General features: G+C 40.6%; 7 protein-coding genes across 17 annotated transcripts; 5 read left to right on the forward strand and 2 right to left on the reverse strand.

Moving 5' to 3' along the window:
- Positions 1 to 6,000: 6,000 nt before the first annotated feature.
- Positions 6,001 to 82,144, forward strand: LOC122766660 (copine-8). 3 transcript variants are annotated; one of them, XM_044021699.1, is made up of 20 exons: positions 6,001 to 6,246; positions 28,765 to 28,805; positions 30,961 to 31,007; positions 32,530 to 32,633; positions 36,819 to 36,858; positions 41,324 to 41,400; positions 52,763 to 52,826; positions 53,989 to 54,092; positions 54,853 to 54,957; positions 57,658 to 57,699; positions 58,954 to 59,029; positions 62,599 to 62,652; positions 62,866 to 62,927; positions 69,918 to 69,964; positions 71,166 to 71,347; positions 72,047 to 72,174; positions 75,439 to 75,541; positions 78,502 to 78,559; positions 79,113 to 79,186; positions 81,564 to 82,144. In XM_044021699.1, the coding sequence occupies exons 1-20, from the start codon at positions 6,149 to 6,151 to the stop codon at positions 81,750 to 81,752; spliced, it is 1,695 nt and encodes a 564-aa protein (XP_043877634.1). In that variant the 5' UTR covers positions 6,001 to 6,148; the 3' UTR covers positions 81,753 to 82,144. The 3 variants fall into 3 exon arrangements, with proteins under 3 accessions (XP_043877634.1, XP_043877636.1, XP_043877635.1); XM_044021701.1 differs by lacking the exons at positions 6,001 to 6,246; positions 28,765 to 28,805; positions 30,961 to 31,007; ... (8 more) ...; positions 62,599 to 62,652; positions 62,866 to 62,927 and adding an exon at positions 68,854 to 68,997; XM_044021700.1 differs by lacking the exons at positions 6,001 to 6,246; positions 28,765 to 28,805; positions 30,961 to 31,007; ... (8 more) ...; positions 62,599 to 62,652; positions 62,866 to 62,927 and adding an exon at positions 69,068 to 69,184.
- Positions 82,145 to 98,198: 16,054 nt separating this feature from the next.
- On the reverse strand, positions 98,199 to 101,692 carry alg10 (ALG10 alpha-1,2-mannosyltransferase). The gene is made up of 3 exons (XM_044020252.1): positions 101,335 to 101,692; positions 100,435 to 100,632; positions 98,199 to 100,349 (listed from the first exon to the last, which is right to left on the reverse strand). Exons 1-3 carry the CDS (start codon positions 101,497 to 101,499, stop codon positions 99,288 to 99,290), a joined length of 1,425 nt encoding a protein of 474 aa, XP_043876187.1. The 5' UTR covers positions 101,500 to 101,692; the 3' UTR covers positions 98,199 to 99,287.
- Positions 101,693 to 101,927: 235 nt separating this feature from the next.
- Positions 101,928 to 103,820, forward strand: tprkb (Tp53rk binding protein). The gene is made up of 4 exons (XM_044022276.1): positions 101,928 to 102,155; positions 102,248 to 102,370; positions 102,787 to 102,963; positions 103,271 to 103,820. The coding sequence occupies exons 1-4, from the start codon at positions 102,015 to 102,017 to the stop codon at positions 103,355 to 103,357; spliced, it is 528 nt and encodes a 175-aa protein (XP_043878211.1). The 5' UTR covers positions 101,928 to 102,014; the 3' UTR covers positions 103,358 to 103,820.
- On the reverse strand, positions 103,821 to 107,346 carry srr (serine racemase). 2 transcript variants are annotated; one of them, XM_044022274.1, is made up of 7 exons: positions 107,238 to 107,346; positions 106,278 to 106,458; positions 106,011 to 106,192; positions 105,159 to 105,289; positions 104,761 to 104,909; positions 104,576 to 104,665; positions 103,821 to 104,211 (listed from the first exon to the last, which is right to left on the reverse strand). In XM_044022274.1, the coding sequence occupies exons 2-7, from the start codon at positions 106,453 to 106,455 to the stop codon at positions 103,970 to 103,972; spliced, it is 972 nt and encodes a 323-aa protein (XP_043878209.1). In that variant the 5' UTR covers positions 106,456 to 106,458; positions 107,238 to 107,346; the 3' UTR covers positions 103,821 to 103,969. The 2 variants fall into 2 exon arrangements, with proteins under 2 accessions (XP_043878209.1, XP_043878208.1); XM_044022273.1 differs by having other exon boundaries at positions 106,278 to 106,463; positions 107,238 to 107,345.
- Positions 107,347 to 107,384: 38 nt separating this feature from the next.
- Positions 107,385 to 111,770, forward strand: trmu (tRNA 5-methylaminomethyl-2-thiouridylate methyltransferase). The gene is made up of 11 exons (XM_044022272.1): positions 107,385 to 107,542; positions 108,004 to 108,169; positions 108,260 to 108,366; positions 108,553 to 108,675; positions 108,786 to 108,958; positions 109,102 to 109,155; positions 109,240 to 109,306; positions 109,489 to 109,589; positions 109,712 to 109,856; positions 110,135 to 110,217; positions 110,337 to 111,770. The coding sequence occupies exons 1-11, from the start codon at positions 107,461 to 107,463 to the stop codon at positions 110,484 to 110,486; spliced, it is 1,251 nt and encodes a 416-aa protein (XP_043878207.1). The 5' UTR covers positions 107,385 to 107,460; the 3' UTR covers positions 110,487 to 111,770.
- A 1,598-nt stretch (positions 111,771 to 113,368) lies between these two features.
- celsr1a (cadherin EGF LAG seven-pass G-type receptor 1a) lies at positions 113,369 to 198,437 on the forward strand. Of its 3 annotated transcripts, none has more exons than XM_044021208.1 (37): positions 113,369 to 117,104; positions 147,336 to 147,691; positions 147,790 to 148,078; positions 150,799 to 151,021; positions 153,578 to 153,693; positions 155,742 to 155,830; positions 161,489 to 161,569; positions 170,359 to 170,516; positions 173,591 to 173,754; positions 173,856 to 173,981; positions 177,544 to 177,710; positions 177,796 to 177,981; positions 178,090 to 178,203; positions 178,626 to 178,800; positions 178,887 to 179,028; positions 180,208 to 180,328; positions 180,675 to 180,858; positions 181,777 to 181,878; positions 182,844 to 182,938; positions 183,256 to 183,465; positions 183,890 to 184,073; positions 184,157 to 184,300; positions 184,405 to 184,615; positions 185,561 to 185,728; positions 185,814 to 185,940; positions 186,021 to 186,221; positions 190,305 to 190,479; positions 191,217 to 191,329; positions 191,548 to 191,627; positions 191,737 to 191,863; positions 192,045 to 192,170; positions 192,394 to 192,530; positions 195,082 to 195,182; positions 195,281 to 195,424; positions 195,932 to 196,195; positions 196,282 to 196,663; positions 196,808 to 198,437. In XM_044021208.1, the coding sequence occupies exons 1-37, from the start codon at positions 113,576 to 113,578 to the stop codon at positions 196,830 to 196,832; spliced, it is 9,336 nt and encodes a 3,111-aa protein (XP_043877143.1). In that variant the 5' UTR covers positions 113,369 to 113,575; the 3' UTR covers positions 196,833 to 198,437. The 3 variants fall into 3 exon arrangements, with proteins under 3 accessions (XP_043877143.1, XP_043877145.1, XP_043877146.1); XM_044021210.1 differs by having other exon boundaries at positions 192,394 to 192,488; XM_044021211.1 differs by lacking the exon at positions 161,489 to 161,569.
- A 7,670-nt stretch (positions 198,438 to 206,107) lies between these two features.
- gramd4a (GRAM domain containing 4a) lies at positions 206,108 to 243,548 on the forward strand. 6 transcript variants are annotated; one of them, XM_044021484.1, is made up of 20 exons: positions 206,108 to 206,342; positions 213,500 to 213,713; positions 217,164 to 217,284; positions 231,541 to 231,661; positions 233,488 to 233,549; positions 234,753 to 234,891; positions 235,345 to 235,370; positions 235,549 to 235,640; positions 235,760 to 235,851; positions 236,080 to 236,128; positions 236,210 to 236,281; positions 236,367 to 236,410; positions 236,501 to 236,610; positions 238,715 to 238,869; positions 240,092 to 240,109; positions 241,514 to 241,658; positions 241,779 to 241,872; positions 242,242 to 242,332; positions 242,502 to 242,570; positions 242,846 to 243,548. In XM_044021484.1, exons 1-20 carry the CDS (start codon positions 206,314 to 206,316, stop codon positions 242,957 to 242,959), a joined length of 1,857 nt encoding a protein of 618 aa, XP_043877419.1. In that variant the 5' UTR covers positions 206,108 to 206,313; the 3' UTR covers positions 242,960 to 243,548. The 6 variants fall into 6 exon arrangements, with proteins under 6 accessions (XP_043877419.1, XP_043877420.1, XP_043877421.1 ...); XM_044021485.1 differs by having other exon boundaries at positions 234,756 to 234,891; XM_044021486.1 differs by lacking the exon at positions 240,092 to 240,109.
- The last annotated feature ends 30,677 nt before the right edge of the window (positions 243,549 to 274,225 follow it).

Raw genomic sequence — 274,225 nt, forward strand, 5'->3', positions numbered from 1 at the left:
AGTCACTAGTCACTTGTGTGTGTGTGTGTGTGTGTCGCGTATAAAACAAAGTCACCACAGTTTCCCTCAGCCCTGCAGTGATGACTCCGCCCACTTTGAGTAGGTACTATTTATTTAAACCGTGCTGCGTCATGCCGTGGCGAGGCGAGGCGAGGCAAGCTGGGACCATAGTGGAAAAGGGTCTTTATTGTCTCAAAACCTCCAAACACATCAGAGAGTTAAGTTATGGCGATGTTATGTGGATCATGTGGTAGATGTAAGTGTGAGAGTGAATGCTTGTTTGTCTTTATGGACCCTGTGACCCGCAACCCTCATGTGGAGGACAAAGCAGGAGAAGATGAATGAATGAAGGAATAATTATGTGACAGTTTAAATCTCAGAGAGGAGAGAGTTGGAAAAAAACGCCTGTAAATAGTTTCCATTTTTTGGGCTATTTTTGGACATTGAGATAAAAAACTCAAACAAATGTTACTTTAAATGTGTGTTATACTGTTTACGTTTCAAATTTAACACACACAGTCTGGTGTTCGATATTAACATGCAGTAAATTGTAAATAACTGCAAAAGCACTTAGTCACAGGACATTATTTGGCCCTTTTATAAACAGTGGAATCAGTTGAGAAACGCTGACCTGGCTCCTACAAACACAGGTTCTCTGTGTGACCTTTACTGGGAGTGGACAAACTATTTCCGCTAATCATGAGGTCATGAAGTGAGTCCTGTACAAAATCTCCTCAGCATCTTCACTGTTTATGGGAACCAGATCATGTCCCTGTTACTGGAACACACAGTGCACAAACCAGGTGATCAGGTTTCACCAGAAATCAATGATAACGTCTCGGGCGACACGCGGCGCGGGCAGAGACTTCCACTTTTGGTTTAATTGTAGCACAGTCTATGACGAGTTTGGACGAGATATCCTCCCGCTAATGTGCTCAGTGAACACATTGATTGGTGATGAGCGCGTGGGCCCCACCGGATGCTCTGGTTTCCCAGCTAAATCCGTCTGAATAATGTGATTTGTGTGCAGCTGCTGCTGCTGCGGATTACCCGGGAGATTAGAATCAATACAGGTTAATTTGTGACATCACCTGGGATGAGATTGCGTGTGTGCGTGTGTTTGTGGGACAAATATTTCAACATAATGACGAGAAATTTCACTGGGTGGTTGTTTGTCTCCCCCTGTATGTGGAGGATACAGTGGTAGAAAGATGGATGGATTGGATACTATTTTGAAATTGACGATGAAATTGAGAATCAGTCGAGGTTGGGTTAGGCAACTTGTGATTTTACTCTCCACTAATGTCCCCAAAACTGTGACAGAATCACACATGTAAGGGGATAAAGAGGTTCCATTATCACTTTTCCAACACAGTAGGGAGGTAATATTATGGTAATACCTTAATTATACTGCAATTTTCAACTTTGTAATAGTACAGTTATGATGAGATAAGGTAATACCATTTAATAGCACCATGAGTGGAATACTTCAAAGGTGACGGTCACCATACTGTAATATTACTAATCTAATACTATATTGTAGTGTATGGTCGAGAGCTGAAACAATGAATCGATTACTAAATTATTCGACAACTATTTTGATAATCGATTAATCGGTTTGAGGTGAATATTTTCTTCATTTCTTTGATCTGGATAACAAAGAAATCGTTAAAAGTGAATCATTTTGCTTTGTGGACAAAACAGGACTTTTGAGCACATCATCATTTCCAGGTTTGACGAACACTGGTCAACATTAGAAGGTTTTCTGACATTTTATGGACCAAACGATTAATTGATTAATCGAGAAAATAATCGACAGATTAATCGATTATGAAAATAATCCCTCGTTGCAGCTCTAGTATGGTCATTAGTCGCTGCTTTAGAGAAGTGGACCCCAGTGGATTAAATTATGAGATGAATAACAGCATCATTAGCAGCGACGCTCTATTGTTTTCTGACATTTAGCGAGACATTCCCTTCATCCTGTGGTATGAAAAACAACCCCCACACACACATTCCATTTGCATTTCATGCCTTTGACAGTTGTACGTCAACAGAGCTAGAAGAAGGAATGTGAGAAGATGTCGCTGAGCATCGAAACAGGGAAGGAAGGAAAGCAGGAGAGACGAGAGAGAAGAGGGAAGGTATCGCCTTGACACAAGCAGAGACGGCCAAATGGTAGTTAAAGACATTTTTCTGAGCAGCAATGAGGCTTACGAGGACAGGGTCAATATTCACCACCCCGGCATCCGCAAAGTGCAGCTACCAGCTAAAAATACCAGTGCTGCTGCTTTATGACCAGACTTGATGAGCTGTGATGGTGCTATTTGCTCTTTTAACGTGGCTACAGGGAACCACCTTGATTCCTCTCAGTGGATCTGAAACTGACTGGGAAAAGCAATGTTTTTAGTGAGCCAGTAAAGGCATTTTAGCATGAAATTAAAGCTCAATACCTCTTTTTCTTTTTCTTTTAAAGCAATGACGTCCGTATTTCCTTTACTAAATCATTATAGAGAGAGGTACGTACAGGGCCGAACGACTAATTGTTGTCAAATCAAAATTGCAATTTGGAGCAGCACATTTAATGAATGGCGAAGGCTGCGATTTAATTGTTCTGTTTTTGTTTGTTTTTCTTCTGAACACAGAGCATCTAAGCTGCTTTTCCTACATTGCTATGTTTAAACGTACATACAGAGGCTATAAGAATGTTTTTCCCCAGCACAACCTATAGACAATCTGATCCATTTTCTAAAGACACCTGAGCAAAAATGACTCAAAATGTTTAGAATCAGATCTGAAATTTGGAAATATGTCACAGTTTAAAGTGAGCCGACCAAAAAATGTGACATAAAATGAATCAACAACACGTAAGAAGAGGGAAAAAAATAATTTTCACGTTTTGTAAAGTCTGATTATGTGACCTATAAACAATTTGTTCAGCCCTAATTTGAGCCAAAGCTAAGGCGTTGTTGAGGGAGTGTAACGGGAGGAGAGAGCTGACAGGAGGTAATGGCCACAGTGATCAGGTCAAGTGTGCACTCAATCATCTCCTCTAGATTTCCACCGTTTAAGTGTTGGTGTCAGGAGTGTGAACACATTACACATCAAAACTAGCCGGGGTCGTTGTCAGGAGAGTAATATGACATTCAGGCATGGCTGAGCTAAAATACTCAGCGACATTCAAATCTAGTTTACTTTAATATTTACTGTGCCAATTCTGGAGTGGCTTAATATCCTGAAATAACTGCATTTATAGTCGAAAAGCCTTCAGTTCCCATAATATCATGTGAGCAGCTGAGGCAAGTTGTATTACGTATAATAATTGGACATATTCGATATTTTTACTGTGTACGTGCATCTTAAACAGACTCAGGTGGTGAATGATGTAGTCTTTGCTCATACAAATGACTCCTGTTTTTGTTCGTTCCTGCTCTGTGTGTGTGTGTGTGTGTGTGTGCGTCCATTATATTGGCCCCCACTTTGTGTATGACGAACCCGTCCAGTCACAATTACCAATGTGAACATGGAACAGAGGCCTAGAATAGAATAGAATGCCTTTATTGTCATTATACAAGTTGTACAACGAGATTTACTAAAGTTTGCCCAAAAGACGCTGCTGTGGTTTTTGCCACCATGCCACGTACGCAGCCCTGTGTGTGTGTGTGTGTGTGTAAACTTGCTATATTTAGACATGTGGTTGGCCAATAAACACACTGAGTAATACTAAGATATGTCATTTTAACATCCTATAATCTAAATATAATGCTTACACACATACACAGCAGCATATGAGTGGGCTCTTCACGTGCAGATCAGTTTAGAATGCTTTTAAAATGCTGATGTGTACATACACACACACACACAGTCTTCATCATGTGACCCTCGTTCTTATCCCTTTACATTTGTCACGCTGTCATTCTATTCTCTGCCTGCGGAGGGTCTCTCTCTTTCAGTTAATTAAATCTGATGCTTATCCTCATGTAGCGTAGAAGCAAGCAAGATAGATATGTATTCGATTTTTTTACAAAAAAGATTGACATATTTTTCACTGGTACAACCACGTAAACCCCCAAATTTGTGCAAAGTGTGCAAATTCTAAATAAAATAAAATGTTGTTAATTTAGTTTTAAAAAACAAACAAACAAACCTGCAAGAGATAGCTGATCTGCGGGCGATGGTACGGAAGTTGTCTTTCAACTCAAGACTTGTGTGTGATGTTCTAAGGTTGTGGGTTCAATTCCCGTCTCTGCTTCTGATGGGTTAGGGTTAGGGTATACAAGATATGGGTATTAAGGTATGAAGGTATGAAAGATAAATAGAAGACTCTGCACATACAGTAGATGCACTGTTTGAATGGGTGAATGGCAGAACTACCATAAAGTGGTCATCAAGACTAGAAAAGTGCACAGTAAATTTCATTTATATTGTGTGAACAATAACGTGTCAGTGAAGTTTAAAGTGCTATATCAGTCATAACACAAATATATACTGTGTTTAATATATCACTTTACTCTGGTTGGGTCCTACAAGAAAAAATAGGTCAGACAGTCCTACAGTTAGTACCCATGGTGCAAATCAGCTGTACAAATGTCCTTGTACAGTTACCTTTTAAACCCAACAAGTGCAGTCTTAAAAAAACAGGTCATTGTCACGCTTAAAATGGAAATATTATGTCCACGCTTTTGTAACACGAGTGAAATCACTGGGGGTGCCTGACATAACACTTCATTTTTGCCTCTGGAGCCTCCCAATAACTTATTCCGGCCATGCACGCCACGTCACGGAGGAGCGAGGGGTGTTTCATGCCGGTAACTCACGCTGAGTCGAACTGAATTCAACTGAGCTGATGTGACTGTGTGAGTGTTTGTGACACACAAACACTCACACGCACTGTGCAGTCTCAGACGGATATTATTGTACCGGTGCAGAAGAATGTCCACACTGTTTCCAATGGACTGGCAACAATTTGACCACTTTTTGAGTCTGGAGCTGCAGCACTGCTGATATCACTGTCAACCAGAAACACTATAACCTGTAATACACTGACAACTACTAACCCTTTTCTAAATAAGATACTGTATGACCTGCAATCTGAATAAGATTTTTACATAGCAGCGTCTTATACCTAATACTGTTTTATGCCGTTTAAAATGAGACAATTGTTGTCAATAACTGTTTACATTTACCAATGATCTTATTCATATTTTTTGTTGACAGGAGTTGTTAAAAGTATATTAAATGATTGTTTCTGTTTACACAACAGAGAGCATAGAGGGATTAGGATTATGTCCACTGCTGTGAAAACTCCAACAGGATGTTATAATCAGATACGTAATCCCATATTGCTTATTCTAAGCACAGCCTTATTCAGATGAAAGTAGTCAAAAAAATATGGTTTTAGTGGTAATAGCAGTAAAATATGTAGACATGTATTAATCTTAATCGGATTACAATGTATTTCTTATTGGAGTCCTGCCTAGTCTGGTTTCTGTGACTTCAGAGTACATTACATTGTCTTACTTTCATTTCCTGGATACTTACTCTAACCATAACCATAACCACTACTGACCAGAACTTTAAACTAACCCTGACCTCATCCTAAACCAAATGTCAATTAAATTTTTTTTTTAATCCCCATAAGGAAAACATATGCCCATCATGTGACAGGGTTAGGTCCCCGCAACATGAGTAATACGTGAGACACACACGTGACCTTTCATGTCAAATTCACGCATTTTTTCGGCATGATTCAAAAAAATCTGAAGCAGTGATTTTAGTGAAAAGAATTCAGCCGAAGTGAAAAATAAAAGACAGGGAAACGGAAGCATAAAGAAAGACTGTAAAGAAAGAGAGGACGGGAAACACACACACACACTGGAGGAGAAATATTAGTGACATCACATCTCCCAAGCTCTCTCTCTCTTTCTCTTTCTCTCTATGTCTCTCTCTCCCCCTCTGACACCTCTGCTCTACTTCTCGTCGAGGAGGCGCTCTCACACACTCACTCACACACTCACTCACACACACACAGTTTCCTCCTCCCCTGCCGCTGCTCCTCCTGCCTCGTCGCTCGTATAAAAACCTTTGGACTACACAGCTGAAGGGAAAAAGCATTATTTGTTCCCCCCTCACTCTCTGTTTTGACAGGATGAACAACAGTTTTTTAAACATGGCGTCGATAGGTGACTTCGACCCGCTCAACGCGTCTATTCCTGCCACCAAAGTTGAAATCACGGTGTCCTGCAGGTAAGACAACGTGTCTTCCTTTTTCTTACTCTGTTGTGTTTACGGGTTGTATTGGAGAGCAAACAAAACAGAACACAGAGCGAGCCGTTAACGCAAGTGAACTGTACTTTACTAACGTCTAAGTTTGTTTACTTTGAGTGTGCACGTACGGACTTACAACTCTCACAGCGCCGTCAGCGATGTCACATTTTTATACACCAAACGTCACATTTTAGTTACCGAGAGACCAGCAGATGCCAAAAAAAAAATAGTGTTATTTATTGCAATATTACAATTTTTATTTTGATATTCCTATCATTATTTTAAATAACGATAAACGTGTCTGATTTAAGCTAGTTGCTGGACAGTGGCGTGCACGGGGGTGGGGTGAATTAATTGTTACGCCCCTCTGTAGTTGTAGAAACATGAAGAAGTGTCATTCATATGTGCTATCTAATGCAAAATATAAATGAAAATGTTCTAAAGGAGTGTCTTTCTAGTGGAGAAACGGGATGTAGTGCCCTATAAAATGCTCTTTCTACTCTGTTTTCTGTGGGTGCCCTTCCAATCGAAAAGGGTGCCCTCATGAAGTTCCCTACTGTCCCTACATGACAAGTGTCCCAAATGATGTCCTTAGAAGAAGTGATATTTAGTGCTATAAAGAAAATGCCCATCTTAGCAGCAAAATATGTTGAATGTGGATGGGAACACACATTAATAATGCATTTTCATTTTTTAACATTAATTCCATATTCAAGTTTTAGTCTTCAATGTGTTATGGTTTGAAAACATTAGCAAAACTGTGTTGCCATTGCAGTACTTCAAAGTTTCGTCGCTGCTTTTGTTCATGTTGATGGTGTTGTTCTGTGGTAAAAGATGCCACCATGTTGCTGTGTTAAACATATCAAATGCGGAGAAAGTGTAACGGGAAGTCGCAGTGTGCTAGGATACGAGTGTGACTTGATGGAAACTGACTGGAGAGGCTGGGGAGAGGGTTGGGGTGTATTTAACCCTCTTTGAAGGGGGTCTTCCCCTCTGTATACATGAGGTAAGGAGAGAAATGTGTCGTACTTCTGCCAGACTGGTTACACATGATGAGCTGCATGTTCTATGCTCCAGGAGCCTTCTGGAAGGGAATGCTGTTAAATGTTAAATGGCCTCTGTGAAAAACACAAAAAAACCTCAAGCAAAATCAGTGATGCATTTACCTTGACAAATGGCACTTATACATTTTAGTAACCAATTTAGCTAACCATTTAGTAACCAATATGCAACCAATTTTTGGAAATGATGTCTCTCAAACAACACAAGCTACACACCCCTGAGACTGCACTGTCAAGTGACGACATTCACGTGGTCCACAATAATCTAGGAAGGAAAGGAAAGCATCTTTATTGTCATTATACAACAACTGGTATTGAACAACGAAATGTTGAGGTCAGACGGAGGGTTGATCAGCCATTATTCATAACATTCACATTATGACTCTGAATCAGTTGCTGAAAGAACACTTTCACATTCTTGTTTACACATTACAAAGTTTAGAGAAGACTCCAATAAGAAGCACATTTTAATCTGATTAAGATTTATACATATACTGTACATATTTTGACTAATATTACCACTAAAACCATCATTTTCTGACTGTTTTCACCTGAATAAGGCCGTACTGAGAATAAGAAATATGGGATCTTATTATAACATCCTGTTGGAGTCTTCACAGCAGTGGACATAATCTTAATAGTCTTGATCCCTCTATCGTGTAAACAGAAACAACAATTGAATATTGTCTTAGCAACTCCTGTAAACAAAACACAGTTGAATATCTTTTTCAGAATAAGGTCATTGGTGAGGTAGTCGTGTCCATAGCTATTGACAACAATCGTTGCATTTTAAACTGCATAAGACGGTATTAGCTATAAAATGCAATATCTTATTTAGAAAAGGGTTAGTTAGATTAGTAAGGTAGTTGGATTAGTTGGATTAGTTGTCATTAGGTGATATCAGCAGTGCTGCAACTCCAGATTTAAGATGTCAGATAAGTTCTGATAAGATGAGAGTTGTTGCCACTCAATTGATAACGTTGTGGGCCTTCTTCTGCACTGATAAAATCATTTCTGTCTGTGTGTAAAATGATAGGGACTTATTATTAATTATTTAAATAATAAAGTCCCTATCGTGACTCGCTTTTTTTGTGAAAAGTGACTCAGTTGGTGGCGATTAGCGATTAGTTAATGAAATTGACAGGTTTTTTTTACCAAGTGTACTTAAATGTACTCCCCTGTGTGGACAGAAGCGGTCTCCTCCTTTTTCTTAGCATAGCCCCTTTTAGATGCTGAGGTTACCTAGTTTCTAGAAGATTTCAGGGGCATCTCCTTAGTAACTGGGAGCTCATTTCATCTTCTGGTGGAATATGAACATGTTCAGTGGAGTTTACTAATGTCTGAGTCACCATCTCCTCAGCCCCCAGGGGGGAGTGTGTTTTGGTGGTTGCCCTCCCACCTTCAACCTGGGGTAGAGCAGGAATGCCATGGTTACGGCTGGGTGTGTGCGTGGACACTGTATGTATGAAATGTATATGCATTTTTGAATGTCTTTTGTGTGATTATATATATACTGTATGTATATATAAATAAATCTAAGTGGACACAATGGGCAGTGTACAGTATCACCATGGTTACTACTTTTTTTAGGTTTCCCCTGTGTGTGTGTGAAGGGAGGTGTTAAAGTAATAAAATTAACCAAGGAAATAGCGGCTCAAGAATTAGAAGTAGAATAATACGTGACTGGTTGTCTTTTACAATTGATATAATGTTAAAGAGAGAGGGAACATGTACAGTACTTTGCAAAGGTGTCAGGCACCACCAGCTCTGTTGTCTGTCAAATTCTGTGATCATTGGAGTTTGGAATGAAGTGATGCGACTTAAAGCTGGTCTTATAAATTAGCGAGCTGTCAATGAGTTATTACATACACATGTTGCAACTCATGCAACATGTGTATGTAATGCTCCAGCATGTCTTGATTAAACCTGGCGTAATAGATGCTTTTTACAGCAGATATTTCTTTAAATGAAATAGTAGGACAAACACAGGATTTATCAGTAATGTTAATTAAGGTTCCACTTCAGTATTAACAGAGCTGTGTTACTGTTCAAGTGTAAGGGTAGATCACGCTAAATACTTGACACCTGTAGAGGATGTTTTTTTTTTTATTTCTGATTTTTCTTTTTCTTTTTTTTTAAACAACAAAAAATTAATTGTCCTTGTCGTTATAGCATTGCTAAAACAACAAATCTAATGGTGGCCTAAGACTTCTGCGCAGTACTGTACATAAGTCCAGTGAGTGTTGTAAAGATATAATAATATCACAATGTAACATTTCTGTATTAAAATAACCAAATAGATGAGACTAATGTTAGATATTAAGTTGAGGAGTGTCCAACCAAAATGTTTCCAACTCTCTTAAAATCTATATAAATCCGTTTTTCTTTTTTCAGGTTAAAGAACTGTTTTATTTTGTCTATTAATGATATCATTAGTTAGCCAGTGTGACTTTTTTTATTGTGTGAATTTCTGCTGCAAGTTCTGCTGCTTAAGCTTTCCATGTAAAGCACAAATGTACAGGGGAACTAAACAAGACAACAGGACAACAATTCCCATTAACCCACGCTGCTTCCCAATGTACCAAACGAGGTCTTTTGTATTGTTTTGATTGAGGTATTTCTTGTCTTCTCAGTTTATCAGTTTATCACTGAATCCTGAAATAATGACTTAATTTGTGTTATTTCTAATGCAAATTTGCGTCCTTGAGTGAGCACTGTGGTTTTGAGATGTAAAAAAAACTGTTAATTTGCCAACAAATGATGTATAATCGCCTCTTGTTTTAAAGACACTTACTTGTTGGAAGGAGGGAAAAACAAAAAGGAACTAAAGAGCCTTTGAGTAGATACTCACATTTCAAGTAGCTCCCCTTGTGTAATTGCTGTATAGTCAGCAGGGATATAATCGCCTGTGAAATATTGACAGCCTGCGTCTCAAGCTAATTCTGTTAATGCTGTGGTGCTATGAAGTAAAAGCTCAGCTCCGGCCCTAGCAGTAAGGAATAGACATTTTCCTGACTGATGGGAGAGCCTGTGGTATCAACTTGGATCAATGCACTTCCCGCTCGGGCCTACTGTGTCACACAAAAGCATACAAAAGTATGTTCACATCTACTGTATACTGTCGGGCTACATATATGAATGATCGTACACACAAACTGCTCCCAGCCTTGCACTCAGTCACAGAAGAATAAATTACTCCCTGATGCGTTGCCACCTCTGTGTTTGAGCCGAGGGAATCCGTGGTGAATGGCCTGAAGTCCAAATATTCCATTATGGTCATTGATCGAGCCTGCACACAGGCTGTTACTTGTTTTACTCACGCACACGCACGTGCACACACACACACACAATCTAATATTTCAAACAAGTGACATGATTAGAAGGTCCCATAATGTTTTTTGAGAAAGTTTGTCTGGCAACAGATGTTGGCCGAATGCTATTGTTTCCTGGGTAACTGGAACTACAGATGCTGTAATTATTTAATCCGTGTGTTTACTTGGAGATATTATTCTATTTTTTTCCATGTGCAGAGAGCTGGGCATTGAGCAAACCTTGCATTAAATGTGTATCTTGATTCATATACAGTATATGTACAGTGCTTTGCATGTTTTTTTTATATTCCACATTAGGGCTGACCAGTGTGGCTAATTGCAGTTTTGCTTACATTATGACTTGTGATGCAACGTTAGTCAAACTTAGTTTGAGATTTTTGATTGGAAAGATCTAAAAGAAAATGTAATTGTCATAGAATCAATCAATCAACCAAAGAACAATTAAACAGCAGCCTTTGCGATTTACTAATTTCAATTTGAAAAGGATTCATTGCTCAACCCTATTCAATTTGCGTCTCTGTGTCGATGTTTAGACCAGTTTGTTGTAATAAATATTGCACTGTCCAGTTGAAATGATCAATTAATCAATCAGTCCAGTGATAACAAAAGTTGAGACATGTTTGATGGTTGCGTCATCTTAAAGGTGAAACTGTGAACCTTTTTGTCACCTTACATTAGCGTTACATACTTCCTGGTCAGTGAACTGTCGCTCAGGCAAAAGCATAAAAAGCACCTGGACGTTTCTTGGGCTCTGGGAAATTCCGATGTGCCCTTTTCATTTTAATCTGATGTTTCACTTTTACTTTTGGAAGTCAGAACTCATTTTTTTTATTTATTTGGTGGAAGATTGAAGAGCTCCCAGCTGAACAATATACCTCTGTGTATAATGTGTTGTTGTTGCTGCTGTCGCACACACACACTCTAACAATCAAGAGAGCTAATGTGTCAACAACAAAGGTGTTTGAGTGCGTTTGGTGGATTGCTTCTTTCCTTTTCTTTGGCTTTTTCCTGCCAGCCTGATAGAAATGTCCAAAATAACACAATCCGTTTCACATGGGAGAGATCAGAAAAGGAGTGGGTTTTTGAGTTGGATCCAAGGTTCTTTCCCCCCAGTGTCCTTTAGAACACCTGACACATTTTCCTCTTTCTCTTACCTTCTCACTCTGTTTCTTGTAATGCATCCCAGCAGTGTCAACAAACAATGAAACTATTGTTACTAGTCTGGCTGCTCTATGCTGTGGATCCATGAGAAGTTTAAAAAGACATATGGAGTAAATATATCTTTGTCCATTATTTGTTGTTGCCAAAACATGCTGTATGTGGATGAAAATACCCTGCATGACTGTGTCCAACAAACAACCTGTACAACCTGTAGCACGATTGTAAAATGTTCAAACGAGGTAACGACTGCTTCATCTAAAAAAGAAAAAATGTAGTTGATGAGAAGAAAGACTGGTTTAGAAGTAAAGGAAGGCACGTTTGAAAACAAGGTCATGTTTTTTTAAGCCTGAAGGCTGTGACATGCGACTACTGTGATCCAAATGGGTTCCTTAAAAATTAAATTCTTTAAAAATGTATTCATTAAAAACACTGCATGTCATCAAATCAACCTCAAACTATGACTGGTTCTGCAGCTTTAGGCATCTCTTGTCTTATCAGTTTACTGTTATGTAAGATAAACAGGGTGACTATTTTATGCTGCTTCATTGTTTTTTCCCCCCCAAAATTGATTGTTTCGTATTTGCACATTGCAGTGGTTATAGTCCATAGTTAAGCGGAGGACAAAGTCTCAAGTCAGTGTACTGTACTGTTTGAATCTGTTGGTGCTTGGCAGATGACGCCATCATATGCTCATTATGGGTTTAAAGAGGTCCTTTTGTATTCTGACTCCCAGTGGAAAACCTGCTCTACAATTTTGAATACACTCATTTGGCAGCATGGTGGTCACTATGTGTTTGCAGGAACATACTGTACCGACCATTCAAAGCTGTAAAAGAGCAAATCGTAGCCGGAATAACATCCCATACTGCTGTTTCCTGATGTTCCTCAGCACCGGTGTTGCATTAATGTATTAAACACAGCATGACCCCAAGCACATGGAACAAACCTTCACATTTGCATCTGATCTCCTGCTACCAACTGTGTGACCTCCTCCAAATCCATATTTTATGTCTAATCCATTCTCATAGAAAACTGTCCTTGAAAACGCAGCCATAGTTTCAAAGCTACTAATGTGAACAGTAAATGTCCTCCTGAAATGGTAACTTCGGCATATTTATGTATTTACTGTTAGGTTTCCAGGACATTACAGCTTCGACACAGCATGATTACACAGCTAAACATGGAACACGACCCACTCTTAGTTTAAGAGGACCTCTCGCCACCTCCGTTGCTGATATCTGTCGTGTGGACCTGGATAGGATGGAGCCAAGAGTGATGCAGAGGATGATGATTAATTTTCTGATGTGAGGCCATATATGTTTGAACTCATACACAATGACGGTGGTGCCGCCAATGAGGGAGAAACCGTATAGAAACACAGGCTCATCCCCGCAATAGGGCGGGCATGGACAGACTCATACAGCACTTGGTCAGATGCAACTTAGTACACTCCCCTGAATATGTGATGAGTGATCAAAAATCTTAAATCATGGGCATGGCAACCTCTAAAATCCAATGTGAATATTGGAAAAATAGCTCTTTTGATATTATTAGGTTGTTTATGTGCATTTAGATGACATTTCAAGCAAGATATGTCACTTTAAAGCACAAAAAAATGTTGATTTGGATGTCACTGGCATACAGTTCTGTGTGCAGTTTTGGCTCCTGCCACCTTTGCAGCCATTCTGTCACCTGAATTACTAATGTCCGCCCAGAGAAGTCTGTCCCTCTCTCTGTGTTTGTGTGTTTGTGTTCTATAGCCATGCGTCCCTGTGAGTGTCTGCTTTGTTTGTGTGTTGGCATTGTTCCACACTGTGTTTTTGAAATATCTTTTACTGCTTTTTTTGGAATAAAATATAACCAAATCATCGAAAAAAGGAAAAGCAGACACAGAACATAGCACATCTATGTTTAAAATAGCAGTCCTTGGTCACAGTAAATAAGGCAGACACAATAGGAAGAGTTAGAAAAAAGGAATAAATAAATAAAAAGTAAGTACACAAAAACTGGAATATACATTTGCACAGCGGTGAATCTCATAGTTGCCAAAGTCCTGCTGCTTGAGATAGCTCAGTACAGGTGCCCATACCATGTTAAATAAATATCCTCTGTCTTTGTTATAAAATCTCAATCACTCAAACACTGAAAAATGCGTTTCCAAAAAGACTGGAGTTTACTACATGACCAGAAGGAATGACCATCTCACTGCTCCCTCACTGCTGTTACTACCTTATAAGAAATGGCTGCATGACGGTACAGCAAACTGACCTTGAGATGGTGCTTATATACAGTATAGTGTTGACAGGACCCACTGTGAATTTTTTAGACCTATATGGAACCAAATCCACTCTGAAAAATTTAATTTCTAGAGAAGAATTAAGATAAATTAGTTTTGAAGTGTTAAACCCTTTCAGGAATTGTGAAGTGATGTACAGCATCTTCACTGCAGATACCCATTGCTTGTTCCAAAAATCAACTTTTCCCCCCCACAGATTTTCTTATTATTTGCTCTGAATATTTATCGGTGTTAGGATGATGTGGTGGAATATCAGCATGGTCAGCTACAGATACAGGGAGGACATTTCAGAGTTCAGGTTATTGGGCCACAGCCAGGAATGGTGGGAAATCTAGTTTAGATAAACGTAGGACTTTGGACAATATAGATTAAAGATTAGAGTTAACTACTACTCATACTACTACTAATAATAATTTGGATTTCAAACTGCAACAAACTGCTGAAATTATCATTGCATAATATTGGTCTCAAAGAAAGAATGATAGAGCTTCCATTCTTGGTTTATAGTCAGTGATTTCTATAAGTTGCTGTTACTCATCATTGACTGCATGATGCAGGTATTTATTATCACATTTTTTGATAAAGTAAAGTGGGATCTACCATTGACCCTGATGATATGACACTGGGATTTTTCGACCCCGGTCAGACCTTGTATTAATATCCGTCCAGAGTTATCGATCACTCTCCACATTTAAGAAACAAACAACAAACTTTACCGTATGAAAGCTTGTGAAAATAATGCAGGATTAACAGCATTTTGTGCAGGAGGAGCAGCAGCTAATGAGATGCATTCACAGACCCTGAGAAATGCCATCACTTCTGCAGGGTCTACATTGTGTTGAGCTTAGAGGAGCAGCTACGAGATGTAATCAAGGAACCATGTAAATGTCATCACTTCTCCGAACACACATGCTGCACATTAAGAAAATGCTTGCCGCTGCCACCATATTGAAGTAATAGGTGCCACCCATGTTAGGTAGGTAGAGGTTATTGGCATACAGAAAGTTTCCTTTTAAATTAGCGCAATCCTTGATTAAACATTTTGCATAATATAGTCAGTTAGTTTTTTAAATCTCACTCCCACTGTTTTTCTTTTGGAGCAGTAAAAGAAACCATCCCACAGCCATAGTGTTTATGGTGAACCATTTACCCTGTAGCCCCACCCTTTAACATCACAAGTCAAGACCAAGCTGCTATCTATTTTCAGGTTGCTCACTCCCACTCCGTCTATGGGAAGTGATTGCGTTGACCTTTTTGGTCCTGCAGAGCTCACATAATGGCTGCCTTATTGAAGACACCGCTGACAACCATCACTTAGAAGGGAAGACAAGGTTGCCTGCTGTGCGCCGGTTCAATGCCAGCCAAAATCACAAAGGGATGTGTGTGAGTGTGCGCAATGACACGACGGCTGATAACTTTCTGTCTATTTACACGTGGTTCCAAACAGCAGGGAGTGCAAATGATTTTGGATGACAACACAGTGGTGCTGGCAATCAGTGAGACAAAGCTATATTGAAAAAAAGCCTTTTTGAGAAACCACGAATTGATGCCATTGTTGTATCTGTCTCAAACCGTCTCAGTTTTTAAGTGTGTTGTCGGCTTGTGTGCATGTGTGAAAGTTACTGTGTTTGTGTGTGCGTGGGACCAGAGTGCTGCTCTTTAATCAGGTTTGCGCTTCTCGTTGGGTCACTAAAGATTTATGCGCTCTGAAGAAATTACTATTGACCTCCTTCACTCTGTTGTTCGCTCACTGCGGGTGGTTTTTCTACGTAAGCTAGCAGACAGTATGTGCATGGTGTGTGCGAGCTGCGTGTTTTTTGTGTTTGCGCTCTACACTACATGCATTGTGAGAACAAACACATGCACACGCTAACCACAGGCGGATACAATGCCTTGACTCCATACATCAACCTGTATTGCTGCTGCAGTGAGAAAATGGATTGATAAAGATCCGAGGGAGAGGTAGTGGGAGTCATTGGCAAAGGTCAAGGGCTACACAAACACACACACACACAACAACAACAACCACCACAACATCACTCCTGTACCACTTTACTCCTACATGCCCAAATAGTGAGCTGCACGATAAAAGGTGTACCTATTGGCCTTACTCTCAAGGTTAGACAGCTGTGGAGTTATTTTAAAATGCAGGTGATAAAACCTGGATTCAAGGACACACACACGGTTCATGCAGCCATCCTTTTAAGGACTCTCATTGACTTCCATTTATTTTGATAGCATCAACAGTATTATCCCCGACCTTAGCCATAGCCAGTTAATACACACACATGCAAATACCTTTAGCATCAGCATAAACTCCTTTATCTCTGAAAAATTTGTAATTCTGCATGTTTCCCATATTTTCTGGATGTGTTCAAATAAAGCGAACACAAAAGAACCTTCAGAGCTCACAGAGCCTCTCCACTTTCAGACTCATCCCACCTGCAGTTCTTCAGTTAGTCATTATTACAGTCCGAGTCAGTCAGGCATGTTTTCTACTCAAGTATGCGTGGTAGGGGAGTTGTGTATTTGTGTACTGTGACAACACCGTTATATATTATCACCACAGCCCAATTGTCCATTACAGCTATAGTTATTTGAGATTATAGAAGTATTTCTTTTGTATTCTAGTTATTGCTTTCTGTATTTGTCTACTATATTATATTATTGTTTAGCTTTGTTTTTCAGATGAATTCCTTAGCTAAAAATTCCTTTGTCAATTACACAGTGGTGAAGGTCACATGTGGCTTTGGCTCCAAGTTGCCCCTGAAATATATGCCAGGCTTACATACTTTATTAAGTATGGAGATCAACAACACCAGTGATGAATAGTTATTTTAAAGCCAGTCAGTATCAATTTATCAATAATTATCTCTATTTAAGTATGTACAAGAAATATCAGATTACTGCATGCTGTTAAGAAGCTTCAATAACACTATGGTATTGAGCTAATTGTACTTAAAACAAACAAGATGTAACAGCACAAAAACTTTTGTAATACTAAGCATGAAAATAATGAACATCATTAACATCTGGCAGTTCAGGATCTCACAGCGGTTTATTAAAGCAGACAAATGAATCAATAAAAGTCGGAGCTAGTCATAATTTTGCAACTGCCATACATGGAATCAATCAATGTTATCTTTAGTATTGAGTGTAGTGTAAGAGGTGATTTATTGAGGGCTGTCGAGTGGAGGTTCTTCTGAGTTATTTTTAGTACATTTGTGGAGAATAAGTAATGACTGAGACTGCTTGACCTCTGGGTCAAACAGGCCTTAAAAGCTACAATCAATGTATCGTCACAAAACGTGCTGAAGTTCTAATAGCAAATGAATTCATCAATAACTGCCACGATGTCTAACAGAAAGCCTGAGGGAGCAATTGACCTGAAGTAATGCACATGAGCTGACATGTACACCCACATGCTGCACGTACTGCTCATTTAAACACTGATGCATGCGCTCACACTCCGATAGTCATGCTACTTCGTCTCCCGTCATTTAGACAACTGATGACATTTCCAGCACAAGACACACACGCATAAAATACAGTCACATTTGATGCTGTGACATTTAGTTTTCGAGCCAATGAAGATTGTGTCCTGTGGGATATAGAGCCACAATAAAAGAAATTAAAATAGCTTCTGTAAACTCTGCCAGCCCAGTTTCACGCTTTGGCATTTTAGGTGTGGGGGAAAAGAGACTTTATTGGAGTAAATTCTCCTCTGCTGCTTCACAAAAGAGAGAAGCAATGCTATACACTAGGCTTTCATATTGTCCTTTGAAGCACAGATTTAGACTATTTGACAAGTAAGATTCCTTGACGTAAAATAAATCAGTGCCACAGCCCTTTTTACATCCAGAGATGCTGCCTCCGCTTACATTCTTCCTCCCTCATGGCTTCCCCTCTGTTTTTCATATAGTAGCCCCCGAACATCCATTCCTCTCACACACGTGGTGGCACCCTGTTGATAACGCGGTCCATAGGCCACAGTACAAACATAAGGCAGGAAAGGCAAGATATGGAATTTAATACTGTATGAAGGGAGTCAGAGGGAGAAGCAAAAATACTTCCATCTTCCCTCCTCCCTCTCTTATCCTCTTGCCTCGTTGTCGCCTCCGGTAGCCTCACACGCATTAGTGCTTACACACTCACATTGTCAGACAGTGTGTAACAGTCATTCACAGAGACAGACATGTTTGGACACCGTCGCAAACCAACAGTACACACAAAACACAAGGGATGAGCTTGAATATTCCATATTCATTTGATTAGAAAAGGAAACCATGCGTTATTATATTAATAAGATACAAAACTGAAAATGTATCATTCCTTCCACTCGAATAACAACCAAAATTTGTGATTCATTTATTACCACAAGGTGAAAGCAGCAGCAGCAAGTATTTGGTTTGTGGTCTGCATGTGTGTTTGATGAAGTGATGACATTAATGAAGTTTCTTGAATGCATCTTGAAGCCACTTCTACGGGCTTAAAACGATGTGATTACATTTACTAGGTTCTTTGAATGCATCTTGTTAGCTTCTACTTTCCACAAACCGAGGATGTTGTCTTTTGATTTCTTTGAGTCAAACTTTTTCCTCAGTAGTCTGTCTTGTAGGTTTGGCCAGAACACTGACTCTTTTTTTCTCCCTCGTGAAAAAGCACACGTTGCTGTATCTGAAAGAGTGAGGTATTTTTGCATATTGCGTTGAATGCTTTGCTTGTTTCTAATAAACAAACAGGGAGAGAGATAATTAATTTCTCTCTCTCTTTGGCCTGCAGGGCTGGGAGTATATGTGTGTGTTGTGGAGCCTGAATATTCAACTGAGAATCCTGTTAATTGCTTGAAAAATCCATCCCTAAAACACAAACACACACACCGTTAGACAACTTGAGTCACATCTGGCCAGGTCCCATTTATCTCCCTGCATTGTTGCACATGAATATGAGATCCAATTTTTTATTATGATCATTATCACACCCTCACGTTCTGTGAGTAAAGCAGCTGAGACTTTAGTCAGCACTGAGCAGTTACAGCCACACGTATGCTAGTGGCAATGTGTTGATGGAGGAAACTGTAGGCGAGTGGACTAGACTGCACTGAAAGCAGTGACAAAGGCAATTAAGGTAAAATGCCACTGGCACAGATGTTTGGCTGTCTATGACTTATGTGTATTCTGTTGCACATGTCTATGTGTAAAATGGATTGTGTGTGTGCACTGAGATGTTCTCTTGGCTCTTCCAGCCCTTGTCAAGAAGAATTAGGGCAGCACTCTTAGAGAAGCAGAGAGCGAATACAAGCTGCTAAAGCTCCCCTTCAGTATGTGTAAGTGTGTGTGAGAGACTGTGGAGAGGAAGGGGGGGTGTGTGCTTTTCTTTATGCTGAACAGATCAGGCATTCTCCAAATATCTGCTAATTATTCACCCTGATATCTGGTGATCTGACATATTCTGCATTGGTAGGGTTGGGCACAGAAACCTCGTGTCAATATGGCACCAGGATTCGATACAATCAGCACCTGACTGTAACATAACACAAATGATGTTGCCTGACGTGTTTCCATGCTCCACCATGTCATTTCCATCACCTTGTTTGCTTTGCAGCAAGAAGGGCTGCAATGGAGCATTGAACATGATGATATTCATTTAACGTATTACAAAACTGTTATTTATTGCAAAATTATCGTCAGTTGGTTCATTTTGATCATTTTTGACTTGTTAATATAGATGTGTTATTTAACATTGACATTTGCAAAAAAATACATTCTTAAATATTAAAAAAACCTCCCAGTCAGCACATAAAATGTATACAGACATTTTGTGCTGATTTTTAAATACGATTTCATATCTACTTGAACAAACACAGACAAGACATATATTTTGTGTAAATTAGTCTTAAATAGATATTCATATTCATTCAGCATATGTTCTATGTCATTTTATGTTGTTGTATTTCTTAAAATGCAAAACAAATTGCAATTGTGATACACAGATGTTTCATCCAATCACCTGCCAACTATATTTTTTATTTTCCAAACCATTTTCTTCACAGATGGTTTTGCAAAACATTTGGCACATCCAGGTTAGTAGCTCTCACTTCCAACAGGTTTGTTTGCATCCTGTGAGTGTGGTAATGAAAGATGAAGCAAGGAAAAGCATCTTTAACACATATTTTCCACTGCTAAGTAAACAACGCGGGGAATTTAGAAAAGAGCATTTCTCTTGTCCTGGTGTTTTCCATCACACCTTCAGTACATTTCCTTGTACAGTTAAGTCGAGTTATGGTTGTAGTTCAAGTGTGTTGTCTAATTGGACTACTGTCCATGTCGCGGTGTACAAGCACAAGCAGGGAATCAATTTACTGAGTGAAGTGTGTCTGTCTCCACTATGCTCGATGGCGATGTCCTCTTTCAGCTTGTCAATCCTTGGCAGTTTCCATGACAGCTGGCAGCTAGTTGGTAGCAGGTCAAGAGCCATTCTGAGTCATACCAGCCATAAAGTTTAAAATATTAAGTTCTTGAGCTGAAAGTGCATAAACTCATAGTCAGTCCAGAAAATTTACCGACCTGGATTTTGCCTTTTTTCTCTTAGAATTTTCCTCTCTGTACCAGCTTCTTCTAATATTTCTGGGTGAAAGCCAAGGGGGTGGGAACTGTGGTCTGGTTTTTCGTCAGACAAACACAGTAATTGTTTTTGTCATGTCATGTAAATGTACTGATTGACTCTAATATCAAATAAGTTTGTTTTCCACACAGAGTTGTTGTTCTTGCTGATTATGATCTCTGTGTCTTATTTATCTTGTTTATTGACTCTGTTTTAAGTTTATTACATCTTAAATAATGTTTACAAGAACTACTGTATATCTGTTGACAATTAAGCTTGGGTCATAATGAACTGGAAAATCATTGGGCCATTAACAGGTCGCTCCATGTGGCTTTGTGTGTACATGTGTGTAACTGTATCTAGTTCAGTGAGATGGTTTAGTCTGCAGAGAGTCTAATCAGGTCATGGTCAAAGAGGGAGACAGAGAGGAAGAGAGTGAGGACAGGAGGAAGGAGTGAAACAATAGACAGAATGTGACTTCATGCTCTGTGTACTAAGAGATGGGGTACTACTAAAACCCCATCTCCCACGATGGGAGGACGGCGCATGAGAACGCATCCAGAGAGTGATACACTAAGGACGTAAAAGGAACGGAGAAGGCTTGAAATTGACTTCAGTCAAGCGGGATGAAGCATCACAGGAATACAGTGACACACACCCAAGTACAATGAATGTGAAGTTTGCTTCACTTACTGGAGTTGAAATATTTGAACTTGAGTTAACAACTAGCATCACACAATCTTCCTAAAAGCCAATCATCACCGAGATTCTTAGGTCCCGTTGTTACATCAGAAATGGAGCACTGTTGCTTTATGTGCTCATCCTAAGAGGGCGCTACCTAGCATTGAGTAGTTTATATAAATGAGAAGTTAGGTCTGAAAATGTGTTGTTGCTCACACTGTTGCTGTTTGGTTGTTGACTTTAGTCACCAGTTGTGTTTGGTAATGTGAGTAAACACAAATGATCCATGAATGTTGACGTGAATTGTGCAAGAATTAATGCAACCCAAAAAAAGCATCACTTTACACTTTTGGAGTGAAGTTGGGCTGTCACTTTTTCTGAAAACCAAGTTCGAATTAATACTATACAAAGATAAACAAAGATATTCAGATCCCCTTTGTGTGAACGTATGCACAATTGCATTTTGTAATTTCTGTGCCAAAAGTAGTTTTAGAGAAAAAACCGAATTACTCAAGATAATAACAATAATTAAAACTGAATAAGACATAAACTGAATGCTGAAATTGAAGGCAAGAGGCATCTCCACCCACCTTTTAACAATTCATTTTAACAGTAGCAGCAATACATATACTATAACCACACAGATAGCTATAATCTTTAATAAAGAAAAATGCACACAGCTTTTACACATGGTTAAACCAGACTCCAAATATAGTTCATAATAACAGAAACAGTGCTGACACACGCACACACACACACACAAACAAACAAAGCTTCCTACTGCTACTGTCACAAAGTTTGGGGCTGCTAATTAGACTGCCTGCCTCACTTCCTCAGCGTGTAGCTTGTTCACTCAACACCTAACCTGGGTCTTTCAACTGTCCTTCCTCGGTGTAGCACTAATTTTTTCTTCCACATCCTCTTTAGTTTCTTTTCTTTCCTCTCCTCTCCTCTCCTTCATAAACCCAATTTATTTCTGCGACGAAAGGTTGTGAGGGTCCCGGGGCTGTGGGGATGGAAATGTGTGTGTGTGTGTGTGTCTGTGGGCAGGGTTACAGGGACAGGGCCTCTCAAGCCAGTCCAAAAGGCACTGTACAAGTACTCATTAATTCAAAGAAGAGAAATGAAAGAGAGGAAATAGAGAGAGGGACATACAGGACACTGATAGAATGGTGGAAATATTATGGAGCAAGAGAAACCAGATAAAGAAACGGCACTGAAGTCAATGCTTGTTGAGCTGGTCGCAAAACAAAACACGGATATACAGCAACCGTCAGTCAGGTGAGTCAAGTGGCCTCAGATGTCTGTCTGTGGTTGCCCTGGTAACCATCCCTATACTGCTGTTATTAGTTGGCGCTCATTGATACATGGCTGTGTTTCCAGTCTGTGTGTGGGGCAGAAAGAGAGATAACCCACTCTGACCCCACACTGAATCTCCACCAGGAATTCCACATAGAGAGTCATCTGTCTCTTCGTGGACCATTGTTGTTTGCCCTTTGTCCCTAGATCTCACGTCCTTGTGTCTTCTTTGTGTGTGACCTCACGTGGGTGTGTTTCTACCTCATTTGGGATCCGACTTCTCTTCCTGTAGATGTGACTGACAGCTGTCAGAGGATATGAGTCATGTGTACGTAGTGATATGTAGATGTTGGTTGCCCCAAGGGGGAAGGAAGCATGGTTAAACATTAGACTGAGATCTTGAACTGTGCTATCATCCTGATGATGTGTGTCTGTGATGTTGGTGAAGAGTCCTGCTGGTGTGTGTTTGAGTGTTTGTGCGTTAGTGCTGTCGCTTTTCTCAAATATCAAATTTGAACAAATATTCCATGACATGCTATTCCTCCAAAGAGATTTGAATACCCTGTGCCCGCCCGCACATATTGACACATAGGATGAACAGCCTTTGCACTGCTCGTCCATTAGGCCTCTTCTATTGCTTCTCTTGGGCGGAGCTAACAGCTAAGCTAACAGGTGAGATGTGTGCTTACTTTGGCTTTGTTTAGACTGCAGCCCAAATCAGATTTGTAAGCATATCTGATAGGGGTGTCACGATCTTGATTGTAAGTCTCAAGTCTCAACCTCAAAGGTGGAATCGAGGATTTAACCACGCCCTCAGTGTGGTGCCAAGTTTTGACTGTGTTGATTGATAAGTGTTTATAATGGAGCTTTCCGCGTTGCTCTGCTCCTTTGCACTAATAGCCTTAAAAGCATGGTAGATGAAAGCTGATGTAATGTGCTCTTTGATAGTGACATAGTATTTTGGATATGGAATTTCACTCACACATTGCCCTAGGTGTGTTTATTTGTGAATCATTCCTTCGTTGAAAATGTCGCATTAACGAACATGCACACTTTTGCATGGGTTTTTTTTAAAACGATAATTAATCCAGTTGAGGCTGAGTGGATTACTTTGGGTTAGGCTTAATTATCTGGAGTGGGCTTTATTGAGGCGTGGTAGCACATTAGAGGAGAGGAAGAGGATAACTATCATGAAGTGATTAATCAGTAAATGAATCAGAGAGGGAAGGTGCACTGAGGAGTGGTTCTTGTGTGCATAAACAAGTATGCATCAGAGGAAGGGAGACAGTAGAAATGCGAGGGAAGACAAGAGAACAAGTTCCAAGGCTGAAAGACAAATCTTTTAAAGAAATCAATCTGTTCAGTGATGAGAAGCTCTCTCCATCAGCACAAGTAGGATTCTATTGCCTCTTCATGTAGTTTGATCAGCTTATTGATTTTTCTATTTATATAAAGACATCTAAACTCCTTACCAAAAATGTGTTATACATCCTTTTAATGCTTTAAGGGAAACTCACAGCTAAAAATACTACTGCTGTTTTAGCCTGGTACTTTTCTTCCTGCAGACTTCTCCGTGACTTTGGTGGCAGTATTTAGCTTTCAGCTGCCTGCCTCTGGATAAATAGAAGAAAAGGAGCGAGAGCCATGACTCATTCACATTATCCTCTGAAGTGGAAATCCTGAAAACACATGCACACGCACACAAAAACCCATGTGCACAGGGGAGCCCAGGAGCTCATGTGGAGTACCACCATGTGTGATGTGCTTTAAGCAGCAGCCAGTCACTGTGGATCCTGAAATCCTCTCTTAAAGGGTGAAAGATTGTAGGAAAATGACTCTTGACTCTGTGAAATGCTGTCACATTATTGTAGGACTTTTTTTACCATACAGTATATACTGTATTTCATGGTTTCAGGTTTATGGATGGAAGTCATGAAAGTATGTAATGTAACATTACATACAAATATAAATTAAACATATTATTCCATAGCTGGGGAATGCTTAGAATAGATGTGTTATTTGCTTTAATGTAGCTGTATCTTTACTATTCTGAAATAATTGTCGTAGCCTAAAGGTATATGGTAGTGATGGATATTTGTTTTTCCAAGTTTTATAATAAGCCATAAAAAAATGGCTTGGTAGTCAATAGTCAAACAATAGTACCTTAGTTTGACATAAGTCAAACAGGAGTTAGCTGCCCCACTGGTCAAGTTGCTTATAGATCAACAAAAAACAAGCTGCTTTTAAAAATGTTTTATTGTGATTGATTCTTTTCCGATTGCAGTTCCTTTGGTTGGGGGATTTGCTCGGTTTGGTCTTTTTGTGATCTAAATATATTGGTTTTGGACTCATTAGACAAAACAACATGTTAATAGAAGTATGTTGTTGCTGTTTTACAGCAGTTGGTATCCATAATAATGTTTTGTTTATAATTCTGGGAACTTTTTTGATTGTCTTCTAGTCACTGATTATTGAAACTGTTAATCTACTAATCAGAAAACTTTAAAAACCCTTTTGAGTTTAGAATATACAACCTACAAATGCATTAGGAAATTACCAAGTTGTTCAGCAAAGGGCGCTGAGCGTGTCCTGTATCAATGCCTTCTTTGCTCATTAGAAGATGGATGTGACGGTATGTTGTTTGCTGTGACAAACAAGGACACAAACAAGCTTAAGTGTCATACTGAGCAGATGGTAATGACACCAAAGCAACTGAAAAGAGGCATCTGGAAGTATTTTTGGTTCTGTACCATAGATGGCAAAATAAGGAACAGATCTGCAGACTCAGCTGTTAGTGGAGAGAGTAGCAAAGTTATTGGAGCTAACAGACTTAAGTTAACAGCTTATTCCTTCTTGAACCCTCTGCTCTTGTAGGACCCAATTTACATGTTTTTTATTGTCTTAACAGGTAATCAGACAAAGAATTAGTAAATAATTAAGGTTAAGAATAGAATAATACACACCAATTGCAGTAGTAGACATCAATATTTTCCCTATTAGATTTCTTCATTAAAATAAATTTCAAAAACTTAATGTTGCTTTAACCAGCATTTTCTTTTAATCTTCTACAGCTTCACCTGTCTCAAGTTTCAACAGAGTGAAAAAGACTGCAGACAGCAATGGTGTTTTTACTTTGAGAACAAATATAATAGAGGAATTCTAAAGGTTAGTGTTGATGAGCTTGCACATTCGCACAAGTAAATGAGACGGAAGAAAGAGAGGGGTGCAGACAACTGAGAAAGCAGCGCTGATGGTCTCAGGGATTTGTTTGACAGCCTTTCAAAATCTATAACAATCCCTGGGATTGAAAGGATATCTGAACGCATTACCCACAGTCTGTGGGCTTTCTTGTAACCGGGGCACAGTTAGTGTGTGAAGGAAAGTGGATTGAAGAGTAGATTTAAATTCTTATTGTGGCTTTTATGCACTAGAAATGTTCAACGTCACTGGTTTATGACCTCTCTCTCCCCTCTCCTATGGTCTCCTCTCCTTCATCACAAATATTCACCTTATTATTTAAGTCAGAATTCACCATAAGGTCAAATGCCACTTTCATATCAGCCCAGTTAATTTTCTCGAACTTCTTCCTTTCTCTTTTTTGGATAACAGTTCTTCACAATTTTGTTAATTTACGTCTTGCATGAAGCTTAGTGTTTGCAAAGACTGAGAACCATGGACAATGTTTAACAAGTCACAAAAGAAGAGGAGCTCAGACCCAGTGTTTTCAAGCATGAGATGAGAGCTTGTAAAAATTTCAATTCCTTGAAGTAATAAAGAGTCAGAATATGAATTGAGACCAAAGTTATCACACATATACACACATTTCTCAGACAGTTGATGTGTGACAGAGGAGGGCACACAATTAAACAGAGTGAAGTTGAAGTATTTAAGCTTTTCAGGTTAAGATTTGCAGTACAGAGAGACTGAGCTTTTTTACTGACATAATGGTCTTAGTGTTTGTTTGCTAGTTAGTCTTTTTTTTTTGTAGAAGAAACAATACAGAAACCCTTGTTACTTATCATTTATTTTTATTTCTTTGTGTGTAAATACATTAGAAATGTTGCTTTAGAGTTTACAGTACAGATGTGACATATATTTTCTCAATAGTTGTAACAAACAATACTAATTACCAACTGTCGGGGTACCCCAAGAGCAAATTCTACTTTATGTTAGGCTACTTTAAGTTTAAATGCAAAATGAAAGCCATTTTCAACACAGGAAGATTTTGAGGTTAGCAAGCACATCACCAAACCTTGGTTCAACCAGGTTATCTGCAATAGGTTGGTTTTGCAGCAGTGCTAGTGCTTCATCAGGTATAATTCTAAAAACCCCTGGAGACCCTGGCGGAACATTGGTGTCTACTAACGGACTGGTTGTAGGAGCTGTAGTAGATGGTATTGGCGGTTGCCCTAAGGTTGCGGCAGCAGTGGTACCAGAGCTGGAACCAGGTTGATCCATGTCTATGTTGCCTGCAGCTGGTGTCTGCTTGACAATAACTGCTGCAGGCTGTAATGCTGCGGCTATAACAACAGGAACTGTAGCTGTTTTGAGTTGTTGTGGGGTACAGCGCCATTGTTCGGTGGGAACACAGGACCCTGTGTTCATTGATGAGGGTTTAAATCCAGCAACAGCTTCAGATGCACTGTCAAATGACTTGCCGTCTTGTTTCTCCAGGAAGGAGGAGACTAGCTGAGCAACTAGGACATCATTTTCCTTCTTCTGGAGTCGTCGTCGTCCATGCAGCTGCTTAGACATAGCTTTACGTGCTTGTTGGGCCTCATGTTGTAGGTGTTTGTCTTTCCTGTCCTTAGCATTGAGTCTCGCACACTCCATGCTAGGTGTGGACTTCTCTATTTGCTGTTTTAGTGCTGTAGGCTCCACCTGCTTAACCTTCTCTTCTAACAAGGCACCATGAACACCAGTGAAAGCATGGCCTGCACTTGACCAGGAGCACAAGGACCTTTTCTCTGAATTAGCACTGGTGTGGCCACTGTGTTGTCCTGGGGAACCAGAGGCTGCAGTTGAAAATAGTTGGGAGCGAAGATCAACATGAAAGCTGGCCAAATATTCTGGGAGATGGCATCCTTTGTCCGGTCGTTTAGATCGTACAACTTGAGTTTCCAAGGATGCTGGTTCCATAGCATATGTTGATGTTCCAAATTGAGAAGAGAAGTTTGGGTTGGACTGATTTTGGCTGGAAAATCATTTCTGTGAAGACTTTGACATCCAAATGTAGGGTTTACATCAGAAACCTGCACTGTATATGGATGTTAGAATAAAATAGCCATTTCAGGAGAAGATTGTAAGGTTAATTGTCCCTGCTGAGGCCAACCATTCTGTCACACACTGTGCTATCTGTCTTGCACAGATCAAAGGCATTGCTATCTGTCTTGCACAGATCAAAGGCATATGCAATTCAATTCTCAGTAGCCATGGCAACCCAGATCAAAGGCTCACCAAGAGGAAATTACTACCTTCATCAGCTGCATTGGTCATTATACATGACATGTGACAGGACAGACACAGGGGTGCAACGGCTTGGTCAACGTTGCCCAATTTTTTTTCAGGGATTGCAGAGTCAGCATATCCAATGTCTTGTGTTCCGGATTGCCTAATTGTTATAAGGTTCATGGTCAAGTTGAAAATAAAATGGTTCATTCACATTTCTTTGTTTGTGATGACATCTGAAAAATAAATAAATATAAAAAAATTTATATAAATGTACTGTAGATGGCTGTTGTAATTAAATGTACTGGCTTTGTTCCACAAACACCCGTCATGCTTTAACCACTTCAAAAAGTACTTTCTATTTTGAAATTCTGTTTGAATGACGCCGTTAATGTCACAATTGTACCTGGAATATTGTGAGATAATTGTATATCACCCATATAAGTTTCACATATTCAAGCAGTCCATAAACCTCAGTATCATGGCTGTGGTCAGTCCAGTATGTTCAGTTGCTTTTTCACACCACAGTAATACTGTAAACAGAGCATGGGGGTACTGACTCATGCATATGAGGGAGCCGTCTCTCTAATTACTGTCTCCCTTTGTGTCTCCACAGAAACCTGCTGGACAGGGACACCTTCTCCAAATCAGACCCAAGTAAGATCCCCCTTGAGAACAAGTGTGTGTCAGTTTGTGATTGTTAATTGGGAGAATACAAGATCTTGGCTCCTAATCACTTCTAAGCCTCACACTGGGGACGATGGTAATGGACGAAGCATAAGGAGGAAGGAAGGCAAAGGCCACAAAATAAAATATGAGTCAATTAAGGGTCTAGGGAAGAAAGGAGTAAGTAAAGGTAGAAAAAGGAGGTATTTACAGAGTGTAAAGAAGTGAGAAATTAATTAATGACTGAAGGAGGATCTTTCTTTCATGGCATACATTTGTTATTCGTGAGTCACTCTTTAAGTGTTTAAGTGTTTTGGCTTTTTCTCAGTGTGAAAGCTTGCCTAAAGGTAGGTCTGACTAATACATGTGAGGCCGATGAGCAAGCTTTTCCCCATAGATTGATGAAATGGTTGGTTGTCCTCCTCCCCTCACTGGTGAAATCATTATAATAATACTGTTAGTGTCATGGCTGCATGCTAAAGCCATGCATTGACATTCTGGGAAAAGTGCTTTTTTACTTTCTCTCTAAGAATCAGAGAAGAGCAATTCCACTCTTTTGTACACCAGAGGGAATTAGGCTCATCCATAGTGAGATTTAACATCGATTAGCCTCGATATAAAGGAAACATCATGCAAAGCAAAGTCATTTTTCCTCCTGCAGCTGTGTAAATATTTCTGCTGCACAGGTTCCCCTTTGAGCAGATTAGTTCAGCACCACAATTTGTCTGTCATATCACATATCATGAAAAGTAAAGTAGATTTTCCTTCTTTAAAATGTTTAATGACTATGTTGTTCAGACAATGAAATTCATTGTATTTACGTCTTTGAATTGACTTTGACTTTTTTCATGCAAACCCACGATAAGGCCACATCTAGTAACCACACTACTTTCACAAACCAGCAGACTAATTAAATAACTACTACTTTTGCTGAATGATTTCTTCCATTTGGCACATAGAAAAAACAATTCAACATGAGCAAGCTGGTGCTATTTCTATATATATTATCTATATTCTTATATCTATATTTCTATAACGTTTTACCTGCAAGATTTTGCTATACGACAAAAAAATTCTCTCTACAGTATGTGTGTGACACACTATTTCTTAAAGGATATTTCGATATTTTCAACAACAAGCAGATGTTGTGACATTGCCATCTATGACGTACAAACCAAAATACTCCCCACCTAGACACTTTTGTGTCATGACTGTCCACTCACAAGGGCGGCTTATGATCGTTTTTGTGTATGCTTCATGTCTGTGGGTAGGTGTGTGTTATAGGAAGTGTAAAAAGTGAATGTAATGGGAAAGATAATGGTTTAAAAAAGAAAAAGGCGTTCGTCATCATGAGCTCTGTCTGAATTTGGAATGATGATGACCTCTTGTATACTGATTTACTCCTTTTGTCTCCCACTCACTCACTCACTCACTCACTCACTCACTGTCTTGGTAAAACGTAGTGCATCAGCACATTTGCAGTGGGATCAAAAGTGACTCATGTTGACAGTGATGAACTTGATGACAATGATTTGGAGGAGAAGAAGCTGCAGGAAGCTCAGGCTGCAGTCACACTGTACATGAAGACGTGCTTTTATGCTGTGTAGCACTTGTGATTATGCTGAGCATGGCCACTTCAGTCCACTGATATAAAATGGCCTGACAGAGGAAAGAACAAGAAGAAGAAGAAAAAAAATTAAAAGTATATAAGATAGTAGGACATGTGAAGTTGTGCTACTCTGAGGTAAAAACAAACAAAAAAGTAGTGATCCAAGAGGACTCTCTGCTTCATATCACTGGTTCTTGAAATGATTAACTCTGTTTCTTAAAAATAAATGTCTGTTAATATATCCTTCTCTCACTTATCTGAAAACAACATCAAAGTAAGTAAGTAAGCTCAGTAATTTAGCTTCAAGATAATCTTCTTGTTATGGGAAATTGTATATAATAGCAGGAAACATGATATACAGTATAAACTGTATTTTTGAACTTTGGAAGTAACACTTAGATGCTTTGATGTTGTTTTCTGATTTCAAATTGATTTACTACATAGTGTTTGTCTAATGGATCCATGTGATACATTGACATTTCACCTTCTCCATAGTTACCAAACATTATTAATATTATATGCTTCTGTTCTTCACAGTTTGTGTTCTCTACACACAAGGCATGGGCAACAAGGAGTGGAGAGAGGTGAGTGTGTTTGACCCCGAAGATGCATGTGCGTTTTCTGGTATATTCATTTATACTCAAGATAGGGTCGGGACATTTTGGCAGGAATTGGAAAATTAGATTGTTTTAAAACTTGTAGGTAGTTGATGTTTTTAAATAAACAGATGTCCTGTTTGCAAAGTGCTGAAAAACCAAAAAACAATCACATAGACCGTATCCAATTTCATTATCAGTTTCAAATCAAAAGAGAAAAGTCTGTCCTCACTGCACAGATTCATATGCACATGTTTGTGTTGTCAACAACAAGACACCAGCCTGATTATCTACAGACATCTGGTTGCTTGCGCTTAGAAACAGATTGAATTAACTCTCCACATACTGCTCAGTTGTCCCCCATGGCTTCACCTCTCACAATGCCTCATCAACAAACAAAGAAAGGATATTTGTCTTAAAGATGTGACAGTTATATGATGTAAACGGCTCAGGAGTGGCTATAGGTACAGATATAGAGTCAGAATAGTTGCATGAAGTGGCTGCACATTAAATGTCGCTTTGCCTGTCCCACTTTACATGGCTGACTTGACTTAAGGCAGTAGTTGCTTAAAATCACAACTTCACACCTAAAGTCACCTGAGTAGTAGCTGATTTGGACATTCCTATTTATAATTATTTAGTTTACATATATATTTATATGTAATATATAATAATGGATACAATGCATAATGTACAATTCATGAAGGCTGAACAAAAACACTGGGATTTACTCCCTGAAAACCATTGTTGTCGAGATTGTTTTTTCTGGATCAACGGCAGCATTCCAGCATTCCCAAGACAAGCGATGACGCTAACATGGCTAAAATAATCAGATTACAGTTAATGTTCGTTTGCGTTGTGGAATTTGACTGATGTAAGGCTTAAATACTTTTTGTTGATGACATTTGATATTATACATCCTAATGAAGCTGAGCAAATATGTAATATTTAATATTTATATTTATTCAAATAAGATAAAAAGGTGATCATTTTCTAAATTTTTAAACTGATCCATTCTGGGCTGACTATGACAAGAAACCCCTTTACAGCCAATCACTGCAACTTCTGTCCAAGTGCACATATTTTTGTGCTGCTGTGTGATTCACAGTAAGGAATATTCATGAATGAGGGGGCAAATCTTTCAGCCGCAATTATTCCCAGTTATTCATAGTTCTGAGTAGCCCATCATCTGCATGCATTATTAACATGCAGAGTTAAATGCCAAACTGGGACGTACCTGACCCCCATTGACTTGATACTTCAGCTGCTCTGCATTTATTATTTTGAAGCTGGATATATAATCATCTGTATGTAAACGAGTGTAAATCACATCACAGATCGAGGCTTTTAAAATTCACCTGTAAATGAATGTGATGACTTTGAAACACTTATCTAGCATAGATGGAACTTGATATAGATGTTACATATTATGCCAGGTATGGAATGGACAAAATCACTGTTTCTCTTTAAATGTTTTCTTATTTCCATTTTTTCTTATTTCTCTGTGTAGTTTGGGAGAACAGAGGTGATTGACAACACATTAAACCCAGACTTTGTGCGAAAATTCATTTTGGACTACTTCTTTGAAGAGCGACAGAACCTACGATTTGACTTGTAAGTCATATGTACACCTGTGTGTGTGTGTGTGTGTGTGTGCCATTGCAATATTAATATTTGCTGAGACTGGAACTCGCTCTGGCTCAAGACTTTGTAAAGGTCGAATGGCGTTTGAGGAGACAGAGTTGATCTTACATTTACTCAGTGTTTGAGGCCTCCTTAAGGAACTTTACCATTATTAATTCCAAAATATGAGTTAGCTTTTCTGAAAAACTGAAGAATGTCATACAGTAAATGTAAAAGTCAAACAATGTAAATGCAATACGGTCATTATTAAAGTTCATAATTGTTTAGTTGTTAAGCTTAAAATGTGTAGCTTTTGTTTGTTTGCTTCAAAGTAGGCAGTATATTTGTCACAAGCATGTCCTTCATTTTTCTTTTTTTAAAAAAAAACCAAACAAACCTTTATTGTGAAACTTAAGAGTCTTGGCGATCTGTTAGAGTACGGAGGAGTATTTAGGGAATTGAAAAGTATGCTTTCATGGTTTATAAAGGCAAACCCAACATAAAACATTGCAGATGGTCCACAGCAGGAGACAGACACATGTGAGACGCAGCAAATCTGCACTGCACACAGTGTGAAACCAGCTTAAGTATTTGACATTGGCACTACCAGGCAGTTTTTGAGTGAGATGTCTTCATTTGTTTCTATGCTCTAGCATCTCCATTATAACTTTAAAAGCAATATTGGTAGAGTTCCAGTATATTTTTTTACTGCCGATATGTGCGACTGGCAGTTCATCTAATTCATCTAATGGCTCTCTCTAAATGAGTCATTAAGTTAAAACCAACTGGATGTACAGATCCAAGTTTTATTGCAACTATCATAGTTCAGACCTTCTTGTACTGTACTGCATATACACATGGTATAAGGCTTATTACTATTTTTTCATGCATTATTTTGGCACTAGACTGCCTGTACGTGACAATATTCTCATTTTCATAGGAAAAACATAGTATTGTAGTCATGTGTCAGGAAATAAGTAGACAGCCTTGTGTCTAATGTGAGCATAGATGTACGTGTTTGAGTTTGTCATCTCTACAGAGAAGTGTGGCTCACATGGACATGCAAGACCTTGTTTGTGCATTGCCAAGACTTAGTGAGGCATTGGTGACAGTGTTGTGGGTTTGTTGCTGTGTGGTGACCATTAACAACTACTTGAGTGTTTTTTCGACCATATAATCTTGTCAGCAGTGTCACATTTCATTGCAGTGGACTCTTTATGGGCGCGTGTTTGTGTGTGTGTATATGTGTAAACCTGTCTACAGAGCACACATACAATGCATCTATACATCCATACTATGGCGCTTTTCATTCACAAAAATCACTTCGATGACTGTAATGTAATCTTTGTCTATTCTATTCTAACATGCCTAAAACATGTGACCATTCAGGTAAAGTGGGCATCCACAGGAAAGTCTGCTTAAGTTGTATGCTTAATTTAATTAGAGTGGTGAAGTAACACCGAAACTAAAAGTAAGTGTTTTAATGCTGATAGTTCAGTCGCAATAATAGTCAATCACAAGGTCTCAGTTTTTGCCCATGTGTAAAGCTCCAGATGGCATGTGACTCTGTTTGTCATGCATGACCATGGTGGCAGGAGGCTTATGACGTATTTCCACTGGCTCTACTCGCCTCGTCTTGCCACGCCACGGCACAGTTTAAGTAGCGTTTCCACCAGTTAGACCAGTTAAAACTACTTATTTATCCTAATAACGTGGGTTAATCTCCAACAACTACCAGTGAAATCTCTATATTTAACAGAGGAGTCTGGTGTATCGTGATCGTGAGTGGCATCACAGACCCTGCCGCTGTAGTCTGCGGAGAAGTTGTTTGTACCCCGGAGATGTCTGACTGAAATCAAGCCGAACAGTGCCGAACTGTAGATAAGTTAAAACTACTTAACAATCCTAAAAACGTGGGTTAATCTCCAACAATTAACAGGAGTCTGGTGTAAAGTCACTAGTCACCCGTTTTTGTGTGGGGTGGAGTGGCTCAGTGGTTAAGACCCTACCTTGTGTACCAAAGACATCATGGGCGCAAGTTCGATTCCACCCCTGGCTAATTGTACTTGATTCCATTGTAAGTCGCTTTGGATAAAAGCGTCTGCTAAGATGCAACCTGTGCCGTGCCAAAGCGAGGCGAGTAGATCCGGTGGAATTACGCCATTATACACTGCACCAGTCTCAAGCCATTTGACTTCACTGTGCACTTTAAATCTACAGAGATCTAGAAATATGTCCAGCCTGTCCTCCAACTCAAACCACTAATAGTTAGCCTCCAAATATGACCCATATTTTTAACTCAAGTGCAAGTGAGGTTAGGGTTAGGGCTCACGGAAGGAGTGAGGTTAGGGTTAGGGTTAAAAAAAAAAATCTGGCTAGGCAGTAACTTACAAACAATGACATTAACACATAATACAACTGACTTACCTTGGTTACATGCATATTAAATCTGTTAAGTGTTGAATTCTGTACCTGAAATGGAGGGGTATATAAAAGGGGTATATAAAATATAATAAAAGTATAGCCGTGCTGTGACATTGCCATACCTAGGACATGTGTGTTATGTTTGTCTTCAATCTGTCAAACTTCATTAAAGACTGATGAGTGGTCCTTTTTGAGTCCATACCCTCTCATTTGTCAAGGCAGCTGAATAATATATTTGGCCGCATGCCTCCATGTACGATTTCTGTCTTTTGAGTGGCTTTCCTGAATCACACTGAGCATCCGAGCAACAAAACAGCCCAGTGGCTGCCACATGCCTCATTCATTGTGTCTATGAAGACTTTTGCTCCGCTTTAGAGAATGCTCACATGTGCATGTGAGTTTTGTACATGTGTCTTCGTGGCCTAAGCTTCCAGTTCATCTCATGTGTAAGACCTAATGCAGAGGGAAGCACAGTTTGATGGAAGATTAAAGACTGCTTCCTCCCTAAGGCCCATGAAGATGAGTCTTACGTGAGGAAAAAGTACCAGCACATGCTCGAAAAAGCTGCAGTGTTTACTCAGGATATGAATTATAAAACTGCACCTTGTTTCACTGACCTCCTTGCAAATCCACAGTATGTCACAATTACTTAATTTCAAAGTAGCTTGGGGTTTTACAGTATCTAATATATATTAATCTCATAGACAGATAGTTTATGGTCTTGATCACTCAATTGAACTCCTCCTCCCATCCATCCATCCATCCATCCATCCATCCAGGTCGCCAGGCCATCACTGGGTTCTTCAATTGTCAATTGAGTAAATTATGTTCCCATTTAGAAGAAAAGAAATGACAAAGCATGGCACATATGAGTGGACAACAGTGTGACAGCTAGTATTGGAGCCTGGTTGCAGGTCTGTGAATTTCCAGTTTCAAAAATTGACATGGTGCTGGTGAAATTGTGAATGTCGTGACTTCACAATGGGAGTTCATATTGCATAAGGATCATAGTAAAGCTCTTGGGTCTTGAATGAAAAGTTAATTGGATGATGGAGTTCATATTTATAACCCAAATGTGCTGCGTATACATTGGCAGAGGCAAACTGGGTGCACATAATTCACAATGTACCAGAGTTTGCCCTAAATTTCTTCCAAAAGCAAATGGCAATACATTTGTAGTGGTGAGTGAAATGACCTGAGCTGTGAAATGACCTGAAATTGCTGAGTGAATGACTTTTCTGATTGCTTGTCATTTTGTAGAGTAGCCTCTACGTTGAAGGGCCATTTTTGGACTTCTTTTTTCTCTGCAAGTATTGCCGGTCTACAAGGCCTTCAGGTGTAATAGAGGAATAGGAAGTGTGAGTAGTTTTCAAACACACATCAAATAATAGCTCAAGTGCCCACTAGAACTTACACTAATGAGCAGAGATGAAAATCCAAAGGAGGGACAGTTATTTATATATTTACTTAAGAACACACAATGATTTTCAGTTTCTGTTTATCTCGCTCCCACAATGATACGTGTGACTGCCAATTAGTCCATTTAGTGTCATTTTAATGGAGGATACCTGTGAGCCTGTGATGTTAGGAAGTGAACCAGCCTCTGGTGAGACCATCGCTAACAAGCTGCTTGGCCCCATTACTGATTTACCCTGTCTTTTATCCCTGTTGTGTTGCTGGCTGAGCTGCCGTCATCCACCGTTGCTTTCAAACGCTCTGACTCTCTCACTCTCTGCCTTTTTTTTCCTGTAGGTATGATGTTGACTCCAAGAGTGCCAACCTGTCAAAACACGTGAGTACCAAAAAGTGTTGTCATTAGGTGTGTGTAGACTGAGGCATGTGTGTTTACATTTCGTTATGTGCTGTGTGTCCGCATGATTACTGTCCTCATCATTACCTCCCATTAGCCTCATTTTAGCCACATAACAGTAATCTGGCTATTCCGTTGAGTGTGTTTATCATCCACTGTAAGAACACATTCCTGGAATGGCCTGTAATTCATTTAGAAACTGAATAAACACTGATTTCTTTTATTACATTGAGGATAGCAGTGATTAGCGCAACCGTAATTAGAACCAACAGTGAAATAGCGTCGTCTTTTCCGGCAAAAATAATTGCTGTCCTGCCTACTGCGCTGTGATAATTGTAGTTCAAAGAGGAAGAAGTAGCTTGTACTCTTGCATAGACTCTCCTTGACTTTGTTTTAGAGCAAAAAATGCTGGGTTTTTTCCCGGTTTACGGTCAATCAGTCCTTTTAACCGCTTAGCTCTTGTGTGGTTGAGTTGAATATCGGTTTTTGAAACATTTGAATGGGTACTTCATCAGCATAAGAACTTAACCATTTTTCACGTCTCCATTTTATCACATGCAGGATCATTAGTATATAATTTAAAGAAATAGTGACACATTTGTTGTTCACAGTCTTTTATGTCTGTGTGCTCAGTATGAGTGAGTTTAAGTTAGTGTCTTACACTAATACCGGAGGAATGAGGAAACAGCTAATCTGGTTTTGTCAAAGTAGCAAAAGCAATTAACATGTCATCTATCTCTCTCTTGTAATACTGGAATGTCAAAACAACAACTGTAGCTTGACTTTACTGTGCATGGAAACTTAACGTCCAATTTTATTCGTCAGAACTGCTTCCATTGCACTTGAAATGCAATATTTTAGATTTTCAGTAATAATAGCAGGCTAATAGAAACCCATCAAGACATGAGGTTATCGAGAGAATTGTCACAACGTAACGGGTCAGTCGAAAAATGTGTTTACAGAGCTCAGACAAAATGACTGTATTTATACTGCTGTGATGTTTAATTCCCACGGTAATACATACATATCACTGAAGTACTTTTGCTCTTTTGAACTAGAGGGTTTCTCTTTTTTTCCAGTCGTGTCTGAGGACGTTTAATATAATTCGTAGAGATTATCCTAAGGCAGATCCAGTCATATTTTACTGGATTGATATTGTCTGTAACACCAAGAATTATACAAATTGTCATAGGTTATTCATCATCAGCAATGCAGGGGACAGCTTGTCATTTTTAACTGGAACTAATTAATGATAATTCTGTTTGCCCCAGAGACCTTGATGAACAAGAATTGTTCAATAAAGAACGTTAGTTTTATTTTATTTAGTTTTAATATAGACAATAAATGGATACATCATATTCCTCGTGTGCATCCCGTATCTGTTTTCCTTGTCTTGTTCCTGTCACTTTTGCATTGTGTCATATTTCTCCTGTCATACTCTTGTTCTTTCACTTTCCCTTCACCTCCCCTTTTCTCATTTCTCTCCCTCCCCCATCTTTCATCCCCTTTGCCTCACCCTTTTAAAATCAATAATCTCATACAAGAGGAGACAGGCATGTTGGTTTGGAGGCAGTGCACTATCTAAGCAGCTTCCGTGCAGGACTCAGGAGGGAAAGCCCAAGACCCAATCCATTAGATGGTGTTTTAGCATTGGAGCTCGAGGCTCCAGGCACATCTGGGAACTGGGTGAGAACGAGTGTAGAATATAGAGGGAGAAACATGGAGAGAATGTGGAAGAGGTAAAACAGAAGAAGTCAGGCTGATCAGAGAAGTGCAGATGTATATTTGGAATATTATTGTATCGTATCTGCTTTTATAAAGCGTTTGTCTTTTGTAACTACAAATTGTCTGTTGTTCCAAAATCTATTGCTAATGCTTTATAGGTGAATGATAAACCAAAAATAAGAATGACTTTGGGGGTGTCAGGTTGTGTTGCTGTTAAAAAATAAGTAATATGCAGTCAAGATCACAAGTATTTGGACTGTTAAATATTTTTCTTTCCTCTGAGCTTCACTACATTCAGTTTTTAATTAGTGGCTTAGCGTGAAGAAATGACTGAAATACAAAAGTTAAAGCTGGTGTTGCTGAGTAAAAGAATTTGAGATTAGGTTAGTGAGTAAACAGCCATAATCCTAATGTTTGCTATGTAATATAGCAAAAACCTGCATACACCCTACGCAGCCCCTAAAGGGACATGAGCAAAAACAAATTGATCGAAGACTTGACTGTCTCATTCGTTTTGTCTGCATACCAAAAGGGAAGTCAGTGCAAGACACCGTTTGACACATGTGATTCGTTCAGGATAGATTTATCAGTCACAATATATTTATTGTGCTTAATAGTAGATTTCTTTTAAACTTACTGTAAGGCAAGAAATTCTCAACATACTTTGTAGCATATGCAGCATAACAAGCTTCAGGTATCACTTGGATGCTAGTAATATTTTCCATTTAAATTACCGCCACCAAAGGCCTGACTAGTAAGCTGACACTGTTGTCCAGACTGTCCGACCTGTTGTCAACAGGCACAGTGTGACACTGGTTGCAAATGGAAACAAAATAAAACTGTCGACATGTACAGTAGCTAGTTTTTTAAAAATTCTTCTACTATTGCAGCTCACTTCTGCCGACATTCCCACACTGCACACATGAGATGATTTGTCTGTTGAGACAACAACATTGCGCTTTTAAAGTGAGCCAGCTGCAAACAGGTTGGAGATGATTGCTTCCTGCCCCCCACCTGCCCCCTGTGCTGCTGTATAGAGCCTGGCAGCCAATGTCACAGTGCAAAACGGCGTTACATTATGTAAAAAAACGCTTTAGTCAGAAATATGGACCCCTAAGAGATCCTGAAGAAAGAGTAAACTCTTGACACCAACCATAAGGAGTTAGATAATTACAAACAGAATCAGAATTTATTGCCAAGGAGTTACACCACTTATACACAAGAAGCATTTGTTTTGAATTAGGTGCAGAAAACAAGATTAAAAATATGTGAAAGATGATCAGGGGAAGATCGAGCCCTAGACGAATCACTGACACAAATACTCAGGTCACGTCTGATAGTTTTGCTTGACAGAGCCCATTGTTTCTGCTCACACCGACCAAATAGTAGCACCATCAACAGCAAAAATCAACAAAAGTTGTGCCCATATAATGTTTTTCTACTTCTCCAGTTCAAGTTCTCTCTATTTACCAAGGTCAAGGACTGCAGCACAGGAAATCCATCTCTCCCACAGAAATCTCAGCCTTTTTTAGCATAAAAAGTCTATGACACCATATAACGTGACATTCGCAGCTACTGACAATTTTAGCTTGAATTGTTACGGCAGAACCAGAGCCATTGTTACCTGGGCTTGCTTTTTTTATGGGGGTGAAATTACCGTAATGGACCTACATCCACAACATCGACAGTAGATTTTTCACAGCAAATCTGGCCCATGCTGTGATATATTTAGCCATTAGTTGCACACAGCCAATGTTCCAATGGACCTCATGCTGGCAACAGCTGCAGTTGCTAGGAGATAAAGTGAGTTCACGGCACAGCCCCTTCATCAGAGAAAGGGGCCAATATCATGACTTTTTCTATTATTTTTTAAAGAAAAACTATTTCTAATGTGATTTCAGCACCCACCATGGTCAAAACAATCCAGTTTAGGGCAAAGTCTTGTGACGCTGTGTGTGCGTCAGCGTCAAGATGGACAAGCAAGACAGGCAGCCAAGAAGTGGACCAGATAGATGGATATAAAGACAGAATAATAGAGGAGCCTAATCAACAGAGCAAAGAGAATCCATTATGGTAGTGCTGCTTGGAGGTGCTCAAAATAGACATTAAAGACGGAGTATAATATGAAGAATGTGCCCAACAGTGTGCCCCCCGGTGAAAGAGGGATGAAGACAACACGTTTCTATAATAGCCTCAAAATGTTAGCTACTTTTTCATACTTTGTATTTTGAAGGCTTATAATTTACTCGAGATAAACAGATTACCAATTCTGTTTTTGCTCACAGACAATTGTTTCTCAAAAACAATGTTAATTTTTTGTATGAGCTTATCTCCATCTTACTGCCTTACTGTCAGTATCAGCTGGTTTTTATACATATATATATATATTTTTATGTGATGGCAGTTTAATTTACCAGGAACGTGGCAAGGGAGCAGACCGGGGCAGGTGTGAGGGCTGAAGAGAGCAAAGCTCAATCGGCTTTCCAGGATTATCTGTCAATGGGGAATGCAGAGGTGTTTGACAAGGGTTTAGGTCTGCAGGGCTGCACTCCATAGAGATCAGGGAGGAAGGCAATTTTCTGGCTTCATGGCTGTGGGCATTTTTATCTCCCTTTTTGTTTTATTGTTTGAATTTCATTTGTTTAGTTGGTGTGTTGTCCCTCGTCTCGCAAAAAGTTGATTTTTATAAACTCGTCTCGCTTCTTTGTCATTGTCTGTACAGGATTTTCTGGGCCAGGCCCACTGTACTCTCGGAGAGGTGGTTGGATCTTTGGGCAGTCGCTTGGAAAAAGCTCTAGGGTGAGTATGTGATCTGTCGCTGCCAGTATTGCAACGATTATCTGTGTGATTGGTGTGTCGCCACAAATGAAACTAAATGACTGTCTAGGTTATTTATCCTACAGGAGTAAAGAACCCACACATTTAATTTGGGACTTAACGGTGTGTAAATACTAATTACTGCAAGTTTGCTTCAGCATTTGTTTCACAAAGATTGTTCTGTTTGTCATGGGCCCCGTCATTTATTAAGACTGTCTCCCATTTGGGTTAGAAAAATGGTCACTGAGGTAAGCAGACTATATATATATATATATATATATATATATAGACTATGTTTTTTTTCACAATTTGATTACATCACAATACCTGGGTGCCAATTTTATTTGTATTTTGATTCTGCAAGTATTACGATTTGATAGTGTTCATAATTGCGATTGTCTTTTCCTCCTTAGACCAAAATTCAATGACACATTCCTTGACACAATAACCCAAGAGTCATATTTCTTTTAAAGTTTTTAGATTTACTTTTCCTTTTACTACTTTTATTTAACTGCGACACTCAGCTGTCCCTGCTAATTATACAATTCATGTAATCAGGCCAAGTAGAAAATAAAGTGCTTCTTTTATAGCTTTGACTACACAATTCAGTTCACTGGCTGAGCTTGTGCTGTACGAAAATAAAATAAAATGCTGGGCCAAAATAAATAAAATGCACACTCCTCCAAATATCTCACCCCTACGAAATATCAACCAGAAGTGCGTGGTGTTTCTACAATTTGGTTTCTCTAAATCTTAAAATAAAACACAAGTTAATGATTAGGATTCTTTTTTCACTGAATAGACCATTTCTTTGTTTTCATGCCAGACCTTTATGCCAAGCTAATTACCTACAGTATAGTATGCAACTACAGATTATGAGAGTGGTATCTATTTATTGTTTTCATGTAATCCTTCTATTCAAAGAAAATTTACTCTACAAGTATGTTTTGTTTTTTTATTTTTTCTCTGTAAATCACCTGTGAGGCTGGTACTGACAAGGGTACTTGCTAAGCAGCTGTGTGAAAGTCAGCATAGCCAAGAGAAAGAAAACAATGAAATCCTGTGAGTTTCACTCCTGTGGATGAAAACGCTGGGAAGACTTCAGGCAGCCAGCTGTGAGATGTGTTTGCATTTACTCAGTAATGAATACCTGCTGCTTGGTAATTGGAGTGACTGGAGCAGTATCAAGGGTGCATCTCTGAATTCTGTTTCTAGGGAAACTAAACCCAGGAATAGTCCGCACCTATAGTACCTGTTGCTGATGAGCATATTGTATATATACTGTATGTCTTACTTATATATATATATACATACACATCTGCAGCAACACATAGGTATTTTGATACCTGTCGCTGTTTGTATGTGTGTATACACATGTTTCCTCACATGTATGTCCACAGAGGTGTGAGTGTAATTACACTCGTATATCTTTTGATTGTTGTACCATCTGTCAGCTTTTACAAGTTAAAGGTTAACAACAGATACACTAAAACTTGTGAGACGATGCTGTATGCAGTGACTTAAATGTGATTAGAAAATGTATTTATACAACATTATAGGCAACATGTTAAATTATTGGAATACTGACTCCACTGATAACAAAGGTGCAGACTATATATATAAATATATATATATGTGTTTGCAAAAAAAGAAACGTTTTCAGTGCTGTGTCAAATCTGGCAACCACGCTCATAAAGTTTTTTGAAATGGGATTTTAGTAGCTGTTTTAAATGCTTAAGATCACCAACTACACTCACTACATTATATCAATTTTCACTGCATCCTCATCTTTATAACCTCAATAATTCATCAGTCAATAGTATAGTTTTAATTCATTTTCATCCCTGCGAGCAAAGGAGTTCAGTTCTGTATCACATTTATTATAGCAGCACATGAGGGTAAGTTCTGTTAGAGTTTTGATATTATATAATGTTTTAAATCGGACTGAATGGGGCATCAATCCCCACAATCATGAGAGGATCATCATTCCACTCCACTGATTAAGACAAACCTATGCTGCTTTGCTCTCTCTCCCTCCCGGTCTCCCTCACTCCCTCTCTCGCTAATTTACATATGCTGATGTGCAAGTGAGCGTGCTTTATAAGAGTCATTACTTTGATAAATGACAGGCACAGGATCATTTGTCACTTCCATCTACACAAAGTTCATGTGCACACATGCACACTTCTAAACACACATCATTCTAACACATCATTATTCAGTATTAAGTATTTTTTACAACATTTATTTTTTTTTGTGCTTGGTTATTAAATGGAGATTTTGGATTGCTTGAGCCTGGAGTGTCATTATAAACATTGGTCATGTTTCCATGAATGCACTTTTTTGATCCCAGCCTTAATTATTAGTTTACTCTCAGTATGTTTACATGCACAGTTTCGGACAACTTCAGTCAGAGTCAGAGTATAAAGGCAATACACGATTTATTGGCCGTGTATGTCTGACTCCACCTCCGTAGGTGGTGCTGTATCTAAGTTAGTGCACATTGAATCAGCTTCCTGTTGACCTTTATGTCACAGAGAAACAAACCGAATGGATGGTGAGATGGATCGTAAGCACAAATCTGGTCTGTTTGTCAGTCCAAAAGTGGATCTCTCGTCATTGTTTTTCTGGGAACAATACTGCAGTTCAATGTGTTTACATGAGAAAACCAAATGATTGCCTTAGTTTGACTAAAATCTGACTTTTGTATTTAAGTTTGTTTGCTTTAGTTTTTATACCTCTTTTACACCGAAATGAGTGGGAATAAGTGGGTTTTTAAAGTTTTTTTTAGACTTTCACTTCAGTCAGCTTTCACACTCAGCAGTGGCTGCTTGAACGGTGCACATCCAAACTTCATGTTGCCAAAACAAATATGTAGAAGATGAAATTAGCACATCCACCCAGGTGTGTGTTGACATGACTGCTGATATGAGCATGAGCCAATTAAAGACCCACATCTGCTAAAGAGCTACATGAGCAACATTTGCCATTGTCATGCTGATTGTAGTGGCAGGTTTCCAAGTGAGTGAGAGGTGCACCTACTTATCTGTGCACCATAAACAGCTACAGCTAAGTGCAAAACAATGATGTGTTCTCTGAGAGCACTGCTCAAGAAACCCATCCCTCCTCTCCACCTGCACGTACGCACGCACACTCATGATGACGTTAATGTACAACCCACCACAGAGTTTTAGGGCCCAGGCACTGACTGGTGCAGACTCAAGGGTCCTATTGTATCCATCCTGATTTGGCATCGTCATCATCTGACTCCTTCTGCATTGATTAATTTCTCTCTAGCACCACGCAATGGCCATTGTGGTTGCTCCACACCCCGACATGCATGGTGGGGAGCGAGGACATGTATTATATATTTTTATTAAACAGCAGGCTGATTATGGATTGCAGATGGACAAACATTTAGTGTGAAACCAGGCATATATTGAAAAGCCCCCAGAGGACAGGGCAGGCTTTACAGCTGCTCAGTTTAATAGGAAATCTGTTTTCTTAAGTCTTGAGTTAGGGTTATTTCTCATTAAACATGCGCTTTCATCTGCTCTTGTGATTAGCATTATAACAAGTAATGATTATTAATGATGATGAAGAGGAATCTAGTGTCTAATATGTCTGAGGCGTTATCTACAGTACGCCTATTAATTAGAAAAAAAAAGAAGATTTTATCAAATGCAAACATGCCACAGGTGTCCTGCGAAACCATCTGTGGATGCTGTTTTAAAGAAGTCATGAATGATTTGATGCAGAAATGGAAACACTGTCAACAACAATTATAAACAAAGGCGCTAAGGATACAGCTGTCACAGTCCTGGTGAGGTTGTGTCTGTGTCTGTCTATTTGTCTGTGTATGTGTGTTATACTCTGTCAGAGACACACACCTGCAGCCTGACACGACATGGGGGATCTTTAACAATTTTAAGGAGCACTAATTACAGGTAATTACACTGTTCAATCAAACTCCAGTGGGCACCCGTGTGTGTGAGGGAGAGAGAGAGAGAAAAAGAAGGCAAAATGCAGTGTTCTTCAATCCTTTATAATCTCGTGTGTGTTAAAAGTCTATCTGTGGACTTGCAGACTTACCGTGTGTCATCATCAATCACTAATTAGAGATTTATGCTACGTTGCCTGGTTGCTGGCAGTAGTTTCAGCTCATAAACTGGTAAATTGTTTCTGAAACTTGCAAAAATGTGTACAAATGTGAAAGCTGTTGTTTTATTGGCACAGAGTCCAAATCATTTGGACTTTAAACCACTGTTTAACCCTAATTTCAGTGGAAGCTTGGCTCCTCTGTTGCACCTCTGATAAAAAATCCCTTGAGGACTCTTTTAAAACTTCATACTTAAAAAATAGATTTTGGTGTTAGCCTGAGTCACAGCACTGGGGTCTGATGAATTTGCTGTGTTTGAATTTGCATTTTATTACTGATAACACTTTACAACTGCTGCTGGCGTTCGAGTCTTTTGAATATTTAGTAAGTCAATTTAGGGTCGATATATCTTTTAACTTCTCCCAAGTCACTCTTCTCTCTCCCAAACGAAATCTCCCAGTCTTCATTTCTAGAAGATACAGGGTCAGAGACACAGTCCAGCTAACTATAGCAAAGCCAAGTGGGCTATAGTCATAAATACAAGTGTATCAGGAATTTAGAATCACACACACACACACACACAAATGCTCCTGATTGGAAGACAAATCTTTCTACCTGCCTCTGGTGTGACATGTATTTAGTGTCAGTGGTTCTGTTAGAATTCCGACTGTGGTGACTCTCTTTTTATAGCGATATACTGTATGTGTGTTAAGTGTGCACCGTAAGGTGTGTGTCAGGGTATGAATTACTCTCTGGGTTTGTGAAGTGCATGTGTGTGTATTTGAGCTGGTCCAGACTTAATTATCCACCTCTTGCTAGACACTGATTGCAAGACCATGTGTCTTGATTAAAGGATTCACAGTGTTGCCTCTCTCTCTCTCTGTCTCTCTCTCTCACACACACATACACACACTGTACATATTTGTACATCAGTGGCAGTTGCTGGTCTTTAAAACAGGGGAAGCTATTGATCCATAAATTCTGCAAACAAACAACTAAAACAAGGAAACATGTATTATGAATTACACTACAGTTTCGCCATTCACACACACTTACATACATGGTTAAGTGTCTTGCCCAAGGACACATCAGTATGTAGACTAGTGGAGCGGGGAATCAAACCCACAACCTTTGAGTTGAAAGACGACTATCTACCACTGAGCTACCGTCGCCCCCAAATAACACACATGACGAGCTATCTGTCTAAAGACTTCCCTTGTAAAATCCACACGGGACTGAGGCAGAGAAGACTGTTGTGTATGTTTCTGCAACGCTGTTAATCAAGAACTTTCAGACAGTTCCTCCAATCATCACACAGAAGCCCAGCATCGTGATTTTCATACAGCTGATTCTGAGTGAACTAGCAACAAGTTTAGTATTAAGTTTAGTACGTTTAGTACGTTTAGTACTGGAATGTAAATACAACACAGTTCATATTTGACAAGCTTCCCTTGCTGTCTCAGAGCAATCGCCACTGCTATCACATTGAGAGAGACACAATTAATTATCTGGCACTTAACCATAACCTTATCCATCACAACTGCCTAACCCTAAGAATTTACAGAAACTTAACCTAAACCTAATTCTACCTCTAACCTCATCCTAAGCATACATACAGAAACATGTCTCCACCTTAAAATGTAACATGGTTTTTGTACTGATAAAGAAGTCCCCACAATGTGACTTTGTAAACAGATTTAGGTCCCCACCACATGAGGAATACATGGAACACACACACACACACACAAAGAGAGTGTGAGTTGCTCCTGAAGCACTTCTCGGCTTGAAAGTGCTTTTCTGTGTCATGAATAAGCTAACAAGAGAGCAACCATTTACTTGAGAATGACGAGGATGGGAATGTGATGTGTCAGATTTTCAGCTCTTAAAAGCTCTGTTTTTATTCAAAATGTGCATAAATCCAGTCGCCTCACCGTGAATGCAAAACAGAAAAAACGTAGTTAAGGACTGAAACTCATTTTTCCCATGTAGAAATTGTAAGGAAGGTTCTTGTATATTTGTGTGCTGTGAATGATGAACATATAAGGGTTTGATTGGAAACTGGTGTGGAAGACTAATACTGTACATCAATTAACATATTCATGCCGCTGTGGTGTCGCATATGCATTTTGCCTGTGTCAGCTGGTGTTGGGCGGTTATCTTGAATAAGCAGAGTAAAGTCAGTTTTATGTCACATTCTGTTTCACGCATGCAGCTTCTCTGGGTAATGCATAGAAAAGATCAGAGAGAGACTAGAAAAGTGTGCGTCTTACTCTCTATTTGATGGAAAGTAGCTGAAGATTGAAAATAAAACATAAACTCTTTCCCTATAGTGCAAACGTGCTCCAATAAAAACAGGCAATAATAAATATATATGTGTATGTGTGTATATATATATATATATATATATATATATATATATATATATACATATGTGTATATATATATACATATATATATAAACTAATATGTGTGTGTATATATATATATATATATATATATATATATATATATATATATATATATATATATATATGTATATATATATATATATATATATATAAAATAATGTCCATGCACTTTTATGGTATACCACCATGTGTGCACGTATGCTGCATTTTAAACTGTGCAGTAGGGGTGCAATAGTTTGTTGAGGTTGTCGACAAATATCAGTGACAAAATTAGTTGCTGACAAATTTAATTGTCGATAATTGTCAGTTATGTCACCCACATCTTTTTTTCATGCTGTGGAACAGAACATAGTTTTTGAGTTGTGAGTCATCTGGCTTTCTACCACCTCTGCCGAGGTCATGACAAGGGGCGGGTCAAAATATCGATTTGGTGATATATATCATCGTCCTTCCTTGTGCAAATATGGTAATTGATACGTCCCGGGCAAATATTGATATTTTAATTAACTCACCAGGCAGCGCTGCGCAAATGAAACTTGGGCTGAATTTACCTGGCCAAGAGAGAAGAAGAAGAAGTTTACAGCCGGATAATGCCAGAGAAAGCTATGTTAAGAGATGCCCCATCCCCGTTCCATACATAGACTTAATGCATTTTGAATAAATAGAGAAATCCTGCACTTTTAACTATTCACCACTTAGTATATTGATATGTTTTCACTTAATCATTGTATCACTATGTTATTGTGTCGTGGACCATGTATCGCATATCGCATCGCTTCGTGAGAATCCTCCCCCTAATCATGCTCCCACCTGAGCTTAGCAGCTAAGCAAACAGCTTCACAAAGCAACAGCAACCACTGGCCCACTGCAGCTGTATACACATAAACACCCTCTCAGTCAGGTCTGATAGTATTGCTTAAATGAGCCCATTTTTTGATGCAGCAAAAAACAAAAAAATAATAATTTCTGTTTACAAAAAAGAAACTGATTCGAAGAATAATAACATCAACAGCAAATATCACCCACAGTGTTGAGTTAATGTGTGGCATGAAATTTCATTCTTGTCTCAAACATGTGTCTGCATGAACGCATGTGTACAAGTGTGTGTAATGCACAACTGTCACATTATTCCTATTTTCCCTGACTGTTACCACCCACACGTGAGCATAGGACAGAATAATGACCCTTTCTGAAATCCAGAGAAGTGAGAGCAAGCTTTTGACATAACGAGCAGAGGAATCCCATTTGATACCCCGCTGCAGGGGCCTGGCACAGTTGTCATAGCGACACAGATTCTGGCTGCTCCTTTGTTTGTGTGCACGTGTCTTTTAACATCTCTCCCCACATATTGTTGCAGTGAGCTGACATGATTGAGGGTGAAATACAACGGGGAGAAGGCGAGAGAGAGAGTTTTACAGTTTTATTTTGATCTCAATAAAAGTTGTATTTTTCTCTTCTGGTCCCTGGCATGTGGTAGAATTTGGGAGCACAGACTAACAACCGAAGTTAAAAGTGGAACTGGAGAAATGTCTCTATCAAGCCAATTTGCTGTTTCTACTCGGGTGTCGTGAATATTCTGTGTAATGTGTGGCCAAAAGATCAATTCATTTATGTTTAGTTTATTGCCTTTTCAGTTTAAGAATTACCACATTGATTACCTAGTAAATATTATTAATAATTCATTATTTATATTAGTTATCCTCAGTGTGCTTTTATCAAAATGGTGCTAAGAAAAAAACAAAATGAAAGCGAGGTTAGATGTGGTTAGTGTTGTTCTTCTGTGACATTTATACAGTGAAGTCAACTTTAATATCGTGACACATTGAAGCCAAAAAGTTGAAATGAATGAATTCTTCTTTCGTTTAACTCCTCCTTTAACAATCTGATGAGGACATTCCTCAATCGTCTGAATGAACTGCAGCTTTCACTGATCTCATACACCATTTTCTTTGATTAATGCGCAGGTCAAATTGCCATTACATTTAATTAGCTCTACCTTGCAACACCTTGTGAATGTAAAGACAGACAAAAGAGGTAAAGCAGACGAGCATGTTTTAAGAGGTCGTTATTGAAATGTGTTTAGCTGACCTTAAGTAGGCAAGTACATGTTGAGTAAGTGCATTGCTGTATTTCCATGTCTCTCATCCGACACATCTCTTTGAATTGTGATTGTGAATTAGATGTTAACGTTTGTGATTGGGTTGCTTACACAGTAGATTTGATAGTGAGACAAGTGAGATTATTCTAAAAATATTCTCTGCTTTGTGGCTTGGATCCTTGTGAGAGTTCCTGTATGAGAAGATGTTAATAATCCAAGGGCTCACCTGTGTAAACTTTCATTATCTCACATCACCCGCAGTGCAGCAGAACAGGCAAAGCTCCTTTATAAATTGAGGTAGTATGATTAGAGAGTGATTCTACTACAGAGATGAAAGGCTTGGGGATCTTTAATACATTTTATTTCATATTATTAAGTCATTGTTTTTTTCCTTATTGATTCTTTGGCTCCATCCCTCTGTCACCACACCATCTCAGGTAATATGAATGCTATTTGCTAAGGGATTTCTGTCAATGCGGCTGGATTCTGTCATATTTTAAGGGAAATGTCTTGGGTCATGCTGGTTTTATTCGGAAAACGTTCACCAAAACGACACATACCGTACGATCCACGAAATCAAAGACACAATTTTATGCCTGTCGAGTGGTTACAAATGGATCCTTGTAGTGGGAGATACTAATTATATTTGCATTATAGGCAGTTGAATATGTTCTTTTGTGCTTTTTTTTTTTTTCTGGCTCTTTGTCTCTCAATCAGGCTTACTTTGAATATCTTTTACTCATTTTGCACAGCTAATGCATACAAATGACTTGACCCCACCTTCATGTGCTGGTGGAAATGAAGAAATAAGAGAAAGAAAAGCTCTCTCCCCCAACTTCGTATCTGAGGAAAGGGTATTGAAAAAGGAAAAGGGGGAAAAAAACCTCTCAACTCTTCAATTCAAGACAGGATCTATTTCATTCTGACCAAATCTGTCATTTCAAAAGCATTTTCCCTACTTCCTTGTGCTGGTGTAAATGGAGACTTGAATTACATTCAGGCAGAGGTCGTACACCCCAATTCTGGGCTGTCTAAGTGACTGCCTTAGTCCATTTCTACCAGGTGATTTTCAAGTGGAGCTCATCAGATGACAGACGTTTTTGTCAGATTGCAAGTTCTCTCTAAAGTTAACTCAAATTATGTTGTGCTCTGCCTCCTACATGGGAATAGCTTCTTCAAAATACTTCTTTTCTGAGACTTGAATTAGAACTGGAATTAGATACATCTCTATATCCAGGTACTGCGACGTAAACTATCGTGTGAAGTATATATTTCATCCATTAAGTGTGTTAAATGACATTTCTCTTATAACTATGTAAAATAAGAGAGGCCCACGTAGCACGATCATAGGTTGCATTTAATCGCTTTTCAACTACCTGTTTCTACTTCACAATCCACAACTTCGCTGGTTCTCACTTTTTTTCCATTAACCTTATTTCCATGTGGAGTAGGTGGGAAAAACAGCCTCTGATAGGCCAAGTGTGCCCTTGTCACCCTGCAGCAAACAGCTGACAGACAAAGTGAGCGACTGGCTGATGAAAGTAGTGGAGCTCGTTGAAGCTAAAGAGCCGTATTTCCCTCTGGGGTTGGTGAAAAAGCAACACAGCTGAAAGGAGAGTGAATATCTGACTTACACAGATATATACCATTCCAAGCACTTTCTAATTTTGCTCCATGTCTGTTCAGTATGTAACTTAATAGTTTACATAATGTAGCTTTAAAAGCTGTTTTATGTCACTGTTAAACTACCACTTTTTACTGAATGCTAAATGTTTATATACGTAAAGGTGTATTACAGGTTAAATAGTGCTTATGTGTATACAGCAAACATTTGAGGAAAGGCTGAATGTCAGGGGCAAAACAGTCTGACTTTGTCCACTTCGTAAAATAAAAATAACTGCTTGCTGCGTCACTCGGTAAAGTTAGACAAATTGTGACAAATTTCAGGTGCATGTGACGAGGTCTTATTGATGATGTTAGCTTCAAGACATAATGTTTCCTTTTCAGAAAAAGGGCTGCCTCACAAAAAATACATGCATCACCCATGTATTCCCACTTTTACCGCAACTGCAAAGGTCCAGTGACCTCATCACACACACACACACACACACAGTGGTATACAAACATAGACACCCTGCTCTCAACACTGTCCCTTTTGTACTGTATGTTGGACAGGTTCTGAGGCGGGGTGGTGTGTTCAAACTTTCCATGGTGTTTGTTTTTGACCTTAGTCTTTACAGTTGCACTTTTCCAGTATCTGACAATAGTCACACTGTGTCGGAGTTTGTTCTCTCTGCTGCTTTTGAGTTAAAATTCAAATACTGTCACCATAATAATGAATAGATGGCACGACTTATGATCCATAATTATAATTTTGATTGGTAAGAGCTAGGGTTGTTTTCTTGTACTTTCATCCAAAAATAGTTTGTTAATATAATTCAGCAGAAGACACGATATGTGAAAATCATCCCTGTCGTGTTTAATCAAGCACAATTACTCAAAAATGTCACAATGCTGATTGTGTGAGAATCTCACTCGCCTTACATCCTGTGATCAGCGGTGGCCAGCGGGCTACAGCGTCAGTGTGAAGCATCAGGGAGTAAACAAACAACGGAAGAGACACGGAATGCAGAGAGAATGGGAGGAGAACATACACTACATGTTAACTACGTGCTGATACTATGTACACTGAGCATGGGAATTCTGAGTGATCTCATGGAACTGTCTCCTTCTTCCCAGGGGGATTCCTGGAAAGAAATGTGGGACCATTATTGTGAAAGCAGAGGAGCTGAACAACTGCAGGGTGAGGATGCACATGGAAGTCTGTAAAGTGTCTCTTCATTTGTGTCTTTTCCTCAGAGTTTTCAGAGTAAGCATGACCGTTGTGCCTGAGGACAATAGCTGTGAAAAATGTAGGTCTGAACTGGAAAGTGTGGCACTTGAATATTTGAACAGATTATCTCTGAATAATCCTAAAAGAGTTCAAGTGTGTATTTATATATGTTGAAACTCATTCTTGCTTATGTCCTTCAATATTAGGACAGAGTAATCAGAGTAATTATCATAGCATGATAATTGCTCTGATTCCCACATTTCACTTGTGGTATTACACTGATGGTAGCCATGGTAATCCTCATTATCAAGCTATTATGGAGGAAATTATGTTGTGCTTTAATAGATAATTAGTCTAATTAGAGATATAAAGCATTTTGTTAATTTCTCCTTACTCTCACTTGCAGTCAGTAAAACTGGTTTTTGCTCTATAAATGTTTATTACCTCAGTCTAATAGTATAAGCATATAATGCTGTACTATTAAAACAACAGCGTATAAAACAACAGTCTCCAAAGTCAGCAATAAAAAAAGCCAGCTTTTCTATCAAGTCTTTAACGGAAAGGATATCATCCTGCAACTATTTTGCCCCAATGCATTTGTGTTTAGTAAAACTGAAACTCTTTTGATGGCAAAACAAACTCCTGTTTTCCACTGGCACCATGGCCGTTTTTTAAAAAACAGGAATTTCAGAGACCTACAACCAGGCACCTATTGGACAATACTAGCTGTCAATCACACTGGTGTCCACTCATATTTACAGTACTTTATTGTCTGTTTTCCTCTAAACGTGAACACAATTTACAACATTGACATTGTGTCCTAATATAGAAGATAAAACCCACCATTACGGCCGTCAACTCCTACTGACGTCATAAACCCAGTGAGTAGGAGGAGCTTATTTTCCCATAGACTTCCACTAAAAATTAGTTATTTGTGCAACCATATCTGCCACTCTCATACGACTTTGTAGACTTCCATCCATTTTCAGAAGGAAGCAATGTAGGATCACTGCGCCACCTTCTTTGAGGATGGATGGTGTTCATGGACCAAAGATAATCTAACTGGAAATAACAATAGTAGTATGCGTTTGTAATAAAGTGTGCTTTTCTCATTCTGGTTTCCTCTCATCAGGAATCAGTGATGATGCAGTTCTGTGGGAACAAGTTGGACAAAAAGGATTTCTTTGGCAAGTCTGACCCATTCCTGGTCTTTTACAGGAGCAATGAGGATGGAACGTGAGTTCCCAGTCTCTCTCCTTTCCCATTCCTTTTCCCTTTCATGTTTGGTTTAATCCTTCCCTGCATGCAAAGGAAATTGCTGTCATCGATTTGGCTCAGAACAAAAGTCAGGCTGCCTGTTCAAGCATGTGAGTGAAATGCATGTGGAGAGGTTGCGTGCACGTAATGTGTGTGGGGTAGATGTGCGAAGGGATGCGTAAAGAGGGAGAGAGAGTATTTCATTCAGCTCCTTTCCATCCTGCTGTGTGTGACAAGTAAGATAAGACCTTGTGGCCCTGAGAGACGAAGATACCAAGTCCACCTGAGAGCTGAGGGTCTAATGAAATTATCTCTTTGCTCTGTGTGTGTCTGTGTGTGTGTGTGTGTGTGTGCACATGTAGCTTCCACCTTTGCTGTCAGTTATAGGAAGTCATTTTTAATTTGTTTTATTTTCTATCCCCTTCCATATGTATGTATGTATGTATATATATATACATATATATATATATAAATGTATATATGTATATATATGTATGTATGTATATATATATATATATATATATATGTATATATGTATATATATGTATATATATGTATATATATATATATATATATATATATACATATATATATATATATATATATACATATATAGACATATATTATATTACTAAAGTGCATACCACTCCATTCTGTTCTGTTTCCTCTCATCCCATTTCCTCTGCTCTCTCCTTCAACCATTATCGCTCTCTCTTCAACTATTTGTTCCTCCCTACAGGTTCACCATCTGTCACAAGACAGAGGTGGTGAAGAACACTTTGAACCCAGTGTGGCAGGCCTTTAAGATCCCCGTGCGAGCTCTCTGCAATGGTGACTATGACAGGTAAACCTGATTATAGACATATGACTCTGTGAAAGCAAAATAATAAAAAAAAAACATCCAGTGTAATGCATGAATGCTTTTTTTCTTTATCACACAGTCCATTGTGCCTAATCTAATCTCAAGAAAATGCACTGCCTGCGGCAATTAATTAAAGTCCATCATTTCACAAACCTACCAAAGAGAAGAAACATACACCTAATAACAAAAAGCAAACAAACAGACAATTCAGCTTCATAAACAGATAAACAGATAACATGTATCTCTCTTGATACTGAGAAGAGCGTCCTTTATTCTGAACAGTATGAGTCACCAAACCAGCTTGTTGCACTTTCAGTTACTAACATCAAATAAATTGGGATGGATCTACGTGAAAGTGTTTTGGAGATTAAAAAAGTAACCAGTACAACTGACGTGTAGTGTAGGGCTTTCTTAATGGAGGTTGAGTAGGCTTGCTGGAGCTCATCTGCATGTGTCATGCAGTGTTGAAGTTGAGTCCTCAGTGTTCCCAGCTCGAGTCCTTGTCATCAGGGTTGAGTTGAGGGCTGCAGTGCCTATATTACCACACAAATATAACAAATATAGTCTGAATGCGGTCAGTTCTTGAGACCAAGTCTAAGTCATCAGTGCTTGAGTCTGAGTGAAGTTCTGCACATGACACATGAAAGACTAACTTTGATTCTAGAAAACACTAACATTTGACAAGGGAAGTCTTGAATTTTCCAAGAGCGTGCTGTTGATAAATTGACATAGGACTTGATGTAGACCTCTGTTGTTTTTAATCATGGTCTTAAGATGTCACATTGCAAATGCTGAGGAGGTTGTGTATTCTTCCCACAGTATAATCTGCTTTAAGCCCTTTCCTCCCTTGAAATAGCTTGTGTCAGGTTTCTGAAGTGTTTCTTAGGAGTAGATCCAGTCTGGCTGAGAAAACAAATAAGTGGATAAAAGCATGACAGTTGTGTGTTTGTGTCCATCTCCCTTTTCTGTGAAAGCAGCTGTGTAGTAAAAAGAAAAAGACACAAAGCAGTGGGTGTTAGCTTAGCTTTGCTAACAGACAGCAGCATTGATCTGATGTTGGGTGCAATAAGCTTATTAGAGCATTTGAGTCGCACCATGTCTTATCAACAAGAGAGTGAGGAAACCCACTGACACACATGCAGTGCACACACACATATGTGGACGCACGTGTGCACACACACACACACACACACACACACACACACACACACACACACACACACAAGCCAACACACACTATCAAACACTCTCTGTGCAGTCTGGGAAAATAGATAAGGATGAGCTCATGCTAGCAAACAATGAAGAACTGTGTCTCTGCTCAGGTGCTCTGAGTGAACTCTTCACTCCCTCACACACGCATGCGCGCACACATGCATGTGCGCGCGCACACACACAGTACAGTGGAGCCATGAGATTGAAAGAAGAATCACCAATTCATCTCACCCATCTTCAAAGCCTACAATAATGTGTTATTCCCTCCTGAGATCTGTTATAACACTAACTTTAAAAGACGCACATCCATTATCACGTGCACAATGGTTTCTCTTGTGGAGAAAATGTTACAACAACTAGGAAACAGCAATTCTCATCTCTTGTGAATCTATCAGCCAGCCAGTCTCCACTCTCTTACCCCTATTATCTTCTTTCCTTTAATGTGCATCTGACTTTCTAAGCAGCTCTCAGGCCCATTAACTCTGGTTTGTAGTCCCTTCTCTCTGATATAGTAATAAGAGGAGGATGGGAAAGTGCAGGTTTGGCACTGGATTAGATACAGCTAGTTTTGGAAGCATTACCAAGTTGTAAAGCAATAACATTTATGTTAACGTTTAGGGATTTTTGTTGTTGATGTTATTATTCTGTCTCCGTTTGGCCTTCGTAAACAGAACCAATGTAACTTTATTCATATGCTATGTCCTGCATCTGAAAATGGCTTCTGTCAAGCAATACTACCAGACCCGACTGAGACTGTGTATACAGCTGCAGCCTGTCCATCCCTGTTTTTTGCGCAGGACAATTCACCTCTGAAACTTTTCGCTTGTGTTTTCTTTTTGTGTTTTCAGTTGTACTCAAACCTGTTTGCTTCTTTAATAGCTAGCTTTACTTTACAACAGCAGTGTCACTAGGCGACAGAGAGAGAGAGTAATGCGGAGGTGATTGGCTTAATCAGTATTGTGTAAGTTAATTACATACTTTTTTCAAAGTGATGCACAAGATTTTGTCAGCCTGCTCCCTCTTTCATGTTCCTAAACTGAGTCTTTTGCTCTTCTATTTTTTAATTCGATCTCTTCTATCATCCATTTACCTCCTTGTCTCCTCTATGTATTTCTCTCCTGCTCTTGTCAGAGAGAAATGAACCTCCTGGTGAAGATATTGATAGGTAGAGTGGAAATGTCAGTATCTGTTTCTCACAGACTATTCTATTTCGTTTCCCATTACCTTGTAAACTATAATGGGATGCCGAAAATAATATATTTGGAGATGAAGAGAGAGCACAACACTGGAGGCAAATATAGAGCGAAGAAATCAAGCTGCAGAATGCTTATTGTAATGGCTTCCTAACAATAATGAGAAAAATTATGGATGGTGGCCATTGAACACATTTCTACTTGTGTTTGTTGTTTCATTTTTTTTTTTTTTCATTTTTGTTAATTTTGACTTGATCTGTAATTTTTACCCCGACAGGACAATCAAGGTTGAGGTGTATGACTGGGACAGAGATGGCAGGTAATTCATATTCTGCAAACACAATCGTCACAAGAATTGTATGTTAATATGAGATTTATATTCATATACAAGTTTAGACGGGCAGCCAGCAGAGCTTCCTTTACAAAAGATCCCTCAATATTTTAATAGTACCAGTGCCAGTACAGTTCCTTGTAATTACAGAGAATAAATTACAGATACCAACAAGAGATTAGTTCCTTTCATTGTTAAAGAATGTATTAAATTTTATGGAAAACCATCTGCTTTACTGCTTTACTGCTTTTGATGTAGTGGATATTATGGGAAACAAAAAAATCAACCACAACACATTCACCAACCAGAGGAAAAAACATGGTTATATTATAAGCAGTAGCATTGAAATGGCCGTGGAAGGTCTGATAGTATAAAAGTATAAAAAACCTTTCATTTAAATGTAACAACTCAATTTTATTGCAACACTTTGTTAATTCTGTCACTTCAGCTATGTTTTTGTTATTTGAAACATACATAGAACCCACAAGTGTCTGTCTCTATGTTTGGTTTGTACTAAAGTAAAGATTGAACACACAAGAGTTCCCAAGTGTCTGGAACTCATTTACTATTAACACCACCCTGTGTGGTGGTTTTATTAATTGTTACACATAATTTTAATCTGTCATGATTTCTGTGGTCTCCATTTTTCTTTTAGTGGTAGATCCTGCAGTTTGCACCAGGCTTAATCTAATTGAAGTCAAATTTGAGTTACATCAGTCTACTGTATGTTTTCAGTAGGTAAGGAAGCTGGGTGCAGGATTGTCACAGATTGTCTGCTTAATGAAGAGTCTGGATTCTGGCTACTGACAGCCACACAAAGAAAGAGGAGTGACATTTGTCAAGCTGTAGTTTAACAGGGAGTCATTTCTCTATTCTTTACACTTGGTAATCTGCACAGTGTCATTTGCACTCTGATGGAGGGAACACCATGACATTATGTGTGCCGTATTTCAATGGGACTAAGCAATGCTAACAATTTTTAACAAGCGTTGCCTCAGATTTTCTTTTATCTAATAATTTCCATGAACACTAACATGTCTTTGTTTTTGGAAAGTAAATCAACTCACTTTGATTTTAGAAGTCTCAAAATGTCAGCAACTTCCCAGCCTTTTGGGTTTTGAGGTTTTTGCTCACACAGGGGGATTTTCACAATTTTGTTCTTTGTATACTGAATCATAAAATAGAATTTATTGCACAACCTTAGTAAATGCTTTCCTTTTGTTGTGTTTTGTTCGTCTGTAGTCATGACTTTATCGGAGAGTTCAGCACCAGCTACAGAGAACTATCGAGAGGGCAGAGCCAGTTCAACGTCTATGAGGTAAGATTGTATGCAAAAAGTGCATGCATATGTCATGAATTTTGGCAAGGTTGTGTATTTTGATTTGATCTTGTTATTTCCAGCTCAGCTTCTACACTAAAGCTAACATACACTCATAAAAGCCACTAGATGGCACAACCCCCTTGCATTGACATCCCAGGCTGTAATAATTCAACACAAAAACAATTACTTTGCATGTGATATATTGAAAATAATTCATATTTTATCTTTTTATTGTCTAAAAACATGGTGGCTTCATAACAAAAACCTGGCATTTAAAGGGTTAACATTTTAAAAAATTAACTTTTTAAATATTTCATATCAGTAATTAGGTCAGATGTACAGGAGGTGAATGCAAAGTGGCAAAGAAATTAAGATAACTTCACTTATTTAGCAGTGTACCTCCATTTAGTATTGTAAGACTTAATGCATAGCTTAAACAGAAACCTAAAATGCATGCAGCTGAAATAGTGATGATGTCTAAATAATTGAAGATGCCCAAACACTGAAGAGGACATAATTGCAAAATACCTAGCGGAATCCAGAATGATCCATTGTTTGACTGACAAGAAACAGAATTTATGCTCTGTCAGAATTAGACATTTGGAAGTTCATTGATTGGCACTGCTAACAACTAGCGGCCAGTTCCATTTGTTATTGTCTGTGACATAATAGGTCAATGAAATGTTACATTGTGGATGTATAGGCACATTATTTGATTAATATCTGATTCTTTTCCACATAAGAATGAGGCCTGAAACCGATCTGACAATATTTGAATCCCTTTGTTTTTTCCCGTCTGATTTGTGCTACATGGGAGGAAGAAATTAGCATTAGGCGTTAGGTCATCAGTTTCCACTCATTGTCCACTGAACAACAATGATCAAGGTGAAAGGGGGCATATCACACTTTATTCAATTCCCCAACAGTGCTTGTTTACTGGGACAAGGGCAGCAATTGAAATTATGCCTTAACTGTGCATGGAAATGTACTGGGTGATGATTGTAATCTGAGCCACTGCCCTCAAGCTTTAAGGACAAGACACTAACCTTTTTAGCATAATGTTTCCAGCCCCTACTGAACACTGACTCACTCGTCGGCATATTTTCATATCTGAAATTTGATCCTGCTTTGGTGCTGCTGATCTCCTACTTCTGCTGAATACTTCAGAGTAAATTATTAATTCAGCGCCCTAGACGTTAGGTGTGTCACTTACTGGAGTCAAAAGAAATCACAGTCCCAACGTGTTTTTGTTTTCCAACTTCTCCAGTTGGACCTACAATTAGAGTTGTGTTCACATTTGTTGAATTGGGTGGTTGCAGAAATGAACACAATTGTGAATTGGTTAAACCGATCAAAACAAATACATAAAAATGCAGTGTCAATAAATAATGCTCCCCATATTATTTTTGTGGTAAAGTTTAAGATGACAGAGCTGTTATATGAGGCAGGGACTCCACTGTACATTTTTTATCTCCCTATCGCTCTCTCTCTCTCGCACCCACACACACTCGCACAACTGTTATGATGGCTTATCTTCTCCCTGGAAGAGTCAACACTTCTTGATTAACAGAGCACCACACTGAGAGGGGAGAGCATGGGGGACTAAAGGTGCACAATTATGTGTGTGATCAGCAGCGCAGAAAAAGAGAGAGAGATGTACAGACGCAGGCACGAATACAGTCATTTTGTGATTCCTGGCCTTTTTCTCGACCCTGGATTTTCCAACTTAAAGCTGTTAGTTTAACAGATGATGGCTTTGAATTGCTAAAGGCACTGTGTGTGTGTGTGTGTGTGTGTGCGCGCGTGTGTGTGTGTGCGCGCGCGCGCGCTCGTGTGTGCGTTACAAGTCGTTGCAAACAACTGCACCTCACCTCCAGAGAAAATTGTGTCCTTGTGTGTACCTATTGCAATGTGAACCAAGGAGGAATGCATAAATCCCCACATTTGTATGTTGTTTCCCTGGAGGTCTCCTTGTTCTGTTTAACCTTGGCACGGTTTAATTGGACCATAAAACTCTGATCTAAAAGCCCAGTGCAGTGTTTGTGCCCAGTGCAGTTGATCCACTCATCCATGCACCACTCAGCTACCACCATTTCCATCAGCATGTTTTTGGTGCACATTTTTGCAAAACAGACACTTTTTTTTACACTTGAGGGATGTGGAAATCATGGCCTGTCATGGAAGATGCATGTTATTGAAACAGATTCTGAAAATATAAGATTATAATTATGATTTGTAATTTCTTATTAATATAAAAATATCATTTGACTGAAACATCACTCCAGCTTCTGTATTTCACTGGGAACAAGAGGAGGCATGTGTGGTTTGATGAGGAAATAACAACCTCCCTGGAGTATATGCAAAAAACATATATTACTACAATAGTAGATGGAAGCAACATCACACACTATGTTTGTCAACTGCTTAGCTTGATGAACTAGCTTCCAATATGCAATTGATCGATAAATAGTTATTATTTCAGTTCATTGTCAGTAGGTGAAGAATACATTTTCAAAGACAAAGGAACATCTGAATTCCCTGTAGTCAACTGAAAAGGGTGAAGGCTGAAGCTAAATCTTATTTACATCTACCCCTCTTGTCACAGAAAATCATTACAAAAACATGATTATGGCAACAGCCACAAATTAACTTCGCTTATGTCTCCAACGGATCATTTCACAGGCTTCAAACATGGCAAGTGACTTACTAAGGGCACCACTGTGTGCGGTGCCGACTTCATCTGGACAAGAAATTAACCCTTTAACACCTAACCCTCAAAATGTCTGGACTGGAACTAAGTGCTTTTGCCCATTTTTTCAGAATAACTTCCAGTTGTACATGAGCAACAGATTTTGCGTCTTAAATTTGAAATTTGAACAGTATAAAATATATTGACAATAACATTTTTTGAGACTTTGTCTCTCAATGTACAAAAACAGACAAACAAAATGGAAACTACTGTATGTACAGGTGTTCTTCCAGAGATTATTTGTAGAAATGTCAAAAAGAGCTGCTTCTACTCCCCTCTCAGAGTAGATAGAAACACACATAAATGCATCTATCTTTTTTTAAATCATTATGCATTTTTATGGAAACGTGTGCATTGATGTGGCTGATTGGTGGAGCTGTAAAGAAACCTTTACTTATTTGAGGAAGGGGTGACTGTGTCCCGTTACATATTCATCATTTACCCCACTGGATTTAACTGCTCCTCTGGATATGATTGGGCTCTATGCGCATATTCAAAGGCATATTCATGCTGGTTAGCGGTTAAAGAAGGGACATATTTGAATGTGGAGAGGGAAAGAGTGACAGTATACAAATTTTACGGTGAGCACAACCACCACCAGATTTTGTTTTTACTGCACATTTACAGCTCCAGTTTCGTGTCATACGTCTGTTAAACAAATCCTACCTTCAGTTTTTATCACAGTTATCATACACACAGACACATGAAATCACGATTTCATGTGATTTTGTGACTTTGTGATTTTGTTTTGCAATGTTGAACTGAACGATGAAACAATGAATTGATGTTGGAGTTAAAAAGCAACCTGTCTGTTTAGGTGGTAAATCCAAAGAAGAAAGGGAAGAAGAAAAAATACCTGAACTCTGGAACGGTAAGACATCACATCTGATGCATTATTTTTTACATAGATTTCCCTTCTCTTTTTAATGTTCTCTTCTTAATGTTTAAGTCCTACATTTTTAAAGAACGTAACAAAAGCAAAACCCTAAACGTAATATCCTGAAAACTTATTTTCACTCTGCCTTGTGTCACTGAATAAGAGGTTGAGTTTGAACAGAGGTGACTGTTGCCCTCTCACTTTCAGGTAACACTGCTGTCATTCCTGGTGGACATTGAAGTCACTTTCCTGGACTACATCAAAGGAGGGTAAGTAAACGGCCATGCATGCATTGAACCTGTGGGAAGAGATGTGACTGTCGCCTTTCAATAAGAAGTGACATGCTTAATGTGTCTCGATAACGACCCCATCGTGGCTCAGTGTCTGCCACATGCCACGGATAATGATCCCTGAGTGCGAGTGAATCCGATGGAAAAGTGAACATTTGCATGTGAGAGAATGAAGGTCAAAAGTGGAAAGAGACAGCCTGACAGAGGGTCTGACTTTAAGTCCAGGAAGCCAGGGTCAGACTCTTAAATGTGTCTGCTTGGCCTTGTGTATAATAATGTATTGTGTTTCAGCTCATACAGGGTCCATCTTGTGCACTGTGTGTGTGTGTCTATGTGCTTGTATGTTGCTCAGGAGCCTTGATTGTGTTCAGCCAGGCATAACGTGAACACTTGCCTACTCACTCTGCCCTCATTAGACTCACAGAGGGGAAGACTGTCAGGGAGGGAAAAAAAGGTTGTGTGTGTGTGTTTTTGTGTTTACATGCATCATGTGTAACTTTGGGCGAGGGGAAAAAAAGCTGCATTTTGTATAGCTGTGTTCCTGCTGCCCTTGTGTCTGTGTTTTATTGGTGTCATGGGGAAGTCTGCTAGCTTTTTGTTTATTAGGAAGCTAAATGCTTTTATGAAATACCACAGATAGTAGTAGACGCAGTGTTGCCAGATGTACGATAACTAAAAAATTACTAAAAAGGCCAAGTGTACGATAAGTTTCATTGAACGCTTTGCAAACCTTGTTTGTGATTTGAGAGCAACTAACCAATCACATCAGCATACCTGTGAATATTCATGTAACTATATTGTAGGCTGTTTTTTTACCAAGTTGCCTTTTCACGGCTCTGAGTTGCGTCCCTTCCGTAAAAAGCAGTGGCACGGTGTGTAGCTCTTTTGGCTTTTATTTTGAAGGTAAGATCGGAGGTGGTTGCTGTGTGATGCAATGAACCGCTGCCATTTGTCTATTCAAATGATGAAAGCTCTGTGTTGAAATAGCATGGTTTTGCTATTAAATGTCGTATTCTGGCACTTTTGCAAGTTGCTTCAGTGTGTCCGATAATATTTGTCAAGTTACAATCATTTTAAAGTCGAAGTACGATAATTCTGTATTTTCCATCTGGCAACAGATAGTATGAGTAGATGTTGTGTTCTCACCTCATCTCTTTAATCCAAAAGAAATCATCACACAGCTCAGAGCAGCAGGGCAAAAAGTAGACCATTGTTTTAGGCACATAAAGAGAACAAGTGGTTTTCACATTAAGCACTGAAATTGAGCAATGTATCATACAAATTTCTCCAAAATGGTTGTGTGGTGTTTATTACCAATAATTGTTGTAGCCCTAGTGCATATAAGATGCCTCAAATACTAAAAATACTGAACAATAATTGGGATATGCTTTTATTGTGGTGTTGAGAGCAGCGCACCGCACGAGAGATGAACGTGGAATAAAATGTGTACAATCTGAATTATTTATCCGATCACTCAATAAATGACCCAATACAGTTCTCAGGTTAAATTCTGATATGTTTGGTGCCCACGTCTCACTGTTTGCCCGAGGCGTTGATATAGATATTACTGTACTAAACTTTTGTTTATGGTGCCTCAAGACCACTGACCGACCTTGAATTCCAAACCCCTCAGTACATACGAATGAGAAGCAGTATGCATAATATTAGTGTTAACGTTTGAACTTAAATCTTTTATCAGGAAGATTTTATTGTGATGATATTATTATCATTATTATTATTTTGTGTGTGAAACTCGTGACAAAGATAGTTTTGTGATTCACTTATTCATAAATGATACATGACGATATAAATGATTTCACAGACCAATGTGCAATCGATCCATGGGGCATTATGCCCGTACTTTGTGTACGTCAGAATAAATCTCCAGTGCGTAACTCCAGTTGCCCGCTGACAATGTCTAAGTGATTACCAAAACACTCCTGGTGCCTCTTCATGGTTCAACACTTGGTGATTGAGAACCAACCCACTGCTACCCAATTGCAATTTGCATCTATCCCCTCAAACCGCTGAATGTCAGTCAGTAGAATGCACTTGTGACACTTTTTTGTGGGCACTTCTTGGCATTTTCAGGTGTACTCCTCGTTCCTTCCCCTCAAACTGCCGAATGTCCCTTGTCTTCTTTACAGTAGAACCCACTTCTAACGCAGAGGCGTTCATTTCTCTGGACTGGTCAGTGTCCTAGTCATGTGCCACGTATATGATCAGTTTGCACAAAGGTTGTGAGCGTTGACTGAGTGTAGAGAGCTGGCTGTGACATGCCTGTGTGTGTGTGTGTGTGTGTGTGTGTGTGTGTGTGCTCCCACTTCCTGTCCTGGTATGTGTTAATTCATCACTGCTGCTGCTAATGGAGAAATCCCATCATCACATCTCACTAGAAGCAAGACCACGCACTCAGCCGAGGCCGCAGTCAGTCAGTCAGTCTCTCAGTGTTATCAGACTGTGTACACAGGTATTTTATGGTTTGCCTCGTCGTCTCGTCTCGTTTCTTTGTATCTATTCCTAGCTCTCCTCCCCGCTGCTCTCTTGTCTGTCTGATTGACGGTTCCTTTGCAGCTTCAACCCAATCAGCTAATTGTTCATTTGTACCTAATTAGGAACATGATCTGCTGGCAGCTTTAGCATAAATGACTGATTTCAGGAGGCTCCATCTCAATCCAGAGCATTGCTGCTCTCATTCTTAAATAAAGAGGCCTTTATCCACAAGCTCAAGGCTAGAAATGACAACAACAAAAAAAAGTTGGCTATATTTCTCATTTGAGCGATGTTATTGAATGCAGCCCTGTCAGTTACAGTGACAGCCATTGTTTCCCCTTGAATTGAGAATTGAAACCCAAATAGAAGCAGGAGGAAACTCTGCTTGTATTGAAATCATTCTGAGAAGTTATCATTAGACAGGAGAGCAGATGCTCCAAAGAAACCCTCTTAGCTGTGAACAATCTTTTTTTTTATTGAACCAATATCACGTTTTAGACCAAGTTGATGCAGGTTGAAGCATCTACTCTCTTGCCCTGTGCCAGATGGACACTGTCCAACCAGCAACATCTGTTTGCATATCAGCAAGAGAGGTCACACTGCACAACCTCTGATGCCATTTTTAGGCCACTCAGTGCAGCCATGCATACGTTTCCTGCCGGCACTTAGTAGTTGTGGACATTTTCCACAAATTTTAAAGTAGAATATTTTCACTTTTTGCTGAAAACTTGTCAAGAGTCCAAAGTTAGCTGAGGCTTCCTTTTCAAAGTGGATGCAAATGTCAGCCATTATTTTGGAGTAAAGCTGAGAGAATTATCAGTATTAATAATCTAATTTTTAAAAAGGAAAAAAAACAATACACCTGCAAACAAGCTGCGGCCCGAGTAGTTTCTATAGCTCACTGTGTCTGACTTGCAGCTTCTTCAGCTAGTTGGTTTTAAATGCTTGATTTCCCTTTTTTTTTATAATACAGTCGTGTAATGAGTGGAAAGGTGACGTAAAGACAAATACAATGGCTTCATTACTATCACTTGTGCTATTAGTTCAACTCCTGACTCGATAAGGATGGTTGCCTGGCAAAATCCCCCCCCACTACACTTGGGCGTACAGTATATCCACACGTACTATCCCCATAAAGTCTCTGTGTCCAAAGATTTCACTGTGTCTAAGTGAAGGAGCTAGCATCTCTGTGGGAGGAGATATTTCCCTGGAGAAATAGGCTCCCTCCCTGATGTTAAAACATTGTGTCTGACTGGGAGGAAAAGCACAGTTTGCAGGATATTTATTTGTTTAATGATAAGATAATATATGATACTATCCTGTGCACACAAGGCATGGATCATGTGAGCATGAGATATATTATCTTGTGTGTACAAGATATTTACAAAAAAAGAAAAGGGGGGAAAAAAGGCTGTGCTTTAGAGGGTAGAAATCTCCTCAGTGAGGAGCAAATTAGATGTTTTTGTAGTACACGATTCTGCCTGAAGCAAAGGGTTTAAGTAAACCTTCAGCCGATTTAAAAAAATAAAAAAAAAAACCATAGCGTGATAAAGCTCATAACAGCCCTTAAAGGGCTAGAGAACTTTCCCTCTATCTTCAGGGCACAGACGATAAGGGTTGGGGTTTTCAAGGAAGGCTGACCTCACATCTCTCTTTACTCTGCTCAAACTCGTGGCGTGTTGGGGTTGAGACCACTGCCTGTGGAAATTCCTTATCAACCCAACCAGAACGGTTTTACTGCCTTTCTGGTTTGAACCCGTTTGCTGCAGATCTCCATTTAATGCTCAGGTAGTTTTGTATCATGCTTCGTGTGTGTGTTCCCTGTTTTCTTCCACCTGGCATCCACAAAAAGAAATGAAATTTGTCCCTACCAGCAAAAATGCCATGGAAACAAGTATGTTGCCTCGCAACCTTTATTGCTAAATGTCTTCATAGAGTAATAGAGGGAACAGCAGGATTTGAAGCTGTGTTGCAAACTTAAAACACCAGAAAGTCTTCAGTGGGGCAACCTTTTTTTTTTGGAATAATCCTTCATATACAGCAGTTCCCCTAAAACAGGCATGCATGTGCGTGGTGTCCAGAAACCCATATCACAAGGGAAAATCACCCAAATGTCTCTTTCAAATTCTTGTCTGATTAATGCAGAGGATGTAGTTGACCTTTTTGGAGGCTGTCTTGTGTTCTGTTCAGGTTATTAATATTGTCTCCAACAGGAGTCACAATGATGATGTCAGACATTTTTTTTCACTGTGTAACAAGAAACTCTGACACTGACTGAAGGTATTGTGCTAGTGGCTCTAAGTTTTAACACAGGCGTTTGATAAAGTCAAGTCAACAATTGTAACTCACTTTTAAAATGTATTTAGCCAATATCTCTTCAGCTTTTTCCATTTCCTTGCCATTGTAGTCATTTGCTTAACTGCCTTAAAGTGGTAAATGACTGTTCTGGATATGAAGTGATTTTGTTCATGTTCAAGTTTTTTTTCATATTCCATCCTCCAATTCACCTTGTTTTTCTGTGTGTCCCTTCAAACCTCCAAAACTGGAGTTTGACTCTATTTCTTATACTTTGAGTGTGTGTGTGACAGAGAGGGGTTGGATAGAAGACAAAGAGATCATGCATAATTTATACTGCAGGGCTGAAGCTTGTCCGTGTGAGCGTGAAGAGAATTCGGTCAGACCTCCTCACTCTCCGCTCTTTGGCTGCAGCTGTCCACTTATGAAATAAAACAAAAATATATATTGAGTTCAAGAGAATGGAATTGAAAGTGCAACCATGGCTCGTTCCCTTTTTATTTAGATTGAAGCCTGGTCAGATCTGAAGTGGCTACGGAGTCTTACCTAAGCACTACTGGCATGCTAACATGATCACAATGACAACGCCAACATGTCAATTGAGAAAAGTAGAGTAGAGACAGACACATTGCAATAATACCTAAAAATATGATATATATACCCGATGTATGATTTACAAATAATATACTATTAAAAGAAAAAAAACGCAAAAGCTTATACACTTTTCGGGGAAATATTTTTACTACCCCGAACCCTCCTCTCATTTGTTTTTTTAAAACAAACCCTAACACCAGCTGCAAACCAGCAGTCGGAGCAGTAAATAACACACAAAACCACTCACAGAAAATCATTATTGATTTATCGATACAGCGTTCCAAAGAATCCATACAGTTTCATGCCACAATATTGTTTGATTGAAAAGCATCATGGCTGAGACAGTGTGAGAGGGGAAAAAAAACCCAACAACATCCACTACAAGCTTTGCTGCTGGCTCAGGGTTTTCACAGGACAAAACAACTGTGTTCACAGCACAAAAAAAGGGAACTGTGTTTACCTCTGTCCAAAACAATGAAAAGAATTATAAAGCGGTAGAAGATGGATGGATGGATGGATGGTTCCACTTTCCAACCTCAGCTATAGTCAGTGTACAGTCCTGAGTCTACCTACTCTCCCTCCCTCTCTCTTTCTCTCTCTCTCTCTCTCTCACTCCCTCTCCATGCCGTGGACGGCACAGTGCCTGCACTTCACACGGCCTGCTGAGGTGACAAAGATGATGAGCTGCTGGCTGGCTGTGACACTAACTGAATTCAGGAGATGTGTATACGATAGAAGCAGGGAGTGTGTGTGTGTGTGTGTGTGTGATTGTGTGTCTTCGCCAGTGAGTGGAGATTGGCGCGAAAAAGCTGCGACAGGCCAACAGAGCACTTAACCACATCCTGTTCCTGCAGGTTAACAAGATAGGAAATGTTTTGATGGCGAGAGACGTCCCACTCTCTCCTGCTGGGTGCTGTGGTGTGTGAGGATTTTCTCTGCCTTGTTTCATCCCTCCAGTCCTGTGTTGTTTTTTTGTCCTGCTGCTGTTGTGTGTTTTCTCTCAGTTTGTGTGAAGCAGAGCAACTCGGGTCAAGTCCAAACAGGAAGTTAGGGCTCCCACAGTAAACAGATTTACTTGTGCTCCGAGTGAAGAGCGCGACGAGTTAATACGATTTTAAAGGTAGCACAAGGGCTTAAAGCACATGTGCTCTGCCTTTTAATGTTACGACGCAGTCATATAATGTCATTGGTCTGCACGGGGTAATGAAGCAGTTGTAAAATTTTACACCCTGTAGAAGAGAGTGAAACGCTTAATGCAGATCAGTCTTGGTATAAAAGTCATAGTGACTTCTTTGACGGTCGCCGTGTTTGTCGTTAAGAACAACCTTCGTCTGAGCAGCGCCTCGCTTTTATGTTGAGTGTGAAAACCTGGTAACTTGCTCTCCTCATTACTGTCATTGCTAAAGGGCAGGAAGAACTCTGTTTGCACTCTCCAGCGTTGATCACTTTGAACTGATTACCTCTGCAGTTCATTTCTTCTGTTCATTTTCTGTGTGTCTGCACGTGTGTTTGTATGTGTGTGTGTGTGTGAGAGAGAGAGAGAGAGAGGCTGATTGAGGAATAATTTTTCTACTTTTCTTTTCCAAGGACCCAGATTAACTTCACCGTGGCCATTGATTTCACAGCTTCCAATGGTGAGCCTCCACACACACACACCCACATAATGACACACAATTTTTGCTGTATACCCAGGGAGCATTTATTCAAATCTATGCAGATGGGGAATCAAGTGTTTCCTAATAGCCCTCTCTATCACACCTGGCAACTAAAGCGGAGTACAGTAACATGCTATGATGGCTGTGATAAAGGACTGTGTTATCCATCTATCCTTGAGCTCAATTGGAGCAGGACAAGTGGCAGCAGTGGAGCCAAATCCTATTAGATTAAATAAGAGCTCTCATGCTGTGGATGTGAAGAAATGCATTTGAGGTTCAGGTGTAGTTGTTCTTGCCTGGCTCATTAAAACCTTATTACTAACAGTGGCTTCTAGAGAACGGCAATTCTGTGAAGATAGATTTAATAGTGATATTTAAAGACTTGTGCAGGGGGATCAATACGTTTGTGTCATTTTCAAAGTGAATTAGTTCCTCAGTGATGCTGTAATGGAATCAGAGGATCCATGTATGTCATGGAGAACCTTTTCATTATAGTCATAAACCTGGGTCTCATTGGCATTGCTATTGGTTTCTATAGATCAGCTTCAGCAAACAGTGAGAGGAGATGTCTGAACTACATTTTTGACTAGTTGTCACACTTTAATCTTGCCCAACAATTCATTAATATCCATGGAAGTCTTCTACCTTTATGTTGTGGATGCTACTGTCACGGTCAAACTTTCGAACTGTGATTAAGAACTTCGAACTGTGGCGAGCAGCATTACGGCTCTCTGTGTTTAGCCTGCCGGAAATATTATTAGAAGAAGTTATCCTCTTACCTTGCTTGATTAAAGTAATAAACCAATATTCTAACATTAAAACTAAGTTTTGATTCATGTGATTTGCTCTTGAACACTTTTTGATTTACTCACATACTGTAGAAGGGACAACTTCTACAAAACATCATCGTCTGAAGTTCCTCAAACTGTGACAATTGCACCCATAAGATAAGATTTATATTTAAACACATCAAAGTAACTTAAACATCGTATTGTGTTCTTCTATTGCTGATGCCTGATACTGAGTCAACCACGTGTAGAAAGAGCCAATATCACAGTTACTGATAACTTTTGGGTTTTAATTCTGTTTGATCTTGATTTAACGCTCACCCTTGTAAACCCTTGTGAACCAACAGAGAATCCTCTGATGTTTCTGTGCTTTGTCTCTTTGTCACATACAGGAAACCCAGCTCAGCCCACCTCACTCCACTACATGAGTCCCTACCAGCTAAATGCTTATGCAATGGCTCTGAAGGCAGTGGGAGAGATCATCCAGGACTACGACAGCGATAAGATGTTCCCCGCACTTGGCTTTGGCGCCAAGCTGCCACCGGACGGACGGGTGTCCCATGAGTTTGCTTTGGTGAGTGAGAGAGAGACAAGGATGGGAGGCAGGAAGTGGGGTTACTTCTGACAGGGTTATGTTGAGATATATTTAATAAACTGGCATCTAATGAATTGTTTTATTGTTTGGTTTATTTATAATATTTGTGGTGCTCTTTAAAGGGTTAGGGTTAGGGTTTGTAGGGCCATGGTAACGCGAAATCCCGTCATACAACAGCCAACGGAACCAAATACAACAGCATCAAATAGCCTTGCTGTTGAAATCCATAGACACGTATATGCACAATTGCCTATCCAATGCAAACTAGCTTTAATATCTGGAGCTGTATTGGCAAAAATGTCATTTTAAAATAAGAAACATTTATCTTTTGCAGCCTTGAAATAAATGTTTTATTCAGGTCAACACCCACGTTTTATCGAAGCTGTATTTGTTGACAAAGACATGAACTCTCTGATATGCAAAGGCTGCTGTAGTGCCCTGGCGTACTTGGGAACGGGAGAGGTGAGACGAGCCCTCCCTTTGTTCCAATCAGCGGTTTCACCATTTGATGTCGCTAATTCTAGCACACTAGACCTTTAAAGACAATACCCTGTGGAATACATTATATAACTAATCTATGAGCTCCTTTATTTTCATCTCCCCCTGTATGTGTGGACCTGTTGAATTTAAATGAAATCAGTCATGTAAGTCACTCTTTTCTCCTTTTGTTAAACGCAGAATGGGAATCCTCAGAATCCGTACTGCACAGGTATCGAAGGTGTGATGGAAGCCTACTATCAGAGTCTGAAATCAGTGCAGCTCTACGGCCCCACCAACTTCTCCCCTGTCATCAACCATGTGGCCAGGTATTACACAAACACAAGTATTAATGAAAAGTGTCTTTCACACAAAACATAGCAAGTATACCTGGGGTTTTCAACACGGGTGAACCACTAATAAAAGCCAGTTATCATTAGTCGTCAAGATTTGGAAATCAACATGGAATAAAAGGAATAAGATGGAATAAGATGGAATAAGAAATACTGAGAGCTGTTTCAACTTGCAAAATATAAGCTTTGCTAAAAATGCTAATGGCCAGAATATGCCTGCTCTTTGTAGTGTCATGCCAGAAATAACACTAGAATTTGCTGCCAAATGTGAAGCAGATGAAGAAGACATAAGCATGTTCATCTGGTTCTCATGTTCCCACGAAAGGTGTTTGGAGCCAAAGCCAGTATGTGCATTGCAGTCATTTTTCATAGGCGTGAAGGCCAATTAAACTCATTCCCACTGGTCAAACACAAACAGTGAGAATGGGGTATAATTGGTACATGGGTTATATAAATTGTCTTCATTTGATGTCGTACTTGTGTTTACTTTTATGGATTCATTATTTGCACTTTTCAATTTACCATTTGCTCACCTTCTTACTCTTGACTATTTGCTAGTTCTGCTTAAATAATGAGCTGTAAAAGCGTGAGAGAACATGAAGTACATTTCACCCTGTGATTGACACTCAACACGTGTTCTCAGGTTTTCTTTAATAAGCTCCGTGCAGCTCTGTGTTGCCAAGACGCTCACAAGAGTTAGAGGGAGCGAGAACAAACTATGGACTCAAACAGAGAAAGTACCTTTGATTGCATGTTTGTTTGTGTCTGTGTTTTGATCATTTATGCTGCGGGAAAACCAGGCAGACACGGCATCCATTCAGAGTCTTCCGAAAGAAAAAGAAATTAAGAAACTATTCATGCAAGTATGTAATTAAAGAGACGTGCTCCAGTGAAGTCTCTCATCAGGTTACTTCACATATTTAGAACATAATTTACTGGAATCTTAATTGCATAGTTACACATGACGAGAGGAAAAGCACTCAGAGGGGAAATTGTGAAACATGCATTAATACTGAGGCAGCAGTTTACTTTTACACAACCTGCAATTTTCACCTGAACACCCATTTACCCCAACCCATTTTTTCATCAAACCCTCCCACTGAACATATAACTGTGTCTCTCTCCTTTAACACATTACTGCTGTCATGCCTCTATATTAAGTTCAGAGCTGTAGACAAGATACAATTAGCGTTTCTCTTGTGAGTTTTAAAGTATGTGGGGAAAACAGCAGCCGAGCATTCACTGAAGTTTCACCAAAAATTTGTACCAAAAAGTGGAAAACAACAGCAGCTTTCTGGGTTGTGAACAATAATAATAATATTATTATATATTATACTAATTCTAATAATAGTAATAATAATAATAACAATAATAATAATAATGAAAGCCATTCCCTAATTGCTTTAAAGTGATACTAGACTACCTTACCTAAATCATTATCATGTTTAAACCAGATTCATGTTGTTGCATGTTGTCACAGGAAAACAACACCATCTCCATTTGTACTGGTGCACTTGGTTTTATGAGCTATGTTTTGTTTTTTTCGTTGCCAAAGAGATGAGGATTTTGAAGGAAAATGTCAACTTTATTTACAGTATGCAGATGAACTGCACTATTCTGTATCCAAAACAATTTAGGATTAGGATTCACCCAGAACCATGAATCATGTTTTTCACAGAGGGACAACACAACACCAGCCCTTACTGTCCTTTTTTTTTTTTTACTGCCACATCTTTACAACAGTGACCAAACAGGCACAGCACAGCTATACACTGTCTCTTAAAACTACACTGTGAATGTTATTGAGGTTTTTGGTCTCAGTCCTGTAATCATTTCTGTAGTGAGGACACAGTCAACCAGAATTCTCCAAATACAACATACACTTGTACTTTACAATACGAAAATCTAGCTTCATGGCCCTTGGTCAGATTTTGTACAGCCCGCAGCTTCGGTTTTATAATGTGTTGTTTGTGGCCTGCGACAAAGTATGACAGAAAATGGGCTTCAGTCATGTGTTATCCCCATTAGCTCAGCTGGTAAGGAGTTGCGCTTTGAAACCAGAGGCTTGGGTTTGCAACCCAGTCGTGACGGACGGATACATGCATTCATCTCCTATTATATCTGACTCCAGATGTGAAAGAAAAGCAGAATTCTTTTCATTTTTTCCACTCCTGGGTGGCTTAGATTTGGTTACATTGCCATTTAAAAATGTTAATTGTGACAATGAAAATAAAATTATTATAAGACACTGCATTTGCATGTAACTTGTAATGTTAGAAAATACATCTGAAGGGACCATTGGCCCCCAGAAATCTTCACATTATCAAATCTGGCCCTCATTAAAAAAAGTTTTGGCACACCTTGGTTCAAGAAAAAGTGCATTTATTGTTTTTCTATCAAGCACATATTGGGAGATAAGCAGTAAGTGGCAAAAGTGGCAAAAGTCTGACGTGAATAAAGAGTGCCAGTCACTGTTGACATGTGGTCATGTCTCTTTGCTGCTTCAGTTCATTACTGTTGTAATATTTGCTTCTTGCATGAAGTGGAAGAATGTTGTGGCTACCTCATCAGCCCAGACAAACCTCCTCTTGCTTGCTGTATCAGTATTTCCCACTATTTTTCCAATGCAGTTAAATGCAGAAGTGGGAGGGACGTTTCAGTCACACGAGTCATTTGCGTCCACGTTTTATCAAACTCTACCACAGTATTTTTCTTTTGTGCATTTTAGTTGTTGTCCCGTGTCTCGTCTTCTAATATAAGAGGTTATCAGTTATGTCCAGTGGGGCGAAGATATACACACAGATCTAACCTCGCAGTGCAGAAAGGTGCCGATGAGCCTAAACCCAAGCTATTGAACTAATTTCAGTGTGTAAATATCAGTAAGTCAGTTCTCACATGGGAACGAAAGGTCACACACAGCATCACAGGAGAAAATGAAAGCCATTTTGAGCTGAAGGTCGGTAGAATTGACATAAAGATAGACGCACTTAAACTTCGCATTTTAAGATCCTCCAGATGAGGAGGTAAGTGACGTTTATTCAATAAGAAAAATCACTATCAGATAATGTTCAGAAGATGAATTCCCTCTTCACTCTTTCATCATAATCCCTTTAATATCGTAAGAAGCAAAGCACTTTAGTTGTAACTAAACTTATTGATGCTCATGCTGACATAATGCGTCACATTGTAGCATCAGAGAAATAACTACAACCATGTTTTTGTTCATGTTTTTGTGCACAGGTATGCAGCTTCAGTGAAGGATGGCTCCCAGTACTTTGTGCTTCTCATCATCACAGATGGCGTCATCTCAGACATGGCCCAGACCAAGGAGTCTATTGTCAATGTAAGAACATCTCCTCATCGTACACGTCTGACCTCCCCCCAAAACGAAACATTTGAAATATCGTTGACAAAATTGTATGAAAAATCATCTTCTAATAATAATAATAATGATAATGATGACTGGAAATGTGCCTCATAAAAGATGCAAAATGACACATAATACTAACATATATTGTCATTCCAAGAGAAGCGAGGGTGTCGGGTTGGGTTTGGTGGATGAAACGATAGCGGAGGCAATTTGTTGTTTTCATCTATTTTTCATAATTTGCACTGGTTGTAAACGCATGTGTGAGCAGCATTCAGTTTAATAGGTGTGAAAAGTTGGCGACAACAATAACAACATCAAAAATAGACATAAAAGAAAGACGCTGCCATGGGAAACATTTGCAACCAATGCCATAATACAAAGTAAACAGCCATTAGAAGCAAATGTATATGGAAAGCAGAACTGCAATTACTTTACAGCAAACATATGTCTCTTTAATCCTTCACAAAGTTATTTTCTTTGCTTTAATCCGTCTCTGAATGAAAGATGGAAAACATTTTCCTGATTGGCTTGTTTAGTCATTAAGAAAAGGAGCTTACATACATTAATGTAATATAATATAATGTTATCAGTCAGTCAGTGAATCAGACTGACAAACTAATGTTACTCAAAGTGCTTCACAAGATCAAAAGAAAGCCCCACCTCCCCAACCCAGTACTCATTAAATCATCATTACCCGCCACTACAAAGCAGATAAAACTAAAGAAACAGAACTGAGGAAACATCATCAAAGATCCAAGTAGTTAGTGATGAGGACTAAAAGAAGAGAAATTTGAATGATGTAAAGGTAGGGTGGAAAAACAGTCTGAAGCTACGCCTCCAGAGCACAGGAATGCACAACGAACGCAGATTCACGAGCAGTGCGAACAGTAACTTTTGGTACTTCTCAGTGACGCTAACTTATTTGGATACTTGTCCAAATGACAACCTGATGCTGAAAAACAACAAATACTCTCTAAAGATCACAAAAACATAAAGCTAACCTACCTATCCAGTAAAAACAGCACCACCATGGCAGCAGTTTGCAGCTGCTATCGTTTTTCTTGGCAGTAGCATTTCCTAAAAAACGTCTTTCGTATTGTTGACACCTTTTCTGTCATAATGTTGCTGCAACTGTCTCGTGTCTCGTTGAATGGTGTTTTTGCAGGCCTGTCCGTTCCACGGCTGACTGATATTTTTCATTTTTGTGACAATGCATTAATGAATTGGTTACAATCGGTGTGTGAAGAGGATTTAAAGCAATACAGTAAAAAAAATGCTCCAGAAAATGATTTCCCACTCTACCTTTAATACAGTAAATAAATAAAGTTGATAAGAGAATAGACCAGAGATATTCTAAAATATGACGGTATATTCACAATAAAAGTCTGCAAAACCCATCACAGATTATACACATTGATTGTTTGATATTGTTGTGATATACTGGGTAGCCTTCACTACTATTACTTTATTTTGTACGATGTATTTTCTGTGCCCTTCTCACTTTTGACAGCATGTTATTCAGCCTCCTTCCTTTCTCTCCATCACTGTCGAGACAAGTCATGCACTCGAGGGAGGCCATAGAATAAAAAAAATAAAAAAACAGCAGCAGTTTTTTCTTTGTAAAAGTCTGATCCATCTCAGACCTTTAAGAGCAGAGGAGGAGAGTAGGCTGAGGAGAGTGAAATGTTAAGGAGAAACGGACGAGGCAGTGATGAGTGAAGAGGGAAATAAAGGAGTGTAGAGGGCAGAAGAAATGTAAAGTGGATCAGTACCGAGTGAGAGTGAAAAACTAAATGAGATCTGTTGATAAGATCATCCATAGCTCTGCTGCCTGAGGTCAACACATAACTCAAACTCACTGAACACAAACCGCTGGGCCTCTCTCTCACTCGCTCTCTCTCTCTCTCTCTCTCTCCATCTAACATATGTTTGACACTCGCACATACCCACACACTCGCGCACAACACAAACACGTGTCATTTGTAAGCTGTCAGTGAGTGAAGCCAGAGTTGTTGATTCTCTCTCGTCAATGATATTATGCACATATTGGATGCTGTTCCGACCCACGCAGTGCTCCAGTAGGTGCTGTAAAAAAAAAAAAAAACACCACACGTCAACAATTCACACATGTGGTTCCACACACTTTATGTCATGTGCATTTTGACAAGACTTCTGTGGAGGCTTTGTTTACCACTGATGAAACTTTGTGGACCTGCGCCTGCATTTGTAGCTCGACTACCAACGCCGATATCAGTCCACACAACAGGATAATTGGCCAGATTACAGTCCCATTCCGGCCCTTTGGACGATCATGGATATTTACGACTGAAGTAACTAATACATACTTTCATTTAGAACCGTAACTTGTACAGGCCAAGTTGATTCTCATGCACGACATCCACAGTTTTTCAGCACAAAACATCGCACTCACCCAACAGCTATTAACTGACGACACCGACAGTCCTCCTCCATGCTCGTTTATATTATGAAGTCACGTTGAATCACGTGAGTTTCTGTGAGATCCCAAATCCCCGGAATCTCCTCCCTGAAATCGTTTGATTAAATGCCACATGTGTGGTCCTGCGTCTTGACCGGATCGTTAAGTCTGTGCTTTCTCAGGATTAAAACTGGACGTCTTAATAAACCTAGTACAACTTATTGAACTACAGTAATAAAAACGGTCTTATCTTTAAACTTGAATAAGGCCTTGGTGCTGACCACCTAGTGATGGGGCTGTACACACAAAACAAGTTTGTGAGAATTTTTTTTAAATGGGTCCCAGAGTGGGACAATCTCAAAGTGTGTGTTTTACCAATACTCTACTTTGGGAACAGGATGATATCATAGTCCCACCTCTCTCTCTTGAGTTTGCATGTGTTTATCCTAAAACGTTGGACATTTTGTCCCATATTTCCTGCTTGTCTTCTCTGCAGGCCTCCTGTCTGCCAATGTCCATCATCATTGTGGGGGTAGGACCTGCAGAATTTGATGGTAAGCCTTTAAGATCTTTTGTATCATTGAGCGGTGATTAAAAACGGCTGAGGATTGAGGTTCAATTGAGGTTACAGTTAGGTATTGAGTCAAACGTAGTTTCACCACTGTGTATCACTGTGTATCAAAACTGAGGTTTTTGTTTTCTGTTTAAGGTTTAATCTGTTGTTTTTTAACCCCCAAATACAAAATTGTCACTCCTCACCCTACTGTAATTTGATTTCCTTTCTGTAACTTAAACTACTTTACATATATTATACAGTGTGTTCACACATTGTCATATTACTTAGTAGTATTTATTGCAGGGATTCTGTCAGCACTGATTGGCTTCTTTGAATTTGCCTGTGAAAATGACACGTTTTGCTTTAGCTGTTTCAAATAAGCTCCCTCACTAGATCGAAGGGAGCTGGAAATCATTGATTGTTTCATGACTGATTAGGTTCATAGTTAATTGATTTTTGGCTGGTTTAGAGTCACTGGTCTCTTAGAATCCAACTGTATGAAGAAACGATGGACACGTTTATTTTTATTAACCCTCTTTTTCTCTCCTAAGCCATGATTGAGTTGGATGGTGATGAAGTCAGAATTTCATCCAGAGGAAGATACGCCGAGAGAGACATTGTTCAGGTACACACTGTTTTTTTTCCTCTCAAAACATTGCATACTGCTGCTACAGCTGTCTTACGTAGAATCTCATCTCATCTCGTTTGTGATGGAAATGTAAGTAAAACACATCCAGCATTATAAAAGAGCTGTGCTACTTTAGATTTTAGATTTTTTATTTTATTATATCAGTCATAGCTGAATTGACACCATAAGGTTGAACTTTGAAAAATATTGTCAACAAAAAACAAAAGACCAAGTGGATGTTTATGTTGTGATATATTCATAGACATTCATAAGTTAAAATGAAGTCACAGCAACGAGCCTGGATCTTTTTGTTCCCCTCAAGTCCTGGAGCCACTGGGCAGTTGTCCACTTCAGGAACCAAGACTTGGCAAAAATACCACGGATATAAAAACTGCTGCCAGTTGTCTTACTCTGACAAGTGAAACTTGTTACATAATTAGGAAAAAAACTTTCAGGTTATGATGCAGGGAAGAATGATTAACAGACCAAACGAACAGGAAGAGATTTTACTCTAAAGAGGTTTGACTTTGCAGAAGAATCAGTGCGTAAATGCGTAAAAGCATTGCATTGTTGAGGTGAGCTGCTGAAAACACCTGAGTCCTGTCCAGGCTGCGGAAAACGCACCTGGTCACCTCGACCCCACGGTACACCAGACCCCAGAGGACGAGACAGACACTCACCCACACACACATGATGATCTGCTGCCCAGTTACTGTGAAGACTGCCAAATGTCTGCTTCTCTGTCTTCTCACTGAGCCGCACTTTCTTATTAGAGCGGATAAACAGATGTCCTCCGCTCTGACTCTTGGCCTAATGTGACGTCTGCCCTCGGTCTTAAAATGTCCCTGTTGTTCTTTATTCCTGTTCATCCACACCTTTTTGTGTTTCACATTATATTGATATAATTCACAAACAAAAATTCACCGTGAGCTTTTCCTCCTCTGTGACCTTTATGCTGCCAAAGTCATATTTCTCCCAAGGCCACGTGGGCGAGGAACACACTCGTTAGTTGGCTTTTTAACAAGCTGAAGCCCCGCCACCCCCACACACACAAAGTCTGTGTAGAAAAGACCTGAAGATGGTATAAAAGTTTCAGCGCTGAAATATAACTCCACCTCTGCCTAGAGGATCTCATTATCAGCGAGCTAATAACCCAGAGTGACACTGCGAGGTTTACATTTTGCAGCAAGGCTTTCCAGCGCAAATTGGACCCTCATGTGATCAAGAGCCTGCAGGTGACAACGGCTAATTAAGAAAATAAAACGGGGACATGGTCACATCTGACCAGATGTTATTGAGCTATGTTTTTCATGCAAGAGTTTGTGACATAAAGCAGCCCTTGAAATATGCAAGCTTTTATTTATTTATAACAGGACTGTGGGAGGAGGCAGCAGGGTAGAAAAATGGAGCTGCAACGGGGAGCAACATGTGTCTAGGGATTGATCAATGCGACACTGAAAACTGAATTTAAACGAGGCTATTTAGTTGGTGTAGATGAGTTGAAGTGACCCTCCAACAACATGAAACTCTCTTGACCGCTAAAACACTTCAGTGAATTCATCCTGCTGTTGTCCATCTAATGCAGCCATTGCAAAGCACATTACAAGGTTACTTTTTGAGTTAATTGAAAAACGAATTGGTACACGTCTGACATGACAAGTAAGGCTGTCGTCGCCGTAAAGGTCCAGTGTAGGTCGTTTTATTGTCAGAAACTGATGAAGCTACCCATTAATGTGTTTCTGACGTTTATAATCAGTGTAAAATAGAAATGTGTTCGGCTTTTGAAGCCGGAGAATAAGTCTTTTTATACGTACTTTAGACGAATGCCTTGCTATACATGGGCCGCCATTGTGTGCCAGCTTGTTTCTACTAAAGCATGGATACCTGATGTTTTGGGTGCGTTTTGGACCATTCCTCCATTTATTCACAACATAGAGAACAAAGTGCCTGAAGTGGATGTGGCATCTGTTAACGTAGCTTTCTCCCTCCTCTTTGGCCAGGTAACTCCTGCCCAAGTTTCCCTCATTCATTTGAGCAGTGCCACCATGAAGTAGTGCATTTAATTTATTAATTATAATAGCAATATTTCCCCTGGCGTATCCATTATCATGTCGCACGAGGAAGAACGACGATATATCACCAAATCCTAATGACTAATCGGGAAGTGATTCACAGAGCAAACTTGTGGACGACATCCATGTTTTATATGTGGTTTGGCCTTGAAAGTGAAGCTTGGTTAATAACATGCAGCAGATGGTAACAGATTCAGATTATGTTAGAGCTGATAAACACAGCGTTTAGAGAATGTCATCCTCCAAACATTCCCACGTCTTCTTTTCAAAAAGCCCCCCCCCGATTCATTTCTCTTCATCAGTTTGTGCCATTCAGAGACTACATCGACCGAACAGGGAACCACATCCTGAGCATGGCCCGCCTCGCCAAAGACGTCTTGGCCGAGATCCCCGATCAGTTCCTCTCCTACATGAGGACCCGTGGGATAAAGCCATCGCCTGCACCGCCTCCCTACACGCCACCGGGCCAACTGCTCCAAACCCAAATATGAGCTGCGAGGCACACAAGGGTTTCCGGAGTCAGGGTTTTAACTGAACTGACTTAGCGCTCTAAATACTTCCATTTCCTCAAAGCCACTCTCCAGGTCTGGTCCTTGTGGGTCACGGTGGTCTTTCTTGTGTCCAGGAAGCTGCATGTCGAGGGCCAAGAGAGAGTGATGCTTTCAAAGGCAGGAAAAGCCAATGAGAGTCTGTTTACTTCCGCGACTGTCAAGCATTCCTCTTGCTATCTGATTTTTTTTTTTATTTGAATTTTTTTTTAAATGCCTGGGAAACTTCTTGATCAGTGTTTGGAGGGATTTTGGAATGTGTGGATTGAAGCTGGAAATGATCTCAACTGCCTGATTGACTTATTGAAGTAAGGGGGAAAAATGAAGGAGAAAAAGAATGAAGGATTGTTTTTCAGAAACACTGTAGAAAGAAAGAATGTCTCCAGACAAAACAAAGGAACCACATTATTCTTAAATGAACACTAACTCCTGTAAATAACTGGACATCTCTCTCTCTCTTTCTCTCTCTCTCTCTTTCTCTAAACAACTCACTGTTTACAGTAAATGCTGACAAGATTTTTTGTTGATACTTTTTTACACACAGTTTCAATAACAAGGTTATGATTCTGTCTAGTACACTCCAATATATCTCTCTCCCTCTCTCTCTATCTCTCTCTCTCTCCCTCTCTCTCTCTCTCCCTCTCTCTCTCTCCCTCTCTCCTGGCGTGTGTGTCAGGTAGCAGCAGTGCAGGTCCTGGTAGCTCTTCTGTACTGTACTGTACCGTGCTGTACCGTACCGTACCGTACTGTACCGTGTTCTAGTGTTTGTATTAACCTTTTGCATGAGTGTAGCCTAAGTCAAGTGCATGCATTAGTGACCTGCACTACCTCTTCTACCCATCTGTCTGTCTGTCTGTAGGGGGTTAGTGTCTGTCTGCCTCTTAATCCATTTGTCTGCACTGCTCTCAGGCCGAGGAAGTCTGTATCTCTCTCTCTCTCTCTCTCTCTCTCTCTCTCTCTCCATGTTCCTACTTTTCTCTCTCGTTCCTTTCTTTCTTTTACGCCTCTGTCTTTCTTTCTCGCTGTGTTTCCATTCAGCCGTTTTAGTTTACTTTTGCTGTTCTTAGCTGCGTATTCCTGAAATTGTATTTTTTGTCGAACACGACTGATGACCGATAAGGATTAGGGCTGTCGATCCATGTAAATATTGAATCGCAGTCGACGGCGCGATTGTCCATGGTTAACTCACGATTAATCGCAAAGTAATTACATATTTTTAATGTACCTAATATTCTTATAATCAATGGAATTACGATAGCATGAAGCATGAGAGCGATAGCCATTTAATCAGCCGACAGCACCCGATCCCTGTTCCCAAGGAACAATGTATTGCATTGATTTTTTTTGTTTTCTTAGAGAAGAGAAATTTATATCTGATTTATAAACGTAATTTAACCGTCATGTAGATTTTGCTGCAGCACCAAAGGTTTAGAACACAGTGAAGTTAGTTTGAAGAAAGGAGACCACTGCTGGATCTGAGAGTCAGATTCAGTGTGTTTACATGCATCTTAAAACTAAAATGTGGCTGATAGAGAGATACAGCGCCACCTACAGAGGGAGAGTCAGACATTTCTCCTCCGCATGTATGTATACTCGGACTCGACAAGTTGTCCAATTGCCTGTTTTAGTCGGACTTTGGCCTCAACTCGATTAAACTGTGTATGTAAACGTACTGAAACTAACTTCACGGTCATAGTCACAGAATGTGTGTGCGTTAATTGCACGTAAAAACAGAATCCGTGACTTTAAAAGAAATCTGCGTTGTTATCGCATGTAACTTTGACAGCCCTAATAGGGATATTTATCAATCCCAATATTCCAGACTGTATAAGGTGTCAACAGCCAGACTGTGCATTATAAGCATTATTTCCCAGTGCATTTGTTGTCTGTTCAGAGGAAACAATGAAATGTGTTTCCCGGATCATGAAGAAACTGTGCTTTTCTGTTTTTCAGTTTTTAGCTTTTAGTAGCTTTTATTGGCTGTTGAATGGGAACACAGTGACTCTCTGTGTGTCTCCGTCTCTGTCTTCGTCCTTCAAACCGCCTTGGCAACAGGATGCCCACATGCCCTGGGGTTTTTTGTCTCATCCGTGTCGTCCAGCAGCCACCACAACTCCCTGCCCCATGTTTAAATCAACAGCAGCTGCTCTCAAACAGAGAACTGTTTGAGCAAAAAGAGCCCAGTGGTCAAAAATGCGTTTTCCCTATGTTTGCTTTTGTTCAAATTTTTTTTTTAATCGTCTGTACATTTTTTAACTGCGACTTTGATATGGCTTTTTACATGTTTGTTATATAGTGTGTATTTATATGTGCCAATCATACGAGTTTCCAGTGGAGTGAATGATTGTTTCTTAATGGCATGTATATGAAGAATGAGAGCAATTTGTAATGAAGGTGCGTTTAAGTGAAGGGTGTTATACTGTGAATGAAATTCGAGCGTTTGTACGACACAAGTGTTTCCTTTCCAAACACGAGACGGATCTTGAAGCAGTCGTACGAACGAAAGGCGAAACGGGAACATGTGAACATTTATTGGATTGTAATTGAGTTACACTGCAGTGCCACAAATATGAAGGTTATTTTTAGCCTTGCAGTACAGTATTTGCTTTATGTCATCAAAACTTTTTTTTTTTATAGCGAACCTGATGTTTGCCAGGATTATATTCCATTTTTACGCGTCATATTTCACCATCAAACCGGACACAATCAATGTGAATCAGTAGACACTGTGTAATGTCATGTAATTAACTGATATTTATGTATAACTTACATAAATAATGTTATTATATGTGTATATAAAACAAGAGACTGTAACCGTTATCACCCAAAAAGAATGGGTGCGTGTTACGAATGTTACGTTTCTGTCCACGTCCTTCTTCTCTCGCCGTGTGTTTGCCACTTTGGCCGCGAGCAGCACAGACTCTCACTAGCGTGGTCACGTTCTCTTTGGTTACCCCAAGTTAAAATTAGGAGCTCATTATTGCCCGGGTAGTTTTGTAACACTGTCGTCCTCCAAAGATTCAACAGTGCAACAGTCAGAGTTGCTTCGTGGTCATTATTATTCCTGCAGATTGGAAGGAAATAGGTGTGAGTTTTTGGAGATGGGAGCAGTGAGATCCATTTTTGATATTAGTTCCCAGTAAGTCCTCAGCTTGAGTCTCTTCGTGCTGCACAGAAAGAGACAAAAAACAAGACCTTTGTGACGGCAAAATTGGTTTATCACGACTTGCGTTGAGATTTTCGTGCTCCAGCAATCTGAGTCACACTGGATTCACAGTTTGTTGGGTTTGTTTTGCTGCAGCTGAAGTTAAGACATTTAATCGCCAAGTTTGACTCTCTGGAGTTACCACATATCTGTGACGTCATCCTGGCAAGTCAAAACTATAGTCATTCAGTTTTTACTAGTGAGAATTTGCAATTCAGTCAGAATGACGTCACTTTTGCCATTCATGTGTTTGGAGTCTGTCATTATCCAAATTGTAGATTCCAAATTCCTGCAGGTATTTTTATTTAACTTGAAAGATTTGAAGATTCAAATGTGAACCATCAGTAAATTCCATCACCTTTTTGAGTTTCACATTTTTTTGTATTTGCATTATAAATGTTAGTCCAGATTTAAACCCAGGTCTCACAAAGAGTCTACAGTACATCTCTGCCATTCTATTTAAATGGAAAACTACCTCCTCTTTCTAATCATGTATTCTTCAGCAAATACTACATATTAGTACCAGGTAATTACTTCTACTTCTTCTAAACTGCTCCTACTACATGCTCATTTCACCTGATTCCTTAAAAGTGCTTGTTAATAGGACACTTGTATGAAATTAACAAAAGCCAAACAGACTCAAATTTGTGCTCATTAGTACAAATTTGATTGGAGAAATGGCAAAAGTCATGATATAAATATCAAACAAAGGGTTTCCAACAGTAAGCATTGAAACAAATTGATGTTAAATGGTTAAACAGGGTTTAAAGTAAATCATTTTATGATGAATTATGATCTTTAAAATATAACTACAACACTAAACCACTTTCAGGTGTTTGATAAGTATCTAATAATGGTATTTGGTGATCCAGGTGCAAATTTTCACAATTCAGTGTAAAGTTTTGAAATTATACATGTTTTGATAAAGAATTAACTTCTCTACTGCCTCTCCTGTCGAACACTGGCTACTGCATTCAAATTTTGCCGTTAGTCTTTAGCGCTCATCACCTTTTTATCTAACCAGTGCGAAGCCAGACTCCTCCCCCTTTTATAAACACCAAAGCTGTCGCTCCATCGGCTTCCTCTCTTTCTTTCAGCTGTGAGTCTAAGCTGCAACTGGTGTCAAATTGACTACCAGGCCACGCCCCCTGCACTGTTCTCCCCTCCCTCCCTCCCTCCTCTCACTCACTCAGCTCTCAGGCATTTTTCAAAAAGCAGGCGGCCTCAGAAGAGGGGGTTTAGTTTAGTTAAGTTTAACATGTCTTCAGTTTAAACATTTACTCATCATTATTCATCCATTTCGTATCATTTTGGGCCATAATTTGCCTCCAACACACAGACACAAGTTCCTGCAATTGTAAGATGTGTATGTTTGTTTTTTATTTTACTTTATTGTAATTTAATTAAGTTCACTAATCTTGCCAAGCTCCATGAAGTCTGTTATGATTGATATAAGTGTACTTTGTATGTGTGCGTGTGTGTGTGTGTGTGTGTGTGCTGCACCTTTATAAGAGTTTTAATAGACTGTGTGAGGTGTTACACATAAAGACCTTTGTTTACTAAAGCTATCCAAATAATATATTGTATGCTCGTCATATCTTAACAACGTGCACTATGTTTGCATGGACAGTTTTGCAAAGGACGCACCAGTTTCCTTTTGTCAAAAACTGCGTGTTTTGAAATATAAATATGTGTATGAAAACTTAACTGTACAAAATGGCCTTAAAACCTTCACTGATTTTCTCGGAATTGTGCGATGCCTTCTTCAGAAAAACGAGTTGTTTGAAAAAAACAAAACAAAAAACAAATTGATCGTTATCTATTTTGTGTCGGTGTTTCTATTGCTTTCTAGTGGATTTTCTTTGCACAAGTTCAACTATGAGGAAAAAAAACTGTTATCTTGTACTTTTTTGAAATGGTAATTAATCAGAGAAAGCATGGCTGAAGTACTGATTGTCTGATATTATATAAATATATATTATAGATGACTATTTCTGTATTGAACTATGGATTTTTAAAATATTATTCATATTAAACACGACATTTGCTGGACATTTTTGTTCTTTCGTTCTTTAATCTTTTCTCTCCTCTTTCATCCACAGCTTTTTGGGATTTGTGTATTTCCTGTTCTTCCACAGACGAGATAATTATAGAGCACCCAAGTCTTCCCACACTACATGCATATAAAGTACACAGACCGCGCAACATTTAGTCATGTTAAAGGTGTTGTCATATTTACTGCTCATCACTGGTGTGAATATGAATCAGTCTTTTGCCTGCTGAGGCGGCGGCAGCCATTTCCTGAAATATAAAAGAGTCAAATATTTGTTTCTCAGCTTCTACCCCTGAAGTTAATTGGCACCTGTTTTTAAGAGGCTGTTGGTAAAACTGTCATGGTTCCTGTCAAACAAAAAATTCCGAAATCTGTCGAATCTGTTGTTCAGCTCATCAACACTCAGCAAGTGTTCTGGAAGGTGCTGAGCTTGTTTCTCAGCTTGTTTCTGTCTTTTGTTTAGGATCTTCTCAGACTTGCTGTGTCACTCAACACTGACTGAACTACTGTCTTCTTGCTGCTGATAATTGATAATGCCCTTACATTTCATCCATTCATCGTCTATCGCTTTATCCTGCGCTGGTGCCAATCCCAGTTGACAAAAGTGGGGTTCACCCTGGACACAGTGCCACATATAGAGACAAACAACCATCCTCTCTCTCACCTATGGTCAATTTAGAGGGTCAGGTACCTGGGTCTTTTGGCTGTACAGGTAACAGTGCTAACCTCTACCAACCGTGTGCAGACCATGGTATACTGGCGTGCCAGGGTCCTGTAGTATTTCACTTCACCATCGGGTGGCGGTACAAGTCTGGACACAGGGAAGAGGATGCATTCCTACCAAAGAAGAAGGGAACGATGCTACAGCTCCCTCAGACACGTCTGGTTCGAGCAAGGCTTAATACTCCACCTATCGGTGGGGCGGAAATTCATTTTGCGTGGATGTATACCAGGGCCTTTAGACACATGTTTTACACAGTGCTGTAATGTAACAAAGTACAAATACTTACATTGTGACTGCGCTGAAGTGCAACATTTACGTATCTATACTTTGGTATTTATATTTCCAGCAACAACCCAACCCGCCTTTTAAGACTTTTACTTCTAAAACTTAAGTGCATTTTATACCAGAAAATTACTTTTGATACTTAAGTACAGTAAATGTCATTACTTAAGTTACTTAATAAAAATTGACTTCAAAACTTCTACCAAAGTCATTTTCTGCTAAGGTACTTTTACTCAAATTTCCCTTTAAGGTTCTTTATACAAGACTGGTTTTAGATGTTGCTCTGCTCCAAACACACCTGATTTAAATAATCAGCTTGTTATCGCCAAGCTCTGCGAGAGCCTGATAACGAGCCCTTCATTTGAATCAGGTGTGTTGGAGCAGGGCAGTCGCTCCCTGAGGACCGGGATTGAGAAACACTGGATTATTTCAAGGTACATTTTGGTAATTACACTTTTTTTGAGTATGTATTATCAGGGTTCATTGTTTTTCTTCTTTTTAATGGCTCAACTGAAGTTCTGACTTTGATAGAAAACTATGTTATGGAAAAAAGGCAGTAATCGGATTTCAGTGAAATCAGCCCAAAACACAAGAAACACCAAGAGATGTTGATGGTGTGGTTATTATGGAAGGCTGAAGTCATCTTTGTCATAAGACGAAAAAGTTTATCTTTTTTCTTTGGTCCAGGAGGCTATGTTATGTTTTAATTGGCACAGGTTTATCTGCCAGTGTGACTTCCTGTGTTTTTTGTGATGGGTAGGTGATCAATCAAGTATGTTTTCCACTGATGTCACAAAAAATAATAATATTTTTAGGACATTCTTATCTATTAAAATAGGCAAAACTATACAATCATATCTTTTGTTTTTAAAAGTCATCGGACTAGATCTGATGTGTAAAAGTCTTGACAGAGGTCTGCGCTCTCTCTTGTTTTTCACCAAATATTGAGTAGAAAAACTATTACCAACCAGGTGACAGGTGTAATGAAGACTTCTTATTTTTATGCTTCCTGTCATTTGAATGTTCACTTTATGTGACATATTGTGCCCAGGCTGCATGGGCTTACACGACACTACAAAGCATAACAGAACACAAGTGCAAAATGGGTTAAGAAACAATGTCTGCCTTCATCAGTTACAAGTTGAGACCTTCTATATTTGTTGTAGCTGACTAAATCCTTTTATTTTGAAAGGCAAAAAAAAGTGTGCAAATGCCACTGACATGTCAGAGACCTTGGAGTCAGTTGATTGTGTGTGTGAGTGGTGAAATTGAAGTAAAAACTGCCTTGATTGAGTTTCTGTTTTGGTGCAGAACAATAAAGTTCACTCTCAGCAGTCACATTACAATGTGTTTGTGTGGGTTTTCTCCTGGTACTCCAGCTTCCTCCCACAATCCAAAAAAAAAAAAGCAGCATGCAGACTGGGGTTATGGTAATCCGAGGCTCTAAACTGGCAGGTGACCTGTCAGGATTGACCCCAGGTGATGCTCAAGTACATGACCTCTTGCCTTTTGGCCCTCTGACAAGGTAAAACCCCACCCTTTCAATGACATTTCAAGTAAATCTAAATGCGTGTGAGCGTGTGGTTACAGACGTTTGCTACTGTACCTCTATTTTTTATCACTTTTTTGGCCAAGTTTTTGTGAGTTTAAATCATTTCAGGGCCCTTGCGGCCTCTCGCAGTCACACACTGAGCAGGTGGTATCGTGGACGTAACTGCACGTCCACCCTCAACCGCTTTAACTCGGCCTCTTGGAAAACTCCACTGTCGATGTCTTCACTTCAACAGTGAACAGTGAAATAATGACTATATTCACTTTTGAGTGTTTCCATGGCAGCAGCTGTTTACATGGTAACTCCATCTCACCGCACCTGCCTCGTGCATGATCGCCGCTTTAATTAGGGCTATTCCACCCACTCTCTACGCATGTACATGTTTTTACGACTTGACAACAAAAACACACGTGTCACATGTCGTACCGATGAAGACGACGCTGACATCAACATGTGGGGGGTGTGTGTGTGTGTCACATGTCAGTTATCTCAACATGTTTGACAGTTTGTTTTAGTCTTTCAATTGTTGTCGCTGGCTTAAGTTAAAGGTCTTAAAGGAAATGTAAGGAATCAGCCATTTAGATGGAAGACATGTTGTCCAGATTGTCAGCGTGTACTTGAATGCACCGTTGACATCTCACTATAAATGACAGATCTTATGTGATTTGTTGAAGCAAAACATTAAGGAACTTAATAATAATCGCTTAATTATTATTTTTTTTTTTTTAAATTAAAACACTCATAAGTATATTATCAGTAAAATCATGGTTGGAGAAAATTCACTCGTACAGTGACTTGAAATTGTGTCTCACACCACACAGTCCTAGTGATTTATTTTGAAGTGCAACATTAGGAACATGTTTTTGTAACATTGCAACGTTTTTAGTGACAAAAGTAATGTTTCTCAAACGGTAGTAACTGATTAAAGCATTTGTAACACACTTTGTTAACATCAGTAATGTATTTTTGTAACATCAGTATCAAGATTTTGAACATTTTGTAACGTGTTTTGTGGTCATTACTGCATCATGTGTCACTTTGTGTCAACGCACATAACTGCTATATGGTCCCGTGTCTGCAAGACATCCAACTATATGTCTCCATCATAGATCTGGCTGATGGTAATCAGGCATTCACACGGTGTCCTGCTGTCCAATCAATCACCATCAACCCTCTAGTGTATATTAGATAGATGTCAGGTGTCGTCCCGTCCATTTTCTCCATGCATGAATGCGCTCATAAACCCAGGAAGCGGATAAAATTGACTGATAAATTTGCCCCATTACGTGTCCAAATTTGCATATATTTGCAAAACAAATTCACTCTCGTCGCCTTCGCGTTTGGTCCGTTTTAAAAATCAGGCTTCTAATTGTGGTCGGCCGCCTGACGGGAACTGAAAGCAGAGCTCAGAGGAAGATTATACATCCGTGAATAAAATCTTGACAGGGATGAGGGAAGGGCTCCATTTTAGCAACAAAAAAAAATCAATCAAAACTTATTTTTTATTTATTTATTTATTTATTTCATGACAGGGATCAGTTGTATGTGTCTTTCTTGTAATATTCTGTCCAAATGAACCTATGTTACTCTATCCCGATGCAAATTGTCCTCCGTTTATCAATCTTTGAATTTGTGTGAAAGACCAACAAGTGAAGTGTCCTTCATTTCCCAAGAAGTGAATACATTCAGTGTGCGCATGGAGAACGTCAAGTCGCTGTCTTGGACCATCTAGTTTTCTACTTCATATAAACAGTAGGACATGATTAATGACAGACAGGTGTGGTCAGGCGAGGTCATCAGTGGCACTGATCACGTGCTTCATCACGAGTAACTTTTTTAGTGCAGGGTTTATGTTAACGTCCACAGTCCTTGTGCTGATTTCAGGTCAACATATCAAAGATTTCTTTGGCCAATGTTGAATAAAGGTGAAGCAACACCATCATGGACCCTGTAGGAAAACACATGACATTTTGGAACGTTAAACAGGCATCTGCTCGATCAATACCGAAAGATTTTAGAGAACAAGGTGTGCAGGTGTTGTGTGAGGTGTAATCCCTCATGTGTGTTCAAACATTTTGTGATATTTGAAATAAAAAAAAAATGGATCTCTGGTGGCTGTAAACTGCACTACTGAGAACAGATTGAATCATCATCTAAATTTACCGTTTGTAAGATATGAAACTGAGCCACATGAGCAATTTAGGAAGCTGTATGCGGTGGGTTCTTTTTCTTTATACCTCCCCTCTGCACAAGCAGGAGAGCCTCAGGTTGCTATATTTAGCTTTTTTTTCCCAGCGTCCCTTGAGGCCAAGGGAGGAGATGGATGGATTGATTGTGGGGCAACGAGAGGCGGTGAGGCAAAGGTGCTAATATCGCTGTCAATCAACATCTCCTGCAAACGGCAGCTGTGAGAATAAATAAGAAAGGAAAGAGAGAGCGTGTCCTTAAAAAAAAAAAAGGAGCAGTTTTGCTCATTAGTAGCAATGGAACAAAACAGCAAGGTCATAAATGTAGAACAAAAAAGATAATAGACGCCACACACACACACGCATACACAATTATTTCTTCTTTTAAGTTTTAATGCTGTAATAGTGATTTTAAAAAAGGAGAATTCTCACGTCACTAACCACACTGTTGGAGTGAGAAATTGTTCCTTTGCTCCTTAATTGTTTAAATACTTATGCAGCAGTGTGTGGTAATTAGCTGGGTCGTGTGCGATTTTGGTCTCTTTTAAAAGACTTGATGTCTTAATGCTTGAGTAAGTCTAATGAACACTGCAGTCACTGTCTGTCAACCAGGGTCGTAATTATGTTCGCCTGTCACTTCCTGACACAGTCTGTAGCTAAGCAACCTGCCACGGAGACGGGGCTAAAGTTGGCTCTCTTTTGAATATTCCTCAGAAATTAAAGGAAGAAAGAATAAGGCTCAGGTGGTTGGTGCAGACTCGCATCTTCTCTGCGACTCTCAAAATGACCAGAATCCTCTGTCACGCGCTCCTCCCTGCGCCAAACCTTTCCAGGCAGTGTGTTAGATGCTGTGATATGAATGTGGGCAGGTTGCAGAAAGTCTGAGTGTTGGTAATAAATCAAAACATATGTTTTGGCCTGTCTGCCCACTGAACTCCCACCATGCGTGTATTAATAGTACATTTTCTTTAGGCGCTGCGATAGTTTCATGAAGGTGCTAAGAGATGGCACAGAGCTGGTGTTTTCATGTGCATGGTTACTGAGTGCATTATAAGTTTATAAGTATATGTGTTAAAAAGATTTTTCATGCCGCATATGTAATAAACGGGATTTCTATTCATGTCAGAAGCAGAGGTGGAAGCAACGGGTGACTCATGGCCTTGTTTTATTTCCCATTCACTTTTATTATTATTTTATACACGGTCAAATATGACCCATAGAGTTTGAAAATGATCTATATGAGCTGGTGTGAGATTTTAAAGTGTGTAAGGGGGCGTTCACACCAGCCATTCTTAATTGAACCCTTGATGGTTTACTTGGTGTGAATGCAACGTAAGTGCTTTTGCCCATTTTTCCAGAATAGCTCTCAATATCTGGCAGTTATCTCCAATTTACTGCATGTTAACATGGTGTGCTAGCAATTGAAAATGAAGAAAAACGAACATTTGAACAGTGTAAAACATTTTGTCTCAGTAACTCAGTAAAGTAATGTAACACGTGCAACTTCTCAGCTTTCAGAAAAACCATTGGGTAATGTTCCGTATCGGAATATTGCGGAATTGAACGAAGCAGGCTTCAAACTTCTCTGGGTTTTTTGTTTGTTTTTTTAACGCTGCTCTCTTATTTCTCCCTCCAGTGTTTTATGATGCTCAAGCGTTAAATCTGTTTGCGAGGAGGAAACATAATAAGCCCGTGCTGCGTCAGTGTCTGCAGTTGAAAAATGGCTGCTACACACCCACGACACCCAGGACGCTCCTTGAAAACAAGCTGAGTGTCAAGGTAACATACGGTGCCCTCTGCGTCCCCATCTGTTTCTCTGTGTCCCTGCGCTGTGTTTACTTTAAAATCTGATCCAGGCACAAACTGCAGCCTCATTAACTCAACAGTTTACTCCCAAAATACTATTTATAATCAGTCATTTGGCGTTGCTTCATCGTCGCTGAAAAAGGTAATTAAGCAAAGTGATGGCTCATGTTGTATGAGGTGGAGTAGACGATGCCACTTTTTTGTCAAAAACTCCTGGATCTACCGATATCATTCAGATGCAGTCATTTTAGACCATTTAAGAGTCCAATGATTTTGACCAGTATCAGATCAATGTCCCTAGTTGTAGTCTAGTCTGGCATTATCTCATTGTTAAGAGAGTTTAAAGACTGTTTACTCACAGTCCAAAGAGGATAATTTGCATGTTTAGCTCACAGGGATACAAAAGATTCCGCTCTGTACTGCTGCCTTGCTGGGTACATTTTGGCACTTTTACACTTTACAGTTATAGCACAGTACCTGTTCTGTGTCACTTATAGGTAAAACTGGTTTTGGAGCACTTATTATTAACACTTATATTGACAACCATAGGACAACATATGAGAGTAAGACATTTTCACCATAATTCTACCCTATTTATTTATTTTATACCTTATTAATTTCTTATTTTTATAATCATTATGTTATAATTATTTAATTTCAAGGTTGTTGTTTTTTTTTACCTATTTTGCAATGATTTATAAAAGAATATACCATCTATAATCCATGAAAACTCATTTCAGTGTTGTGCCTTAACCTCATCTAAATCCAATTCTAACAATAAAACCCTCAAAAAAACCATTCAAAGTCATGAGGACCAGCCAAAGTGTCCTCATAAGGACGGGTTTGAATCTAAATGTGTCTTCACAGGCCTCAACAGACACGCACACACACACACACATGCTGACAGAGCAGTACATACAGTATGAGGCCTCTTTCATACATTATGCATCAGAGTTAAAAGTTTCTGTCTGGCTTTACTGGTGTGTGAGTGTATGGTGAGTGTGTTTCCTCCTCAGTTCGAGCTGCATTATGCAGTGAGACAAGCAGCAGATGCATGGAGTGCTCCGAGCCTCATCTTCATCTCAAATTTTGTGTGTTCTTGTATTTGTGGCTTTGTGAGGACCAGAATTCACATAAACCATACAGAGTGAGGACATTTATGGTTCATAGATATTTTTGGCTCATGATGTTCATATCTTTAAAGGCCTTTCGGGGGGTTACGTTTTAGGTTTAGAATTGGGTTGAGTTCACATGTGAATGTGAACACATGTATGTGTGCTGACATGTGGATGTCCAAAAATCTACAAACATATCTTTGTGGGGACATTTTCAGGGTAAAGACCTGATTCAAGGGTAAGGTTACGATCAGGTTTAGGTTAGGGTTAAGGTATAAGGGTTACGCACTTACGTTAAGGTAAGGGGTGAGGAGATGCATTATGTCTACGATGTTGTCTCACTAAGATATAAAAACAGGTTTGTGTGTGTGTGTGTGTGTTGAAGAAGTTGACTGATGAGCTGTGACAGTGTCGAGAATGTTGGAGGAGTTAAATAACCATCTTGACATCACTGCTGCGCGCACACACACACACACTTGTTACTGTGTAAACTGTATGCTGCTCTACTGACTTCTGATTAGTATAATATGCAAATCAATTAGCAGGAACATTCAGTCGAGATGAAGCTGGAAATCCTTGGAATGAAGCATCATAACTGCATCAGGAGCAGGTCTCCTTCCACAGGGTTTGCCATGTTTCTACAGTAGCTCAGAAGGGACAAGCCAAACAGGGCTTCACCCGGACTGCTTTCAAATACGCTCTGACATCATGTCTGTCTCAGAGGACATGGCAGTGTTTTGAATGAGTCTGACTGTACAGACGTATCTGCTTTTAATATGTTTGTGTGTGTCCATGAGCATGTGCATGTTCTTCCATTTATCTTTTGGCCCAAATGACCACTCGAGAGAGAAAAAAGTCTCGACTGCGCTGATTGACTCAAAGCTCGACTCATGCTGCTATGAAATGAACTGAAATTAGAAAGATAATTACTGTGACGATGGCGACAAATAAATTAAAGTAAGGGTCATGATTAGTGTAAAAATGGCTTCAGCTGCAGGACATCAACTTAGAATGTAGTGTCTAATTTGTCTACAGGTCAGAACGAGTTTTTTGTGATTGGATCTAAGAACACATTCAAGGATGTTAACCCTTCTGATTTGGCATGCGTACTTCTCATTACCATAACTCCTTAACCGTTTGTGATATCTAGAAAATTCCAAAACCATGGACTGGCGATCTGTCCAGGGTGTGACCCCGTTTTTTGCCCTATGTCAGCCGAGACTGACACAGCACACCCGCGAACCTCATGTGGAGGATAATAACAGAGGTAGAAGACGGATGGATGTACAGTATACCGCAAAGCAGAGAAATCTTATAACAGGGTTAATACCAGATCTGAACATGGTCTCTGCAGGAGGGAGTGGAAGTTTATTCAGTTGGCTTCGACATGCAACTACACCACTAGATGGCACTAAAAGTGTCTGTGTTGAGATGGAACAATATCTAAAAACATATCTTTGATGCAAAATGAATCTATTAATCTAAAAAAACATATAGAAATAACACATAACTATAACATAACTTAAGTCCACAGGCTGTATGTTTGAGACCTCTGCTTTAAATGTAATTTCATCCCCTAAATACACTGAAGTGAAAATAAGTTATAGTTGGGTTTTTTTGTCAGATCTTAATGAAACCCTTACTTTTATGCACATGTAACAATGCCAATCATTGTTTGGTAATATATCTTAATGTTTTTAATTCTATGAAATTTTTTTTTTTTGTTGTTGTTTATTGTTTCTCCCGACAGACATTTGGAACTTTTGTTTTCAGTTGTTTCCCCACTGCCCATTTTTGGTGCTGCTTGTGTGTGTACCTCTGTGTAATATGTAAGATTATTTGTAATATTTAGTGTCCAACTGTCTTTGGTAGACTTTGTAGACGAACCATCTCTGTGTTATTTGACACCAAGAGTGAATTATAACTGTCCTGTATCTTTAACAACTGAGGATTGTACACTTCCAAATGATAGTTATTGTCATATAATGATGAAAAATGATAAAAGATCAAATGACTTACTCTTTTCATGGCCAACATCATTTTCTTATTGATAAAATCCAAAACATCAGACTGTGGTTTGTGGATGTTTAGTATCTATTCCATTTAGTCATCCAACAATTTCAATATAATGAGAACCAGTCCGTGTAATATTGTAATGTAAGATGAATCAGACATCTAACAACACCCAAGAACAAAGAAGTCGGCTAAAACAAATTAGCAGATGATGCTGCGCCACCCTTGATGTCTTATTTTTAAAATGCCAGAATACAGTGAGAGATAAAGACGACAGGAGTTCATCGTCCTCTGTGGATTATGTCTTTATTATTTGAGCAGTTTATTGTGGACACTGGGTGGAGGATGTATAGTTGTTCACTGTTCCCTGAGGCAGGAAAAGGTGTTCACAAAGAGCAAAATGTTTTTAAGACTGTGAAGCCACAGAAGGTTTCATACACAAGTGTTAAATAAAGGTGTTGAAGCTATAAGGGAGTGTACGTGTCTGTTAAAGACCTGATCATGAATAGTAATAGTTGCCAGTTAAAGTCTCTTTAACTAGTGAATCTCCTTTGCAGAGGCTGAACAATGTAATCAACACTTGTATAATCACCTCAGTTTGATTTTATTAACGTCCCCTCTGTTGAACGGGCCCCACACTGCTTGACATAATTAGAATCTGCATGATATGGGTCAGATAGGGACCGCTGTCACTTGTTTTGTCTCCCAACTGAGCTTTCACTCTTCAATGTAATGAGGACAGTTTTAAAGTATTTCAGTAAATTGATTGGTTTTATCATTGTCATGATTGACATGAAGCAATGGGGAAACTTCATGTTGTTGTCCCTCAGCTGTGAAAGCATCAGGTAAAAACAATGAATTACTAATATCCAGTTTGATTTTTTATGTTCAGGTTCATGTTCTCATTGTGGGTTCGTCGTGCTTTGTTTTGTAGCGCCATCTAGTGTCTGACTCACGACATGGACGACCATGTGCGTCACAGAAAACCATAACAGAACTGTTCAACGGCACAATAACCCTACCTAATGTATGAACATTTTTATTTTTTTTTAAACTTTTTTAAAAAATACAACTTATTTTCCCTATGGTCTGCACATTTTTGTGGTACATTGTGTAAATTAAATTTACTAGACCACTACCCAGAGCCTAAATTAACAGCATTGGTAATTATCAAAATCATTAAACACACCAGCATGTTAAAACTCTTTAACTGAGATGATATTTTTAATGTAAAATATAATTATTATTGTTATCAATAAAAAAAAACCCAGACAAAATAGTAAAGCACGTTATAATTTCTAGATTAAGATGCCAAATTGTAGTTACTGACTGGCATTCTTGAACAGAAAACAGTTTTAGTGCTTAATTTCTGAGAGAAGCCCAGTAAGTAATTTGGGTATAAAAAGGTGAATTTATTTGCCAAATAGATAACATTTTAACATTTTAAAAACTCTGAGACTCATGAATCATTTTATTCAAAGTATAGGGGACACAGTATACAGATGGAAGGACATGTATTGTGTAGAACATAGAACAGGCAAATCAAACACAGACACATTGACAAGACTCAATATAAATATCACAAATGATGAATTACACTTTTACAATTACACTGATACTGATTAGTTAAGAAAATTGACACAGAAATTCTCAAAACATCACAGGAAATGTCCACTTGAGAATGAAAACAAAATCAAACAGAAACTTAGAGACTTTAAGATGACATCACTGATTAAGATTAAACCATAAAAAACACAGACAGACATTTACAGGAACATATTTCTGAATCACCTCAAATGGATTCTCATGGCTTTGCAAATTACAAATCAATGTAAAACTGGAAAAATATTACCAATAAAAACTAGAACTGCTTTCATAATTTAATCCATAAAGTTGTCTGTGTTCTTCACTGGCAAAAAAAGCATTTTTGGTCTCTTGAATCATATTTACATGTTTCATATCAACAGTTATCTATTCACAGATTGATTCACATTTACAGTAGAAAAGTATTTGCCACGAGAAAAGTACACATGGTCTCGTTAGTTGCAAAAACAAACAAAAAAGACCCTGTCACAAAGTACATTTTTTCATCCAGGTGAATTTACATTTAAGAACCATAGACACAAGTTCTTTACATTGTAAATTCAGATCAGATCCAATGAATTCACTTCACTTGTGTCATCTAAGCCAAAAACTTAATTATTCATTATTATTACTGAATTATTTTTTAATTTAATTATTGGTCATATTCACAATTGATTCACAATCTTGCTTTGATTTTCAGGCGTGTTGTGTTTTTTATATAGTTATAGCCATTGATTGAATATAAAAAAGTGAAAGTAGTCTTCCAGTCTGAACTGCCATTGTGAAGCCTTGAGATTTTGGATTGGAGCCCATGAAAGTTTTTGCTAACACAAATTCACCAAAACTGGAAGACTATGTCCATTTTTTAAAAATATAATCTTTAGTCATAGCTCTGGGAAAATCCCTAAAGTCCAGTAACCCATGATCAATCTGACACTCCTTGACTTGCCTCTTGTTTTCACCACATGAACCTCTGTGTGGCTGTGCTGTCGGGCCAGAGGAAAGTCTTGGAGAGGAAAATGTAAATTGTGGCGGCATTGACCACAATGTAGAGGAGAAACTCTGCAATGAGTCTGGGAAGTGAAGGCAGAGGCATGTGCAGGCGGTACATCAGGTAGGGAACAATAAAGTACCTGAACTCCAGCAGCTTCTGGGGAACCATGGCTGCCAGGAGACAAACCACGAAAGCCAAAGTCCAGAACAGCGAGCGTGACTTGAAGGAGTCGAGGAAATTCCACCCAGCAAACACGTACACTGGGATGAGGAGGAAAGGGATCAGCTTGTGCCTCTGGTAAATATTTTTCCACACATAGAAAGGAAAATGGCGGTTGTCTGCCAGGAGATATTTGTGAATGAAAGTGAACTTCCACACCAAGAGCAAGCAGACGCCAGTGACCAAGAGGAAGAGCAAAGGCTGCTTTTTCAGAGCCTGCAGGAAGCGGAGGACACGGTGGTAACAAAGTGAGACGGGGCCGGAGAAAAAAAGGGTGAAGCAGAAGAAGTAGAAGAGTTGAGGGAAGTTTGGGCAAGCCTCGTGACTCGTCCTGTCACCCACCACAATTCCATCATTCAGCAGCACAAACACAAGGAAACCAATGCCAACCACTGCATAAGGCCAGGTCACCAGTAGCACTGCCTTCACATGACCTGGGGAGGTGATGAACTCCAGCATGAACAGTGTTATTTTCTTAACTCCACTGAATGACAGAGGAACTTGAGACGGTGGAGATTTCTCATCCCTCTTTTTCGTGTGCTCCACCTTCCAGGCTTCATCCATTTTGGCGGCCACCAACGTGCCTGCACAGAAGGCCACCCAGATGATGTTAGACTGGCGGAAGAGCACGGAGCAGACACCCAGGACAGCTGAGGCCTTGTGGCAGCCATAGAGAGTCATGAGGTATGTGAAGAGGATGAAAAAAGTAGATCCGGCGTCAGTGTAGTAGAGGAAGTTGAAGAAATACAGCACAGGGAAGGTGGACAGAGACAGCGCTGATAGCAGACGGCGTGAGGACGTTCGTGTCTGGTAGAGAAAATAAAAAGAAGCTGGTGTCAGAAAACAAAAACAGCAAACAACTGATGCAGGGTTACAAAGACTCTGGTTTTACCTTCTCTCTGAGGTGCAGCTTACAGATGAGCAGATAGATCAGGTAGAAGTTTCCACAGTTGAAGAGCACGTTGATGAATCGCAGCATGGCCGTGGAACATGCCATCTCACCTGTGAGGTCAACGAGCCACGCCACGGGCTTGATGACTCCAACAGAGATGAGGTAAAGACCCGGCAGTGTGGTGATCATTGGGTCCCACTACACAAGAATTAGCACCATGTTAAAAGGAGCACTACACCAATTTTACACATGGAAATAAGTCCACTTGTCCCTTGTCAAGTCAAAGTAATAATAAATGTATTAGATTAGGTTGTTCTAGACTCATGTCATCCATCATTCACCCTGTTACAGTGACTAGAATAAAATGTTTGAACTGCTTTTGGATCGTCTGTTTAATTGTGCATCACACACTGTTGTGTGAACCAGCAACACCAAAATGACTGTGGCTTTTGAATGATATAACTGTGCATATTATAACATTTACTGCTTCTATGTGAAAGCAGTACATTTTAGGGATAGTCAACTACTGGTTTGGATATCGGACAGATAAAAATTGACATAATCAACAAAAGCTGAGTCATGCTTGGGCTGTTTATTTCTTCTTTTTGGGAGAACAATATTTGTTAAACAGTTGGGAAATTATGCATCTGAGTAATGTAAGGCTTTAAAGGTTACTTTAAAGCAGAGTTTGTAAAGAAGAGGCTTGAACAAGGTAAACTGCATGTAAACTACAGTACGTTTAGCCACGCACACGACATTAATGTCATTCTATTTATGGAGATTAGGAGCTCTATAAGCTGCCACACAGTGATAGATGACAAAAGCTCTGATGTTAGCTGTCCTTAATCCGTTACACAATGACTGAGCCGCTGCACACAACCGTGTTTTTTTTTTTTTTACCTCGTTGAATTTTCCATGACAGTATTTCTGAGCTTGCGGGACATGGAAAATCTCGTCCATGTACGGTTCCCTCTGCTCTCGGGTGACTCTGGAGAACAACAGACACGAGGCTAAAAAGTTGACACTGCAGAGAGCAGTGAAGATGTAGCCTTCAAATGTATCCATCTCTGATGAGCAGAGTCGATGTAAAAGTGAATCTAGTCCAAAAGCTAACCGTTAAAATGATGTGTAAACCGCATATCGACGACGAGAAACCGGTTAAATCCAGTGCAGTGTCCGTTTAAAGAGAAAGTGATCGAGTATCTCCTGTAGTTGCTTTTTTTTAAGAACGGAAGAGTTTAGAATGTTGACAGCTGGATGGTACGCTTCTGAAATGCGGCCGGAACCAAAACACTTGGTGTAAACATTAGTTCCTGGGCTGCGCTAAATGGTTTAACACAATCATTTCATGAAGTAGTGACGATCACAGCGACTCATATGATTATCCATTTAATTTACAATATTAAAAACTTTTTAAAATGTATTTTTCTTTTCCAATGGGCTATTTTCCCCCAAAGAGGAAACGCCGTGTCAAGCGGTGTTACTGTGTTATGGTTCCCACTGAGCACAAGCGCACGTGAAACGCGGTGATATCTAACTTTACTGTAATATATCATTTTTATCACATGTTTTTTTAAATTATGCATCTAACGCAGAAACTGGAACTTTTCCCCGACCAAAGAGTGACTCAGACTCTTTTCAAAGAGGTGAAAAATGCAGCAGAGTTGAGACAAAGTGCTGTGGAGGGCACAATAAGTGGGGCTTTGATCAACCCTACAATGGTAAGATGTTATATTACTTGATTTTTATTGTTTTTATCAGCAGTTCTTTTCATTTGAACGCGGTGTCTTTAAACGCTGTGCCTCATTTGCAGCTGGTGGACCCCTTTCAAGTGATGGTCGCTGCCAACAAAGCTGTTCACTTCCAGAAAACCGGGAAAATGAAAACGAGAAGTCTTTACTCAGAGATTATTTTCAACCTGTCGCCTACTAATAATGTAAGTACACAAACTAGTTTATTAATAATGCCTTTTGTAATCCCCATAAATTATACAAGTTATATATATATAAATTCACTTTCACTTGTATTATTAAAGGCAATGAGGAATATTTTCTACCACTTTGCACCTTTTGTATTTGTGTCCAGTATTAGAAATAAAGGTTAGTTTTTTAGTTGCACACAAAATATATAGTCTTGCTTTATTTTGGGAGGAGAATCAGACAGATGTACATTATTTTTCTTTTCTTTCGACTCTGTCGTTGCATTTGTGTCACGCATAAGTTGTTTTGTTTCAAGTCTGAGAGTCTCTGGTCCAGAAATTGTTGCCAATAGGCCTATGCAGTATTTCAACCAAAGACAGATTTAACCGTCAAAATCACAGGTGTTCATGTTTTTATGCCTGTGATTGTACAGATCTCGGAGGCTTTCAAGAGGTTTGGGATCTCAGATGCAGACGACTCTGTAATGATCGTCGTGGTTCATGACAAAAACGAGACGCAGCTCCCGCAAGATATCGCAGCCAAGGTGGATGGACGTCAGGTTCCTGTGGAAGACGTTTCCTCACTGTCAGACCCTGCAAAGATCAAAAAGGTTCATTATCATTGCTTTAATTCCTGTAACCCTTTACATAGTATTTCAACTAATACTCACGTCTGTGTTTTTGATTTGATACGTATTTATGTCAAATATACTGCCTATCACAGATGCAGTCATATATGTAGTATGTTTTTCTCTGCATATGCTCCTATTAGGTAAGACATTGATACATGTAGTCAATTTTCGTCTGCTTCCTCTGTAGTAATGTATTTGTTTACCTAACTATTTGCTCTTTGGTAATTTTTGGATACATTTCAGAAGCATTTTTTTTTTAAAGTTATTTTTTCCCTATCTATTTCAGCTGTATAAAATCACTCCCCAGGAAGAAAAGTGTGGGACGCTACTGGATGCAGTTGTTTGCAGAATGGCCACTAAAGACGTCATGTAGCTATAAATTGAACCAGAACATTATGTCATGCTGATTTTTTGTAATTCCACTAAATTATGTCAGGCCTGTTAATATTATATAATTTTGAATTCAGTGAAAACTTAAAATATCGGCTCTAGAAAAGTTTTATTTGGAGTTAAATGTGTTTTTTCAACGTCTTCATGAGCTTGTGTTGATTCCTGCGTCTCTATATCAAGATCACCCTAACACACAAGGAAAAAAAAGGTTTAGGACAAATTTAGCATCATACTGAGTTCAGCAGATGCAATCGTTTCTGTGTGTCAGTAGTGGTATACAATAAATACAAAGTGCTACAGGCTAAATATAATCAAGGTCTCTAGGCTAAATTTCAGACTCTGTCAACCTAAGAAGAAAAGAATATATAATGTACTGGTTGTCATAAAACTTGGTGCACATTTTGACAAAAGTGTATTGGGATGAAAAACATTTGTATTCATCAAAATAAAAGAAAAAGTACTTTATTATTTCTTTAAAGGATATTGTGTCGCTTCAATTGCTTATATTGATAAATTCACAATAAGTTCACAATGTTGGCACAGACTTCACTGAAAGACTCGAATTAATCACATAAAAACGAGCCCAAGATGCTCATCAGTCTGGGAAGTTGGTGAGCTCGTCCTTTCCAATGTTTCCTCCACTGAGGATGCACACAACACTCTTCCCTTCCAGATCGGGTATCTTGTTGTTAACAATTGCAGCAAAGGCAGCAGAGCCTGATGGCTCCACCACGAGTCCCGCCCTGTAGAGAGAGGACACCGCCGCTTTGATCTCGTCATCATTCACCAGGACAATCGCCTCCACGTAGCGCTGGCACAACTCGTAGGGCAGCCTGCCTGGGATCCAAAGGTACAACATTAGCTGCAACATGGTTTTTAGTGATAATGCAGTATTTTTCAATCACGAACAAGCTAAACACTCTTGTTTTTTTCATTTAATTGTTGGCAGAATATGACGATAAATGTGATGAAAAAAGTTGGAGTAGGTTTTATGGATTTTACAAAATCCATAAAAAGTAGTAAATTGCAATTACTTTATAACACAATACAATTATTTTCTCACTTTGATCAAAGCTTCATGCCAAGGGCAAATTAATAAGTTGAGATGTAAAATAAATGTTAAGTGAATGTACCTTACAGTGTAAGGTAAATTTGAGAGTTGACCCAGAGAAAAGAAGGGAGTTCCACTGAACAAAAATACCTGCAAAAGGTGGAGCGAGACCGGAGGCGATGCTCTTGGTGTCCATGCCAACAGGTTTCTTTTCAATGAAGCTTTTGTACATGGTGCAGGCTGAGTTTAAACACAAACATTTTGAATACACCCAGAGTCTGTTGCTGCACTGATTTGACAAATGATCCTTTTAACAGTTGGAAGTGAGTTTTTACCTCCTCCTGGTTCTACACCGTAGATCCTGGTCTTACTGCAGCCAGACAGTTTGATGCCCGCAGCTACGCCAGCCAGTAGCCCCCCTCCACCACAACACACCACTACCACATCAGGCTCACGGTTCACCTCCAGCACCTCGAAACCAAGACTGAACACAAAGGTTTAAACAGAAAACGGGTTAGTCGTGCCTTGACATTAACCACTGGTATCTTTTTGTTCAAAATGAAATTAGCTTATCAAAACCTGTCATATATGTGTCCATCATACACAATAAGGCAACAATAAATATCAACACGGAGTATCAAGCCAGATACAATGTCACAATGTATTAGAGAGCCGTATTGACCTCTGACAAACCTTATTTCTATTATCTAATGCATCAAGACTATTCTTTTACCTGGCATGTCCTGCTATTAAATCCAGGTCATCATACGAGTGCAGGAATGTCATGTTTTCCTCCTGAACGCATCGGTTCACCACATTCATCAGACTGGTGGTGGGAACTCGCTCCACCTCCACCCCAAAGCTCTGAGAACAAAAATAAATGTCTCTTTTATGGCTGAGAACAAACACATCTGAAAGAATGCATCACAAAAAATGATTTATGAAAAGTGTTATGTAACATGTTTTCACTAGGTATGATGGCAATTTATGACTTGGAAAAATGTCTCAAATAAGAAACATTTACGTTGTCTGCATGAAGGGTGTTATATGTAAAATGTATCTAGGGTGATTTTAATAATTTTGTGTCTTGTATGACTTTCTCTTTAGGAAACAATGTATATAGTACTTTATTTGCCACTTATGGCAGCAAACTGGTTTTAGAATTATAATGTAAAACCTTGAATTACACAGTACAGTGTTCACAAAATCTCTTGAACTTTTTCATGTGTTAAGTGTTTAGGTTGTGGTTAGCACCTCCTCCCACAGTCCAAAAACATGCAGATTTGGGGATTAGGCAAATTGACCTTAGATTTGAGTGTGAGAGTGGACGGTTGTTTGTCTGTATGTAGCCCTGTGATGGACTGGGGACCTGTCCACTGTATACCCCGCCTTATGCCCTATGTCAGCTGGTATTGCCACCTACGACCCTCATGTGGGGGATAAAGCACTAGAAGATGGATTTGTATTTAAGTTGTGTAAACAAGGAATTAATATGTGATACTTCACATATTAATAATATTCCTGTTTAATCCCAGTAGTCAAGGCTAGTTTCTGTACATCAGTCAGTCAGCAGATAACTTCTGACCTGTATGAGGATGGATCTGGACATTGGGGCAGTTTCAGGCATCACCACTTTTCCCTTTGACCCATAGTGTTTTGAAGCATATGCAAAAGACTTCCCATAATTCCCAGCAGACATGGTGACAAAATGACCTCCCTTTGGTCTCCTGGCAAACTGATTGGCCACCCCTCTGATCTTAAAAGAACCTGTCAATTAAAAACACATATGTCACAAATCAGTTCAGAAAAACAGACATTTTTGAGAAAGGAAAAAGAGGTGGTTTCCTCCAACCAGTCGTCTGCATGTTTTCCAGTTTGATGTGGATGGTGCAATTGACATAAAGAGGCAGTGTGGTCTGGCACCAGGGAATCATGGGAGTGTTGATGACACCCAGAGGGCTGCTCCTCACTGTCTCCCTTGCTTCTCTCAGCAGATCCAAGGTGACGGCATCTGCGGTCACTTCACCCATGATCTGTGCTAGAAACACGTCATATCAGGAAAACCTTTGTCTTTTAAGCCAAATACAAGTTTGTTATATTCAGGGTTACATACAGTAGCAGGAAAAAGTATGTGCATAAATGTATCACAAATAATGAGATCTTCTTCAACTACGTCACAAATACTGAGAATGCAGAATGCACTTGAGCTAATATCCAAACAACGAGGGAGACTTACCCCGTGTATGGGGTAAATTGAGCTGTATGCCTAACCGTGCACTTTTATGCTAGGTTTATGACCTCGTGTTGTAGCACATAGATACCACAATTAATGTATATAACACATTTAAAATTATCTATTTTGGTCTAAACACAATTCTCACTTTCCCCATGTGGTTCTTACCTTAACAGACTTCATGAAATGGTGCCTTCCTCCTAAATATTTGGTCACATGATCAATGTTTCCTAGCAACAAGGGGTGGCTTAACTTACCCTTTGGCTCAACTTACCCCAGTCTCCCCTAATGTTTTTAGCTCAAGCACATTGTGTTTGATTATGACTTAAATGAAGAGCAGATTACCCTTTTCCCATGTACAACTAATGATATTGTAAATAAATAGTTAAGTTAAATATTTAGCGTTAATGATTTTGATTGGTCAAGAGTTGGTCTTTGTTGATGGTAAACATGTGTCCTGTAAACATGTGAAAAATTAATGGTCAATTTATTACAAAGTCTGATTCTATAACAATACAAAATGCCGCTTAACTGACGAAAAAACATGCGTTTAACATGTTCGGTTTATTTTCTACTGACCTTTTAACTTGCGCAGGCTTTTCTTTGACCAAAAAAACAAACAAGTAAGGGCTCCGTAATGATTACAGTGTTACAACATTTTCGCCCCCCCTCAGCATCTTCGGTTCCGCTTTGAGTTGTGTTTCTACGGGGACGTTGTTACGAAATGGACAAAAAAAACATGTCGCCTCTTGAGTCTTAGCTAATACATTTTACTTTGTCACGCGTGTAAAAACAGTTGAACATGGGTCTCGCGAGGCACGTCGTGTGCGCCATGTCTGGCGGCGTGGACAGCTCTGTCGCCGCATTGTTACTGAAGAGGAGAGGTGAGAAATACTGACAAATACACGCACAAAACCACCACCATCATTAGTGTCATCACAGTTTGTCATCCCACTGCACACAGGAAGAGGAAACATCATCATATCAAGTACAAGACAGCAAGCTAAATCCTAAAATCCTGTGTTAAACCAAAGACGTGCTACAAGTAAACAGATATATTCTATAAAATATCTCTACTAAGTGCAAAATTTGCTACTATACAACTTGCATACATGAAAGATATGGAAATGACTACTTATTGTTTGTTTTGTATTGTTTTAAACTGACCTGGCTCTCTTACGAAAGAGGCTATCAACAGCTGTACAGTCTGTACTGATAAAACTTTTTAATTAAATTATTAAAGCAAACAGAAATAATGTTAATTTGTAGTTCAAAAGTTCAAGACGGTCAGGACTGAGCTGTAAAATGCTGTCACCAAACATGTTTCTTGTCTTGTTGTGTGCAGGTTTTAGTGTAACGGGGGTGTTCATGAAGAACTGGGACTCTCTGGATGAGAGTGGGGTGTGCAGTACAGAGAAGGACTGTGAGGACGCATACAAAGTGTGTCGGATCATAGATATCCCCTTCCATCAAGTGTCTTATGTTAAAGAGTACTGGCATGAAGTTTTCAGGTATATGCCCTGCTCAAAACCTTAATTGACCTTGCGTTATTGTCTTTGTTATTATTTTTGCTCTCATGCGTGTGTCTTTTCCATTTGCAGTTATCTGTTGAAGGAGTATGAGAAGGGCAGGACACCAAACCCAGATATACTATGCAACAAGCACATCAAATTTAACCATTTTCACAAGTATGCCATCAACACTCTGGGTATGTTGTTGCCTCAGCAATTCCCTGCTGCCTAACATCTGTTTACCTTATTTATTTTTACCTGGAAATCAGGTGATCTGGGCAGTGGTTTAAACTTTTAAGATTGAATTAAACTGATTTCACTCCACCATACACATTTCTTGTCAAATAAGGCTTTAAACTGGGGTTTTACTGCTGTTTACTTAGGTGCCGATGCCATGGCAACAGGCCACTATGCCAGGACATCACAGGAAGACGAGGAGGTTTTCCAGCATACTCACACAGTGTCATCTACCACACCCTTCAGAGATCGATTTGAGATCAGAAATCGTAAATGTTTGACTCTTGTAAAAGTTTTTCAGTTAATTGGAACTGGTCTCAAGCCGACGTGTGACCCTCCACCAGTATTGACAGTCTTGTTTCTGTCTTCCTTGTTTTAGCGGTGAGGATGCTCAAAGGAGCAGACCTCCTCAAAGACCAAACCTTCTTCCTCAGTCAAATTTCCCAGGATGCCTTGCGGCAAACCATGTTTCCGCTAGCTGGCCTCACCAAGGACTTTGTGAAAAAGATCGCTGCTCAAGCTGGGTTTGACCATGTTCTGAAGAAGAAAGAGGTACATGCTCAACAAATGTGAAACATTACATTTAAATATAAGTTTATATTACAACAGGAGATGCTATATATGATGTATTATTTAAAAACAAGCACAACAATTGCAAGTCATAACTCATGTGAATGTACTGATGTTTTTCTCAGAGCATGGGTATTTGCTTCATTGGTGAGAGAAATTTTGAGAATTTCATTTTGGAGGTGAGAAAATTTAGAATTTAAGTATTTGATCTGCTTTAGCTATAACCTTTAAACAGATGTGTGTAAAGAATGTTGTGTTTTCAGTATCTAGAGCCTAAACCAGGGAACCTTGTCTCAATAGAGGACGGGACAGTAAAGGGAAAACACAAAGGTATTGTTTGCAGTTCATAGTTAAGACATGTGTGTTGATGTATGCAAGTAACAGAGTATATGTACTCTAACAAAATAACCCTAAAATCCCCCTTTGTGCTGTATCCTCATGTATTTCCTCTAAATTTTGATAAACTAATATGACGAAAAATGACAGTGTCCGTGTGCCACGTGTCCAAACAGGCTGGTTCACTCTGACACTGGGCCAGAGGGCGAGGATAGGTGGGCAAAAAGATGCCTGGTTTGTTGTGGATAAAGATATTACAACAGGAGACGTTTTTGTGGTGAGAAACTGCCTTTTATTAATATTATTCCTCATTTTAAAGTTTTATTTTATGCTCATCAATTAAACACTATTTGAAACTTTTTTTGTGTCTCGCTTTCCTGCTCTTCATGTGAACTTCAGGCTCCAACAACTAATCATTCATCTCTGTTTCGGGACACGATGCGGACTGACCGCTTCCACTGGCTGACAGTGGATCCTCCTCCTGAACTCGTCAAGACCCAGATGATGGATTGTCACTTCCGTTTTATCCACCAGATGCCGCTCAGTGAGTGCTGTTGTCATATGTGCTTTAGCTCTGTTTCATACACAGGTGCGTTTATGTTGTACATGTTGTTGCCTAGTTACGTAAAGCCTCCACAGTAATGGAGAGTGGATAACGTCATTAAATGGTGGCCTAAATAAAAATGTAATACATGGATTTTTATGGATTTAAGGAGAGTTGGAAGCGTTTTGCCTAATGAAAGTACTGAACACTTTTCAAAAACCATATTATATCTTAAACTAAAAATGAACCCACTATTTATATCATTTATTTTATACCAGCTCCCTGCACAGTAACTCTGAACATGGACGGCTCTCTGTGGATCTCCCTCTCACAGTCGATCAGAGCTCTGACGCCTGGACAGGTAACAGCTAACACACTTGTGCTACAGAAAACAGCCTTGTTCATTCACGTCCCATTCCTTTGTCCTTCTAAAAATGCTCATCAGTGTTTTTTCCCCTTATTGTTTAATTTCTTCCACAGTTTGCTGTACTCTATAAAGGGGACGAGTGTCTGGGCAGTGGGAAGATCATACAGCTGGGGCCGAGTGAATACACAATCCAGCGGGGCAGAGCGCAGTTGATAGCAGCGGCACAGCTGAAGGAGCAACCGACCCCAGAACCGTCCAGCTGAGGTGACCTCACAGTCCAGACACAGTGGCGTTCATAGACTCCAGATAGAGCAACACTCTTCATGTGAAAAGAGTCGCTTCCTGTATATGCCATATTGAATGGTTGACTCTGGTCTTAAAAACTCAGCTTTAACACTTCTGCAGTGTTGATGACACACAGGCTTGGTTGTTAGTTTGATCACAGATAATCCGAATTACCCTTGATAATGGCCAAGAGGAAAGGAATTGGGCTTGTAAACCAGAAGGTCATCGGTTCAAATCGCAGGAAGGGCCAAGGGCTGGGGTACCTCTGAGCAAGATACCCATCGCTCCCTAGGCACATATATGTGCCGCACACTGCTCCTGCACCCAGCTGTGTGCGCGTGTGTGTGTGTGTGTGTGTGTGTGTGTTCGTTCTCTACTGGTGATTGTGCTTGTGTGGATTCAAAAGTGTTCTAAAAGACACATGATGAATCTCAAACCTCATTCTAAAACACAGCCTCCATCCTGTCTGTTCTCTTGGTGCTTTCCTCTCTATCTTTGTCTGGAACCATTTTGTCTGTTTCTCCTCATAATGATGTTCTGCTGCTCAAAATAAGGTGTAATTATTTTTGTTCTGCTGGCTGGGTAATGATGGAGCTGATCTGATCCGTCTATTTAAGGAAAAATAACTTGGTGCTTAAAAAATCAGTTCTATATCATTTAAATAATTATGGTCTTTCTTCCCAGTTGGTTTCTATGAAATTTCATTATGATTTTATTGAATGACCATGATTTATAAACATTGGGTATAAAATGTTCACGTTGAAAACAGTCCACAAACTGAGGTTTATTTTCAGTCCTTAAGGCAACATGGGGATCGACGGACATGTGATATGACTATGCCACAGTCTTACAGATTCAGACAAATCTCCCTTCCCTTCTATTCCCACTATTACTCATGTTCATACTGAGCTAACCGCAATCCTCAACATGTCCGGAACATGTATTAATACATCTATTATGCCAGTTAAAGTCTTTTACTATTTAATGTACGCAATACTTTGGTGATCAGTATTAGCAGCCAAACATGTTTCCAAAAACAAACACGGTGTTGGCCACATTTCAACACAGTTTTAGTTATTCTAAATAATGAAAATAATTATTTAACTTATGACTGGCTGTGCATGTGTATTCTCATGTTGTAATACATGATTTTTGTTTTAAAATCAAAATGCCTTCTCTGTTCTTATTGCGTTATAGTTGCTGTGTAAATTCTAAATACAACCTTTACGAAAACGAGTGAATAAACCTTTTATTGACCTGTATATCAACTTATTTTGTCTGGAGTCATCGTGCACTCCCCGAGCACCTTATTAGGAACAGTTGTGATCCTACTTCGACGTGTGGTCATGCATCTGATCATGCACACCCAACCTCAAGGTGGATGGAGAGATGTCTGGTTTCTCATTCCTGTGAGCCAAAAACAGAAATGTGAGGCTGCAGTGGACACTGACTCATCTAAAACTGGACAGTTGAATGGCAAATGCAGCCTGGTGAATCTGGATTTGTTTGATGAGTGAAGGGTTTGGCATCAACATCGTGAATCGATGGATCCAACCTGCCTTGTGGCAGCAGTCTGGGCCAGTGCTGATGGTTTAAAGGAGTCGTAGTTTCAATGTCACATCTTGTGCCATCATTCCTTTATGATCATGATTTTCTATCATATCAAACTGGTATTATATTATATTGAAACCTTGACATAAAAAGAAAAAAAAAACAGATGTTTAACAGTGGAGGGAGGCTGTGTCCGGTAGTAGTGTGTCGTTCCATATGAAGTGCTCGGTAATAGGTTGTTGATCCACAGGGGGGCGCTATTACACAAGATTCATATTCAGGGTGAACTTGTCATTCTCAAGTCAGCGTTGTTTTTCACAACATTTTACACATTTTAATGAATCATCAGTACACAATTTAACATGATATATTGTTTGTTTCTACAGAAGGAAATCATTTTTTTTAGTTTCTCTCATAGCCATTTGTTAGCTTAATGATTTTTATGGAGAAAAACAAATTCACCAAATGTGGAAATAGAACATAGAGGCTCCAGTAACAGTAATAAATACATTGCCCATACTGAAAATGAAAAGTTTATCTTACCTGTTAAAATACGATGTATTATTATTATTATTATTATTATTATTATTAAGTACAGCAGCAGTGACATTGGATTGCAACTTTACTGTTAAAAACTGCACAAAGGAACAAACTCAAGATAAAAAGTAAAGAAGTAAAAATAAAATAGTACGATCCTCTTGCTAAGGAGAATGAAAATGAGTATGAACTGCAGTGTAATAATCAGAGCAACAACAGTACACACAGGTGTACATCACCGTTTTATAAAACAGAACAATGTACATGTAATGATAATGATGAGAAGAGAGCTCACCATGAACACTAAACAAAATAATAACTCTGTAATAACTACATCTTTAACATCTTTAATTTGCACTGAAAACATATTTAAACAATGATGTTCACATCTTTTTTTTATTATTATTTAACTATCATGGTCGAACAGCTTCTGATGTAAATTTTCCAAGAAAGTAAAGTTGATGTCTGAGTTCAACTACTTTGAATGACTTTTAAACTGTGTTTTAATACAGAGACACTAGAGGTTGGGGACAGAGGGACACTCAAAACAGGCGTCTGAATGTTTCCTAACTCTCCGCATTGTAATAACAATGCGCTTGTGCGCACTGGGCCACTTCCTAAATCTCCATGAGAAAAAGAATAAAGAAGACCCCCTCACCCCCGCACACCCCCAACCCTCTCGTGAAAGCGTCCCGAGGGGGGAACACAGCAGGTTTATGGTAATAAGCAACCGAGGAGGAGGAGGAGGAGGCGGAGGAGATCCACGGAGCCATTTTGTACTCATTTTAAACTCAGTGTGGTTTTAACGCAGCCGCCGTGCGCTCTGGATACAGTGAGACTATGGATACCAAGCGTCCTTTTCCACGCTGAAACTTCACAATGAGGGATAAAAGTAAAGCGCGGTGTTGGGAGAGGGAGAGTTAATGCGTCCGTGGAGGTGTTTTGGTCAAGTTGAGTGGGCTTTGGCAGGTTTGAAAGCATGGAATCACCGTTCTGTTGGATTTGGCTCTGTGTCCTGCTCAGCGCGCCGCTTGATGCGGGATGTTTGGAGATGCACCTTTCTGAGACTTCACAGCCTGGGACGCTTTTGGCAAACCTGTCACTGGGACCTGGATGGACTTATAAATTAGACAGGACTTTATCCCACAAATCCACCCAGAACCTTCTTCAAGTGGGGACACAGGATGGAATCATCCGGCTGTCCCGAGAAGTTCAGTGCGCGCACACACCGAGGAACCCTGCGCCTGTTTATTTCAGAACAGGTTCCTCCACCTCTGGGGATGTTATCTTGACACACTTTAACGTGTTTATCCACGGCCAGGACTGTTTTATTAAATACAAGAGAAGGAAAGTATCAGGTGAGCCAGACATTCACATTAATCACCTTTCCAAACTGAAGGCAACTTCCTGCTTACCCGCAGGTAAATTGCTGTTGAATGTAACAGAACTGTTGCCTGCGTTTGCGTGGAACACTGCTTTTTTGGACACTGGATGTGCCGCGAAAGACTTTGTTGCAGTGTTCAGACGTGGGGATTTGTTCCTGGCCAGTGACTTGTGTCTCGAGGACATTGAAAAGCCCAAAGTGAACTTGCAGTGCACGTTGCGCAGCGAGCGACTCTCTGTGCAGCTGAGCGTGACCCTGGTTAAAGTGCCTACACAACACGGATCCTTACCGCAGATCGTGCAGAAAGAGTCTGTCAGATCGAACAGCAGGGGGAAGCGGCAGGCGAACGCGTCACCCCAGTTCCAGCTCCCCAACTATCAGGTGTCCGTGCCCGAGAATGAACCCGCGGGCACGCGCGTTATCACCCTGAAAGCCACTGACCCGGATGATGGAGAGGCTGGGAGGCTGGAGTACAGCATGGAAGCCTTGCTTGACAGCAGGTCCAATGACTTTTTCAACATCGATTCCCAGACAGGGAGCATAACAACCGTGCAGGCATTAGACAGAGAAGTCATAGACACCCATGTTTTTAAAGTCACTGTGTCAGACCATGGCACCCCTCAAAGATCAGCCACTTCTTATCTAACTGTCACTGTGAGCGACACTAATGATCACACGCCGGTGTTTGAGCAAACCGAGTACCGTGTCACCATCCGGGAGAACGTAGAAGTGGGTTTTGAAGTGATGACAATCCGGGCGACGGACGGCGATGCCCCCTCCAATGCCAACATGATTTATAAAATTGTCAACAGTGAAGGAGTTAACGCTGTGTTTGAAATCGACACCCGCAACGGTCTAGTGAGGACCAGAGAGAGGCCTGACAGAGAGACCCGAGCCCAGTACCAGCTGATTGTTGAGACTAATGACCAGGGCAAAGACCCAGGTCCCCGCAGCGCCACCGCCACGGTGCACATCTCAGTGGAGGATGAGAATGACAACTACCCACAGTTCAGTGAAAAGAGGTACGTTGTCCAGGTCCCAGAGAATGTGGCAGTCAACACTAAAATCAAACAGGTGGTGGCCACAGATAAAGATGAGGGCAACAATGCCAAAGTCCACTACAGCATAATCAGTGGAAATGTTAAAGGACAGTTCTACATTCACTCTCCCACTGGTGTGATCGACGTTATCAATCCTCTGGACTATGAGATGATTCGGGAGTATAACTTGCGAATTAAGGCTCAGGATGGTGGCAGGCCCCCACTGATCAACGGCACCGGGATGGTGGTGGTGCAAGTGGTGGATGTTAACGACAATGCCCCCATGTTTGTTAGTACACCTTTCCAAGCCACTGTGCTGGAAAACATGGCTATTGGTTACTCTGTGATCCACATTCAAGCCATCGATGGTGATTCGGGAGAAAACGCTCTTCTGGAATATCGGCTCACTGACACCACACCTGGTTTTCCATTCACCATCAACAACAGCACGGGCTGGGTCACTGTGAGTAGTGAGCTGGACAGAGAGACCACCGACTTCTACACATTCGGCGTGGAGGCAAGAGATCATGGGATACCTGTGATGTCCTCCTCTGCCAGTGTCAGCATTACGGTGCTTGACGTGAACGACAACGTGCCCACGTTTACAGAGAAAGTTTACGCCCTGAAAATTAATGAGGATGCTTTTGTGGGCACCAGTGTGTTGACCGTAACAGCTGTTGACAGGGACGTGAACAGCGTTGTCACCTATCAGATCTCCAGCGGCAACACCAGGAACCGCTTTGCCATAATGAGCCAGAGCGGTGGTGGTCTCATCACCTTAGCTCTTCCCTTGGACTACAAACAGGAACGACAGTACGTCCTGACAGTCACAGCCAGTGATGGGACACGCTATGACACGACACAGGTGTTCATCAACGTCACGGACGCCAACACGCATCGGCCCGTCTTTCAGAGTGCCAACTATCAGGTGATGCTCAGTGAGGGAGAACCGGTGGGCACTCATGTGGCGGTGATCAGTGCAACAGACGAGGACACGGGGGAGAATGCTCGCATCACATATGTGATGGAAGACAATGTTCCACAGTTTCAAATTGATCCAGATACAGGTGCCATCACAACACAAATGGAGATAGACTATGAAGACCTGGCGTCCTACACAATAGCTATCATTGCAAAAGACAACGGCATCCCTCAAAAGTCTGACACCACGTATGTGGAGATTATCATCCGGGATGCTAATGATAATGCTCCTCAGTTCCTCAGAGACATGTACCAGGGGAGTGTATTTGAAGATGCACCTTTCTACAACAGTGTTCTCCAGATCTCTGCGTCAGACAGAGACTCGGGTCCGAACGGCAGGTTGAGCTATACATTTCAGGGTGGCGATGATGGAGATGGGGATTTTTTCATCGAGCCTTACTCTGGTATCATCAGAACTGCTCGCAAACTGGACCGGGAGAATGTTGCAGTGTATGATCTCCGGGCTTTTGCTGTGGATAAAGGAGTTCCACCACTGAAAGCTTCTGTTCCCATTCATATTGTAGTGCAGGACATCAATGATAACGCTCCAGTGTTTAAGGAGGACGAGCTTTTTATTGACGTGGAGGAGAACAGCCCGGTCGGTTCCGTCGTGGCCCGCATCACTGCAGTCGATCCCGACGAGGGCACCAATGCTCAGATCATGTATCAGATCGTAGAAGGGAATATCCCCGAAGTTTTTCAACTGGACATTTTCAACGGTGACCTCACTGCACTCACAGATTTGGATTATGAGACCAAAACCGAGTATGTCATAGTGGTCCAGGCCACCTCAGCACCACTGGTGAGCAGGGCCACAGTTCACATACGCCTGGTAGACATGAATGACAATGTTCCCGTGCTGCAGAACTTTGAGATTATTTTCAACAACTACGTCACCAACAAGTCAAACAGTTTTCCATCAGGAGTAATAGGAAGGGTCCCAGCTCATGATCCGGACGTGTCGGATAAACTGCGGTACAAGTTTGAGTCTGGAAATGAGCTCCGCCTGCTACTTTTGAATGAGGACACTGGGGATCTGAGGCTGAGCAGGGACCTGGACAACGACAGGCCCCTGGAAGCCCCAATGACCATATCCGTCTCAGGTGAAGTTCAGTTTTTTTTTTCCATTACGAAGTTCTCACTTTTTTGTGTTAGTTACATGTGTTATTACATGCAAAAAAAAGAGATAAAATATGTGAAATTGGCAGGTCTCGCTTGGTGTTTAGTCATCATGGTGGTGTGTCATTAAACTGCAGAGTCAATGTGGAATTTTCTCTTGAACAGACACAGAGGGCAGGTTTCGGTTGTGCTGTTGATGGTATGCTCAGTGAGTGTTTGCTGTAGGCTCTGTGCAGGATCCGGTTGTGCTACTTTTGTGTCATTTGGGTGAATAATGAATTATGTGCAAGTTGTTGGTTTGGGTAATAAAACGTGCAATTAGCAGAGCTCCCTTATAAGAGAGGTGCTTTGTTGTTGCAGAGAGGCAATGAGAAAGGCACATGCATACACTGCAAACATGTGCACACTCATAAATTTCCCTCTTAGAGCCCATATAGGCCGCTTTCTTTGAAGAGGCTTAGGATTTTTGGCCCTTTGTAGGTGCATGGCAGGGAGGCTGGTGAACATATAGAGGCAAGATGTTCCACAAATGTTGCATGCCTTTGCTTTGTGAAGTACACCTTCTTTTAATAGAAGACGTTTTCGATCCAGAATTGTGTTTGTGCAGGGTTTTCTTTAATGAGGAAATGAATTGCAAGGCCTGTGAGTTCATGCTGCAAGGTCACGCACAAAGAATTTGTGTTAAGTTGATTTCTTTTTTCTCCCCACTACAGAAGCAGACTTTGTTCTTTTAAGTTAAAGATTAGACAAATGCAAACACCTGGAAATTCACACCTAAACTGCTTTAGGTAACGAAGAGGCAAACGGCACTCACACTTTGACGCACAAACACGAGACGAAAGCAAAGTGATATTAATCAGGCAGTTGGAGGCAGGTGGAATAATCTAATACCCTGACAGAATAACTGCCCTGGCACTTACTGACAGCTGCTTGCCCCGTCTTTCTTTCTTTCTTTCTTTCTTTCTTTCTTTCTTTCTTTCTTTCTTTCCTTCTTTCCTTCTTTCTTGCTTTCTCTCTTTGTCAGCTGCTGTTCAAACCACATTAAGCTTGAAAATGGGCATGCAGCCCAACACAGCTCTCCTGCTCCGAGTGTCATCTGATCATCTCTCTGCACTAAAGAATGCCAGCATATCACACATTAAGTCGGAATACAAATGAGCTGCTGTGGAACAAACGGCATCAGGATCAGGGCAGACCACATTCCCAGGTTGTGAATCTAATCAAGTCTGGGCTTAGTTCATGACTCTGGGTCATTATGACAGCTACTTTTTATACGTTGATACATTTTTTTAGTAGTTACTTTATTTCCTCCTTTAATAGGTAAGTTACTTTTGGCAAAGTTAGTGTCTTTCTCCAGTCTTTAGCTGGACTTAAATGTGCATTGTACAGAGCCCACATTACAGGGCAGTTGAAGGCTTTCACCAGATCTCTCTTCATTTACCTCATCATTGGTTTTCCTTAAGGACTTGTGTCTTTCCTTTGTCATGAAAACAGAATGTCCTTTTCTAAATTCCTTTCATAGCTGTCATAGAGTAGACGACCCGCTGAGCTTTTCAAGAGCCAGTAACTGACCACAGTGGTTACTGCCCCAGTGGCCCAATAGCCCCTCATTTATTTCCTCTCGATTCGTGTTTGTCAATAACAGCCGACAGGGCTTGCAGTATCCTTGACAACAGTGACCCCGCGGTGATCCCAAAGGGGGTGGACCTCTTCATTAGTTATAGTCAGAAACACACACACCCTTACACACACACGTATACAGTATATGTATGTACAGCAAGTCCTGATTAAATGAGAATCAAGTGCATGTATGCCAAACACAGATTATTGTAAACATAAAGACCTGCACTGTTGAAATCAAACCCAAACTGCTTTCTAATCAAAAAGGCAGTCCAGTTTACATTCATCAGACATAGAAAACAAATCGGAGTCTTCTGCAGTTAGTTTGTGAGACGACTTGACCACGATGGACACTAATACAAAAAATTCAATTCATTTTCCACTGTTCCTAGTTCACACAACACAATCTACTTTCAACTGGAAGAGCTAAATCGTCCTGTTTCAAATGCCAGGTGCAGGATTCCACATCTCATCTGATGTTAAATGTTCTTCAGCAGACAGTATGCTCTCAGTTAAGGTTTAGGAAGAGCTCTAAACCCCCCCCCCCTTCACAGTGGTTCACCCTGATGTCAAGTGTCCCGTAGCGTTACAGCTGTTGTCTTGACCTTTCAGTCCAGCGTTGATGGGAGAGGAAAGCCTGGGATTGGTAAACTAACAGCATGCTTAACAAGCACTAAGAGACAAACCTCTGCTTGTGTATTTATTACCCTGGCTTCCCCTCAGAGTTTTTAGCTTTATTGGTTGTCGATGACATTTTTCTTTTGCTTTTTCACCATCTAATGTAGAGGGCGTCATGATTGACTTACTTTGTCAGGACTTGAACCCCTTAAGTTCTGAGTAGATATTTGTTTATGTTGTTTTAATACTCAGATAGGTCTTGATCCATCTTAATGTTTCTTGGGACCACTCACTGCCCCTGTACCTGCTCACATCTGCTCGTGTGTGATGAGACAGTCGGGGACGCGTGAGCTTCATTGTTCCACATTAACGCTGATCACTGTGAAGCGAGAGTTGATATTGTTGTTTGACTCATGGCATAACCGGAGGTGGTGAAATTGCCATCTGTCACAAAAAGGACACTTTTTTCTCTCCTTTTGACATCCACTTAATCAACGTTCATCTTTGCACCTGTACACTTCTTGAAAAAGGTGCTTTTATTCTGGCGAGCAGAAGGCCTGAGAATGTTTCTCAAGCCCTCTGCTGAAACACAAGAATGCCCTGATAACTCCTGAGATACACTCACTTAACACACTCTGCTAGCCACAACACTGTTCCATCTGTCCCCCCACCCTACTTGTGTGTATGTGTGTCGGACTGTAGCTCGCCGGTTTGATAGCTCGGGGCTATGTGTTCTCACTGTAAGAGAACACATAAGCTCTTATCTGTGCTTGTTAAATTTCACTTAAAACCTTTGGAGTTTTCAGTCTGTTTTCTAAAAGATGAGTATCTGTCAATTTCTTTTGACCGCTCTCAGTCGCACAGAATCAGAGAGGTGCAGTGTTTCCTTGCACTACACCTGTACCCACTTCAGCCCCACCACCTAAAGCCAATATTTACAAGCACTTAAGTGGCTTGTGTTGTTAGTAAGCCTTAGGTTTATTTCTTTAAATATTTATTAAGACGTTATCAAAAAGGAACGCTTGATTTTAATCATGCTTGAAGTGACTTCTCGCTTCTGGGAAAATATGTTTGCATACAAGTCGAAGTTGATGCTGAGGAATTAATTTGTCATGGCTACAGTACGCGGGCTTAAAGGACGCTATTCCACAATAAAATAGGCAGTATGTGTGTGACACTGTGTGTTAAATTTGCCAGCAAATGCTGTCAGAGCAACCCTGTGGAAATCCATCCAAATCTCTCTCTTGTACCCTTTCCCAAAAATCATGTTAAAACACATAATTAAACAGGTTTTTGATGAGTGGGAATGTGTTTCATCAACAGTTGCTCCTGGGGTCTAATGACCCGTCTTTGGTTTTGGCAGCGAAGCAAATTCCTGCGTCATTTACTGCACAGCTCTGTGGCACGTATTCATCTTCCAGCCATGAGTATATAAATAGCGTGGATGTTTGTCGCTATCCTTTTGACTTCTTTGAACCGTGCTCAATAGTTTTTGTTATATATGAAATATATCAGTTACATGAGGGACTGAAGTAGTGAAGGATTGAGTGTGAATCACTACATTCTAGCTGTTTTCCCACTCCCTGATAGGCAAAGGGCATCACCTAACGTGCACTTGACATTTTTTCCCCTTTTGTGAGGAAACACTTCATAGGTGGAGTCTAAACAGCCAAATGTTTGAGCTTGCATGAACTGGCTGTAGGTAGAGTCGTGCTATATCACTCTGATAACGACATTTGCACATTTTTTCTTAAACGATTAAAAATGATTGATGCTCATTCATTTTTTTCCACCCCGGCTCTGATCTTTTTTCTTACCCTGGGTGAGCAGGGCAACGTGCTGCTACATGCAGTCATGCCCTCAAACCCGTCCTCCCACCCCGTCCTCCCCCATTTTCTTCCCCGCAGGGCTTTTGCTAAGCTTCCCTGCCTTCACTTTGGTTCCTAATGCGGTACAAGGAGCTGCGTAGCCCGGCTTTTTAACATTTCTTTTCTCATGCGTCCCCCCCAGTACACACAGACTCCTCCAGTATACTTAATTAGATTTCTACGGTGACACAAGCACTTCAAGCTTAGCTTAGATAAAAATGCAATCTGCCACTGCACTCAGTGGACTTCCACTGATAGGCCACTTGACCACAGCTTTTATTGTTTTTATGAGGGAAAATGTTGATTGTCTCTTCTTTATAGGGAACTTTTACACTTGTGCAAGAATGTTGGACTTGACGTTTTGCATTGAATCACATTTTTGCTGAGCCAAAATACTTCCTCTGTTTGTACATCATCCTCTGTCCTTGGGATTCCTTTGCTTTCAAATCATTATTTGGCCCTGAAATATTGAGTCACACACGTGTCGCGGCCTTCTTTTCCTGTTTGTGCTTCTTCTCCCCTACGTCCTGACAAGAGAGAAGTGACTCCACCTTGGAGCACAGGTGTGGCGGCGATGTGCAGGCACAGACAGTGTTGCCATGTGACCTCTCACCTGTGAGATCAAAGCAAAACACGGGGTTTTACACACACTCACTCACTCACTCAGTGGTGAGAAATGACCCTGCACTCCTTCACAAGCTGTCTGACCTTAAGCTCATAGATACAACAGAAAGAAAAAGGGGTCACTGGAAGAAGGAGTGTGTGTTCAGAAGAGATGTTGTTGCCGTGTGTGTTCTCATGTGTATTTGTAACAGCAAATGAGTTCATTTGTGATTACCCACAAGGGAAACTGTCACTTTTACTCCATTTAAGTGACCTCAGAAAAAAGTACTGTAACTCTTGTGTGTATGTGTGTGTAAAGTCTACTTAGGTGGGGTCTGCCTGCAACAGCGAATGTGTTTTCTTGCTGCGGTTTGAGGGCTTGGCACCCTCAGTAAGTGATACGAGGAGGTCTCGTTCATTCCTGAGATATCACACGCATTCGTCACAAACTTTGCCCCTCACCACCTTCCCCCTTTTGTCTACTCCTTGAACATGTATCTCCGCTCCGTCCTCCAGCCCTCAGTGTCTTTGTTGTCCTGTCTGTGTGCCTTCTGAGTCCTACACGTGTTGCTTCACCATGTGCTTGGGTAGCGGTGCTGTTATTACACAGTGTAAGCTGTTCATGGTGTTGATGCTTTTCTGAGTTGTGTACGTCTTTGTATTTGTGCATACATGACTGTATAGTCTCAGTATGTCCAATAAGTAGCTAACATTAACCCTAATACAGCTAGCTGTTGTAATTAAAAGTTCATTAATAATTTAACATTATAGCGGTTGAATAAATTAGGAGGAACCTGCAAAATAAAATGTTTTGGTAACATGCTTAGAGTTTAGTATGAGCATTAGCACCTCTCGTCATTGCCATTTAGCTTACTTTAGCATAGTCTTAGCTAATTAGCAATGAATAGCTTATTTTATCTTAACTTAGCATAATCTAACCAAAATGGCATGATTCTTCTTTGTTTGTAGGCGCTTCTCTAACTCTAAGTTCCTATTTCCTCACATTTATGCTAAGCTAAGCTAATTGTTCACACTTTTTTTTAAGAAAGTTAGACTCAAAATACAGTTTTACTTTGGAGGGAAAAATAATCACAAAAAACCATACACTAGCAGCAAATCGATTCTAGCTTGTGTATTTGAACTGAAACAAAAACTGAAGATGATTTTTTTTTCGTCATTGGGAGCAGCATTCAAACAGGTGTTACTGAAAACAGTAAAAATGGTTCTTGTCGGTCCGTGTAAGTCCGGACAGTGTGACGGAGAAAAAGCACACACACTAAAACTGAGGAAACTTAAACGGAGCTCAGGGATTAATACTTTTAAGTATGTGCACCTGCGATGTTCCTTCTTGGACCTGTCAAAATGTCTGCCATGAAAAGGTTCCAAAGAGGTCTTAGCAGACGACACTTACAGTTGTCTCTTTATCTCTGGTTGTGTGCTTAATGAACGAGAAAGGAATCACATTCATGCTTTATCTTGTACAGCCACGCTGAGCTTTCATGTGTGCCTGTACGTGTACGTGTAGGGTGTGTGTGTGTGTGTGTGTGTGTGCATACAGTACATGCCCTCAGGCTTGTGTCTAGTTTGAAGCGTAAATACCATGGGTTCTGGACTGGTCACCGTTTGACTCCACTGACGTCTGAATGCTCAATTACAGGCTAGAGAGAGAAGGGGTGTTTAAGGGTCTAAGGGTGTTGTCATGCTGTCACTGCTGGTAAGACCCATTATGGCCACACAGTGAGGGTGGGATACCTTTGATGCTGCTAACAATTGTGCTAATGAAGACACTTCCCTTTAATTTGTGTGAAATATGACTGAATAATGACATAGTATGACACAAAAGATTTCTTTTCCCAGGAAAGGATGGTCCATTTTTAACACTTAACCCCCCCAAGTTATATTTTTCATCCGACGCCTTTAAATCCATTGCTACTTGAGACACCTTTCCTCCCACACACTTAATCCATGCACTGTCTCCAGCAGGAACTCTCTCCCAGCATTGTACAGGTTTCTGTCACTGAATGGAAAGTGAGCTACAATGTGTGGTATCTTCCCATCATGCAAGTGTGTTTGGTGTGGGAATTTCAAAGAGGGGTTGTTTGTTTGCAAACACCAACTCGTTGCAAGGTAAACGTGTAGAAGTGGGGGGTTTTGAAGGAGGGTTGCTCCTTTGTTTGTGTGATCATACCTGCGATTTCTTTTGCTTTCTGAATGTGTATGAAGTATGCGTGGATGTGTCATGCCCGTCATTCAGTTTGACACACGCACATGCACACACAAAGCCGGGGTTATCTCTTGGTTACCCGCTGCAGGACAGTGATTTCACCACTCAAACTCCAACAGGTTTTGGGTGGTGGAGGGGTCGTAGTTGATTGTAACCTGAAACACCTCTGGCAGTCTCTTGTTCTAATTCATTCTCTTTCACTCGAACAACGACACAATGCTCGGCTTTGTCTTCATCTCTGAGGAGGCAGGGGAAGCCAGCGGCTCATGAGTGTGACATTACATGCATCATGATGTGCGGTGACCAGCTGTAGGAATGTTAAGTTGCTGTGGTGGAGGTTGTGGGCTTGGGTTCACTTATATACAGTAGTCGGCAAGAGTGAATGACAAGTGGGACAAGGGGCTTCATGCTAGTGGCTCATATTCTGATTTTATAGGATATGTTAATGGTTACCTTTAGGAACCAGCAAGATGAACTGACAGTGGTGTCCAAATGCCTTTGCAAATTAAAAAATAACAAGAATTGCAAGAAATGTCCCAAATCATCTTTGTTTCACTGCTTATGGCTTTCATTGTTGTGTCTTCTTCATACGCACCCTTACTCAGGAACGTCTCTGCTCCCGGGGCCATGTGAGGGACACGATATTGACTTGTCAAAGCAGCCTGACAGAATTAGACCCGAGCATTCAAATGCCAGTCATGTGTATGTCGCATACCATCAGGGTCAAATTTTGTCCTGCTGTACTTTAACGATGTGTCGCACATGGGGACAAAACTGACTCCACGTGAATCTGTGTAAAATAGGCCTTTAGCGCCACCATTAAGTATTTAACTGAAGACTAGAGCTGAGTCAAGACTGCTTTTATTTACCAGTAGGGCCATAACACAGGGGCCACACAATTTATATCACACAGATTCAAATTCAAATGTTCCTCTTCAGATCCTGCGCTACGTCACTGCCATGCAGTGTAATTTCATATCTCAGCTAATACTAAGGAAAAACCCTTGCTCACTGTGTAATTGTCCGATGTGTAATGGATTGGGATGTGATCCTAACCGCTATTAAGCCTTGGCACCGGCTCTGACAATGCAGGTATTAGGATGAAATGTCAAACGGCTTTTTGGATTAAGGTCACTGGCACAAAACAGACCAGTATCTGTATAACGTCGAAGTCCCATTGTTTAATCCACCCTAATCAACCTTCCCTCTTCTCAGGGACAGTAGGCATGGCAGCTGCTCCAAGTTTCTGTTTCTGTTTGCTAGTATTGGTCAGTTATTTTGCAGCCCTCTCTCAGCTGGCATGCATATGAAGCTGAATTATCAACCAGGAAATAACATACAAGAACAGTTTTTATGAGTTACAGCTGGATACAATTTCTCCAAATTTCTCTCCAGAGCTTTCCAGAAAACTGACACCTTCTTATAATTACCCGTCACTGAATAGTTCTTCATAGGGGCTTTAACACGGATCCTCTGTGAATGTTGATCTTGGACTCCTCAGGAAGAACTCGTGCCAAATAGTATTCATAGAGGTGTCAGTTTTACTCATTCCCCATCACCAGAGGAGGAGCTGGTGACAGGTGTAATCTTGACAGTTAATAGCTTGTGTGTGGAACGTGTTGATACCCGCCTGGCTCTCAAATTGTTGTCGTTTTTTTTTTTGTTGTTGTGTCTTTTGTGGTGCTGTCTGTCAAACAGCACTTGGTATTTTCAACATGTTATCTTTTGATTCATTTGCCGTATGGGATAAAGTTGGTGTAGATTGATCTATAGCTTCCTCAGTTCTCCTTTTCCCACTATAATTTATTAGCGCAGTGGCAGATGGATGATAGATGGTCCATGCTTCCAAGGCCTTTAATTATATAGGTAATAAAGGTAATACTCCTTCCAGGGCAGTGAAAATAACTAGCCTCTCATCACAAAGTAAATTGCAGTGTGTTCTCCAGATTTTTAGTTGGAGGGTAATTTTAGTCTGCGACACCATTGCTGTGACACTTGTGATGATGTTTGTTGTTTTGTTGGTACTCCACTTTGCTCCAGACCAGTGGTGGTTACTCGTGTTCAAAGCTCATTTCAGGCCTAGTGATTTATGGAAGACTGAAATAAGGATTGTGAACCCTGACCAAGAGGAGAATCTGTTTCAGGGTACACCCGTCCCTGACCCCTGTCTTCCTCTGGTATGTCAGACATAGACATCTGCTGTCATCATGGGTGTCACCTTTCAACCTCCTGACAGCTTCTGTTCTCCTCTGACAGCTCCTCTCTTGTTGATTTTGAGGAGAAAATACATGTTCATGCCCACTTACATATAACACAAAGCAAACATTTGTATGTGTGAATGCACATGCAACAATTGGCCCTTTACCTTTCACTCAAACACGCAAGTGTACACTGCAAAATGAATTACACTTAGCTCCTACTGGCGCAGCGGCTTAGGCCTGTGAAAGCATTTCAAAGGAACAGACTAAGATGTGCGGATTGAGGCTTTGTGTGTTTTTTTCCTCGACCCCCTGGGCCTCGTCTTTTAACAGATAGTGGGAGACACAGATCGATGAAGACAGAGGCAGCTTCGAGGTGTGTTGGATTCGCTGTACATTTCGATAGGGTGTTAAGATGTGTCTTTTGAAGTGAGACATCTTCCTGTTACATTTTGGGTCAGGTGTCTCATGCGCATACGGAAAGAGAATGTGCAGAAGCATGCGTTTGCATTCATGCTTGCACATGCACACACTCGGGTATCGTCAAACCCCTCTCTGTCTTCACACCGTCCAGATCACAGAGCGATCGTGGACTTTGCAGTGACCGGCCTTTACCCTGGAGTGTTAAGGCAAAGTTTCACACAAAGATTGCCTACACCTTTTATGTGACACACAAAAACGGCCCCACCCTCCCAAAATGTCTTTGGTTACACGTGTATCAAAGTCAAGGCTATTTTATCCTTCAGAACCAGCTTTTACGCAGCAGCTTAAAAATGCAGTCTTAAATTACTCGTGTTTTATTCTGGGGCTTGCTTTTTCTTTTTTACCAACAAATCGAGCTCTTGTATCTGACTGATCATAGAAGTAGATACAAGGACATTTGAAGTGTTTTCACACCTCAGCAGCTACTACAACAATAATAATAAATGAATTATACAAAGGCCCTTCTTGTCAATATACAGTATTGGATGTGTAGTGGCTCTCCTCACACTTAAGTTATGGAGCTAAACAAGGATCCACAATGCTCCTTTCTGTCCGTGTTCCACCTCATGTGATGTTTGAAAATGACATACGTGCTGCAGTCTCCCTTCAACGGGCACTGATCAAATTACGGTCTGGATTACAGTGAAGAACTGTGTGTCTGTGTGTGTGTGTTTAGTACGTTTTCTGAGTCGGAGACGTGACTGTACTGCTTCTATGAGGAAACAAAACTTGAACGACCTGAGTGGAACACTCGAGTTCACCTACCTTCTCTTTTGATCCACCCCTTCAGTGTCAGTACTGTGATACAGTGCAACAAAGTGGGATGTTTGCCAGCGCATCTCGTTAGTCTAGGACATTTGCCAACTCCGAACCTTCACTGGTTGTTGTTAGAGACTAATGGCAACTCTCACTCTCTGACGACAGACACTCCCGATTGCTCACTAACTGGTTGCAGTACATTTACCCCTCTCCACTCTGCTTGGGATCCTCTTAATACTGCATTGATTGATTTCCACTTTGATATAGTCCATAACGCAGCCATCACTCCTTAATAGACCCATTACACTCTTTTAATGCTTGGAGATGAACTGCAGTTGTTTTGTTCAGGGACTGCACAGGGTCTGTTTGTCAAGTCATTGACAAAATGACATTTTAGACTGGTGAGGTGGAAAAAGTATTCAAGCCAATTATGTGGGTCAGATTTTATTTCAGGAATAACCACTTCAGTTTAGTTTATTTCCAAACACGGAGTCCAAATGACAAATACAAGAAATGATTACAAGATTAAACACAAGCCAATGTTTCCACGTGTATAGCCGTCATTGCACGTCTGCTTATTGTCAGGCCTCATGAGGCAGTGCAGGTTCAGAGGTTGTGACCTCGGTCTTTGGCCATTTCAACTTTAGCCTCCAGGAGATCACATAGACAAAGTAGAGGGCATCAGACTGATGGCTCAGGCGCTTTAAACATGGATGTTATCTGAGTGAAACTCTTACTTACTGCAGGGTCGTCTGAACCGTCACTTTGTCTGTGCATCACTGACAAGGCTGAGCTTGTTTGGGGGGGAAGCAAGGTGGAAAGACATACGCTCTTTTCCATCATGGAATAAGTGACAGTGCTGGTTTTATTTGATATTGATAATATCAATATTATTGATTTTAGTAGTGAAGATTGTTTTATTATATGAGAGAGACATGTTTGACGGTGGCTGACAGTACATAGGCACAGAACAATAAAACCTGTTGGATATTTATTTCCTCCATGCTCATGAATTCGAACTTGAGTTGTCTAAAATAGGGAGAAATTACATTTGAACCCAGATTAGGATTGAAAATAATAGATCATTTGGTGAATTTGCCATCACATTTACTGGAACGGTGCATGTTTAAAACAAACAAACATATTTATAGAAGAGATTGCTTTTACATTAGCAATGTTTTTCCATTCAGCCTGTGTTTGTGTGTATGATTGATTCAGAGCCGTCTTCTGCTCTTCAGACTCCCCACTTATTTTTTATTATTGTTGGTCAGGTAACTTTGTTCATGTATTACACATTTTAATTTAAACCTAACCAATACTGTTAATGGTTTGTCAAAAAAAAAAGAGTTATGTCTCAAACAATGAGGAAATGCAGCCGTATTGATGTTTTCCTCAAGACTGAGCTGTGGAGCAGAGCAAGATGGTGCAGCCAGCAGCAGGTACACAATTCACATTTCAAGCTGAGGTGACCACGCCCACACTTCAGACAACTGGCAAACAAAAGTTCACAGCGCTTCAATTTGCATTTTATCTTCCTGTACACAGTCCTGCTCACAGTCATTTGTTTTGTAGTGGGGAACGGGACTCGTGGTTTTGTTTTTACATGTCAAAGGTGCCTTTCAATGCTGATTGCCCTTCTGCAGCCAGTCCTGCCCCAGTGAGTAGCTTTGTGTTGTAGGTGTGAACTCACTGTCTGCTGGGTGTTAAGAGTCACACAGATTATAATGGGCTCACAAGACGAGGCTTTTCAACGAGGCAGTTCAGAGTTTCAATGGAAACCCGTTATTACTTGGATCAGTGTTTGACTAAATACACTCTAGCACATTTCTCAGGGAAGGTTGTGACCGTTAATCCCCGTTTCCACCAAGCGGAACAGTTTGGTTCAGTTCTGTAGGTCACACTGTAATTTCTGTATCCATTGTCAAACAATGAGACGGGTACCAAAACAGTGTTTGGCACCCTTCTGTTGCAGTACCAAGCACTGTGGTCTGGTTCCTTCAGGGTGGCGCTAGACACACTGCAGTCCATTTCATGGTCGACCGAAATCATCACTTAAATGCAACACAACAGTATGTCTTTCCATGCAGCCTTCATTCTAACAAAGCTTCTCTTTTTGTGATATATGCCAAAAAAAACACAGAATGCTGGATGTCCTCCATTGTTGCCTTTTGTTTATTGTGTTGCATTCTTCTTTGTGGAATTTGTGATGTCACGCTATTTCCGTAGCTGCTGTAGCTGAATTTATTGCTATGTCATTTATTTATCGGACCTTCACAAGCCGTAGTGGACACACAAGCGAGATTAAGGTACTATTCCAATCCTGCTCTGGACCATATGGTGGAAAAGAGGTTTTAGGTTTCTCTTGTTGGCGTCAGTGGAATAATATCGTTATATTGTGATTTTAAATGTGGACCAGAATTGAAAACATCTAACTTATATTCAATGTCCCGTTGGGATCTAGAAGAGCTTGCTGATGGTTAGAGTAGGATCAAGACCTGTTGCTTTTTGGAGGGTTTTCGGTGCTTCATCTTTGCACTCGTGTGGCTTCTCATGTTTTAAAGGCTGCATGGTTTTGATTGATTGGTCATACATCTGATACCATACGTGTATTGTAGACTTGTGGTTCGGTAAAGCCTGTGAAACCCTGGGCCCTGAGAGAGGCCCTGTCATGATGTGAAGAATGGGTTGGTTGAGCTCTTCTTCAGTCACCTTCCTTACTGAGCGTCCAGGGACGACAGCTGGTTCTCCATGCCTGGCATTCTCTTGTTCACTGCTGCCACTAAACATTCTTCACCACACACACACATACACACATATACATTCCTTGGGTGCTGGCTACTCCTCGTAGTTTAAATGCTATGATTGGTTATTGCAAATGACAAAGTCCAGGTAAATTAAACATTTATACATTCACGAATGTGTTTACTGCATTAATGATTAATGGCTTGGGCCTGCAACACTGTATTGTTGCTTGCATTACACATTTGAGCTTACTTTGTAAGATGTGTCTCAAGTTTGGCAAGAGCCATATGAAACAGAGGCTTTCCTCCGATGCTAACACTAAGTGGGTTTTGCTCATTTACTGTGTGTGATATGACTTGACTCTCCCATAGATGTTGGACACCCAGAAACAAGTCAGTCTTGTAAGACGGTATCCATAAAATTACAGAGGAGAGTTGTGGTTAGTTGTTGTGGTTTTGCTTCAGGGGGATATTGGTCTACTGTTGGGATTATTATCCCACAGACATTCACATGCACGAACATATACGCCACATCCATACCAGCTCTCTGTAGTCACTCACTCAGTGGGGTCCAGAAGGCTGCGGGGCTGATAAAGTGGAAATGGCCTATCATTAAAAAAGTGATGACAGAAGCTGTGGGCAGGCATCAAACAGAGGCATACTTCTGGCATTGTGTAAGCAGTGCAGACCTCTATCACTCACAATTACTCTTTTTCTGTGAATGGTGTGCGTCAAGTTACAGGAGTTTATCTTAGCTCTACATCCTTATTAAAGTCTGCTTTTGAAATTAGAGGAGACACATTAATATAGATAATACCTTTACACTCAAGTTTGTTTTCCTTATTACAAGATATACATTAGGTTTTCAGACAGTTATTAGGCAGCTCAATGTTAACATGCTGATGTTTGGTCGGCATGGTCAGAATCTCGATTAAGCAGGTTAGCATAGTCGTTGTAAGCCTATTATTGTGCTGACATGGGCACCTGAGAAAATAAGGACTGTCAAATTTGATCTGACACTCAGATCAAATATGGGTGAAAGTTCAAACTCAACCTTAAAAACCTATTTAGGTTGAAAATATACAGCCCAGAAGCCCATCAGACCTTCTATGGTAATGACCGTGTGGTCCAACAGATGGTGTTGTGAATGCATCTTGGCCCTCAAAGAAAAAAGACAAATGAACATCATGATATTCAGGCTGCTCCTTTTTCCAAGATAACTTTCACTTTCAATATCTGGCAGCTATTCAACCATTGAAAAGCTGAGGTCACGCTGACACGCTGGTGAATCTTGTGATTGGACGGATGTCCCACGGAGGTCCCAATGGCTACTGTAATGACAGTGACAGCTCTTAATTCTCTGCTTTCCGGGAGTTTTCGAATTGTCTAGATATCACGGTCTGGGAGTTATGGTAATGAGAATTACGTGTGCCAAATCCTGTTGGTGACAAATCGTCTTCCGAGGCTGACAATCATGATACAAAAGCACTTGAAATGGAAAGTATGTACGTTCTTTGGATTCTATACCATAGACGAGTAGTGCAAGGACAGTTTTTTTTAATAGTAGGAATAATAATGATGTCACATTTATGTGTGCAAGTCTATGTTTGCATGTGGGCAGGTGGAGTAGCGTGTCACATTATATTCATTTGAACTTGAACTTTTGGAAAAGTCCTAGTATGAACATATGATAGTGTACTAGCTTTGTATAGTTTTGTACATAATACTGCACACAGTGCTTTGGCCTAATAGCTGCACGTGCACCAATAGACACACTCGTCTCTACAACTGCTGACAGGCAGTTATTTTTCCCTCTGGATATTCATTCTTCTGGAGACCTCCCACCAGGATCACACCTCATCTGGATATCGTGCATGTATGGCACAGATACAGCGTCAATGGAGCACACGCTTGTTTGTGTCTCACTGGGAGTCAGAGTTTGGATGTCTTTCACAGGCTTATTTGCCTACTTAATAGTCCCCACATTCCAGTCTCGACCACAGGAATGATTTCACCTGCACGCAAAACCGAGGAACATTTTTATAATTTGACCGAGTGTTGCCTATAAATGTGTGTGTGCAATCGCCTGCGTGCAGTGCGAGTGGAGCTTTGGCCAAAACATCTCAGACACACACTCAAAACAGACTTTTAGCAATTTCCTTCCACACATACGCTCCTATCCAGTAGACTGTTCTCAGTCTTATTATAGTGACCCTGCTCCTCCTCTCTCCTGCATGTCATGACATGCCCCCAAAACTTCAATAACCACCCTTTCTTTTTTTTTTGAAGAGCAGAAATATTCTTTATTTGTGATTGATTGAGGTTCAGACAGTAATTCATGGGTCTATTAAAATGTGTCTCTTTGGGGGTGGAGTCAACAGCTTTATGATGTTGGGGCGTGTACCTGCAGGTTAAACTACAGACATACTGTACTTTTACTGTTTTCCCCAAACCGCATAAATCCCACTTCAGGAACATGAGGGTATTTGGTGAGAGAGTATGATTTTAAGTCTGAAATGTCTGAAGATGCTTGGACAGAATGTTGAGATGTGGCCAACAAGGGTTTTTGAAATATCAGAACAGATGCATGGTGATCAGATTCACTGATGGATATTTGAATAATGACAATAGAGAGTCGACTTTGAAAGAGGAAGAGTACAAGTGAAATATTGCTTTTGAAATATTAGAGCTGTATATTCAAAAGAATCAGAATCAGAATCAGAAGAGCTTTATTGCCAAGTATGATTTGCACATACAAGGAATTTGTTCTGGTGACATAGGTGCATACAAGCATACAAAGTTTAAAAAAAAGTGAAACAGTAAGAAGTTAAGTGAAACAGTAAAAGTTAAGTAAAACAGTAAAAAGTTAAGTGAAACAGTAACGTATCGTATATATACACAGTATATAAATGTTTATATTTATATATTTATATATATATAAGGGTAATTCAAGTCCCCCTTTTTTCTCTATTTAAAATAAGAAGTAAGTATTGCTGGTTGTACAAGCTGACAGTAATTACTACCCTAATTTCAGCCAAGAATGCAGTCAATTTGTCAGAGGTAGAGAATGAATTGGACCTCCCATGCTTAAAGCACATGTCCACAAGCCAACAATAACACTTCCCTTTTTGAATATAGAATATTTGATATTTAATTTGGTTTACAAATATGTCTTTTTTTATATCAGATGACTTGATCAATTGGTAATTTGTATTACCAGCCAAACTACTTGGAATAACTTATATAATGGTTTTCACATGAATCGCTAGTGTTTTATTCAGTGGTAAAATAGCAAAGTATTTAAGTGTAAAAAAAAATACTTTCCGCCGGTTCATTTCCAACTGTGGAACTTGAATGACAATGAGATAGATTCATTTAATTAAAAAATAAAAGAAATATCCTAGTAGGTTGATTGAAACTGATCCATCCCTCCTTTATTTTCTTGAAGCTGACTCACTACCACACCATTCTTGTCAGCCGTCACCAAGCACAATGCAGTGACATTTAACTGACCCTCTGGAGGAGAAGACGAGGGAAGGAGAAGAGAGGTAGAGAGAGAGAGAGAGAGAGTGATAGAGAGAGGATGGAAGTTCTGGCTATGATAATCCTTGAGAGGGAGGAAAGGAAGGAAGGGAATAGGATTGTAGAAGGAGGAGGGGGTGTCCACTTTTTTTTACCCTCACATTCCCTCTTTTTCTGACTTCAAACAATCGCCCGGTGAGAGGGAATTATTCCCCTCCGCTCAACCGTACTACTTTGTAACACCGCAGGTTCCCCCCCCACCAGTCTGTCTCCCCCCCCATCACAGCCATTATTTTCTGCTTCCATAGAGAATAGTCTTGTAAATGGGATGTTAAGCTTTATTGAAAAGCTCTTAGTGGCGCTATTATAGCTGATGGACTGAAAGTATGAATTTTATTTGGCATGCTATTTTCTGTTTACTCTCTTTCACGTCTACACTGTAGGTATCAGTTAAGCTTTTATGGACGTAAAATGTTTGTTATAGTTAGGGCCACCCTTTAGAGCAAAAAGGGTGGCATGTGTTTTCTTTAAAAGAACACCTTGAGAGAGATCCCGGGAGATTTATAAGAAAAAGGGCCCCAGCCAGTAAAAAGTCAGCAAGGGCCCATAAAACCCAGACACAAACAGTCTTTTTGTTTGTGAAATGCACCCTGAGCTTTCCATCGCAATCCTTCTCTAGTTTTGTCCTTGATCCAAACAGAGAGCGATATTTCACTTGTGGTTTGTTCAGCCAGAATCGGTGACGTGGACGATAGAAACATCAACAGGTCATCTGGCAAGCCGGGAAGCTGCAGGTGGGCTACAAGCCCGGCTTAGGTCGACCACTCGCTCTGACATCTGTGTCTGTATCAGCGGTGTTTCAGTGTGCGGGGGCTGGATCGCTTGGTGACAGAGTGATGAAGTGCATGCATGAATGAATCGATGAATTTGTCTGCGTGACTGGCTGCTTGGCTGACTTATTAAGTGACTGAGTCGATCCATGAATGACTCATTGATTGAACAAGTGTTTGGCCGGGGCGACCAACTGGCCAACTATGCATGAACAGCTGATACACCACATATGTTATGACAATAGGCCAAACATCCATAAACCACACATTTAGAACATGCCATAGCTTTAACTTTGTGAAGAGTCTTTAAATTACACACATTTGACACGGCATCTAAATCAAGTATGTGAACAGTGGTTTATTTCACAGTGCATCTATTTTATTTTTTACAAATGCTGCATCCATATTACTAGGTTGTCTTTTGGAAATTGTGTTTTCTAATGAAAGCTATTTACATCTTTTCAGTTCCACATTAGTAGACAAGTTCATGCTGTCAAGTTGTGGTCAATAAGAATAAAATATGTAAGGAAATGTGGGCGTCATTGTTTTCGAGGGTCTCAATTCAGCGCTACTTTGAAGTTTGACATTTAAAACAATACTAAACAAAAATGCCATGGTAATGAGGTTGGCAGACCCAGCTGGAGCTGGGCAGCTTTATGATGCCAGTGTTGGTCCCTGGATGCTAGGGGTTTTTAAGAAGCCTATTATCTCCATGAACTATCTCCATGTGTTTCTGCCACTGTTGCGTCGGTTAATAAGTTGGACAAGCTCCTACAATGAACTCAATGTTGGGTTTTTTTAGAGCTTGTGCATGTGCCTGTCTATTCCACCTCTGCAGTTGCCATATGTCTGTCATTGGATTTCGATTACATATTCCTGGCTTTCTGTGAGTGGAATTGGCCCACAGCAACATGAGCAGTGACAGCAGGATGTAGATATGCTGCGTGGTTATCATTGTTGCTGAAAATGTTCTTAAATATAAGTCTTTGGTATTATAGGAGGAGGTCTCACCACTTTGCGCAGTTGAGGACGCAGCTTAGAACACATTTTTGAAGACATGTTACATGGCCCAGTGTGTCTGCCTGCTCAGAATTTGTAGATGTGCCTTCTGATAATTGTTGGCTTTCGCTCTTCCTCTGACAGCCTGAAAGATATGGCTAATACATTAACAATTTATAGTGTTTCTGAAGACTTCCTGAAGTTGACAGCAGGTCTGAAAGCAAGCCTTCGGGCCTGGAATTCTCGACAGGAGAACAAAGGCTGAGGCCGTTGGAGAGTTTCACCATGCCTAATTGGGAACGAAAACTAACAATTATCGCAACCTGCTTCTGCAAAAGCTACCATGTTTGATTCACCGTCTTTCTGCCTTGTTTAGTGTTGACATAAAGTGAAGAATGGCAGGTTTTTTTTCCTTGCAGACTTGCAGACTTACTAAGGTTCACTTGAAAAACCAGGAGGAAAAACATGATTGGAAGTGTGTTAGTTTATCTCAGTAGTTTAGTGTTACGCTTACATTATCATTACCGCAGCACTGAAACAATCACTTGGATCAGTCAGTTGCTGTAATGAGTGGAAAATGAATCCGAAAAACCAGATAATTGATAGTTTCTGCTCTCCATGTGTGAGGATATGCTGCTTTTACATTTGTATTACTAGAATAGGGCTAGTATTTTTGAAGAAATTGTGTTTCCCAAACTCAGTTTCCCCTTAGTTGAGTTTGTTCTTTTCTTTGTTACTTGCCCACCAGTGACACTTGGTCCTGTTAGCGTAACTGTTAGCAAAGATGGCGGACACTGTTTACATTCTGGGAATGAGGTCCTGTCCCCCTACGAGTGGGTCTAGTCAAGGGTCAAAGAAAAGAATGAAGATATTTCTCGACTCAGGGGAAACTGAGGTTGGGAAGCACAATTTTTCAAAAATACTACCCCTATTCTTGTAATCGGTGAAGTATTCCTTTAACTATAGCAAATGAGTCTTAAATTCCTGGTTGTAAAAAGAAATATCTCTATTATGTCACTGTTGTGGATGAGATCATTTCTGTCCCTTTTGGGGCCCTTGGCTTTGTAAGGGGGCGGGGTTTGGCAGAATGCCCCCAAAATGCCAGTGGGGGAGGAGGAGGAGGCAGGGTGGGGACATTGAGTGGGCATTCAGCAGGTGTCAACGAGCTGTTTCGGTGGGGCTTTGTCTAAACAGCGACTGCAAAACCCATGCTCGCACATCTCCACACAGTTAAACGCACTCACGAGCAAGCACTAAAATGTCTGGAAGATTTTCCTGACTCTATTTAAATTGACACAAGTCTCATCGTTTCCCATGGTAACCCCACTTACCAACACACACACACACACACACACACCAACCTGCCCCTCCCCTTTCCTTTTCTCCCCTGCTTTGTTGAAAAGAGCCAATCGCGTGGCGGCTGGTAACTAGGCACCCTATTTATCAGTAACCAGCGCCAACAATAACTGTAACCCGACACCTCCTCAGAGAGAAAGAGATGGAGGAAAGTAGAGAGTTGGAATGAGATGGAGAAAAGAAAAGGAGTGAAACAGAAAGTCAGGAATTTCCCGAGAAAAACTGGAAATTTGAAATCCATTTTAAAAGCGCTGAATTATTTGTCGCAACTTAGAAATGAGTGCACCTGTTGTTTTGGCCGTCGAAAGCTTCATGTTTAACGATGTCAATAAAGTATCTGTAATAAAAGTGAATAGATTAATACGAGCGGGTGTAAGGAAGTCAGGATGAGCAACAGCAAAGGACAGAAGCAGAGAGAAAGAGAGGATCTGATGTCGCTGTAATGGATACGCAGGTCCTATCAGGCCATTCATGGCTGGGTAGCTCTTAAGAGAGCGATGCAGGTCGACCTGTGAGGAAGCTTTTGATCAGTGGGTGCTCCCACCAAACCACCTATTTGTCCACTCTTAGCTTATCAAATGGGATCAATACTAAATACGGTGGGAGAGAGGGACCTGAGTGTGCATGTGTGTGTGTATGTTTGTGTGGGCTGTTGCTACATGTGTGTTTGTGTACGTGCAGAGCAGCAGAGCGCAACCAACTGAAGGCTGCGTGGCCCCTAAGCCTGTGTATTTGTGTGTGTGCGTGTGCATATGCATTCCTGGTTATAGCTGATTGATTCCCTCCTCCCAAACGGAGAATGGTCCGTTTGACTCTTCACCCTTCTGTGATGTGTTGAATGAGGACTTTGAAAAGATCTAATTCTGCTTATACTAATGAGTCGACCACACACGCAGCATGGACTTCACTCGTCATGAGAAGGCAGCCGCCTACAGTCACCCAAGTTTTTTATCCGCGGACATGTAAACTGAACAATATCCCTCACTTTTTGAAGATAAACTGTCTGCATTAAGATAACTCAAAACAGCAAGATTGATGTTATATATGTTGTTTACCCAGTGTGTTGTCTTTAGTTGTTGTTTTTTTTATTTTATTGTGTGTATTTTTTAATAATGGACCATGACTATGTTTTTAATTGTTGTTTTGCTGAACCAAACACTTACTGTTTAGATTCAGAGACTCTATAGTGGCAGAAATTATATACTGTGTTTAATGGCTGTTTACTCACGAATTTATCTTTAAAAAAGACTGAGGTTTTTTTTTTACCCAGTAGCCTTAATGTCCATCAACATTCTCTTTTAAAACCAGTTTTCAGCTTTTGGAATCAAATCCTTCCTAGTTTGTGTTTTCACCACTCAGCTCTGACAGGTCATGATGATGATGCTCATGCTAGTTTTTACATGATGTCAGGGGCTAATAGCTACTTGTTAGAGTTAACTCACTATGCAAGTTTGGACTTGGAGTAGAAATGCAGTCTTCGCCTTAACTGATCTCTGTACAGCTCAGTTTCTTGTCTGTTTTTTTTTTTTAAGTTTCCTTTAGTTTCTGTTCAACCACGCCATCACCCTTCCTCAATCTTCTGTCTCATTCTTTCATTCCAGTCTGAGAGACACCACATATGACAACCACACTTAAAAAAAAAGAAAGGATATCCATAGCTATTAAATTACAAACAGCACTTATAAACGAATCGTGGTATGAGTTGAAAACAGGATGACACTTTCACCACGAGATCTCTGAAAGAGATACTGAGCGATTAAATAAATGTGATGCTTAAATTACCTTTTGCAATCGAAGTCTTCAATTAAACTGTCTCTCAGTTGTCAGTCTGAGACAGAGGAGCTGATAGTGGATAATTTTTCTGTCTCATTAATTTAACTTCAGTCTGTGTGGGGTGAACTTGGCGCATGTTGTTGCCCCAAGTTCTTTTTCAACATTATTTCGTCCGTTGAAAAACCAGAGCCGTACGACACCTGGCTTTAAGTGGATTAGTCGACTCAGGAGAGGGGATGGCAGACGTGAGGAGAATCAGAGTGAGAGCGAGAGCTGACGCTGCTGAAAGTCTGAGGTCTCAGAGTGCTTGAGTGGAACAGCTAAAGTGTTTTAAAATCAGTTATGGAAGCTGTGCGGAGATTTGACAGCAACGTCCTTTGCCTTTATATTTACGGAACTAATGGTGCATGATATCGTTCCAATAACCTGGTGTCTGTGCTTTCTCGGGGATAGAAGTCCTCGCTCAACGCATCTGGGATTATTCTCTGAAATGTAGTAAGCCTAATTTATTCGAGAAAAAAAATCCCGCTTTCACTTATTCGGGCTAGATGACTTTAATCTGGTTTCCTACAGTCAGCGTAAAGCCATTTAATTGGACTACTGTCCAGTGTCTTTCTCACTGTTGTCTTCCTTTGTGGAGCATGTGCAGAACACAGAGGTCAGTTTGGGTTCAGCTAAACACTCGCTTTCAGTCCGATTTCACCCATCCTTACATGTAGACTATATAAAAAGGCTGTATAATTAGACTTTTATAATGCTTTGTCAGCAACTGTCTCACCTTCCATTTCTACTCCCCTCTGTCCTCAGGGTGTCTCCTGAAACTTGTTAAAACACCAGTACATGATGTACATTACTCGCTGCTGATTGTATCGTCACAAACCTTGTCACAACAACAGCGCTGATACCTTCTCTCCCTCTCTGCTTTCAATCTCGTGTCCGCATCTGTACTTCACTGATCAAGGCCTCTCTCCATTCGATCTCTCTGATTAACCACTTTCATTGGCAGCAGTCGAGAGGGTGATGAGCTAACAAGTGCACTAACACCAGTCCACCCTCAGGCACCATAAGACAATCCAGGAGCTCATTTAAGCTCGTTTTGCATTGTCTGGCCTCCTCATCCGGGCTCGCTCAGCATTGTCTGGGCAGGAACAGTGCCTCTATTCTTCTCACAGCTCTCTCCCAGCTATCCTAAATGGGACATCGATATTCTAGCTGGGCCGTTTCTTGGCCCGGCACTCGATGCCCCTGAGTGCTCTGCTTAAGTACGGCCACCAAGGGCACTTGTGGGCGGCTTGTGAAAGTCCATTCCGCCTAAAGGTGAAGGTAGAGGATGAAGGTGATACAGCAGTGCAAGCTTCCGAACTCCCTCGTGTGCCGAGTCAAAGAGTGTGACATCACCACAGTGTGCACCTGATTTTGGATGCTTATGAGATACACTTTACACTTTACATACAGGTCCGCTGTCAAAAAGCCTTTAAGTGCACCATCTGTGGCTAAAGTGTGGTCTGTTTAGACACTTGCACGGGGATTGTACCTCAACAACGAATGAAGGAGCTCGGCTCTTTAATATACTTTATTGCTTTTGTGTGTCTGTACTAGTAAAGTGCATGGTGTCATCTTTTTCAAATGTGATGGACAGTGTTTAATATAAGAAGTTTAATAATCAAATGACGCACAAACTGTAATTTATTGAACTGTAGTCCACCTATTTGTTTATTTAAAAAAAATGTATAAACTAAATGTTAAATTCATGAAGCATGTCATGTCAGAAATTATTTGACAAGCGGCATTTATTTATATTCTGAGAACAATGTCGACATGAGTAAAGAATAATCTGCCAATAATTAAATAATAATCAGGTGCAGAACAGGTTCTTGAGGTTCATGTTGATGTCAAAGTGAAAAGAAAGGTCACATTAATTCATGTCATTTATGGTTTCTTGGATCTTCCCCTGGAGCCTTTAATACACATGCTTTAATATTAAACAATATGTCACAGGGAATAAAGAAGAACAGATTTCTTTAACTGACATCAGTGGTGTTGTTGTAGGTTCTAGTTCTCTCGTCCCACCTGTTCATTCAAAGGGCCGTTTGAGTGCTTCAGTTGCTGATCCTGCTTCAGTCAGCAAGCACACGTGTAATCCCACCTGTTCTCCGGCTGTAGATGGGATGTTATCCTTCTGACAACTCAAGCACGCAGCCACACACACCCAACACCCCGACCGCCTCACCTGCTCTCCTTCCCCCTCTCCCACCACTCACTCCTGCCAGTGAATGGAGTCTTTTTGTGTTGCTGACGCCACAGCAGTTACAGTAAGAGGAGGATGAGGAGTAGACATAAAGAAGAGATAGAGGAAGACAGGAGTGGACGTCTTTTGTGAGGAGGAGAGATTGCAACAGTTGTGTTTTTATGTGTGTGGTGACGATATATGGTAACTCCGGTACTTAAAAAAACACTGTTACTCGCACACACAAACACTGTCTTCTTCCAGTTCTTTATTGCTCTTTTCAGTCATACTGCACATTTAGTAACCAGTGGGAATGTGTGAAATTGGCATTTATTGACTCTGCAATGGATGCAGCTGTGCAAATTCTGGTGCAACACCTCGCTCTTTCCCAACCTGACACAGTTCTCCACGATTTATTTATTTCACTCTACTTCATTCCATTAATGACTTCAGCCAAAGTTGCGTTTGAGCAAGGGACGGAAGTAAAAGAAAAGCAGAATATAGCGACTGATTGTGACTCGTTTCGTGTCCGGTTTGTTTATGATGTCACATTTCACGTAGAAACGACAAAGGGCGAAAAAGGCAAAACAACCATAGACAATGCGAATAGTGTTTTACCCGGGTTTCTTTTCCCCCCAGATATGAGTGAAGACACGTGCACATAGAATCGTGGCCTCTGTCCGCTCTTGTGTGCAGCGGCGATCTCGTCGACTGCGAACAAACTTAAGACCTTAGCGTTGTTATTCCACCCAAAATCATAGCGTGGGAATAGGTGGAATCACAAACCTTTTGATGTGAAATGTGTTTGTAGATGTCATGAAATAAAATATACAGCAAGAGTCTGGTCTTATATCTCCCAGAAGACATAAATCTCTTTGAGGTCTGTGTCATTTAACCTGCCACCCCCTGACATTCCTGCAGTTAATCATCTACTCACAGTTCGCCTTTGTTTGCATTTAAAATCCACCACTGGGTCATTGTATCATTTAATTGGATCGTGTGTAATTAACTGTGTTATTCTGTTATTCTGCTGTGGTGTGATTAAAGGTTTGATGGCAGCACCTGCTGCAGGAGACAAACAGCCAGAGCAAATCACTGAGATATACATTTTGGCTGCGAATATGAGCAATTATTGTCATAGGAGTCTCATTTTAAACCTCTATTTGATCACAGTGGTAGGTTGCAATATGCTGTATTTTTGAGGTAGATATCAGATAACTATCCTCACTTGTCTGCCTTCATTTCTTACTTCAAACTCTTGCTTATCTCCTATTCTTTCTGTTTGTCTTTTATTTCGTCAGAGCTGGCTTCACATCTTTTGATTGATGGTGATTTGATTGCATTTACTTCAGTGTGTGTTTTTTCTGGGTGATTTCCCTCTCAGCCTTTAGTGTTAACAGGATGTCAGTCCGTGTGTCTGCAGGCGGCTGATACGTGATCTGATGCTGGTGCTGAATGACACGAGAGTAAAGAATTGAGAGGGAGATGAGACTTAGATGAGATAAAATGCTGGACGCAGTTGAAACGACTATTTTAAACTAATATCTTACTGTTTTGGGCCACTTTCCTTGTGTTTTAATGTTTTAATTCACATATAGAGGAGAGGAAAAGTGTGTGTGTGAGAGACCACATCTATAGTCAAGCTCGGTGTTTGTCCCTGATAGGACAGAGTTGTTCAGGTGTGTCCAATAAGGAGGAGCTGCCGTTTGAATTTTCAACCAGTGACTGGATAGGAGGCACTTGTGTTACAGGCTTTGTATTGATTCAAATATTTGAATCTTGTGTAGCGGAGGTGGGGTTAGAGGGAGGGAGGGAGGGGTAGAAAAAGAAAAGTAGGAGAAAGTTGTCTAGTTCTTTCTGAGATATTAACAGTGCTTTTTAAGGGGTTGCTCAGCTGTAAAACATTTTAACTGTGCTGTAAAAAGGGTTGCGAGGTGCGAAAAATGGCAGTTATTTCTTAACAGGCTTCCTGTTTTTTTGTTGTTTTTTAAACAGACCTCCCTCGAGGTGATAACAGTTTACGCTTTCAGCTACTCAGAGCTTTTGATAGCAGAAATTGAAGCACAAAGAATGAAATATAAGTCAGCGGAAAGATGGATAAAATGAAAGATTTGGGCATTCATCAAAATTGAAGTTATAGCATTGACTTCAGCCCTTACTAAGTGTTAAAATGACCTTTGTTTGTGTGTATAAAGGGCCGAAGTGTGCCTCTGTGGTGGGCTTGACACTTGTGACACCTGCCTGAGCTGCAGATGTCACATTGGTTTGTTGTTGTTTTTACTGACCCCACGCTCTTAGTAACTGACTAAACACTGTTGTTGGTTTTATACTGTGGGGTTGGGGGGGGGGCAGGGGGTGACCACCACGGTTGAAGTCAACCATATCTGTGCTGTTAAAAATGATAAAAACAGACAAGATACAGTAAATATTTGGTAATAATTTGGCCACAATGATATTACCCAAACTAAATATTATGGGCAGTATTATGCCAGGATTTGATTTAACTGTTGTATTGATATTTTTTAATTCGCAGTCAAGTTAATGATGACAAAAACTCCTGTACTGTGTACTGTGTACTGTGTTGAGTGCTTGTCACTCACAGTGAAAGACACCTGCTTTTGTATGTGTGACCTCTTTTGGAGCTTTTTTGCCATAAACACTGACCTTGTCAGGACCAAAACCTGGCATAAACTAATCTCCAAGATTACAACATTGGTCATGGTTAAAGTTAGTGATCATGCTTTGTTTTGATGAAACAAGATAGCTGTGTGAGCGTGTGTGTTTTTGTTTGTGTGAACGAGAGAGAGAGGGAACTTTAATGTCAGGGAAGCAAACAGACAGCTGACAGACGTATACAAATGTAGTAGCTCTTTGTGTGTGTGTGTGTGTGTGTGTGTGTGTGGTCATCTGTTCTCGTACACAAACGCAAGCGTGTCGTCAGCGTAGTTTGCCTCACAGCTCATTTACAGCTCTTATCACCTCTGGACCTACACCGCATGCGTCTAATTGTGCGGCCCCTCATTATCTCGAACTGTGCTGCATTGACAATAAATGTAAATATTTCAAACTGCAATGATGACCGAAGTAGCAGGTTTCAATTAGCGTTTGATCATGCAAACTGATCACACCACGTTGATTAGCACTGGTTCGGTTGTAAAGGAGCATTAATCTAAAAATGAATTTCCCTGTAAATGTGTTTTTATCTAGTGTGCAGACACTGCATGCAAGTTGATAGCGATAAGGGGATGGGGATGTGTGAACTTAATGAATGATTTACCCATGGTACTTCAAACGTGGTCAGATTACACCGCAGCTTTGATGCTTCTCACCTCTTGTTTTAACTTGGAGGGTCATCTGTTGTATTAGGCCATTTTAAACTTCAGTGCCTATTTGTGCTTATCTGCTGTGTGTGTGTGTGTGAGATAGCATGCTTACACACACAGAATTCTAATTTTCCATGGCGTTTGTCCGTGACACTCCCTTTCCATGGTTCAGCCCATCCTCTGCATGTGTGTGTGATCCCATGCTTAGCAGCTGGTGGGCTCTATAAATAGTGTTGTTTTGGGATTGCCCCTGAAAAGACAAAGGAAGTAAGCAGCTATCTTGGAAAAGTGTGTCAAAAGTATAATGTCATCAGTTGTCGGTATTAATCAGATTGTTATTTTAGACAATTCTTCATTAAGAATGTAAGAAATGACATGTCACACATAACCAACGGGATCTCAGTCTCAGTTTTCTTTTATTTGGATGCAGTGCTGGCCACCTGCAATGCTCTGTAGTGTCACTACACTTCTTGATCTATTACACCAGTGTTTCCCACACTGTCCAGTGCCAGATCCCACCCACAATGAGAGCACTTCTCATAGCACTGACTGTATACTAGTGTTAATTTAGCACTAATGCAGTTTACAATCTGTACATGAAAGCTGTGCTCGAGACATTGCTTTGGGTTTGTAGTGTGTGTGACACGAGCTATCAGAGCCGAGTTTTATGTCCTTAATTTATAATTGCATGTTCATTATCACGTCTCTGCTACACTGTAAGTCCATGCAGGGTATTTAGCACGTGTATGTGTGCTGATCAATCTCTGGTGGCATGTGGGATACCATTGTATTCCCAGACATAGCGGGGGTGACGCAAGCCGGCAGACACTCTGTCTGTTATCAGTATGTTGAATGGAAACCTCCATTCCAGCACATTACAACAAGTAAGCACACCACAGCTGCTGCTTAATGTCACTGTTCTGCTGAGTGACCTGCTGATGCCCGGCTGAAACTGTATTGAGTGCTTTTTGCTCTCGTTACCACCCACCTTGATTTACAGCTGGTCCCCGCTCCCACAAAGCAGCAGTAGCTTGGCTTCACTCAACTATGGCGCTTTTCCACTATAGAGTTCTAGCAAGACTCGGCTCGACTGTACACAGTTTGGGTATCATGCACATCGTTTTCCATTACTATAGTAGCGCCCCAATATGGGCGGGATCGGCACTGCTGTGACGTCCTTTTATATGCGACACAAACACACAAACTAGGGACCAGCAAAGCAGTTCTTTGCCATGTGCTGATTCATTGGAATCACTTAATTCATTGGATTAGTCTGGACTCCGTCTGACACAGTCACTGACCTAAAATGTATGGCTGAACGGGTAGCGATTCGGCTTATGATCTCCAGCTTTCAGCAGTGCGGTCACTAAATACACCCCACTCCTCTGTTAAATATTGAGATTTTAGAAATTTCTTTGCTAAATTTTGGAGATTAATGTATGAGTTTAAGTCTTGATCTACAGTTTGGCATTGTTCGGTTTAATTCCCGTGTCGGATGTCTCGCTTGTGACGACACTCTCTGCCAATCAGTGGCCTACAGTCTGTCCATGTCACATTTTAGAATCGGTTCAGCTCGCTTGGATCCTCAAAAGAGCAGTTTCTAAAAAAATACCAGGTACCAGGCCCTTATAGAAAAGCAAAAAGAAATAGTAGAGTCAATTTGAGCCGAGCTAGAACTGTATTGTGGAAAAGTGCCACTAGTGTCTAAAATAAATGGGTATACTTGAACCCAAACAAACCAAGCCAGAGGACAGCTAAGTAATGAAAACATTCAGTATAATAGCTAATAGTTTATGGCTGGAAGATTAATGTGCATCTTAGCATTGAGCCCAAAATAGCAAGAAGAAATGATTGTGTTCACCCAGGTCTTGTGATCCCCTAATGCTGATTGTAGCCAAAGCCAAAAAAAACACCCACATGGTTGCAGTCATTTGACTTCTGAGTGAATGTCGATTAAACACTTCACCACTGGTCAAAACCTGTTTTTTTTGGTTCGTGGGAATGGGGTTTATGTGAGTTCTTCATCTTGATGCTGTTGGAGTTGACCTCCAGCCTGGCGGCTCTAATAATTGACAGTGCATCTGTGTTTGTGTGAAGAAGAGATTAAGGTCCTTAGAATTGGCTTCAGAGTGATGGGGCACCTGTGGCCGAACCTCACTGTGACTCTTTCACCTCTACACTACACACACACACACACACACACATAGACATCCGCCACACACTTAAGTACTCAGTGTTGTGCAGCAAAGCTGTGCAATCTGACCCATCTCCCTGCCCCATTTTCCACAGTGTTATACCCCCTGTCAGTTTGATCTGGCCTCACCACCTGTTGTCAGTTGTATTTCACCCCTTTACACTCTGTAGCCCATACCCTTCTGTGTCCCTCTGTATGCACCAGAGAATACAGTTGTGCCACAAGAAGGTATAAGACCAGACCCAACCTTCCCCAGGGGGAAAAATCCCAGCCGGATCCAATTACTCCCAGACAGAATCTGCTCCGACAACTTAATTCAATCTAGTGGCAAAAGTGTTAACCAGTAAACACGCCAAGCTGCTAAGCTGCAATGTAGAGCTAAGAAAAGAAATCAAAGTGAGCTAAAACTGTGAAAAGCAACTATTTAACGTACGCTCGCTATTAAGCCCCATTAAAGCTTGAAATGACAGCAGCAAAAGTTATGTTAGCATCGCTGCTGTTTTACCTGATATTATCTTTATATCATGCCATACCTTTATGTTAGGACTACACGCCGCCTTGCATTACATAAAGAATACTATTCCTTTTTTTGCCTTATCTTTTAAAAATGGAGAACCCTCTTTTGTGTACTAACTTTTTTTGGTTCCTACACTTTGTTAATCAGAGAATTAGAGAGAATGGAAAGACTAACAGGAAGTAAAGCATCACCTTACATAATCCTAACTTCATGTCTGAGAGTAATTTTTACTATACTTTACTATACTTGTACTATACAATCACTTTTATTTGTTGTCTTGTCACTCTTCATTTCTGTTTGGATGCTGTCATTGAAGTGAAAGTCTATAACACAGTGGACCATCTACTTTTGTTCTTTCAGATGGTGTCCATAAGGTCGTGGCCCTCTGCACGCTGCGCGTCACCATCATCACCGACGACATGCTGACCAACAGCATCACGGTGCGCCTGGAAAACATGTCCCAGGAGCGCTTCCTCTCCCCCTTGCTCAGCCTCTTCCTTGAGGGCGTAGCAGCCGTGCTCTCCACCAAGCGGGAGTCGGTGTTTGTGTTCAACATCCAAAATGACACAGACGTGCAGGGCTCCATCCTCAATGTAACATTTTCGGCGATGCAGCCTGGAGGGGCCCCGGGTAAAGGGGCGTTCTTCCCCTCGGAGGAGCTGCAGGAGCAGATCTACCTCAACAGGACTCTGCTCAGGCTTATATCATCTCAGGAGGTACACATGTGCACATAACATCAGAACAGAGGTTAGAAAGAAATATCCAAAACCAAACCTTTTTTAATAACATGACTTAAATTTCATGTTCTGCCTAGGTGTTGCCATTCGATGACAACATCTGCCTACGAGAACCCTGTGAGAACTACATGAAGTGTGTGTCGGTGCTGAAGTTCGACAGTTCTCCTCCCTTCATCGCCTCTGAAACGGTTCTGTTTCGGCCCATCCACCCCATTAACGGGCTGCGCTGCCGCTGTCCAGTTGGCTTCACCGGGGACTACTGCGAGACGGAGATCGACCTGTGCTACTCGGGGCCGTGCAAGAACAATGGCAGGTGCCGGAGTAGAGAGGGCGGATACACCTGCGAGTGCCTGGAAGACTTTACCGGTGAGTACATGAAAAATGTTGGCAAAATAATTCGGGGTTTTTTTGTCCAATTTTTCCACATTTTCTTTCAATTACACTGTTCTCTATTGTGCTAAACACAAAGTACTTCATTACAGTAATATGTTTCCAAAGAAAGCCCCAGCAGTCCTTTATGAGTATGTGCAAGGTTTTCCTCTTGTGTCTGACAATGGCTTTTATGACTTTAACAAAACGAAACAAACCGCACTGACAGGTTGTGAGACCTTCCCTCACCTATTGTTGTAGCTTGAGGTCGACCCCAGTGCACAAGGAGAAAAAATGCTTTGTAATGCTGTAGGTATATCCACCACCTGCACCCGCACACACGTACGCACATACAATACAGTGGATTTATTGCCGTATAGGTGTGTGTGGAATGCAGATTCTACTGGTCCAACCAGGTCTGTCTCAAATATCACCTCATCTGTTACTCAAACCCCCACAAGGCATAAATAATAATTATTCTCAGAAAAGTCACAAGGTAGTGAAATTTAGCTTTTAAAATATTTGTCAAATTTCACTTTAATATGTTTAATTGTTAAATAGGGATAATGCAGCTTAACATAGCATGTGATGTGGTGCACAAAGATTTTGCAGCAATTGCTAATTTGCAACTTCAGTCCCTAGTAAAACAACAAATGTAGTATGAAACTGTATACAGCTGTGCGTGAAAGCTGTAAGTACAGTGACATCATTAGGCCCAGGTCATCTTTGTCTGCAGAGGTTTCCTAGAGTCTGTGTGGCATGAATTTCATAATCCACAGTGGTCGAACATGAGCATACATAAAGTTTGAGTCCACACTTAATTCTTACTTTCTAGTCCAGTTAGTGGCACACTCTACTTTTGGTCAAAGAAGGCAATGAAGAAAACGTGCCAGAGATTAGGCGAGGAGGTACTCTGAAATCTACACAAAGACTACAAGGATACACAAGACGTAAGATTAAGTATGTACGTGTTTAAGTATGAACAGAAATGAAGGCATGCAGAAATGCGAAGTGGCTCTGCGGGAAAGTGGAAATTAAAACCTAGCCCTCAGCTGAGTTATGGGAAGATTCAGAGACTTTCATCATTCCCACTGAAATCACCCCCAAATATTTCCCATTGTCACTGATCTTCCTCCCGTAATTCCCCCCCTCATTGAATCTGATACCTGACCGTCTGTCTCCGCTCCTCTGTCCCTAATAGTCTTGAGAGCCTCTGACAGCCTTCATCCCTCCTCTTTCTCTGTCCCTCCCAACACTCTACCACTCCTCTCCTTCTCTTCCTCCATGTTATCTGATGTAATTACCTGATTATAGCTGCCTTTGTCACTCACTGGCCGTCTCGTGGCCTCTTCTCATTCTCCCCGTGTCCAGCTTCTCCACTCACCCTTCACATTTCCCCTTACCTGTATCCCAGTGTCCCCTCTTTGAAGGTCACAGTTCAATTTGGATAGCCAGCGACCATCAGGGGCCATTATGCGGCTGATGACAGCAGAGGGAGGGGCCTGCTCCATTATCCTTGGGTTTCCTACATTATAGGAAACAGATCCTTATAATTCCACCTCGGAAAACAGGATTATTCCGAAGAGAGAAGGGCCATTAGCTGGTTCCTCATGGCGGTGTCAGGGGTCTGTGTGTGTCAGGTTGGGAGATTTTGTCTGGATAGCAAGTTGACACACAACTCTGCATGGGACACAGGGGCACCTATTACAAATGATATTACAGTAAAAAAAAAATAATAATACATTTCCCAGTGTATTAGTGAAGGAATTTAAACAAGCAGAGCCAGAAAAACTGGCGCTACTCACTGATTTTGGTCATTTGGGAGGAATTTCCCACAGAGAGACCAACTATTGAAAATAACTCAATAAGGTTTTATAAGATAATTAAAATTAATATCAACATGCAGCCTCTGAGTTAGTCAGTGATGGACAGACAACCCCAGTCCACCAAGATCATAGAAGACCATCTCCTGTGCCAGCTCCCTACCAGCAACTGTTTTACAGCTGCATTTATGTATTGTATTCACTGACAGCAACTTCAATAGATAGGATTGCAGTTTATTTTACAGTTGTGGTGTAGATATTGTATTGTTATATTTGAATGATTAACTACTGAAACAATTGAACTAAATGTTTACTGATATATTGGACTTTCTTGAAGCAAAATGGTTGATGGGGGAAGTGGACATTTCTACAGGCAATCCAATATTATTTAAGACGACATTTTTCACATAACACAAAACATATGTCATAAATCCACGCTGGAGTGATGCTAAAAAAGATTTAGAAGGTCAGCTCTTATCTGATCCCTGTGCAGTTAAAAAGTATAAGCACACGTTCTACTATGGCATGGAATGTCTCATCCTCATGTTCAGCTTTTCCACAAACTTTCTTCCATTTTTTTTGCCCTTATCTTTCCCTTTCCTTTCTCATTACTCCTCTTTATCTCCCTTCCTCTGTCTTCTCTCCAAACATGGCCAAATCACTTAGTGGCATAGACTTACAGGCATATAAAAAAGACGTTGTGTTTAGACAGAGAAAGGCCTTTTCTTTTAAATTAGTGTTTTTAATAAAAAACTGACTCAATAGGTAGAGGTAAGTCGGTTCATACATTCAACAGTAAATATGTCACCTGTTCATGTTAAAGAAGGTTAAAAAGCAATAGTTTGTGCATGACTCAGAAGAGAAATTCTCATTTTGATTTATTTTTTCTCCTAGGTGAACACTGTGAGCTGAACGCCTCATCAGGCCGTTGTGTCCCAGGTGTGTGCAAGAACGGTGGCAAGTGTGTGAACCGGCTGGCAGGTGGATTCATGTGCCAGTGTCCACCAGGGGAGTACGAGAAGCCCTACTGTGAGATGACCACCCGCAGCTTCCCCGGACAGTCCTTCATCACGTTCAGAGGCCTGCGGCAAAGGTTCCACTTCACTGTCTCCTTCACGTAAGTGTTTTATCACCTCTTTTTTTCTTTTCTTTGTTCCTTTCATTCCTAATTCCTGCTCTCGTAATTACCACCAACTGCCAAACGCTCCCTTTCTACCTAAACTGTTTGGATTCAATTCAAGATGAAGGAAGTTGACTACACCCGACATGCTGGAGTTTACACTGATAAATGGGAAACTTAGCAACTCTGAATTTTAGTATTTTAAGGGTGGACAAAAGTAGCTTTCCCTTCCTAACTCGCGATTGTCACTTGAAGATCCCATCAGATGTATCTTTCTAAAACGTTATCAATGTTAACTGTGCTTTTGGTTACAAGAAGACATTTCGACATAGTTGGGAAAGCACAGGTGTTACTAATTAACATTAACAATAGCTCTGTTTAGTTCAATGCTCCAGTCGGACATGAGCCTGGGAACAGGGAGCTAGCATGAACAGCACAAGGACCCTGAAGCTGAAGCTAAATTGATGGCAACCATTGTGTTTACGTGATTATTTACACCTGTGTTTGCAGAATTGTTGCAAGGTGATGATTTGTGAAGATTAAGAAGAAACTTTAATAGAAAGAAAAGTTAATCTCTGCTGTTTTGCTGTGTAGCTTGCTAGCTTTGTGTAGTTGGTTACAGAATCAGTTAGCTAAGCATACTAGCATTTGCAGCTCATGTAACCACAAATAAAAGTGCTGTTTATTTCAGTACTTCTATTTATATAGCCCATTTTCCACCAACATATCCAGGAACTTATTAACTGGGAATTTAATTTTAATAAAAAAAGAAATGTGTTGTGTTGGGGGTTGCAATGGAGTTTCAGTGGGACAGTGTGTATAAATCAAGCTTCAAAATACTTTTCACCGACGCTCGCTCTCCACTGCAGCAGCTGGAGACAGCAGCAGCTGAGTGTGTGTGAGTGTATGTGAAACCTCTGATCACAGACAGACCATGATATGATTTTCCCCCTCGTCCGCATAATTTATTAGTTTCTTCGCATCGCGATTGATGTGCATGGGAGGGTGCGAGGGGTGTGAATACCCGCTAAATATTGTTGGCAGCACTGAAACAGCTGCGGTGCAGTGTTCCACCAATCAGTGTTCTTCAGCACACAGCCCCGCCCCTCTAGAGTTCATAGTGATCTGAAAAGTCCCTAGTCGTGAGTAGGTACTTCTTTCGAGTAAAGTTTGGGGTCGATGAGGTAAATGAGAAACGTTGGAAAAAGGGGCTTATAGTTACATTCTTGGTTTCAGAAAAGCCTAAACATAAATATTTCAATAGCTTATGAAAATAAATATCCTATGTGAGCTTTATGGCTTTATAAGTGTCTTGACTGTAAATCATCTGGATAATAGTTTTTTTTGGATTGGTACCCCGCATAACTTTCCTCTATGGACTGCAGCATGTTTGTGATCGCTGTGGTGTGTGTTAGTAAATGGTAACTGATGGAGTCTTAGGAACTGCACAAATAAACACTTCAGTTTGTGTAGTGTTTCAACTGGGGCGTGCTGAAACGTGTGCACACTTTTCCATTGTGTCCCAGTTCCCTCGTCTAAATACGGTCACACACACATACTCATAAAGGCAAATAACACACACACCGACTAAATGTGTGACTTCATCAAGGTGTGTTTGTGTTCTCACATTCTCAAAAAAACTGAAACTGCTGGAGGAAAAATAAACCCTGGTTCAGCGAGTTTCAGACTCACACACAAAAGTAAGGTAAGCTTGATTGTGCGAGTTCATGATCCACATGATGGTGAGAAAGGTTTTGTAGCACGGAGAAAACAGGAAAGGCCGTGATGAGTTTCCCTTATCAGTGTTTGGTTACAGCCGTCCTGACTTCCTGCCCTCCTGGCCTCGCTGGCATCTGCTGGCTGACTCCTCTGCCCTCACCTTGTTCTCCGAACACGGACTCACACACACACTAATAGCCATGTATGTGAACTTTGTACCTCCATTGAATAAACACATGAAAAGGTAGTTACCGGGTTTTTCTCCCTCATGTGGGTACGTTCATGCATCGTCTGAGGCAGAGGAACTGTTTCCTGTCTGCAGCCTGCCGACTTCACACATCCTGCCTTTCCTTTACGAGTGACTTTTCCTCAAGTGCTCCTCGGCTCTTTCATCATAAAACTATCTGCAAGCCACTTAACCATTGAGTCCCGGTCTGTTTGACTTGGATAGGTGCTTAGAAATGTGACAGGAAACATGAGCTTTCGAATGGAAAAACAACTGGAACCTATTCTGTGACACACATCTGAAGGGTCATACTAAGTTTTCAAAGGAAAAGCGCATAAGTGGCACAAAATTGACACATAGGTGAATTTTGACATGCCCTTATTATGAGGACCAGAAAGAAAATGGAAAAAATAAGTCAGCGTCAAGCGACTTTACAAAATAAACAGAAAAGGTGGTTTGGTTCAGCCAATACTGAACAACTTAACCCTGCTGTTCCATATTTCAAAGCATTTTCTCATTTGTTTTTTGGTTAAATTCAAAGATTTCTGTTCATGCTGTTCTTTCAATTTATGGAATAAATAACCACAAAAAAACATTTGTCTTTACAGGTTTGCAACCAGAGAGAGAAATGCTCTGCTCCTCTACAATGGCAGATTCAATGAGAAACATGATTTCATCGCCCTGGAGATCATCGATGAGCAGATTCAGCTGACCTTTTCTGGAGGTTAGGCCTCACCGCTTGTGTTTTTCAAACTGTGTGTGTGTGTGTGTCTGTGTGGACGTATGTGTGTGGTCACACATAATAGCTGGTAATGCCAGCTGCAAACGCAGGTTTAAACACACTTTATCTAAAGTGACTTTCACAAAGGGCTTGCTAAATAATTCTTATCAGCATTTGCTATCTTTTGGCAGCGTTGTGTTTTTTTTGTCTTTGTGCATGTATCTAAATGTTCAGAGTTTGAACATGTTCATTCGTGTGTGTATACAGTGCGTTTCTTTGCATGTAGGTAAGAAGAATGGGTGTGTGTTGCTATTTTGAAGGCAGCTGCTTCCTCAGAGTGGGACATGCCAGGTTGATAAAGGATGGCCAACACAAACATACACACACTGACTTTTTTTAAGCCTTTAACACACTTACCACCACATGCACATATACATGCAAACATACACTTTAAAGGTCTAGTGTGCACAAATGAGTGACATCTAATGATGAGACTGCAGATTGTAACGATTCCACTCACCTGTCCTTCTCCCAAGTATGTCGGGAAACTACGGTGGCCCTCGCATACCAGAAAGGTTTTTATTCTCCTTTGTGTTGTGAGCTTCTGCTTAAACAATCAAAGTGTGTGTTCTGGCTGGTTTGTCTGTTCTGGCGGCAGTGGAAACATGACGGTGCTCCATAAAGCACGGCCCTTGCACATATAAATAGCTACTTACACAAAAGTGATTTTTAGGGTTGTTATTATTTATTTTATGGGTAGTATATTCAGTTTCTGCCAATATACCCTCCTAAATGTTACAGACTGGACCTTTAAGCACAAGCAAACACCCCCTTTACAATGGTAACTGTAGGATTGTAGATCAAATACATATTTCTTGCACTGGTGACTGTTTGTTTTCAGAGTTGCTTGATTTTCCCATGGTTCCAAACAGGGAGGAATCCAGCGCAGTTTGATTATGTTGGGTGAAGCTTGTTTGGAATCCATGCCAAGTCCTTGTGCCCTGCTTTAGATCTGAATCATGACAAAATGCTGAACGCATGAATCATCACATTAGGCACCCGATGATAGGAGAAGAAGGACACAGTTATGAATCTAAAACTTCACCTTTGTTAGGTACTTTTTCCCCCCCCAGTCTGTTAGCAAACATGATTCATTAACTTTTGAACACAGTCACACAAAGAGTGGCATTTCTTGTCAGTGTTGCTGTACGGCTTACTGATTTCCAGAGCAGTGGATTCCGACTCCTGCCTTTGGCAAACAGAGTGAACCCCCCCGAGTACATTTGGTGCCATTGTGCGCCACAATCTCCTCACTGAAAGCTATTGATGCCGCAGATTAATACTGGCTTGACTAAAAGTTGATTTATGACCACGGTGTGTGTGCCTTTAAGCCTATTAATCTGCATATGTCAAGTTTAGACACATGGTTTTCCTTAAATAGTAAATAGTAAATTATCAACAAGCCACAGAATATGTTAACTGAAGATTCCTCCTCTCATTAAATCTACTCCTTAGATACACTTTAACACAATCTCACTTTTCTCAATGAAAAGAAGAATTAATTAAAAAATAAAATGCACTGTCATGCAGTTTAACACACTCACAGTTTTGTAGTTAGAGCCTCTTGTGGTCTGGTTTGAGCAATAGTTTTTAGTGGCAAATGTTGGCTAACAAACATTACCTTACATATATTAACTTTATGGTATTTATAAACACTGCGTGTGTTTGTTTTTTAACTTTGTAGTCTCCTCTTGAATTGTGCTTGTAACGATGCATTTTCTTTTTTTTAGTACCTGTTAATGTAATAGCATGTCCGATGATTCAATTAACTATTTTCTCACAGTTTTGCTGACTTAAGTAATGGCTCCTTGGTGAAGTGACACATGTTCCTGTTTAACTGTTAAACCAATAAGCAAACAAACTATATTGACTTTTTAAACCTCCCTTCTTTCCTCTTCCTACCATTCTTCATTCCCCATTCATCTTCAATGTTTTTCTTTTACCCTCCCTGCTTTTACTTCTTCCCAACCCCTCCTATCCTTGTCACCCAGGTGAGACAAAGACCACAGTGTCTCCCTACGTCCCAGGCGGGGTTAGTGACGGCCAATGGCACTCCGTTCAGCTCCATTACTACAACAAGGTAAGGAACTTAATCAAGCAATCGACTGACCACAGCCTCCCTTTTTTCTTTTATTGAAGCTTCAAATCATAACTGGTGATAATGTGGGAGTGAAGCATATGAAATGTGGCTTTCTTTGAGGCTACCAAGGCGGTTGACCTTGAGTGCTGATTTTTATCTTACAAGTGAGGCTTTAAAAGGTGACGTTGACTCTGCAGAGGCGTGGTTCAAAGGTTCATCGGCGTTATTTCCCACTTTGACAGTTACATGTTTCGGCCTCTAAATATGCATCCATGATTGTACAACCTCAGTGGAATCTTACTCACCGATTTTGTTTGTTAACGTCTGACATCTATAGTTTGCTTCATTCACAGTGTCGAGTGTTGTTTTTTGAGACGTTCCCACGATGCTCCAATCTCAGAAAAGAGACAGCGATTATTACACAACTGCAGCTCATGTAACTACTTCAGTTGTAACATCATATTAGAAGGGCTTACATTGCATTGACTTGAGGGTGTTATTTTCTAACAAACTTCCACAGCCTGTGGGCATTGTTCTTTTAACATCAAACCAAACAGGAAATAAGATAACACTTGCTTTCTTTGTATATACAGTACTGTATATCCTGCAGTTGTGGAGCAATTTAGATTTGTCTGTAAAGTCTTCCTAATAGGACGGTGTTTTTGAATGAATAATGAATTCTAGCCTTACGAGCATTAGATATAGATATTGGATGGATATTGGAAAAAAGAAAAATCTGATATATTCCATAAAGCCTAAAGTAGACATAGACCAATTAGTTGGTTTGGTAAATTAATCTGCTACAGTAGGAAATGTAACAACCTATTAGTATCGGTAAACTCTGGCTGTGTTAGTATCAGATGACTGCGTTCCTGCCAAATCTTTGCAACAGACCTTAAATTATGTGTTAATCCCTGAATATATCAGGGATGATTTTGGCCAAAGGCAATGACACACTCCAGTGCATTATCCCACTGATAGCATTCGTATTCACATTAGAGTATTGTGATATTGTTGTGACGTTTTTCCTCGCAAACTGGAAAGGAAGCAGGCTTTCCACTGATCAACTGGCTATCAGTGTTTTCATGCTTCAAACTATAGTTATTGTATTGGTCTTTTAAAATCTGCTATTGGTCAACCTCTACTTTAAAAAGCGAGATGCCTGCCACAGGGATGTGAGTGAGAGCGGTAAATGTCTGCCATACCGTTGGAAGATTATGTTTCTGAAAAGGCTGGTTATAGCAAGGTGGTAATTACATACAGCACAAATGTCATATTCACAGCTAAATTGTTTAAAAGAGGTAAAAGAAGACAGATATTGGTATTGCTACAAGTTCTGTGATATCGTTATATTGGGACACCAAAACGTGGCAGTGAGTCATGGATGATGCTAATGAGGTATGATGTTACAAAAGACATCAATCCCTCTTTATGTCACCTTCCTCCTCATCTCTTTCCTTCTACATCTGTCTTCATGTATCCACCGCTGGGAGCTGTAGCATCCCTGGCTTGACCTTAGACATCCAGCATTGTATTTCAGCGGCAGCAGCACCAGTGACTTGCAGTGTGTTAAAAGGAATACCCTGCGTCTTAGCCTAACGCTAACCTGTAATGCGCAGCATCTCACATTTCACACACTGTTTGCTTCTTTTTGTGTGTAGCAGCTATAGAGCCCATAGCGAACTTGGTCACCTTTACAGTGAGGTATTCATCAAAGGGGATGAATCAGGCTACACTGTCCCGTGTTAGCTGCAGGGTTACATCTGTATCTATTGTTTGAGGTGTATCCCGGCAGAATGCAGCTCTTTTTAGCAGCGCTGCCTGTATGATGATGATATAGACAATGGCTCAGTCCTTGTAGAGCTCTGTTAACACTGCTGCCAGGCTCCTGACTACCACAGATATTAGATAGGACTTCTTTGTGTTTGGTGTTTTCACGGATCTCCATGGCAATGACAAGATTAATTTACACGTATGAGCAGATTCCATGTGTTTTTCCTGTCCTGTGCAGTTAACTTTTTTATTTCTCCATCCTGACTGATCATATACTAGGTCTTTTGCTCCTGTGACATGCACAGACAAGTAGTACCTGCACAAAAACACACACACAAACTGTATATTACACTAGTTTATGAGTACATCCTTGTGTTGTTGGTGTGTAAAAGAAAGAGGGGGGTCTGTGTGTTCCACCAATGTCAGTCTCAGTGCAGACCAGTGATTTGCAAAGACGGTGACACATTCCGTTAAATTACCCTGAGGCCGACACAGGGTCAGCCTTTTTTTTTTTCATGTGTTGACTGATCAGAAGTAAGATTGAGTGATGGTAATTGAGCCCCACATCAGTTGCTGGAGGGTATTAGTGGAAATGTATATGTCAGAAAGCAGTAATACTCTCACCGTAGATTAGATGTGTTGACGTGTAAATGTCTGGATCTGAAGAAAGGCATACATGAGTTTGTCGTTCATGAAACGAAATGCACACACACTTGTCCGTGGGTTGCCTTGCTGGCATAGACCCAGAGAGACTTCATTAAAATGTTTCATCTGTGATGTTATTTAGTATTCTCCAAACAAAAACACTCACTGTTCTCTGTGGGGAGCTGTTTGGAGCAAAAATAAGGATCAGCATAGACCTTTTTTTCCCCACTCACTATAAACAATCAATACTAACTCCAGAACACAAAGTGATCACCTGATATGTCTGACTTTCTGTCTGTGATTGAGTGGTGTTACAGTTGTTTCTAAGCAACCAATGGCACAGTGGTCTTTATTTATATCTTTCCTGGTCTTGCTGACCACTCAAAGCTGTTTTACACTACAGTTTTGCCATTCAGGAGGGGTAAGTGGACACATTGGCATTTCAATAGATGACTCCCTCTATCCACTGTCTCCCCAGGTTAGACATCATATGTAAGACACGAAAGCCCTGCTTGAATAAATTCAGTTGGTTGTAATAGACAAGTAAGAGGAAAGAAGCCGGTGCAGCCTAATCCATGGTTATTTTTCCCCACAAGAGCCCCAGTTGTTGTTTTTAACGGCCCCACCTAACAGAACACACAAACATTCACACAGATGGTGATTTATTGGGTCAGATGATGAGGCGGTTTAAGTTGTACCCCCTTTTTAAATCTGCTTCTGCTCTTCAGAAGAATCAGGGTCCATCTTTAAAAAAAAAAAACAGGTCAAAGGTCAGTGGGAGGGTTGGTATGACAACAGACATGGAGTAGCTATTGTTGTAATGATCTGGGTCATTTGGGAAGCGCTGTGTGCTTGTGTTTGAATCCGTGGGGGGCAGACAAATAGAGGTCTAGTCTTTGTGTGTGTGTGTCTGTCTGTTGAATGTATGCAAATGGGAATTTGGGAATGTTGCACTATAGAAGTGGAAGGATGAAGACATTTTTGAAATTCCACAATGTAATGTCTCAAGGACAGGTAACTCTGTTAGCACAGCAAATCGAAACAGGAATGACACATACACACATAACTCTCTGACAGGTTGTCTTGGAGCAAAAGGAGTTGTCTTGGTGTTTGATGTGTAACTACAGGAAATGATGTCACTGGTTGCAGGACATGATGTTATTTAGCTGGACACCAGACAGGATGTCAGGCGTATCAGGATTGTGTCTGCCACACCACCTGCAGGGATTACATCAGGGTAAAAAAAAACACCCAACAGACAAGGACTGCTTAATTTATCATTTATCCACTGACTTTTACCACAGTGTTTCATTACAAATGTATTCATTCTACACTGCAACGTTGACACAGGGCGAGAGTCTGCGTTCAAGCTGGATGGGTCACCAGTCGATCACATGGCCAACTTACCAAAACAAAGCATTCACTTTCACACTCACAATGGCAGGAATCTTAATTATATTTGCATTTGCGGGCAGATTCACCAGCTATTGTTTCAACAAGAATGAAGTGTGACAAATTGTTTGGAAGTGAATCACAAATGAACTATTACCAGCAGCTATAAATAGGCTGAAAGTCAGCAAAGCAGATCAAGACTGACTGAGTTTGCAGTAGTTTTCTCGTTCTGCCTGAGCTGCATGTGGGTCTGTGATATTTACAGCCCGGAGTATGTGGACAACATTCCCAGACATGCTTAGTTCACTCTTTCAGCCTGTGCGGTTGTTACATTGCTGATTTAATCATCAGAGCATACTGTATGTGCAGATTACTTCACAGCAGAGCTCCAAGTACTTTATGAACATACCATGTCTATAGTATTGCACTATTTTCACATGTGATCATCAGGGAAATCTATTTGAACATTGATCTTTTCCAACGTCATCTGTGTCTCTCTTCTCTGATCTTTTGGTTGAACGTTAAGTCCACACTGTGGGTAGATGATCTTAAAATAAACCGCAAAGAGCCCCGCAAGAGTTTCTGTAATGATGCTTTCCTGGGTGGCCATAATGACTGAGATGGACACTTAGACACTTCATCAGCTGTGCATAACCATCAGCACTGCACCTATGTGTGTGTGGTATGATGAGAAACTGGGCATTTGTGGGTTTCTCGCCTCAGACATGGGTTCACGTTTGTGTGTGTTTTTTTGGTGAAGTTATGTTTTTTTGAGGTGAAGCCCCAGACATTGCATTTCCCCACTGGGTGTGTTGTTAGAGGAAGAGATCATGTTATCCTTTTGTTCTTTTCATAGACCCCAAACATTTAAGGTTATCGTCAGACGTAGGCACACACCCTTAAAGTTGAATTGTGAAACTTTGAAATATAAACAAACGTCCTGACATTCAAACCATTGTCAAATGAGTTTGCACAATGCTGATTCAGCTCCATGCAACTGTGTTTTCAGTGGTTACATCTTGTGTCGCATGGCGTGGCAACACTCTGCACGTAGAAAGTGATTTTAAGTCAAGACAGACAGGGACAGTGGAAACACAAAGAAGCCTTCACAAAATGTTTTAGAAGTTAAATCTGCTGCTCAAAGAATCTGGTCGATCAGCAGTTGGATAAATCATTTTTCCCCTCACACACCCCTGAGCTGCTGGTGTATGCACACAAACACCCCCCCCCAGTTTTGATATTTTAACATACAAATAATAACACATCATTTCTGTTCTTGAAGACCGAACAGAGGCAGAATAATAACATCATCAACAACAAAAATCACCAAAGTTTATGCACTGCAGCTTTATTTTGAAAAATTTTGGTTTGGATTTGTTCTGGTTTTCACACACTTGTGCTAAAAGTAAATATACTCTGTGTTTTTCCTGTTGTAAATTTCACCTGCTCTGTACATAGCACAGCATTTCACAGGGTGACGTAAATCTGCCAGTGACACCTTTGTCCAAAGGTGGAGGCGCATGAGTTGTAGCCTATTGTGTGAGGCAGAGCGGGGAGATGCTTTTGAAGTGGACACAGAGGAATGGTGTTTTTGCATCATGGGTGTAGCTATTGTTTGGATCTGTGCTTATTTCTGCTGTCATGTCGCGCACTGACTGGTGCAAACGAAGGAGAAAAATGCACCCTGTACATGTACACTAGCATTTTCTGCACTTAAATGCGGTGAAAAGAGATGAGACGCTGACATAAATACGCACAAACATCCAGCTCACATACAGTGGCTTGGCTGTGGGCTGCAGGTCTAATGCGGTGTGTCTCTCTCTCTCACGGTGTGTGTCTCTCTCCCAGGACGGGGGGAGTCTGGTGGACTCCAGTGGGGCTCTGCGGCTCCCTCTCTTTACTGCCTGGCTGGAGCTCAATCAGAAGGAGGTAACTCTGACCTCTAGCCTAGTCCCCACTGGTGTCTACTGGTGTCTTTTTTCCCCCTGGGGTCTCATTCAGTCCCTGCTCTGCTTTTAGTCTGCTGGACTAACTACTGTACATGCTTACCTCAGATATACAGAGGTAACATGGTGTCCTACTATGTGGTCTGGTTCTGGTCTGTTGATGGGATTGGCGTTTTGTTGGGCTGATGAAGGTGTGTGGTAACTTTGCTTCCTTCTCTTTCTCTCCTGTTTTTGGTCTCTGGGAGAAGTTTGAATATGATGTATCGCTTTTCACCTTTACCGTATGTCATTTCATGAAGATCTTTCAGAACCTACAAGAATCCCTTTAATTCTGATTTCCTGCATTGGCCTGCTTTTGCATGTTTTTGTACTCTTCTTGAACGTGAAACCACGTAAGACACGTAATTTCTGGTAGTTTTGAACACCACATGCAAAATTGTGGTGTCTGTATTAAGTGCGTAGAATGCTGGTGTTTTGTAGTTTTGGACCTACTTCACATTGTGGTCCGTGTTGTTTAGTCATGTTCATTCAGGAACTTATGGTTTGTTTGTGGTCTACTTTGCATAATTACATCACCCTTCTATCTGTCTGACTATTCAAAAGTCTACACACATATTTGGTCCTATATCACTGTTCTCTACAGCTTTGTCTGCTTCGTTCTATTTATTTGTGTGGTTAGAGAAGCTGTATAATCTATGAATGGACCAGTGGTGTATAAGTGATACAATATCAGCCTTATGCTCATCTGTCAGCTCTCATTGACTTCATATATTGAGGTTTGTTCAGGTGAAATAAACATGTCTGAGCCTTGGCAGGGAGGGAGACAGGCAGACAGGTAGGTAGGTGGACTCCCACAGAGCAGTGATAATGATTTCCTTGGCGGCAGTCAGATTCCATCAGAGAGGACTAATGACACTAAACAAGACAGATAGATGAAGATGGCACTTGTAATGAGCTTGGACAGTCAATTTCCAAGCAGTGGTTAAACTGTGATTTTGTGTGTGTGCTTAGTGCAGTGGGGAGGACTGTCATAACAGCAAAAAGGTTCTTGGTTCTTGTCGGGAATGGGATCATGTCATCACGCCACGTTGCATCATGGGCGTGTCAGCCATGTTTGGGGCTATTGGAATTGTCTATGTTTGGACGTGCGCTCTGACGTTACTACGTCCATAGTGAACTGTACATGAGAGGCTAAAGATTTGTAGTTTTTAAACTGATCCGATGTGTAGGCACTCACACCAAGTGAAGGCGTCTGCCGTGCTCAATGGAGGCAGAAGGTCCAATCATTCCTTCCTTCAGGCCCTTCAGCTTCTTTCCACTCTCCAAAGATTGTGGTCATTGTAGGCTGTAGGTGTGAGTATAAGTGTGAATGGTTGTTTGGTTGCATGTTGGCCCTGTGAAAGGCTAGAGACCTGTCTGGTGTTTTTTTAAAGCCTTTTAAACAATGAAAGCAAGGGATGGGGTCTCTCATGTCCCTCAAAGAACAAGTATTATTAGGAATGGATGGACAGATGCCTTTTTTTTAAGGAACACTGTCTCCATACATGTCTGACGTGATCTCTGCATGTCATACTTTCAGTTTATCCACCTAAACCAAAGTCAATGGAGGTTTGACGCACATGTGGTCAAAACTAGGGGTAAGGTTAGAATGTAGTTTGGAGGATAACTTGACTGTGACCCTCAGATTTAATATATGGAGACCTAGTTCCCTTGAGTGATATGCTCTTGCTTCTGAAACCAAACCAAACTGTCCCAAAACTGTTTGGTGCTAGTTGACAGTGATACCATTGCAACTACTTTGCACTCAAATGGAAACCACAAGTGCAAATCTAACGTCAACCTTAACCCAGTGAAAGGTATATCCAGTATAGAGTAACAAAAAAGAAAACTCTGATTAAAGCACACACGTTGGTTAAACTTCTTATGTCTGTTTCGATGAGTGACCTCGCAGTCAGTCTGAACAGCAGATGTGTACAGCCTTGTGTCATTGGGGAATGAAGCTAAAGCTGATAAATCTGTCACTATAGACTGCCTCCATACGTGGTGGACTGACATGACTCACTACATCTCTATCTCTGCCTCATTTCTCTCCATTTCCCTCACCATCTCCCACTTTTACATCCCTCCCCTGCTCATCTGTGATCTCTGTGTGTGTGTGTGTGTGTGTGTGTGTGTCACTACAAGAAGGAAATTTCACACACCTCACCTAGCATGACTTAACCTCTTATTAACACTGGGAGAGACAAGCTGACGGTGGAATTTTGGGGAGAAGAGAAAAGGGGAGATAAAAATGCTGCGTAGAAAGTGTAGAGAAATGTCATCCATATAGTTTATAACCATCTTCTTATCCTTCTGTGTTATCTTGTTGCACTGCATATGTCTGTTATCACTCCTATGATGCATATCAGGCCTTGTTTTATTGTTCCTCTGCTTTTACTGCACAACATTAGCATCAATCCTGGTGAGATAAAGGTTAGATGGTTAATGCAGAGGCACCGCGAGGCCAAGAATTTGATAAGAAGATTAATGCTACTGTCATATTAGTATGCTACATATAAAGCGAGATGACTTAGCGTTCAAGACCGGTTGCTTTTGTGTGGATGAAAAAATTATATATACTGTTTATTGTACAAATTAGACAGGTTTATCGGTGTATGACAGTTTACAGCTCAATCATGGAGACATGTGAGTCATATGTTGGCAAGTTTAAAAAAAGGTAACATTATCAGGATTAGTGGGAGGGGAAAGGAGGACAAAAGTAATGAATCACGCTAAAGGAGTCACATAGATGAATCCTGTCTGTAAAATGTGCTTCAACAACGGGGGAAAACCATCAATCAGAAGTTAATGTCACTGATGTCAGCGTGCATCCAGGTGACCACATTTGTTAAGGACTTTTCTCGAAGTCATTTCAGACAGGATTCAGTTTCCCTTACCTCAGTTTGCACATTTGTTTTGCCCCTTCAAAGCCACAAGACAACAATGGCCACTGTCCATCTGTTTCGCTGATAGATACGAGTGCGATGAGGCGACAAAGCAGCAACAACATGTCGGCTTGAAAACAGGACATCGTAGCTCTGTGTAAAGCCTCTGGGAAACCGTGTGTGTCTCTGTTTGTGTGTGTGTGTGTGTTTGAATAATTCACACTTCTAGGTTTACATAGCCAGAGGGCAGGTGAGGTAATGTGGACATGATAGAGTCTGCCATAGGGAAGGTGGGACATACTAGCCTGTGCATGACACGGTTTAAACACACACACACACACAGGTTTGCACAGCTATCTTTTTACGGACTCTGCATTGACTTCCATCCATTCCATAACCTCAGTCATAACCAGTTGATGCTAACCTTAACAGGTTAGGATTAGGTTTTGATCTCCATGAGGACTACTGGTCCTGACAAGGTCAGTATTTATGACAGGAAAGAATACAATTGCAGAAATATGCACACGCACGAACACACACTGCTCATTCTCATCAGGGGGACATTTTTTCATTCAGTAGTCAGAGAAACAATGGCATTTCCTCAGGCAAACCCAAATAAAATAAAAGAGAGTGGGCCCGTTTTGCTTTATTATCGAAATGGACGGTGGGGCTGTCTGCAGCTCTGCTAGCATGCTTCCTGGCCTACTCACACACATACACACAGGCACGCTGCTTACTCACTCAACAGATTACATAAACATCACAAACACATTATGCAGACATCCTTCCTACTCTCCCCCAAACACATGCACACATAATCACCACCAAGCATTACCCACAGACAGCCTATTCTTGTTAGGACACTGCATCAGGCAGTGGTGCGATGGTTCGATTTTTCTTTTCATCACTTCAAATCCAGGTTAGAGCAATCGATATATTGATGAAATTGGTGGTTCAAGCAAGGGCCCTTCTCCCTTCTACCTTCTCCCACAATAAAACAAAAAAATCCCCGAAAACTAAGTCTACATCTTCTTGTAAAAGAGATTCATAGTAAAGTAACGGTTAATTAAAAAGCCTCACCCTTCACCTTAAACATAACCATAATTCACACCTGACACTTAGCCTTAACCAGAGCCTCAGATATTAAGTGCTGCCTCTTCAGGACCAGAATTTGTCTAAAAAGTCCTAAAGAGGCAAGAAAAAATGAGCATACAAGAACACACATAGTCATTAGTTGCTCACTTTGACAGTGTTTTAGGCCTTTATTTTTTACAAAGCTGTCGAACTGTGTTCAGCATGTAACTCGATCTGTGCAGCAAAGCCCTTTGTCCTGGCCGCAGGGCAGGTTGACTTATCATGTCGCCTTTGACAGGCAGCCTGGCCGTAATAGAGGTGTCGGTGTGAGCCTCTGTTGGTAGGAGGGAGGGAGAGTGTGTGTGTGCTTGGGTCTGCGTGCAGACCGGTTGTTATCGCCGAGAGAGAAAGTGTGGGTGTTTTGATTGCAGCTGGCAGAGTTTTAGTCCTTTCGTGCACGCAAGTGTGTTTGTTTGTGTGCGTGTTCTGTCCGCCCGTGTCCTCTGCCGTCCCCGCCTTTGTGGCGAGCTGTGGGGCTCAAGTGCGTTGCCATGGTCGCAACAAGCGCATTGCCCCTGGAGACGACACCTGAGAGAGGGGGAATCTTCAGCGGGTCAGAGTCGGCTGGAGGCTACAGAGGAGACTCTCATGGGGCTCCTCACTGTGAGGGCAGAGTGTGCTTTAAAATGAGGCTTCAGAAAGAAGCCTGAAACTATATACAGTTGTAGCGACCGTGGTCACACGCTCATTAAAACTAAGCTAAAAAAAGCTAGTGTTTAACCTTGAGAGAAGAGTCATTTATAAAAGTATTACATACAATGCACCTGTATCCAGAGCACTTCAGCAGTTCCTGGAGTTTTATCAAAGACATTTACTGTAAACAAATCATCATTAGCTCTAATTTATTTTCTCAGACTCTGTTTCTTGAGGCAGAATGTAACTGATGTCTTTTATTTGAGCATAAATGCAGTATCGAAAAACATTTTTATAATTGTGAATGATTTATTTGAAAAGATTCCACTTACGTTACATTAATTGCATTTATTATTGTGAGGATTCAACATTCATAGCTGTGTGTGTGTGTGTGTGTATCTTACCAGCATGTGTAACAGCTGCAGCCTCTGATATTTTGGGTTGTGGGTCCATTATGTGTGACATCTGGGTCTCGCGCTCCCTCTCATGTTTTGCTTCCTGTTTTTTCTTTTCTTTCTGTCTTTATCTCATCCTCTCTTCACGTGACTGAATTGTAAAGCGCTGATGCGATTTTAATCAGTGTGGCTTCACATTAACCTGAGGAGTCTACACACGGAGTGGCTTCCTTTATCTTCGACAACTTTTTATGCAGTTATCACACTTTCACTCATCTCTAATTTTAAATTCCCACTGCTTTGAAGTGCAATTTGAGTTGATTGTTTGTTTTAACGAGTAGTGTTGCCAAATGACACTTACTATATCTCATGCATGGAAAAATGTGTGTGTTTTATACATCTAACTCACATCAAAGAAAGCAAATGACTGTAATGATCAAAATATTGAGCTGCTTGAAATTAAGAGGAGAATGAAGCAATTCTTTGATACCTATCCAAATGAATTCTATGGAATCTTATCAAAGTTAGTAAGTAAGCTCAGGGATTTGTGCAGACCCCACTCAAAGTATTAAAGTTGAATCAAGGACATGAAAAAATAATTATTGCCACTTAATGGTATTTTCGAGGGACTTCATTAACTGTGATGTGAAACACTGACATGCTTTATAATCACATTGATATTTTTTCCTCCAGAAGAGGACAGAGAAAACTTTCTCTCCACTCCTCTCAGTGTCTTTTTATTCACCATTAATGAGTCTCTTCGATTATTTTCGGTGTTTTCATCTGCTCACTTTTCTACAGCTTCAGGCTACAAGCTGCTCGGCGTTTTCCTGAGCAAAACCAGGCCTTGTTTTTGTTCTTTTTCTGCCCACAGAGGGACACTCAGCAGGGGAACTGCATGAGATTGTCCTAATTATAGTGGGCAAGTGTAATTACACAATCTTGATTTGCAGACCTGCTGAGCTTGTAGGATGTATCATGTGCCTCTCACCTGAACGCTGCTGCTGCTGCAGACAGACTTCCCGAAGTGCAGTCTACACTGTCTCAGGTAGACTCCATGTTACCTAACGCCGCCGCTATAAATCAAGAGATGCACTTTTCGGCTCAGAGTTACGGCACCTCAGCCAACACTGGGAGGCCCCCGACAAGAATTAACTGGTTCACGCGTGGACTGCCTGGAAAGACAGATGTCTGTGGATACTGTGGCGATGCTTGTCTAGGAGGGGGAGTGGGTGGGTTTAACTCAGGTAGGCACCTATAGATACCTGCACAGACGGTTAGTTGGCCTTTTATCAGTATATTTTAATAGTTTCATTTGTCATGTGTATATGCACAGTTAGTTACAGTGCGAGTGACGATGCCATTTTTGTGCGGACTCTTACAGATAGCGGTATAAAAAGAGGAAAGGAGGAGACTAAATAATGAAAGAAAGCTGTAAACTCTGCACTCACAATAGTACAAAATACATCAGACAGTATATCAGCAACAATTTTGATATTCAAATAACCTTTTAGGCAACAATAAACAAGAATAAATGTCTGGGTTGATTGACTGATCAAAAAAAACAGTCATTTAACCAACAAATCAATCAGTCAATCCAAACAAATAACTGGCCAATGAATCTACACTAAAGTAATAAATTATAAAGTGCATAGACATAAAATGGTTGTTAATTGCTCACTTTCTTGATTACGTTTATTTTTCTGTCTGCATTTTGGCTCACCGTTTACCAACCTCCTGTCTAGTGCTGCCATTAATGTCATTCTCCTCCCTCCTGTCTGCACTTACTTGTGAACATGTATGGTGACACATTCACTGACAAACTACATGACCAGAGAAGACCGCCCCTTTGTGCTCTCCTGGCTCCTGATTGGATAGTGATGTGCAACACTGAGATACCTGTGTTAACTGAGAAAAGTCTCCATATCAAATATTGCAAGACAGCGATGTAACACAGATGTTAACTGATGAGTTCTCTGTCAGCACTGTTAATGTACAGTGCAATAATTCCATGCATCTGTATGTATATAAAGATTGACAGGAGCAGTGGTGTCAGTCTTCATGTTGTTGTTTTTTTTTGTACAGGATCAGTGGAAACAGGGCCTGTTGATTGGGAGTGGCAGGGACAAAGCTCTATAATAGTCCCTCTGGGTTGGAAAATATTTAGAAGCAGAGTCCACCTGAGCCACAACACTGCAGCCCTCTGTTGCTCTTTTTTTTTGTACCCGTCTGCCAGTCACTCCTTTGTCTTTCTCTTCCAGTGTCTTATTTCTGGTCAGCCTGCTTCCCAGTTTTTGTGTGTCACTTTTTTTCACCCTGTTTTTTTTTTTTTTTTTGCCGCGTCCCTGCCCCACCAGTATCTTATTACTCTAATCCTATTTATGTAGGCGTTACACACATTTTTTTTTCCTATCCATGCCTATTTTCTGCTTTGCCTGTCCGCTGCTGCTTTGGAAATGTGATGATACTGTTAAAAAAATGAAATAAGTTAAAAAAAAAAACACACAAAAAAACAAAAAAACAGCACTGTGATCAGGTCTGGGATCTGTCGTCTGATGTGTTTTTGTAGTTTAAAGATTAGGTGAAAATTAGGTGAAATCTATTACTTTGTGATTCCAAATTCAAGCTCCATATTTCCTAGTCTATATTTCAACCATTCTCCATCAACATTTGTTTAGGTGTCTCACGACCTCGCTCCTATTTCAGAGAAAAATAAAGTTCTCATTTCAACATTGGTTTCATCTCACTCATGTCTCCACAGACATAAAAACAAATCCCCGCTACACTGAGAAACACATACAGAGTCGTGTTGAGCTGAGAGGCTTACTCAGCATTGTGTGAGCTGATCTGAAATTTAACAAACATTCCTTTATATTGAGAAGTTGCACACTACAGCTTTAAATGTATGTATCTGCTGATAAAACCTGAGTGACTCATATTCTCACAAATATCATGTCTTATTCATTTGTTCCTTTCATGCCAGCATAGGAAAGACCTGTTATTTTTTAAACGGTCGACACACTTTCAGTTAAACTCCTAAAATGGCTCCTGTTTCTGGTTCCAAGTCCACTCTTGTTGTGTAAATGCTCCACTGAACTTCGGTCTCAGGTTAGATATTATATATATATATAAGAGCTAAAAGCCATCTGTTGGCCTGATTTTTGAAGCATATCCACATTTTTCTCAGAGCAGCATTCGTCGGACACAAGCCTTGATGAAGGAATTAGCCGACTTTGTAATCATTAGTCGTGAGTGAAAGCACAATGGGCTTTTTTGTTGTCTTAAATGCAGGAGCAGCTCACATGCTGCCGTCGTTGCTGGATTTGGATTCAATTGAGCTCAACATTGTTTGTGTAGTGCTGAGCCACACATGCAACTTCCTCCAGGAACATAGAAAAAACATATACCATTAATGATATAAACTAAAATGAATTAGTTAAACGTGTTAAAAGATGGTACTGTCTTTATTGGTGTATTATTATTTTAGAATTATTAGTCAGTGGATATAATATTTGATTTTTTATGCACATTATTTGTCTTTGTTTTGTTTCATCTTTCTATTTCATGTTTTTCAACCATTTCTTCATTATTATACTATAGAATGCTTCATTTCCTGCATTATTTGCACTATTACCTGTGAATTTTGACGCTTCACTAATGCATTCCTTATTTATATTATTTTTCAGCCTAACATCGGACGTCTGGGCATCCCTCATGGACCCTCTGGAGAAAAAGTGGCCGTGGTTGCTGTGGACGACTGTGACATTTCCATGGCGATTCGCTTCGGAAGGCAGATCGGCAATTACTCCTGCGCTGCCCAGGGAACCCAGACTGGACAGAAAAAGTAAACTTTTTTTCCTTCCTCTCTCTCTCTTAGTTAAAACACTCGTAGGGCCTCACAGAGCCTCACTAAACGCTCTGAACGGCTGCAGGAACAACCAATTATTCAAATTAAATTAAATCAAGTGACCATTATGTATCTCACACAGGGGAAAGAAACATTAAGTCCAGTTTAGGTCGTTGCTGTTTTTTGTGGCTCATTATCCAAAATGCAAACAAACAAACAAAAGAAGCAAGGAAAGTTATGTCTTCCTCTCTCGCTGTGGTCAAAAACATTCATAGGCCCACCCTGGTGGATTCTGGTACTTTACCAATCATCCTGCATAAGAACATGATACCCACACTACGCCCAAACTGGGAATGTACTAAATAACAAAAACTCAAATATGCCAAGCAAATCTAAATGAAACAAAAGCATGTGTAAATATTGATAATCAAAAATCTGATTATAATAATAAAAAAAAATCGCAAACTATCCAAAACTATTAACAACAGTGATGTATCATCAGAGCACAGAGGTTCTATAACCGAACCAATGAGTAAGTTGGTTAGCACTTCATAAAATAAGATACAAAAAATTATTTCTAAGATAAAACTATCCTTTTTTTGTTTACCTTGTGTGGCAGCCACTGAGAAAGTGTAGGTGCTGTTACTCTGTCAGGTTTCTACAGCGACGTGTAGAAAAGCCCTGAGGCAGTGAGAGAAGTGTAAGAGAACCACTGGAACGTATGAGTCTGCTGTTAGGAAATATTATATACTTAATTATGTCAGTTATTGTTGTATCATATTTAAACTCACCCTGGGAAGAGAGCCCGTCTGTCTGCTCATGCCTCTTATGACAGACGTATTTATGATTAATTCATTGAAAATGTTTGAGAAAACGGCTGAATGTCTTGCTGCTCGTCACTGAAGAACAAATCCTTTCCTCTGTCTTGTTCCTGCACGAAACCCATTGTCTCCTGCCAATACTGCACTAGCCTACAGTAGCTCAGCTAATAGGGAAAACTTGTACCTTGGAGGCTACAATGGCCTTTATTACAAGTGATCACTTAACACTCATTAAAGCTTACTCTCCTCCTTTTGTCTTAAATCCCTGAGATCAGCGCGTGGCATTGCCGCTGTCAGACGTGGCCTCAGACAACCAAGAAGTCATCACAACACAGGCTTAAAGTGACTTACCATGTATTTACCACAGACTAATTGATTTCCATTTTCAATAGCGTGAGAGGTTTTTTTCTTCCTCTCTCTGAGAGCGCTAACATGCTGAGGCACATTTAGTATGCAGAGGGTGGGGACAGGGGAGTTAATGAGGTTACATTCCTTCAGGAACTTGTTGCACAGGTAGCCGACACTGGCAGTTCAGAGTGACTTTAACTGTGTCGAACTGTAGTTTTACAGTACGGTTCACTGTTGTGTAATGAGATGCAGAGCAAGCAAAGGCCTGCAGGTCTGAACATCTTACAACTGTCAGTAAGACAGAGGAAGAAACCACTCGTCATTCAGCGCGGTCCCTTTTTACACAATTTCCCGCAAAAGGCATTGTCCGACACGCACAAGCTTTCACACGCTACGTGGCCGAACATTAGATAGTCTACTTTATTTCGCGTCAAGTCAGTATAGTCAGTATGGCTCCGTATATGTAGTATTAATTACATTCTGTGTTCCATGTCCACAGAGAGTATTTAATAACTGTGTATTAAAATGGACGTATGAGCATGATTCTGCATCTGGTTACATACATAAGACCCTTTTCCACCTATGGTCCCAGCTCACCTCGGTTTTCCACTACAAAATAGTACCTACCCACACACAAACGAGTGACTATTTACTTGTAAAGCAGTTGTTTTCAGTGCAACTGAATCATTAGAATCAGTTCTTTAAAATATTTGTTCAGCACTTCCTCCATGACCCGGCGCACACGACTCCTTCTGACACAGTCAAGCAGTATTTCCTGGTCATTTTTGGAGATGAACCCATGTTTTTAGGATTGTTTAGTATTTTTAACTGATCTCCAGTTCGGATTCTTGTGTCGGGACGTCTTGCTCATGCGTCTTTCTGCGACGGCACTCTGACCAATCAGTGGCCCGCAGTCTGGCAACGTCATGCATAGCATCGCCTCTGCTTAGAACCTCGTCAGAGCAGGTACTAAAAAAAGTACCTGGTACTATCGCTAATGGATACATACTATTCCATTACACTGTCTTGTCACTAATGGATACTGTCCATATTTACTTTAGATGACGGATTTGAGATTGACATCTAGTTGAATATTCTCACTTTCCAAATGTTATAATTACCTGTTACTGTAAATATGGGTTTAGGGTTTAGGGAGTCACTTTACTCATAGTGCATGTGATGTGCAGTGAGTTGCTGATCGATTAAATACAAATGCAGACATGCAACTGTGTGGGAGGGGATACTGTGTGACCGTTCACCCTTTCCTTCAGAAACAATGCAAAAGTCTTCCCTTTAAAAATCAAAAGGTTTGTTTATTTTTAACACTTTTACATGCAAATACATGTCAGAATCAGGAATACTTAAGTGATCCCTTGGAGCTATGTAGATAAAGTAGATTGTTGTTATACGCAAGTATTTCAAATAAAAACATACATTACCTGTAATGATCTGTCAACTACAACTTTATCTGGAATGTGCGATTAAAATGATTCATTGTGTAATTTCATTCCTAAAAGGCTTTGAATAAGTTCCACTTTCTTTAGGCCACTCAAGACTTTTTGTGTTATACTTCAGAGAGTGGTTTAAACAGTTGGGTGTGAGGTCTGGGTGTGAGCAGCTTCCTTCATGACCTGCTGTTAAGATTTTTTCTCTTTTAAATAAATGTCAATCATGCTCAATATGATCTTTTACCTCAGTTGCACTTTGTCAGGTAAATTAGGGGTATCTGAGGTTTGTTACAGTCGGGAATTTATATAATAATCACAATTTTTCACAGAAATTTAATTTGTACCTCATATTTTAAAACATGTGCCACAGTTTTGTGTGACCAATGCATTTTTACTACATTCAGGTAAAAAAAAAAAAGGTAGATCTCTGATAAGGGTTCTGTGTCATCTGCAGGTCTCTGGACTTGACTGGACCGCTGTTGCTAGGCGGCGTTCCCAACCTGCCTGAGGACTTCCCGGTCAGGAACCGAGACTTTGTGGGCTGCATGAGAAACCTCACCATAGACAGCAAACCCATTGACATGGCCAGCTTCATCGCTAACAACGGCACCACAGAAGGTTAGTTATGCAAGATTAGACACCAAATCCATGTCTACTCGGTAAGTAAAACTCCTTGGAGTTATTTACATCCCATTAACACACACATTTTTTTTGTTCAGGTTGTCCCGCAAAGAAGAACTTCTGCTCAAATGATGTGTGTCAGAATGGAGGAGTGTGCGTCAGCAAGTGGAACACCTACAGCTGCGACTGCCCAATTGGTTATGGAGGCAAGAACTGTGAACAAGGTGAGAGTGACAGGAAATGAATACACATGTGTGCATTTACCTGCAGTGTGCACATGCATGTTGAGGACTTACAGGAAATAGTGTGTGTTTGGGAGATCAACTTGGACACTGGGCTAAGGAGCTCCTCCCTTAACTCAGTCTGAGTCATGCAGCAGTCTCAGTTGAAAGTCACATTAAAGCACTCCACACCACTGGTTTAAAAGCACAAAACAAGGCCCTCAGGTCTGGAGTTTTAGGACCAAGATCAAACTCTCTGACTCACTCCTCATGACCTGGACTCAACAGATGTAACAAAAGAAACGCAAGTACATACCCTCACTTAGTTTCTTGATGTTAGGATAACGAATTTCTCAAAATTTAAAATACCGTTGGCACTCTACACATCCTCCACAGTTCCAGCCACGGGGCTTTAACCTGGAAATAAAAGAGGTTGTTACACAGAGACGGCATTTTTGGACCGATGAGGAGATAGAGAACTCATGCTATTTTGAAGTTGATGTATGGTATAAAGACACAGAATGGTACTCGGCATGCTAACAACTAGCTGTAACCTAAAATAGTTTTTGGTCTATGGTGCAATAAGTCAACGACAAAACTTGTATAGTGGGACAAGGACAGTAGGACATCTGTAGCTCGTCTTAACAGTGAATGGAAATGTACTGACTGTTCCACTACACCAGACAGAGGTTGTTAGAGGTAATAAATTGTTTGTCAAAAGGAAACATAAAAGCACCACAGCTTTTCACCAGTGTTATTAACGTTGCCTAACCCATCTCATGTTCTTCTATGGTAAGGAGAGAACTCTGATTCCCTCCTTCAGGGCGAGCTTCCAAACAATGTGTGAAGGTGTGAATGCTTCTCTTTTGCCATCTCGTCTATGAGGTAGCCGCCCAGCCAGTGCCAGGCTCCGGTGTCCAGTATCTGAACTGGGCCGGGATCACAGCGAGCTGGGAAGAGGTTTTTATCTGCTTGGCTTCTTGTTGACAAGTTTGGTTTGCGGCGCCACACGAGAACCGGGAGATTTGTTGTCATTTTTTCGACTTGCCAAACATCCAGACTGGAGATAAAGCTGTTTGTCTTTCCTCTGATTCTTTTTTTAAATTTAAATTTCAGTTTTACAGACCATTTTTAAGTCAGGGAATGCGTCCTATCATGCCAACCGAAAGCCAGGGCAAATATACGCTTATTGTACATGTCTGTGGCTCATGGGTGGCATTAGCCTGTTATGACAAGTAGATCTCAAAGCTTGAATTTCTGGACTTGTGTCAAACAAGCTTTTACCGTGATTCAATTTTGTCTGTAGTCAACATATCTGGGTGAATAAGCTAATCTTCTTTAAGACGTCACGAATAAAACTGTGAAAGTTGTTCTGAACATGATGAGACTCAGTTTGAACCTTCGAGGGGGTCAAAGCTCCATCATATCTGCTCTCCCATACACTAACTGCAGCTGCTACTGCTGCCTCCCACTTCTTAGAAGAATTTAAAGAATCGGATTAGCACTGCTAACCAGATTTATGTTCATTCACTTAAAGGGGATACGTGTAAAATATGTAGCGTAGCATATGTTTAATTATTGACTAACTGTCTTGCAACCTGGCTGCTAAAGAGATGCAAGGAAAGGAAAGGAAAGATGATAGGAAAGGAAAGAGGATAGGAAAAGGATCTTTATTCTCACTATCCAACCAAAATTGTGCAATAAAATGACAAGGCCAGATGGAGGGTTGATACAAGTGGCATTATTGGGTGAGTGGCGGTGGGTAAAACCAAAAAAAACAAACCAAAACATTCAGGTTTGCGCCTCACAAATGAATATTTAAGTTATACTTGCTGCACCATTGTTATCATTGAAGCCAGTATTTCCATTTAACCTGTTTCCTTAACCTCTGACGACACATCGTAGTCATTGTGTGCCTTAACACAACATCTTTATACACTGAGCAGCTTCCTGACTTCTCATCCAGCCTTATCATAAGGTCAATGTTTCAATGACCTCTGCAAAAGGAATGTCTGCAGTTGCTTTGTTTTTTTTGCTCGTGCTAATGAGCAGATGATCACAAACCGATGGAGCACCGAAGCTCTCTCTTTGCCCTCATCTTCTTCTGAGACCGGTCCCATCAAAGCTAATGAGAACAGAGAAGTGTTCCTAGTGACCTAAGCTTTGATAAAGCACTCTGAATTAAAACACTACAGCCGTCCGCGCCGAGGAACAAACATGCGTCTCATAATTATAGCTTTAATATTTGTGTATTTAACTGTGAACAGTTTGGTTGAAGTCTGTGCCCTGAGGACTCGCACACTAAGTCTGAGCTGCAGAGTGCACACAGGAGGAAACACTGAGAGTGTGCTCTGCTGAAAGATTGACCCTTTCTCTGTGTCTGTGTTGCTTCTGTGTGAGCTCTCACTCAACATCCACAGACGTTTAGACAGAACTTGTCTGAATGGTTTTGTATGGATTTGTATGCGTTACAGTGTTACTGTTTAGTTAAGACTTAAGCCTTTAAATAATAATAATTATGATCTTATTGTAAACGTACAATCAAATTGACAAAATCATCTCATGGTTTTAGCATAACTAAACAAATAATACATAAGCAACACAGTATATACTTTATTTGAAAAGTAGTTTTTTTGACACTTTGGTACATAGCTTTAAATGGGTTATGGTTATGTACTCAGATACGCTATATTATATTAATGTTCTTTTCATTTTGTTCCCTTTTTCTCAAGAACATGGAATTATTGCATTTCATTTTCCACTGTGGTTTTTTTAAGCAGCACATCCATAGCAGAAAAACACACTTAAGCATTTATTTATCACAATATCACGCAGCCCTAAATAATTAATTTGAATTCCGTATTACACAAGGGGGTAACTGCTTTTTTTTTGCCGTCTCTGTCTATCATTTTGCTTTGTCCGTCACTGCACCGAAGTGAATAATTCTCTTGGATTTCTCAGTTGGCAGTTTATCGTGAAATTCTCCGAGCATGTGCAGTCTTGTAGCACGTTACCTCATTCTGTAGTAGGCATCTGTTTAATGGAATCAAAAGTATGTTTTAAGTCAAGCTGTTTTAAGATGTGTTAAAACACATCTATTGTCTTAAGGCCCATTGTGTAAGAATTTGTGATATCTAATCTAAGTGACACAGGACTCCTCCACTCAGCCCTTCCCTTCCCTTTCACAAATGCAATAGGGAACTACGGTGATCTTCAAATATCTTCAACTGTCGTTTCCTCCTCTTTCCTCATTAATTTATGCACCGGGTGTATGTGGGTGGAGCCGTTCCCCTTCATTTGTGAAGTACACTTCCACACAAAATGCACATCCATTCAGGCTGTCGTAGAAACACGATGGCACAAGACGGCGGCCCTTGCCCAAAGTAAATTCACTGTAAAAGGCTTATTTTAAGGCCCCGAAAACCAAACCATTTTAATTTCATAGCATTTATCCACTTTATACAAACATAAAAAGGGAGGACCAACATTTGGGCACTAAATGTTACACACTGGACCTTAACAACATAATTGTTAAGTCTTTCTCTCCTGTTGTGTCACTCTGCAGTGATGCCGTCTCCTCAGTTCTTTGATGGTCAGGCACTAGTTTCCTGGAGCAACCCAGACATTACCGTCGCTGTGCCGTGGTACTTGGGCCTCATGTTCCGCACCAGGCAGCCCGCCGGCACCCTCATGCAGGCCAATGTCGGACTGTCCTCCACCATCAACCTCATGGTAACATGGACAGCACGTTGTCAATAAATCCGGGTTAAGATAAATGTCACCACAGTCTAATTCATCCCTCTTCTCTGCCATCCAGGTGAGCGAGCAGCATGTCCGCATGGAAGTGCTGCTGAGGCAGCAGATGGTGGCGTCACTGAGCTTCCCCCAAGTCCGCGTCAATGACGGGGAGTGGCACCACTTGCTCGTAGAGTTAAAGAGTATTAAAGATGGCAAAGACATCAAATACATGGCCACTGTGTCCCTGGATTACAACATGTACAAGGTACCTGACAAAATTATATCATGAAGAGTGAAAGAAATTTGATTTTTACATTTTTTTTATTGGGAAGAAAACCTTTTTTTTTTAATGTTTAATTGTATTTTATGGCAGAAGAAGGTCGAGATCGGAAACGACCTGCCTGGTTTGAAGCTGCAGACTCTTCATGTTGGAGGTTTGCCTGGAGAGGGAAACCATGTCAAGAAAGGATTTGTTGGCTGTATACAGGTCAGTACAGATGTTTGTTGTATTTGTGTGACAAAAACAAATACACAAAAATACTACATAAGAATGTAAACACTTCTCTTGTATGACATAACATCCATGAACCTCGCACACAAGAAGAAAAAATAAAGAAAGAAAGGGAGAAAAAACAACAAGGCTATGTATAAGGACATCAACATACAAAGACATCATGTAAACATGTTCAATGTCCTTGTGTTCTCACTGATAAAGCTGATAAAAACCTGCATGCATTGGAGAATCATGTGACCCAGAAGTGAACGCTGATTAAACAAATTCCCACTAGTAAAAACCCAATTAAACATGTTTTTTGACTAATAGGGTTAAAGTTTGTTATCCACCTCTTCTTCTTCATTCTGAATTATAACACCCACTCATTCGTCTTGTCCTCCTGTGCTGTCTATCAGGGCGTGCGCATGGGCGAGACCTCCACCAATGTAGCCAATGTGAACATGGCTCAGGGCCTGAAGATTCGTGTGGAGGAGGGCTGCAACATGGACGACCCCTGCGACTCCAACATCTGCCCTGACAACAGCCACTGCAGTGACGACTGGAGCATGTACACCTGCGTGTGTGACCCAGGTAACACACGCCTCCATAAATAAACACACTATATTCTTTTGCTCAGAAGGCTTTGTGTGTACATTTCTCACCTTTCCCCCGCTTAGGTTACTTTGGTAAGGAGTGTGTGGACGCTTGTCATCTCAACCCCTGCGAACACGTTTCCACCTGCGTCCGCAAACCAAGTTCCTCCCACGGATACACCTGTGAATGTGGACAGAACTACTATGGCCAGTACTGTGAGAACAAGTAAGGTCACATCCTCTCTGTGTGTATGTACAGTATATGTGTGACTGACATCGTCATTTTCTTTAATTTTTAACAATCAAAATCAATCATTTTGTCAATTTAGGGCTGTTAGTCACAAGTAAGGCTATCCCTCAGGTATTGGAAACAGCTTTAGGCATTATGAGGATTTTTAATGATCGGTAAATGAGTCAAACATATGAGTGTGATTCTGCAAGTACATAATATGGATTACACACCGGTGCTTTCTTCCTGAAAGACATTTTACAGACTGAAACCTCTCTTGGTATGCACATCCCAATGTTTAAAATAATCAGATTAAAAATGAACTTTGTCTCCCGCCAGAGACGAAGCACATTAATCTTCTCTTGTAACGATAGGTTCTTGCTTTCTTTGTAATGTCGCCAATGTCCGGAGTCTTAGAGAGCTGATTGATTTGTCAGTAATCTGAGCGTGAGTGTGTGTGTGAGGAGAGAGAGAAACATTCAGTGACATAGTCAGGTAAAAACCACGTAGAACGAGGTGTGCGGGCTTGCGCAGTCAGCGCTGTCGAAGAATTAGCCGGTCCTGATTGAAAGCCCATCTGAACCCTGACCCATCTGACACGCATCACTTCCTGTGTTAAGCAGGATGTGGGATTCCCCCGGTACGCCTGACTGAACCTCCATAGGTGTTTAGTCTCTGTTGCCTTCATACTGGTGCTTGTCCCCTATCAGATCACATCACTCAGCCAGAGATCGCATCTCTCTCGAGAGAGAAAGGAAGTCTCTGTGTGTTAGCATGAATGAGTCACACTTGATTCATTGACTTCAAACTGTAGAGGGAGTTTATTCTAGATTCAGGGCAACTGAGGGCGTCATGTTTGAGATAAACTCAACAGATAGTCAGCTATCAGATTTGTCCAAGTAATCAGTAACATGTCAGGAGCACCTTACAAATGACTTGTCTGACTGAATATGTCGCAGATTCAGCTTTTTACCCCCTAAAACATCTTCTCTGAAGCAGGTAATACGATATTCCATTACCAGAAAATAATCAAAATGATTCTTCTTCTTTAATTCTTGTGTGTTTACCCTGCATTTCTGGGTAGATTTGTCGTCCATGCATCTGGTAATTGTGGTTAAAGAAATAGTGACGCATGTGCGGAGTCTAATTGAATGTGTTTTTGTTTTCGAATGACAGAGTGGAGAAGCCGTGTCCCCAAGGCTGGTGGGGCAATCCCATGTGTGGTCCCTGCAACTGTGACACGAGCAGAGGCTTTCACAAGGACTGCAACAAGACCACTGGAGAGTGTCGCTGCAAGGTTTCTAAACATTTCACTACTTAAGAGGCCATATTACTGAATCACAAATGTTATTCAAAACTGTAGTGTGTATCTTTTAAATAGAAACAAATCTCTGTTACTTTGAAACCACTGATGATTTAAGCCTATCAGCTCCACACGACTCTGTCTACAGTATGTTTCTCACTATAGTAATGTTTAGATTTCCCTGAGCTGCACACAGGAAGTGATTTGTTTAATGTCAAGACAGACAGAGGCTACAGCAAGATTGTGCTAGTAAAGTGAGACAAAAAAGTGAAAAGTTTCAGAAGTTAATTCTGCTGCTCAAACCTCACCTCTGTTTTGACTTGTTAAACTCTTCCTGCAGGACAACCACTATCGCGCAGAGGACGAAGACACGTGCAACCCTTGTGAGTGTTTCTCAGTCGGCTCCGAGTCGCGGACCTGCGACCCCGTCACCGGCCAGTGTCCCTGTAAGGGCGGAGTCATAGGACGTCAGTGTAACCGCTGCGATAACCCCTTTGCAGAAGTCACGTCCAGTGGATGTGAAGGTTTGTAGAATCATACATTTTATGTACTGACAAAAAATATACAAAATGTGTTTATTAAAGATTGGAAAACTGTAGTTGAAAGTTGCTTTAAAATGCTGAAAGGGCACATTTTTTTGAAAACTGGAACCATGCAAATAAAGTTATGGAAAAAAAATCCTTTCACTAGTTGGGTGCGCTATTCCTTAAATGTTTGTGTTGACAAAGTGCACCAGGGTGAATTAATGCAGTGTCAAGAGCAGACAAATGGTGTCGCTCACATCTGCTGGTGCCGCGGTTAAGCTAACTTCACGTCTTTGTCGCCACTCAGCCGAGCAGAAGAGGCGAGACTAGCTTTTGGGTGAACTTGGCAGTGACCACTGACTGCACACACACAATACAGTAGAGATGAATAGAAGACAAAACCGCAAAGTCCGTCACAGAAAATGAACATCAATGTTGTTACTGTTTGACCTCGATGAGGAGGCTCTTCACAGCCTCTGAACGTGTCCAGGCTTTTAATGGATGGAGATCCCAGAATATTCTTTGCGATCCACTGTGTTCTCCCAGTTAATTTCATGTATTTATGTTAGCTCAGTTCTGACTAGAGGAAGAACTGGTGAAGATTGAACAAAATGTACTTTTTTTGGTTCTGTGGGTGACTAAGGTGTAGCCGCCCATGACCGGCCTCATACCGATCTGTCAAGTCTGTAGCAGACACTTAGTAACTCCACAGTCAGTGTCACTGCGGCCTCTAATGATGACGGACGGTCTTATGGTTTTCTAGAAATCACCCTCTAAGACAGAGTTGATATGGTCTCAAGAATGGGAAATGGAGAATTAGTTTATCAAAAAAAAAAAAAAATAGTGTTTGATAAACATTGTATGCTTACAGCCAATATATCTCAAAGTGTCTGTCTTTCTTTGTCTCCTCCACCACAGTGGTGTACGAAGGCTGTCCCAAGGCGTTTGACTCAGGCATCTGGTGGCCCAAGACTAAATTTGGAGGTCCTGCCGCTGTGGAGTGTCCCAAGGGATCCATCGGTAAGTGCTGCTCGTGACAGCTGCTCAGTGTTGTAGCTGTGTACGTAAAAAACCACTGAATCTGCACGTTTCATTTTAATATTCAGTGTGTTATAGATTTAGAAAGTGATCGAGCGTTGTACTGAAATGAAAGAATGAAAACTTACATGATACGAATTGTTGATTAAAAACAATTAATGACGTATGCGGTCAAAGAAGCAGCTTGTGTGATTCACTGCTCATAAATGAGGATCAGATGATCTTCAGGCCACTAATCATCCGGTTTATATCAAAGAAAATAACAAACTGGAGGCAAAGTTGGATCATCGCAGTTCTTGGAAGTTGTGTTAAGTTGTTTTGTCAACCTTCAAACTGAGTCAGTCCAAATGAGTTTAGTCTTAATGCTAAACTGTGCTAAGCAGTTGCTGTCTCTTTGCTTTTAAGACCGAAATTGTGTGTTTATATACTGTATTTTAAGGCATATGAACACATTCAGTGTCAGAGAAATTCAAGTTAAACTCCGCCCACTGACCTGTTCCCAGTAAAGCTCTGTCCTTCCCTGGCCGGTTACACCCTTAGTAACCACCGTCACCACGGTGACCACTCTGTTGTGTCCCCCGAACTCATTGGGGAAATTTCTTTTCAAACTCGGCTTGTTACCCCCCCTCTGGCTTCAGTTGGCAACAGCCATTTTCTCCTTGTGCAACAAAAGCATAGGAAGCAACTTTGCATTCGGATGAAGTCTGTTCTCAGACGGATTCAGATTAGAATGAGTCCGTATGGTTTTAAAATACTGAAACAACCACAGCAACTATAAACTATATATATGAATTCTACTATTCTTCTAAAATAATGCTACTCTATTGTACTATGCGTTCATTTTGAAAGGACATCGTGCGCTAACGCAGTTGCCATCTGAGAAACAAATGTGTTGATTTGAGCATGGACTTGATTCTTTCCACTTGTGTTTATCACGTTTTCCTCAGGCACTGCCATCCGCCACTGCAGTGATGAGAAAGGCTGGCTGACGCCGGAACTCTTCAACTGCACCACCGTCACCTTTGCCCACCTGAAGAAGCTGGTGAGTGGAAAAATAAAAATATAGTTTGATACATTTTACTGGTATTTACTGGTATTTGCATAAAAATACTTTGAATTGTTAGAGAGCTGATGTGACTAAAGGGGAGTGTAATTTGATCACCAGTTTTCAACAAGCATTTCGCCCTTTTGTATTTGAACCTGAACCTAGTACTTTGGGCTTGAGCCTCCCAAAGCCTCACTAATCCCGGGATTGACCAGATTCTGTTATGTTTCATTGCACCCACTCATCTCTGCTTTGCCCAGACCTGCTCATTATTTGCTCTCCTTCTCCATCTCTCCTTCTTTCTCCCTCTCCAGAATGAAGACCTGCGCCGCAACAGTTCGAGGATGAACAGCGAACGCTCCAAGACCATAGTGCGCATGCTCCACAGCGCCACCAACAACACCCCGCACTACTACGGCAACGACGTGAAGACGGCCGCGCAGCTGCTCAATCACGTGCTGCTGTATGAGAGCCGGCAGGCGGGATTCGAACTCACTGCCATGAGGGACGCAGAGTTTAATGAGGTAGAAACCAAACAAATTAAATTTGATAACCAAGCTTTTACCACTGGGAGCACTGTTGGCACACTGCCCTCCACTGCTTCATCCTCCTTCAAGGTGGATGAAGCAGCAAGGTTTCCATTTCGATCTGAATGTCTGTTGTCATGAAGACTGATTGATCTTTATGTGAAGTTCAATAATACAATATTTATTTTGTTTTTCTCTCTCCCGTAAAGTACATAATGTATACATTAAAACAACCAAGCAAAACATGATACAAAATCAAAACAGCAACAACAGAATATTCACAGTTCAAGTAGCATTTCAAATCACAAAGGCCCAGAACTACTAACTTTATCATAATTTTCTTACTAATCATTCTTAAAACAAACCCTCAAGATGGGAAAACAATGGTTTCCTTTACTAATTAGTCATGTGTTATCTGCAGAACTTGGTGCGCGCAGGAAGTGCCATACTGGATCCTGAGAACAAGGACTACTGGGAGCAGATCCAGAAGACCGAAGGTGGCACGGCACACCTGCTCCGCAACTTTGAGGACTACGCCAACACGCTGGCGCAGAACGTCAGGAAAACCTACCTGAAACCCTTCACGATTGTTACTGACAACATGAGTGAGTGAAGGATCGGAAATATGCTCCGTGAATTTGTAAGCTGCATGTTGGCGCGCCGTCCATGATGTTTTCCTGTGTTATAGTTCTAACAGTGGATTACCTGGATGTGTCAGACCCGGAAAAGGCCACATTCCCCAGGTTCAAGGAAATTCAGGAGGCTTATCCCAAAGAGCTCAGATCCTCTGTCCAATTCCCTCAGTTCAACCTGCGCACTCTCGGCCACAGAGGTAGACTCGCACACGCTTAGATTGTGTAATACAATACACGATGCTTGAAACTGCATTCCATGTCACTCACCTTATCTTTACATCTCTTCTCGATCCGCACACAGCCGAGCCCACTCCGGCTCCTCCAGTTCAGACTGATGCCCCGCAGGACACGAAGGAGGAGGAGGAGGAGGAGGAGAAGGAGCACACGCAGTCTGATAGGAAACGCAGACACCTCGATCCAGCTGCCCCACTCCCAGTTGCTGTAGTGATAGTGTACAAATCACTGGGGAAACTGCTCCCGGAGAGATTCGACCCTGATCGCAGGAGTATGAGGTAGACTGTTTACATACAGTTACGTGTTGTACCTACACGCTGCTTTTATCAGACACTAAACACACGGTAGTGCAGAGCAACGTGTTTTGTGAGGATTAAATTATGACGCGTAATCCAGGCTGACACACGTAAGCATGCCCTCAAAGAGTGAAGAATGATTTTAAACAGAGCGGGGGGAAAAAAGAGAGCCCACACTCTCTCTGAACTCCATATACCCACTATAATTCAAAATATTCTGTAAACCTTGAAGGAGACCCTATATCACTTTTAAATATATTTAATCTGTAATGCTAAAACATGTCATAATATTTACGATAGCCGTGTTTGAAAGAACCACCCTATCACTGGCTGTGTTACCCCCAGTTAAGACTGTGAGAAACTGTACTGTAAAACTAACAATAAGGGAATGGGAAGTTATAAGAAATAGAAAGGAAACGATATATTCAAGTGTAAACAACACCTGAGTTCAACCTGTTAGTGTTAGGCAAGTTATTCATGAAGTGTAATAGGTTACTTATTGCATAATAATATTACTCATTACTAAGAAATTAAAATTTCTTTTGTAAAAAGTGATATACGACAGGTGGGTTCTGTGAGTGATTTCAAAAGTTAATAGACAAACTGTGGAACTGCAAACATGGCAGCATCTAAACCCAGAAACATCAGTCTGTCTTTTATTTTCCTCCCTGATGTGATCTACTTTGTGTACACTGACATCTAACAAAGCAAATCAAAATCTAACAATGCAGTAATTTAGTGTTACTTTGCTTAGTAATCGCAATATTATTACTGTTTTGTAAGTTGTAATCCTGTACACTACTAGTTACTGGATACAGTGATGATATTACTGTAATATATTAGACGATATTACCCTACACTGTAGCCTGATGTTTCGAAACTTTAAATGAATTTTATCTCATGCTTATTTTTTATTGTGGTCTCCAGGGTTCCCAACCGCCCTGTGATCAACACGGCCATAGTGAGCGCCACGGTGCACAATGAGGATCCCCCCCTCCCCGCCTTCCTCGACCCTCCCATCACGTTGGAGTACACGCTGCTGGAGACGGAGGAGAGGACCAAGCCCGTGTGCGTCTTTTGGAACCACTCCATCGCGTGAGTCGCAGTAAAATTGAGTTTTCAGAATCGTCAGCGCTGAGATGTTTTTCCTCTACATTACCAACGTCTGCTGTGCGTTCAGGATCGGAGGGACAGGCGGCTGGTCGTCGAAAGGCTGCGAGGTGCTGAACAGAAACAACAGCCACATAAGCTGCCAGTGTAACCACCTGACCAGCTTCGCAGTGCTGATGGACATCTCCAAGAGAGAGGTACGTCCTCTCAGTCTAATCCCTGCTGCTCCATTTAAAATGAACACCTAAACTTTATGATCCTCTCTCTCTCTCCGCAGCACGGCGATGTTCTCCCCCTGAAGATCGTCACCTACACCACAGTGTCCATCTCCCTCACCCTTCTCCTCCTCACCTTCATCTTACTTTGCCTCTTACGCCGGATCCGCTCCAACCTCCATGCCATCCACAGGAACCTGGTGGCGGCGCTCTTCTTCTCCGAGCTCGTCTTCCTGCTCGGCATCAACCAGACCGACAACCCGGTGAGTTTTTGTTGTAGATCAGAGAAAACTGCTTAAATGTACAGAGGTGACACTGTGGCATATAATCATTGTTGTCAATGCTGTCAGATCAGCGCCACCCTTTCACGGTCCAAATGATTTTAAATGGCAGGTTATTTAACACTATTAATGGTGCTTTTGTCAAGCTTGTACTTGTAAGTTGTTGTGGCGGCAGAAGGTGGACGTTTGAAATACTATCTGTACATCGATTATAGCTGTCTGATTTTAACACTTTAGTAAACACGACTTGTTGAAACTGGCTGAAAAAATGCTGGAGGATACAGCCACCATAAAAAGGGCGAAAGAAAAACAAGAAAACAAAGTTACAGGAAATATGATTTGGGAAATTCTGACACAGCATTCGCACTTAATAATAAAGTTAAAGATACAATTAGAATACCATATTTGGAAATGCCGGCTGAGCATTCCCAATTAATAACAATCATCAAAATAAAATGACTAAATACTAACACTAACACTACATTATTTTACTATTACCATCTCAAATTTCACTAGATTTTAAATCATTTATTAAGTGTCTTTTATTTATCGATCAGGCTATTTTAAAAGTCTTTCAAAACTGTTAGTTGTATTACAGTGTTATCAGTGTTTGCAGTTAGCCACTCTTCAACGTCTCTGGCACTGTGGTTCCACTGGTTCAGTGTCACTGGTTGTTGTTTTTATCCGATCTCTGAAAGCTTAGAGTACTTACAGTACTACAGTAGATTTGGTCCAGACTGCAAACACACATGTGATGCAGACGCACACCAGTTATTATTGTCATTACTCGTTCAGCATGGTCGAACTCTGGTGTTTGCTGCCAGGCATCCTGCAGTAATTTGCATGCCCTGCGGCAGCCATCTCACCATGTGTTGACAGGGATTTTGCCAGGCTCAATGGGCCATGGCTTACCTGTGACTACTGCCTTTATCTGACGGAATATGTGTTTTGATGCTCAGCTAATGACGGCACTCGTTAGGAATGCGCTGGTTGCCAAAGCGCTCTGTAAACCTGATACAACCAGTTTATTTTAGTCGAGAGTCGAGTCGTTATCGTAACCGTCACTGTCGACCTCCCTCATTAAAGCAATGCTGCGTTACGGTCGCAGGACGCAAAGTTATTGTAACAAACACACCATGATGTCGGTGGATTTTTGGCTCACTCAGACATTATACAGTGATTTGACAGGGAACGTTCTGCGTGAGACATTTTGCAGCGTTCTTACACTAAATTGCAGCTAATGACAGAGGTTCAAGTGCAGAGTAGGAATGAAACAGATCGCACGTTAGAAACCTTGGTTGAAATTGAATGTATTACCCAAGTACAATGTACAATAGCTACAATAATCTACAGGCCAAACTTTACTATGCTAAAGAAGCGGATTGATGTTCTCTCCGGTACACGAAGGCCACCGTAGTTTCCTGAGGAGCTTGACAAAAGGTAGAGGTGAGTTGAGGAGTCCTCCCTTTGTGAAAAACACAGTCTCACCATTAGCTATTTGTCACTATTTCTTATACACGGAGCCTTTAAGAGTCTGACTATTGAGCTTTTTACCATAATGTATATTTAAAATAGGTTGGAACAGCCATAGACTTAGACGTGCACATACAAAGTATCACAAGGTGTGGGAATTCTTTGAAGTCTGCTGACACAGACATTTGGACACACACACACACACACACACACACACACACACACACACACACACCTGTGGGCCAGTAGTGGAGACATGCTGGGACTGGTGCCTGTCTCCAGACGCAGACCTTGCGGTGGTGGTACACCTTGGCAAAGTTTTCCCAAAACGACACAGAAAACAACATTAATCTTTGACTTGACGGCTAAGCATGCTTTTTCATTATTATTATTAATGTCATGAGGTTTGGAAAGCTGAGATTCTCTACAGTTCCTGGGAGGGACACCATGCCAGCTTTAACCAGCATACAAAAACAAGCACTTGAGTTCTCAAAAGTAAACTGACACTGACATGGATGCAACATTTGCTTGTCATTCACCTCAAGTCATCAGATTTGATTTCGGTGGTTGGCTTAATTTGGTGATTTTTTAATAGGACGTGCAAAGTTAGGCTGTGTGATGTATAACAAGAAGACACTGGTCAGACTAAGTCAAACAAAAAAAAAACCTGACTATGTGAAACTCAGCAGTGGTGTGTCATCACCCTAACTTTCACACCCTGAATGTGTCAGCTATGACTAGTATGACTAAACTGGATATCACCAGATCAACTCATCCAACTTTCAGTCCTTAACACTGATACTAATAACGGGTAATAATTTCCAACTCAGATGGACAAAATCTGGTGGGGCAAAATGTCAACTTGGTGATATATCGCCACCCTTCCTCGTGCAATACGATAATCAATACACCGAGGCAAATATGGATTATAATTACCAAATGAAGGTCATTTAAAGTAGACAGTCCCTGCCAGTTTCATTCCCCAGGGGTCACTACTTTCTGTCTCCTTGTGGCGGCGCTGCTCAAATGAATGAGGGAAACTTGTGTGGAAGTTACCCTGCCGAAGAAGAGAAAGCTACGTGAAGAGGTGCCTGCAGAGTCGTGATAATATTGGTATCATGGACCGTGTTTCGCGTATCGTAGGAAATAGGAAAGCCCTATTTAAGGCTGATAACAACAATATTTGGTCAATAAAAACGGACGTTGTCCTCCAGTTGCAAAACAAACTCCTGCTGTAAAGCCTTGGAAGCATGTGGAGGTTTAGTAAAGTGACATCGTGTTCAGAATCAGAAAAGAGCTGAAACCAGCAATTAAGACCATGAACTCCTCAGGAAAGGTTTACCGACCTTAATCAGTCATGTGAATTTGGCTAATTTTTCATTGACTTCCTTTCAAGCTGAGTTGCCCCCTATTGGCCAACTTCTGCTTCTGTCACACTACACACTTGAACGTCCGTCTTCAAACGGGAAGACTATGTTCCTTTTTATAAAACCAGACAGTCTATAATTACAACAAACAAGCAGGTGTCCTCTGCTTTACAGCAACACTTAGACTTTTATTCGTCTGTACCAACCCCCCAAATGACGAGCAACAGAGTCAGATTCAGATCAAATTTATGTGTTCCGTCAGTTGTTGGGAGTCTTGTGGGAGTCGTTTCTTCTTTCTTGTACAAACGTCGTGACTCACAGTGTTTTGACTGGGTCGATGGGGGGGGACTTAACGCGCTGACTAACCACAGGCTGCCTTTTCTGCACGTGTGTACGTTTGTGTTAAACGCTGTTAAGTGCACAAGCCAAGTCTTCAGGGAGGTGTAAAAAAGAGAAAGAGAAGACTTTAGAACTGTGGTTAACTTTTTCAAGTCTGTGTGTGCAATGTGCATGTAACCCCTCGATCTAGTGATTAGGTGTGTGTGTGTGTGTGTCAGAACTGTGGAATGCTGTCAGTGTGTGCCCAGGGACATCTGCAGGAAGATTTATGACCCTGTCAAAGTAGTCTCTCTCTCCCTCTCCCTCTCTCTCTCCCTCTGATCTCCACAGCATTACTATTTTACAATATATGAGCTGCTGGTACAATCCCTGACATACTGCATTCCTCCCGTACAGCAACAGGGCAATGTAAAGCGGGAGGACATATAGGAATGTGGGGGAATTGTTACTTCATGAAAGAATTTTCAGATACGAAACGTTTAAAGCAGGAAAACGAATCCCTGTTGATTACTTTTCCCTATGGTCTGTAAAACAAAGACGTCTCACTCATGCTTTTCCTTGGGTGACATTTTCAAAGAGCTTGTTTTCTGCTTCACAGCCCAATATTATTGTTGTATATAGATGATATAAACAGAATAATTGAAGGCAAACATCTAAATATGCATAATATGGAAAAACTGAAGAGATCATTTGGTTAATTTTGGTTTGCCCTATTACATGCTGAATTTGACACATGAGGGATCAGGGTATTACCACTTCTATGTACATCTTTAGCATACATGAAAATGAAATGTGTGCATAAAGTACACGATGCTGATTTTTTTCAGCTGCTTATCTGACTTCCATCATTACGTAGACTCACACTTAGACGTGTCTGTCCCTGCAGTTTGTGTGCACGGTGATTGCCATCCTCCTCCATTACTTCTACATGTGCACCTTTGCCTGGATGTTTGTGGAGGGGCTGCACATCTACCGCATGCTGACTGAGCTGCGCAACATCAACCACGGTCACATGAGGTTCTACTACGCCATGGGCTGGGGCATCCCGGCGATCATCACTGGTGAGGAACACACACACACACACACAGAGACGTGCTCAGAAACGGGCCAGTGAAAGATGACAGATTGTCACGAGAGTTTCATGCTGTGACTTGTCTCCTCTTCTCTGTAATCTGCGTGGGAAAATTATTGGACTAGAGATGGATGGAAAAATAAAGAAGGGGGGGACAGATATATACAGCTTTGATGTGAAAATCCACAACCTTTTACATAATGACAAAAGTGACATGAACTGAAAGTTTGCACTGACAGTTGATTTGGTTTTCCTTCCTTAATATGCAGCTTTAAATTTCAGTGGTCTCGTATATCTAGTTTTGTTTTTCTTAAGGCCTGTCAGTCAAATCACAACAAATTGTACCTTTGTAACATTTTCCGACTGACGTGATGAATGAAATGCTTTGCGATGCACTGACATGCTGTGGCAGTATTGGTTACAAGCAGAGCTCAGTTGATTTGAATTTGGATTGAGAAATAGTGTGAAGACAAGGTCAAGTTAAAGTGACACAGATCCTACAAATAATAGTTAGACAAAAGTGACAGTGGGGGAAAAATGGAAAATGTCCAGGATTTGTCACGCCTTGTTATTTCACGCTGGTAACAGTTTCTGTGAAGACTGTTTGGGTGTCTCCTCACTTTGTGGCACACCCTTAAAAATGTACGAGGAGACGAGAGTAAAACAGAAGGCTTAAAAGAAGTATAATGTGTGTGTGTGTGTGTGTATTTCTGTGTGTGTGTGTAGGTCTGGCAGTTGGTCTAGACCCTCAAGGATATGGGAACCCGGATTTCTGTTGGCTGTCGGTCCACGACACACTCATCTGGAGCTTCGCAGGACCCATCTTTGTTGTTGTCCTGGTATGTGCATGAATAAATATACGTAGAAAAAGTCTGTGTGTCACACAAACAGCTGTGTCTTCAAATATTTGCAGCTAAAACACAGTCAAAGAGCATCAGTGGGCCGTGTGTACGGTGACTTGTAAGGCCATGTATTTCACGACATATGCAGTAGTAATATTAAAATCAAAGTTTAACTCTCTTCTTCTTCTATCTTTCTTCCGACCGTGTCTTTGCAGGTGAACATCGTGATCTTCATCCTTGCTGCGAAGGCTTCCTGTGGCCGCAGGCAGAAGGCGATGGAGAAGTCAGGAGCCATGTAAGCACCAATGCATTATAAAAGAGTGGCAGAACGTATGTTGCATTATCATACGTGTATGTCAGGATTCTCAGGGTATCTCATCACCTGCATGCATTTCACCCTGCAGTTCTGCTCTTCGAATGGCCTTCCTGCTCCTGCTACTCATCAGCGCCACCTGGCTGCTCGGCCTAATGGCCGTCAACAGCAACGTGATGACCTTCCACTACCTGTTTGCCGTCTTCAGCTGTCTGCAGGTGATTATGACAAACCTGTATGGGAATGATGAAGGAACATAATATTATTCCTAATTATTCATTATTTTCTGTCAGTCGTTTTTGACTCGGAAAACCAAAGGTGTAACTTAGGAACACAAACTGAGGGAAGGATCTGCTCACAGATTTCTCTCACAACAAATTTCTTTTGATTTCGTCACAGGGAGTCTTCATCTTCTTCTTCCACGTGGTCTTTAACAAAGAGGTACGGAAAAACCTCAAGAACGTCTTCACAGGAAAGAAGAACGTACCGGATGAGTCCAGCACCACAAGGGCATCTTTACTCACAGTGAGTGGAAAAAACACACAAAAATTACTGTATATGTCCACACAAGCACATTACACAACACTGTCACTTGCATTTGATTGCAATATATCCTAAATTGTTTATTAGTCACATAAGGAATGAACTGTTACAATACTAATTGAAGGTTGTGATGTTGGTATACATAATATGTATTATGTAACCTGGTCAAAAGAACATGCTCAAACTCCCAAACCTCCGTTCACAGCGCTCGCTCAACTGCAACAACACGTACGCAGAGGACGGCCCGCTGTATCGCTCGGGCATCGGAGAGTCCACCGTCTCCCTGGACAGCACGCTCAGGTCAGCTAAGAGCCGCAGCAGCTACCTGGCTTACACACTCAGGTACAACACGCTCACTGACTGCATGGCTGCTTTTACTACACTGCTGCATGAATGTATGAAGTGTGCGTGTCTGTCAGCACTGGGGGTGTTTCGGTCTCTTGTATTTCCGCTGGTGCATCAAATGTCTCACACATACTAACACAAGCCTCAAGCTCTCAGTCTAGAAAGTCTACACACACACACACACACACACACACACACATTATACAGTCACATCCTGTCCTGTTGTCTTAAGCTGTGGGTTAAGTGGAGTTATTTTAAAGGCATAACTGTCTCTGCTTCCATACTCTCTTTCATTTGTTTTGCATGAGATGACGCTGAGCTTGATGCATGGCCTTGTTGCAAAACGCCACACACACATACTGACTCTTCCAGGTGATCAGGAAAGAAAACAACACCAGACCTGATTCATTCACACCATACAGCCGTACTGTTACATTGTTGGGTGTTGAATGTCTTGACATATTAAAGGTCCAGTGTGTAACATTTATAATCCTCTATTTGTTACAGTCACTCAGTCTAATTCTTACACACTGGACCTTTTATACTTTGCTCATGTTAAGTTTCTCCTGATTTCAATCATGAGGCTAATATTTGAGAGATTATACCTCACCCAGTCCTTTGTACTCCTTGGAATACACTTAAAGGGCCAGTACGACTCGTAAAATGTTCATTCTCACTTTGCCAAAAAGTGATTGCAGCTCACATCTTGTGACTTTATGTTTTTATTTTGAGGGTAACATCTTGCAGGAGTGACTAAATTGGGTGTAGTTTTAGCAATATGCTATCACTGTAGATGAGTACTGTGTCAATCGCTCTATTTTAGCATTTTATTGTACACCACTGTAGTTTATTAGACTGCAGATATTACAAAGTGTGAACTTGCAGCAGTTCTCCATCTAAAATATGAATTTTGCATGAATAAAAGTAGCGTGCGTTCCAAAACAAAAATAACACATCACAGCATTTTTAAAGTAGTATTGGCCACTGCCTTGTATGAAGTATTTGAGGTGAAACATGTGAAATAACCAGTCAGATACCGCATGTAGCTTTTTAGATGTGGTTTGTCCTTATCCAGGGTTGCCACGGGTCCTTGAAATCCTTGAAAAAAATCCATGAAAAGACATGGGTCATTGAAAGTGCTTGTTGTGCAGGAAGTTGATATTTAGGTAAATGTCTCCCTTGTTTGTCGAGGAAATTGGTCCTGGAAAGTCCTTGAAAGGTTTTCTAATTTGATGTCAACCAAGGTGTGAGGACCCTGATTATCTTTTAATTCATATTAAGTGTTTTTTTTGTTCATACTAGGGATGCATGATATTACTTAATGACTAAGACAGTAGGCTGAGTAACTATTTATTGCCGATATAATGAGTGTTTACCAAAGGTTTAATAGAGTTTAGTAAAAGTGTCCTTTTTTTTTTACTTTCTTCATGAGCATTAAATACTTGAGCAACAGGATATGAAATGTTGACATTCTGAGGCAAAGCCCTCGCAGGATAAAGAGCTTTTCATCTTAGGCCGCGATCACCTGTGTTTTCACACTATCACAGTCGTGTTTTCATTGCAGTGGAGTGTTGTTACATGTACCTGGCGTTTTAAAGCGTTTTATAGAATCTGACTGTGCGCCTGGACTCGTAAAGCTGTCATCTCAGTAATGCGAACCGACCCTAGGGTCAGTGAGAGCAGAAACGCTCGCGGCGAGCAGCGCGGCGTGCTGCCTTTTTGCGAGGCAGACGCAGAGACGTAAAGCGAGGCAAACTGGGGGAGAAGTGGAAGAGATGGGCGTGTACGTGTTGGCAGTTGGAGAAGCTAATGCAGCATATACCTGTGGCTCTTCCCTGTGGCTGTTGGCATATTTTCAGCTGCTTTTAAAAAACGCTATGCCATCAGACGAGTCAGAGTCTCCAGTAGCGTTTTCCACCCTCCAGCTAATATCTCAATCCAACCCAGAATCTGAAAGAGGAGAGGAACGTCAGCCAGATGTTTTGTAATTCCTTAATTACAAAATAAGTAATTACTTAAAATATAAATGACTCATAATTACATTGAAACACATGATGTTTTGTTTGTCATCGATGATCACGCTGTCAGTTAAAACACACTTAAAAGACCAGGTGCCTCAAACTTAAATGACTATTTCAAAATAAAAGTGTGTCCTTTGATATGGGCCAATCTGTCGTTCACAGCAGAAACGATTACGTAAATAAACCATACAGAAACGACTTGATATTAAGTAGCGGACCACATGGAATTGAGTGGAGGGCTGCATGTGGCCCACGGGCCGCGAGTTTTACACCTCTGCCCTAAGCCATGTCAAATAAATGAGCTGAATTTTTATTTTGAAATTTACTTAAGATTTATGTGTACATGTTTTAAGTAAGTTATGTTTAGGTTTTATGTCTTATCGTACAGATGTTGTCTCAAAACCTCAAGTTGGGACTTGAATTAATTTCCAACGACGCTGTACTTCCCCTCTCCTCCCCCACATCCTTCCTACCTCTCTGTCCTTATTTCCTTTCCTCCATTGCCGTTTCTGTCTGCATCCATGAAGGGAGGAGGCTGGTCAGAAGCCCAGCGTCTCCTCGGGAACGGCGAAAGGACGCACCGACTTGGACGGACCTCTTTTCCACAGAAATGGCACCAAAGGAGACGGTGAGTTCATGAACGGCTTTCACGTGTTAGTTTTAGCGTTAGGTAGAAGTTTCTCCACTCACTTCCGTTTTTGTTTTTTTGTTTTTTGCACCCATCAGACTCAGACTCAGACAGTGAGCTGTCTGTGGATGAGCACAGCTCCTCCTACGCCTCCTCCCACTCCTCGGACAGCGAGGACGACGACATTGATATCAAGCCGAAGTGGAACAATGAGCGGCAGCCTGTTCACAGCACACCGAAAGGTACTCGGTCAAGTCAAGCACCACATCTTTTTCCTTTAAATGCTACATTATACGTTTTTAGATAAACATTTGCGTACATAACTATGATATTAAATAAAATAATAAGTAGAGAAAGTATTTAAAAGTGGCTTTATTTTGTGTTTTTATTCTGCGTAATCGGGTATGTTACTTTCATTTTATTAATTTGACTTTTATTTTATTTAAAATCTTTTTTTTTTTAAATAACACAGCTGTATTTTCACTTATTCGTTGTTATTTTGTTCACTTATAAGTTTAAGTTTGTTGTTATGAAGCCATTTAGTCGTGTATTACTTCTTGTTGTGTAGCTAAATTCAGTAGTGGTTAAAATGATGAATGAAGTGATTAACCGCTATATAAACAGTTATAAAATAGCAAAATAAGGAAATCTGCAATGGTTTGGAGCGAGGCAAAAACAAATAGACAAACACCATTTTCAAATTCAAATGTCTTATTGCTTGTTTCAAATATCTCTGGTCTCCCCATCAGTGGATTCATTCCCTAATCACATGAAGCCGTACTGGCCGACAGAAGCCACCACGGCCAGCGACAGCGAGGATCCCGGTGGAGCGGAGAGGCTGCGGGTGGAGACCAAGGTCAATGTGGAGCTGCACCCGGAAAACAAGCTGAACCATGTCGGAGAAAGAGAGCGGGACACGCTGCCGGAGAGACAGACGCCGAGTAACGTGAAAGACGCAGCGTCCCCTACCCATGCCAACAGCAACAGCAACCATCAACCAGAGCAGAGAAAAGGTACACGGGACAGACCGGATTGTCTTGAAGTGAACGCATGAATGTGTATGTCTTTGATTCACTCTGATCCCACTTGTCCACCTCAGGCATCTTAAAGAACAAGATCAGTTACCCGCCGCCGCTGACCGACAAGAACATGAAGAACCGCCTACGCGAGAAGCTGAGCGACTACAACTCCCCGACCATCACCACGCCGCCGCCCAACAACAACAACACCTCGTCCTCGCCGCCCCTGTCCTCCGTCAACATCATGACGCCCTCTTCCCGGCCGCCGTCGCTCGCGTCCAACGACGGCGGCGGTCGCCAAGGCAACCACGAGAACAGCACCCTCATCAAGCCGCCGGTCGCCACGCGGCCACAGATTCCCGCCGGCCCCCCGCCAGCGGGCATTTACCGGGAAGCAAACGGGAGCGTGGCCATGCACTTGAAGTCAGGGACGGTCAATGGAGGCAACGAGTCTGACTCAGAGTAAGTGCTTCTTCTCAGAGAGATTGTTTGCGATGTTTCTGGCAACAATATCAATAATGAATGAATAAATGATGCTTTAAAATCTATTAGCCAGCATCATACCTGGTTTCACCTTTCCCCTCTTTCCATTTCTTCCTCTCACAGTGGCAGCAACGAGACTTCGATCTGACCCGTGAGGAAAACTCTCGTCAAAGAAGGAGCGAGCGGAAAATTGGCAGAGGAGAGCCAAGAGCAGAGGGAATAATACAGCGAGAGAAGAAAGCAGATGGAGGAGAATCATGAAGACAGAAAAACAAGTTTGGGAAAAGAACATTTTTCCCTCGCACCTGATCTGTCTTTCCATCCCTCCTCTCATGTTCCCTCTCTCTGGAGAGCAGTATTAATTGCAGACTTAAAAAAAAGAAGAAGAAAAAAGGCTGCGCGGGACAAGAAATGAAGCAGAGCAAATGGAAAGATGTGACAAATAATAAAGGGAATAAAGTGTTGAACTGAATCATGAGATGATGAAAGGAAAATGGAATGGAGCCGCAAGTGCCAAAGCCACTTAAGTTCAACAGGGGGATGCCGAGCCAGACGACGGAAGAACGCCGCCCCAGAATGCATTGCAAGCCGTGACATAGTTGTTGTTGAGGGATCATCATGATGTTGCTGCGGTTAGGATATTATACACTTCACTTCTCTCCTGTGGTAAAAAAAAGAATAGAAAAGACGGACACATGAACGACGCGTGTTGGTACAGTCTCATTTGTAGTCCTAAAGGATCAGCAAAGCAAAGACACAAGCTGTTCTCACTGACATCGAACTCGGTCACACCAAACGGCTCCATCATACGCCAAGTGCCGTTTCCTGCATTTTTGTTTTTGTAACTCATATAAAACAAGGGCTTCTTCCCCCGGCCTCCTCTCCGTTCAGTGCATTTAGAGTGTAATTAACATGTAGATATTGTTTAATGTGAAGAAGAAATGATCTATTTTGTATTTCAGCTGTAGCGCGGACACGGTTCTACACTAACAATCGCTTTCCTGTGTTTTGCGTCGGGAAGGTTTTCTTATTTGTCACCCGATTGGCCGGTTTAATCGACTGAGAACAATAAATCAAACACACACTTACACAGATTTTGTTTTAGCCCCTGAAATGGGAAATCAGGTGACGTAACACACACACACTCTAGACTACAGACACTCACATTATGACACAGGTGAGACTGTTTATGTTTGTGTTTTCTGTTGAAAACTCAGCTTTTTTTTCTTTTTTTTTTAGTTTGAGCACTATGAAACTGAAGCCTTCTTTTCCAGTGTCCGTCCTGCCTGTTTGTATTCCTGGTTACCAAAGTCAAAGAACACGGTAAATGTGCAGAAAAGGGTTTGAGTAAGTTCACTTTGTCAAAGTAAAAAAACAAAACATGAAATATAAGCACAAAATTAGCTGATTATTTCAAGTTTTACCAATATAATGTCTTTTTTTGTTACGGAATTCCTGAATCTGAATTGAAAGTGAATTTTACGCCAACTCTAATGCACTTTGCAGCTTATTTAAGGCAACTTAAAATTTGGTTTACCGCTCACTGAAAGCCTTAGCACCACACAAACTGTATATTCTTAGTGGGGTTTTTACCCTGACGCAGTCAAATGTCTTTTTGTTGTTTTATTGATGATCTGAGACACTGGAAATGTTTTGTAACATAATGTATATTTATTTTTTATGGTTTTCAGACACTGGAAAGAAAAGATGAATGTGACTGTAAAATTAAAGATGACATGATGACTTTTTAAAACTGTGTTGTAAACTTTCATTTCATGGAAGGATGCTGCGAGCTGAAACTTGTGGAACGTTAGATTGTGTCAAACTTGTTGAAATCCAACAAGTGATGAAGAACATGTGATGTCATTGTGAGTTTTTTTAGAGCAGGTAATCACATGTGGGTGCATTTTAAAAGAGTGGTATTTTTTTTACACCAACAGATTCTACTTCTGGATTTAGCAATAGCAAATATCAATGTTCAAACAGTTTTCCGTGCTTGTCTCATGGTGTTCTTGTGCTTATTCTGGCTGGTTTGATTTGGCCAGAGTAAAAGAACACAATTGGAAAGAGGTGATGTTGCACACCGATCCCAAATCTCTAGTGTTTCCATCAACCTATGATGACGGCAGTGCCAAGAGACAATGACGTGCCCAAAGTACAATAAAATACAATAGTATTATTCATCATTACAGTGTGACTTCTTCCCAAAGTCTTCCCAAAATCTCACATTTTGCAGTTTTCAGCATCTGAGTTCTCCACATATTTAGTGTTGGTGTCCATAGATGATGGACTGTCTGCATCCTGTGTGTTCACAGGCTGCTCTCACTTAAATCTGGTCAAATCACACCCACTTCAGGTGTGTGTGTGTTTCTTTAGTATTTGGTGATAATGTAAATGTTTTCAACGTCGCTGCCTGAGTTTCATCCTGAGGAGCAGTGTTTGCTCTGGACATGCCCATACAAGGTCATGTGTGGAGAGAACAGAACAGCACAGCACAGCATGTCTGCCTCAGTGTCATACTCGTGTAAATCATGTCAGTGCCATGATGGAAGACTGTGTGCAAGTTTAAGGAATGAGCAATTAAGGTACAATGATACACGTTTGAAAAATCAGTGCTTAATCAAATTCAAATGCTCACTTGAACTCACTGAAAGCAAATCCAGTTCATCCACACTTCTGAAGCCTGGATGACAGAGGACCGATAATGTTGGTGCTACCTGTTTTTAAAAGATTTACACCGTAGTCTTTATTTTACAGATTCCCTAAATCTTACTCAAACAAACCTCAGAAGCTGCAGCCAAGTTTTCCTATGCACAAAACTCTCTTCCCCACATTATTTATATATATATATATACAGTATATATATATTTTATTTTATCCCCCACAGCTCAACTCAAGACAAGACTTGGCAATATATTAATGGCATTCCGAAGTATGCCTCTGACTTTCATATACTGTATGTCCACAGGAATGTGTCTTCAGCCATATGTGCCAGATGAGGGGAGATGAACTTACTGTAGGTGGCTGTAAATCAAAGAGACAAGCAGAGAGGTACGAGGCCATGAACGCATCTTTTTTTTCTTTCTTTTTTTTGAGATAGGAGACGTAATGTTAGATTAAGTGTTGGAACGCCACCTGTGCCAAGTCTGTCACAGAGTACACGTACACACGCACACACACACAGCAGAGGCAAGTAAATGACTGTAAGCAGGTTGGAGTGAAAGGTTAGATGAGAGAGTCAGGTTTCAGAAGCCTATACTGAATGATGAGTTGTTATGGCGACTGAAGGCACTCAAGTCTCCCTTAAAGGCGACACAAGGTGCAAATATGGAAGGTGCTGGAACAGAAGTGGACTGTCAGAAATGATGACAGGGTTGCAACACGTGACACTGAGTGAGTCCCATCATTCCAGCTCAGTTCGAACAGCTGCTCTCGGATGAAACCCGAGGAGTCGAGCAGGAACCGGTAACTCGTCGTCTCGGGGCTCTGTCAGACCGACCGTCTGTCCTCCTCACTCCTTATCTCTGCTCCATCACAGGCGGCCAAGGCTGAATAATTTACTCGTGAGAGCCACAGTTGGCATTTTACAGCACGGCGAGGCACGCGTGAGGTGAGAGGATGACTGGTACAACTGTGCCATCTACTGGTCGACGATGTGAGGACAATGTGCATTTTCAAACCAAGAAACAAGACATTTTCTGCAGCAGGTGAGGATGTTGGTCAGACCTGTCCTTCATACACCTCACAGTGCCTAAAAAAGTGCCCAGTAGTAGCATTTTAAATTAAAAGTAAAATGTAAAGTAAATGTGTTTGTCATCTCAGGTGCATCTTAAAGTGCATAAAATGTCTTTGAAATAAGATAAACATGTGTCATATACGAGCCACAAGTGCCTTTAATACTGTAGAATACAAATCAGACCTATTGTAGGGATGTGTGTAGGAATCTTTGAGGGACAGTGGAAAGTGTTTCTCTAGTTATTTCTTCAGTTATTTATTTATTCAGTTACAGGCTGGGCCACCAAGAAGTTGGTTGTGGTCCGCATGTGGCCCGAGGGCCGCCATTTGAGTAGACTGGATGTAGAGCCTGGTCCCTGTAGGTTAATGTTGATAGGTTTAGTGCAGGCATCTGCAACCTCTACCTTTACATCATGTATAAAGTTTTAGATATAGATATACTATATATATATCTATATGAAAAAAACATAGTTTGTTGCATTTATGAAATCTAAAAAGTAGAAAAAGAAAACTGTTTTCACATTTCATTACTGTTTTTACCTCTTTGAAATAAATATTTTTTAAATTATTTTTTATGCGTGACAGAAAACCTTCTGGCATAATCATGTGGATCCAAAGAGGGACAGGACTCTTAATGTGGACGTCTTCATGTACCAATGACTTCATTTAAGTGCTGGACAAGTTTGTCGGGTTCTGGGACCTTTTCAATATCACATTTGACATATAGACGTAGGATGTGACGCATATTTTAGTGGCCGAAAATATTAAACCACTTTCATTTATAAGAAAAGAGTGTTCACATCATTTTTTCAAGAGCCACAGTTTGCAGACCCCTAGTTAAGTGAATGAAAATGTAGATAAAACCTACCACTGACTTACCTTTAATCTAAACTAACCCACTCGTAGGGGGGCGGGACCTCATTCCCAGAATGTAAACAGTGTCCGCCATCTTTGCTAACAGTTACGCTAACAGGAGGAAGTGTCACTGGTGGGCACGTAACAAAGAAAAGAATGGAAATATTTCTCAACTCAGGGGAAACTGAGGTTGGGAAGCACAATCTTTCAAAATATACTACCCCTATTCTACTAATACAAAGCTAAATGCAAATAATCATCAAGTGCACACCTAGAGTGTGTGCGTACGTTAACAGGACCAAGTGTCACTGGTGGGTACGTGACAAAAAAAAGAATGAAGATATTTATTTTCAAAAATACTACCCCTATTCTAGTAATGCGAAGCTAAATGCAAATCAGTGAAGTATTCCTTCAAGGTTTAATGGGCACATTTTGACATGTTTACCAGGAAAATACACAGGTGTTAATGCTCACACTGACGAGGGCTCTGTTCAGTTCATGTGATAAATTTAAGGAAGCTAAATTGAACTTAATCACACACACCTGTGCTGTGAGTGACCTGACATAATGGCTGCTTGGATTCTTCATCACCTTTGTCGTCATCACATGTCTTGCATATTTAATATTTTCATTAAAAAAGACTCCAATATGCGAATGTAAGTATTTAATCTATTCAAACGTCAGCCTCGCCATTCGTCCGTCCTCCTTTTCGTTCCCTGTTTTACGACTCTGAACACCCTGCAAGTTGCATAAGAAGTGGAAAATGGCTGGTTTGGGATTAAGAGGTTTATTTCAGGGTTTCTAAATTAGCACAGAGGGAGGATTTGGTAAATCTTGACAGCAAAACCGTTGCTAGAAGACAAGTGAAGAGGATCACAGGCCAGAAATTTGTTTGTTTTTTTTCTTCTTTTTTATGTGTGTGTGTGTGGATCTGGTTGAGGTTTAGGGTTAGAATGGATGGATGGAACATAATATTGGACATAATATTATCTTTACAATGTGTCCTCACTAAGATATAAAAACAAGTTTGTGTGTGTGTGTTATATTTGTTGTGCTTTAAGACATTTTCTGGCACGAACACTGACCTTGTCTGGACCCTTAGGACCAAAACCTAGTCCAAATGAGACAGAGCCTCATTTCTGAGGAACTGTTTTAAGTTTAGGGCTAAGTTTTGAATTGTGGTTAAGGTTAGGGTCCAGCATTTTGTTGTGATGGTTAAGTTTAGGGTTAGGGGATAGGGAATGCATTATGTCTATGTGTGTGTTTGTTCTTGTATTTGTGCTTTGTGAAGACCAGCAATCTTATAACCATACAAAGTGAGGACATTTCGGCAAAGTGAGGTCATTTTGGCTGGTCCTTACTTTTTTGGGTGATTAAGACCTGGTTTTAGGGATATGGTTAGAATTGGATTTAGGTTATGTTAGGCCCTTAGTTGTAAAAGTTAAGGTTAGTGTAAGGGGTTATGATATGCATTATATCTATGAGGGTCCTCACTATGAACAAAGTGCATGTGTTTGTGTTTGCACACCTGGTATTCCTTATGTTGTAGTAGTATGCAATATATACAAAAATGTTAACTGTCATTGAAACACAACACATTTTATAACCTTTTAACGTTGATATTGTGAGGAAATGTGTTTATTATCCACCGATAATGTCACAAAAGGAGCAGTTGTATGTGTAGCAAACCACTCTGTTTTTGGTCTCCACCACCAACAGCTGAGTAAAATAACTGCAGCTCCGCAGGTGGTGAGCTCCATTTTCACAAGCATTACAAAGAGTTGTAAAGAGAACAAAGACAAAGCTTTGTAGAGCTGTCAGAATTTTTTGAATTCATCACAACAAACAACTACATCCAGACAATAGCACTCATTAGTTCAGTGCCACATATGAATGTATTGGTTACAGATAGTTTAATAATGTCAACTAGAAAAATAAAATAAACAGTAAGTTTATGTGTAAGTCTTCAGTGGTGCAGGGCTTTAACAGTGGATGTAATACTTAAGCCAAGTGTTGCCCTGAATGCAGCCTACATTAAATACATATTGAATAAATATTGTTGTTAGTCATGCTTTGCTCTTTACAGTTTTCTTGCTGATTTTCATATCACCATTTCAGTGACATTTGCACAGGAACCTTTTCTACAAATGTATGTGTGGGCTACAGAACGTACACATGGTTCTTTCTCGCTCTCTCTTGTTGCAGCCGACATTTGCCTACACAAATTGGAGGTTAATACAAACTGCCCTCATGTTTCTTTGCCTTCATTTGCAGATAAAGCGACAGAGACATGGAAACTCTTAAAACGGTATGGTAGAGCTATGAATTTATTCTGTCGGTTTCACTTTTGCAATGCAGAGAGCAGCTTGGTTTAAGGCAGCAGTAGCATAATAACCTAAATACAATAATAACTCCAAATGTTTCCTTTTGAAGTGCAATTTCAACAATCTTATGGCTTAATTTACCATTTGCTGTTTACTATGTGTGCAGTGCATTACAAGCTACAGTACAGCTCACAGTGGATCTACCAAGGCACAAAACATTTAGTCACAGGCATATGGAACAGAAAAATATAGTATATAACATTATTTCTAATCATAATGTGAAATTTTCACTAAGTCATCCTGTGGGCTGTATGTTTGACACACCTGGTTTAAACCATTGATTGTTTTTGTGTAGGCTGACACTAGGGTTATGTTGCTTTCGTGAGGAGGTGAGGTCAACGAGGCCACTGCCCTTCTGAAGACACTGATCCTCATTGATGTTCTGATAGGAGACATCGAAAAGACATGTGATTACCTCCCTGTAATCTATGGTCTCGTCTCAGGAGTCAGGGGTCAGTCTACTCCTTTTTCTCCATCAAACCCTCCTGTTTTTGTCTCATTCACAGTGTAAGTGCGTCTACACAAGGGCCACTTCATCACGACTGCTGAAGTCGTGTGTGACATACTGACAAATCGATGATGCAAAGGTCAGTGATTTAGAAGCTTGTGTATTTTAAATTTAGACAGCAACACATTAGGTTTAAAGTGGTCAAACAAGATGACACATCTCTGTATTCATTTGGATTACTGTAAATCATGTCTGCTTAATCCAGGTGGAATCAGTATTTTTTACACCAGATATATAATTCTTGGAAATGTGACAAATGTAATTAATGGTGCTGCATTGTATAGTTTCAGTGTTGGTGTTGTGTCCACCATTGTACTGTAGGTGCACTCTAGCTGAAACAGTAGCAACAGGGAGAATGGTGAACATTATTTGACTGGCTAGTCCCAGTGCAGGATTTGCATGTGATTTTATTGACTGGCGCTCCCATTTCTCAGCTTCTGCCACACACAGTGCGAGCAAAAGTGAGGCAACGGACCCAAAATGCACCTCAGTAGTTCCTCATGCCTCCCCATTCAGTGTCAATTTCACTCGACAACCAACACGGCATACGACACTGCACAATTCTATTCTGTTTCACAATCCATAATATCCTTAAAACTTTTCCAAATGCATTAACTAGAGCAGCGGTTCTCAAATGTTTTATACCAAGTACCACCTGAGAAAATATTGAGCTCTCAGAGTAAAACCATTATCGCCAACGTTAAAATACAGTGTTGTAAAAAGGTCGAGCAAAGTCAGCTATGGACATTTCACAGGAAGCAGATTTATTCCTAGTAAGATAATTTGCTCTCATCATCCTCCTCTTCCTCACATATAAAGTGAGATTCTGGGTCCCCATAGACATTTTTTGTGGACATATTTGCAGACAAAATTTAGCAAGTTTATGTATTTTTTGGATACATTTTCATATTTTCCCTTCAAGTCTTTAATACACCGTGGAAACTAAATGGGCAATCTGTGTCCTTTTTAATGCCATTGACTCCCATTAAAAATGTGTTTTTTGAATACACTGCCATTCCAATTTGATTTCTATCTTTATTTATTTTCTTATTCCTTGATGTTGAAATCCCTTCAAAATTTTAGGTGCAGTAATTTATTTACAGTCTGACTTTGCGAAGTGGCCTACAAAATTTTATGGGCCACTTCACCCTAAAAATATACAATTTCCAGAGATAAATGTGTTATTTGATTATCAGACAGTGGATCTGCGATACATGTCTCATTCCCACAACAACAGAGGAAGTTGGGATTGAAAGAAATAAAACTGACACCAAAGTGACTGCCTTCAAAGAAAATAAAAGCCCTGCTCTTCACTGAGTTTCCGTCAATTACAACACGTTTTATGAGTTAAAAAAAGAAAAACCGGGTCAACTTTAATCCAACTCTGTAATAGAATGTGAATCAAACAAACACAGCAGCATAATTGTTTTAAGTTTACTCTTCATTTGACCAAGTGGGGAACAAAATGGGTTAAACAGCTATTTAAGTCCCTTGAAACGTCCTTGAGAATCTCTTAAACGCCCCTGTCAATTACAGTCACTCTGGCATAATATTACTCAATTAAAACCATTAATTGAGTATAAATCCAGCAATAGAACATAATATGGCCACTGTTTGCCTTCCTGTTGTGTTTATTTACGGTGTACATGACTGCGACTGGCCACAGGGCGGTGGTAGGGAGAGCGCCATCTTGTGTTGTTGTTGTTTCCTGCCTGTGGAATCGTCATTCTCGTCTCCCGTGGACGGTTAACGGCTCCTTTAAGAGAGGGAAGACTGACGAAACTTCCTCGGCCCTGCTCCTCCGTCTGCTCTGCTCCTTCAAATCAACAAGCGACGAAGAAGCGAAGGGGAGAGGCTCCCTTCTCCAGCCGACTCGCTCTCTTTATTTCTCTCCTGGGAGGAGGAGGGGGGACGCAACTGGTATTTTTTTTTTACCTCCCCCTTTTTGTTTCTCCCCCCCCACCCCCCTGTCAGGCGGTTAGTGCTCAGCGGGAGACGACATTTAGAAGAGGAGAAACGAGCGGATAATGTAGGAATGGATGCACCAAGTGAGCGGTTTTCGCCTTGACACTGGCGCTAATGTGGACGTGGTCCAGAGCAGCAGGTGTACTGAAGGTTAAAACGGACCAAAGCCAATCTCAGTGTTCATGAAACTTTGCTACGATTTACGTGCTGGGTAAGAACACGCATTTTTTTCCTTCCCCCTCTCTGTGTTGTATTTCAAATGTGCACAGTTTTGTGAGAAAAAAGGGTGTAGTTTTATGTAATACCGCGGTGCTTTCACGGTCGTTCAAAATGCGGGTGTTTTTTTTTTTTGAATTTCATGTCGCGTCTTGTTATGTTTCAGATAAATATAATGTCCCACCATCTTGTTTGGGTTTGGCATTGGGCGATATAAACGGTTTTCTAATTGCGATTCACGATATATTTCCGTATAATTGTAATCAAAAACCCTGTAATATTATATATTTTTGGATTGATAAACGAAAATGAAGGCAGAGCCTCGTGTCTGTAATCTACCTTGATTTGTGCTATTTTTCAGAAAGCTCTTACATAAAAGCAACTCAAATTATATATTTATTTCACTAAATATATCCTAAAACAATGTTACAATATGTTGCAATGTTACTGTCCTGACAAAGAAATGATACATTAACATGATAGTCACAATAAAAATTACATTACTGAAAAGTTACTTAGAAAGTTAAGTCGCTTACCAGAATTTCACATGATTTCTTTATCAAATTACCACTTTCCAGATAATCAACTTATTGTGAGTGCTTTTTATTAGACATAATATGCATATTAGCCCCACTTGATGTTCTGTTAACTTAATTTTCTCAAAGACAAATTTCTAACATGTGAGCGTCAATGAACAAAGTCTATACTCAACAATTATAGTTAAGCCTAGCTAACTTCACTCACTGTCAGTGTTGAATGAATATCGCACAATATGGTGTCGATGCTGTTATTATTTTGCTTTCAATTAAATCCATTTCAAGTCATTCTACATATAAGTTTAGCATATTTGGTTTGTATTTGATTGTGGTTTGGTTCAGGTTTGTAAGATAAAGACCTGAAATCTAAAAACGTAATCTGCCCTGAGTGCGTTGTAGATATTAGAGGATAGGTAAGAGATATTATAACTTGTTTTATTTCTGGTAAAAGTATCATTATGTACCTGAAAGTGCATAATTAACCTCTTGTGGTGTGTTCATGAACAGACCGACCTTTGACCTTTTGAGTTTAGAGATTACATTCTGTCAAATGAAAATAATTTCTCCATTAGACCTTTCTCTGTGATTAGAAAACTAAAGTTAAATGAGGTTGTTGTTGTTATTAGTAATTATTGTAATATGTTAAAGATACATTTTTACTGTACATGCTGTTTAGGAAACCATGTAATATTGTTCTTTGTGTAATATTTCAACTTATGTCAACACATAAACATTTTGATGGATCCTTTCTAATATGGCTAGTGAAGAATATTATAGTGGCATATTTATTGTTCTTGGATTGCTGCCCAACCCTGTTCTCTATTCATATTCAGTCTGAAAGTAGTGTCCTGTCCTGAACTGATACTGCTGTGCTCATCACGCGCAGTTCAAATTTGATTACTCTTTGACCTGAGTCACCTGTGTCCAAACAGAGGGACAGACCTAATTGACCAGTTGTTGAAAAACATTGATTGATTGGTAACCTTGTTTATATAACTGCATGGTGAAATAATAGCAGCACAACAGGATGGAGGCTGCATGGCTGGCAGGGAGTGTGAGGACAGCGTTGGTGGATGACAACAACAAAGTGTTTTTCTTGCTTCGGTGTTTTCTGGTGCATTTAGAAATCACTTGATTCATATGATTTTCCTTCAAACTCATGACCGTTTATGTCTGAGCTCATGGTGACTTCAAATCCACCATTTTATTGCAGCAAAATGTCACACACTGCGGTCATTTAATGTCAAAAACAAAGCACAACAGTGGGTCCTAAATAACTGACTTTTATTTTTGTTCAGCCAACACGTTGCCCAGAAGGTTGCATATGTGAGATAAAAGCCAGTGTTTTCTTCTCCTTCCTAATATTTCTGTCTTTATTACGCTCTTTTACAAATGTGTTATATTTTGCAATTAATCTTGAACATGTTTCTTTTAGCTTTAGAGAGTTGTTTCGCCTCTGACTACAAATAGAACACGATTTGGCTAATAGGTCTAATTAAGGTCCTTCAAATGTGTGCTCTCCTCCCTTCCTGCTGCTCTTTCCCCAGGGTTGACATCAAATGAGAAGAAGCAGTTTGATAAAAACGTTTATCATAACAATGTTCAAAAGTTGCTTGTATTTGGCACAATTCAGTTTAGGCCAAGTTGCACTCACAGCTCCCTCTTTTGGACTACCTGATAAATACTCCACACATTCGGAAGCACATTTAGGCTGTATGTTTAAAACTTGACTGGGATTTTAGGGGTCGAAAAAAAGTCACAAACTTTTTGCTATTATATTTTATTATTGAAATGTTATTATTGCCCAGCTCTAAATCTAGGTAGTAAGTGCTGTTTTTGTTTAGAGCAGCAGAAAATATTTCAAATCTTCTATAAATCCATATTTTTGTAGTGGAATTAATGCATTTAGTTTTGTTTATTGTGTGCATAGGCTACTCACATTATCACTGCAGTCAAATCGTCATCGCAATACACAACAACCAGCAACATTGTCACTTTTCAAAAGTTGTCTTATCATGTAGCCCTTATGGTGGTGGTAGTATGGTAGTGAACCAAAGAAAAGTAACCGCAAGTGAAAGTAAGAGTGATGCGAGTGAGATGTTTGTTCTTTCTCTGATTTCCTTAAAAAACCTGATGAGACTAACTCCAGATGAGAGATAAGAGCATCTGTCTGTCTGTTCTGAGCTGTATTTCTGCCGCAACCAGTAACGATGATTATGAAGGCAGGGTGGCCTTGTGTGCTGTTTAATGCGGCACTTTGTAAAAGTGAAAGCGCCCGTAAAAGGAAACAAGGGTTCAGTGTGAACAGTGGCATTTCCTCTGAACAAGTACTGTCGAACCTTCACATACTGTGAAATCAAAACCGGACTACCTAACGTCCCAGAAAAAGTGTTCTACGTGTCAAACAGTATGTCCTTGTTTTAGTGCATCTTCTGCGCCCTTGTTTTCATGCATGGCTGAAATGTGATGATTTAACAAAGAGCCCATACAATTTGATGTGTCTGTACCATGTCTGTGTCCTCGCTGAGATGGGAATAATAAACATGGGTGATGAGTGTGTAGCTGTATAACTGCAAACATGTAGGTCTGTAGACAGCCATTCAGTATACAAGTCAAAAAAAGGACACAGAGATGATAAGAATCTCAATGCATCTAAAAGTATGTAATTGCTACAACTGCATGCACAGTTCAGTCAAGCTATAACCTCGACTCAACTATGCAGAGCATGAAATCAGTCTCCTTGTATGTAGTTTTGTTTGGTGTTGCCTTTTCTCTCTCTGTGTTCTGTCTTCTTTTATTATTTCAGGGTTAAGCAACAGTTAAGCAAATATCACACAGATAAAACTATGCAGGATTGCGTATATGATTTGAATGAACTGCACTAACACTAACAATTAAATATATAAAAAGTATATAAAGATAATTGCTGAATATGGGTATTAAATAAAACTATGAAAAGATGTTAGATGTTTTTATTGCCTTTTGCACAGTGTTGATTTAAGAATTGCTTCACCTCCAGATGAGACCTTTTAGACGGTTTTCTTCTAAAACTGAGAATCACTCATGTGGGGCAAAAGGCAATGGGTGACATCCGAGAGTATTTGTTATTGGCTGTTTCTATGAGGGATTGGCCGAGAGTAACCTCAAGATACTACAGGTCATTAGCAGAAGATTACTCAAACAGAGACTCTCTCACACACTCACACACGCTCAGATGAAGTGCATTAGCTTGTTCACGAGCTACTAAAGCTACTCACCCCCGACTAATGTATGCTGTTGCAAACAAACATTATAAAACTGTGTGTGCGGTTACACTGTCATTATTCTTTTGTATTAATGTGTGTGTGAGTGCATATCTTTGCCACACACTCTCTCTCTCATTCTGTTTTATGAGAGCACCATCCCTGATGTGTTAGCAGTGACTGATGATTAGGTGAAGGTAGATGGTTGTGTTTTGTGTTTTTTCGCCGAGCAAATGACTCATGAAGGCTGTTTGTGTGTGTGTTCCCACAGGAGCATTTATAGTGATCAGACCTTGAGCTGAAGCCTTCATCCTCCTCCTTACCTTCCTCCTCCTCCTCCTGTCCTCACCTTTTATCTTCTTTTACGAATTTGCCACCGAACTGAAGAAACTATTTGCACAGATATTTCAGTGGCAGTCTGAATTTCTGGGTTTTTATTAATGTTCAGATTCTTTGATTTGTTGTCATTGTCTTGCTTTGATGGTGTGTGGATTATCCACTGACATGTGTCTGACAGCTGTTGTGTGAAGCAGCAGGCTGCAAGTCATGTTCAGGTGGCTGCTGTGAGAACATATTTCACAGTTTCAGGTGTCTTGGTGGGTGAGTGCAGGTAAGTGTTTATTAACCTGCCACTCACCATGTTTCCACTCGCCCCTCAGGGAGGAAACAGCCCACCATTCACCTCTGCAATTTCCACTTATCTGTGTCCATGTCAGTGGGTTGCGCCTGTGTGGGAATCTAATATTTGTTGCCTTTTATGCTTGTTTGTCTGTGGCAATATCTTAGTTTCTTCTACCAACGATGTGCACAGAGAGATGCGAGTGGAATCGAAAAGTTGTATTCAAACTAATTCTCACTATATTCATCAGGCAAACCTCTAGTTGCACCTTTGACTAGTCATATTTGAAGAATGTTGCAGATGTTTTAACTGTAGTGTTTGGCTGAGGTTGGGACTTTGTAAAGGCCAATCCACAATCTTAATTTTATCTTGACGACTTGACTAAGACATCTTAGTCATCTGTTTAAAGTCTGATTGGGGTCATTGTCCAGTTGTCCACCCCGCTGCATCAATGAGACACGTGTGACTATTGTTCTGTAAATGAGTGTATCATGATTGATTCATCCTCCACTCATTTTCTTGATGAATCAGTGTGTTCACACAGTTTAAAGGTTGTATGAGATCATTGTCAATCTAATGGGGGACATTTTTTTATCAGTCAGATAACCTTCTTGGCTGTGTGACAGCTCATCAACCAGTCAAGCAGATTAAGTAATCTGCTAGGATTACAAAAGAAGAACTGCACTTAATCCCTGTCCGAAAGACAAATCACAGTAGTCAAAAAAGCAACAGGGCCATGTTTACAAGGTGTTGTGTGGCTCAGCCGCTGTACAAATGATGGATGACTGTGAGAATATTTTTGACATAATGTATTCGGTCAAATCAGGAATTACCTCGTAGTACTATAGGCGAATATTGCTGTTTCCTCCAGTCAGCACTTTTCATTCAAAGAAAAAGGCCTTAATGAAGACTAGAAAGGAAACAATTACATAACTGCAAGTCATTTAATATTATTATTTTACAGAATGATTTTCCGTTTAGTCTTGGGATTCCAATGTTTGTTGGTGTGATGTCTGTCTCTCCCCTCATGTGTTCACTCTGCCTGTCGGTTAACACTTCATATTAGTCGCATCAATAAACACAAAAGCTTTGCCATTCTTCAGTGACGACATCCTCATCTGCAGTACTTCACTCAATAGAACAATAGAACCGCACAGCTGCACTTGTGTGTGTGTGTGTGTGTGTGTGTGTGACTATAATTTAGCAGGTTTGTTGTGAGCTGTTTTTTTGTTCCCTTTTTAAACTCGGCAATGCTGGACAATAAGAGTCAATCAATGTATTATGGGGTAGCAACTAATGATCATTTTCAAATTCAATTCAATCAATTGGTCCATAAAATGTCAGAAAATGTTGATCAGTGTTTTTCACACCCTGAAATGATGAGGGTATTAAATGTCTTGTTTTGTCCACAAGCTGTCAGATAAAATAGCTAATAAGCTAATTCTTACTAGTGTGCTGATAACATCATGATGTGGTAGCAGTTAGGAGATGGTGACGTTTGTGAGTAACAGTTTTGCATATATGTCGTGGGTTTTGTAGCGGTTCCTGTTTCAATGCGGATCATGATTCATAGCACTCTTGTGTTGTGCTGCAAAAATTAATCAGTTATTGAGTGTCTTTTTTTTCATTATGAAAACAAACTTTAAGATCTTCAGCTTTGTAAATTCCTCCATATAAGAAAATATATCATTAGAACTTAATACGTTTGATTTGATTGGACAAAATGAAATGCAACTATTGTTTATTTTAGTCATTGATTATTCTGATTATTATTGTCTCAATTTATCGATTAGTCCATAAAATGTTGATTGGTGTTTCCCAGACCAACAAATATTTTGTTAAACAAACCAAAATTATTCAGTTTGAATGATTTCTTTGTAATATGGAGCAAAGAAACTAGCAAATATTCACATTTAAGAAGCTGAAAAAACAGCTTTTTTTTTAAATCTGATTAATCAATGATCACAATAGTTGAGGATTGTAGTCGACAGATTCATTCATCATAAAAATATTTGTTAGCTGCAGCCTGTTGGACTGTTATGCTTTATTGGCTTACTGTTTTTCAGCAGTAACGTTGTCACAACGCTTCTCGTCTGTATTTTGTTTCCATCAGTGTGATTAATTTTACTGCAGTGTCAGACCTGCTGCTGAACGCAGAGGAAACACTGCACGCTTGCCGTGGCTCTGTGTACAATGATACGACAGTCCCTTCATTTATCTGTCATCATTGTGTCTTTGCCCTGAATATTTTGCCCCCCCCCAAGAAAGGAGAAATAAATTGAGCTTTTCACAACGCCGAGCATTTCCAATGGCCTTGCTGTGAAAATCAAAACAATAAATGAAGCAAGCAGACCTGCTGCAAGCAATTGTTTGGCGGAGGATGTGGTTATCGTAGAGCTAACGTGGTTACTGGTTCCATCTTCCTGTGGAGGCCTAGGCGGGGAACAAATTACAAGCACTAACATGGTTAGAGCAACAACAGCATAGCCAGTAAAACATGGGAATTTATTATTTTTGTAGCACATTTTCTATGTCAACAACATGACAAAACATTTGTTTTAGTTGAGATTGAAGACGTGGTTGAATATAATCTGCTTTCGTCACAACTGCAAGCCCAGCGTGTTGCAATGATGACCATTTGGATACTTTTCCACACATTTGGTTTTGTTGAAGTCAGTGGAAAAATAATTATCCCTGCAGCTTTTCACACCAAATTATTATAGTATTTTTGTTTTTTTGTGTCCTTGTTTTTCAGGGTTGCCATCCGCCATGTTAAGGTAAAGCCCAGGTGCGCGGTGTTGACCATGCTAAAGCGCCTGGACAAGATCCGATTCCGGGGTCCCAGGACAAGAGACGATTTCCCAGATCTGGCGGAGTCACCACCCGCCTCCGACAACGAATGTAGCGATGACATGCAGCTGAAGCCCAGGGCAGCTTTTCGAGAAACAGAGGACCTCCTGAGAGACCCTGTGAGTTCCCATCATGCATTTGTATGGACACCTGTAGATTTTTTTGGACTGGGCTTTTTTGAACTATGCCATGATGGGTGATTAATGAAAGGAGGAAGCAGAAAGTGTTTTATTTCCTTGTCTGTCTTTTGCTCTTTGCCTTTCATTTGATATTAATATGCTTCCCCTTATTTTCTTCTCTTTTTTTTCTCTTCAGTTCTGCTGTTCTCCCTTTTAGTCGTATATAATTCAATACAATTCTTTGTTTTTCATTTTCTCCTTATACCTTTGGCCACTGAGCTAAAGTGATAAATGGAGAGGTAATTATGATGAAGAAAATTGGAAGACGTTACAGATTACATTACGTGACAGATTTTCCAAAGGTGGACACAGATAGAGATGGCAGTCAGCAGCAGCAGACAAGCAGAAATAGTGATGGCAGTAGTGATGAGATGAAGAGATATTCTACAGCTGGAAATGAAAAAGCAGGGAATGTGATGGAGGAGGCTCAAGGATGTTTAGAAGGGTGGAGATGGACTGGATGCAGACGGGAGGAAAAGACAGTCACCCACCCAAAACACAGATAATCTTTTCTGATGTAGTGTCTTCCTCCCACACTCGATATCATTTATATTTCATGAAATCTGCAGCTCCTTCTCATCTTTGCGGATGAATACAAGTACCGGTATTGTCGTCATCATCAAGGCACATTGATTGGTAGCTAACAGAGTTTAAAACACTGGATTAGTGTCGGCCCCAGTGTGTGCCTGCTTTTCTTGCATCCCACTGAAATCAGTCTATGGCCTGGAGTCAATTGTTGAAAAACATCTATCTTGCTGACCATGGGTATGTGCAGCATGTCTGCATTTGCATATACTCGCTTTATTTATTGTGTCCTCAAGAGTGTCTGTGAGCTGGTGTTTGTATGTCTGTATGTGCACTTGTGTTTTCCTGTATGATTACCAGCCCACCGGGAAGACATCGCCCACATCACGGCACTGATGAGTCACACTCTGAAGCCCCAAAATAAACCAAGCTAGCGGTTATCCCTGCTGGGAGACACACACACATGCAGGTTTTACAGCTATTCTTCTTAGGGAACTTCATTGACTTCCTTTCTGTTGGACAGTCTAAACAAAGCATGGTCTATAACCTTAACCCTAACTAAACCACAATTCAATTTACAATTAGGTGCTGCCCAGTATATGGTATATGTACTGTATATGAAAGCTGCCTCTGCTTGTTTGAAATCTCTTCTTCTGTGCATAATGCCCTTCCTAGACCCCTTTCATTATATGTATGGTCCTATGTTGCACTACTATATAGTAATATAACTAGTGCTTATTTTGGTTGTCCAATTTATAATAGAAAGAAAATCTACTACTACTAATAAACTACTACCTAACATTAGGTGGAAGGGTGTTACAGACTAATAGAACTATTACAACTAACAATTATTTTCATAATCGATTAATCTGTGAATTATTTTCTTGATTAACGGAGAAATAGTTTGATTGATTAATTGTCAAAAAAAGTTTTCAAATGTCTCGATTTGCAGAGAAAATGTGTTGCTGTTGACAATGAAAGTGCTGACCAGAGAGACACCTGGGCAGGCTAAGCTAAGTTAGACGCCTGGATGGGCTAGGCTAGGTTAGCTTTTTCTGGACAGGCTAAGCTAACATGGCATTGGGGCCACACTAGCTTAGTTCATTAGAACAGTTACTTCATTTTAGAGCCAGAGACTGTAGATGCAGCTGGAATTTTAATATGCAGAATGAATGCTAGTATGAACACAAGCATTCAACTTGTTTTTTTTTCATTTATTTTATTTTCCTTTTTGGTTCTTTTCCGTTCGTCTTCATGAACGAATGCAGACAATGGAAGTGATGCTGCTCCCTGCACTTTCTGTATTGCACTGCAATTACACAAGCTTTTATTTATTTAGTAATAATAATAATAATACGACAATCATGTCAATGTGTTGATTAATCGTCTCTACTCTAAACTTCACCTTCATTACCTCAACTACTATAAAGAAGAAAGAGTTTGCCCTTGTGCTGCAGGGTATATTCACTTTATGACAAACTAGCGTGTGCTATCCATATTAAATAGCTAGAATGTCATCAGCCAGATGGTGTTAAGACTTGCACAGGCGACTGCATTCACCGTTCTTTCCTTGTTTACTCAGCTTCATCACCACCTTATTCTTATAAGAATGGATATAGATCCATTATGTATCTTTTTTTTTTTTTTACAATCGGTAGAGGATTCATCATAACTTCCTCAACAGACCCCTTTTTCTTTTAGAAATCAGTGCAGCCAGTGTATGATGATCACATGTTCTCAGCTGTATGTGCATAATGAACAGTGTTAAAATATAAAAGCCTCAGCTCGTAGAAGCCGCTCTCATGGGGTGTTGGGGCACAATAATTAATCAGTCGATAATCACCCAGTGATGTCAGGGCTTGACCTACTTTTGAGGACCAGGAGGCTCTGAATGAGAATTAACATGGACACATGAAGGTGTGTTATGTTCCAAACATGACACAAAACATTACACAGCTTTATAGCACATCGCTCTTAATGAATGCAGCAAAGATTATTTTCAATCCCACTGTTCTCCTTGTCTTGGTACTGTTTTTTTTTTTGTTGTTGTCATAATCTCTGTGTCGATGAAGTAGTCCTTTGTCTCTTTGAGGTGCTTCTTAAATCAGGGACCATCTCTCTGTCTCTCTGCCTGGCTGTCTTGTTAGGTTTTTGTTCTTTCCCAAAGCCCTTTTTTTTCCCAGGTCATTGTCACTTAAATACTATAGCTTGAGCTCTTTCTCTCTCTCTCTCCATCGCTTGCCGGGAATACATCAGCTAAAAGATATTGCAGTATGCCGATGCCAGCACAAGCCATGCTGCTTGTTGTCTGGGAGAAGCTGCTGCATCCCTGTGTGTGTGCGCGCGCACAAGTCTCTTAAAGGACCCTTGCTGTAGTCAAGCACTTAGGCTCCACCTGCAGACCTCGTCATCCTGCTAACACAGCCACATCTCTTCTTGCTCTTTACTCTTTTCCTTCCTCTCCATCATCCTCTCACCCCTAATTCCTCACCTCTCTCCCTTGTTCCCCTCCTCTCTCATGCAGTTGTCATCTCTCGGTCATTTTCATTTGCTAATGATGTGTTGCTAGTGGTGTGGTGATGTGTGTGCTAGTGTGAAAGCCCTGAGTCAGAGGTGTGTGACTCATCAGTGTTGTAGTCGGATGAGGGGAAGGATCCTCTCTTTTTTTTGCCTTCCTCCTCCAACTACACTCCTGCTGGACTTGAATCAGGAGAAGAAACCTATTTGTGAGTCATGTGCCCTGCTTGACTGTGTGTATGTGTGTATTGGATCATATGGGATGTCCCTGCTTGTATGTTATATGTTGTAACATATATATATATATATATGTATATATGTTTTTTTTTTTATGTTTGTGTGTTACAGGCAGGTTCAGGGTCTCCCACCATGGCTGCGGCCATCCAGGAGTTCCAGAGGTCGGAGTCAGACCGATTAAATGAAGTCAAAGGTCACCTGGAAATTGCCTTATTGGAGAAACATTTCCTACGTGAGTACATACATACACACACACACACACACACCTATCTGGTGCAGACATTCTTCTGGTAAACACACACATTGCTAAACATAGTCTAAGGATTTCCACTTTGGTTGTTGGAGGCCCTCAGCTGCATGTTATGTTTCAGTAAGACATCATCATCACTCTGTGTTCAGAGGTCACAATAGTAGCTTACGGTGATTTCCCGCAGTGATTGTACTTATATTTCCACCCATTATGATTTTTACTTTACCTAGAATTTCTTTGTTATTTCAGTGACAATCCCTGTTATTTAGTCATTTGATCTTTGGTGGTGAGGATGTTTGCATCATCAGGAACAAGAAGGCAACAGAATGTGGAAAACTTTGTGTTTTAGATACATGAATAAGCAGTGCTTTGTTCCAGTGTTGGGTCCGTAAAATGCTGAAATTTCAGTTTTGTTTTTTTTATTTCTGGCTTTCCACTTGGGACCATTAGGAACTAACACACAGAGCTACATGAACTTCAGATAACGGTCTAATCTGATAATTAGAATAGGCAATGAAGACTAATGAAGACGAAGACCTCTTTTGGTAACTGCATGTTGGCCACCAAAAAAAATAACACAGGAAACATAAAGGAAGCAAGCAAATGGATGATGCAGTGGCAGGAGAAAAAGAGAGGGCATCAAGCTTGATGTGAAACAAACTGTATGATGCTCATCCCTAGTCTGCCCACTCAACTGAAACGTTTCCACATTCCCTTGCAGTGAAGGGGTATTGCCTGTCCTGAAACATTGCAGCACGTTGTCAGTCCCATGCTGTGTAGAGAGAGAGTGTGTGTGTGTGTGTGTGAGAGAGAGGAAGAGAATACCTCAGGCTATGTCCTCATAATGCCTGTGCCTGAGCTAAAAGGGCTGTATCTATTGTCATATTGACAGGAGGCTAGCTAGACGAAACCTTCTATCCTTCCCGTTTGTCCTTTCCTTGCTTCCTCATTTCTTTCTTTCCTCCTGCCTAGTCTTTTAAAGGACATTCCTCTAGGGCTCCCTTTGCCTTTTTCATCCCGCTGAGCTGCTCTTTCAAATCTTGCCCTATCCTTTTCTGGATCAGCCTCAGCTCTCTCACTCTCCCCCTCTCCCCTTCATATTCTTCTCTTTCTTTCTAGTGCTTTTCATTTTCCTTCCCTTTTATGCCTTCTTTCTGTTAGACACAGCAGTATTCTGAGGTTCGTCTAACATCTGACAAACGTGTGTTTGCACATAAAGCAGTCGAGACAGCTGTGACCATTTCATAAGCGAAAAGAGTTGAGAACAAAATGTCATCCTAGCTTTACCCAAGATGGCAGCCACTTGGCATTTTATAAGGGGGTGGACCTTCACCTCTCTCACCTTCGGTTGGTGATTGACAAAGGGTTATAGTACCTCTGGGTAATGTTATTTTTTCACCTTAGCTCCGTGTGTCATTGATTCTCTCAGATTTCTTGAAGCCGTCTACTGCTTCGCCCTGAACATCTCATTTTCTATCATTTTTCTAACCCTATCCCTTTCTCTCATGTCTCTCAGTCTCCTGTCCTATCTCTGGCTGGTGCAATAGTACGTCAGGGAACACTGAACCATGACAATCCATTAGCACATAATGGAGTCCAAAGCTCCCTGCCTTGTAGTCCAGTTGGTGTGTATTCAATTTCTGCTATTTTTCTTTGCACACTGGGCTTTAGTAATCGACTGCTGAGAGTGTGTCTGATTCCTCGCTTAGTGTAGCCCATATTAGAAAAGGTATTTATCCTGTTTTTAGTTATGTGTTGAAGAGACGACTGGTTATACACAGAATGGTTATGTACAGCTTGCCATTAGTTAGAGTTAATGAGATTAGTGTGAAACAAAGGAGTCCTTGTAGCAGGATGTTATGAGTTTATGTGTTATGTAATGGTTTTTCTGATGATATAGGAACATAACATGCCATTATGTGAGAGGTCTAGCCAGAGTTTGCACTAAAGATTTTTTATCAATTCCATTCAGATACAGAGGAAAGAAGTTGAATTTATTCATGTAAAATCATGTTGCTATATTTGTATAGGAATTTTCCAAACTTTTATCTGCAGCGTTAAAATCTGCCCACTGAACAGGCTAAAGGTCCCGTGTGTAAAAATGAGTCAAATTACTCGTCCTCCTAAATGATACACACTGGACCTTAAAATGTTGTCTTCTATCTATCTATCTAGTTGGCACTGGCAGCCAGTCAAACAAAGACATAAAACTTTACACATATTTCTTTGGGGTTTGGGAAATAATAGTACGGAGCCCCTAAAGGGACATTGAAAAAAAAATATATTAATAAACTAAGTTAAATATTTAAAATAATATATACGCATTTATTAAGAGTATTTGTTATTATTTATTTATTGTTCATTTATCAACACTCTGTGATGAGGCTTAATCTAATGACAGCGATGTCAGCGGATCATTTCATCAGTACAGGCCGAGGTAACGCTGCTCTGCCCCACGCACTGTACGCAGCGAGTGTCCGCTGAGGCGGAGCTGATCACCTCCGATACCGTCGCTGCCAAACTATAAATACGTCGTATCTTGTGCACACCAGAAACGTTTAGTTTTTGGGTTTTTTTTCGATTTCCCTTTAGGGGCTCCATATAATAGCAAGACTTTGCACTATTTTTAAGTAGGTTATAAACTATTAATAACAAATAAATTGACTGGTCAGTCAGTAATAAAACTAATTAATTGCTCATCGGTCATTTAGAGAACAGTTGCACTGTTGAAAGATGAGTGTTGGCTCCCTCAACAGCAAAATAAAACCTAAGAAATAATTTAGGCTCTTTTTTTGAGCATTGGCGTATTCTCACTCTCTCTGTCTCTCTCCCTCCTTCTCTCCCCCTGACCTTTCTCTCTGCTGCCTAAAATAAAGCTGGGACTCACACATATGCCAAAACAAATGCGCTGCTTAAGTATATTGTCTCCTGCCTTCACAGGAGACGTGACTTTCCATTCCAGATGGCGTTGTGTGTGTATATGTCGACTTTTGTTGTGAATGACCCCTGGTACTCTGGAGGCAGTTAATTAGTTAATTTGTAACCATGTTTCCGAATGTGAGATCACATAGAAGGCTAGGCTAACATGCAAGCTTCCTTTTTTTTTTTCCTTCCTTCCATTTCTCCTCCTCTCTTTCCTCTCCAGGTCCTTGTTCATTCCCCGTGCTTATTTTTTTTTCGCCCTGTCATTTCTTTCATCTTTCTAAGTGTCATGTGTGCAAACACACCCTTCAACAGAATAGTCGCGCTAGTTAAAAGCACCAGCAGTGTGCTGCGACTCACCTTTTATGTTTTTATCACAATGAATAAATACATGTATTTTCCCCTATGTCTACCTTGATCAAGTGAATTCCTGCAGTTGTCTTTTGTTGCGAACACACAGTCAGCAGCAGCAGTGAGATATGTGGATTATCCACAGCAAAAAGACATGTTCCATGTTTGATTGTTTTTAATTACTTTAGAGCTCTGGTAGCTGACCTCACATAACCAAGGTAACGCCCTCTGGCAGGATACTACGCTGTTCACCTCTGTATATAATAGATAACACATAATCATATCAGGCAATATGGGGGGCAATTCAACTCTATATGGGCCATTTTTATCATAAAAGTGAACATTGTAGATAGACTATCTCTAACTGTTTTGGCATCCCAGGGCACAGTAGCTAACAGGAGAGCACTTAACCAGATCCCTGCAGATCCAGATAGAAGGTCGAGGTGAATCACTGCTACAAAACGTGCTCATAGCGAGCAGAAGAAGTAGCCATGATCATCAAGCAATGGATTTGGTGGGTAACTCTCAATAAATAATGGAGTCTGCACAGCAACGTTAACACAGCAATTATTATTTACATTACACTGCTCGTTGCTAATGCCTACATTATGCAAACGTGACACTTACCCTTCCAGTGACAACAACGCTATCTTTAGCAGGTAGACTCCTGAGTTGAATGTTGGTCACAAAACCAGATTGCATCCTTTTGTTTCCCTCCAGGCTCTTCTAAAATTTCAGTGATTCTCTGGAGTAAGTTGAAGGGAAGTTAATCCGGAAGTTGAAGATGTTAGGAGACTGCAGGTCTGGAATAACTTCTCTCCGACTGTGTCCAAACACGTAAATGGCACGCAGGGGGCATTATAAGGATCAGATATATTCAGTTGGTCAAGTTTTGGTCAATCTCCGTGTATTTGAAGTGCGCAGTGAACTCTGACAGCAAGTCTCGTTCATTTTTGCCAACATCTTGGCTGCCAGCATCACAACGAGACCGAGTCACGTGACTTCTGTAGCTCTATATATACATATATATATATATATATCTATATCTTCAGTATTTTGAGTGCTGAAATGCAAGTTAAGAGACCATAATAGTTGCTATGTTTTCACACTGTTCTTGTACTGTATGTGGCTTTCTCGGCTGTCTGAGCAAGATGACTACGAGATACATTTCTTAGTTGGTCACTTCATCTTTGTGCTGTATTCGGGGATTGGGTGAGATTCTGCACAAGCTGCTGCCCGCATTGTTGAGTTCAAATGTATGTCTTCTTGTGATTTTAGTGTTCAAAATCCTATGGTCAGATTTACTTAAGTGACAGAAACCTTGCCAACAAAGTAACAGTAGACCAGCAGCTCATGTGAGCTGAACATGCTAAATTGTCTTAATGGACCTTGGTGTAGGAGAGTGACATTTTATTGGATGGACCTTTGATGAAATGGCTGAAATCGGTTTTCCCTTGTGCTGGAGGGTGGTGCAGAAAACCATGAAGGCCTCCCGCTGTTATAGAAGCACCTGCAACATGTACTGGTCAGTGAAATAAAAATCCAGTGAAGTCTTTTAACAGCTGACTGGTTGTAGGAAGAAGGGTCAGGTGGCTTGGTCATGGATCCCTAAAGTTAACCTCAGAAGCACTCCAGCTGGCAAGAGACAGTGAAGCAGGCCCAAGACAACCTGGCAGAGAACGAGCAGCAGGAGAAGGGTTTTGTCATTGGGTGTTAAAGGCACAACATACAGTGGTTAGTTTTCCTACACACAATTGATATCAGAGCACTTACAACTTATATATTATTATATAATCTACCTCAATATGTGAGTTTCATTTTTTTATTGTCTTATAAGCTTTAAGTAGCACATTATAATGTCATATGAGTTGGCCACTGACTGACAGCTTTCATATGCATGTTGTGTGCTTCTACTTTGTATGTTATACAAACCTGCAGAGCTTTGTAAGTTTGGAGCTTCATCGCAGCAGCCACAGAAGCCACAGACATAAATAATGCAAGTGTTTTAGCATAAAACTGCTCTGTACTCGCACCTCTAGTGTATGTGTGTGCAGTTCTAAACGACCATTGTGGGAATATATGATTTTATTTATTTTTTTGTGCAAGTTTGTGTGCAGTTCAGTCTGCACTGCACAGCAACATTTACAAGAAGCACTTTGCTACCACTGTTTCCTTGTGTGATAACCCTGTGATTGTTGTGATAATTATAGCTATGGATGTAAAAGCAGAGAGATAGATCAACTAGAATGTGTCCCATGGGTTACACAGCTCGACTGAACTGACCCTGCTATTGGTGCTAAAATGGCAGAGCCTTGTGCCAATGGAAAACACCTCATGTAATTATACATGCAGGCTTAAGGGGCTTAGCCTTCATTGTTTTCTTGTTCTGTCTCCCCTGGTTCTCCCCTGCCTCTATTTTTATTCTCCCTCCCTCCCATTTCTAAATGTCTCTGTTACTCTTCCGTTGCTGTTTGTACTTTTCTCTTGTCTGCTTTTTATTCTTGGCTTGCCTTTTAAGTATTTTACTTTAGTGGAGTCTCCACATGACCACAGAAATAGGACAGTGGAAATTTGATCTGTCATGTCATTATAATAAGTTGATCAGTTAAGGTGACTAATATTAATATATGATTGTTTTAAAAGAACACTACTTTTGTACTGACAATGACAACCTTTTAAGTTTGTGGTGCATTTATAACCACAAAGTGGCAGCAGCAGCAAGCATTTGGTTTGCATGGATAATTGCAGAAGTGATGGCATTTACTAGATTTCTGAAATGCATCTTGATGCCACTCCTGTAAGCTCAACACCCTGGACCAAGCAGAAGTGATGAAAGTTATTTGTTTATTTACTTGGAATGTAGTGCCCTCTGACAAAATGATGTCTGAAGTGAAGAATTGTTATTTGTATTGTGTCATCTAGGTTTGACTGGCGCACTGGTTATTTTCCCTTCCCCATAAAGAGCACAGTGAAGCCAAAAATGCGCATCCCTCATATGTAGCTTTTGAGTCCACAAGCCATATTGGTGATCACTTAGAATCACAGATGAACTGTCTGATGTTGTCTGTGTCACAAAAGTCTGTAGTTGGAGTTTATTGGTTTTACTGCTGCTCATGTGGGTGTGTGTTGTGTGTGTGTGTGTGTGTGCGCGTATGTACTATGTATGAGTAAGTGTGTGAGAGAGGATATTCAGTTTGAGGTTGTGTATTGAAGGTCAGTGTGGGGGAACAGGCTGTGACTGTGCTCTACAATGACTGGCTGATCAATACAGTGTCCTAGCTGCTGTCCTACTTCATATTGTGTAAGGGAGCACATGAAGGCCATGCGCAAACTTGCACAGCTGAAAGCTAATGTGTTCAGAGATGAACTTCAATTGGTCTGTAATGCAATGTTTCTCACTATACCATCTGGTTCTGTCTAAAACCACCCAGAACAACAAGTAGTTGTGTAAATCAAATCATTAGAGGCCTCTTTTTCCCTATTGATATGAAATAAGTATGGATATAAGAAAGCCAGAAATATGCACCTACAGCAATACAAACACATATTGTATGTTGTTAATGTGCATGGACTATGGTGTGTGTGTGTGTTTTTTATTGTTTAGAACTCTCTGCTCTCTTGCATACTACCTTTTAGACTGTTTTAAATAAAAAAAATAAAAACAGCTGCTTTGTGAATACAGTCAGTAGTGGAAGGTTGAGATCTTTTGGTGAAGAACAGATGTACTATTGTAATGCTTATAATAGTGTGGAAGTCAATCACCAAAGTCTGATATTGTATTACTTCACTGAATGTGAAAGTGCTTCTGCTTTCTGCTGTCGGCCTCACTGGTAGCTGCCCTGCCTACAAATATCTTGTGCTGCAATCTGGTTTCCATTTGTTTCAGTTATCTGCCATAGAAAATATACCATAACCACAAAATGGGTGAGAAATTAAATTACAAAGTTACAGTTAGCTGTTTGTATGCTATTACATGAGGCAGGGTTGATCAATCAGAAGGCATTATTTTGAAAGTAAAACATTAAAGATATGAATGCCAGTAGTAGGTGAAATCAGACGAGGTTTACAGTGAAAAATGTAAGTATTCTTGGAGATAATTATGCAAGTGATTGAGTATTCTTTGAGACACTGCCTCATTACTCATACTTGTACTCCAATGGCAATGATGATTTATTCTCCTTTTAAATAGGCAGCTACAAAACATGCTGCATGAAAATGAAGCCTGTTAAAAGAGACTTATCTGTTCGAGGCTAGCTCCGTTTTACAGGAAATGAAGTTGCTGTTTAACTGGGATGAATGTGTCCTGACGGCTTCGCAGCAGATGTTTCACTAATTTGATTTTTAGATTGTAATTCATCTAAGGTCTGGATTAATGTAGTTATCTTATTTTACATTAGTTTCTCTCAATCCGCTGTAGTCCATGTTCAGGTCTGTGCAGTGTTTGATCATTTGGGAACTGATGCAGAGTGTGAGAATGCAACAGGTGGCCTTGTGGGTAGAGAGACAAAGTTCTCAGTGAGAACTCGTACTGTACTGTACTGTGTGTTCTGACATAGTGATTTTGAGCAAGATATTACACCTGTTGCTTGAATCAACAAGCAAAAACCATGAATATTTGTTTTTCTTGCTGATTGGTTCCCAGTTCTCTGAGCAGACTGAGATGGCCTGACGAGATAACTATGATGTAATGAAATCTATGATATGATTACTGTTCTCCAAACAAGCAGATGCTATCCTCCCTGCTGTCACAACATTGGATCATGGAACATATTTATCTAGATTATTCATTCCATGTTCATTTCATCTCCCCTTCTAAATTTCAAGCATGCACCAACCTTCACAGTAACATACCAGAGATATAGAAGCCAGACCACACACACACACACACCACACACACTCTGCACCATGTCAACAAGAGGTCAGTGAAGGCAGCATGGCACAAGAGAGGAGGGGTGTTGATTTTGATGTCATGGGAAGAAACTGTAAAGTTTGAGATGTTGCCATGAAGGAAACATCATGTTGCAGAGGAGGGAAAAGTGAAACAAGTGGGTAAAATCTAGGTCACCCACAGACATCAAGGCCACAGACAACAAGGAGTAGAACGAGGCCATTGAGAAAACAAAAGGAAGACTAACTCACTTTGTTCACTCTAACGATAACCAGAATATAAAAACTTGTAATTACAGACAGACAGATGGGGTAAACTAATTATTTTGCTGGCCTGAATTGTAATATGGGAGAGATTGGTTTTGTGTTTGTTGGTAAGAAAATTGTACCTGGATGAGGTGAAAGGTGAAAATGGATTCAGTGAGTGACTAGTAAAGCAGGATTAAAATGTCCCTGCGGACTCCTGAGTGTCGTCAGTTGGTGGAGGCACTGTCCCTTCTTATTTTTTTCTTATTCCACATATTCCACAAAACACATTTGCTGTCCTTGAACTCTCACTTGTGATTGCTGGGGTAATAATGTTTTCTAAACCACGTCCTCCCCTTCTCTTTGTCAGTGTCTTGAATGTCGTATTGACATCAGTAGATTTGCTGATTGGCTGTAACAAACACTGTGGTGAGTGGTGACAATGTGGGCCAGTGTAAAGTGCCGGATTCTCTCTCTCTCTCTCTCTGCCTCTCTTTCCCTGTGTCTCTGTTTCTCTGATCCCTTCCAACCCCGTTGTGCCCCCCACCTTCCTACACTGAAAGGAACCATTGTCTCTGGCCTGGATTGAAAACCCCACACAGTACTTTTCCTTTGACGACTTAACAACTTTGCCTGTTCAGATGAAAAGTGATTTGGCTTTGCTTGCCGATGTACAGTACTTATGCATACTCATACTGCTGCACACAAATACAAACACGTACCAGCCTAAACACCACCAAAAAACATGTAACTCAACCTCACACAGGCAGAGCGTATACCACATAAACCCATAATGATGTAAGAACATCTATGATGCCTGTGTCAGCCAGTTCCCCTGTGCACAGAAATCTCAGATTCCAGACCCTCTTAGTCTACTGGCCACCCTGAAAAGCCCCACCTCTCTCAACCTCCACTGCCCTCCTTTGCTTTCCTCCCAGTGCCGGACACGTTCATAACAGCTCTGGTCACTGACCATCGCTGTGTGGGTGGAGGCCTGCTAAAATAGTCTCTTGTGTCGTTCTTTTCTGCTTTTGACTTGGACATGTAAACATGGAGCATACACCTAAACTTTGATGGGTTTTAAAGGAGTTTGGAGGTTATAACGTAGACGGTGTAAAACAGTCTGGGCCAGATTTGGACAACCTGCAGCTGTGGCTCTGTTTCAAGAAAGAACCAAGGCTGCCACCCTGCCAGCAGGATCATGCTCAAGCGTCCCAGGGAGCGGTCAGCTGCAGAGACGCATACATTTATGCAAGATGGAGGACTGGACTTTTGACAGCTTCGAGCTGTTTTACAGTGGAGCGGTCGATAAGATTAAAAGCCATAAAAGCAACCTCAACCTCAGTAAGTTTCCTCAGCGTCAACATCAGGATTTCACTGTTAAACTTGTGATCGTCTGAATAAGGTAGTAATCTAAGCCTCTGTCTGGCAGCTCTGTTTGTTTGGACACCACACTGTACTGTTTAAAACTATCTTATCTCATCAGGATTTCATCAGTCAAACGAGGCTTGTGTTGAGTACTGTATCTGTTTCATGTCATCATCTGTTTGATTAAGTTTAAAGTAAGGAATTCGCTAACACCTTTAAAGGAAAATGATTTAACCTCTTGCACACTGTACTGTATTTTGGCTCTTCAAGGATGCAAAGTCTTTATAAACTAACCTCTGTCCAACTAAAAACAAACAAAATATACAAGTAGGCGTTTGAAATCTCAGCTACTGTTCTGTGTTATTGGTGTTGACTCTCTTACGTTTGCGCTCCCTCACTTGTTCTTTGCGCTGTAGTTTTTTGTTTGTGATTCTGATTTTTTGTTTGCTCAATTCGATTGGAGACAAATCTAATTCCATATAGAACCAGAACTACTACATGCGGCCTCCATATGCTTTAGTGTTATAATTGTCCATTGAGGCTTGTTTTTGTCCTATTTGTCGCTACAAAACAACATTAACATCGCTGTTTTACAACATGGTAGTTACTTAACACAGTCTGATGTGTTGGTAGGCTGTATATTTTGAATTCTGAATAGGTCTGAGTTTGACCGAATATCTGAATTTTTGGATTAAAAGTAACAGCTCTAGACCAACAGTATCAGTATGCTTCTGAGCAGAAACTCAGTTGCACCAGCGCTAAGGACGTTTGGAAAGAGATATTTATTTGCTGTTCTACTGTAGTACTAGATAACCACCATTCACATAATACAACATTTTAAGTGCTACTGACCTTCACACAAGGAGAGCTATATTGCATTGAGCCTGATTAAACCAAAGTAAATGTGTTTGGAGTAAATTGGGTCCAGCATGTTTGGTCTGCATCTAGCCAGGACTACCACAATTATGGCTCAGTGTCAGTTTTCAGTTTTGTACCATCTATCCAACTGTAATCAACAAACTCAGGCCCACTAAGCCCCGTTTCATTTTATTTCAGCCATAAGAAAAACTTCAGCCCATGGCAATGTTAAGTTATTATCTAACCACTCACTGCTCAGAATATATTGTTAAATTTCAACCCCATCACAGCTTGGTCTCTTTGCTCTTTTCAAGTACTGAATCCACCACCACATTTCCTGAACTATCCACATTAGTCACAGTTAACAGCACCCCAGCCACATCCTAATACTGCTGTTAACTGTTCTCAACATCACCAGCATTTTCTGTCCCTTCTTCATTAGCATTTAATCGAATGTGGGTAATTTCATGAAAACCTTGCTGGAGAGAGAAGGTCAGTGCTATTAAAAGTGACTGGCATGGTATTTAGCTAATCCCCCATCTGTGTTGCAGATAAATTACTAGTTACCAGCCTTCACAATGGCTTCAAACTTTTGATGTGGAAATTTAACTGCCAATTAATCAACATCGCCTGTTTCACTCTTTCCACCCATCACCACCCTCAGCAAAACAACAAAATGATAATGATGAATTAAATATCTTCCAAAAAAAGTTTTTCTTTTTGTATTGCTGTTCAAATAATGTAATCAAAGCACATTTCAGCTGTAACTCAACTTGCGTGAAAGTTGCTATGATAATTGTGTTCAAATAGCAATGATCTCAACTTTATCACCGTGTTCCCCCCAAATACTGTACTTCACTTTGTGTCACTGTAGATTTCATTTGAAGTGAGTGGATTACATCGGTGGGAACAGAACACTCTGAATTGTAATCCGGGAGATCACATGATCTACCATGGTGCCGCATTTTAAATCTGAGGGATAAAACAGGTCGCATATGACTGGATGTCAGCTGCTCCAACATTAGTTTTCCAACATTATTAAAGGGGTGGATGATTTTGACATAATTCTGATGTAATCTACATCGGAATTTTGAGTTTAAATTATGTTGCTATTACCAAATATGTGCTTTTCAAAGGATCCCGTATGAGCTGTGCTGGCATTTATTTGATTTGCATTGTCAGCTGTGACACTTCATATAGACAGCCTGTGTCTTTTCAAGTCATGTCTAGTCTATTGATTTAATCACAGATGGACTCCAGACGGACGTTTTTTAAAGACATGCTGTATGTTTTCACTGTGGGTTGTTTAGTGTAGATTGGTGGATGGAAATGGCAAATGTATCCCTATTAAAACACCATTTAAAAAAAAGAAGAAGAATGGAACAGATACTTTCTGCAGTGCAACATTCTGAATGCACCATAAAGAAGCAGAGCGGGTGTGATGGCAGTATTATTAATAGGCTATCTGATGTAAAATGGCCTCTGTAGAATAGGAAAACAATTATACTCTATCTCTTTCCATCGGACACACATGGTATATTGTGTCCTGCTGCGCTGTATCTAGACTGGAGCCAAACACCTAAAACAGTACCATGGAATCTTGGAATGAGATTTTTTTTTTTCTGGTGTTGGGAAGGAAGAAAGAAAGGAAGGAACTATTGAGAGGAAAAGGGAGGAGAAAGGGTAGAGGAACCTATACATAGAGAAATAATAACACACGGATGTGAGTGTCCTACTTATGGTGACGGGAAACTGAGGGAAAGGAAAAAGGGTGACAGTAAAACGAGATCAAAGAGGCTAAAAAGGTGAACATGAACTGGGGCTTGAAGGTATGAGCACAGTCTAACCTATACTGCATCACTGTGGATGGCTGAATACATAAATGTCATACATTGTATTTAAAGTATTTCCGCATTCTCATTTAACAGAAATGTTTTCGTTTCATACACGTTTGTACACGATGATTATCTTTAATGTGAAAGATGCCATTTTGATGAGTTTTTATACCATGACACGGCGGTTTGCTTCAGGTTTTAACACCAAATACTAAATAAATATTGGTGACCATTGTGGAGCTTTGGCTTAAATGAAGGTATCGAAAATGCTCTGTCAATAGAACACAAAACAAACTGCCTGAGAATTGAAGTGAAGCACTGTAGTCTCTTTTGTGGAAATCTTTCTTTGTTTCTTGGGGTTTTGAGTGACATTACTGTTAAGATCTGCATTGAGTACAGTGTAAACGACTGATCTAGTTTTATCTACACCAGTGACCACACATGGTGCATTGCTGTTGTTGTTTCCCTCTTGTGCAAAAGGTTTAGAGTTGGTTGTGTCTTGTCCTGGCCCAGGGCAAACAAAGCCAGCAGTAAGCTGCTTAGTCCATAGCAACTTTTGGCCAATCTCTAGCTTCCTATACCCACACTTAGACCCACACACTCAATCTCACTTTCTTTTTCCATACATAAATACTGTATCATTACAACACTCTTATATTAGGTAGCCAGGGGAAGAGAAAGAAATGGAGATATGGGCAAACTGTGCAGATGGAGGTCTGAATGAGATGCGTCATATTACACGGAGAAAACAGAAGACAGTTGTTTTCAGCCTTCATGCCACAATGCACAACGTTTTCAAAAGAAGGATCAAATTGCTGCTGTTGTGAACTATAAATGCAAAAGCAAGTGACGAAGCCGGTACATTAAATCGAACATGGTGATCCAGTGTATTTCTGCTCTCACCTGTAGCTGCAGGCATTGCTGGCGTAAATGTTTCATTAGTGTTAATGGGAAGAGATACACTATGTTAGATAGGATAAGGTGATGTAGAAGACAAATCTGATGGCTAAATTCTCATAATATAAACCCCTGCTGTCTGTGTGATGAAATGGGGATTAGGAAAAAGAAGACAGGGGAATAGGTAATATAGATTGCCATTTGCAAGGGAGACGCAGCTCTGCACTTATCCATTTTGTTACTGTCAGGTGGAAAAATTAGGTTTTAACCGGCCCAGTCAATGCAAATAGCAATCAATCCTGCATACTGTACAATTCCTGAAATTGAGGATATAAGAAAGTTGTTATTGTATGCACTTAAATAGAAGCAGATGTATTAATTTATTTATTCTTATGCACATGTGCTCACCTTTATTGACTCCCCTCCTCTAATATTTATGTGTCCCCTTAGTCGGGGACAATAGACTGAGAGGGAACCCTGCTGATGTTGCACCCCGGGCTTAAAGAGCCATGACACATGATACCACTCAGATGCGAGAAGCTGATTGACAAGGATGAAGAATGGGGGATAGGTGAAGGTGGAGGAGACAGATGGACGACATGAAACAAGCGACACATACATGTAGAGGCTGTTTTTCAGAAAATGCTACTGCAGTTCAACTCCAGATTTAGTTCCACTTCTAAAAACAGTTTTTTTCCATTACTAAATGATGTATATGTATATATGTATATATATATATATATGTATATATATATATATATATATATATATATATATATATGTATATGTATATATATATATATATGTATATATATATATCACATGCCTTTCCTTGACCCTAAACATTCTTTGTTGTTTATCTTGTCTTCTCCAGAGGAGGAGCTGAGGAAGCTTCGAGAAGAGACCAATGTGGACTCCTTGCGACAGGAGCTGGAGAGGGAAAGAAGCAAGAGGATAGACCTGGAGCAGAAGATGAATGAGGTGCTCAAGACCAGGTATGGCAGGACGACAGAGTGTTCAGTGACGCGGGTGAAGGATGAGAAGCCCAGAAAATGTGCAATATGGGAAGTAATAACCAGAGAAAGACAGGAAATAGTAACATTGCACCCTGTAACATTTCATCTCAGCAGAGTTTATCATAGGTCATGGGTGTGTGTGTGTGTTTATTTGTATGTGTGTATGCCCAGTGGTCCCAAGGTCTCTGCTATAAATAGAGGCCAATACCTTAGCAGGCAGGGAATTCCTCAAGGGGGTGTGTTTGTGAGTGTGTGTGCATATGTGTTCATTTGTGTGTGTTTGTGTCTGTGTGTGTTAAGAACTAGATGGAAAAGAAAAAAACAAGACACAAGTTACACAACTGTGTGTGTGTGTGTGTGTGTGTATATATGTGCCGAACTGCACACTGTGACACTAAGGCTATGCTGGTGTCAGGTAAATCCTGCATTTCTTAACACCAGCCAAGCTACCCTTAATCTCAGGGTGCATGTCTAAAGCTGTGCGTGTGCCACTGTGCATGTGTGTGATCAGATGATGTATCTGTGGCTGCCAATGGGAAATTCCGTCAGCACTCTCCAAGTGATGACCAGCAGAGAAATGCAGCCTGCAAAGTGTCAGAGACAGCTCAGGATTTACTTTTTTTTAGAAAGGGAACTAACATATCGTGACCGGGAAGCTTTCCTCACATAATCCTCGGTCAGCAGTAAAACCAGCTAGAGAAATGCACGTGAAAGGTAGCAGACATAAAACATTTATTTATTCCTTGCATCACAGTTATCCATCCAGAACAAGAAGACAGCAGGGTTGTTTTGTGATCACATATAATATTTAAGATTCACCAGGAACAAAATCAATTAAATACTTAAAGAGATTTATCGCTTGTCATAGTCGAATAATGAACAATAAAATGTTATAAGTGATGCAGAATGATGATAATAATAAGTTTGAAAGCACATTAATGTTATTGAGTTAACTGTAGATGATGGATGTAGTCAATGAGGGATATGTGGGAGAGATGTCATAGTTGACATGTATGTACTGTTACTGTGTTGATATGTATATATGCACATGTATGCATATCAGGGATGTCACTTTTCCAAAAATTGAGTTGAAACAAATATTGCATGATATGCTATTCTTTTAAAGATAGTGGTATATTCGTCTGATGCTTCCTCTGCTATGTCACTCGGGTGGAGCTGACAGCTAAGCTAATGGCTGAGTCCGCAGATTTGTTGGGTACTTTGCTATTTAAAACCTCCACGCTACTTTTGTCCACCCAGGTAGATGGTTTAGCTTGTATCTTATCATTTCCACAGCAAAACAGCATAACATCACTGTCATTTTCTTTTTCTTGATGAACCAAGAGCGTATACAAAGTGGCTCTAAGGCCAAGCTTTGCTAACTGCGCTTTCTGCTTGATATTTTGTTATTACTTCAGAAGGTCTGGTGCTCTTTTAGGCTGTACATTTTGAAGTCCAAATGGAAATTAGAATTTTGGATAAAAAGTGATAACTCTAATGTATGTATAAAAAAAGTAAACAATTAAGTTTTAGGTATTTTTTGCCTTGTTTTACAGGTCCATCTAAGCACACGTGTTGGAAATTAGTAGCTAAGGCTGTGATTTTGCAGTGTACTATGTATTGTGCATCTGTCCCTTTTTAGTAAAACATTGCATTTGATTGGACACTTTGTGTCCAATCAAATGCAGTGGCTCTACACATATTTACATGTGAACTTCCTGAAACATGTCTGTTGTGTGACTGCATCTCAGAAGATAGAGAAGTGAGACTGACATGTGGCAAATCTTCTCTACTCTCTCTCTCAGGCTGGAGGACTCTCCACCACAGCCTCCCCGAAAGCAGCAGTCACCCTCCAGCAATGGAACAGGTGAGGATCTGGAGAAAAAAGTAGAATGAGTGGGCGTCCGGGGGGCACAGACAGGAAATGAGTGGGGAGGGAAGGAAGACGTCTTCAGAGTGTGGGAGTAAATCAAAAGGAGAGTGTGTGTGTAAGGACACGCACGGACAGGAGATGAGGATGTAGGATGTGTGCGGTGAAGTGTTAGATGGGAACAGAGTGTGTCGGAAGTGTTCTTGGGTTATTCTAGGGCATGAAGCGGCGTATAATGTTCATTATAACAGACACACACATTCACAGGGTCATTTCAAATCGACACTTAGTTGGAGCAAGAGCACTCATGTCAACGCACTGTGTTAATGCATCAAAAACTGTTAATTGCGGTTGCCTTTATAGGTCAGCATTGTCATTGTTAGTCGCAGTGTGTATTTAGTCTATTTTTGGGCTAAGCAGTTTTGGGGGTGTGTGTGTGCGTCAGTGTGAGAAAAGCAGGGAGAGACAGAGTGGCTAATTTTGGAAAATGGGTTATGATTGTAGATCACTCTATCCAGGGCAGACATGCCTGAGCTTTAACTAGTGCTGGGGTTGTCAGTGTTTTTCGGAATGGATTTTGTGTGGCTGTGCGTGTGTCTTTTAAGCCACACAAACAACATAGAGTGGAAAATAATTTGCATTCACAGTCCCTTGCACTCAGTTATGATTGGTCACTCTTCATGACAATATCGTCGGCCAGTACAGCCCCTGCTTTCCTCTTGTACATATATTTAAATTGATATATATATATTTGAACTGGTCGCCTTTTTGTCATTCATGGCACAGACACATTAATGACAGCCTTATCACAGAAATTGAAGTTTGAGGTAGACAACAGTCACTTACAAACCATGTTTTTTATGCTCGCTAGTGTAAAATTCTGTCAGTTGGTCACAAATGATTTGTCCTGACAGACTGATGCTAAAGCTGCACGTCCCAGGCAACATTACAAGTGGTCAGATTTAAGGTTTAATGTGCATGATTTCTCTTTTACAATACAGAAGCATATAAAGACTTGACTAATACATTTGGCAAATGTAGCAGTATGTTGTGTGTGTGATATAACTAATGATAGTGGCAGGTCTAGGTTTTGCCTCAACATAAGCCTCTAATTGGAAAGTTTTGGAAAGCAGTATGTTTCATTGATAAAGCTCTTCAAACTCCACACAAACACATTAACTTAATGGAACATGTGTTCAGCAGACAAACAGCAGAAGGAGGTGTGGAGTTCGCGGCTGCAGAAGTGGCTGTACGAGCGCTTTGGGGTTTACATTGAGGACTTCCGATTCCAGCCGGAGGAAAGCACTGTGGAGACGGAGGAGCCGCTAAGTGCAAAAAGGTGAGACTGGAAAGAAGCGTCTTACCCTGAGTCATTAACCTGCTTTTGTGTGATAGGATGTGGAGATGGGGTGTGTAGCCACAGAGAAGCCATCTTAAAGACTGTGTCACAGTATTCAGGAATTCATATGTCTATAGACTTCATATATTGACATATCAATTTCATAAACAGTTGTATTGACATTTTGACAAGTGCTAAGTCCTTGAGTTCCACCCTGTTGATCACTACATTCAACACATTCAGATTAACTTTTATTTAACGTGGAGAAACTCCTCTCTCACTTATTCTACGTTGATTGTTTCCTTTCTCCTCTAGAAAAGTGAGTGATATCAGACTGATTAAGGCCAAAGTGTTACCACCTCCGTTCACACACCAAGCTTTTTGTTTGTGTCAATTTACACTGAAGCAACCTACATTAGTTCTGACCTTCACTTTTTGTTATTTTCCATCCAGGTTGACAGAAAATATGAGGCGACTCAGTGAGTATTAAAAAATCAACAACATAGACCCCATAGAAAAGGATAGTGAAAATATTAACTCTTTGCACGTCAATATGTGTAGAGTTCACATTTTTCAGAGTTAAACACGTACATTGAACTCAATATTGATATCCCATAGAGTGGTGTTTATCTATATGTCCCACTATCCTCGTTTCAGAGCGAGGAGCCAGACCTGTCACCAACTTCTTAAGGAATCTCTCCGCCTTATCGAATTGGCACTCCGTCTACACCTCAGCTATTGCCTTCATTGTGAGTGCACACTTTTCCTACTTCAGGTTTTTTATGTAGTGGGTTTTATTATCTCTACACATGTACGTAATTAAACACGTGATAGACGTCAATATACTGTGTTTTTCTTTTGCCTGCAGATCTATATGAATGCTGCTTGGCACGGCTGGGCCATTCCCATGTTCCTCTTCCTGGCTATCCTGCGCTTGTCCTTAAATTACCTCATCGCCAGGTAAAAACGTTTGTGTTATATGGTTACTAAACTGCTCTGTTGGCTTTAAATTGAGTTGATTACTGTATGTTCTATCTAATAAAGCCTTGTTTTTATTAAGTAAGGCTACAGCTGTGCTACTACTGAACAGATGCTCATTACATACACAGCAAATTTTATGGTTACAATGGCCAGGTTTTTGACTCCTGATAAAAATGTACAGTGCTTACATTTTCAATGTTTTTCCAGAGGTTGGAGGATCCAGTGGAGCATCGTGCCTGAAGTCTCTGAACCCATGGTAAGACGACCTTCCTCTCGCCTGTCTGTCAAAATAAACACTCACCAGTGGAGGTCAATACGTCTTTCATTATTTATGCAGGAGCCTCCAAAGGAAGACTTGACCGTGTCTGAAAAGTTTCAGCTTGTACTTGATGTTGCACAAAAAGCACAGGTACACCACAGGTTATAATACCATATATAATAACAAATCCTATAATATTACAGGTTAATAGAGTTATTCAACTATCTTTTCACAGAACCTTTTTGGTAAGATGGCGGATGTTTTAGAGAAGATAAAGAAGTAAGTTTTTTTTAACTTTCAGAATTGAAAAACGGTGCATATGAAATGACATACGTAACTCTTTTTCTTTGTGGTTTATTTGTCTGTCAGTCTGTTCATGTGGGTGCAGCCAGAGAGCACTCGGAAACTTTACATCTGCCTGTGGGTGGCTTTCATCTCCTCCTGTGTCCTGCCATACAAACTGATGGGTTTCATGATAGGTGAGAGATTTACCATATAATGATGAAGTATTCATTTACTTTTCTCATAAGTGTTTGAATGAATTACAGGTCATGATGAGTTTGTTGGAGCTTAATTCTTTCTTTTTTTTTCCGAAAAAGTGACAGTCCTACAGTCTTCATCTCTTGTTTATAAACGGAAGGTTTTCTGTTGCTGCGCCAAAGTTCTGGAATTGTCAGCCATCCCACATCAGGCTGTCTCAAACTATTGATGTTTTCACATCTGTCTGATTGTATGTCGTTCTAGTTTTTTGTTACTCGCGCTTAGTCCTATTTGGGTCTTTGTTTTGTTCGATATTGCCTAGGCACAATAATCAAACCAAACAATGCCAAACCGATAAGCCGTTCACCGAAATCGATAAGTCAAAAAGACTTAACAATCAAATGAAAATGTGGGTTATTCTCCAACATTTACCAAGGAAATGTCTAAAATCTCATCATTTAATAGAGAGGTCTGGTGTATTTAGCGACAGCACTGCTGAAATCACAACCCCTGCCTCTGTATTTCAGCTCAGTGACCATGTCAGACGGAGTCTGTGCTCCGGTCATGCAGGAAGTACTGAACAAATCTTTTTAACTAACTGATTCCAATGATTCAGTACATCCAAAATAACTGTCACTAGTTTAGGTGGCAGTACCATGTAGTGTTTTTTTGTTTTTTTTTAATTCATTGGCATAAAATGTTCCTTGGCTGGTTTGACGAGGTGGAATTTGAATTTAAAAGATTGTAGGAGAAGGCCGCAACATGAAAAGAGTTGGTCTGAATGCACAGCAAACACACATACACTCACAATGGTTTCCATGACTTCAGAGGACATTATATTGATTGAAATTATTTTCCTGGAAACCATAACCCAAACCTCATCCTATCCGTACAACATGTCTTCACTTTTAAATGTATACTTGCTTCTTGTCTCCATGAAGAAGACAATTCTACATAAGGTGAGTGTGTAAACAGATGTACGTCCCCACAACATGAGTAATACCTGGAACACGCACACACACACACAAATAAAGCTTCTTTATCTCTCCATGTTTACTCTGTTTGGCTCTGGAAGAATGCAAATACTTCACTAATGCCATCACAAACAAATAAATTCTTACAGCACTTGTGTAACTGTTTTTGCCCTGCGGGCTGTTGACGTGCCTGTGTGATCTTTTTAGTTTTAGTGTTTTCTTGCATCTATTCAAATCCTCTTTCAAGGTGCAATAAGGAAAAGGAAATGGTTGACACAATGGCTATATTTGTTCTGTGATCTAAACAGAGTTGTCACCTCTAATGTGAGCATGAGCTGCTCTTCATTTTGACTAGCACAGTTGGTGAAGATGTGATATCTACAGCCAGTGCAACATAATTAGCCACAACAAGTTGTCAAATGTATTTAGATTGGTAAAAGAAAAATACTTTATAGCTAGCTAGCTTTATATTACATTCTACATTCTATTTTTAACTATTTTTTTACAGTCCAATTGTTAATATCTTTGTATGTTTTGGTAATGCATGTTTATTACTTATTATCTTTTACTGTCTTGCTGCTGTAACAATGCAACCTTCCCCACTTTGAGACAAATAAAGGACCTTATTCCTTCTTATAGGATCTTATCTTATTAGGGATGACATTTTGTTACATACAAAGCTATAATAACTTAGATTACAGGAAAAGTAGAGCAGTATTAACAAAACAACAGTCTGATAATCATGCTTACTGTTGGCAAACACATTCAGTAGTTTTGCCGTTCTGTGTTTACAGGTGATAATGTTGGATTTTTTTGAAACACTGGTGCCCATTTCTATATCTGTACAGCATAACTCAAGGATAATATTTATTATTCAAGACTTTTCAACATGGGGTATATTAATGGAGCCAGTAATGAGAACTGTGAAAGGTATTCAGGAGGACATTATGTAAAAAATGTAAATGATGTGAAGGACACAAAAAGGGAAAGGTAATGGCATTGAAATACTCTGAAAGGATGCTGTGACTTTTTTGCCCGGCAACATTTCTCGACATTGGTTTACTTGATAACCTCTGTTTCCATAGAAGCATGTTTTTATTTCCATCCCTTCTGTTTTTCCTCTCTCCAGGCCTGTATGCTGGCATCAAGTTCTTCATCATAGACTTCGTCTTTAAGAGCTGTCCGAAGCTGCGCGACAAGTACGACACGCCTTACATCGTGTGGAACAGCCTTCCCACCGACCCACAGCTTAAAGAGAGGACCAATGCTACACTGTCGCGGCGGGTAAGGGAGCCAAAGCACAAACACAAACGCATCCACTTTAACTGCTTCTTCTCACAGCTTCTTAGATGAAATATGTGGATTATTTCTTCCCTTCTAATCCTGTGCTTAAGTTGTTTCTATTGCCAACTTAAAAATCTGAAGTTTACTTTAGGGTTTCACCTATAATGGCTTTACATTTGCATCACACAACGTTAGCACTTAAAAAGCAGCTTTACTGACCTCAAAGTAGCCAGCAGTAAAGTGCTGTATAAATTAAATGCATTATTATTATTATTATTTTAAGTAGTCATTGAAGGTCTCTTTTTCTCTTACACCTGATAAAATGCAAAAGTGTAGTAATAATAAATAATATGCTAAATTGCTTAATTGAAATACATACTAATTGAGCATTTTTTTTGTGTATATTTCAAATTAAAATAATTTATAAACTAGGGATGTTTAATATAGGACTTTTTGCTGATAGTTTTTCCTCGTGTCAAACTGCAGAGGTCATTAAGTCTCTTCTGTAGTGTAATTAACATAATGTTTTGCACAATCATGTCACAGCAGATGTTCGTATGAATTTATTTTATCAATTAAATCGTTTTTTATGAATATCAGCCAATGTCCATTACCTGATAATGTCATGCATCTCTAGTATAAGCTAAATATTAAATACATGAAACTGCTCAACAAAAACTAGACTTTGTCCAATAAACTTACGGCGTCAAAAATAAAGTTTAACGCACCTAACATTTATCAAGTTTTGTAAGAACAAAAATGTGTCGACCTATGAAGAATCAGCCACGTCGGCCCAATTAATCTGTCTACTTTTACAATGAAGTAGTTTATCTCTGTAGGTAATCTTAGTACTAATGTTAAAAGAGCCACTAAATTGTCATTGAACACGAGATAGAAGGTCATGCTTTAGATGTACAGATAATGTCGTGCTGAGGTGGGGGAATAGTTTATGAGACTGCTGCAGGTCAGATTCAACCTTTTATGAAGTGCCAGTCAACCTCCTCCTGCCACTGACCAGAGACAAAGGGAGAAAAGGTCAATAAAGTATTAAAACTCCTGCCAATAATACATGAAAACCCAGCTACTCGTTGTCTATTCTGGCTATGTGAATACCCCACAGTGTCTTTTCTGTTGGTTTGAATGTGTGTGTGTGTGTGTGTGTATATATATGTCTTTGCTGTGGCCTCAGTTGCAGGTAAACTCTGTTGTTTCTCTCTCTCAGCTCTCTGGCATTGAGAAGGTAGGGACTGTGTGTGAGTGTGTCCCTGTTTGACTCCTGCTGTGCGTGGGTGTGCACTCAGCTCACCTCAAAGTGTGTGTGTGCGTTTGTGTGAGCGTGTGTGATGTCTGACACACCCTGGCTGTCAGTGATTGGAAAAAGAATGGATCAAAATGTCACAGTAACTTATAATACAATAGATTAAAAAATTCAAAACTGTAATATCTCTTATAATACCATTAACTATGACCGTGACATTTTTGATCCGTTGACATAGACGCCTCTTGAGAAGTAGGAGTGTGTGTTCACATGCACATAGACTAGCACCTTGATTAGCTGATGAAGACTTTCCTGTTCCCTATCATGTGCAGTAATTATTCCTCTAGTGTAGTTGCTTTTAGAAGTTTTTATATGTTGTGGGTTTATGTTATATGTTTATTTCCTTCAATCCTTTTTTAAAGCTGCAGTAAGTTTTGCTGATTTTTGTTGTTATTATTCTGCCTCTGTTCTGGGCTTTGTGAACAGAAACAGTGTAACATTATTTGTATGCTGAAAACAGCACTGTCAAGCAATACTATCAGACCTGACTGAGGGAGAGTTTGCACGTGTACAGCAGCAGTATAGGGTCGGACAGGGACAAGAAGCATTTAATCCATCAAACTGCTGAAAGACCACGTTTTTGGGCAGTAATATTCACTTCTGAAACCTATCGTGGGCGTTTATTTGTGTTTTCAGCCATGTTGCTTTACTAGCTCATTGTTGCTGTTGCCTCCATTATGTCTTGGTATAAAATGAATCTCTTTCTGTGTGTAGTGTGGGATGTAGCCAGGCGACACACCACTTAAGTGAGAAACATGAGCTGGTAGGCTTTAATTAATTTGACAGTGGTTTGAATGCAACAGTTTTGAGATAATAAGGTAATCGTTTATGTAAAGATTTAACCAATAATTATTATCAATCCAACATCAATACATAGAGCAGGGAGACTTTAAATCTTATATTTTCACAAACTAACGTGTGTGTTTGGCCTTGCAGCTGTATTCACAGTAACAGTATGTGTTCAGAGTGAATGATGGCCTCACTCTGTGCTTGGCACGTCACACCTGCGCCCGCTGCGGAGACGAGCACACGCAGAGAGGCACAGAAATGAAAGTAGAAGAGCCGTTTCCAGTGTGGCTACTCGTCCTAACAGATCTGGGAACATCTTGTCTTATTAGCTGGTGCCACATCATGAGTTGTGATACTTGAGTTTAAATTTCTCTCCCTCTTCTTCTTCCTCCCTCCCCCTTATCATCACACTGCTTTCTTACCCTCCCGTCTCGCCTTTCTCCTGTGTGCCTCTCCTCTTTTTTCACCTCTAATCACCCTGTGCATTTTTCTTTCATTTCTCTTTTCCCTCCGTCTCTTCCCCACATCTCTCTCCAGGTTCAGCCAGTGGTCTCTCGCAGCAGCCTCTCCACGGTGCCGTGTGGCGTGAGCCGAGACGAGGAGACTGGTCGCTCCCACAGCACCAAGAAGGGAGCCTTTCATGAGATTTTCAACCTGTCGGAGTCAGAGCGCCCTCTGGCGGGTGAGGAACCTTACAGCAGCTTTTAAATAAAGACATTTGTGCATCTGTTTTCATCAGCGAAAATTCATTCATTCATTCTTGAATCAAGACAAAGTCTAATGTTCTCTTATGTTTCGCCAGTGTGTGAGAATGGCTGGAGGTGTTGCCTGATAAACAGAGACAGGAAGATGCCCACAGACTACATCAGGAACGGAGTGCTTTACGTCACAGAGAAGTAAGTCGGACATGTTTTCCCTTGAGAGCGTCTTTTATCGTTGATTCTCCGACTGCAAGAAGGGGGGGAAAAAAAAGACTACATTTCAAAAGAGGGAGGAAAAATGGAGTCACATAAGCACATGTGTGGTACTGAGTTTTGAAATAAAGAGATACTTCACATCCCCTCCTTCTATGTGTGTGTCAGTCAGTCAGTTAACAGGAGATCAAGTAGAACAGGCCTCCCCCATGGGAATTTCTCTGATCTTTAAATCACTTTACCTGTTTGGATATTGAACAGACAGCACGTCCATTAAGGTTGTTGTCAGTTTTGCTGGCCCATGTTTTTCTCAGAAGACCCATCAGCTGTTCTCTCTCTCTCTCCCCTCAGTTACCTCTGCTTTGAAAGCTCCAGCTCCAGATCCAGTTCCTCTAAAAAGAATAAAGTTATCAAGCTGGTGGACATCACTGACATACAAAAGGTACCAATCTCTCTTGATCTACACTAAAAGAAAGTAATTAAATAATGAATTGAATGTATGCAAAGCAGGTAAACATAGTAGATTAAATTGTTTTTGATGTGTTTTGGATATTGTTGGTACTGTATTAATAAAAATGTACCTTTTTTTTTTCTTACCTCTAACTAACCAGTACAAAGTGCTGTCAGTTCTCCCAGGAAGTGGGATGGGCATCTCCATAGCCACTCCCTCCACTCAGAAGGTACTGTACACTTTTGTTTGTGGGATTTATTTTGTTATTCATACACAAATATGTTTGTGTTGCGTGTTGTTTCTTCATGTGAGGCACTTCAGCGGCCATTTTGACTGGCAGCTGTAGGAAAATCAAATGAACGACGGCTGCGTTCCTTTTAGCTTTATCCATTTTGGCGTAAATGCTGGTGCACTAGAACTGAACACAGCCATAGTTATTGGGATCAGTAACATCTGTGCCTTTTTCTGCTAAAATGTCAAAACGGCATCTCTTGTCTTCCGCAGCCATTGGTGTTTGGTGCCATGATCCACAGAGACGAGGCTTTCGAGGCCATCTTCACACAGTACATGAAGATCATGACGTCCACCACCAAACCAGCAGCCAGCGCAGAGCCCTAAGACATTCTGCCCCCCGCAGTTCTGCTCCGCTCTGCACTGCGGCTGAAGTCTTGAGAGCCTCCTGACTTTCTACTGGACTGGAAGACACAACAAACTTTGGCACACCACACCCCTCTGCTCGGCGAGCACCTGCTCCTTCTGATTGGTGGCCTCCCCCACCGTCTTTGCCGCGCCTTTTGGGGAAATGAGGGTGAAGTCTGGCAAACGTGTGTTGGGTCAATGGACAGCATTTGTGTTGCAGGAGCGAGGAGCTGAAAGTGTGGTTTGAATCCATCAGCAGAAGGCTGGCGAGGGGGCTGGATCCCCCACCACGTGACTGATCACCTGATTGGATGACTGGTTTCTGACTTACATGTTTCAGTGTTTGCATGTTTGAGCGTATGTGTGTGCGTGTGTGTGTGTGTGTGTGTGTCTTTTGCTATAAAAGGAAGATTTTAAATATGTCGTGAAACAAATAGGAGACAAACAAATAACCGTTATAACTGCCAGGTATCTATCATATATTTGAGTTCAGCTTCATGAATGAGAGTAAAAAAACAAACCACTGAGGAAATATTTAGATGTGAAACTAACAGATTTTTATTTTAAATTTTTTTTTTTGCCCAACAAAAATCTAAGCGTGAGTGGTCAGTGATCGTGTCTTTTTTTTTTTTTAAACGTGTATTAGCTGTGACAAAGTCAGATGACTGAGCCTTTCTGTTAGTTTACATTGCTGCTGTCTTCACTTGTGGATCCTCGCTCTACGTTCTAGACACATTTCAGCAGCTACAGTATACGTCGAGTCATCAGTGTCTAACCAACAAACAGGAAAACGCGCGCTGCATTCAGTATCCGCTTTTGTGTGTACATGTGTGAAACTTGGTAGTGAGCAGCTTCTTTTTTTTTCTTTTTGTTGTTCTGGTCTGTGTAACAAACGGCCTTGGGGTTAACACGTCTGTCCCGAAGCTGCCGATTGTGTCCGAGATGAGAGAGCACAACACTGACTGCCATTTAGAGTCGTGACAGCGGAGAACGCAGCCTCCCATGTCTAATGTTCCTTTTCCAAGGCACAATCTGTACATATATTCACCGGTATTCTCCCTGCACTTTATTACACTGTTAACTGGAACCTCTGACATTAGTCGGTCACCACATCAGCTGGAAACTGTGACAGTGTTTGCAGATATATCTCGGTGTATTTCTGTAATGTCTGACTGCTCAGGTCTTAGCCTGCTGCCACCAGTGCAGCACAACATGAACACACTTGTATTAACACTGGACTGATAGTTCTACCACAGGCGAGGATGATTACTGAGTCAGGCATAAAAGAAGGTACTTGAGAATGAAGCCACTGGCCGATAGTGAGGTATTTTTCAAGTATAAATCGGAAATCTTATCGTCCAAGACCACAGCAGAAATATCTATTTAAGGTTACATAAACAGTCACATACTCTGGATTCATATTTGTTAGGAGTTTATTTTGTTTGTTCTCAGTTCTGCTTTTGTGGGTGGAGACAGTCACCCGGGTCACGTCTCCCACTGGTTCCACATCTTTTGTTTAATGGGTAGGATCATGTCTGGGCTGGACAGGATATTTCGACGTCACTTTATTTTCCGATGCTGTTTGCAAGAATGAAGCTGGTCTTTGATAATTGCAGAATGGTAGCATGTGTAGAAATGTAATGCCAAACGCGACATCAGACACTTTACTGTGTTTGCAGAGATGAATGCAGATAGAATCCAGACAGACAGTAGAATAGCTATTCCACACTCCCATATTATTCTATGTTCTGAATGTCCAGCAGCACAAGCTTCGGTTTCTTTGTAGAGTTCTTATAAAACACGGTTCAAAGAAAGATCTTGACATTTAAATGTTCTGGGGATTTATAGTCACTGAATACTTCTTCTTTTTTTTTAGTATAACAACCCTTTATCACACTTGTCACAACTTCTCAAGAAAAGCGGGAGGATTATCTTCTGTCATCCGCCATTAGACTGAAATGTCAACGGTTTCTCTTTAAATCTACACAAACGATCTCGTCGTCATTTTCAATTAGAATCAACTGGAATGGATATGAAGTTGCCAGCGATGTAATGGACCAGTCCTTTGACGTGCATGCGTTATGCTTTGGCCTGATATTTCAAAGGCCACCCTCGTACAGATGTGCACATCTATTTTAGTTCAGGCATACATTTGATCCTGACCCCATTAGAGAAGGTGAAATCAGTAGAGTGACAGAACACTGTGTGATTCGATGGCTCGTTGAAGTCTTAAAGCTATTACCTGAAGCCTTTTCTAATGTTAGCTCTGAAAATCAGCTCTCTGGGGTTTGCAGGTTGCACTCAGATAAAGCACAGAATGTATCGTGTTTTGTTTCTTTTTCCTTTTTTGCCAAATTTTAAGATTTCTGTCTGCCATATTCTGCCTACACTCGTGTTTACAGATGGTTGTAAATATTTTTCTTTGTTTGTCTGTTTTGGTTTGTTTGTTTCTTCTTTTGTTTTTATTTCTTTTTTTTTATTTTCGGAACCAGTTTGAATTCCTTTTGATTTTGGAGTTATGAAAACTGGTTTGCGTTTTAAATTAAAATGTCTCAGCTCGCACTGACTCTGCACCACCGGACTATCTCTGCTCGTCCTTTAACGACACACACTTCAAATCCTCATCACATAGTTGCAGTATTTGAAACCACAGACACATACATTCTCATACCCAACACCAGTACTTAGGTTTGCAGGCTCCACACGGAGTAGAGACGGTCTCGATGGACTGAAAGGGCAGCAACACGTTGACAGTGGCATTTTTCCTCTTTGTCCGCCGTGATTTCATGCACCTTGTTGACGATTGCAGAGTTGATGCGGAAATAAAACTGAAAGTTGGACAGTTGTTGTTTTTGAACGAAAATAAAAACAAAAATGTGTGCACTCTTACTGTAAGACACTGTTGCTGGAAGTGTCTAGCAAATGACTTAAAAGGAAGGTGGCACCTTGATGCCGAGTGGGATTGTCCTGGCCTTTGACGTTCAGCTCAAAGATATTTTAACTGATTATAAAGTTCAAAAAGCACTAGTGACATTACACTGTGTGCAACTTAAATAACAGTTAATGAGCATAAAGCAACCTCAAAACACAAGTTATTTCAAGCTGCCACAAGACTGAAGAAAAGGCTGTTCAGATTATGAAATTCCTCCTTTTAGAGCTCCCCCTAAAGTCAAGGATGTGTATTGCCATACAGTGACATTAACATTAATTATTACAGAATTATTATCAAACAATTGAGATAATGGTATCATTTCGGTTCAAATAAACTCGATGTGCTAATGAAATGTGACTTTTTTTAAGGTTTTTCTTGCCATAGAAATCTACACAGACATGAAAGCAAATGACAAAGCAGTAAATCAAACACAGCAAGGACAAACACGTAAAAAAAGAAATCATTAAAAATTAAGTTGAGCCGTTAAAAGTTGCTGTGTTGCAGAGTTTCTCATGTAACTGCAAGGAAAAAAATGATGACTTTAGGATGTTGCTGCTGGTATAATGAAGGGGGGAACTTTGTCTCTTTAATTTTCTCTCCAGTGGCGCTAGTGTCCTTGCTGTTGTGTCACGTATGGAGTTCATCTGTGTAAATGTTAATTAAGGCTTTTCCAGAAGCATTTCAACACAGACAGGAAGTGATTCACATTCCATGCATACTGCACTAGTGCTACACGTTGGTTAATGGATAAATGAGTACTTTAATAGCGGCAACAGCCATTTAAACCCGACAACTTGACTTTATCTTGAATTAAAGGCTTAATAAAAATGAGACTGAGACAATACTCATGCTATTTGGTACAGAACTGAGTGAACTGCGACACGAAGTGTTAGTGGGAAACCGCTATCCTCACAGCGAATAGGTGAATTCATTCATTTGTCATCTGTGACGGTCAACCTTTTATTTCTGTTTTTTCTGTCAAAGAGGAATTTGTATACAAAACATTGAAATGTACAGAGATGAAAATTGAAAAAGTTGTGTGAACTGTTAGGGACAATGTGATGTACATTTTTTTAATTTAAATAAAAAGAATTTAAGGTACTTTGCTCATATCTCTGTTCATCTCTGCAGTGTCCTCTTTTCTTTTCCTGGCCCATTATTGCAGTACCTGCTCACAGCCACACGAGGTCACTCTAAGACTTTTTGTTCACAAACACCAGGCTGGAAGAGTCAGTCACTTCCCCCCTCTCCACTGGGGGATTAGGTGTCATGGATGCTGCCTAACCTTCTCTCTCTCCAGGTTATTTCACGACTTTGTCCTTGCTGTTGGAATAAGAAAGAGGGAGGTTTGACATATTGTCCATTTCTACCAAATTCCACTCCATTTCTATGGTAATTGGAAGGACAAGAAATCAATATGGTGGATGAAGACATGTGTCTCATGGCCCTGAAATTAGACAGCACTATTTTAAGGCTAATAACTTCGGTAAGTGACCTTAGTGTTTTTTCTTTCCTCTTAAGGGATTTGGTGCACTGATTATTTTCACCCTTTTCATTAAAGACACGTTTTGATGTTTGTCAACGACAGAGAGTGGGAAGTCTGAGGTACAGGTTGCTGCTAGTATGTCTGTCTGTGACTGAACACACAGAAGCCTTGCATTAGTTTGTAGAGTGTTTATCAGTATAGCAGCACCTTTTTGTTTCTGTGTCTGTGTCTGTGGTGACATTCATGCACACATTCGACGCCGTGACCGAGCAGACGAGGCGCGAGTAAAGCCGAGCACATGGCGATCGCTCTAAGACAGCAACAGTGACACTGGGACATTTTAATACTAAACCTTAACACTAGCCTTACGTGATTTTCGTATTCCCGTAGCAGCCTCCGCATTAAAACCACAACTGTTCTCTATGGGAAGTCACAGAATAGGTTTTTTGTTCACTGAGGTGAGCTCGCCGGTGATTGGACAAAGGTGGCAAAATCTCACTTCCAGGGAAGCTCAGCGTCCACGTCCAAAACTATTTCACTTTTACATAATTATCGTGTTTCCTTGTTTTATTTATTCGTTTGCAGAATGTATGCACGTCACCCTGTTTCAAAGACTGGCACCTGCCACTGGTAGTCAGTCACACAGATGCTCTAATTGCTGTTGAAACTGGAGGATTGAAAGATCAGAAGGTTTAATGAGGGTAAATCTCCAGTCCTTCCGTCCACTTCTCCCCACTATCATTTTTTAATTAGCAGATTTTGTCCATTTACAATTTAATTTTGGTCTGTAATTTGGTCTCCGTTGTTACAAACATTTCGTAGCTTGAATAAGTGCAGGTGAAAATCACAGAAACGAGAACATGAAACTCTTATTTGTGTTTCCAGTCTGAACCAAAGCAAAATGTGATGAAATGTGCTTCATCGTTACTGGGAAGCAGCAAAAATAGGTTTTTGCTCTTCTTCCCTGCAGAGAACGTGTCACAGCTCAAACACAACAGCAATATTTCTTCTCTCTTTCTTTGGCTTTTTGGAAAAGGCGTCCGATTCCCTGACACGTGGTTTGTGAAGTAAAGATCATCAGTAACGTGCAGACACTCCTGCTCCTCTACTTGTCACTCTCTTTGTTCACCGACGCTACGTTTCCACACACAGTGAGACGGAGTGTGTCGCAAACTTTCATACAGTTTAAGGCAGTTTGAAGCCGACACTGTAAATGACACGTCAGAGTCACTCAGAGGATGCTGTCTCCCCTCCCGCTGCTTTGCTTGATGGATTCAATGTATTTTTAGTCGGCCCAGAAGACACATGGCCACACATGGCATCTTTTACCATTTGTACACCGCGACAGCTCAGCTCTGTCTCCTTGGCCACTTTTAGCGTGCACGTGTGTGTGTGTGTATTTGGGACAAACTCACAAAGCAGTATGGACAAATACATGAATGCATATTCACTTAACTTAAGTCTTGTAAAGGGATACTTGAGTAAAAGTACACGTATCTTACCAGAAAATGACTTTGGCAGAAGTTGAAATCACTTTTTTTGTATAATATTACTTTAGTAAAAGTCTGAAACATGTACTGTACTTAAGTATCAAATGTCATTTTCTGATACAAAATGTACTCAAGTTTTAGAAGTACAAGTATTCAAATAGTGAGTTGGGTTTGAGTCATGGTGGCTCAGTGTTATTGCGAGTTGTCTTTCAACTGGAAGGTTTTGGGTTCAGTTCCTGGCTCTGCTAGTCTATAAAGAGTCTGCTAGTCTATAAAGTAAAGCAGCTCAAAAAAACTCTATAAAACGACAGACCTTCTTCTTCTGATTTTATTTGGTAGTAACGAGTAACAAAGATAGGGGAAATGTAGTGGAGTAAAAGTTAAAGGAGCTAGAAATACAAATAACAGAGTAAAGTACAAATACAGTACATGATTTTTTTACTTAAGTACAGTAACATAGTATTTTGTTACATTAAAACACTGGGCAGCAGGCTGTAAAAGTATTTTAGCTAAACCACTTGGGGAAGTAAATCTGTGCTCACAATATGTCAATCAAATTCTTTAACATATTAAAATGGATGAGGGAAGTTTGGCCTGACAGTATTTCAGCATTCATTATCAAAACAGCTCATCATTAGTGTGGTTCTACAGGCATTACAGTACGTTTAAACTAGCTTTAGCCTGTACTTTTGTATCGCGAACATTTTATGTGCTTAATTATTTAAAAACTCAATAAACAAACATTGTCTTGAGGGGGAGAAAAAAAGTTGACTAAAAATTCCACCTGTTGAGTTTCAACAGATAAGTTTTAGTCTGTCGCTTTGACAGGTTTGAACAGGAAAAACACACTGATTAAATGGACAGTTCAGTTCAGATCAAGCAGTCGGAGCTACTCCGTCGTTAGTCGGATTGTTTACACCTGTGTGCTTCTCGCAAAATGGCTGCTGTGAGGGAAAAAAAAAGCACCTGTGTCGCATTAGTGCTGTCACAGTGTGTTCAGGGACATTTGAAACACAAGAAAGACTTGTGAATTTAATAAAGAACAGGCACAAATGAGGAGTAAATACACGTTATGTGTACAGTTAAAGTTTATTAAGATAGATATGAGTGAAACACATACAGGTATTCCCTGGAAAATCCTGAATCTCTGTAAATATGGATCACTAACACATGTGTTTTCCCTTAACTGCCTAATTAGCCATACCAGGGTCTTCCTATACTAATGAAAATAATAATAATAATAAACTCACAGCTCAAAAGGAAAAGCCTAAAGTAAAAAAGTCAAGAAAAAGGAAGTCAAGAGGTTAAAACCCTGTTTTATAAACTAAACAATGCAAATAAAACACAACCCAGCACACACAACATTCTATACAGACTAGTTTTTCTGTCAGAACAGGACACCGCTTACATTTTAGTTTCGTCATATTATGTTAATCCTTAGAACACAGAGCATTTAGGCTGCTTTTTTGCACAACAATTTGATGATAATATATTTTTTTTCATTTTCACCAACTATATAAACACACCTGAGCAAAAATTACGTCAATCCCACAGGATGTCCATATAAGAAGTTATATATATTGTATATTATGTATGTTATTCCCACGGCAATTTACCAAGATTACACCTGTGGCGCTGATCTGTACCACGTGAGAACTAAGGGTTAAATGATGAACATCTTCTATGTTATATGTATATATATATATATATACATATATATATGTAAACTACTTTAGTAAACATGCAATAGGAGATCCTTACATGGTTAAATTCAAGGTTGTGTTTTGTGTGTGTGTGTGTGTGTGTGTGTGTGTGTGTGAGATAGGTGGTCACTCTCAAGATGTGTGGGCTGAGGTGACCTCTGTGTGTGTGTGTGTGTGTGGGAGAGGACAGACATTTGGCTGCCATGCCATCAGTCATGAGTTAAATGTTGAAATGCTGCTTCCCTTAAGGACAGCGGGCCATTCTGGTCATAGCTCTCCTCCAGCACCTGTCAGCAGCAGACCTAATGACTCTCTCACTTACACACACACACACACACACACACACAGTCTCTTACCATATCTACTTGTCTTATTGCAGCATGTCATGACTGACAGTCAATGGCAATCATTATAAAAATCTACACAAAAATAAAGTCCATCCTGTGTGTAATGTGCAATAGAGACTTGTGCGAGGTCACGCAGAGGAGCAAGCACTCGATGGACATTGAGGGTGGGACAATATACTGTACAGTGTTACCTCACATTGCGTTTAAAAAGCAAGTATTGGCATAATACATTAAAGTATGGTGTGTTTTTTGTGTGTCACGAGATTACACCCAAAGTCATAGCAAAGACGTGTATCATGTGAATGGCACATCATCATGTGAAGATGTGAAATTTGCATCTTTTGCTTCACTTCAAATGTGTGTGGCGTGAGATTGGGACTGTAATAACAATTTCATACTATTGTAACCATATAACACTTGCTTAAGCCCCGATAATTGGCCAGATTTGGGTCCCGTCCGGTTTTAGGCTGATTTGAACTTGAGATTATCTGACTAAATATTGTCCTGTAAGTGTGAGAGGTTAACAGACGCGATTTAAACATCACTGGACGCATCAGAGTCTTCCCGATTTCAAATCTTACGTATTAAGTACACACACACAACAGCTATTAAGCGATGACTGTTTACATTCTGAAGTCACGTTAAATCTCGCAGGTTTCTGTGAGATCCCAAATCCTTCAAATCTCCTCCCTGTGTCTGGTCCCGTGTCTTGACTGGATCGTCTAGTGTGGGGCAGGTTTTAATGTAATGACAGTTTCCACAGTAGATTCTCTAACACATCCTATATGGATAAAAACATCTTAAAGAAAAAGGGAGAGTCATTCTTTGTCTTGTAAGAAACAGCTTTCAAGGTTCTTACATTTCCAGGGCCTCATCCTGTGAGGTATAAGAACATCACACACCCCTCTGTCCTTTGCTCATTCACCCATTCATGCATTTCACTCTACTTGACTGCGCGCTGGGCCCGTCTGCACACATGTCAAATCAACTTACGGAAAGAGTTGCCTCTTTGCCCTCTTCCAAGAGATTTGCCACCACAGAACAGATTTTGGTGGAAAGAAATAGCCCATCCTCTCTTAGCAGAAATTCAATCTGATTCACTCAATTAGTGGGTAAACATGGGATTTTTGAGGTGATTAACATCATTGCCAGTGGATGTTCTGCCCTGCTCAAATATAAGCCAGCTCCTTTACCTCAGGTCACTTGTCATTAAGGTGAAATTTGAAACTTTTTAGGGTAATGTTAGTGATTAAAATTAACGATATAGATCAAAAACATTTACGTTGTCTTTTAGTCGTTAGCCCTGAGGGATTGAAAAAGGCAGTTCAATTTAAGTGTGGTGAAGAGACAAAAGTGGAGCATCGCTGCATCCCTCTGTTCATAGACTCTGCTAAATATTCTTGGTAATCTCTGCATAGTAAACCAACAGTTTACCAGAAATAGTTGTGCTGGATTATTAAAAACCGGGAACCGTCACAAGTCCAAAAGAGATCGCAGAATAGCAGAAAATGAACAAATGAGTGGGTTTACCCAGGTCTTGCATTCCCACCTTTATACTGATAAAGTTGATAAAACCCAACCTGCATTGCAGCCATTTGACCTGGGATTAAAAGCAGATTATACACATTCCTACAGGGCACATACCTATTTAAATTCAGGATTAAGCAGGGGTTTTTAACCAGTGGGATTTGGAATTGGATATGTGTGGGTTGTGTTTAATCGTGTTACCTACAAATAACGTACAAAACAAATAATCCTGCAGCCATCGCTTTGACATCAGTTAAACTTAAGGTAAAAGTACAAAAATACAGTCAATTAAAAACATGAAGAACTGTCAAATCCAACTTTATTCATATAACGCACAGTTGGCCAAAGTACTGTACACAGACATGAGGGCACACAAAAGTGAAAACAATACAAATATTAAAAGACAACATCTTAAACTGAGTCAAAAGAGAAAAGTAAAAATTTAAGAGAGGATTTAAAAACACAGTTTCACCCCTAAGCTTCCTCCTTGTTTTAGGGACGACGTGAGAGAGTGTGAGGGAAGGAATTACAGTAGTCTCAGCGAGTCGTGATTAAAATCATGGATTAAAATCTCAAAGTGATGCAGAGAAAAAAATAAACAACACTGTAGTGTAACCACCTCGGATTCCAAGCAAACACAGTCAGCCTACTCTGCTGTCACAGGCTTCATTATACAGCAAACAGCTGGAGGCCTCAGGGAAGGTCGCGTAAGAGAGACCAAGTCCTGAGGGACGGTTCTGGACCTAATTGGCACTGGCATGTCAAATGCTGAGCCAATGATGAACCGAGCTGTACGTCAAAAGTGCCCGATCCCAACAAACGGAGCGGCGTGTGAATGAGTGAGTTGACCCCTGAGTGACTTTTAGCATCTCAGCAACAGACATTTTATTAAAGGTAATGTTCAAAAAAAAACATACAGTACTTAACATACTATACATTAGAAGCACATTGATCTTTTCTTGCATATATAAAAATTCTAGTGGAACATCATTATAACAAAACTTCAAGACGATGAGCTGATTGAACTCTGGAACTCCTCAGTGGATAAATTTAGATTTTAATTAAAAAAAAAAACATGATTTCCTTGAACCTACTATAGCTCCTTAATAAGTAAAGATGCACAGCTCCCATTAATAATCACCATTATGTGGAGACAAGGATGCTGACGCAGAATTATTTTCTAATGAAAGTGAATTAGCTAAATGAATGGCCTCATTAACATAACTACTTATGTTCAATATATCACAGAGATATGGTGGGACATTAAGCAGCTGAATTGTCCCTCGTTCATTATGGTTCCACATAATCATGTTCCACGTTATATTATTTTAGGACGTATCCCAGTGTCACATATCACATGTGTGTTTTTTACACTTGATGTTTTTGGTTAAAATTTTACAACCTTAAAAGTAGGTGATAAAAACTGTTAGGGGATGAGGAAGTGGACTGGACGGGGTTAATAATCTCACTGGTAATTAGGCTGACGTTATTAGAGTGTGAGCTAAATTAAAACGGTCACACTAAAGGTAAAAGGTAAATATGTAGACCTTGTGTATAACCTGCCGTCCATTTATTTGACACGTAAAAATGCATTTGAGTGAAAAGCCCCCCAAAGAAGGCGGATTCTGCACACCAGTACTGACTGTTGGATTGAAAACATTAGGCAGTGGCTCCTGCTCGTGATGAAGGTTCCTATATAAATGGTGATCACTATAATTCTGTTCGTTCCGATGTCTTCCGCTGGTCCGGGTCGCGGGGGGCAGCAGCCTTAGCACGGAAGCCCAGACAGCCCTCTCCCTAGCCACTTCTACCAGCTCCTTTGGGGGGATTCCAAGGTGTTCCCAGGGCCCTGGGGTCTCCTCCCAGAAGGACATGCCTGAAACACCTCCCCAGGGAGGCGTTCAGGAGGCATCCTAACCAGATTCCCAAACCACCTCTCGACAAAGAGGAGCAGCAGTTCTATTCTGACTGCTCCCGGATGTCCAAGCTCCTCACCCTATCTCTAAGGCTGAGCCCAGCTACCCTTTGGAGGAAGCTCATTTCGGCCGCCTGTATTCGTGATCTTGTTGTTTCATGTCATTACCCAAAGTTCATGCCCATAGGTGAGGGTTGGCATGTAGATCAAACGGTAAACCGAGACCTTCGCCTTTCGGCTTAGCTCCCTTTTCAAACAAACCGGTTGAGCGTCCGCATCGCTGTAGACGCTGTCCCGATGCGCCTGTCGATCTCCCGCTCCATCCTTCCCTCACTCGTGAACGAGACCACAAGATACTTAAGCTCCTCCACTTGAGGCAAGACCTCTCCCATGGCCTCGGGCTTGGAGGTGTTGATCCTCAACCCAAGTTCTTCACAATTGGCTGCAAACCTTCCCAGCAAGAGCTGGAGGTTGTGGTTTGATGAAGCTAAGAGGAAGCCCCTGGGGACATGGTCATAAGTCTTCTCCAGATCCACAAAACACATTGTTGACAGGTTGGGCAAACTCCAATGCCCCATCCAGCACTCTAGCAAGGGTAAAGAGCAATGATATTCACATTTGTTATTATTGTTTTGACATAATTGTGACAACAGCCAAAGAATGCATGGGGAAAAAGACGGCTACAACAACACCAGATTATACTAAGTGAAGTACTGTGTAACTGATGTTACTCTAATTTACTAGCTTGCAAATAGAACCTAATTTATTAATAATTTTAATTGATAGAGTTACAGAGTTTAATCAGGAACAAAAACACTCGTGTGTAGACAATGAAAACAGAGGAGAAACGGACCCTTTCCAACTTCTTAAGGTCCGGTTTTACATCCATCCGTCGCAATGTTATCTCCTTCATTACCCTACATACCATGCCTCTTTGGGTTGATATGGACCATACTACAATACTACAACACTTCCTCTAGAGGGCAGTGCCATGAGCCATGTTGCAGATTGCAAAATTCTGACCGATTACTGTTTCTAACCATTTATAAACACGTACTGTCGAGTCTTCACTGCAGTATGGAAATGAATCAAACTAAGGTTAAGTGCAACATTGCACCCTTAGATGTTGAAACTCAATAATTCACTCATAAGAAACAAACAGTGAACACCAGAACCAGGTCTTTGGCTCTAGAAAGAAATGTTGGTTAAGGTGTTTAGTGTAAAACGCACTCCTCAAATTGTTCCTACTCACTCCCCAAACGTAAAATACACACAATTCTGATGATCAACTCTCAGAATTGTGTTTCTCGGTATAGCAGTGTTTAGGCGTTAAGGTCTTGTGACGCCTGGGAACACTCCCACTCTGAGTGGAACTACATAATCTGCCCACTCACAAAAGTCATCGCACTTTCACATATACAGTACATACACACAACACACACTGTAATTTGATGACTTTGGTTGCTAATGAGCTGCTGTGGTGTTTACCCGACACGCATGACGGGTGTCGCATGGGGGGGGGCTTGAGGAGTGAATGGGGAGATGGGGGAGATGGTGTGTGTGTGTGTGTTAGTTAAAAGGAGGGACGGTACACGTCGAGCACAGAAGTCCAACAGAAAACCCGTAGAGCGTCACGACCCAGCGTTGTGCGACTGAAGGAACATGAGCAGCTGCTTTGTTTCTCTGATGTTTGGCTGTTTAAACGGCGCGCTCTCGTCACCGCTCGCTTGTCTTGCCGAGTGTTGAAAGCTCCGTTTGCCTCTTTGAACGCATAAAGATTTGTGAGTCTATCAAAGGCCAAGTCATAGCTCACGTTACTCTTCGCTCAAAGGAAAACCAACCCTGACGATAATTTGCAGAGCAGCCTGGATGTGTTTCATATGAGTTGATCTGTTGATTGAATAAGAAAGAAAGACAAAAAAAAAGAGTTCCTTGAGGGATTTTAAATTAGACTATCTTGTCATCTTTGTCAACGTTAAGGTCAAGGGCAAAGCTGAGGCGAGTGGTTGCTTTTTAATATCTCCAGAACATTTTCTTTTCTCCGAGAAAATATGCGAGGTCTGCTCTGTTCAAAATGTGCCGTAACCTACCAAAGATTGACAATCTGAATCAAACATTCTGCTTTGATAAAGAGTGAATAGTCCCCCACACAAAGCGTAAGGAATGTTAGTAGAGACTTTGACTTGCATGTTGTTATTCATGGTGAGAATAACAACGAGTCAACCGCAGTGTGAGTGAGTCGTTACTCCTGTGTTACCATGAACAACAACATGGCAGATTCCTTTACTTCTGTGTGTGTATTCTTGTATGGAGATGTTTGTGAGCACCGAAATACCTATAAACCATATTGAGTGAGGTCATTTTGGGAAATTGGAGATATTTTGGCTGGCCCTTTTTGAGGATTAACTCTTAGTTTGAGGGTTAAGTCCGTAGCATACTTCCGCACGTCGCATATCGCGGACCCTGGCATACTAGAACGTCAGGGTCCTGTAGTATCCCACTTCACCCTCGGGTGGCGATACAAGTCTGGACATAGGGAATAGGCCGCATTCCTACCAAAGAAGAAGAGAACGATGCTACAGCTCCCTTGGACACGTCTGGTTCGAGCCCCGGATGACTATCCTTGGCGACTACCTTTTCTGTTGTCAAAATGTTTTTTTCTGCTTGGTGAGCGGGGCTTTATTTATACTCCACCCACTATAGGGGTCGAAATTGAGTTTGCACATGCGCTGACTATGCGCAACCAACACACTCGTTACGCATGGTTCCAAAGCCTGCGCATTGGGTCACGGAAGTATACCAAGACCTTTAGGTATGAATTGGGAATAGGTTAGGGTAAGGGTTAGGCATTTAGTTGTTATGGTTAAGGTTAGGATAAGGGGCTAAGGAATGCATAATGTGCATGAGTGTCCTTGTGTGTGTGACCTTGTCGACCTACGACATTGTCGTAACCAGTAACTGCCCAAGTGGAAAGTTGTAGATAATCAAATAAATGAAGGCCTGGTTCCATTTAGCCTCCTCAGTCTCAGGCTGGTTCACTGGTTAAAAGTCGGATTTTAGTCAGACAGTCATGTAGTCTGACTAAAATTGAATTTGTCTAAGTCGGACTAACATACCTGGATAATACAATTCATAGTCTGATTACTCCTGCATGTATACACTTAGTGGGACTGGAGTCGGACTTGGCGTTCTGGGCATGGACCAAAATGTCCTCCCTGTGCTTTGACCCGGAAACTCTCAGGGATCATACCGCGACGTCTGTATGTTTTGGTCGACGTATAAAACATACAGAACCGTTTGTTTTTGTGTGACGTAAAGGTCAACACAAAACTGCATCAATGCACTAGCTTATAAAGAGACACAGCGCCACCTATGGAGGTGGAGTCAGACGTACACGGTCAATAAATCAATTTTCTCTTCTGCATATGCTCGGACTCGGCAAGTTGTCCAATTGCCTGACATGTAAACGTACAGACTCACTTTTGGTTGCTCTGCTAAAAGCCCGTTTTGTGAGACGCCCCTTAAAACCCTATAGTCAACTATGCGGAGAATATTGCAATGACATCATGATCATAAAACCCCCCCCCCAAACAAAGGTTCATGCTATTACACTGGCCAGCATAGTGAAGAAGGGCCACATAACCTGTAGTATCAATGTAGTTGACATGTGCTTCGGCAAAAACAAAGGTCCAGATTCTTTGTTTCAAATCATTTACCAAAAGATTTTCTCAAATACAAAACTTAAAACTAAAAATGTGTGTTTCAAAATAAAAGACAAGCAAGAGCAGGAGTACGGTCAAAAACGGCTTCAGACAAAGTCTCTTAACGGGCACAGGCAGCATGATAATTATACAACCAATCAGAAGCTGAGGCTGGCTCCAAACAATCATGAACTCATTTAGTGTCCAATGTCTCCAACAAAAGACTGTTGAGGACCAGGTGTCCTCGTTGGGGGTCCTGAGGATCTGTAAAGATGTGAGTTATGGTCAGGTATAAAGGATTTGGTTGGACTAATCCATCGTCAGTCCAGTGTTATATAAAGAAAATCTGTGTAAACCCATCAAAAGAATCAAATATTCATATAGTGTAATATGTTGTCTCATTTTTATAGCTTGTGCCACTACCCGACACGCAATGCCTCACGTTTAGCATTACTTAGCATAATTAATTAGTGAGTTTGGAAAGAAAAGATCGACCACAACTTAAAAAAATACAATACAAAACAATAAAATCTAGTCCAAACATTAGCCACAACATCACAATAGTTCATATTGGGTCAAATTGTGATTTATTTTTACATTTCCTGCCATCCAATTTATGTCACTTATCTGACAAATTTTTACTTCTAACTAATCTTTAATTAATTCAGCTTGTTGCATCTGTTTTTCCTCGTGTTTACTGACTGCGGGACTTGCACTCGAATGTCCCCTTTATTGTTATTTTTCGGGGAGAACAATCACATGGCAGTTTGGCTGCCGGTTGCAGGAGGAGCGGCACACCTGTTTCCTCTCACGAGCTAATCCAGCAGCCACGTTTCTATTGGCCGCTTTGAGCAGTGGACACCAGATGATGGTGATAAAAGAACACCTGCGCCTGCTGCTCTGTTTCTTCTCCTCTGGCAGAACACCGAGTCTGCATGTGCTGCCGAGCTGAGATTTACTGCTGTTGTTGTCGTAGTAGTTGTTGTTGTCCCTCGCTCTCTCTCTCTCTATGAAAAAGCCATTTTGTTTTACAACTGTTTGCTAATTATGATGCTGGGAAATGATAGATTCTGCCCTTTTAAGCCCTTGTTTGTCATATATATAAATATATATATATATATAAGTCTTTATGGGATACAGGGAACACATGTACACACTGTTTTAGAGTCAAGTTCAGTGAACTGCAATAATTGCATAGATTGCAGTGAAACAAATCCCTCTCAGGCAATAAACAAAACATGTTTTGTGATTGGAGGGGGAGGAGAATTCAACTTTGTTCATACCATATAGAGAGAAAATAAGTATTTCTGTTTATAGTGTTAAAGCAAATGGACTATAATATAATGAGATTGTCTTATGTGTTGTCTCTGCACTGGATATTTGGGTCGTGAATGCCATTTTGAGAGTTGTTTATGAAGTGCATCAACAAACGTCTCAGACCATTGTCAAGTGGATTCACTGACGATGTGACTGCACGCGCCAGTCACAGCTGCTGCTGTTTGAAGCCACTTAATTGTTAAACAGGGAAATGAAGCCGTACAAGAGCATGAACGTTTCCTCTTCTGTGACTTTTTTGTTTTTCTTCTGCTTTTTATTTTGTTTTGCCGATGAGCTTATTTCAGATTTAGTATTCGGTGAAAATGAAATAAAAGAGTTACACGCTAATTTACACGCTAAATATTGACAAAAGCATTAATATACAATAACAAAACAGAGCAGACAACACAATCGGACCAATAAGATGAGCTTGTGGTTAAATCGTGACTTACATGGATAAAACACAATGACAAAGAATGGAAATTAAAGTTATGGGGGAGTGACATTTTGAAAGAAAACTCTTTTTTTGTAAAATTCAGTGAGGGTGCGTCGACTCGTATTCAGGAGTGAAAATTAAAGCTGTCGCTCTGGTATTTTACTCTCATGTGGGGTAAAAAGGGAGAAACAGTGCATTTTTAAGATTCCACACTTCACCGTCCATCGTGGGTTTTCTCTCAAATGAATTACAGAGGCTCCTCACACTCGGCCTCACTTCCTCTCCCCTCCCTCTCATTTTCCTGTCTTCCTTCTTGACACTCAAAAGTTATTTTTTAACCTTTCTTTTTCTCTCGCCCTCTCTCTGTGTTGAGATTTTGAGTTTTAATTGTGCACCGTCTTCTCTGTGTGTGTGTGTGTGCGTGTGGGAGGCCTGAGCTGCATCACTGAGCTGAAAGTTAATCATAATGTGGTTATTCATGTCACATTCTCAGGAAGGATAAGGTGGAAGTTAATGTGAGACCACAGCTCACTCACTCACTCACTCCTGTGCTGAGGCTGCGGAGTAATGAGCTACAGTGCTGTGGAATATTTGTCTGCTTGTTAATCAGCCTGTCGATCCGTGTGTTGTCTGTGTCCATCACTGCGACAGCGCGAGGAATTAGAAGTTGCGCCGCGTGTCTGAATCTTTGTCGGGTTACTTTTCAAACGCTCAAACGGATGTGGACGCACATGTGAGAAATCGGCAAATGAACCAGAGTCACATTTGGCAAAGTTAAAACTGCAATTGTGTGTTTCATCTGAAAACCGAGAGAATGTAAAGGGAAAAGTGTCAGTGTTCTTCTTCCTTTTCCGTTGTGTATTTTTACGCGTTTTTACACAGCTGCATGAAAGCAGTTGTTTTCAGAATTGTACTGAATCGTTAGAATCCGCACTCTGACTTGAAAGATTAGTTCAGTACTTCTCTGACTCTGACGCTGTCACTGAACTAAAAACTCCTCTGATAAATAATGAGATTTTACAAATGTTCTTGCTAGAGATTAACGCAAGTTTTCAGGATTTTGAGGTCTTTTTTAACTAAACTACAGTCCAGTATTGTTCGGTTCGATTCCTGTGACGAACGTCACGCTCATGACTCATGCGGTGACGACACTTTCTGACCAATCAGTGGTCAGCAGCCTGTCGGCGTCACATTTTAGTATTGGCTCAAATTTCCGAATTTCTTTCAGCAGTAGCATTTACTTCTGAAACTTTTCCTGGGCGTTTCTTTGTGTTTTCAGTTAAACTCCAACCTGTTTTACAGCCGCCTCGCTTTATTGGCTCAAAGGAACTGTCTCGACATGAAACAAATCACTTTGTGCAACGTCTGACATCAAACGGAGAAAGCGCTGATAACGAGGTGCATGCAACACTAGCATCCAAAGGTGTGTCGGTTCAAAGAGATTAACGCAGCCTTTTTAGGACTTTTTTTTTTAGGCAGTATTGATCTTTTTGTCCTGTTTTCAAAAATCAGCTTTAATATTAACTTCTACAGTTTAAAAAGCGGTGATTCATTGATGCTAAAAGTGCTTCACCCAGCACCTTGCGGCAGGGCTTTCATTCTTTTGTTTTCCCAGATAAAGCCGTGGCCGAGGCAGTAGATTGCAAACTGTGGTCAGCTGTTTTCTCATCTCTCAGCAGCACAATAATACACCGTGTTCTGATGATGGTGATAAATGATCTAATCCAGGGAAGAGCAACTTTTCACTTCTCCCTCTGGGCAGCAGATGAGGAAATCATACATATATATATATATATATATATATATATATATATATATATATATATATAGTCTGCATTATGATTTAGGGAAGAGCCGGCTGCTCGACGAGAGAACTGCTTACCTTCCTCATTATGACTCATCTGTGAAGTCAGCATATGTCTGTGCCAGTTTAAATATGAACACTGAGCCATCACAGGGTTCAACTGCCTTCATTCCACTTTACCTTGTGTTGCTTAAATTCCCTTTTTCGCTGTTCCTCTTCCCCTGGCATGAAACCCGTCGTTCTTTCATTAACAAATGTTTGATTCTTTTTTTTTACGTCACCATGCAGAAACTGGGGAAGTTGCACCATCATTTCCCTTTTTCTGCCACTTGATGGCAGTCTCAGGACAGAGATTATGATCATGTTCATGCTCTCATACAGTAGCTTCTATGTCTGTGTGGAAACGGCACGGTCTATTCATGGAGCCTGCAATTATCGTAATTAAAAAGGGGAAAAAGCAGGAGCTGCAAATCTAACCATGCAATGTTGTACATCACGTACAGTGACGCGGCTCCGGAGACAAAAGTGTCACCTTTTTTTAAGTAGAGCGGCTGTAATTGTGTGCGCCCGGGACAGTTTCAAACAGTGGAGCTATTAAAGGACGTTAATCAAGTTGAAAAATGAAGTGCGAGTTCACAAAGTGCTGTGAAGAAGTTAAATATCCTGTTGAAGCTCGGGAATGTGTTTTGAAAAATGATGCTTTATCATTCCCATGACCCTTTGTTGACCTTTGTTTCGCGTCCACGTCGCCTGTCTTTTTTTTTCCTTGTGATGTGGTGATTCTACGCAATGCTGAAATGAAGTGGCATTATGGGATGTGTGTGTGTGTGTGTGTGTGTGAGAGAGACTGACAGTCATGGTGATGAGATCAGTGCCAGGTGAGCTGATTAGCACAGCTGCTACCTGTTGACTAATCACTCGAGCCACACACCGTGAAGCGACGACGGCACAAATGATCATTTTTTTGCGTAATGTCGTTTGATTAAGAGTGACACAACATGGAGTGCTAGGGAAGCCAGACGCACAAGAACTCGCATTTAATCACTTAATATTGTATTAAGTATTGTGCTATGAACCTCACGGTGGCAGTGAGAGACGCTACAACGTCAGAGTTTAAAGATGTCGGTGATAAATTGTGGGTCAGAAATACTTAATAATGGGAAACTTTCATCTTGAATTTTTTCTTGAACTTTGGGTTTAGGGTCGGCACACAAAGAGCCACTGACAGAGCAGCATTTAAATGAACCCATTTTTGGTTGAAAACATAAACCAACGTGTTCGATCAAAGGCTGGGTCAGTTACCAAAATAACACAATTTAACTTAAGTAAAATATGAATTAATATATATATAAAAAAAAGTTGTGGGGCAGAGGAGAACTGGGTTTTTTTTTTGTTCCGAGCCAAAAATCTGAAGTGTTGAGACATCAGGAGAAACATGAAAAGAGGAGGTGTTGAAAAGAAAACAGCAGGTGGATTCTCATGTGTATCCAACTTGCACCAACACACACACACAAGTAGAAACACAAGAAATTCATAAATGTTGAATGTCACATCCCTTTACTCTTAGTCGTCTTGGTAAAAGCAAAGACGTTACGAGGTGCGACTAAAGCAGAATAAACGCCGCACTCGGATTACCAGCCATTAGACGTGAGTCACTGTAGCCTGGTGATCTGAACTTGAACTTGTGCGCTTTCTTTTCTCTTTTTATTGTTTCTTTAAAAGTCTTTTGAAAACAACAGGCCATGAGCTCCAGATACGCTGTGACATTCACAGAGAGGTTCATTAAAATGCACTCTTCACCTCACATAAATAGATAAATAAATACATGTTTGCCCTTTTTCACTTAAAATCAAATGTGTCAACAATGAAATTTAGAGCAAAAAAAACCCAGCTGCCTGAGCTTTGACTTGTGTACTTTAATTTCATAAGTGAAGAATTCACAGAAGCATCTCTTTCCCCTCACTTTCTTGACATACGGCCAGAGTTTGTGCAGCAAACGCTGCCAATGAACAGAGACGGAACACAAACTGTCAGTGCTTTAAAATATTCAGTCAGCTATTGTCTCACGTGGGACAGTGAGCTGTCTCTTCTCTGCGGAGCTGTTAATGGATTAGTCGTTCTCTCCCTCCTTCCATAAAAATTAAAAACCAAACCCTGGCTTCTTCACATGTTTTAGGTTTCCATAGAGACGAGATGTGGGCGAATGAGCAAGTGAAGCAGCGCGCGTGTTGGAGATGAAGATGAAAGGAGGTAGAAGGCTGTAATCAGATTGTCTCCTTTGGTCTCACCTCGGATCCATCTTCTCCCCTCCACCGGCCCACAGCCCGTACACCCGAACCCACCACAACATAAATCACAATCGGCCACCAGTCACCTTTCATTGCTGTGCTCACCCACAGATCCACAGACGAGAGAGAGGAGAGAGAGGAGAGAGGAAAGAGAGAGGTTACCTTGACTCTTCACATGAGGGTTAAGGAGGTGTGGGTGCAACGGCGCTCCAAGTTCTCGCTCCACACCCTTTTCTTTCATTCAACTTGTGGAAGCTCCTTGGCTTCTCCACTGCCGTGCTTTCCTCCAGCAAAGAGAGATGAAGATGGATTGGGGGTTAACGGCGTAATGATTCTGTTTTACAGGCAGTCCGCTGGCACTTTTCTCAGTGGGGAAAAACCTGCTGTGAAGACTGCAGCTTCACTTTCTTTACTCTTTGTTACGGTTTGCTCCCGTCATTCCTCTCACTGACTTTGCCTCTGTGTCGCTTCCTTTTCCGTAACCCCATCCTTTCTTTTTTCGCCTGCAGGTCATGAAAAGAAAAGAAAACTCTGAGTGGTCAAAGCAGAAACACCAAAGTGGTTCATAATTAGAAAACGGCTCATAATTACAGCGTGGTCACAGGCTGTTAGCTCGCTCGCTCGCTCCTCGCTCAGCTGCCCTGCGTGGGATGGCGGCCTCCTGCAATGTACAAGTGTGTGTGTGTGTGTGTGTAAAAGACAGAGAGAGCTTCTATTTAAAAAAAGGTCATTCTGAAGTTGAGAAGGATAACAGATGTGGTGCCCCGTACTGCCGATACACCAGCTGCGTGTTCTGTCAAAATACTATTAGTCACCATCAAGGACGTGAGAACATGGCGAAAAACAAATGCTGATGGTTGTTTTTTTTGTTCTTTGGTCTTCATGTGGCATCTGGTGGTTCTCAAACTCTTTACACCGAGGAAATACTGAGCTCTCGATGTGACAACCTCCTTATCGGCAACGTAAAAATACGGTCGAGCAAAGTCAGCCCGCAGATTTACTCCCAATATGATCATTTGCTCTCTCGTCATCCTCCTCTTCCTCATTTATACTTCACACACTGCTGTAGTGAAATTAGATTAAGACGGAGAAGGCGACTCAAATTTTTTGTGCCACCAGTGGAGACTCGCGTACCACTGGTGGTGCACGTACCACAGTTTGAGAGCCATGGCCTAAAGACATATATATGTCATATTTTCCTGCACCTTTTTATTATTGACTTTTCCTTATGTTTACTTGTATGTAAATATGGAGTCATATCATGGCTCCATGCTTGTGTTAAAGGCTGCAGTTGTGTTGCTGAGCAACATTTTCTCATTATCGGGATTTTTTATTTATTTATTTTATTTTTTTTAACATGTTCACATGGGAGTTTTTCCAAAATCTCTCCGGGAATAAGCAAAAGACAACCGCAGCTTCTGACAATCTGTTACAGTATAATTAACAGCTTTTTCATCAATGAATCACTTATGTGCTGCAACTTTGCCAGGAGAACATAGTTTCTCACTTGATTTATAACGTGAGCAAACATTGTCCTGAGGTGATAATGTCCCCGCTTGCTACTTTCACGTCTTCTTCACAACATGATGTTGTTTTTGCAAATTCTGTTCTCATGTGGTGGATAAAAGACGACTGAGTGGACACCAGTGTGATTAACAGCGGTGACGTCTGTGAATTTTCACAAAACTGCCACTTTATTAGGTACACATGACTTACACTTCAGGTCATTGTGATAAGTTGCCTTTAAAAACATTGTTTACGGTATATTATCTTTCAAAGTGCTTACACGTGGTGCGCCTGGCTACTGAACTGGAAATGGTTAGGGTGAAATGGAAGTGGACGTCCTCGCCCCAAAGGCTTAAAAGACATGAAACCTCTGCATGAGTCGGCTAGTTTGAGCCCTCGTCCTCGTCATCATGGATAGTGTCCATGTGTGTTCACGTCATTTGCGTTTTTAAGGGCTAGTGAGTTGCAAACTGCACATATCTGATTCTGAAATGCCTCCATTTATTTCCACATGTAAATGAGACTTGAAAGCGATCAGACCATGTCTGAATCCATTTACATGGGAAAGACACAGTGTGGTCTTCTGCTGCTGCAGCTCATCTGCTCTTCAAGGTTCACACAGACGCTCTTCTGCATACACTTATTGGAGTTCCTGTTGTACGGAACCAGCCTGGTCATTCTTCTCTGACCTCTGGCAGCATTAAGGGATTTTCTCCCAGCGAACTGTCTGCCACTCACTGGATATTTTATTCTTTTCGGATCATTGTCTATAAAACCCTCGAGAAGGTTGTGGGTGTGAAAATCCCAGTGGATCAGCAGTTTCTGAAATACTCAGACCAGCTTGTCTGGCTCCAACAACCGTGTCGCGTTCAAAGTCATTTAAACCACCTTTCCTCTCCATTCTGACGTTAATAAGAAGTTAATTGCGTGTATTTAATAAAGTGGCCAGTGAGTGTGTGTGTGTGTATTTTTAAAGAATTGACATGTTAATGGATGGGTTAAACATGACTTTAGCACCTTAAATTAAGTTAATTCAAACTAAAGTTAGAAGGTTGTGTGAAGTCGGCTTATTTACTTTGATTTGCATTGTGTTTCCATCATGGCACAGTTTAGTATGGTTTGGAACGGTAACGCTCAGGCTGAGAAGAACATCGCGTGAAGTTGTGCCGAACGAACGACATTGAATGCAACACAACAGACAACAATGAGGCACAAGACTATGAGAATTTTGTGTGGGAATAGACTGTAAGCATTGAAGAAACCCTGGTTGTCAGCGACTTTTCAGTCGCCTCATCAGCTGATCGTCTAGCTCCACCCCTAACATTACTCTGTTACCCCAAGGGAAGGGTACCAAAATGGAACAGTTGGAGCTGGTTATTTTGGTACTGTTCCTGTGATTGAAGCGAAGGTGGGATCTTTGTACAGGTCCAGATCATTCCATTGCATTTTTGAAATGAGGCGAGCAAGTGACTTTGACTCCTGTTTGGCCTTTTAAATGTCGTAGAGTATTTCAGGGTTGCTGCCAGTCGAGATATTCACCCGGGTGACCATGGCAGGCAGGCGCAGGCGGGCCCCACTCTCCCGTTTCCACCGCCAGCTCTAGATACACTAGTTTCTGTGTCTGCCATTTGGACTCCGTCCCCTCCCATGGTACCTGAGCGTGTTAGTGACAATGACCATGGGAGTGGAAAGTGGACATCTGGTAGGCCGGTCCAACGGCGCGCACACTCGTGCACGCTCCACAACACTCCCCCCCCATTTCAGAGAGGCTGCATTGAGCGTGTGTTTGTGTGTGTGTGTGTGTGGTTTGGCGGTCATGCGTGGTGAAGCTCAGGATCACTGAGACCTGACTACTGGCCCACCAACCAACTGGCCGACCATATGGATGGAAAGTGTGGGACGACACTCCACTCTGCACACTTCCTCCCCTCCTCATCGCCCCTCGCCTGCTCGAGTATCCCTCTTCACCATAGCACTCATGCTGACTTGTTCGTTCTTTTTAATGAATCATTGGGTTCACCTGCACTGGAGTGGAAATTCCACTCTCGTCATCCCCCATGTGTCATACTGGGGTTTTATTTCCCGCTCCTGGTGGAGATTCAGAGGGACAGGCAGGAGCATGATGCATGGAAACTATAAGATGAGATGAGGTTTTAATCACCCCCTGCTAAAACAGAGTTCTGCATTAAATGGAAATAGTTCAGAGCACTTTCACACAATCTAATCTGAACCTCACAATTTTAGCAACACGGAAACAAGTCAATGAACAGTTTATAAACTGCTCTTCAAATAAAACTTCCTTGCTTTTATATCGTTAACCTGTGACACAGGGTTACACACCTTTCTTACAAAGATTGTGGAGATATTTCTTAACAGAGATATATATATGTATGTTCTTTGGCCTCTCGGAGACAACCTATAAAGACTATGTGCTCACAAATCATCTTATATATTATATATTGTTATAGTATAGCGTACACTTGAGCTGGCACACATTAGACCAGGTGATGCTTTTGTTAAATCTGTTTTTCCCTAATGTCCCAGCTGGCAGCCATAGTCTCACTGAACACGCATGTGCCAAATCACCTCAAAGTGCTGCATACAACCCAACAAAAACAACAACCAGGAGCTATTCTGTGTGTCTTTAAATACTTGTTTTTAGAAATATTCACACACTGTGTCCCACTGAGTCTGCGCTGCATGATTTCCATGTTGTTAATGTGATAATTAATGTGTTTTGTGTGTTAATGTGTGTGCCATAATAAAGTTTTCTGATTCTGAGGCTGGCTGTTTGGTTTCCATTTTGACAGTTGCGGTACATTTTTGCATTAATGGGGACTCTAGAGCCCCCCGCGACCCACATGTGGAGGACCATGTGGATGTCGACCATTTTCATTGGAACATTTTCTTGGCACTACCTTTTGAGTGTGTGTGTGTGTGTATATTTTGACGCGACGCTCAGCGGGCTAGGCTCAACGCTGCGCGCTAATGCCTCACAGTTATAAGTATAGACCCGAGGTAAAATGAAACGGAACAAAGCAACTCTTTGTGAGTGCTTTCAACAGCCTCTTTCCTGGGTCTACTTTAGAGGACAATATGTCTGCAAAAAAAAATTATTTAGCTCCCATGTTATTTAATAGAAGCATAGAATGTTTGCCACAAATCCATCAAACAGCAACTTCCTCCACCTTTAGACAATCTGACAGAAAATCACCCTTTTTTTCTAGTCCGTCTTCCTCCAGCTAAACTCCCCCTCACACCTCTCTGCCGGCGATTCCTCTGCCCTCTTTATGACAAAAGTAACAATTAGTGTGAGTTGCACCACCAGTGCTGGCTTCATACTGTACTGTATCACATCACCCTGAACCTATTCCCCGGCTCCACACAGCCTGCTTTTGGCACAATGCTATTACCCGGGCCAGCCCATAGGAAATAGACAGAGAAGAGAGCTTATTGATTGTCTCTGTGTGAGAGCCGGGCTGATTCTCTCTCTCTCTCTCACCTGTATCATCTCGCCATTCTCCCGCTCTCTCTCTCGCTCGTGTCTGTCGGTTTCTCACTCTTCATTGCGTTACAATCCAAGGCTGCGTCTGAGGGAAGAAATGAGAATCTCACACACACACACACACACATACTCTTATCTGAGTCTGTGAAGTCCTGTGCTGCTCTTCTGCAAGAAGTACCAAAGCATGGTGTCTGTCTCTGTCTCACACACTCTCTGACAGACACACACATAAACTCAAGTGCACTCAACACTGTCTGATGTTGGAGAGAATGTGTGTATGACATTACAGGATCAAACCACTACTTAAACTCTTGCTTGTTTTTGCTATTATTGACGCGGGAAGAGGAGCACGGAGAGAAAAACCAACACCATCAGGCTCCTTCACTGAGTATCTCTTCACGTGGGCATCAACCATGAAAATAGTTGATTTATTAGCTGCCCTTTGCCTCTTAATTCAGTTTCAGTCCTTTTCCAACACACCACTGTTAGATTTACAAGAAGCCATTTAATATTCATGTGTCTGGGAGACATAAGCCCAACTCTCCGAAGAGAGCTGGAGATTTATTAGCCTTGTGTGCTGGCTTTTCTTCTTCTTCTTCTTCTTCTTCTTCTTCTTTTTGTTGTTGCTTTGTGTGTCAGATTGCCACCACACACTGAGACTACAAACTTGTTCCGCCTCGCTCTGAAAGTGTCTTTCCGTATCGTAATTATCTCACTCTTCCCTGCGAGCCGCGGAAAACATGTGCGAGTGCATGTATCGCAGATGATGAGATGAGGTTCTCCACGTCTCCTGCAGGCATCAGGCCGTATGTGTGTGATTTTTTAATGACCCGCTGCTCCCACGGGGAGTGCGGGGAGAAAGAGTGTTTGGGAAAAACCCGAAGAACATCCCAATATTTCTGAATGTCATCAGCGCTAATCGGCAAATTCCTCACAGCGTGGTAAAGGAAGTGTTTGTCAAACCCCAACATGTGCTCATCCTGTGAACGCATGATGACGAGCACAAGAGTTAATTGGTTAATGTTTGTGGCTTTGTCAGTGTGTTGGCACTACTGTGTGTGTGTGTGTGTGTTGGAGCCACATGTAAATATGCATGCGTCTCAAAGGTAAAGCACACTGTAGATTGGCTGGTGGTTTGCACTGGCACCAGATGTAACCTTTATCCACGACAGATCCTCACCCTCTCACTTACGCAGATGCACACGCACGCACACACACACACACACACACACAGAGATATGTACGTGGGAGATGGAGGAAAAAGCCAACTGTCAGCAACAAGAAATCATTGGCAATCATCTGCACTCTCCACCAGCGTCCTGTGTTGAGGCTATATATCTCTGAATCTGCCTGTATGTATGCACAATCATTTGTCTTTGGATCTTTGTGTGTGTGTGTGTGTGCCGTCTGGCTCTGTAGAGGGGCTGAGGTGAGTGATTGCCTTGTTTCTGTGGGCGGCAAACTGTGGCGGTTTGCTCTCACTGTAAATTTAGAAGGATTCTTAATGGAACTCCAGAGCTGTCAAACCTCAAAGTGTTGCACCTTTTTTTTTTCTTTTTTCTTTAAGATAAGAGCAATGACTAGACCCCCCCCCATATACACATTTATTTTCAGTGTGATAAGAAGACGACATCCGTCTTTAGGCGTTCGATGTGCGTACGAATGGAAACATTCTGAAGAAGGAAAAAAAAAAAGTGATTTAAATATCACACATTTCCCACATGTCACTGAACCTCTCACTTTTTGTGATAATCTTCACACCGCACAGACACGAGGAGGCACACAACCTGCCTCTGAAGCTTTAATAGTCAACAGTTTAGCTTAAGCATATCATTATGATGCTAAAAAAGCAATGGTGAAAGAGAAATGACACCCTCCTACAGTAGTTGACATATCCCCTATACAAGATATTGTCACTGTTTTCACGATGTACGCCACAAAGGAATTGTGATCCAAAATAACATTCGCTCAAAATAAAATCACCTGCATTTTTTATCATTGTCTTGGTACTGCTGCGTCAGTGGAGTCCCACAAGGAAGTGCACTGGGCCCCCTTTTGTTTATATTATGTTTTTGGAGCTGTCTGCTCTGAAAATGTATTCTCTCGTGTTGAACAAATGTCTTGTTTTTGTTTCGGCGCCGATAGATGAATCTTGAATATACCATTCGATTGGACGAACTACTTGAAGAAACCCCTATATAATTAACTGTAGAGGTTTTTAAAAGAAAGGTAAATGTGTTTTGTAAAATCTGCCCGTGGCTCGTCCTCTTTTGTGGTTTAAGCTTCTGTTTTTGGTTATACCGTTGCTGTTGCTTCTATTATTGCTTTCAAGAGAGACTCAGAATGGCCTGACAATTCTACTTTGCATGCCAGTGCAATTAAATATGAGACCATCCATTCAGAGAGACGGTGTAATACTGTGTGTTACAAGTGTAGCCAGCCACATAATATTAAAGTCTTTTTTTTATTATTACACTCAGGCCTTGGATTTTTTTCTCCCTCTTGTTTGAAATTGTCATGGCCCTTGACTTTAAGTACTACCTTTTTTCACAGTGTGATAAAAAGCGTCTTTGTATGTAAGTCAAAGAGTTTTTCTTTCCCTTGCTTCCTGTAGTTGATTCCAACTTCCTTGTCATTGTGCCTAAGTTTTACCTAACAGGAATACAAAGTGTATCGTACAACATACTGTAGCCTTAGCTTTGTGTATCTAATGTGTAGCTCTACAAACCCTTTCATTTAGAGTGACAAAATGGTCTACTTGAGATTTACTGATACGAGCAATTTTAAAGACTTAGTACATGTGTAATTCTCTCACTTAGTGTTTGGAGAATAATGATGGAGAGCATTGTGTGATATGTCGCTTAAAATTCTCCGATATTCTTGATTCTTGTAAAAAAGGCTTTTCCTTTCATCTGTCTTCATAACGCACTAGAGTTTCAAAGGTTCATTTTAATACCCCACTCGAGCGAGTCCGGGGTAAATCAGCCGAATTGCCAGGGAGGCAAGTGCAGTATATATTTTACCCCAGGTGTCGAAATCGCTATACTTTTTGAGCGGGAGCGAGGGATGATGAAGGAAGGAAAGAACGGAGACATGACAGGCAATAAAAACAGGGCGGCAGATTAGTTTTTGATAGTGTTCATGGTGCAGGAAGGCGACAGCCAAGATGGATATTTGATTGGCTAATGCGATGAGGCGAATAGCAACAGAGGGCATCCCGTTCGGCCCTGCTCTCTTTTCTCTTTCCCTCTCGTTTTCTCTCAGCCTTGACGGAACAAGACCACCCATTGGGGATGTCTCTGATCAATGCAGTCATTATCCTTGCTGCGCGCACACACACACACGAGGGAAAGATGTGCTATGATGAGGTCAGAGCAGAAGCAAATGTAAATGTGTCAGGTGAAATATGCTGGTGAATGTCGCACCATTAACCAGGCTACAGAGCGAGCTGACTCTGTGGCCTCAGGTACAATAACCAGCGCAGATTTAGTTTTGTCGTGGCCTTTCTCTTGGCTCACCGTCTCCACTCTTCTTCACTCTCTTCCTTCCTGCCCCTGCTGTCCCTTGTCTATCTTCTTTTCACGAACGACAGCTGAGACAAAGCAATAATCCCCTTTTGTGTGTGTGTGTGTGTGTGTGTGTGTGCGTGCCAGTGAAATGCTTATATTTTTATATACCAGTTCACCATATGCCAGTTAATCTGTGCGTGCGCCTGCGTGCCAGTCCCAGTGGAACAGCAGTGATCTGAGTGGAACAGTGTAATGATTCCTGTCTGTTAGCTCTGCACCACCTCCACGCACAACACTGTTTGCAGACCAGATATGTCTGTTTGCACATTCTTAATGGCTTCACCCCGACGGCACCACTGCAGGGTTTTCCTGAGTCACACGAGGAAGCGAAAGGAGAACGTGAGGGAGGAATAAGAGCGATGTGGTGGGGAAGAGGGAAGAAGCAAATTAAATGAGCATTAGAAGCCGATGAAGAAGGAAAGGATGAAGAGAGGTGAACGTGGTGTGCAGAAAAGATCCTGAAGGGGGCACTGGAGGACCTGCAATCATTTCGGTTTTCCCAGTGTGCTCAGCTGTTGGACGCAGTGGACTGGGAGCTCTCTCTCTCTGTCTCTCTCTCTCTCACTTGCTTAAAGACAAAAAAATCTATTTTGAGAGCATCGTGGGATGAATAAGTTTATGAGAAATACAAATTAAGGGCAATGCTTGTTTCCTGTTCTATTCTCCATGGTAGCAGCCGGCTGTCACTTTTGTGAATGCTTGAATGCAGCGCAGGGAGTGATGCTTGGTAGCACCCTAAGATGAACAATATTGCTTTGTTGTGGATGTAAAGGCCACTTGAATGAAGAAGGTGCTCAAGAGGGATCCGGAGCTCAGTTGATGAGACACTGGACGCTCGTGAAACATGTTGTTTTTCTGAGTGATTCACAAAAAAAATCTAAAAAGCAAGACACAGCTCCTGCTGCACAGTGAAAACAAGGTGTCGTGAGACGTCCACAGGTGGTGGACGCGTCACCCTAAATGCACCTCATCAGCAGAAGTTGACACAACTTTCCAAGCGTCGGCCAATCGAGGCATGTTTAATGTTTAGCTCAGGGGTTTAGCTCCGGCCCCCCAGGATGGAATTTGTGAAAATAATAAAGTATATAAATAAATCTGAATCATAATGTGAAATATTCGATTTGTCACTACCTGTGAATGGTTAACTTGGGCATAATATTGTTGAAATTGTACTTATTTTTCTGTTTCATAATATTTTTTTTACAAAAAGATACTTCATTTAAAGTAAAATAAAGGGAAACATTTGTTCAACCAACAATAACGGACACATCAAAGTAAAAAAGTTATAAACTCCATGACGGCCGCTGCTCTGCCGACCTCTGACACCGTCAGAGCACTGATGCATGTGCGGGTGAACCCAGTGTCCTGGAAGCAGCTCAGCCCCTTTATGTAAAGCAACAAAATGCAAAATATTCAAACCAGCACTCACGTTGTCTGCTCGTGTAAAGGCTAATCTGATGGAAAACACCTGAACCCACAGCAGCTGTGTACTAGTGCTGTGAGCCAACACTGCCTGCATCCTGTATCCTGTTGAAAACCCACAGTTGGTGGTGGTGTGTGTGTGTGTGTGTGGCTGACATACATTATGTACTTCAATACAGCCTCCATTTGTACTGCACGAACAAGCATTTGTGAGCATGGAGGTGGGGCAGATTGAGCCGTTTTAAGGTAAAATAGTTGCATAAATGTTGCTTTGACATAGTTACGAGTAGACGCCTT

The sequence above is a fragment of the Solea senegalensis genome, linkage group LG3, assembly GCF_019176455.1.
Source record: "Solea senegalensis isolate Sse05_10M linkage group LG3, IFAPA_SoseM_1, whole genome shotgun sequence".
Taxonomy (NCBI): domain Eukaryota; kingdom Metazoa; phylum Chordata; class Actinopteri; order Pleuronectiformes; family Soleidae; genus Solea; species Solea senegalensis.

Excerpts from the sequence above, each read along its gene's own strand:
- LOC122766660 (XM_044021699.1), top strand. The coding sequence starts at position 6,149 with ATGAACAACAGTTTTTTAAACATGGCGTCGATAGGTGACTTCGACCCG. Across the intron at positions 57,700-58,953 it reads GACTGGGACAGAGATGGCAG|TCATGACTTTATCGGAGAGT; the intron begins GTAATTCATATT and ends GTTCGTCTGTAG. Across the intron at positions 75,542-78,501 it reads CCAAGGAGTCTATTGTCAAT|GCCTCCTGTCTGCCAATGTC; the intron begins GTAAGAACATCT and ends TCTTCTCTGCAG.
- alg10 (XM_044020252.1), bottom strand. The coding sequence starts at position 101,499 with ATGGATACATTTGAAGGCTACATCTTCACTGCTCTCTGCAGTGTCAAC. Across the intron at positions 100,633-101,334 it reads GTCATGGAAAATTCAACGAG|TGGGACCCAATGATCACCAC; the intron begins GTAAAAAAAAAA and ends ATTCTTGTGTAG. Across the intron at positions 100,350-100,434 it reads AGCTGCACCTCAGAGAGAAG|ACACGAACGTCCTCACGCCG; the intron begins GTAAAACCAGAG and ends TTTCTCTACCAG.
- tprkb (XM_044022276.1), top strand. The coding sequence starts at position 102,015 with ATGCATCTAACGCAGAAACTGGAACTTTTCCCCGACCAAAGAGTGACT. Across the intron at positions 102,156-102,247 it reads CTTTGATCAACCCTACAATG|CTGGTGGACCCCTTTCAAGT; the intron begins GTAAGATGTTAT and ends CCTCATTTGCAG. Across the intron at positions 102,964-103,270 it reads ACCCTGCAAAGATCAAAAAG|CTGTATAAAATCACTCCCCA; the intron begins GTTCATTATCAT and ends TATCTATTTCAG.
- srr (XM_044022274.1), bottom strand. The coding sequence starts at position 106,455 with ATGGGTGAAGTGACCGCAGATGCCGTCACCTTGGATCTGCTGAGAGAA. Across the intron at positions 106,193-106,277 it reads GGAAAACATGCAGACGACTG|GTTCTTTTAAGATCAGAGGG; the intron begins GTTGGAGGAAAC and ends TTTAATTGACAG. Across the intron at positions 104,666-104,760 it reads CGGTGTAGAACCAGGAGGAG|CCTGCACCATGTACAAAAGC; the intron begins GTAAAAACTCAC and ends GTTTAAACTCAG.
- trmu (XM_044022272.1), top strand. The coding sequence starts at position 107,461 with ATGGGTCTCGCGAGGCACGTCGTGTGCGCCATGTCTGGCGGCGTGGAC. Across the intron at positions 108,367-108,552 it reads GTATGCCATCAACACTCTGG|GTGCCGATGCCATGGCAACA; the intron begins GTATGTTGTTGC and ends CTGTTTACTTAG. Across the intron at positions 108,959-109,101 it reads ATGTTCTGAAGAAGAAAGAG|AGCATGGGTATTTGCTTCAT; the intron begins GTACATGCTCAA and ends TGTTTTTCTCAG.
- celsr1a (XM_044021208.1), top strand. The coding sequence starts at position 113,576 with ATGGAATCACCGTTCTGTTGGATTTGGCTCTGTGTCCTGCTCAGCGCG. Across the intron at positions 184,616-185,560 it reads CCTGATCGCAGGAGTATGAG|GGTTCCCAACCGCCCTGTGA; the intron begins GTAGACTGTTTA and ends TGTGGTCTCCAG. Across the intron at positions 190,480-191,216 it reads CATCCCGGCGATCATCACTG|GTCTGGCAGTTGGTCTAGAC; the intron begins GTGAGGAACACA and ends GTGTGTGTGTAG.
- gramd4a (XM_044021484.1), top strand. The coding sequence starts at position 206,314 with ATGAAACTTTGCTACGATTTACGTGCTGG. Across the intron at positions 233,550-234,752 it reads ACCCTCCAGCAATGGAACAG|CAGACAAACAGCAGAAGGAG; the intron begins GTGAGGATCTGG and ends ACATGTGTTCAG. Across the intron at positions 234,892-235,344 it reads GAGCCGCTAAGTGCAAAAAG|GTTGACAGAAAATATGAGGC; the intron begins GTGAGACTGGAA and ends TTTTCCATCCAG.